The 258,806-nt window shown below is 40.8% G+C and overlaps 10 protein-coding genes across 19 annotated transcripts; 4 read left to right on the top strand and 6 right to left on the bottom strand.

Moving 5' to 3' along the window:
- Nucleotides 1–48,151: 48,151 nt before the first annotated feature.
- On the top strand, nt 48,152–111,980 carry LOC117541251 (netrin-G1-like). Of its 3 annotated transcripts, none has more exons than XM_034208433.1 (7): nt 48,152–48,313; nt 55,167–55,803; nt 75,300–75,943; nt 98,686–98,858; nt 102,486–102,512; nt 103,505–103,549; nt 109,350–111,980. In XM_034208433.1, exons 2-7 carry the CDS (start codon nt 55,546–55,548, stop codon nt 109,586–109,588), a joined length of 1,386 nt encoding a protein of 461 aa, XP_034064324.1. In that variant the 5' UTR covers nt 48,152–48,313; nt 55,167–55,545; the 3' UTR covers nt 109,589–111,980. The 3 variants fall into 3 exon arrangements, with proteins under 3 accessions (XP_034064324.1, XP_034064317.1, XP_034064332.1); XM_034208426.1 differs by lacking the exon at nt 48,152–48,313 and adding an exon at nt 49,223–49,711; XM_034208441.1 differs by lacking the exons at nt 48,152–48,313; nt 103,505–103,549 and adding an exon at nt 49,223–49,711.
- Nucleotides 111,981–124,729: 12,749 nt separating this feature from the next.
- Nucleotides 124,730–175,251, bottom strand: LOC117542211 (guanine nucleotide exchange factor VAV3-like). Of its 4 annotated transcripts, none has more exons than XM_034209765.1 (27): nt 174,848–175,251; nt 170,846–170,962; nt 162,814–162,872; nt 162,534–162,599; nt 160,700–160,817; nt 160,065–160,157; nt 159,069–159,137; nt 158,880–158,983; nt 158,226–158,325; nt 157,613–157,708; nt 155,084–155,152; nt 154,628–154,714; nt 152,882–152,967; nt 152,645–152,777; nt 149,639–149,748; nt 147,425–147,526; nt 146,888–146,979; nt 145,988–146,010; nt 145,336–145,360; nt 143,257–143,387; nt 140,587–140,652; nt 140,305–140,339; nt 140,041–140,157; nt 136,363–136,450; nt 135,752–135,881; nt 126,412–126,560; nt 124,730–125,524 (listed from the first exon to the last, which is right to left on the bottom strand). In XM_034209765.1, exons 1-27 carry the CDS (start codon nt 175,049–175,051, stop codon nt 125,483–125,485), a joined length of 2,511 nt encoding a protein of 836 aa, XP_034065656.1. In that variant the 5' UTR covers nt 175,052–175,251; the 3' UTR covers nt 124,730–125,482. The 4 variants fall into 4 exon arrangements, 3 of the variants coding, with proteins under 3 accessions (XP_034065656.1, XP_034065657.1, XP_034065658.1); XM_034209766.1 differs by having other exon boundaries at nt 160,065–160,154; XM_034209767.1 differs by having other exon boundaries at nt 160,065–160,151.
- Nucleotides 175,252–178,838: 3,587 nt separating this feature from the next.
- Nucleotides 178,839–186,707, top strand: dcaf8 (DDB1 and CUL4 associated factor 8). Of its 2 annotated transcripts, none has more exons than XM_034209202.1 (13): nt 178,839–179,100; nt 179,576–179,648; nt 179,733–179,828; nt 180,059–180,732; nt 180,936–181,076; nt 181,787–181,881; nt 182,375–182,485; nt 182,606–182,736; nt 183,226–183,333; nt 183,592–183,722; nt 183,941–184,060; nt 184,520–184,636; nt 184,769–186,707. In XM_034209202.1, the coding sequence occupies exons 2-13, from the start codon at nt 179,612–179,614 to the stop codon at nt 184,874–184,876; spliced, it is 1,869 nt and encodes a 622-aa protein (XP_034065093.1). In that variant the 5' UTR covers nt 178,839–179,100; nt 179,576–179,611; the 3' UTR covers nt 184,877–186,707. The 2 variants fall into 2 exon arrangements, with proteins under 2 accessions (XP_034065093.1, XP_034065100.1); XM_034209209.1 differs by having other exon boundaries at nt 178,848–179,343.
- An 801-nt stretch (nt 186,708–187,508) lies between these two features.
- Nucleotides 187,509–196,921, bottom strand: ndc1 (NDC1 transmembrane nucleoporin). Of its 2 annotated transcripts, XM_034209178.1 has the most exons (18): nt 196,768–196,921; nt 195,842–195,962; nt 195,660–195,761; nt 194,538–194,712; nt 194,326–194,461; nt 194,088–194,196; nt 193,848–193,899; nt 192,752–192,884; nt 192,159–192,251; nt 191,991–192,072; nt 191,703–191,864; nt 191,309–191,554; nt 190,961–191,073; nt 189,753–189,803; nt 189,256–189,319; nt 189,068–189,168; nt 188,459–188,619; nt 187,509–188,380 (listed from the first exon to the last, which is right to left on the bottom strand). In XM_034209178.1, the coding sequence occupies exons 1-18, from the start codon at nt 196,804–196,806 to the stop codon at nt 188,317–188,319; spliced, it is 2,004 nt and encodes a 667-aa protein (XP_034065069.1). In that variant the 5' UTR covers nt 196,807–196,921; the 3' UTR covers nt 187,509–188,316. The 2 variants fall into 2 exon arrangements, with proteins under 2 accessions (XP_034065069.1, XP_034065080.1); XM_034209189.1 differs by lacking the exon at nt 189,753–189,803.
- A 190-nt stretch (nt 196,922–197,111) lies between these two features.
- Nucleotides 197,112–198,058, bottom strand: zgc:113691 (uncharacterized protein LOC503529 homolog). Its single transcript, XM_034209165.1, has one exon. It carries the CDS (start codon nt 198,056–198,058, stop codon nt 197,297–197,299), a length of 762 nt encoding a protein of 253 aa, XP_034065056.1. The 3' UTR covers nt 197,112–197,296.
- Nucleotides 198,059–199,060: 1,002 nt separating this feature from the next.
- On the bottom strand, nt 199,061–203,084 carry yipf1 (Yip1 domain family, member 1). The gene is made up of 10 exons (XM_034209050.1): nt 203,010–203,084; nt 202,591–202,719; nt 202,234–202,388; nt 202,029–202,109; nt 201,830–201,917; nt 201,536–201,652; nt 201,261–201,427; nt 200,892–201,074; nt 200,109–200,202; nt 199,061–199,778 (listed from the first exon to the last, which is right to left on the bottom strand). The coding sequence occupies exons 2-9, from the start codon at nt 202,622–202,624 to the stop codon at nt 200,128–200,130; spliced, it is 900 nt and encodes a 299-aa protein (XP_034064941.1). The 5' UTR covers nt 202,625–202,719; nt 203,010–203,084; the 3' UTR covers nt 199,061–199,778; nt 200,109–200,127.
- Nucleotides 203,085–203,287: 203 nt separating this feature from the next.
- lrrc42 (leucine rich repeat containing 42) lies at nt 203,288–205,633 on the top strand. Its single transcript, XM_034209021.1, has 7 exons — nt 203,288–204,018; nt 204,107–204,241; nt 204,327–204,448; nt 204,560–204,645; nt 204,726–204,839; nt 204,972–205,056; nt 205,159–205,633. The coding sequence occupies exons 1-7, from the start codon at nt 203,630–203,632 to the stop codon at nt 205,452–205,454; spliced, it is 1,227 nt and encodes a 408-aa protein (XP_034064912.1). The 5' UTR covers nt 203,288–203,629; the 3' UTR covers nt 205,455–205,633.
- A 1,259-nt stretch (nt 205,634–206,892) lies between these two features.
- On the bottom strand, nt 206,893–210,370 carry tmem59 (transmembrane protein 59). Of its 2 annotated transcripts, none has more exons than XM_034209033.1 (8): nt 210,118–210,370; nt 209,799–209,904; nt 209,479–209,573; nt 209,227–209,379; nt 209,058–209,130; nt 208,494–208,614; nt 208,264–208,381; nt 206,893–207,609 (listed from the first exon to the last, which is right to left on the bottom strand). In XM_034209033.1, the coding sequence occupies exons 1-8, from the start codon at nt 210,271–210,273 to the stop codon at nt 207,457–207,459; spliced, it is 975 nt and encodes a 324-aa protein (XP_034064924.1). In that variant the 5' UTR covers nt 210,274–210,370; the 3' UTR covers nt 206,893–207,456. The 2 variants fall into 2 exon arrangements, with proteins under 2 accessions (XP_034064924.1, XP_034064933.1); XM_034209042.1 differs by having other exon boundaries at nt 209,058–209,100.
- tceanc2 (transcription elongation factor A (SII) N-terminal and central domain containing 2) lies at nt 210,318–212,921 on the top strand. Of its 2 annotated transcripts, XM_034209075.1 has the most exons (5): nt 210,318–210,446; nt 211,004–211,102; nt 211,201–211,342; nt 211,946–212,139; nt 212,430–212,921. In XM_034209075.1, the coding sequence occupies exons 2-5, from the start codon at nt 211,004–211,006 to the stop codon at nt 212,616–212,618; spliced, it is 624 nt and encodes a 207-aa protein (XP_034064966.1). In that variant the 5' UTR covers nt 210,318–210,446; the 3' UTR covers nt 212,619–212,921. The 2 variants fall into 2 exon arrangements, with proteins under 2 accessions (XP_034064966.1, XP_034064955.1); XM_034209064.1 differs by lacking the exon at nt 210,318–210,446 and having other exon boundaries at nt 210,762–211,102.
- Nucleotides 212,913–220,581, bottom strand: cdcp2 (CUB domain containing protein 2). Its single transcript, XM_034209007.1, has 7 exons — nt 220,495–220,581; nt 216,360–216,462; nt 215,772–216,119; nt 214,959–215,300; nt 213,794–214,147; nt 213,408–213,586; nt 212,913–213,277 (listed from the first exon to the last, which is right to left on the bottom strand). The coding sequence occupies exons 1-7, from the start codon at nt 220,501–220,503 to the stop codon at nt 212,972–212,974; spliced, it is 1,641 nt and encodes a 546-aa protein (XP_034064898.1). The 5' UTR covers nt 220,504–220,581; the 3' UTR covers nt 212,913–212,971.
- Between the last annotated feature and the right edge of the window lie 38,225 nt (nt 220,582–258,806).

The following is a 258,806-nucleotide window of genomic DNA, read 5'->3' as shown; positions in this document are numbered from 1 at the left end:
CGCTCTCTCTCTCTCTCTCTCTCTCTCTCTCTCTCTCTCTCGTGGTGATCTTTAGAAGGCTCAGCTGGTTCACAATGAGGAGCATCTGTACTCATCTAATCAACTCCTCCATAAAACCCTGGTCATGTTCACACTCCAGTGCCAGATAATTCCGTCTCACTCGGTAGAGCTGAACGTTGTAGTATCCTAGCTTAGTGTGATTTTCTCTTGCTGTTTTTGTTGAAGAGTAACCTTGTTTTTTCCTCTGTTTTTCCAGTGTCTGCTCGAGCCAGCCTGAGTCCTGCCGCCGCCACCGGTGTGAACTAGATCCACCTTCATTTTGTGGATTGTTTTTTAGTTGCTCCTTTTTTCCTTTATTAAACTTTGTTAAAAGACTGAATCCATCTGGTCTCTGCCATTGTAGGTCCTGAACTTTTGACCCAGCCCCAACAGAATTATCTGGCCCTAAAAAACATGGACCCGGCAGAGACTGATTTTTTTAGGTAGGCCCTGTCCTCACAGGGGGCGCTCGTGGGTCAGCACGAGTCCGTCCTGAGAAGCTTGAATGAAAAACTTGACCAACTCACGACGGGTATGATTCAGCTGAGCGGCCGCATGGAAGACGTGGCGACCCGGCTTACCCAAGATCCTGTTCCATTCCCTCCAGCTCCCTCTCCCGTTTCACCGTCTGCTCATCCAGCAACACTGAGTCCAGGGCTCCGGGAGCCACATATTCCCATCCCCGCTAGGTATTCAGGTAATCCAGGGACATGCAGCCAATTCCTTCATCAGTGCTCATTAGTTTTCAGTCAGCAGCCAGTTACATATGCCTCTGATCAGTCTAGAGTAGCTTTTGTTATGAGCCTTCTTTCTGAGAGAGCCTCCGCTTGGTCGCTGGCAGTTTCTTCTAACAAGCCTTACCTGTGTTCAGATTATAATGCTTTCTCCGGAGAGCTGCGTAAGGTGTTTGACCACCCTGTTAGGGGTAAGGAGGCAGGCAGCCAGCTTCTCTCTCTCCGTCAGGGAAGAGACTCAGTTTCCCAATATGCCCTAGCTGCAGAGTGTACTTGGGACCAAGCGGCTTTACAGAGTGTGTTTTTAAGAGGGTTGGCGGACGAAATCAAGGACGAATTAGCCGCTAGGGACGGAGACTTCCGACTTAGAGGAGTTAATTAGTCTGGCTATTTGTCTAGATAACCGGTTGAGGGAGAGACGTAGGGAGAGGTCAGTCAAGCAGAGGGCCTTCTTCCCTTCCCCCCTTTCCTGTGTGTCACCAGCTGTTCCTCGCCCACCTCCGGAGCCCGCCAGTGTTCGTTTGCCGTTCTCGCCAGCATCTCAACCCACGCCTCACCAGGAGGAGCCCATGCAGATTGGTCGGATGAAGTTGACTGAAGCAGAGCGCCAACGCAGGTTCCGTCTGAGGTTGTGCAACTACTGCGGACAAGGGGATCATTACATCGCGGGGTGTCCCGAGATGCCAAAAGAGCGGGCTCATCAGCCATAAGGGGAACGCTGGTGAGCCATTCTTCCATTTCCTCATCCCCTCGTGGGTGTTTTGCTTTCTCCTGAAGAAACCTCTGGGTAGCAACAGAGGAGGGATCCATCTCCCAGGATGACAGACTTCCGAAAGATGTTGTGTATGGAATTGTTACGTGCCGTAGTGTTTGTGTGGTCGTGTGTGTGTTTTTCTCTCTCTCCCTCTGACTCCCCAGGTGCAGCCTGATTGTCCCCAGGTGCAGCCTCTCCCCAGGTGCTCCTAATTGCAAATCAGGGCCTCCATATAGGACCGGAGGAAGACTGCAGTCGGGTCTCCTTTTTTCCTCCTCTGGCTGCATGTGTGCAGACCTGTGTCTTGCCGATTGATAGGAGGGGAGCTCCGTGATATATATTGATGCTGTATTATTCTGTGCAAGTTGGCTGGTGAGCCCGTGTTCCTGTTGTGTTCATTAAACGACTTGTTCGTTACTCAGAGATCGGTTTTCTCTCCTTTTCGTCGTGCTTGGTCATCCTTGTGTGTTGTTACTTCCCTTTGTACCCCCTAGATTTAGAAGGGAACGTAACATGGGGGCTAGTCCAATCTTTCAGAAAAAGAGTGAGTATTTGTTTGTGGTTTAGTGTGTTTGGTAGCATTGACTTCCTCAGTTTAGACAGGGGAGTGTCTAGCTGGGCTGAATCAGTCCTTCCTTCAGGCACTCATTTTTTATTTTGCCTTTTTTATTTTCGGGGTAATCCTGGGTGGGGATTTATTCCCTGTTGGGGGCAGGCGATTCAGGGTTTCGGCCGCTGATGTTTGCCTTTAAAGTCGCCTCGAGCCCGGCACGCCCCAGAAGATAGTTAGGTAAGTTTGGTAGGCAGGATCTGGGGAAGTTTGTAAAAAAAAAAAAAAAAATAATAATAATAAAAAAATATATATATATTTGTAAGTAGCCGTTGCTAAGGATGGCTTTTGTTTTGGAGCAGTTTGTGGCCAGTCCTACTGTGGGTCAGCTAGACTGCTGTAGGAAGGTTGATTTGCGGTTAGTTGCTGACCATTATCACGTTTCTGTCTCCTCTGCTCTTGTTAAAAGTGAACTCAAGGCTACTTTGCTAACTGGACTAGTTGAACAGGGGGTTTTGAGTCGGCCTACTTTAGTGGAATCCCCTGGCACGGTGGCCGGGGCTGTAGCAGCAGTATCTCATGGTGGAGGCCGCATTGGTGTTACTCCTGGTGTTCAGAGTGCTACGGAACAGGCAAAACTTTTCACCACACCTCAGTTTGGCTTGTTCTCGGCAGGATCCTCACCTACGGGGTCTAAATTAGATGCTAGGGTAAAAGTGCGTATGGCTCATCTCCAGTGTGAGAGGGAGGAGCGATTTTCAGCTCAGGAGGGAGCTGGAGATCAGGAAGCAGGAGCTGGAGCTGGAGATCAGGAAGTTGGAGTTGGAGGCAGACACTGCTGTCCGGATGCGTTAGCTAGAGCTCCAAGCAGCTGTGGTGGGTTATTCTGCAATTACACCTTCTGGTCCTGCTGCCTCCTTTGACGTGAGCAGGCATATTTCTTTGGTCCCTGTGTTTCGTGAATCAGAGGTGGAAGTCTATTTTGGTGCATTTGAGCGCATTGCTGCTGCTCTGCACTGGCCAGAAAATGTGTGGGCTACTCTTTTACAGTGCAAGCTAGTCGGCAAGGCTCAAGAGGCTTGCTCTTCTCTTTCAGTCGAGGACAGTTTGGTGTATGAGAAGGTTAAAGGTGCTATTCTCAGGGCATATGAGATTGTGCCTGAGGCCTACAGGCAGCGTTTTCGCGGCCTGAAGAAAAATTCTGGCCAAACGTACGTGGACTTCGCGAGGGAGAAGAAAGTCCTCTTTGACAGGTGGTGTAGAGCGTGTAAAGCGGATGACATTGCTTCAGTGTGTGAGCTGATGATGTTAGAGGAGTTTAAAAACTGTGTACCGGAGCGTACGGTAGTCTATTTGACTGAGCAGAAAGTGACTACCCTTCAGCAGGCTGCCACTCTGGCAGACGAGTTTGCGCTGATACACAAGAGCGTTTTTTTTCAGCGTGATCCTCCTCAGCGGGACACTTATCGTAGAGCTCCTGACAATTACGTTCCCTGTGCCAGTGTTCCATTGTTAGGTCCCAGGATAAACAGAGCTTGTCATTTTTGTCTTGACCCAGGTCATATGATAGCAGACTGTGCAGCTTGGAAGAGAAAGCAGACAGTGGATGGCAAGCGCCCAGAAGGGGTGGGTTTGGTTACAGCAGTGTGTCCTAGTGGACGGGCCACTGTTAACAAAGGGCCAGATGAGTGTTTGAAACCGTTCATCTCTACTGCCTTTGTCTCTCTGTCAGGAAAGGTGGAGGACCAGCGGCAGGTCACGGTGTTGCGAGACAGTGGTGGCTCACAGTCATTCATCCTTGCCAGTGCCCTGGCCCTGAGTGCTGAGTCTGCCTGTGATGCGAATATGGTGGTGAGAGGTATTGAAATGGGTTCTGTGCCCGCACATCTTCATAATGTCCATGTCCAGTCTGAACTGGCTACTGGTTTCTTTCCAGTTGCTGTGCTCCCCAAATTTCCTGTCGACGGTGTGGATGTCATAATGGGTAATGATATAGCCGGGGGTAAAGTATATCCTCAGGGCAGTTATCCTCACTGTAGGGCTCGTAACAGACATGTCACACGTGCTCATTCTGTTTCTCTCCCAGGTCCCGACACTAAGAGATTGTGTTTCTATTGTCTTGACCCTGGTCATTTAGTGGCGGAGTGTGTGGCTTGGAAGCAGCAGGTGGCAGCTTCCAAGCATTCAATAGTATGCTTGTGAACTACGTAATGAGTGTTGTTGGTAACTGTGACCAAACACTTGTTTGGTTTTATGGGGGGGAAGTGTTACGTGCCGTAGTGTTTGTGTGGTCGTGTGTGTGTTTTTCTCTCTCTCCCTCTGACTCCCCAGGTGCAGCCTGATTGTCCCCAGGTGCAGCCTCTCCCCAGGTGCTCCTAATTGCAAATCAGGGCCTCCATATAGGACCGGAGGAAGACTGCAGTGGGGTCTCCTTTTTTCCTCCTCTGGCTGCATGTGTGCAGACCTGTGTCTTGCCGATTGATCGGAGGGGAGCTCCGTGATATATATTGATGCTGTATTATTCTGTGCAAGTTGGCTGGTGAGCCCGTGTTCCTGTTGTGTTCATTAAACGACTTGTTCGTTACTCAGAGATCGGTTTTCTCTCCTTTTCGTCGTGCTTGGTCATCCTTGTGTGTTGTTACTTCCCTTTGTACCCCCTAGATTTAGAAGGGAACGTAACATGGGGGCTCGTCCAATCTTTCAGAAAAAGAGTGAGTATTTGTTTGTGGTTTAGTCTGTTTGGTAGCATTGACTTCCTCAGTTTAGACAGGGGAGTGTCTAGCTGGGCTGAATCAGTCCTTCCTTCAGGCACTCATTTTTTATTTTGCCTTTTTTATTTTCGGGGTAATCCTGGGTGGGGATTTATTCCCTGTTGGGGGCAGGCGATTCAGGGTTTCGGCCGCTGATGTTTGCCTTTAAAGTCGCCTCGAGACCGGCACGCCCCAGAAGATAGTTAGGTAAGTTTGGTAGGCAGGATCTGGGGAAGTTTGTAAAAAAAATAATAATAATAATTAAAAAAAATATATATATTTGTAAGTAGCCGTTGCTAAGGATGGCTTTTGTTTTGGAGCAGTTTGTGGCCAGTCCTACTGTGGGTCAGCTAGACTGCTGTAGGAAGGTTGATTTGCGGTTAGTTGCTGACCATTATCACGTTTCTGTCTCCTCTGCTCTTGTTAAAAGTGAACTCAAGGCTACTTTGCTAACTGGACTAGTTGAACAGGGGGTTTTGAGTCGGCCTACTTTAGTGGAATCCCCTGGCACGGTGGCCGGGGCTGTAGCAGCAGTATCTCATGGTGGAGGCCGCATTGGTGTTACTCCTGGTGTTCAGAGTGCTACGGAACAGGCAAAACTTTTCACCACACCTCAGTTTGGCTTGTTCTCGGCAGGATCCTCACCTACGGGGTCTAAATTAGATGCTAGGGTAAAAGTGCGTATGGCTCATCTCCAGTGTGAGAGGGAGGAGCGATTTTCAGCTCAGGAGGGAGCTGGAGATCAGGAAGCAGGAGCTGGAGCTGGAGATCAGGAAGTTGGAGTTGGAGGCAGACACTGCTGTCCGGATGCGTTAGCTAGAGCTCCAAGCAGCTGTGGTGGGTTATTCTGCAATTACACCTTCTGGTCCTGCTGCCTCCTTTGACGTGAGCAGGCATATTTCTTTGGTCCCTGTGTTTCGTGAATCAGAGGTGGAAGTCTATTTTGGTGCATTTGAGCGCATTGCTGCTGCTCTGCACTGGCCAGAAAATGTGTGGGCTACTCTTTTACAGTGCAAGCTAGTCGGCAAGGCTCAAGAGGCTTGCTCTTCTCTTTCAGTCGAGGACAGTTTGGTGTATGAGAAGGTTAAAGGTGCTATTCTCAGGGCATATGAGATTGTGCCTGAGGCCTACAGGCAGCGTTTTCGCGGCCTGAAGAAAAATTCTGGCCAAACGTACGTGGACTTCGCGAGGGAGAAGAAAGTCCTCTTTGACAGGTGGTTTGTAGAGCGTGTAAAGCGGATGACATTGCTTCAGTGTGTGAGCTGATGATGTTAGAGGAGTTTAAAAACTGTGTACCGGAGCGTACGGTAGTCTATTTGACTGAGCAGAAAGTGACTACCCTTCAGCAGGCTGCCACTCTGGCAGACGAGTTTGCGCTGATACACAAGAGCGTTTTTTTTCAGCGTGATCCTCCTCAGCGGGACACTTATCGTAGAGCTCCTGACAATTACGTTCCCTGTGCCAGTGTTCCATTGTTAGGTCCCAGGATAAACAGAGCTTGTCATTTTTGTCTTGACCCAGGTCATATGATAGCAGACTGTGCAGCTTGGAAGAGAAAGCAGACAGTGGATGGCAAGCGCCCAGAAGGGGTGGGTTTGGTTACAGCAGTGTGTCCTAGTGGACGGGCCACTGTTAACAAAGGGCCAGATGAGTGTTTGAAACCGTTCATCTCTACTGCCTTTTGTCTCTCTGTCAGGAAAGGTGGAGGACCAGCGGCAGGTCACGGTGTTGCGAGACAGTGGTGGCTCACAGTCATTCATCCTTGCCAGTGCCCTGGCCCTGAGTGCTGAGTCTGCCTGTGATGCGAATATGGTGGTGAGAGGTATTGAAATGGGTTCTGTGCCCGCACATCTTCATAATGTCCATGTCCAGTCTGAACTGGCTACTGGTTTCTTTCCAGTTGCTGTGCTCCCCAAATTTCCTGTCGACGGTGTGGATGTCATAATGGGTAATGATATAGCCGGGGGTAAAGTATATCCTCAGGGCAGTTATCCTCACTGTAGGGCTCGTAACAGACATGTCACACGTGCTCATTCTGTTTCTCTCCCAGGTCCCGACACTAAGAGATTGTGTTTCTATTGTCTTGACCCTGGTCATTTAGTGGCGGAGTGTGTGGCTTGGAAGCAGCAGGTGGCAGCTTCCAAGCATTCAATAGTATGCTTGTGAACTACGTAATGAGTGTTGTTGGTAACTGTGACCAAACACTTGTTTGGTTTTATGGGGGGGAAGTGTTACGTGCCGTAGTGTTTGTGTGGTCGTGTGTGTGTTTTTCTCTCTCTCCCTCTGACTCCCCAGGTGCAGCCTGATTGTCCCCAGGTGCAGCCTCTCCCCAGGTGCTCCTAATTGCAAATCAGGGCCTCCATATAGGACCGGAGGAAGACTGCAGTGGGGTCTCCTTTTTTCCTCCTCTGGCTGCATGTGTGCAGACCTGTGTCTTGCCGATTGATCGGAGGGGAGCTCCGTGATATATATTGATGCTGTATTATTCTGTGCAAGTTGGCTGGTGAGCCCGTGTTCCTGTTGTGTTCATTAAACGACTTGTTCGTTACTCAGAGATCGGTTTTCTCTCCTTTTCGTCGTGCTTGGTCATCCTTGTGTGTTGTTACTTCCCTTTGTACCCCCTAGATTTAGAAGGGAACGTAACATGGGGGCTCGTCCAATCTTTCAGAAAAAGAGTGAGTATTTGTTTGTGGTTTAGTCTGTTTGGTAGCATTGACTTCCTCAGTTTAGACAGGGGAGTGTCTAGCTGGGCTGAATCAGTCCTTCCTTCAGGCACTCATTTTTTATTTTGCCTTTTTTATTTTCGGGGTAATCCTGGGTGGGGATTTATTCCCTGTTGGGGGCAGGCGATTCAGGGTTTCGGCCGCTGATGTTTGCCTTTAAAGTCGCCTCGAGACCGGCACGCCCCAGAAGATAGTTAGGTAAGTTTGGTAGGCAGGATCTGGGGAAGTTTGTAAAAAAAATAATAATAATAATTAAAAAAAAAAAAAATATATATTTGTAAGTAGCCGTTGCTAAGGATGGCTTTTGTTTTGGAGCAGTTTGTGGCCAGTCCTACTGTGGGTCAGCTAGACTGCTGTAGGAAGGTTGATTTGCGGTTAGTTGCTGACCATTATCACGTTTCTGTCTCCTCTGCTCTTGTTAAAAGTGAACTCAAGGCTACTTTGCTAACTGGACTAGTTGAACAGGGGGTTTTGAGTCGGCCTACTTTAGTGGAATCCCCTGGCACGGTGGCCGGGGCTGTAGCAGCAGTATCTCATGGTGGAGGCCGCATTGGTGTTACTCCTGGTGTTCAGAGTGCTACGGAACAGGCAAAACTTTTCACCACACCTCAGTTTGGCTTGTTCTCGGCAGGATCCTCACCTACGGGGTCTAAATTAGATGCTAGGGTAAAAGTGCGTATGGCTCATCTCCAGTGTGAGAGGGAGGAGCGATTTTCAGCTCAGGAGGGAGCTGGAGATCAGGAAGCAGGAGCTGGAGCTGGAGATCAGGAAGTTGGAGTTGGAGGCAGACACTGCTGTCCGGATGCGTCAGCTAGAGCTCCAAGCAGCTGTGGTGGGTTATTCTGCAATTACACCTTCTGGTCCTGCTGCCTCCTTTGACGTGAGCAGGCATATTTCTTTGGTCCCTGTGTTTCGTGAATCAGAGGTGGAAGTCTATTTTGGTGCATTTGAGCGCATTGCTGCTGCTCTGCACTGGCCAGAAAATGTGTGGGCTACTCTTTTACAGTGCAAGCTAGTCGGCAAGGCTCAAGAGGCTTGCTCTTCTCTTTCAGTCGAGGACAGTTTGGTGTATGAGAAGGTTAAAGGTGCTATTCTCAGGGCATATGAGATTGTGCCTGAGGCCTACAGGCAGCGTTTTCGCGGCCTGAAGAAAAATTCTGGCCAACGTACGTGGACTTCGCGAGGGAGAAGAAAGTCCTCTTTGACAGGTGGTGTAGAGCGTTGTAAAGCGGATGACATTGCTTCAGTGTGTGAGCTGATGATGTTAGAGGAGTTTAAAAACTGTGTACCGGAGCGTACGGTAGTCTATTTGACTGAGCAGAAAGTGACTACCCTTCAGCAGGCTGCCACTCTGGCAGACGAGTTTGCGCTGATACACAAGAGCGTTTTTTTTCAGCGTGATCCTCCTCAGCGGGACACTTATCGTAGAGCTCCTGACAATTACGTTCCCTGTGCCAGTGTTCCATTGTTAGGTCCCAGGATAAACAGAGCTTGTCATTTTTGTCTTGACCCAGGTCATATGATAGCAGACTGTGCAGCTTGGAAGAGAAAGCAGACAGTGGATGGCAAGCGCCCAGAAGGGGTGGGTTTGGTTACAGCAGTGTGTCCTAGTGGACGGGCCACTGTTAACAAAGGGCCAGATGAGTGTTTGAAACCGTTCATCTCTACTGCCTTTGTCTCTCTGTCAGGAAAGGTGGAGGACCAGCGGCAGGTCACGGTGTTGCGAGACAGTGGTGGCTCACAGTCATTCATCCTTGCCGGTGCCCTGGCCCTGAGTGCTGAGTCTGCCTGTGATGCGAATATGGTGGTGAGAGGTATTGAAATGGGTTCTGTGCCCGCACATCTTCATAATGTCCATGTCCAGTCTGAACTGGCTACTGGTTTCTTTCCAGTTGCTGTGCTCCCCAAATTTCCTGTCGACGGTGTGGATGTCATAATGGGTAATGATATAGCCGGGGGTAAAGTATATCCTCAGGGCAGTTATCCTCACTGTAGGGCTCGTAACAGACGTGTCACACGTGCTCATTCTGTTTCTCTCCCAGGTCCCGACACTAAGAGATTGTGTTTCTATTGTCTTGACCCTGGTCATTTAGTGGCGGAGTGTGTGGCTTGGAAGCAGCAGGTGGCAGCTTCCAAGCATTCAATAGTATGCTTGTGAACTACGTAATGAGTGTTGTTGGTAACTGTGACCAAACACTTGTTTGGTTTTATGGGGGGGAAGTGTTACGTGCCGTAGTGTTTGTGTGGTCATGTGTGTGTGTTTTTCTCTCTCTCCCTCTGACTCCCCAGGTGCAGCCTGATTGTCCCCAGGTGCAGCCTCTCCCCAGGTGCTCCTAATTGCAAATCAGGGCCTCCATATAGGACCGGAGGAAGACTGCAGTGGGGTCTCCTTTTTTCCTCCTCTGGCTGCATGTGTGCAGACCTGTGTCTTGCCGATTGATAGGAGGGGAGCTCCGTGATATATATTGATGCTGTATTATTCTGTGCAAGTTGGCTGGTGAGCCCGTGTTCCTGTTGTGTTCATTAAACGACTTGTTCATTACTCAGAGATCGGTTTTCTCTCCTTTTCGTCGTGCTTGGTTACTTCCCTTTGTACCCCCTAGATTTAGAAGGGAACGTAACAGGAATAAAAAAAGTAGGGCTGTCAAACGATTACAATTTTTAATCAGATTAATCACAGCTTAAAAATGTATTTATCATGATTAATCACCATTCGAACTATGTCCAAAATATGCCATTTCTTTATGTATATTGTTGTGGGAATGGAAAGATAAATGAAAGAAGGCGGATATATCCATTTAACATACATGATATGTATGTTTATTATAATTATAACATTTGTCTGCGTGTCAAAATGAAAGACAGCCCACACACCTATCAATCATCTTAATTTATTACGTGTTGATTTCTATCAATGGGGGAGTACTTCAGGAAAGTCGACAGGGGGGGGGGGCTAGTGGAGTACTTCGTGACCACAGAGCGTGACCTTGTGATCAGCTGTTTTAGCGCAGTTCCCCAGTGAAGGGGGGGAGTCTCCCTCCGCAGCCGGTTGGCGTAGTTTTGGCACAATTCCGTTGTACAGACCGACGTTAACAGCAGCCCTGTCTGTGCACACGGAGACCGACTCTGTCGTCCGGTGATTTTACCGCCTTCTGGAAAAGCTTCACAAGTAGGCCTACGTCGGTACGCAAATGCGCTTTGTGACACAAGTGACGGTACGCATTTCAGATTACGCACATAACCTGCGTACCAGTAATGTGCACCCCTGTACTATAGCAAAAGTATTCTCCGTCGGGACTTCCTGCAACAACACCACGCCGTTATCTTGATTCTGATTGGCCAGAAGACATTATCAAAGATTGAGAAGACAATCACTATGTGACAAAAGTTTTCAAAACCGTTTCTGGTCTTCGGTATTTCCAGACAAGTGGCTACTGAAATCAATCTTACTAACTGCTGTCTGTGCAATTTACTCCGCGCGAGTTGGCAGACTTTATTTTGCTTACTTTAACATCATTTTTCATGGTGGGGCTAAGCCATTTCTTGGTATGGGTGTAGCCTACCCCAGCCATACCCTGGCGCTGCCACTGGTGGGATGTATGGGGCGGGCCATTCTGCACATGCGTTAAATGCGTTAAATATTTTAACGCAATTAATTCAAAAAATTAATTACCGCCGTTAACGCGATAATTTTGACAGCATTAAAAAAAAGATAATAAAATTACAATAAATCCAAACATCCAAATGACAGAAATGTGAACACATTTTAACAGAAAAAGATGGATCCAGTCGACTATGACGTCCCCTCATGCGCTAGTGACGATTCTCTTTGACCAATATCTGATCAAATATCATTGATCTGCAATTAAGAGCACCTTCTAGTACTGTCTTAGCTTGATTGGAGGTGACATTAACAAAGTCGAGGTACTATCCACAATGTTTTCTGATGGAAAACCAAAGAAAAGTAAAGGGCATAATAACACTTGAAACTCCCAGCACTAAAATATATTGCATTTTCTATCCAAGTCGGTTTATAAGTGTTGACAGAAGCTGCCCTGCTGTTTCCTCAGTCTTGCAGTATCAGTTTCAGCACCCACCTTTCTTTTTTGTTGCCAGATCGTTATCCTCACTTTGCAGTCTCTGGATCCAGATAAGACTTTTAAGGTTGGTCTACTCGTAAAGGTCTGTAATTCCTGCAGCATCTCTAAGGGGACAACATAAATGTAAAGATTACTCATATTTATCCTGGACTTCTGAGTCTGGGCTCGTTTTCTTAACGTCATTAATTACAAGGCTCAGACGTGCAGTACTATCAGTCGTTTTTTACCAGTAGCTTTCTCTTTTTTTATTGAGGTAGAAATGTTTTTGCTGTACTTGGTTCCCCGGAGACTGTAAAGACATCTTCAAAAGAACACCTGCCCTTATCAGTGTGCTTGACCTATTTCCCCAGCTTCTTTGCTCCTTCCCCCCCCTCTGTACGGTTTGGGCTGCAGAGGACAGGTAATCCCATTGACACCAGCAGAGACTGATGTAGTGCAGCTGTGATCTGGTTATCTTGCCCCATCTCCATCGCAGATAAACCTGGCAGCAAACCAGCGAGGTTCTTGTGGGGGTTGTCACAAATCATTGAGTAGTTTGCAGCTAAGTGAGCATTAAACTGGATGTTATTAGGGAATATATTGCTTGACAGAGTTTATAATGCTGCTGATAATAGCTTCAGCCATGCTAAACGTGCATGAGGAAAGAAACAGAAATTCAAGGTAAAAGAGAGACTGATGGTACTTATGGATTCAGTGTAGATGAAAAGAAGACCTTGACTCTATACTTCAGAGGTCTGCACAGAACAACACACACATCTAACTGGAAAGAGCTGCTGCATAATGACAACAACGATAAGTACAGAAAATATAAAAGTAGCCCGAGCCTGGTCAATGAAGTGGAACAGCTAAACATAAACAAACTTAAATATTGATGCAGGATGCGAGTCTCCTGGGAGGAAAAGCAAAGGCGTCTTCTGGCTCCTCTGCGTCTGTCTGAGCTGCAGCGAAGCACAGGGAGCTCCCACAGCTATAAAACATGTGAAGAAGTGAATGCAGTCCTCATCATTGCCGGGCCTCCAGGTGCTTAACTCAGTTTTTACTCCTTTTAAAAACATAATGTGCACTTTGTTTGATCACAGCAGAGCAACTCAATCCGCATGAGAGTTGTCCACTCATTCAATTAATTGATTTTGCTGTCAACAGCCACTCTCTGCTGAACGCTCGCTCTATCCTGTCTCTCTTTCTCTTCGACCTCTCTGCGGGCTCTTGATGGCAGGCGGACGGTCATCGCTAGGAGGCCCAGCAGGTCTTTAGGCTTTCAACGGCTCAGGATAATGTGCATCTAGTGCATAAAGCTACAAATGTAGCTACTCAGGCCTCCCTAATTCATTTAGCAGAGCCCAAGGAGGCTGCGCTCAGGCTATGCAAAATCCATCAGCTGGCGGAAAGAGTTCACCAAACAAACCTCCTCCAAAATGCTCTTCTGAAAGAGTGGAAGACTTTTATTCCTCCCCTCCCAAAGGATGCTTCCTGTGAGATGTGACCTGATAAGTCACATATGGAGAGGTAGGTAACAGAAACACATAAGGATTAATTAGTTTCACAATCTATTTATTTAGGATTTGATGGTGGATTCAACTGGATTGGAAGCTTTTTTTCCCCCGATGATTATGTTTTTTAGCTACAATCAAGCAAGTTGTATTTCCTGCACAGCCTCTGGGATTGTGCAGGAGATACTCATCTTTCTTACGAAGGAAACCAGGGCAACCACCTTCTGACAACTCCCTCGACTACCCTGGCTTATAGAGTCAGACAGTGAACACATGCATACACACAGGCAGCAGACAACACATACTGTAGGGGTGAGAGACAAACACACATGCCTAGAAATGCTGGCAAACATATATGGACTTATCAAGATAGAGAAATGTGCTGGAAGTGCAGTTCAGATCTTATTGTTTCTAATTAATCAATTATTTGAACCTTTCTAAGAAATGTGGCTCTGTGGTCATGTGAACAAATCTTATCTTAAAGGCGGGGTAGGTAAGTTTGAGAAACTGGCTCGAGATACACTTTTTGTTATATTCCATGGAATGCTCTTAACATCCCGATAGCAATGAATATCTAAAGTGCTTTGACAAAAAATCCATAAAAAAATGTCATCTGTGGAAGCCGTGGAGCTGTAAAAAGCACGACCAATCATCTGAGCCGGCCCGGCTAAAATAACTGGATGGCCTACCTGCCTGTCAGCCTTCCATCTGTGCACAAACTTATCTTGTGCCCTCATTGGTCATGTGCGCGTTTGTGTGTGTTGGAGGAGGGGCTCTGTGAGGAAGTGGCAGATTTTTTCCGGTTGTGTATTTTCAAATTCTAGCGCACTCGAGCTGGTTTCTCCAAAATTACCTACCCCACCTTTAAGTTCTCCTAAGAAATGTTTTATACCCAACTTGCTGCTATTCAATTCACAACTTTTAGCATGGTGGGGCTTATTAAAAATAGATTTAAGCCTGTCAACCCAGATGTTTTTGCTCTGCGTTAAATGTCACATGTAAAGTTATTTTTTGTATATCACACCCTCACACCATTTATTTCTCTTGTGGCGTCAGAGGTATTGATGCCTGTCTGTGACTGATGTGCTGTGGCATGAGTTGTCTTCAGCTGAGATGAGGACTGCAGAGGGTTCTGACAGTGTTCACTCCAAATATCCCGCTCCGAGTAGAGATGATCAGAATAGACGCCTCTCTCAGCATTGCTAAGCGGGCTCCACATCACAATCTGTCACCACTGTTAAAAAGTAGGGGCCACAGTTGGATGCTCACTTTACAAAACGGCAATGGCCTGTAACATATTTGTTAACTCTCAAAGATGTCAGGTCTTATTTTCATGCTCTAATTATAGGTGTGGACTTGCAATACATAAAGGAAACATATAAGGGGTTTGGAAAAGGTCAAGCATCTTTCAACAGTAAATTCTGTATGAACTGATGCAAGACAGCGTAATCTTTGTTTCAGGTATAACATATCACACATATCCTTTCACAGTGGCCGGCCCATAGGGGCGCCGCCCCACCTCTTCCCACATACAAACAAATATATTAAAAAAAATATTAAATAAAAAAAAACATATTTAAAAAAAACATATTTTAAAAATATATATATTTTATATTATATTTTTAATTAACAAGGTAAATATCATACAATTGGTATCAGTAAAATGTATAATCTACAATAAAATCTCGTTTAAAATTGTGTTACAATGTCTAAAGTTACTGATAAGTCACATGTTTCCTGCCTGGCCCTTACGAAAAAACACTATAGTATTACTATTGAGAATTACTATAGAAATACCACAAAAAACTGCTATAGTATTTCTATGGTGTTTTGGGACACACTATAGAGAATTACTTTAGTAATACTATAGAGTTGGCTATGGTGATCTTATAGTGAAGTTACAGTTATACTATAGTGTTTCCTGTAGTATTTCTATGGTTTTTCGGCCACTGGAAATTACTATACTATTGAGTTTTATGTAGTATCACTATAGTGCTTATATTATTTCTATGGTTTTTTGGTAGACACTACAGAACATTTCTATAGTAATACTATAGAGTTGGCTATGGTGATCTTATAGTGAATCTATAGTTAATTAGCTTTAATAATTATGTATTCATCCCTATAGTAAGTATGGTATCAACAAATACAAGTTAGCAAGCAGAGCAGTTTCAATTTGAAAGATAGGGACTTTATTAACAAAATAAAATACATTGTTCACAGAATATGAATACGAATAACTTAAATGTAAAAAAATTACAAGAACAATTTCAGGCCCGAAACAGAAATGGTTGGGCAATGAAATTAAGGGAAAAAGTGTCCCAACCCCTATATATAAACACATTTCACATTCATATACTTACAACCCATGCCTCTCCACCAAGTCAGAGAAGCAAACTTTGACAAGTTTGAGGCTGGTCTTCTCGGTAAGAATGGCATTAGTTTGCAGTTCATCAAATACTTCTGGAATTTTCTTCTTAAGTAGATCAGTTAAACCATTCAGAAGAACTGGTTCTTGGCTGAACAAAACTAAAAAAAACTAAAAAATAAGAGCAAGCACAGCACAAAGTAAAGTTCTGGCCTGTGTGATTTTTTGAAACACAATTTAACAAGCATGATACATGTATACCTGAGTTTGACAGACTTCTCTTAGGACAGGCTGAAGATCCGGTGCTTCAGAAAAGTGCACTTGGAATCTGTCAAAGTTACTGATGTTCTCACTTCTATCAACATCTATAAACTCTTTGAAGTCTGTGTTGTATTTTAAAATCCTATCCAGGACAAATCCAAATTCACCTGTTACTTCCAGGAGATGGTTTGTGCTTTGGACACTGTAGATTCTTCTTTTAATTTCCTTTTTGCTAGGACTTTAACAGATTCCTGCAGCTCATTCCCGCTTCCTGTAATTATAAGAAAAAGACAAATTCATCCTGATGTTGACTAATCATATTATGCCAGATTAAATTAAATGCCATCATCTATCATGTTCTAGTTAAACCCATTAATACACACCTTGTATAAATTATAAGCAGTATGGTAATTTTAAGTTAATTAACTTCACCCATAAAGACAACTTCAAGAGAAGCACAGGGGATATTCTGCTCAGCCTCCAGTGGCGTTTTCTCCTGGAGGCTGAGTATTTCTTCATATTTTTTATTTGTATTAAAAAACATCTCTCCGCTGTTGTCAGTGAGTATTTTACAAAGACTGAAACAGCGCCCCTCTAAATTAATGTGTGGTGAAACACAGTATTGCACGCTACACTCACTCTATATACTACACCCGCAGTCCGCTGTGTCAGGGACATATCAAGGAAAGCCCGCCGGCCTTCCCTCCCAACGATTTGATTGGTCGGAAGGAAAGCTTCCCTTCCGACCAATCAAATAATCGGAAGGGAAGGCCTAACGTGCCGTGCGTGACGCTGCATCTCACATACACAAGTTGCCTTAGTGCAGTGGTTCTCAAAGTGGGGGGCGCGCCCCCCCAGGGGGGCGCAGAGGCATGACAGGGGGGGCGCGAGAGACCAGGAGAAAAAATGGTTATTAAATTTTTTTTTTAAAAAAGATTTTCAATTTAAAAAAAAAAAGAAAATCATATTTTGAAAAATTATTGATTCGAAAATAATATGGTACAGTACAATTACGTCTGGGTGTCTGTGTTTCATTCAAGCTCGGCTCTGTGTGTGTGTGGAACGAGCCATTTTGTGTATGTGCGCGAGCGAGAGAGAGAGAGAGCGCACCGGTACCGGAGATCGTTGTTGTTAGCTTCTGGTGCTAGCGAGCTACGCTAACGGATATAAGGAGTTTTTTCAACAACAAAGTGGAGGAGAGTCCTCTCCTGTCAGACTGAGAGACTCAGTGAGCTAAAGGACTCTCTCAGTGTTATCTCAGTGGGTCTCAAACGTTTTGGTCACCATTAATATAAATAAATTAAAAACAATTATGAAATACTATATGACATTAAAAAATGTATAACTTTTAAAAGGGGAGTGATTTGTAAAATATCCATAAAGAAATAGTAAATCTGTTTACAGTTCTGTGTTGAGAGATGTATCCATACTGTAGATCTCTTCATTTTGCTCTCAAAGTGCACCAGATTGATGCTTTTAACTTCAATATTTAAAAATAAATCTTCCCGGAGGAGCTTGCCCCCGGACCCCCCTATGTGAGGTCCACACACCACCTATAAAAATAGCACTTTACCCCTGCTTACACCTATATGCCGTGAGCTGATTATTGAGCCTTCATTGTAACAGTTGCGGGTACACTGTGTGTATGCGTGGGGAGTGTTGCAGTAGAACATTCCACTGTAGCGCCCGGTACATTAATGGGAAACCCTAAATGTTTGAGCACCCTCTATGAAACGTCAAGCTACCCCACAGTACCCCCAAAATAAATCTTTGGCGCCGCCACTGAGCCTGACTATTTGTGTTGGGGGGGCCCGACTTTTTTTTTTCTCCAAAGGGGGGGCCTGACAGAAAAAGTTTGAGAACCACTGCCTTAGTGGCAAGAGGCAGATATGAACTCTCCCTTCTACACAATATAATATTTGCAAGTATAGAGTAGTGGCTGATGTTTTAGTCAGAAATAGGTAAACTGTAGTGTACACGTACTACTAATAACTTTAGTGCGAGTAAGTTACGTATTTGCACTGTAAGAGACTGTATATCAACGCAGCCTCTGTCTTCTCACTCGCACTTTCCCGCCACATCTGGCCAAACAATGAAACCTAGCCAAAGTAGCTAGATAGCATTAAACATATAGCTGCTAATGCTATCAATATAGCAGTGGCGAGCCGTGACTTTTATACCTAGGCCCTCTGACCCCCCCTTCCCTCGGAAAAAAAAGAAGAGATATTACGTCTCAACGTAGACTTCAGCGGAATATCAAAACAGTGGTCCGGGGTGCAAAACGCATCAATGACAGCGAGCCTCTACCACACAAAACAACATGATTTATATAAACACATATCATGACAGGGCACCCACAGCCAAGTAGCAATTACAAATGAATTAAGTTGGCACGGCGGCCCGCATTGAAAATGACTTAGGCCTACCTTTGATGATCAAATCACTGAAACACAAAGTCCATCCTCCTGTCCTTTTGGATGAAGCACTTGATGGCGGGTCATGCAGCTGATCCTTTGCCACTCCAGTTTATCATTGTAACTCAATCTTGAAAATGACTCGGTTAATAATTTCGCAACGATGTCCTCACTCTCACTGAAGTGAGCCATCATGAACGAACTTATGCTAATCATAAATCTATCGATCATAAATCTATCGTTTAGATTTATGATTCAAAAATAATAAAAGTAGGATAGACATGTGGATATTATCCGGCTGAACACAACGTGCATTTATCTAACAGGTTCGTTTTCCACAGACCTTATTTCGAGCTATTTTCCAAAATCCTATGGAGAAATCCCGTTGCTTTCTGTCGAGGGAATCCGAGCGAAGCTTAGTTCCGGGTTTTAGGACGCGTCACTGCACCACTTGCATAGACCAGAGCCGTATAATAGAAGAGTTATGACATCTCCGTTCACTCCAATGGACCACTTTTTTACAGCAATGGCGGATCGTGGAGCCTCTCATTCGTTCCCCGGAAGTTAGCGCCAAGGCTAGCAGAGCGGTAGAGTTGCAGCATAATAACCGTTCGTGACGGACTTTTAAAGGTAAGAAGAAGTTTAAAGATTTATATTGCGGATATTATCAGTACATCTGATTCAAATTAACATGTGTATTAAAGGATGTCAGTGGATTATCCCTAAATTAGTAGATGTAGGGAACGTTTACAGATAACAGATCAAGCTAGGATACCGAAGCAAGTTAGCAACAGACGTTGAACAACCTTTTAATTGTAAATTCCATTCTCTTAATGTCATTTGGTCCAACGTTGTTGAATTAGAGAAGAGGGGCTTCTAAACGGGATTGTATGCGGGGGTGGAGGGAGTTAAATATTAGATAAATATAACTTTGGTGCGTGTAAGAGTGAGTGTTTTTAGCAGAGCCATATTGTGTCCTTGTGATTATGTTGATTATTACCTGCCTGTATAATGTTGCAGCTCAGCTGATTTTGGATTGATGGCAAAGGGAGAGGGACTTGAGTGAGTGTGAAAACACAAGGTAAGTTTAATACTACTGTTTTATATAAGTAAGCATACTAAACATGTATTCTATCACTGTATTATATAAGTAATCTTGTTAGTAACCTACTGTATGGCAGGTGGAGGGGCAGTGATGTTACAGGTGGAGGAGCAAAACTGCAAGACTGCAAACTCACAAGACAGAGAAATCGAAGTTTGTTCTCCAGAGATGAGGTTGATTTCACTTCAATTTTTTCATATTTTCTAAAGATGTGGAAATGGCACAAAAAAAAACTTGAGAGCTGTAACCAAGACAACTGTAACAACATGAGTAGACAGCCACCAAGGTTTTTCAAGTCCCTCTCTTACTCCATTTTGCCAACCCAAACTTCCAGGTACATGACGGGACACCTTGCTTGTTTTTGTTGTTTGCACTCCTCTGGCAGGTGGAGGGCAGTGATCCCTTCCCTTCTTCCCTCAATCTTTGAGACTAATGTAAGTAGAAGACATGGCACTGTAAATATTCAAACATTTAAAATATTATACCACTTAAAAATAAGAAATATTACTTTTGTTACTAAGAGTTCATACTTATTATACCTGTGTCACCTTTCACACTATCGCTGTGATCATGAGCTATGGGCTTTGTAGATACAGGTCCCGGGGTGAATCGTGGTGCAGGGGCCCTTCTCTTTTTGACCACAGGGCGATGCACGAAGATGGTGGGTATAGCCTCTGCTCTCAGCCTAGTCTTGCCCTTTTTTGTCTTGACAAACTGGTCTGCATCAAAATGTGCCTGCGGAGTGACTTGAGGTTACTTCACACACAGAACAACTCAAGACAAGTTTTGTCTGCCCACATACATATTCCATAGTGGTTGAATACACAGTATTAGGAAACACTTTATACTTACTGGACATGTTATACTCATTACATACTGTATATACAATATGACCAAGAATGTGAGACAACTTTATAGAAATTCATATCACATATGTTACTGATGCCATTTGTCATACTTTGTTAAACTCACAAATAATAAAGTTCCATAACTTCAGTTGGGAACAAAGACCACACCTTATCTCCCCAAGGCAATTTCCCATCCAATAGGTGTTCTATATAGGTGTGTATAACCCTTTCTCCTGTCTGTTTATCCCTCTTTCAGCACAAGAACCAGAGGGGGATTCAATGGAGCCTGAATACCTGCACTGAGACCCTCACCCTGCACCCTGAGTCTCAACTCTCAGTGTTTTTCAAGCCTTTCCCTGTTTTTTGTATTAAACAAAACATTAAGCTTTCCCAATGGTGTGGTTTTCGTTTTGTGAAAAAGTGCAAATGCAGTGTTTGTATATAAATCACATATTTTTTTGCTGTTGGTCGTGAAATTGCTCCTGCTTCCTCCGCTCTATGTCAGTGGGGAAGCTGTACATTCATACTCCTTTCTCTGAGCGATTGGAGCATCCCCAGGCAGCACAGCAAACCATGGTGGCGACTAGGAGGCAGCACAGCACACCAGGACAACACGGAGGAAAAGGCACAGACAAACTGCATGATATGCTATTCAATGTTTATTGAATTCCATGTATTTGCAATGGATGTTCCTAAAACAACACATTTAACATCATCATGCTGCTGCTGCTAGTCCTTTGATAGTCACCTGTCGGTCTCCTGTCTTTTCTGAAAGCCATAAAGATGACATTAGTCATTTAGATAACTTGTGTCCTCAATTACCATGGGATTACTGAAACTACCATGAATTAAAAAAAATGGTAGACATTAATCTAATCTGAATTTTAAAGCATTACTTTAGATCCCCTCTCTCTAAATATATCAATAAACATTAGAAAGTGATGCTCCTGACTACCATACAGGTTTAAGAAGATACTATTGGTTTTAAAGAATTCAAAGCTATAAATAAACAGCAACAGGCTCTTTAACCAAGGCACTGTTAGCCTAACATGTAAACTAGTTGTTCACACTAATCCTAATATTATCACTTAATATTAGCAAATTCTATTTTATTTTTTAAAACATATTGATGTAAATACATACACATATCGATTCGTTGTATACATATTGCAAATCAAAACCTTTATTCACTAATAATTACCAAAAATCGTAGTTCTATCTCCTGTTATCAATGCATTCACATTGCCCGCCATGAACTTCCGGGGAACGATCCTCTTCTACATGAACCACGTGACGATAACCGTTTTTGGACTTCCGTTGTCGTAACTCTTCTATTATATGGCTCTGGCATAGACCATTATACATCCTACATACTACATACATACATCCATGCATAGACCTCACAGCGGGCGGAACCTGTCATAAAGTCCGCCCATTTAGAGGGAAGATATGATTGGTCAATTGTACTGTCATTTGACATTACTCTCTCGTTGAGTTACTATAGCTGGCCCTCTGTGAATGTAGAGAGGGACCAACAAGCTCTCCCGTCTTCACAGTAACTCGCAGAGACGGCATTTAACCCTTCACATTCCAACAGAAACTGAACAGGCAGATTCGAAGGATTTATTTCTTTGGAAATGTTATTTTAAATACAATTAAATCAAGTTATGTTGGTAAAATTAATGAAAAATGTAACAACAACAAAATATAAAAAATAATTTTTTTTTTAAAAAAGATTTTTTTTTTAATGTTTTCAAATATTATTTTTTAGAATATCTTAGGCCCTCACAGAGGGCCTAGAGGGCCCTGGCGGCTCACCACTGCAATATAGCCTAATGCCGATTGAAGAATGATGGTCACAGAAAAGAGTGTAAGCTACATTAAGTTAAGATGTACACAAACTCGCTCGGATCAGTCATTAGCCCGCATGGTTTTTCTTACCACTGCTACGCTGATGACACCCAATTAATTCTGTCCTTTCCCCGCTCAGAGACCCAGGTCGTCACACGCATCTCTGCTTGTCTAGCTGACATCTCTCAGTGGATGTCTGCTCATCACCTCAAACTCAACCTTGACAAGACTGAGCTGCTCTTCCTTCCGGGAAAAGATTGTCCCACTCTTGACCTAACACTCAACATCGGCACCTCATTTGTTTCCCCGACTCAGACTGCAAGGAATCTGGGTGTGACCCTAGATAACAACCTGTCCTTCACTGCAAACATCGCTGCTACAACCCGTTGCTGCAGATACACGCTTTACAACATCAGGAAGATACGTCCCCAGCTGACACAGAAAGCGACTCAGGTTCTGGTCCAGGCTCTCGTCATCTCACGCCTAGACTACTGCAACTCCCTCCTGGCTGGTCTACCTGCATGTGCCATCCGACCTCTGCAGCTCATCCAGAATGCAGCGGCTCGTCTGGTCTTCAACCTTCCTAAATTTTCCCACACCTACTCCGCTCCTCCGCTCCCTTCACTGGCTTCCGGTAACTGCTAGAATCCACTTCAAGACACTGGTACTTGCTTACCATGCTGCGAATGGATCTGGCCCTTCGTACATCCAGGACATGGTTAAACCGTACACCCCAGCGCGTGCACTACGCTCTGCATCAGCCAAACGACTCGCTGCGCCCTCGCTGCGAGGGGGACCCAAGTTCCCAACGGCGAAAACACGTGGGTTTGCTGTCCTGGCTCCAGGATGGTGGAATGAGCTCCCCATTGACATCAGGACGGCAGATAGCTTGCACATCTTCCGGCGCAAACTGAAAACTCATCTCTTTCGACTCCACTTCGAGCGATAGAACTATTAACGAAGCACTTTTATACTAATAAAGGACTGGCTTTTCTAAAGCCAGTTGAGTAGCACTTGAAATGTTTTTGCTCTATGAAACCTGATGTACTTATATGATTCTATTTTCTTCAAGTTGTATTTTGTTGGACGAACGCACTTATTGTAAGTCGCTTTGGATAAAAGCGTCAGCTAAATGCAATGTAATGTAAAGATAAAATAAATATAATAAAAAAGAAGAACGGCTTAAAGGAAAAATAATTGTCATCCAGGCAGCTAAACTCAAACAATAGTTAGCTGTTCAACATTGGCAAAATATTTATATTTAAGTTTAAAAATATGTATTTAGACCCCTAGCTTGCTCACATTATGACAATATATCTGCTCACTTTGTTAAACACGTTTTGTTTCTGTAACTTACCTAGAGTTAGACTCTCCTCCGCTGACATCCATCCTCCACAGCAGCCAGAGGTGAAATGGCAGTTGGGACATGTGATGGACAGTTGAAAAATGATACATTTGAAATAACTCAACCGTGATTGGGCAGGACAGTGCCCAATGTTAGCCCAGTGTTAGTCAAAACTAATGTGTTGACTATGTGCATTTTTATTTTTTCTACGTACACACATGTGTGTAAAATAGTTCAGAAATGACACTGAATGTGTTGAATTGCCTTTGACACAGCAGTGTGTTAAAAAAAAAAGACATTAATTCTAGGAGTGTAATACTTTTACAAACACTATGGTAATAATATGCATTCATTATGACAATATCATATTACTATAGGAGTGGTCTATAGTCTGTTCAAAAAACAACATCAGAAACACTATATATTATACTATAGTTATAATATTTAAAATAATATAGGAATACTACAAAGATCTAGATACATAGTATTACTATTGAAATATTATAGGGCTACTATAGCTAGTAAAATGGCACTACAGAAAAGACTATAGCAATACGATAGCTGGTGAAAAATACTATAGAACTCTACAAACTTACTATAGGATACTATACAACTCTTATAGTAAAGTTCATTTTCGTAAGGGGGCCTTGCCCGTGGCATTAGTTTATCATTACCGGGCGGAGCCCCCGAGCCAAACAGCAGCAACCAGCACGTTGCAAAAGTCTCAATAGTAAACTGTGCCGCCGAAACATAATTTCAGCCAATCAGCGCCGTCAAATATTTTGGTCACGAGGGCGCTCACGTTGGCGCCCACGTTGCTTACATGCGTTGATGTGAGTTGTTTTTTAGACTCGTGAGTGACCAAGGTGACGCAGTAATTGGATGAGAATGGCTTCGTGTGCAGGTGGAGTCGCCGGACCTCGGTCCGCACCCAATTCCGTGCAAGAGCTACTCTCCAATCCTTTCGAAAGGAGAAGTTTGGGAGATAAACTGTTGCTTAAAGACCTTGGACCGGACCAACCCGATTTGTATATATCGCAGCAAGCTCGTGAAAAAGACAAAACGTATCAACGAGGCTTCTCACGTAGCTGGTACACCAGAAAGGCATGGCTAGCTGGATGCAAACCTGATGCAAAGAGGCAAATGCTGTCTTTTGTTTCCCATGCTTGCTCTTCAAACAGCCGGGGACAGATACGATGTGCCCGTGGACTGTGACGGGGGTAAACGATATGAAGCATTTGTCCGAAAAATTTAAAAAGCACGAGTGCACGAAGTTACATATGACAAGTACCTTCAAGCTAGCCATGCTAGGCAAAGCTAACATAGCATAATAACACAGCCGTTAGCTCTTAGCACTCAGAGCTCACAGCTCTTCATATCTGTTCAGAAACTAGACAAAAGTTAAACAAGTACAAACCACAGACTGCCTGTGTCATGGTGAATACAGTCGCTGGTTTATTTATGTCTGTATAGGCCGTTGTTGTGAGTGTGGACGGTCGGAGCATATATAACGTTAGCTTAGCCAAGCTCCATTTAGAAAACATGCATTTTAAAAGGTTTTTCACCTGCCGTCTGTCTGCAGAGTTGTCAAAGCATTAATTCATGGTTTTTACTAACCGGTATCAGTATGTTGTTACTTCGGCATCATTTTGAAACGTGTATTAAAATTAAATCACGGTAAAATATGTTCATCTTGTTGTAGTTGTAGCCCCCTTGCCAGCGATTCTCTCTCTAGTTTAGCATACTCAGCCCGACTCAGCCTGGTTGTTCCTGGCCCTAGAACCACGATTTTATGGGGCCAGAAGAACTGTGAATTAGGACCCGCTAGCCGGTACTAGGCCAAGTGGAAACGCAACCAAAAACGGGCCCCGCACGGCTCTGCACGCTTAAAGCGAGCTCCGTGCTGCAGTGGAAACACGCCATTACATCACCAGAAGTCCTAATTTAAGGGGTCATTTCTCCCAAAAAATGTGTTTACTCACTATATCAACAGCCCCACCAAAAATATTTTCCACCAGCCGCCACTTTCATCAGAAACAGACTGCAACATGTATTGTATCGTTGCGCCCTCGCTGCGAGGGGGACCCAAGTTCCCATCGGCGAAAACACGTGGGTTTGCTGTCCTGGCTCCAAGATGGTGGAATGAGCTCCCCATTGACATCAGGACGGCAGATAGCTTGCACATCTTCCGGCGCAAACTGAAAACTCATCTCTTTCGACTCCACTTCGAGCGTTAGAACGATTAACGAAGCACTTTTATACTAATAAAGGACTGGATTACCTAAAGCCAGTTGAGTAGCACTTGAAATGTTTGTCTCTATGAAACCTGATATACTTATATGATTCTGTTTTCTTCAAGGTTGTGTCTTCCTGGTCGAATGTACTTATTGTAAGTCGCTTTGGATAAAAGCGTCAGCTAAATGCAATGTAATGTAATGTAATGTATTGCTTTAGTATTGACTGACAAATATTATAAATGACTTCTCCAGTTATTGTGAAGTGAAGTAATGACCACTACGCCTGCAGGTATGAAGGTATAGTCATTTAAAATTCCCCTGAACATAGGAAAGTGCTTACTTAAAGACACTCAAGTGTTTTCTCAATATAATAGTTTTTTGTTCCGTTATATAACACACTGGAGTTTGTCAGATGATTTTCAACACTTTCTCCATCAGTTCCTACTTAAAATACATTGGAATACTTCTTTACCGTTATCTGTTATTCTACTTAGTACTGTATCCATGTGAAGAAAACAACTTACAATAAGTTATTTCTAAAGATGAGAAAATAGTGATCTCATTTTGTACTGACTTCACACTGGAGTACACATCTACACAACAAGACAAAAACTACTGGACGTCAAAATAAACATTTCCATCTGCTTCTTCTGTTTTCTAACGTGCCATTTTTCAGTTATTGCTTTATTATGTGAAAGACATATATTTGGTAATCGTTGTTCTGGATGTGCATGCACAGAATAATGCACACCTTGGTGCTTTTGCCAACAACATAAAATTGTAATCCAAAATCTAAAATGAACATCAGTCTGAATAACCTTTCCCTTGGTGATTTGAGTCTGCTTTCTCTGAGGACAACCAGAAAGGACCTCACAAAGTACATGATGCATTCCTTCCAAGCCCGGTAGTGATAATAGCCTCCCAACTTTCAGGTACCAACAATAGATGGTGTGAATTAGTAAAAGTTACGGAAGGACGGCGCAAATCATTTGGGTAATAAGACCTTGTAATAATCTCATTAAAAACAGGGACAATACCATTATCCCATTATTTCCCTGCATTAGAGGTATTTATTACTTTAGTTGTGTTTTTTTCTCATCAGCACCCTGATCAGGATTCTGCCTCAGTGTTTGGCCGGAGAGAGCTCCCATCAACTCTCAGGTGAAGTGAAATCTCGGACTGAAGGAGAATTCCCTGGTGAGCAGGCGGACATGGCTAATGGCCTTTCTCCAGGCCTGCCCAGGCATGGCTTGTCGATACAATTCTCTTACGTTTTGCCACTTGCCAGTTCCCATCTGGAGCCAATTCATGAACTGAGATGGTGTGTACCTTTCCCATGAGGTCAACGCCTTTCTCCGCATAACACTTAGCCCCAGTCCTTCCTTCCACATCCCCCTCTGGTCCACTCTCCTCTCGCTCCACTGAGCTTATGTTCATTGTGACAGGCCGCACTGTGCAGAGCATTATTACACTCAGTCAACATCCTCGTTAATGTTTATCTCAGGAAAAGGTGATAAAGGTTCTGCTGTGTGCCAGCCAAAGCATCACTTCACAACAGAGGGTATTTATAACTTAGGTAGACTGTGAATAAATGTGAGCACAATATTGAGGAAGTGTTATATTAAGGGTGTTATTCTGTGTTTCTTGCATATTTTTTTCAGATAAATCTTGGTGAATCTCAAGTGTATGTCAATGGTGTGCCTTCACATATTGAGATAATTGTATTTTCTTTGCTATAAAACATTCAAATGTGTGCGTTTTAAGTGAGACTCAAGGTAAAGTCACACCGGAAATTCATGGGGGTTAAGTGTATTTTCTTTATGCAGAGAGATGCTAGTCGCTAGCACATTTTAGTTACTTTAAAAAAATAATAATTATGATTTCAAGCTGCAACTTTAGTCACTTTTCATCTGCCACTTTTACTTTTATTAAAGGCAGTTGCACACATACTGGTTGTTACTCGCAGGGACCCAGTATACTTAGGTTTTTTTCACCCGTCAATTTTCAGATGCTCCTTTTATAGTGAATAGGTTTAATAATTTATGTCAAAGATATCCAAAAACATTTTGACAAAGTTGTGTACTTTACTCTTTAATAAAAGCGTTCAGTTGTCTGAAATAATAAAGCGTTGAAGGGGTCTTCAGCGTCTTTACAACTTCATCTTAAAAAGTTTTGCTCATTACATTTCAGAGTAACTTATCTTGTGATCTGCCAAAACATACCGTCCATAATAAAAACAAAAAACTTTGTTAGCTGCCACGAGTCAAGTGCTGAACAGCAGGAGGCTGTCAGGCAGCCCGGCAGAGGGGGTTACGGTTTCCACTCACCCAGTCAAAGAGCATATTCATTCACACCGCTCCGCTCTGGTTCATCGCTGAACTGTTCAACTGTGTCTCAAGGGTGAGCATCAGACAGGCATAATTTCAAGGCCATGCACTGTTGCTTTCATTACTATTCTGAGCCATATTTACCTGTTTAGCAGATGGAAGAAAGAGGGAACAGGTAAGACCACAATAATCTTTGATCAATTTAAACAATGGGAACTTGTTTTATATTTGAATAGAACCTTGATATCACAATCTGTAATTTTTTAAGGCAAAATAAATAATTAATGGCGAACATCTTTTCTTCAGACCCATCTATAACCTTGTTAGAGTCCAGAGGCCCGAGCATATGCCAGGATACATTTGGGAGAAAACATGGAGACACCCTAGACAGTTCATCACAAGTGCTAAAACACTGAAATACACACACACTTACACTCACATTGACACCTATTAGTCTACAGTTGACTTGACATTACAATATGGGGTAAAAAGACATTGAAAACACACAAAAAGCAATTTTTAACTCAGATGAAGTTATTTAATGTCCTTGTCTTCACAACTCAGTGTTATTACATTTTGAATAAACCTGCTCAGGCAATGTTGATGAGCTGATTAGTTTGAACTAAAAGGAGAATTGTCAGGAAAGATGAGGGTGTTTAGGGCTCTGTTTTGATTTACATTCACATGCAGAATAATCATTCTGTTTTGCAAATAAACTGTAGCCTACATCTTCCCCTGATGTAATGCTAACTCAGAGACCCACCTTAATTGGTTACATAAGGCTGCCACTTTAAACCACTGGTTAGTAAACCTATTTTCTAACCGTTTCCTAAACTTAAAGGTAGGGTATGTAAGTTTGAGAAACCAGCTTGAGTGCGCTAGAATTTGAAAATACACGACCGGAGAAAATCTGCCACTTCCTTATAGAGCCCCTCCTCCAACAGACACGAACGCGCACATGACCAATGACGGCACGAAATAAGTTTGTGCACAGATGGAAGGCTGACAGGCCAACCCAGTCTCATGGCATTTCGTGTTCACCAACACGATTTTTAATCTAGTGATTCGTGTTCACCAACACGATTTTCCCCTTTTTTTCGTGTTGCACAGCACAATTTTAAAAGCAATGTATTTCTACTGGTAATGTGTTTCGTGCCTGCAGCATGTCTTTTTCTCCGGTCGGGTCGTGGAAGACCGGAAGCTGTGTGGTTCATAAAAACATGTTCTTACTCAATATCAAGCCACAATTATTGCTTTTATTTTAAATCGTATAATTTCGGACTTTTGTTGCGGTCTGTGAGGAAAATAAATGGGGCTCAGAGCCTCAGAATACTGAAATCTGTATTTTTTTTTTATCCTTTTTTCCTTCTAATTTGTTATTCTTTTCAAAATAACACACTGTTATTTACTCACCAATAACACACAATTATCCTTGCTTTTATTTATTGGTTTAATTCCATAATCTCGGGCTTTTTTGGCGTCCGTCAGGAACTGAATTTCAAAATAAAAATAACCGGAAACAGACGTAGGCCTCTAGGAGTTTAGGATGGCCGAAGACACTACACTACCCATAATACCCAGCTATCGTTTAGGACTACAGTCCCCGTGATTCATCTTCAAGCTCTGGGATTGGATGTTGGAGTGGCGGAGTGGCAGTGTGCCAAGGTTACGCCGAGCGTCAAACAGCTGTTTGAAATGGAACGAAACCATGCCAGACTTTTCCAAAACTGGAATCTAACGCCCCCCCCAGAACTACACATGCTGGCTATTGTGTTTCGCAAAATGTTGAGGGACGTCTCTACTGAACGTTTTCCCCACAATTAGAAGTTGCCAGTATTAAACATTGGTGTTATCAAATGTAAAACATATAATTAATAAATGGGTGAAAATCGCTTGTGTCCATAATGCGCAGCATTAATACCCACATGACAGCTCATTGTTACTTTGTAATTCTACTCCACTACAATTCAGAGGTTAACCTGGTATTTTTACTCCACTACACTTATTTGAGTTACTTTGCAGATTCTGATTAATGATGTGAAATATAAACAACCCTTAAATCAGACTTTAGTTACACCTGAGTAAAATTCAGGTAAGGTGATTGTCAAGTGCCAACAATCAGGAGAGATATTTGATAGTTGGTGCCTGAGAAGACTAAACATTTATCTGCAATTGACATGAATGGAAACGAGTAATAAAGTATATTCATTACTCGTTATTCTCTACTAATAGTTAATTAAAGACTGTATATTATGGCTATTTTGCACATCCCTTTCAAGATTTCAAGATTTTCAAAGGTTTATTGACATATCATATACACAACCACAGTGTATGCAATTAATTCAAATCTTGGGTCACAGGTTCCTCAACAGCGCATTACAAGACATCTATCAATATGTGTGTACCTCCACCATTAAACTGTCATATTCTGCACATTTCTTATACTATCTACATCTACATACATAAGAGTATAATTCATATGTATAATATCAGTTAAAATAAGTGCTTCAACATAGTTAACATTGCAGGAAAGCAATATATTAGGCGTTAAGTACTTTGTCAGGCTTAATATTTATCTGTAGATAGATACCCCCAAAGTTTTTTTCTTATTTAAAAGAAGACCTTAATCTAAAGTATTATTTAATGTTTAAATAAAGGTTAATTCGTTTTTCTGTTTTGCACCTCCTCCTATTAATATCTTTGTACATCCTGAACTAAACTGTTTTATTGTAGAGATCACTTATAGTATCTTCTTGATTTTTTATATTCTATATTTCTATCACAGACCTTCTACTTTCCCCCTATGAAAGTATGTACTCTTAATATTGTTTTAATCAAATATAACACATAAAAACAATAATTTAATAACGTGCTTTAACCACTAGGCGGTGCACACAAGGTACACACAGCCATAATAACTTGTATTATTAGTTTAGGACACTTATGTATGCACAACATCTGAAGATGTGTAGTTTTATTCATGCTTTCACATCATTTTACAGCATATTGCTATACTATTTCAGACTCAGTATTTACATTCTTATATTCAAAGAAAATCAGTAATATCTTTAAAAACTACAAGTCCTATCAGCTGTGCACCGTTATGGTGTAAATATAACCTATCTATGAATTAGATCAAATGTAAAAGTCAGCCAAATTAGTGTTGATACTGCAAGGAGACGTATTGTGTGAAGAGAAATTGAAGATGTTGTTTAATTGTTGATATATTTATGATCCACGTCAAGTATTCAGTTTTGGCGGCATTTCTTCCAGTTTTTCCAAAGGTCTTCTCATCAGGGCTCTATAAATAAAGAACTACGGCAGATCTGTAATATGTAATGCAGCCGAACCGTGTATTACAATGCCGTTATGTGATGACTTTCAAAGAGAAAAGCAAGAACACTCGGGATTAAGTATTATTTTATTCTTTTAAAATGTTTTCCGGATTTCATATCATATAAACACCAAATCTCAGCATGCATTGCGGCTAAAACATCCAATCAGCGAGCTTAAACCATAGCTGAGGATCTTGGGTAATCACTCGAAATGCCTACGTCTGTTTCCGGTTATTTTTATTTTGAAATTCAGTTCCTGACGGACGCAAAAAAAGCCAGAGATTATGGAATTAAACCAATAAATAAAAGCAAGGATAATTGTGTGTTATTGGTGAGTAAATAACAAATTAGAAGGAAAAAAAGATTTAAAAAAATACAGATTTCAGTATTCTGAGGCTCTGAGCCCCATTTATTTTCCTCACAGACGGAAATAAAAGTCTGAAATTATACGATTTAAAATAAAAGCAATAAATGTGGCTTGATATTGAGTAAGAACATGTTTTTATGAAACACACAGCTTCCAGTCTTCCACGACCCGACCGGAGAAAAAGACGTGCTGCAGGCACGAAACACATTACCAGTAGAAATCATAGGTAGAAATACATTGCTTTTAAAATCGTGCTGTGCAACACGAAAACAAGGGGAAAATCGTGTTGGTGAACACGAATCAATAGATTAAAAATCGTGTTGGTGAACACAAAATGCCATGAGACTGGGTTGGACAGGCAGGTAGGCCATCCAGTTATTTTAGCCGGCTAAAATGATTGGTCGTGCTTTTTACAGTACTACGGCTTCCACAGATGACATTTTTTTATGGATTTTTTGTCAAAGCACTTAAGATATTCATTGCTATCGGGATGTTAAGAGCATTCCATGGAATATAACAAAAAAGTGTATCTCGAGCCGGTTTCTCAAACGTACATACCCTACCTTTAATTTAACTTTTTTAATAAAAGTTAAAGGCCGCAAAAAATAATATTAACCAGTCATTTGCAAGAAAAGATTATTGTTGCATCTTCAAATAAGTTTTCCAATTCATCATCAGGCAACCTCTTAGATCTATTGACCATATACTTATGGATATAATGATGTATGATTATTGGATACTGCTAATTATATATATTTCCTCTGGGAACAGACACAAATTCCATAATATAATTGTCTCTTTGTAGCTAAAATACAAGTATATATAACCAACTCTTTTAACCATTATGGCCTGAGGAGAGCACCCATTCATTTGAATGAAAGTGGCTTTCGGACTGCACACCTCACATTATTTCTTTCCAAGTTTGCTTTGTGTTGTGTGACTCACAACATATATCAGGGTTTTTTCTGGCTTCGGCTGTCTGTGCTACATTTTCATGGTCTCTAATAATTGACTGTGTTTGCAGGTCAAGTATAAGTCCTGTCCACAGTTGTTTTGTCTCATCATTCTACAGTAGGGGGGTAGTGCTTTTTGAGCTGTAAGGGATTACCTGTCCCTCTAACAGTAATACATCCATGTTGTGGACCCAAAGAGATGCTTGTCAGAGGGCAAGAGGGCCACATTGTTTGGCTTAAAGCACACAGCTCCATAACTGTCACACAAAGTTTACCAGAATAATCATCACATGCACTTTCCTTCCATGCTGAAAGCATGCTGACAGTGCCGGTGTCCTTGCACCATATCATAAGACCAGAGCCCCGGTCCTATATACCCACAGGTCCCTCTCCGGAGAGCACTATACCTGACACATCAACCATCAGGGAAATATGCCACCTACGTAGTTTCGCCTCTGAGCGAAGGTGGTGGAGTCCTGCAGTAAATCACACAAAGTTTGATTCAGTGCACAGCACAGTGGGCCCAGGCATCTGCCTCTCACACCCACAGGTCTCTGCTCGGTACACAGGTCTCTTCCATATCAACCACACTCCGGCAGCATATGCCACCCACCAGCTTTCCCAGCTGCCAAACAGTAGGTGGTGGGAAGCAGAATATGCAGGTGTATGAAGTACAACAACACCTCAAAACACAACGAAGTCTCAAAGAACTCACAAGGCCTGCTCCTGGTGCCAAGTAAGGATATCAAAGACACTAGTGTCGTTTATAAACATTACTTATAATATGTACATGCACAATCAGTATCAGAACACAAGCTTCATGTTCAATTTAATCTGCCCTTACAAAGTTATTTAAAACTGCGAAAAATGACTTACACAGCATTTTAATAAATACATATCATGCCAAAGAGAATGTACAGACCTACACACAGTTTTTTGCTGTTTGTCTTTGTATGTAAGAGGCCATAAACCACAGTTAAAGCTGCCTATGAGCTGTGTGAAGCTCTCTTTACACACGAGAAAAGCAATGGCCCATTAATATCACCCGCAGGCAAATATTTGCCAGATCTGTGTCTCCTTTGTGAAACAACACCATTTATGATGCAGTATCCAATTATAGAAGGCAGCATCTTGTCAAGGGTAATGAGCCCTAGTGACCCCTGACCCCACATGCGATTTGAATGCAGCTGCAGATCACTGCTGTTGTGACATTCCTCCATTAAACTGGATTTCTCATGGTCCTGCAATAGATAGAGCTGATTTGCAATGACTTAAGTCGGGCATCAAGTTTACATTACGAAACAATAACATCTTCACATTCACAGATTTTACTTTTAAAATCTGTTGTGCAATATTAGACTTACCACCTCATATTTTCTTGATAGTAATTGATTGTTTTGTAGATGCAGAAGTATGAGGTTAGAGATTCTCATCATCATGTAGCACCATGTTTCCCTCTTCCATGGACGAAGAGTGTCTGTGGTAAGTTGTCAGGGAGGAGGAGCTGATCATACAGCTTATTGAGGGTGCTATAGCCACACATTGAAATCTGAATTATGTTCAGAAGCAACATTTCGTTTGAGTGAATAAAATGTGACATTTATACACAGGGCAAGAGATAGGAAAACATAGGATTTTACGTCATATCAAGTTAAAAACATTCATGAAAAGTCAAAGTTTAGACATCATTTGATAATGTGATGGCCACACTATTGATAAACCAATGATGAATTCTAGCTGGTAAGTGTTAATAAACATGTCGTATCTCAAGGCACTTCAGATGTGTTCTCTATTAGACTGCAATATTTCCACAATGTTAACCAAGTACTGCCAATGGTTGAATATAAAAACAAGTTTAATACCGCAGTACCTTTTTCAAGATCAGAAAGCCTATTTTGGCAGAAGCCACACGTATTTGGTGTTGCACCTGAGGTGAGGTGTATTTAAATGTAATGTATACGACAGGGTTGGAAAGGGGGAGTAAAAAGAACACTCCTTATTAAAGACCAGATCACACAGACATTTCCTCACACAGCTTTTCACTAAGAGCAACAGAGTCGTTTTCTTTTGTGCTTTAAACACTGTATTGTTTTGCATCACTGTCAATCAAGTCTGAAGAAAACACACCCATACAGTGGTTTCTACATGTTCAGAAGACCCACATATGCCTATTAAGCCACACAAACATACACCCTGGCTTTTCATCTGAAATGAAAAGAGTGGATCAGTATATCCCTGCATACCTGGCTGCGCCGCTTCTGTCTACTCGCCAGGCTCTTTGAGTTAGGGGGGAATAGTACATGGCTCTTTTTTTATGTTCTCTGTAAATCCTGTGGGGAAATTACCCAAGCCCGGTCACCACCATTTGTGACAGATGGAAAACCTTTCCAAAGGGATTATGATGCCCTAGACTTGCGCTCGTTTCTCATTTCTTTTAAAGCCCAGGTATCAGTTATCTGTCAGCCGAGGTGTGCGAGCGGATGAAATCTCCTGTTATGACCTCTCTGTCTCTGCCATTCACAGCTGTCAGGGAACACAATGACACGAGGGCGACATTTGAAACGCACCCTAATAGTGCTCTGTTGGGCCTTGTTACCACCATCACCCCCACCTAAGAAAGGCTTTACGCTAGTGTGACACATTTACAATTGCTCCTCGAATCGGGATTAACTTTAAGTGCACATCTGGGAGGACACAGTTAAGAGGAGAAATTGACTGACTGGTCTATTATAGGGGATGTTGTTGTCTTTTCCTCTATTGAGATATAATGTACTGATGAAAAAGGGTAGCGTGTATGCGTGTGAATCCAGAATGTTGTTAGCATGTCAGGGTGGTTTGTTCAATATTCTGTAGCCAAGAACATTACCTCCGGCAGAAAAGAAAAAACCTGAATGGCATGTTTGGTGTGATTTGCTTTACATGTGGTTAGTTTAAGCTCATATTAAAAACAAATACAGTATATAAATAATAGATAAGAGTACATATCCAACAGTATGTGATATCTAATTAATGTCAATTGTATCGTTTTGGGAAAAATGCAACCCCTAAAACAAGCACAGCACAAGGTTTAAATGTATTATTTGTCCAATTAAATACTGCATGTTGATATTGAAAGCATGTAGGAACAACTGAGCTTGCTTAAAAGCATTTAAGCAGCAGACATTGAGGAACTGAAGAGAGATCTAATTCAACAACTCCTTCTCTAACCTGCATGCCATTCCCCACAATGCGTTTGTGTGTATTATACAAGGGTGAAAAATCCATTATTTAACTTTCTGTGACAGATAAGTATGAGGAAATAGAGAAAACACTGGAGGAACACATACCCTTGACCCAGGTGGTGAAGAGACACAATTCAATGCATGATTGAAAAAGAAAATCTCTAGTGGAAGTCTGCATTTGCAGTTCTTGTGAGCACTCACTCTTTGTATAACATGATATTCCCACTGGTTGCCCGACACTAATTCTAGACTACCAACAATATAAGAAGAAATAAAGCCTGAAGGAAACTGATTTCCATATGTCGGCCCCTTTGTCCCCACACTGCCTGAGAGTGCACTCTATATATTCATTGTCGCTAGAGGTATGTTCTTTCTTACATCTTTGACATTCATATAAATGATATGCTCTGTTTCAGTTGCATTAAGGTCTATTACTTTCAGTCTCCCATTAGCTCCAACGTAAGACGAAGAGAAGTATCCATGAGGAACTCGTAAAATAACTTATTTAAAGAAAAATGTAATGACACAATGCACAGATCATAATTTTCGGATCTGCTCTGTTGAACTGTTTAAAGTAATAAAGTAATTTCTACAATTTAAAGAGAAAATAGCAAACCATAACACTTGTCACTTGGATGAAGCAGCAGAATATTTTCCCAGTGCACTTGTTTTCCTGTCATTTCACTTGCAAAGAGAGAGAGAGATGTGAACATGATTACCACTCTTATGTCTTGACAAATGTGAATAGACACTTGCACAGCCCCTGATCAGTCATACCAGCACATTGCTACATGTTAAAGGTATAGATGCCACTGGCACTACAAAGATGAAGCCAAGAGAGGGATTATCTTAGTTTAGCATACAGATTGGAAGCTTGGGTAAGAAACAGGTGACTATCCTTGCCAAAACAACAATAGGTCTCAAAATCACATTATAACTTGAATGTTAAATCGGAATCTTGGTGAACAAAACATTAAAATGGCCTGTGTCGAGTTTTATTCACTTGTGTTTTCCTGCAGGAGAGCTATTGATGTTCTGGTCTCACTCCTAGAAAGCATATAAACTAACAAAGTTAATTATTTTAATTCTGTTTCTCAGGTTTAGACACCTTTTTTGGAATGATGTAAAACATTTTAAATGAGGAAAAATCGAAATGGTTTAAACAGCAGCGGCAGTAAACAAGTTTATTCTCCAAGAAAGCTTGAATCGGGAACAATGAGAAAATCCATCGGACCTCTGAGTATGACAGTCTTAAATATTCTAACTCTTGCTTCCTTGTGAACCTGCCATCATGGGGACATTTTGCTTTACAGGTATAATCTGTCTTCATAACTGTGTATACATGCATATCACCAACATGAATATGATTTTGTTATTCAAATATATTACTTTACATAATTGAAAAAAGCAGAAACACACAATTTGTAAATTCTTTCTAGATGTTACGTTCTAATTGAACAAAGTCAGATTATCTAGTGAATACATCATCAAAGCTTTGATTTTAAATAGACATCTAAAATGAAGTGTTGTGACTGACCGAACCTCAGAAATAGTGGAAAAAAGAAAGCAGCCGGGAGGGTAATCTTTGGAAACAGGGTTGTAATTTTGCTAAGTGAGTCATCAAAGATAGCCATTTAATCCCAGATCTGTACCAGACAGGGAGAGCTCTTTTGATCAGGAAATGAGGCCAGCTCAGGGCCTCCAGAGAAAAACCCAAATCCATTTTGGGGATTGCAGTCAATCCAGGGAATGAAAAGATCAACAAACTATCTATTTGCCAAATGTTAAGCCTATGGTTATCTAATTACGTAAAATATATACAAATGAGCCTATTGCTGTGCAGTGGCCATGTCTCTAGACTTATTCAGTAAAAGTGCAATTTAAGTTCATTATCCATCGATATGAATCTACGTCCTGTACAGACACAGGTGGCTAGATGCATGATGGCTTTGTTGTAAACATGCTTTGTACTATTCTCTGTTATGCAACCATTATTCTCTCACACATAGAAATATCACAGCCTCAACGGCTGTCCTCTATTATTAAATAGAAGGAGAGGGAAAAACGGCAGGTGGTTGGCGTTTAATATTTAAGAGCTTTTGCTGGATTCCAGCACCTGCCAGACGTGGCCTGCGGACCCTGTGGCCTCTAGACCAACCTCCATCCCACAACACCCCCTTCCCACCTATCCACCCATCTCTCAACCCCTTCTTGTCCTCTCCATAAAGCCTGCTATGCACCCAAACACTTCGCATTCATGCTGTATTCATTTTCCATAACATGAACATCACAAGTAAGTCTCTGTCTGTCAGATTCTGTGTTTAATGTAAACCCCGACAAACAAAGAGGACTCAGCGCTTGATGACAATGGATAGGTGCTATTTGCATTGTAATATTAATTCATTAGATCCGTCTATATTCAGGAGCCGGCAGCCTATTTCAGCGCTGATGTGACGTTTTGTTTCCACAGAAAACAATGCTTCCCCGAAGATGAGGGCTGGAGATAGAAATGTCCTTGTTCATCTTGTTCAATGTTTATCATGATTTCTACGCACTCCTGTTATTTTCTGACAAATCATCGGAAACACCTCTTACACCAACATTCGGGGGAGATATGCTCCCTTAGGACGTCCAATTCTGAGCTTCTCCTCTTTGTTCTCTCCGAAGCATTCAGCAGGGGAGAATGTTTTATGTTTAAAATGAAAAGCGATGTCATGAGGCGTCCCTAAATGCATGGACTGTCTGTGTTTGATTGCTTCGCTGTGGTGTAAGGGGCTGTTCTCGTGTCTGTTTGGTGCCTATCACTTGCTGCTGGTTTGCCTCATCATAAATAATGCAGGCTCCATCCTGCCCACCCAACAAACACCTAAATGAAGACAGCCTGCATTGCAGATTCTCAGAATGAGAAAGGTTACTTGAAGGAGCACTGTGAACCTAAATAAGAAAACAACAGGAAACGCTTGACGAGGAAGCCTCTGTTAGGGGGCGGTGTTTACAAATATATGTATTCTTGTTGGGATGATGTGTTTGTGTGTGTGTCTCTGTGTGTGTGTGTGGTGTGTGTGTGTGTGTGGTGTGTGTGTGTGTGTGTGTGGTGTGTGTGTGTGTGTGTGTGTGTGTGTGTGTGTGTGTGTGTGTGTCTCTGTGTGTCTCTGTGTGTGTGTGTGTGTGTGTATGTGTGTGTGTGGGTGTGTGTGTGTGTGTGTGTGTGTGTGTGTGTGTGTGTGTGTGTGTGTGTGTGTGTGTGTGTGTGTGTGTGTGTGTGTGTGTGTGTGTTGGTGTTGCTATGCTTGTGTGCACATGTGTCTGTTTGTGTGGGTGGAATAAATAAAGGTACCGTACATATCAGCGGCAGTATAGAGGGAGAACAGAGAAGTCTATGGGTGGATGCGTGAGCCTGTAAAATACAGTAGCTCTATCTCCAAAAATATCATGTTTTGGGGGAGATAAGATTGGCGGAAAAAAATATTTGATGACAGTTATCCTCCACATAAAAGTCTGCTCAAGCAATGCTCCAGAAAACTTGTGGCTCAGGCATTCCAACTATCTGAATTCTGCTTCCACTCCACTTTTAATCACCTGAGTTTCTGATGAAATACCTCAGCTGGAGGCATGTCAATGCCTGTTAATACCGGGAGTAAATAAAACCCAACGGATCCCTGACTGCAGCACAACAGTGAATGGCTGGATGTATAAACAGTTGCAGTAATAAATATTGGAAATCCATTCTTAAATATACATAGGTCGCAGGTAAGAATGCTACTCATTAGTAAAACCTCAAAGGCATCGTTCTTTAGCAAAAGTTAGGCAGTCATCATTAATGAATTAACATTTTTGGAACATTAAAGCATGTAAACTTCACAGTAGAGGCAGAAATATAAATATGAACCTGTAAATGTGCATAATATGTCTTCTTTAATGGAGAAAAAACATATACATACATATATCTTTTGACTGATTCAATGAATTAAATACCTGAAATAAATAAATCTATTTAATAACATAACAAGCAAAAAGTAGTGAAAAATCTGACTAAAACACATAACATTTTTTAACATTTCTGGTTTTGGAAAACGTTTAGATGTGAAATGACATTGAATTGATGCTCAGTAAACCCATACTGAAGAATACAATTGACAAAGGCATAACTAGAGAATAAACTTGTTTGTGTTTAGAAATTGCCTCAATGGATAATGAACAGATTTGAAACTTTGACTGACCTTGAATAGAATACATTTTTCCAAGAAATTTGGAATTTAAGTCCTCTTGAAGTGATACACTCCAATGTGGGCATTATTCGAGACTTGTAAAAAATAACCTATGCTTTGAGTGGTATTTTACATTGGAAAATACTTGAATATATTGTTATGGACCAGACACTAATGTCCTAGGATAATGTGAGTTTGTGGTGGCCTCTGAACATGAACTCACAACAACCCGGACTGGATGAGTTCTGAGAATGTACTCTACATATTGTCTAGACTTCATCACCAAGGATACAGAGGCCATGCTGGATAATCTGTGAACATCATATAACATTGTTAGGGAATAATTTGCTTAGGTATTCAACCTTTGACACAGTTCATAATGTTCTCCTTTCACTGTCTCTTTTCCCATGGCATAGTTCTACGGCCTTGGGTATTGCTGCTATCTCTCTTAGGAGGGGCAGCTTGGGCACATTGTTGTTGCAGTTTATGACCGAGCACAAGCTGACATGATATAGTTTACTGTTCAGAGACATCTAGAAGCCCTTCTTTTTAGGAACATAGGTTCCCTGGCGCACATTCTTCTCTATGGACGACAACTCTAGTTAGATTCAGGGTCCATATTTGTTTAGTCTCACTGATGAAGAATGTTGATTATTACACTCCTAACTAGTTAAAACCTCGAGCTGCAGAAGAGTTCTTCAGAATTGATTTGGCATCTCAACCTGTGTCAACTCGTGGCTCGTGACTGACATGTCTTGTGAATTCTCCGGCCGAAGCTCCAAATAAACCGTCAGTGTTTGCCATCAAAGCTCCAGCTCTCCTCGTGTCTCTCTGAGTCCTGTTTCCAGAAGTTTCCCTCACAAACATGTGGTAGGTTATGTGCTTGGCTCACATATGTTTCAAAACAATAACCTGCCATGTTAAGTGGCTAAACACACTCCGGGTTATAATCTCAAAAATAGCTGTTCTTCTTTCAAAGTGTGTGCTGTTCAGGGGAACCAGTGGGAGCAAAAGATTATTGGTTGAGATGGTTGAAGTTTGCAAAGATTTTTCTCCTCCTGATACCACAGCAGCTTCAGCCGTTTGAGTTCAGTTTAAGAGCAGCACACAGGTCCCTGTGGTTTGTAATATCCCAACAGGTTAACCTCAAAGAAAAGTAGATTAGACATGGGTGAGTGAATGCTTAGTCAAGCATTTACAAACACACAAATCAAGATAGTGGACTTTATTTTTACAATGTATGCTAACCCTCTGAATCAATATTCTCTAAGTGCACCTAAACATTAGCCAGCAGTCTCCACATTGCAATGTGTTACCCTCAATCAAAAGAAGATTAGGTAGAGGTCAGTGACTACCTTGTCGTCTGCCAATGGTCCATGTTGGAAATAATGAACCGCTCAGAACACGACAGACACAAATAGCATGATATATGGGAGTAGCATGCTCAGCACAGGCTGTGCAGCCTTAGTTGATAGTCAAGTGATTAATAAGGCAGAACACAAGAAAAATCCAATCCATTCATAGTTTGTGCACCCCCCGCTGCACTGCCTGCAGAATATAGAGATACATGTAGTAGCGACAAAGAATAATGAATGGCTGCTTGGAATTTTAATTAATGACAGAGGCAACATTTGTCTGTGCTAAAGCGTGTTAACATGTTGGTTGGTTATACTCTGTTGACGATCTCCTGAGTGCCTACCAAACGTATTCAGAGCTACTGTTCTCTGTAATACAATCCAATTTATAGATAATTGATTCTGGGATATATTCCATCTCAGTCTGCCTTCTGGGAAGCAGGCTACTGGTCACACAACTACGGAAAAGCTTCAAGACATTAATGTCCAGCCAAGAAATACTATCTTGGTCTAATTCATTCATTTATTTGTTATGACCACTGACAAAAAGATAGGATTTCATAAACTTTACAATATGCTCCAACGACTGATTCCAAAGTTTCCCAGTAAATGAGGCTTTAATTCACAAAATGGCGAACCTGGCAAGGATCAAACCACAAAGCAATGAACCTGTTATGGTCAAGTATTGCAGATATGTAATTTGAAATATAAACCCCCGCTGTACTGCATGCTGAGTGTTTATCAGCATGTCAATCCACCAGGAATCTTGCAAGAAAATCTCAGCTCTCCTCAGTGCACCACATAACAAGTCTAAACCTTGTTTAGAGCAAAGCAAAAGAACCTCAGGGAATATGTGGACTTTATGGCATGCCGTACCTAATAAATGTCAAGAGGCTCACATGGGTTTGTAGACATTTAAGTCAAAACTTAGAGCTGAATCAACGCTTTACAGAACAAAAAACAAAGCCTCCTCCGGACTATTACCTAATGGGATTTTATTTTATTTTCATACCTCCAAAACCAGCAGTGATTTTTTCCCCTTAAAGATCCCATGTCATGCTTTTCCGGTTATTACCCGTCCCCTTGTGTGTTATGAAGGTTTTTATGCATGTAAACGGTCTGCAGAGTCAAAAACCCTCAAAGTACACCCTGTAGCGAGTAAAACTCTAACACAGAAAATACCTCCCCAAAACGCCGTTGGAGATTTCTCATTTTCCAATGTTTACTTCCTGGGTACTCTGATGTGGGGATACCCAGAGGCCACACCCTCTGCCAGCCTTTCACGAAATAAAGCTTCCCAAACCTTTCAGTGATTCATGCCGGATATGTACAGCGTAGGGCACTGAAGAACGATGCTGTTCCTACTTTGTTTGGACCAGCGGGAGATTCGGTTACACAACCTGTAAGTATTCATTGTTGTTTGTGTATTCATGATGTTTAAAACAAACAAGGTATCTACCACGACTGTTTAAATGGGTAAACGTTTTTCAGGTTACTAAGTTGGGATCGCGGAGAAATGCTCTCCGCAGACCCATGCTCACAGCGTTATAAACCTTTTTCTTACTCAATATCAAGCCACACTTATTGTTTTTACTTCGGCTGTGAGTGTTTGTGTGTGCTCAGGATGAGTTTCGCTTGTTCTCGCTGTATCGCCGACACGGAAGCCTGTCTGCTCCTCGCAGCAATGAGCCTCTCAATGTCCCGACCAATCAGAGCACACTGGGTTCACAGGGAGGGGGGGGGCAGGAGCTCCAACAAGCCTTTTAGGACAGAGAGTGAATACACATACTATACAGAGATGCTGTATGAGAAACCAATGTGACTTTGGAAAATTGCACAATATAAATCTATTTTAGTAGACCTCAACAATGGAATTATGATCAGTAGAAATGGCCATGACATATGGGACCTTTAAATTCCCGCTTGTTGAGTACATTGATTATATCATTATGAATTCAATTTTATTTAAGGACATGGACATTTGAATAAGCCTGTGGCAAGTATGAGCCATCCGCAGTACATACAGCCGCAATTAGACACTCAATAGCACCATCTCATCCGTCTATTGCAGTAAAAGGTCAGGAAGTAACCTAAAGGTGTTAATTGGCCTTGGGTATCATTCACATTTATCACCTCATTTAAATCTCAGTATTTATCCTAACAGAACGCTTTTATCTCCTCTCACATATTACGGAGGGCTGTTGATGAACTGATTTGTTTTTACTGTTGAACATGACTCATGCCATCCATCATGTAGTGAAATGAAGCACGGCTCGCAGAGAGTTTGACGGGTTGCCCACATCTCTCAAGGAAAGAAAGGCCGGGCACCAGCTGCTTCAATGGCCTGGTTTAGGTGCAGCTAAGGTTCCGCCCCCTGCCTCTGATACCTGGCAAGAGGAAGTGTGCCACCCACTCAACATGACTTTTCATTCAAGATTCCAGGAGTGCAAAGAGCACAGTCACAGTTGTCTCTAGTTCTCTCTCTATCTCCCTCTCTTGAGGTTTATTTCTAACTATTCATATATCTTTATATCCAGAAATGCCATACATGTATGTTATCAATTTATTTATGATGATGTATACCAATCAAAAACGTGTCCCTTATGTCACATGAGATGTTTCAGAAGTGAATACCCTACTCAATATTTCGTTTTAAATCAGACTTTGTCCTCAAATTAGATTTGATTTTATTGATGGTTTTACTTTGCCTTCATTGCAGCAAAGCCAAGTTAAGGTACGTCGGAGCATCCTACTTGTAGTTGGTTTGGATGGACCAGAAACCCTGTCTACGTTCCAGCACTATGCTGGTTGTGTTGAGGTCTCCATATTAGGCTTAATAATTAAAACGAAAGTTAATATAATCAAATATAATCAAATATATTCTTGTATAACCCACACTGAAAATGTATTATATATATTTCATGTTGTTCTATAATCACAGTATACAAACACAAGTGGTTTGTTAAATTGAGTTTAAGGCCTATTATAGTTTATGGGTGTCACAGACCTGTCACAGGTCCTGCAGTGGAAAAGCGCCATTAGTAGGTCTGAGTAATTGCCGGAATAAATTAACAGGCTTCCCGACTCCAACAGTTGATTGAATTATAAAAAGGACAAATGTGTGGCCCCTTAGGCTAAAAAGTAGACCAATTTCATTGCATTTCTGTCTCTATTTGGTAGGGGTTTTGGAATGATCAAAACAGCATTTTGAGATTTCATAAAGAGTATACAAGTGTATGTTGTGTTTTATTACGAATGACAAATTGCGTACTCATTGTTTTCAGTATCAAACAGTTGGATGGAAATTCTTACATCCAAACATAGGTAACTACTGTATCTCATGTTCTTCATTTACTGAATAAAGTTGTCTCCCTTCTGTTTTCTTCCTGTTATCCGGTCTCTTTTGGAAAATCATTTTTAATCTCAATGAGATTTCCTGATAAAATAAATGAAATATACAAAAATACATTAAAAGTGGAGTAAACTGCTATGAATCAGGGCAAAACGTGTCACCATATAAGTTATTAAAGATGTTTACAAAGTAAATGGATAATTTCTATGATTAGTGTCTCGAATAAACATTACTTTCATGATTTTGCACGTGCACGCGCACACACACACACACACACACACACACACACACACACACACACACACACACACACACACACACACACACACACACACACACACACACACACACACACACACACACACACACAAGTGCTTGAACTAGTTCTAAACAGTGTTTCCTGACTCTGCAACCTCCTTCCTCACCCTGATCACTTCCTGTTTTGAGCTGCACTGCAGTGGCTTTGGCATACTCTACAAACAATTTCAAATACTCCTTGTACACAGTGAGTTTTATGTGTGGTAACAACCCACTCAAATCCAAAACTGTGGAGTCATATGGCATCACACGGTAGCTCCACTTGGCACACCTAACCTTAACCCTAACCCAATTATCAGTAGACTTCTGGTGACACAAAAATAATAGGTAAACACTTATCTCAACCTTCTCGGCCAAACGATGAGTGATGTTTGTCAGCTCCATGTGAATTTCACTTTAATTATAGCCAGAAGCGCTCTGAGATATTTATGTAAATCACCAATACCTGAAAGAAAAAACCTTTGGGTTATCTTTCACTGGGAATTGGGAAGTTATCTAATATTTATACCCCCTCTAATTGCATGCCATAATTACAACCTTGGCCTTAAGAAAGGCTTTGGAATACATTGAATTAATGTGGCAGCCATAAGTTGTGTCTGCATGCCGATTCACTCTGCTCCACCTCTGGAGACAAATCTTATTAAATACACTAATAATACACTTAAACCAGATGCTTCATGAGAAAAAGTAAAAGCCTCGAGCTGGATGGGATCAAAACAATGTTATTTCAAGAAAGCTCATAGAGAAAATGTCACATGATGACAAAGTTGAAAAGTGGCTGGACCGACTCATACTCATCTTATCTCTTTACATCTGAATGTCTCTTCATCCTCTCTCTCCATATATCCGTCTCTCCTTCTTTCTTTACTTTCCTTTGACTGCTCACACACAAACACACACACGTACAGGACTGCTGATCCGGTCCCCCTCTGCGGTCTTCCAACATGCAGCCGGGGTCACGGATGATTAAAGCAGTGGCAGGTGGACTCCACTTTGAAACCATCAATAGACCCCCGAGAGCTGAATCAAACAGCAAACCCTCCATCTCTGTCAGCGCCAGCTCTGGGTTGAGGACATGCAGAGGGTGAGAGGGCAGACTCCACCTCTGTCTCTTCACCAGGCACTGTAGCATGCCGCTGAAAAACCGAGGAGCTGCAATGGAGGAATTCTGGACGCTCTGATGTGATTTCATGCAGGCTTTGTGGATTCATTCAGATGACCCTGAAACCTTTGACCCATGGGGGCTGCGGGGGCTCGAGGAAAGCCATCTTCTGCAGTATATTTATATTCCCAATACTCTGAACTACTTTAGTTTGCAACGTTGAAATTCAATAAACTGTAGATGTGTGGTGGCTTATACGGTTTATGGAGTTAATATAGGTACAAAAAATCCACAAGGTCATTGTGATTGTCTGACCTTTCCATGTGGAATGTTTTAACATTGGGGCTCCAGAGCTTTATTTTTAGAGTGGCATGGCTGCAGGGACAGTAGTGAGAGTCAATCATTCAGTCCAACACTGTGGTCGAGATTGTAATACCTCAACAACTAATAGATGGATTGCTATCAGATGCCATTTTGTCCAGGTATTTAAAACCCCCAGAGGATGAATTTCAATTGCCTTGGGTTATCCTCTCTCAGCTCATCTAGCGCCAACATGAGGGTGACATTTTTTGTTTTGTAGCATAATGATCCAAATCTGTTGGATGTACTTGGTGTTTGGTGAAAGGTTAGCATGCTAACACTTCTGAACACATAATGAGCATGTTAGCATTAATAATTTGTCAGAACTTAGTCTAAGAGCCATGGTCCTAGGCCTTTGTTTCACTAAAACTGGACGCCATTATGTTATAGAAGAAATTACCAAAAATAACTGAAAGAAAACTAATCGTAATTGTAGTTTGACACATAAAATGACCAAAATATAAGCAATTGAACTACTATGACTACTATGCTAATGTTAGTTTTTTGTTTATTTACATGTTGACTACTTCCAAAACTACAATATAGCTATCTATCTATCTATCTACACTGCTTATAATCAAAATGACAGAACACAGTCATGCATGTGACTGCCAGGGCGCCATGGTAGAATTTCCAGGAGGAATGATTTAATGGAAATGTCAAGAGCAGCAGTCGCTCCAAGCAAAGGCTGAACCCTCTGATACAATGTGAGCCACTTTACCTCAGTGGGGATGAGAGACTTGTTGTCATGCATGCAGCTCCGGTCTGGACCAAATCTGCCTTTATCAGAAAATAAATGGCTTTTACCGGGTTTTTTTAATGGGATTACAGGTCTTTCCTTGCATATTAATTTGCCAGAAATCAATACAGGCTGATTTGGGGGCATTTTAAAACCCTCAGCTTCATAGTGATCATTGTGCAAAGAAAAAGTGATAGACCAAAGAAAACAGGTTAAGAAATGAAGTGTGTCTATTATGATGTCTTAGAGGAAGAGATGGAATAAAAGGACTCCTTGAAACTGAGATGGTTCATTCCAATATGTTTATTCTAACAATTAGAAATAAAAAGGATGAAGTGGGTGAAAAAAGGACAATCTAATGAATATAAGGGAAAGAAAGGAACCCACTGCGAGCCCCAAACTGTATGCATCACAGTCTACTTTACCAAACAACGTTTTAAAGCATTGTGAATATGAAAAAGCGTTTATTTCTCTTTTTCTCCCTCCTCTTTCTTGATTAAAAAGCCACTGGTGAAGTTGCTATTGGGCACAAGAGCTGTCCAAGGTTCTGATCATGAATGCAAGAAGTTAACAGAAGGGAGTAAAAACAATATAATGTAAAACAAATTGTGCACCTTCACATTTCTAACTAAATGATTTACATAGAGAGGAAAACACCCTGGTTGCTTTGTGGCTTCGATGGAACACAATCAATGTACACACCTCTTAAAATATGATTTGAGAATATAAGGGTCTAGAGTACTACAGTACATGTACAACTCAGTTTTTTGCACCGACATGGGATACAGTCCACTCAATTACTGTGGTGACCTTCAGGTGGGCGCGGTTGTTCTTATCGTGCAATCTCCACCAGTTGGCATTACACCTCAATTAAAATGCGTGTTCAAAGCGACCCGTCACCGCGGCTGTTTGCCGTGCTGCTTGGCACCCTGTAGTGGAGAGGGTGACACCTATGACTCTTCGCCAAGGGAGCCCGGTATACGCACCTAACTGTAGTTATTCTATCAGCTCTCCCTTCAAAATTCGCCGACTATTAACACCATCAACTTCGACTGGAGGACTTTTTTCCCTTTCCTGCATGCACAGAAATCCACACAATCGTAATGGAAGGTAAGATATTTCTTTTGTTTTTCCGAAAACATCGAGTTCTGAAGCGGTGTTGTAGTGGAAACTATGTTCGTCTTTATTATCAGGTTGTTATGAGCGTCAACAAAACAACCAAAATATATTATATTTCCAGATATTTTGTTTAGTTTCTTCGGCGATCCAATCCTTCCAACTAATAATGTATTCTAATTGTGTACTTTTTTGAATGTATGTCCTGAGGACTTGCCTCTGTTAAGATTTGGTTGATTTATTCTCCACATGCATCCCTGTCATGTTGACGGATCCTAAATGTGATAATACAATTGCAATGAGTTAACTCATAGGTGTGGTTTGCACGGCGTTAGATGACACGTCTTATCAGAGTTGAACACTGTAATTACTGTTGTCTGAATTTGAAAATGTTTTAACTGTTTTTCAATTGATGTCAGTGCGTATTGGCTTACATCTGTTGAGGCTGTAGTACAGTTTGACTCTGTTGACATCTTGGAGCAACTTTACATATAAGATTCGACTTTCGACGAAACAAATCATATTAATTCGTTTTAAATGATTTCCTTCATATGAGTGAACGGGAGGAAATATGCTGTCAGGGATTTTCCAAAAGCATTCCCTCTAAGATAAAGTCAGAGCTGAATTTAAAACACAATATAAACTACTATGGAGAAAAAAAAGAGATCTTGAGGCTGAATCGTTAGATAAACGACTCTAGGGAAGGTTTGTTATTTTACGCAGTTGCTCGAATTTAACCACGTCGTAAAAAACAATGGTTGAAGTTGAGATTTACAAGCAAATCTGAATTGTCTTTAGGACCCCGCGGAGTGCTCGTATGTAACTGGACATAGCGTCTCCATTTGAGGAAGATTGCTTATCTCCCTCCTCCTTTACGGTCCACAACTCGGCAACACTATCAAATCTATCCAAAAGCCTCCATAAATTGCTCAACATCAGGATGTGTTTTCATACGCGTTGATGGACTTTAATGCATTTGCGACCACTGCGAATCCCCTTAACGTCTTCTTGAAGTGTTTCTCGTGCGCCATTCCGATATATGCTGCGCGAAGAGCAGTGCTGCGTAAAGCCAAACAGCCTGTGTGGACTGTCGTTACTTGGCGGCGTTTGCAGGCGCGAAAGGAAAGGTCTCAATGGGAGCAAGTCCCGGAACAAAATATGGACAGTAAAACTACTCTAGTGAGACTCAAAAGTTAAAACAAAGTTAAAAAAAAGAGAGAGAGAGAAAACGTTTAGCTCTTCATTTGAATGCCGCTTCTCTTGATTCATCTGGTGGAATTAGAATAATCTGAAAAGAGAAGAATCACTCAAAGGCGTATCAAAGTACTGCTGCAACTTATTTAGGCTGTTAACTTGTTGAATGAGCAGCTCGACCCAGGAGCGAATTTAAATGTGAGTATTGTCGAGCTTTGAGCATTCATATTGTTCATTTTCCTTTTTGTGCACACCGTCACAGTTATAGAGTCATCACAGTGGGCTGTGTATAGGTTAACTGTCACTCTAATCAGGTTTGAAGTGGTATTGTTTAACATACGGGAGCCTAAAAACAACGTATGCACTTAAACATCCCTATTATTTTTCCGATTAATATTTGATATATAATGGGACTTTAACCTGTTGCGCAGCAGGTCAGTAAAGTCAGATATAGGTGTGCCTCGCCTCTGCGCAAAATCTGACCCAGAACATAACGAGACAGCTCCTGTTAAATATCTAAGTGTGTGTGCCTAATGGTTCCTTTCTGTGTATCTTACTTTGAAACGTGCTTTATCACATGACAAACTATAACGCCAGGACTTTTTCCTTGCTCTCTGTTGTGTGTTTTTGATTGCATAAATGTAAGATGTCCTAGATTTTAGAATGTATGCAACATGTTCTGCGTTTTTGCATGTTAGTGGTTAAGGAAAAGAACTTTGAATAATGTATGGCATCAGATTTCATGTGTGGCATGCAGTGGTGCAGGCAAGCTGCACCACTGCCTCTCTGGCTGGGCTCCTCACTGAGGGACCCTCACGCTGTCTCAACATCAACCACATCCTCCCAGGGTAAAAGCTCTTTGCACAGACAGTCATTGTTGTAAATAAAAAGTGACTCCGATTTCAGAGGCTAAAGGTGGAGCCCCTGGACAGTAATTGTGATGTTTAATGTGCTTATAGGTCCAGTGCAGTAATGGTGCTGTTGAGAGACAAAGAAATGTAGAAGGGTTTGAAGAGAGAAAGAGCAGGGCTGACCGATTGAATGAGAGACCCTGTGAGAAAGAATGAAGGAGTGAAAGACAATGAGAAGACACATGCTTGCCAGTACAGACATGCTTCTGCTTGCCATTGGATCCCACTGTGACTCATATGGAAGGGTTTGGTTCTTGGCGCGGTGGACCTTGGAAGCATTAACACCATTATTGTTGCACTCATCAACCAGCCACAAAGCATCAGTCTGCTCAAACTGGCTATGGATCAAAAGTTATTGGTTGGAAGTCAGCAAAATCAATAAACACAACGAGGCGGCATTGTGTGTGTATACATCCAAATCCTGACCAGGTGCTCGATACAGAAACAGCAAGACAACAGAACAGCAATTGTTGCGAGGTAAACTGCAGATGGGGCATCAGTTTAGACTGTCAAGGGCTTTTTTCTTGTTTTTATACTGAAATCAATAAAAGTGTCATCTTGAAATTGATGACAGTGTTTAAGGTACAGGTGTACTACTGTGAATCATAGTATTTCATCACCATGGGCAGCTCTCTTCCACTTTGCCCATTAAGGGAGCCAGGAGGAGGTCAGAAAGCCACACTCGGAGACAGAGAGCAAAGCCACACTTTAGCGGGATTACTATAAAATGAATAGAATACATCCGTCCATGGTTTTTAAGAGTCTGGCTGGGAGTTTGTAAGCAATATAAGCCATGGGGCACGGCTGCCTGCTGACTTTTAAAACACTCCGCCATGCTTGGGCTGCCCAGGGGATGGAATGCAAGCGGACACAAGGGGGTGTTTCAGAGGCTTCAAAAACAAGTGAAAGAAATAAGAGAGAGAGAGGGAAAGAGGGGGAAGCTGAGGATGGGATGGTCATGTCATGTCATATATAGAGAGATAGATAGAGAGATAGATTATAGTGCGCTAGAGTAGAGATCGGCTCGCGAAGATCGATGAGAGAGCTAGCTCTATCTCTCTCTCTCTCTCTATCTTCTCTCTCTCTCTCTCTCTCTCTCTCTCTCTCTCTCTCTCTCTCTCTCTCTCCTCTCTCTCTCTCTCTCTCTCTCTCTCTCTCTCTCTCTCTCTCTCTCTCTCTCTCTCTCTCTCTCTCTCTCTCTCTATATACGGAGAGCTGCTCAAATATTTATGACTTTTAATATAGAATCTGACCTCATATTTCTCTCAGTTAAATTATGACATTCCTTAGTGCCTCCGTGCATTATAGTGGTACGAGGTATGATGAAAAGGCGGGGGAGACAAGAGGAGTAGTTTCTAATTCCTGTATATTTATAGTTTCAGAGTGTAATTTTTATAATAAATGTTTTTTTCATATTTGCACCTCTCTATTGGATTTAAATTAGCCAAGATGGTGTCAAAACACTTGTTGTATGTAGGTTCTTTTTAATTAAAACAATAACTGAAAACTGGTCTTAAAACATTTGTTACTGCATGATTTACTCCCTTTCTTTTCAAATGGCCATGCTCTGATGTTGAATGGTATCCGTCAACAGAGGTTCACTGTGCATCCTGGCACATTTTCCTTTCATCTGTAGATTTCATTACTCCAAGTGTCTGTGAATTAAATCCAATATCCCCGCGGTCAGCTCAATTTGCTGTCGTTTATTAGCTTTGAATGTTCTCTTTTAAATAAAAGAATAACCTCCCTGACACTGCAGCTGGTACCTAATGTACCTGTCTTTATAGTGAAAGTCAACCTCAGCATTATGAAAGGGCGAGTGCTTGTGTGTGTGTGACGCCATGTGAGTTGGAGAGTGGTCCATCCTGTGACGCATCGCTGATCAGCGACTGACATTTATATTTATGAATTTTGATACACGCAAGATAAATCGCTCATTCATCATTCAGAGCTCCAGCCGTGTTATCAAATTCGTAATTGGCCTCATTTTAGGAGTCTTGTTGATTGACATGAGCATTTTTTTAAACCTTAAAGGTTCCAGGGAACTCACCAAGTGTCAGAAAACACAACCCTCTCTATTTTCCTCCATACCCAAATCTCTAAAAAAGGGGCTGCAACGGATCTGATACAGACTGATCCAGATTTGAACACTGTCCTGACGTCAGGACGGTGGCTCTACGGCTATTGGTCAATTCTCCACCTATCAGGGGAATGAGAGGTTGGGCCACGGCCGGCCATTGCTGCTCGAAAGCGCTGGAGACGCTGTAGTACATATGCCAGGCCTGTAAGTGGCGCTGTAGTCTGCCACAAAAGCAGTGAAGAAGACTTCCCTTGCATGGTTGCCATGGTTGCCCTTCTGTTTATTCTCCGCTGTGGCTCTTTTTCTCCCTCCCCGAGGCAAGCGTTTGCGCCTCCTGCTTTAAAACAAATGAATAATGACTCTATATAATCATATGTAAGGGAAAAGAACACGACAGGCTGATCAGGAGCCCGACGCGAAGCGGAAGGATCTAGATCGGCATGAAGGTGTTATTATCCCGCTTATTACATGGCCACATTCTCAACAAAGTAACAACATGACTCCCAATATTAATTGAAATGCTTTTATGGATTTAGAAAATGATTTTATTGATTTAAAAATAGTTGTATGTATTGATTTAAATTGACATGCATCCGCTAAGAAAAATAGTCCGTTGTTACCGTTTTAACTAACGTAGCAACGGCAGGAACTGCTTCGATAGCGTTTTTGAGGAGCTTTTTCATTACAGATTTGATAACATTGTTGCTTGCTTTAAAAGTAGCACAATTCATTATGTCAAACCTTGGAAAGTATCTAGATATGCCTGCCCTAATGCCAAAGTAACTGCCAACTCGTGGTCAGTTGCAGCTCACAGAATCAGCCGCCTGCAAAAACAGGGCTGGAAAGAGCAAATAGAGCGAAATGAGGCATGGCTAAAATGCAGGATCTGTTTGGTATTTTGAAAAAATATATATATTTATATACTTTATATAGGTATGGCCCTACAATATATGTTTCAAATATAGCATGATAGGTCCACTTTAAATTCCCTCCCTTAAAATGTTTCTTTCACCAGTTTATTTTCCTCTCCCACCAGAGGTCTATCAAATGTAGCCTGCCTTCAAACCTCCTGACATGGCTCAGGTTGAAAGGTCTGCCGAGCCTGAATTGTAGTGCAGATATTCATTTTGCTTCAGATGAACATCTGTCATTCCATTTGGAATGTATTCACGCCCGTAGACATTTTTGTAAAATGGGCGTTAGGTTGGGAAAAGGAATGAGGTGATTGCCTTAGATGTGGTCAAATGTATTCAAATTGGCACCATTTTCAGTCAAAGACAAGATGGCCAATTTAAAATACTGAATTTTAATGCCTCCATATGTCAGTAGGGAGCACAGAACCCAGCCTGCGTGTGCGAGCTGTAGCAACTCATTAAGATTAGTTTCTGTTACCACAATGTGATCCATATCTTTGTCCTTTCACACGATGAACCTTTTTGATTAAAACTCTTTCCTTAATTAATTTTATATGACTTGATAATCTCTTGATAAAACGGTAATCTCGTGACACAAATCCATTCTGCAGGTCTCCCTTGAAAAAGAGATCATTGATCTCAATGGGATTTTACCTGGATAAATAAAGGTTTTGAATTGAATTGAAAATAAGCTTTTTCCTCTGAACATAAAAGACCACATGCTTCCAACCCAATTTTACCAGAAACTTTTTTATTTCAGCACTGACTGTCAGTCACAGCTGTAGCCTAAATGGGGAGAGAGTAAAGCTGTTGAAGGGAAAGGCATGTTCCCACTGGTTGTGACAGGCACAGCTTACGTCTGAATCTGCGTTAGAATAAATGTGATGTGACATTGCAAACTTGTAATGGGCTTTTAAAAAGGATAACCGTTCATGCTTGTTGAAATTGGGTCCTAAGTAGACAAACGTTCAATTGTAATGTGAGTAAATTTTTCTGAAGAGCCACTAGCGGATACTTCCACAGACTTCTCTCACAAACCTGCGGCTACTGAGCACATTGACTGTTAACACCTAACTCCTATTTACTGAAAAGTTGCATTGCTCTGTTGCAGGTAGCTTTGTGATAGCTGCTCCATATTGTTTTCTCCACTACCGCACAGACCATTTACCTGAGACATTGAGATTGTGTGTGTCTCCACTGACTGCTGCCAGGCACCATTACCTGATGAGTTAGGCCATCTGAATGATGGCTTGTGATAGCTCCGGGAAACGTACAATCCCTCAAATAGACCATTTCTGTCTCCCAATTTTACTTTAATATTTCCCAAATGCCTCTGAAGGCTTTGGGACAAAGGCAACTCCACATTCAGCAGTAAAAGGAGCAAGATAATCGGTAAAAGCAATAACTTAAATGCAGTGACATGACACATGGAAATAAGCCTTTTTGTATGAACATAAAATGGAGATTAGGCTTTGCAGAACAAGCACGATTTGAATTGTATAGAGTGATTTTGGCAAGGTTATTATTGAGGGTAATGTATAAATAGTGGATTGCTGCATTGTCTTTGTGTATAAATGATGTGTGTGTGAGTGGTAGTAGGTGATGTGACGTACATCTTATCCACCTCAGTGCCCTTAAACCATGTACTTTAAATATATAATATAATTCAAAAGCAATAATAACAATGTCTCAAATTCTTTATATGGTTTGTTAAATTCACCAAAGTGTCCTTTTCTTCTGTCTTATAGGATGCTGTGTGCTGCAAAAACCACAACTGAGAGGAGATCAAGCTAGGACAACTGATAGTCGCTGACTTATGAGGAGTGTCACTCCCCTCTGCCCATCACATCTGACCGTTAGTTGACCCTTTCATCAACACTTGTGAAAAGCCCCTTGTTGACACACCTCATCAACCAGGCAGAAGTGCTAGCAATCGAAAAAACAAAATAACTAAATGGGGGCGAATCGTTGCCTGAAGCTGCTCATATAAAAGTAGCAACATGCTGCCACAGTTCCCAAATGCACCATTTGGCTGAAGTTGAATTAGAAAATTCTCAGCGATTTTGTCATTTTTTTATGACAAAGCAGCAGCTGTAAAAACTAAAAGTTCAACAAAAAACACACAGAATGAGATCAGCGATGCTTTGGCCCGTTTTGTTCGCTCTTCAAGCTGGGTGCACCAGCGTGGCCCACGCCATGCAAAACTACCCCGCGGCCTGGGGACACTATGACGTGTGTAAGTTCCAGATCTATACAGAGGAGGGACTGGCGTGGGACTACATGGCCTGTCAGCCAGAAGGCACCGACATGACGAAGTACCTGCGAGTGGCCCTCGACCCCCCAAACATCACGTGTGGAGATCCGCCAGAAACGTACTGCGCTTTGGTGAGTAGTAACCTCGCCCGTCCCGTGATGGAGACAAATGAGGCTGTAGGCAGGATCACACAGAGTACTGGGTCAGGGATAAAGAGTGGTGCATACAAGGCACCGAGCTGTTGCTGCGTCAGAGATTAATGTGCACATTGAAACAGTGTGCACACTAGGATGCACTTCCATGAAGCAGCACAGACACAATGCAGAAACACATCAATACATGCTAAACAATCATTGAGAAGCAGGTGTTAAGATCCAATGGTTTATATCAGCACCCTAATATGTACAGCACATGCAAGCAACAAGTCAGCATGAACCACAGTTAAATTACTCATCTGGTAGCCGAGTTAAATCAAATGTGTTACTTTTCTGACAGTACTGAGGTTTTAAACTGCGGTCACAGATTGTTTGTTAGAGAGAACCATTCAGAAAAACCCATTGAAAGCTGTTTGAGAAAAGGAAGGCACTTAAAAAAAATATTTAGCAGGTGATTAGTTGAACCATCTAAACCACACCCATAGCTCCTCACTGGAAGCTGATTGGTGGAAACGCTTTGTATGAAGCCTGATGTGCTGGATTGGATCTTGTGATTCTGCCATTCTCGTATGATCTGTAATGTGTTAAGAATGTACCTGCCTCATATGGTCATTTATGCATATTCTAACGTCCATTTAATAAATGCGAGATATTTTGTTCTTAATCTCTTTAAATAGATAGATATATGTTGTGCTATATCATAAAACGCTGCAGAACTTTAAAGTTATTTATTTTCCTCTTTAAAAATGTTTTTTTACATTAACAGCATGTTGACAAATTAAGGTATTTGGTCAAAAAATATGGCAATATTAAAATTGACCACACACACACACACACACACACACACACACACACACACACACACACACACACACACACACACACACACACACACACACACACACACGGTAGATCAGTCTTACCACTGATAGGGTAATTGTACTGTCGCAGTTGTTATGCACTGCATGCTCACAGCAGTGCTCAGCGTCGTGTTTCTTTGGCCCTTATCAACCATTATCAACAGTTCAACCTCAGGTTGCATTTGTCTAGAATCACACAAAACAGCAAGAGCCCACAGGCTCTAAAGTGCTTCATTAGAAGTCGTGTGTGCGCCCACTGAGAGCCCCTGAAAGTAAATATTTACCAATTAAAATGAGCATCTTTAAAAGGAGAGTTTTAATTTGTGCAGCTCCAGATGGCATTGAGACATTTAATGCCACAGTAGGATGAAAAAAAAGCAAGTCGCTAGTCAGGTGTTATGTTCTGTAAAGCTTTATATGAAAACAAACCGTAAAACCTTTATCATCAGTTGAATATCCCGAAAAGCACATTGAAATAACGCAGGGAGTAGAAAGAGACACATAGTGGTCAGACTGGTGCCTCATTTGGCGACACAGTAACTGTTGGTACCTGACGTTGTTTTTGCACAACTTTGTCTATATATATATTTTCAATTGAAACATTCCCACAATATTGTTGAATATTCTTGTATTACTCTGTGTTTATAGTTGATAGTTAGGATTAATAAACCAAGTTGTTTTACTGGACATTTGTTAAGTTTCAAATGATAAGATAATGGTTACGATACATGCTAGTTGAGTCTATTTTGATGTTGAAATTCAACGGATGTTAGCAATGTTGCTAGTTGTGCGTAGGGTTGCAAAGGGGCGGAACATTTCCGGTACATTTCTGGAAAGTTTCCGGAAAGTTTCCATGGCAAGTTAAGCTGGGGAATTTTGGAAATATTCGATGCAAAATTAAACAACAAACATGACATTTCAACAGATCTTTCTTTTTTTAAATTATTTTTTTAAGTGGAACAGAACAAGTTTTAATTATTTTATTGAACAATTATTTGTTTCATTGAAGAACGAAAACAGGAATGTTAAGGTTAAATATTACTATGCATGTGATGGAGGAATGCACAGTGCCTGTAGGGGGTGTGGTCTCAATAGCCATGCAGTAAGCAGTGTGCTATAGCATGGATATTCAAGTGTACTTGAATGGCATCTGTTTGTTTTAGTCAAGATTATGCTAAAATATACTTCCCCCAACTATATTTAAGTGCCAACCTACAATTTTGAAAATGTCCAGTTTATTCCCATTAATTCCCGTTTATTCCCATGGAAAGTTTCCATCTTTGAAAATTCCCGGAATTTTGCAACCTTAGTTGTGCGTCCTGCTTCTCTTACGTTTTAAAATCCAAAAGGAATCAGTAAACTCACTACGTGTCCAGGGAACACACCCTATCATTCCCTGCTAATAGGGGAGAAAGGTTGTGTGACACTTTTCAATAAGACAATCTAACAAAAAGCTAGTATGTTTAAAGTCCATCGATCTATATATTTTACTCAACCACAAAACACTTTGCTACCACTAAACGTTAATCTACTGTTACACCAACAATGTAAGATGTAGACATCTGGATTGCACCTAAACTTTGCCATGGCCCTTTCCACATTGTAGTACAGCAGGCATCAAAGGCGTGGATTGTCCACCCACTCAGAGGGAATTGTTTACGACAAACACTATCCCTCTTTAATAACAGCACGTGAGTGATCACGGGTAGAATATAGAATTTGCAATATCCACACCTCGTATAATTTGCCAATTCAAGCTGTTCCTCAACTTAACTAAAAGGTTTTGTTATGCGAGTGTTCATACGTCGCTGCATGTGACAGGCTCACCTCTGACATGAATCTGAGGTCATCATTGTACAGATGATCAGAAACGCAGGCTCCTTCTGCACTCGCTTAAACGGCTGTGGTGCCTTTGATCTGTTTACATTCTCAGTTGGCACACAGGCAGACAGACACCGGTGACCTTATCCACCGGTGCTTCCTGAGACTTTGTTGGAGATGAGAGCAGCATGCAAATGAGCTCTTTTAGCCAATCACTAAGTTGCCTGCAGTGAGCCTAGTCTAATCACTTTCCCCAGGAGTTGGTTTCCCTCATAGCGGACGGTTAAAGAGTCCTGGTTGGCTCGTCCACCCTCCCTTCCCTCTGTCTTGTGCTTTTGATTGTCATCTTTTTCGCTCAAGGATGTTTTTGTTGTCCAAACTAAGCTCTGCTGACCGAAAAAGGGCATTAATCATTCAAGAGTGGATTTCTTATAAGTCTAGGTTTGAGGTGGTTTATGTTTGGATGAAATGGTAATGAAAACCATTTTCAGTGTTTGTTTCTCTTTAGAGAAAGTGATAAAAGAGAGTCCAGGAAAAAAAGGTGTCTAGGACAGGTGTTCTGCATCAGGGAGTAAGCCCTGTTTTTATTTTTAGCTGCAGACCTTCAGGGGTTCTTCAAAATTGTGTTGGTATTAAAGCTGTTCTCCTGTGGTGCGCTGTGGTACTGTCACTCACTATCATTCAACACTGCTTTAATATATTTCCCCCTTAAAGGCAGTGGGCAAGCTAAAACATTGAAAGGCTATTAAGAAGATAGATTAATTGCCATTCATTTTCCAAATGTGTAATATTTCTTATTCATGCATTTGGCTGCAACTAATGAGGAACGATTTTGAGAATTTTCATAGATTAATACAAATTATCCAATCAGACCCATTTGAATGTTCGTAGGAAAGACATTAATTACACTATTGCACCACATGGGCTTTAATTAACAATATCTGTTAATGCATAAGAATGCCTGCTGAACGTCATCTGCATTAAAAAACCTCTCATATTCATTTTTGATATGCTTAGCAGACATGAGAGTATTTTTAATTACAGCGCTTTTCTCCCTCCCTTAAGTCTAAATCAGGTTGGCTTTGGTGGATTTAATGGCAATTCACAAAGGTGGCAGCAGGTCATTACTTTGCTTCATGAGGAGGTTTAATTTCCATGCAATTCAGAGTCAAACCAAATCATTTGTAGATGCCAAGTAATGGGCATGGATGTGTTTATTCCACAAAACATAAATAAGCGTTTGGCAGATGGCTGCCACAGCGTCTTAACATTTCACAATGTGAATCTGCTGGGTAAACACATTCTGTTTTGTTAAACAGACCACACTTGTGAAGCATTGCTAACGGAGACTGCCATGGTGGAGTAGTGTTTGGATTAGTACCCTGCTGATTAGAAAACTTTTCACTGTGGTGGTTTGAATTGTGGCAGGGACAATCTTGGAGGAAGAAGTTGACAGACTCTCTGTTCTCCCACAACATCTCCAGTAATCTGGAAACAGATCTAAGTGAAGGAATGTGAGCTTTGAGTTAGGTGTCATCGGCCCACATGCTCCACAGTATCTGCAGCCATGCTGATTCATCCCCGTCACGTTGGCAATTGTATAAACATTTGTGAGACTGATTCAGTAATGGTGCTTATTCCAGCTACTCCGAGTCTGACTGGGTGGATTCTTGTAATTCCTCTGAACTTTATTTAGTTCTCTCAGAATGGATGAAAGGCGTTGCGGCTGCCAGATCACCACACGGCCCCTCTGAGACTTAGCAAGGAAAGACGAGACGAGAGCTCCTACTAAGCTGCTCGGAGACTGCAACATTATTGACAGTCAGTGCAGCAGACTTATCTTAGCTGGCAATGACGGGAGCCATTGTGAACATTCAATCTGTGTCTTACATGCTCATAAGAATTGACGTAATAGACTTTAGAAATTAATCGATTATAGACAAAAGAAGTAACCTTTGCTACATGTAGGCCAAGAGGTCAGGACATACATAATACATCTGCAGAACAGCTAGTGCCTAAACTCTATGTCCTGCACAATGTGTTAATATAGTAGCCTTCTAACTTGCTTTGCCAGTTAAATCATTGAGCTCTTGGCTGTCTGGAATGAGTTTACTGGAAGTTTTAGATACAAGAAAGTACAGGAAGTGTAACCAGAGACAGAAGCTTTCCATGTGATGCTAATAACACTTGAGAAAGGTTGTGGTTAAGACTGCATAGTGAAAGCATAAATGAATTCCATGTTGTATGTTGTGACTTTTAGAATATTCAGCTGATCATTCCCGAACCCTAAAGCTACGCTACACAAGTTAAAGGGGCCCTATAATGCTTTTTGGGGGTCTCCATTTCCTGTAGTGTGTTATATAGGTTTTTGTGCATGTACATGGTGCAGAAGTCTGCACAGGCTAAAATCACAAAGTTCCAAGAGGGAGTTTCTCTCCCACACTCTTACTCCCCCCACTGCCTGAAACGACTCCGTTGGACTCCTTTGTTTACTCCTCCAAGCGGTTAACCAATCACAAAACAGCCAGCAAGCTAACCAATCAGAGCAGACTGGGCTCTGCTTTCAGACAGAGGGTGAAAAGAGGTGCTGCAGCACAGGCAGTATAAGAGAAATAAAGAGCTTTTTGAACATTAAAGCATGGAGACATGTCCCAGTAGAGACACCATTACAAATATAAACCTGCAAATGAGCATAATAGTCAGGGGTGCACATCACTTTTTTACCCTGGTTCTCAAAGGAGCACCTGGAGATGTGGCTTGGTGCGCATCCTTAAAATGAAATAAACCGGACCTTTTGAGGGGTTCTTGACTTTATGAACGGGGGTGCGCTAGAGAGCACGCTCATGAACCGCAGCAGGGTTACTGTGCGGAGCGCATAAAGCAGACCCTTCACGCGATAGCGAGGGGTAGAGCGAGGGATCGCAGATGCTGTCGTGCTCGCGGACGGATTAAAACAATTCAACCTAAATGGCTTATGTGTGGGAAACCCTGCTATCTTACCAGTTCTTATGCAAATCGCAAATATATATATATTCATTTGCTCTCTCTCTCTCTCCTCTCTCTCGCTCTCTCTCTCTCTCTCTCTCTCTCTCTCTCTCTCTCTCTCTCTCATCTCTCTTCTCTCTCTCTCTCTCTCTCCTCTCTCTCTCTCTCTCTCTCTCTCTCTCTCTCTCTCTCTCTCCTCTCTTTCTCTCTCTTCTTCTCTCTCTCTCTCTCTCTCTCTCTCTCTCTCTCTCTCTTCCTCTCTCTCTCTCGCAAATGCACCTTTTCTCAAATGATCCCGTGCTCTTTTTTTGTCAGGGGTGCGCATGCGCACCTGCACACCAGTTATGCCCTGATAATAGAGCTCCTTTAAGTGTTCCTCTTCTCCTCTTTTAACTGTGGTTCTCTTAAGTCATTGTTTCTGTTCACTCATGTGTTGGAAAACAACAATACATATCGAACTAAATATCATTAGATAGCAGGAAACAAAACTCCAAGTATATTAACTTCATATATTACTAATTTGAGATGTGTAGGGTTAGGGGAGATTGTCCACAAGTCAATCTATTGCTGATGCCATCAATCTCTTAAATAATATTAACACAATTCTGACACTACTACTAATACAATGTTGGACCGCCATCATTTAATGAAAAGGCTAGGATCAATAGACAGCGATTGCATAAAACTTGTGTGTGAGGAAAACCAGTTTGAACAACTCTAGCTGCTTAAATGACAGAGCAGTTCAGAGGTCATAACTCTTTGATCCCTGTTCCCTGCATTCATTCATCCATAAATTGTATTTGTTTGGGGACAGCAAACAGTTGGAGCGTTTAGCTTCCCGTCAACCCTGTGCCCTTGACTCTGTTTTGAACTGGCCCGGCACATCATCACCGCACCACTGCGTACTAAGACACTGAGATGACATGCAACATGTCCCCTGACGCCCGGAGAGGGGGGAGTCATCTTTTATTCTTTCACTCGCCTGCCACCTGTTTTGTGTCCCAGCTTTTTAATTTCCCTGTCTCTTGTTCTCTGGCAGCTGATGATGCACAATGTCTATGCCTTGTTTAAACATGTGGAGGTTGGACGCTGTATGAGGGGAGCACTTGAGTGGAGATGTGTCGGCATTATTCCCTGGGATCTGAGACAGGTTCATTCTTAGAGGGTTGTAAATACAAACACAGATGCATTATGCATGGCAACTTAATAGAGAGCAATGGGCTTTGTGGTTTGAATAGACAGTCTTTCTGTGCTGCTTAACATTTGAATGCATGTTTGCCATTTCATACGGAGCACTTATAACCATACGCATTCTTTCGTTTAAAGAATTTCTAAGCAGACAAAACACTTAGAAAGACAGTTTGGAATATTTTTCTGCAGGTGTAAGCAGAACTATTGCTTTCATAGAAAAAAATTACAATAATAGTTATTCTTACTGGAAATATAGCTTATAAAAAAAGACTAATTCACTAATACAAATATTGTCTATTATCCATATACATGAATTCATACCAATGTTAGTTCTCTAATATCCAAGTTACCTATATCTTACATTTTAACTCAAGTATGATGAAACATGGTGGCAGTTAAACCCATATGGAGTCTAATGTTAGGTTTGCACACATTGTTTCATATGACTTCATGAAATTGTGACATTGGTTTAATCCAAGTCTTGTTTCCCTTACAATGTTTTAGAGGGTACCTCCCCTATCATCAAAAGACATGATTACATATTTATCAAATAACACAGCTGCACTGCAGGCAGGAGTAAGTTTAATAATAAGCTGTTGGAAACATGTTTTACCTATAGCATTGAGTCCAGTGACGCTCATGACCAGCTGAAAATCCATTGCTGAAATCAGATACTTCCATTAGATGTGAGAATGTAGCTGTTATGATTATGGGGCGGCAGTATATGGGGACTTGGATAGTAGCACTGTTGGGTCAAGTCCCTGAATAACAAAGTACGGGGAGTGGACTGGTACCTTGAGCAATACACAGGACCCCCCCACTGAGCTGTATAGTAGCTGCCCACTGCTGATAGGGTGGGTTAAAAGCACTGTTTCATTTCAGTATTTACTTACAATAAGTGTAATTCAGACAGTCTTTGAATTCGATTTGAATGGCAGATTACTGAAAGAAAAACAACTGAAAGTCAGTTGACCACATCCCAACTTTTCATCTGGTTTCAAATTCTAGATCAACAAACTTTACATAAGATATTAAATCTTCCCTTTTCCCTTTAGGTTTGAATTTTAAAGCAGGATAAGAAAGATGCATTCACACCTCAGGGAACCAAACTGCCGGAGATAAAATTGTATTTTGGTATAATTCAAAGGAAATCCTTTTACCTCACGATATCACTCAGCTTCGCTTCTTTCCAGCAGTTCAGCAGCATATAACTAATTTGCTTTTACAGAATGAATGCATTTTTTTGTTAATGGAAGAATGACTGTTTCATCGATGAATCACTGTGTTTGTCTGACACTTTTGATTACACAGGAAATAATTAGTTATATAAGACTGTGTGGTGCCTGTCGATACCAAATATACAGCAGTTTTTAGAGAGCCATAGTATTTCAGAGCTTTAAATTGATTACTTTCTTAGTAAAAAATGGTTTGCGGTAACCTGTGTGCCTCAGCTCCTTTGACACAGCTCTGCTGCCCTTTCAATAAAGAAATAACAGGGTAACAAGAAGACTGTCCTCACTGTAATTTAAAAAAAGAATTCCTTCACCATTAAACTGAATTCTTTGCGCCCTCCCAGCCTTCAGTGCTTGCACAACCATTCAGCATTCTTTTACGCCTGACAAGCTGAATGGGATTCTTGTAAAAGATACAGTAATTGAATTACTCCAAAGCCATTTGGCAGGATAGCTCTGTGTTGCTGCCCAAAAGAACTCAACTTGGCTCACCCATTTGCCAACGTTTTTTTTTTTCCTTCATAGCAGGGAAGTGCATGTGCTTGTGAAAGCCTTCCCCTCCCTCAAGACACGGTCTATAATTTTGGCAAGACGGAGTAGTGTCCATCGATCAACTAGGGAAATGAACCGTCAAAAGTGTGTGTTTGTGAGAATAAAACTGTGTATTGACAGCCTTTTTGAAAATGAGCACATTCACCTGTATATTTACACAGCAGGTAAACTCTTCCTGAATCTTATACAGGAATTAATATAGGATATTGACTGATAATAACAGACATATACGAGTTTCTTGCCGTGGCTTGAGAAACTAAGAAAAATTAAATGTTCAAAGTCAATATTAAGGATAGCACTAATGTGGAGAAGAGGCTATTAAGTTGGAATGACTTTAATATTTTTCTAAGGTAAGAAGTCATGCAGATATTGTGCAAAATCAAGTCTTGGAACAATATTTTACCTAATCGCATCATGTGGCGTCTGGTTTTAGCTGCTTGACACAATTTAAGATAATTTTCCCTTAGCTCTACACCATGGCAGGGGACGATCACAAATGAGGAGAACCCATTATAATTTGTACATTTTAGTGTGCGTACGTGTGTAAAGGACAAAATATGTTTATGAGTGAGGTTTTTCTGTCTTTGAACTGAACCAAGCCTATCGATTTCCTCTGTTTCCAATCTGTTTGCTAAGCTAGGCCAATGATATCCAAGCATAAGCTCTATACTGTAATGTACAGACCACACGAGATTGCTATCAATCTTCTCATCTCACTCTCTGAAAGAAAGTAAATAAGCGAATTTCCCAAAATTGTGCCTTAAAGGTTTTAATATTTGCAGGCAGCACTTTCATTTTGAATGGTCTGTGTGTCCAGAATCCCTTAGAGGTCAAAACACTGGCTGTGGTTTTTGAAAAGGTTAAGCATTACATGGCAGCATTCTATGTTTTTGTTTTCATTTTATTATTTATTTCATCATGAACTGAGTCAAAGGGCCAAGACTTGAAAGAGAGAAATAATGGCAAGATGACAGCCAACTGTGGCGACCACCCTCCCCTAAGGAAACCCAGCCATCATGTTGTCACGCCATATCGACCTCTGAGAGAGTAAAAGAGAGTGTGCTGTGGAAAGAAAGAGAAGGAAAGGGAGAGAGGCAGATCAAAGTAAAGAATGTCCGATTCCAAAAGTGACCGGTGTGATTTTATCATGCTCAGTGAAAGGGTGACATTTCAGTCATGCTTTATTCTTCACTTTGGCATTTCAAATTAATAAAAGCCTCTAATAACTATGCAGATTGAAAAGATAGAGGACGAGTTGACACACTATGAGCTAACACACTGATGAACAATGCAGCAATTTCACTCTCGCTGTGTCTCGTTCATTCTTTGGCTCTCTCAATTTCATCCCAGTTTCTATCAATTTCTCGGCGATGACCCCTGCGTCTCATTGTAACAGGGTGAGAACTGAGTCTATGTCCTCCGATGTTCTTCTCAATGAGAGAGCACTTAAAATCCTTCAGCGGCAGATTGATGTGTTTTGAAGCTGCTTATATGAAACTACCAAGAATCAAAATCAATAACCTGATGATTTTAGAATAGTTGATCAGGGCATTGTTAAGGTAGAGCCATTCTAGGGTAGCAAATGGATTATACTTTCATTTTCTGTACAGCCTAATAGGAGTGAAATAGAAATTCTGGGTTGCATAGTACTGGCAACACGTGATGAGATCAAGTCTGTTGCCTTAGCAAAGGTCAGCCATCCTTGAGGACATTGCTATTTACACCATACAAAGCAAGGGTTGAAATCAGTTAAAGGGGCCCTATTGGGATCATTTTCAGATACATATTTGTATTTTGTGCCTTTTCCGTGACATGTGTACATACTTTAATGTTCAGAAAGGTCATTTATTTTTCTCATACTGCCTGTGCTGCAGCCCCTCTTTTCACCCTCTGTCTGAAACCAGAGCCCAGTCTGCTCTGATTGGATAGCAGATCTGTCAGCCGCCTAGAGATGTCCCGCCCTTAGCCTATCGAGTGCAATGTGTTGGAGCGCTAACCAATAGAAGCGCGAGTGTTACATAGCGATTTCTCTATGTTCAGAAGTAAACAAAGAAGTCCAATTAAGTCGTTTTAAGGCAGGGGGGGGGAAGTGAAGTGTGTGGGAGAAAAACTTTATATTAGGGATTTGAGCCTTTGCACAAAAACCTACAGTATATAAACACACTAAAGGAAAGGGAAAAACCCACAAAGCATAATGGGGCCCTTTAATTTCAAAAGAAGAAGCACAATTATGAGTTTAGTCACACATGGTGGAAAAGGCTATTTTTTGGCGTTGACCAATTGCAAACTGTCTTGACAGAGCTTAAATGTTTTCAATCCACTTTGAAGTGTTTTTATTTTATTTTTTATAGGAGTTCGATAAAAGGCTTGTTAAAACGGTCTGTGCATCAAGTATGGAGCAAGAGCTGAATGAAGAGATAAGACTTTTCAAAAATATGACTACGAGCAGCTCTAAAACTTAAATCTCATGTATTCGCTTGAATCTTTCATCTCATTTAATTTCTTATTTATTCATGACAAAACATTGTTCTGTAAGATGGTCTTTATTGTCATCATAAACCGGTACAATGACACTTTTAAGGTTTCTCTTGATGTAGTTAAAATAAAACAATTGAAAAGCATTAATACAACCAAAGGAAAACGGCAAACGCCATCTTGTATTCGTCCTTTTTCAGCATTTTTTGCACAGCTAAAGCCAATGAGAAACCTTCAACCCTGTAACTGTTAGTGTCATGCTCTGTCTCTACAGGATCAAACGAAATGCTTGTAAAATTCATCTGATATGTTTATTTTACACACAAATATCTGCCCGTTAAGAATTCTCTCTGAAGTCTATTGACAAGAGAGATATACATTTTCCCACACAAGCAGGCGGCGTTTCACCCAGACTGCTTTGGAATACGGAGCTCTGCAAAGAGAATTAAACATCCTCTCATTAAAGCAATGTTAAAGCTTTTATTGAATCCCGACATCAGAGGGAATCTGATCCCATACGCAACCAAGCTCACACACCTACAGGCATGCAGCTAAACACACACCAATAGACAAAATATGCAGGTATGATCACATACACACGAAGCAACAAATATGCAAGTACAAATGACTTTGATTTAGCTTTACACACAGCAAAGCAAATGCACAGTAAATTCCATCACCATCCCCCATGGTAATAAAGCAGTGTTTAATTTACCCCAGTGGGACTCTGCCACATGGGACAGATAATGAAGCCAGGTGTTAATTAATGTGGAGTGCGTTTCCCCTCGTCTACCGATGCCCCGTGAATCCCAATCAAGGCTGAGTTGCCAAGCAGTGTACTTCAAAAAGCCCAGACTGGCTGTACTGCAGTCCTCAAATGGACCGCTTTGGCAAGGGCTGCGTTCCAAAGGGCGGAGTGCTTGGCGTGTGGCAAATCGAAAACACGAGCGCCGGGAGATTTGACTGTTTTGGTTTTGATCAGACGTCGGTGCTGATAGCAAGTAACAGCCATCACCTCTGCACCCTGTAATGTGCTGCTTACTGAACTACCCGATGCTTATTTTTTCCTTTAGTTTGCTTCATTCTCCCTCACACATGACACATAAAGGAAACTGTATGCCTTTGTAAGGTTTACCAACATATCATGACTCAATCTTTATTGCTATCATGATTTAACTCTGCAACAGTGTTTCTAAAATGAGGGTGCTAGAAACCCTATGAGAGTACTGCATGGGGTATTTGAGATTAAATATTTCATTTTGTTTCAAATACGTTAAAAGAAGATCAGTTTATTGATCAGCTTAAAGCTGGAACCAAAAATGTTCCTACTTGGCCTATATCCGGATGAACATAACATACAGCGTTATGAACAAGTTTTTATAGATATATGTTTATTACAAGCAAAAAGAGTGATTGCCTTAACATGGAAAAAGTTGGGCAAACCTAGTATTGGACAGTGGTTTAGGGAACTTTCTCTATGTCTGCCTTTAGAAAAAATCACTTACATTCTCAAAGACAAACAAGAACTGTTCCAGAAGGTCTGGGGACGTTTTATACAGTATACCAAGAACAACGACCTATCTCAATTTCTGAACGAACCTGGACAATATGATATATAATATGTTACAATTTAAATTACTGTGATACAGAAATACGGTCTTTAATGTAAAGTAATGTAGTTGTCCTGTGTATATGTATGTATTGCTTTGGGCTCTATGTCTTCGTCCTATGTATGTGATTTTTTTGTATGCTGAAAATCAATAAACATATTGATAAAAAAAGAAAGAAAAAAAAGAAAAGAAGATCAGTTATCCATAGGTAATAAAATAAATATGCTATGATAGGTTCAACAAGGGTACGCTGTAACCACATCTCATATTTAATATTCCTCTTTTGAATGAACTGTTGTTAACTGCTGCAGCAAACGCAGATAGAATATTTAACAATATCTTTGATGACGCCTTGATAATGGTCCAAGGCACACAGGTTGGCGATCACTGGATTACATTACTCGAGCAAGCCTGGGCGAATTGATTTTCACACTGTACAGAAATGAAGGTGAGCCAAATGTTACCTGTAATGGTAGAACAAAAGTACATAATAGTACTTTTGTGCTGTACTTGCATGATATTGAACTGCCATTATCTGCTGTCAGGTCTCAGACCTTCAAAGCCCTCCAACCTCACCTATGATATGATGGTGCACTCACAGGTCAGGTGAGCAATCCTCCTGCCCTTCATTCCTTTGAAGGTCAGAAGAATGAAAAGCCTGGCTCTATAGTGAGCCACTGCTGGCCCTGACTGCAGGTCATTAAAGCTCTATTGAGTTTCTGCCAAAGCTCTGACTCTCCCAATATCTCACCATGGCTCATTTCAGCTGTCTCCTCCGTCAGGGCTTATACCGAGCCCTGAAAAGATCAACACCCAGTCCCTGTGTTCGCTCTAAACTCAAGCGTTCCCTCTTCTAATAAGCCAACCAAGATCTCTCCTGATATCCTTTTTGGCAGAGCTTCTAAGTATCACGGCAAACGTATCATTCTCAGTTATGTCGTAAGTATCATGTGAGTGCAGGGCGAAGAGAGCTAGACTTCTTGGACTGATTGAAAGTTTAGATTTTATTGTGGTCTTAAAATGGGCATCCTGTGATTTTGTGAAGTGGTGCTTCAGCTCAAATCATCGTCATCTTTGTCCTGGATCAACTCTCTGAACATTGAATCACACACAAGTGATCTCACCAAGCGGTCATTTGTCAAATTCTCCTCCTCTGGTGCACCCCATGAATGAGAATGGGTATCCGGAGGTGTGATAGAGGTTTGGGCCGGCGACAGGTCTGCAGGTGTCGTGCGGCAGGTTAGGAGGTGTAAGGCTGAGCAGGATGATGGGCTGATTAATCCAGCAACACCTCGGGTCCAGGGGGAGAGACTTTCCGCCACAGAGGCTCTGAAGCGAGGAAAGAACGGAGGGCTCTGCTCTAACGAGTAAAGTGTGCCCAAGCCACAGATTCATTAATGGTATATTACTGTAGATTTCACATTGTAGCCTTAGCTTTTAAACTGTTTGTATAACGGTTGCTGAAACATCACGTTTAAAAAAAGGGAAAATATGGTTCATTCCAATTTCTGACAAAAATGAGACAAAGAAGTAAAATGGTCATACTGTAGGTTTCAACAAAGTGGCCCGAACCTATTCTTAATAGAACATGGAGATGCATGGTGCAATAATTACCTAAACTACCAGCTATAAAAATGATCAGTTAAAAGACAGGCTTTCTTTTTTCAATCTTGACATTTGAAATTATTTTCATTAGCCTAAAGAGAGTGTAATACACAATTTGAAGGTTCTCTCATTTGGCAATGTTTCCAGACAAAGTCGTTTAGATAATCTGGATAAACTTTCTGATCATGTGACGGCTTGTTGCCTCCAATAACTCTAATATTACATTATGTCATCCATGTATACGGTATTCCATGTTTGCATGCATGTACGGAATGAATGTGCAGTTAGAAGGTTAGTGGTAACTCTGGTGGGAAATAAACAAAATTAAATAAGTCATTATTTCGATTGACAAATTGATTATTTTTACAATAATCATTATCATACTTTTCCATGTTTGTGCCTTTTGACTAAACTGCTTATCAATTTATGTGATGAAAGAACCTATTTCATAATGTGGACCTTTGTTCATACCAACAATACATTTCCCCCGAGACTGTGGGTGACTGATAGTCCAATATTTATTTTTTCCAACAAGGGGGAATTTGTCAAATAGAGCTAAATTAATTAAAATAAATATGTGTCTCAGAATGATTTACAGAGAAACAAAGCATTGAGGACACATCAAACTTCAAAATGTCAAAAAGGTGAAATAAAAAGCTTGATTTAAAGGATAGCTAGAGTGGAAAACTGCCGTGAGTTCAATCCGTGATCTGAGCTTCAAGTCCAGAATACTGTCAACTAAACTGATTGGTTGGATTGCCTGCTCCCATCCTTCAACTGGAGCTGTCGCTGGCTAGAGAATTTATCTGCCGAGCCACATCCTGTGTCAAAAGACACATCAACGAGAGGCTACGCTTTGTCAATCTCACAGGCCATATGTCACTGATTTAAACATCTGCCTCGCATCGCACCATCATGTGTGTGTGTGTGTGTGTGTGTGTGTGTGTGTGTGTGTGTGTGTGTGTGTGTGTGTGTGTGTGTGTGTGTGTGTGTGTGTGTGTGTGTGTGTGTGTGTGTGTGTGTGTGTGTGTGTGTGTGTGTGTGTGTGTGTGTGTGTGTGCGTGTAGTGTTTGCATTGATGTTTGAAGCATGTGAGTATTTGCAAAATTGCAGATGTTGTCAGTGCAGCCCATTTAGTAGAGAACAAATATCCAACACTGTATTTTTTTGTCAATACTTAGAAGATGTTATCATACATTTGTTGTGCAAAGGATATATGCTGTCCTGTGGTGTTTTTCATTTGATATATTATATTATTATAGAATAAAACACTTAAACACAACCATGCAATTAGATTTAATATCCACTGAGCTCTAATGATTATGTGCAGACATGAATGCTTTTTTCCCAGTGAATGACATTTGAATGCACATTCCCATCTCAGGTCTGTGTTTCTCTCTCTTCCTCTTTTCTTGCTCTACTGTGTGACACCCTGATATTGGATTGACCTTATAGGCTGCAGAGATCGGGACATCATTAGCTGTGCGCCCAGCCGCAGCCTCGCTGCTGAGGCCTCCTCCACTGAGCCCCTGCCCCCGGACAGATCATATAGCACTGATAGAAACCAGCTGGGCTCCGTTACACAGCAGCCATGGTGGCAATAGAGATGTCAGCAATATCAAGTAGAGACAGACCCCATTAGAAGCCCTTGCAGCCCTGTATGTAATGTCAAAGGTGTGGATTAAGGGAGGCTATCTGACTGCTATGATGTTTTAAATTTGAATTCAGAACAAAATAATACAATTATAATAATACAAATGTTATATTATGATGAATAAAAGCTTATTAGAGACACTGCATCATAATTGTATAAATTAGCATGGTGTAATAATCACAATAACACAGTTAGCCAAATCTAGTATTACTGTGATATGATATTCTATGAGAATTAATAATTCAATCATTTCTCAATCACTACATCGTTAATAAATATAGCTTTTTTAAAGTTACCTTCAACCTGACAATAATCCATACTAAATTATACTTTCATGGCAGCAATTATTTTTTAAGGGAAGGTCACATTTTCCAATTGGTCGTTATCTCATTTTGGTACAAAACTCTTGTTCATCTCTAATTCTCTGCAGACTATTTCCCTCTCCCACAATCATGATCACAGCTAAAGGATCAAGCTGAGAGGAGGACTTATTGTTTTCCAATAGCTGCCCCACAGCAGAGTACTGAAGCCTTGGGACTTAAATGACCACAGAAGGTATTGATCTTAATAAGGCAATGTTTTTGTTGTTAAATAACCACTGCAGGAAATCCGATGAAAGGTCCTGACCTTTGGCTAAGTCCCTACCCTTCCACCTTCACTGGATTGTATGAAATCGTTCCGGTATGGTGGGCTTTACTGGGAGAGAGTAAATACCGATGCCACTTAATGTTAGATTACGTTATGGCCTTCACATTAGAGTGTTATTAATGATAGAGGGTGCTTTCATGAAAGGTTTGTCCCCAGCCAGTTCCCATATGTGAACGGAGAGAATGATCACTTCCCTGAAGGCCTAAAGTCCAGAGAATGATTATGGATTGAATTTATGACTTGCTTTCCTCTGGTCTCTGAACACTTATTTGTTTTATGCTAGCGTGATGAAGCAAATGTCTCTTTTCAGAGCCTCTATTTACTCAGTCAGGAAACTGTTTTTCTCATTAGCCACGGATGTTGCGGTCTGAGTTCTTTATATCATCTGTGAATAAGGATCCCATTTCAGAAAGATGCAAAGGCAGCCACCCTGCTGGTCCCAGGCCTAACTGTGACAACAAATGAAACAAATAGAAAAATGAAAAAGTGAAAACTCATGCTTCTGAATGACAACAGGGAAATCAATTTCCGTCTCACACTGTCTTTGTTTCCCTCCCTCCCTCCTGCACTCTTCGTGTACCGTCATCGTCTGAGCAAACCTCCAAGGCAGTTCGAGCTAAAGTGGGGAATTTAACGAGCCTCAGCACACGTTATTAGCAAACAGTTGACATTCGTACAATTTAATGTCCCGGTGGCCAAACTCAAGCAGCCAACGCCACCCTCTATTACCCCTACACTCTCTTTCAGATCTCTCTTCCTCTGTGTTTCTGCATCTTATGTTGCCTTTCAAGTTTCATGTTGGCTTTGCATGTGTGTGGGTGTGCAGCAACTGCAGGTCTACCTCCTGAAAACACAAAAAGGTGTACATGTTTTACATTGTCTCTCTCTCCCACTCTCTGTTATGCTCTCACTCTCTATCTTAGCAGCATAACCCTTATTACCCTCCTAATTGGATCATGCAACGCTCCTTTGAGTTAGCTGAGCAGGCCAAGTGACCCACAATCCCTCTGTCTTGTTCTACCTCATGCCAGAGTTATCTCTTCTACTGTAGCAGAGGAGCTGAAAGCATATCACAGTACCACAGGAAATACAATTCACTGTGTCTAAAAAGTCATACACACATCTAACTGTGAAGAAGATAGAGCATCAAATCGTTTTTTTTCTTTGCGAGGGAAGTTCTTACTACAAAGACAAAAAGCAGTCTTTGGCCTTTTAAATAAAATATAATGGCGTCTGCTTATCAGTATTCCTTCCAGTGATCTTCACTCGACAAAGTGGCAGTCACCGTCGAATGCGCCGCAATACTGGAGAGATAAGGGAGTAATATGGCAGATAGCAATGTTCTCACCTTTAGATAATTTTGCGTGTAGAGTGTCAGATGATTGCTGATTATCGAACCGCTTTACAGTTGATCTGAATCTCATCTGCACTTAACCTCATTGTTCCTGGAGCAGAGGTGAGAGGAATGTCAATTGGAGTGTGTCTTCTGCTTTCTGGCTCTGTTTCAGCTCCCTCTCTCTATCTGCCTTTCACTCACACTGACACACGCACACACTCACACACACACAGGGATACAAGCCTCGTGCACACACAAGCAAACACATTCAGAGCCCTCTATCCCTCTCGCAAACAAACACAAACACATCAAGAGCTCCTCTTTCTCCCCACTAACACACTCACACAAACATCCAGACTGGGTGGATGTCTGTGGTACAGAGCAGACACAGGCCCATGAAAAATGCATGTCCCCTTGCGTGTTTCATAAGAAGCACTCATCGGGATTCCGTTCCCATCTCCGCTGGAACACCACACAGGAATATCAATTACACTGGCGATTTGGGTGGCAGGGTAGGCAGGAATGGCGCTGAACGAGAATATGGGATCTACAGTGTCATCGTAATGAGAGGGTCACTGTCTCCTATAGCTCTCGGGCCACTATGGCTTTCGCAGATTATAAAATACACGGGGGCTCGAATGTGTTAGAAGTGCTATTGAGTACGGTGGGGGAATGGTTAAAGGAAGGCAAGCCAACGAGGAACTGGAAAATAAAATAACCTTTTGACGCAACAGCCGACCTGAGAGATGCTTTTGGGGTTTATAATCGTGACTACTACAGTGACTTTATAAGTAACAAGTGTATGAGGACTCCACTTTTACTCTGAATATTTTATGCAAAACTAAATATTTAACTACATATTTACATTTCAATTGCATAACCTCCCTTACTCAAACTACAGAGCGTAGTTTGTCCCTAGTATTTTATTCATTTGTCATGTGCATACGCGCTGTAGAGTTACTCCAGAGTGTTTAGATTGAATCCCAACAGTCAGGCAGTATTCCTACCTCTTTAAAATACATATTATGAACTGGATCTCAGGTATAATTACTGTAGGTTTAACTTATTCAATTAGTTTTATCCTCAAGGGGTCTGCCTTATGTGTATTTGTTGAATTGTTGAAATCACACAACCTTGGATTTGGATAATTATTTCCTCTGTGCATAAAAGGACAACAAAAGAAATGCTTTCGGTTATACCAATTTATTTCATTTATATAAAATAAGAAGCACCAAATCCAGACGCCTAGTGTTCAACAAGTAACAATTGCATTGCTATGGTAATGAAAATATACTTTTAAAATAATATACTACCACACTGGTTGCACATTTCTCTTCATATCATATGAGCTTGTGTCTCCAAGTGACATTGTGGGTAGTGAAATTTAAAAATACTTTGATTTATAACAACTCTTTCAAATTAAATTTTACATTATGTAATATGCATTTGTATACCCTGATTTCAACGTGCACTAACGTGTGTATCTATTTCTGTTTTTTATAGGAGAATCCTTACATGTGCAACAATGAATGTGATGCTACGACTGAGGAGCTGGCTCATCCTCCAGAGCTGATGTTTGACTTTGAAGGTCGCAACCCCACAACATTTTGGCAGTCCACCTCATGGAAGAAATACCCGAAGCCCCTCCAGGTGAACATCACGCTGTCATGGAACAAAACCGTCGAGCTGACTGATGACATCGTACTGACCTTTGAGTCAGGCAGACCCGAGCAGATGGTCCTGGAAAAGTCCCTGGACTACGGCCGGACCTGGACCCCGTACCAGTTCTACGCGACAGACTGCCTGGACGCCTTCACCATGGAGCCCAAGACGGTCGGAGACCTCACCCAGCGCACTCTGCTGGATATCATCTGCACTGAGGACTACTCCAGAGGCTACGTGTGGAAGAACGACAAGACGGTACGCTTTGAGATAAAGGACCGCTTTGCCCTCTTTGCCGGACCTCGGCTACACAACATGGCCTCGCTGTACGGCCAGCTGGATACCACCAAGAACCTGCGGGACTTCTTCACCATCACTGATCTGAGGATTAAGCTGCTAAAGGCAGCCACTGGAGCCACCATGGTGGATGAGAACAACCTGTCCAGATACTTCTACGCTATTTCTGACATCAAGGTGCAGGGCAGGTAAGATCCATTTATATTCCACCAAAAACCACTGTTTGTCTAAAAAGATATGTGTTGGTTCAAATCGTTTTTAGTAAAACATTCATAAAGCTGATTTGTGAATATTTTAAACTGGACATGTTTAACATCCCGTTTCCTTGTTAGCAGTCTTGTTCTTCATTGCTTTTGTTAGGTTGTTACTTCGCTTCGTTGCACATTCCTCTCCAAAATCTGAACAGGAACAAGCCCGTCTGTGGTAAAAATAGTCTTAGATTGTTTTGTTTTTTTAATAGTCTTTGTCTGGGGAAATGTGTTTAAAACGTGAGTAGGTCTGTATCAACGCCTTCTAAATTACTGTTGTCCTCCGGATTGGATATAGTGAGATAATTGGTGTCTATGAATACATTTCAACTAGGGGGATAACTTCATGTAATTAAGTGAATTGACACTTTGCATAACTGATACAAGTGCAAAAAGACGCTTCAATGCCTCCATACCTTCGGGCTATGTTTTGTACAATTTGCACTTGTTAACACGGAGAACGTGTTGCAGTCGCCTGGAGTAAGTTCAACCAAGCCCAAAATACCGTTTCTAAAAGCAGAATGAATCAGGCAAAAAAAGGAACAGCTTGAGTAGCCGCTAAATTCGACACTCCTAAATTACTTATTACAACCCTAACTTGACAAGGACAGAGGGCTGAGATTACCTCCTTTGTGCCGTGGCAAAGAGAAGAGTTTTAATGCATGTCCCTCTGCATTTTTTATTGCAGACACTCATCAAGATTCAACAGACATCGCATAATCCCTCAATATGACATGACGATTATTTGGCCAGGTAGCACATCTTTTCTAGAGAGCTGAAAAACCTTAGGTTGAATTATCTGCATTGAAATGTTTCATTACAAAAGAGATATTTTCTATTGATAACAATGATTTTTGGAGGATTTCAAAATGTGTAAAAAAGATAATTATGATAAAAAGAGCAAAACTGTTTTTCTTTAAGTCCAAATAAACCAGTTCAGTTCACTATTAAAACTCAGGGAAAGAGAGGACAGATTTCACATGAACGCAGAGAAAAGCTGGTAGGCATACAATACATGAACGATATAAAACATCTAAAGTGAAGTGTTTAATGACTGATGAAAAACAACTACAGCGTAAAGGAGAATTCAACCGAAAGCCAAGGATCTGTTTTCACAGTTATTGTAAAGTTTAAATTAGCTAAAGGCAGATCTACTGGCGAGAAAAGACTATGTGATTTCATTTAAGTGGGAAAAGAGATGGAGTTTATTGCCAATTATATGAGGATTTAAGTGGTCTTTAAAGTGAAATGTCCCTAACTTTTTGTGTTCTTCTGCATGGATTTTAATGAGAAACTGCATTTTAGAAAGGGACTCTTAATGCTACTAGTTTTATCTCTGTAGCCCGTGCAGGGAGAACATGTTTTTTTTGTGTTTTGGTCTCTAGAGGGAAAGATCCAACTTTTTAGCTGAGCTACCTTATTCATTAGATAGTTGCTAACTGTGTCCGTCTGCCCTTTGGTGCTGAGCAAGTAGTGTGCTGTGGTTTCATAAGATGTGATGGCTCAATAAGGGCGTACTGTAGTTTTGAAGGTCCAAAAACCAAAACAGGTAGGAGGGACAGCAGAGTTGTTGAATTCTTAGTTTGACAGTCCCCTTAACATGACTAATACTATTTTTGATCTAATGTTGATATAAACTATATAGATAAATGCAGTTATGAAACAATTACATTCTTTTTACTTTACATACTTTCCTCTCCACTTAAAAAGTTAAAATGTTCTTTTCCAATTTGAAAACCTACATTTTCAGTAAAATTAGGAAGACTTCCTCTGCATATGTCATTTACACAGCTTGTGATGTTGCATCGTATAATATATCCATCAGTGAGTCATCAGAATGCCTCTGTGATTTTCAGGGAATGGAAACATTGTCGTTTGATGATGCATGAAAATGGCCCACATGATGCTCATAAAGCCTCTACAGCTGCTCTCCAAATGGGACCGGTGTTGCTTGCTGCATTTGGTTTATATGAGGATAACTAGATTGGTAATGACCCATCAGATGGGCCCTCTGTGAATTGAAACAGTTACTCCCCAATTAGAATTCAGCCGACTTCAATGGCAGATCAGAACCATTAGCACGTTGGCTAATTGGTAGGAGACTAATCTTGTAATTAAGAGCATTTGCAGCTGATTAAATGGTAATCATCAGAGACACATCAGTGAAACGTGGAGAATTCAGAATTGCCGGGCCATGTTTGAAAAATGTGGCTTTGCCCTGTTTTATAACGAGTAGATTTATGTTGAAATCAATGAGGTTTCCTTTTTGAGCAAGCTACAGTAAAAGCTTTAAATAACACACATTGTAAGATATCTCTAGTATTTTGTTTATCTTTAAAATGCTGGTTGTAAAGCCCTAATAAATAATTCAGCTAATATGAGCTTTAATAACTGCCAGAAACATGATACAGCACTTAATCATGTTTGATATCTTTGTTCACATAACTCACAACTTGTTCATAATGGTGGGATATTTGCAATTCAGGCCTATCAGAGAGATTTACATGTTCTGCAGTCAGACACACTCTTCCACATGTACTGTAAACATGAATTGATGAGTTCTAAATTGCAGGGCTTCCTACCGAGCACAGAATAACATCTCCCACAGATATTGCATATTGCTATTCATTAGAAAGAGTGGCAAAAGGTTGGATGGGAGGGAAATAAGCTATTTTGCCCAATGTTTGCATCCTGCCCCCAGGTATCAAATTCAATTTTCCACAGAAAGTTTGCAGTGAGAGAGAAAATAAAAATAAACATACGAATTGTGTCCAGAGATGGATCAGTAACTCAGTTGAACGAGGGTGATTGAGACTGGTGGGGGGTGGGGGGAGAATGATTAGAGCTCCCACCAGCCTTCCGGCTACAACCAAATGTGAAAGCCTTATCACAGAGTGGCCATCCTGTCCTTGAAATACCGGAATACCCAATACAAACGCTGATTAACTTTCACTCTTAAGGCCCGGACACACCAATCTGACGACAAAGAACTGACACAGACGGACACCGACTGTTGCGTCGCCTCGCGTCTCTGCGTTTTGGCCATGTGTCGCACTGGAACACACCGCAAAGACTTCAGCCGACGGCCAAGAAGCACGTACGAACTGCGCATGCGTGAGTGGCAATAACTCTCCTTACCAGCAGGCGGCGGTAGTGTGTATTCGTCATTCAAAAGAGGCAACAACCGGAAGACCGACTGCGTGATAACCGAGAGAAGAAGAACAGACTGCGTGATATAAACAAACAACAAATAGCGAGTAGAGATGGCAAATCCGGATCCTTTTACGGACTCAGGGTCTTCTGAGTCAGTCATTGAAGAGATCCGGATCATACGAGTCATTTCAGTCATATGAGTCAGCATCACCAAGAGCGTAGAAATCCTATCGGTGAAACCGAAAACTTGTTGCATTTCACGAGCATATTAAACTGACGTTATATTAACCTCCGCTACACAGTGTCTTTTGCTTTAATAAAAAATGTTGATCACAAAAAAAAAGGTCATTTTGCGATTTTGCGAATCTCAGTCTGCTGTTGACTCCTGCATGAGGAGTCTGCTGGATCTCTGGATCTGCTGCTATACGGTTACGGCTCTGAGTCCGCACGAGTCTGCTCTGCTGTGTTTTGCACAGTGAGTCAGGATTTGCGAATCTGAGTCTGCTGTTGACTCCTGCATGACGACGAGTCTGCTGGATCTCTGGATCTGCTGCTATACTGTTACGGCTCTGAGTCCGCACGAGTCTGCTGTGTTTTGCACAGTGAGTCAGGATTTGCGAATCTCTGAGTCTGCTGTTGACTCGTGCATAATATAGCCCCGGGAGCTGGAGGAGGGGCTGCAACATGTTACTGATAATCTCTCCCCACTTTTGGCCACACCCCCTAAGTTAAATGTCTTCCCGGCCGCAGCTATGCTTGCTCATGCACATGACGAGTTTGGATCTCTGGATCTGCTATGCTATTACGGTTAGGAGCAGTAATTTACGGCTCCTCTGAGTCCCCACGAGTCTGCAGGAAGTTTCACTGATCCGCGTCCCCTCCCCTGAGCCAAACAATAACTTCTGGAAGCTATCCTACTTGCTAAAGGGTAGGCAGATTGACTGGGCTACGTTGTAATGTTATTTTACATGTTATAAAGAGAGTGACACAATTTATAGTTTTAATTTGTACGTCACACCAGGTGTAGGACTCAAAGGACTCGGGTTAATGGAGAGGGGAGACTCGTCACGACCAGCTCATTTCTAGGATCCGGGTTAATGATCCGGATGAATCAGGACTCACCCATCTCTAATAGCGTGTGCGTTCCATTTTCACTCTACAACCAGAAGCTCATGGAGCTTTCCCGAACCTGTGTCGAGAGATGGAGTTAAATGAAATCTCAGATTTGCCTTCTAATAGTTTGTTTGGGTCCCTCACTTCCATTTCGCTTCTCATGCACTGATTCGCTAGCTGAACAGCCAATCAGAGTGATTTGTTTTGCCGACTGCCTTTGGCCGACTGCGGTTTTCGGCCGAAAAGACGTCGGCAAGGCTGAAAAGACCCGACGGTGCGGGACACACCAATCTGAGTAGGGCGTGTCGACGCTCATCGTCGGCCTGACACCCACCGACGCCGATAATCGGTCTGGGGTGTCTGTGTCTTTACACTGCTGACAGTTCCTGATGTCAAGTAACCTACAGGCATCTAATAATAATAATAATAATAATTTCAATTTATATAGCGCCTTTCACGAAACCCAAGGACGCTTTACAATGGGAAGTAACAAAACAAAAAGTAATAATAAAGAGACATAGGCTAAATATCATCTGTGTGAATGTCACAGTTGTGAATGTATAGGGATAACAAATGATGTTTCTAAAACTATATGTGAATGGTTTTGAACTATTGGCAATACTTCAGAAAATGACAAAAGTAAAATGTATATGCCATGATTACCAAAAACAGAATACAAAAATGTGTCACAAATGAAAAAGGCCTTAATGTTGGGGGGGGGGGGGGGGGGGAAATGAAGGACAAAAAATAATACTAAGAACGAAAAATGAAGTCTACCTGATAACAATGCACTGGGTTATTTCAAGGATTATTTTGTCAATTACATGGTTTCATATTTTAACAGTTTGTTGAGACAGAAAATAGAGCTTCATTGCATAAAACATTCAGCAACTTAAAACTTCTTTACAACATGGAGGATATATCACTTTGTCCACCAATATCCAAGCAATACAATTCATTTGGGATAATTCGGCACCTTGGGATTTAAGTTTAATACCAACAGTCAATACAAATGAAGGAAGTAGTGAGCCCTTTATGCAGTCAGACAGAAAGTACAATGTAAGGACGTGGTGACTTTTCAAAGAGGAGACCATGAACCATCACACTCTTTCTTCTCCTTTTCAGTAAGACACATCTAGCAATACAAAGCCATTTCCACTGCAGACCTTCTGCTTACTGCAACCCCTGCTCTCTTTCACAGTAAATAAAGTCATGCACATATGGTGATCAATGAAAAACATTGTGTTACATCCATTAAGAGTTGCTTTAGTGCTATAACGAGAAACCTGACCATGAACTATAAAGACTGAACTGCTTTCATCAACACCATGCCAGTCATACCTTGAGCATGTATCTGCCATTTTCTAAATCTTTCCTCAACCCTTCTGTAAATAGATACCAAAGTTGTACTTGCAAATCTTTAATTAAGTCGGCTTATTACCTGTAGGGTATTGAAAGTCATATGCCTATCTCACAGCAGACTTGTCAAAATAGGAAAAACGCAAAAGTTACTAATAATGGCTTTGTTCTATTCAAGTGTTCAAGTATGATTGACAGAGACCCAGCATGCAACATACCAGGAATCTGAACTGATTAATGCTTGTTTTTCCAGCTGTGTTTTTCCAACTGTGAGAAGTCAAAATGTCCTCCGTGAAAAAGTTAGCAAGAAACAAAATTAAATCTCCAAAATTAAGAGCTGTAGGCAGGTTGAAGCAAAGCAGACACAGCAATAAAAGTAAATAACGTTTCATTCAGAAATGAATCCTGCAAAGCTTAAGATCCCACACATGACAGCTAAAAAGAACTAGAGTAGATTCCTCCTTTAATAACCGAAGGATTGTTACAGAGCACAAGTTTATAAAACTGACTTCACAAGGCTCAGGCCTATATTGCTTTGAAATACTCAATAAATCTTCCACTACAATAGTATTGTTTTATACAAAAGTTATGGGTAAAAGAACACATGAGGAAATGGTAGAAGGAGGAGTTTTTTTACCTAATCTGAGTTGTGTGTGGCGGGGCTTCCCGTGCTATTGATTTCTAATGTTATTCCACATAAATGAAAAACAAAAACCTTGAACCGTGCAGGCTGTCCCACCTTTCACGTCTCCCCCTCCATCGTTCCTCACTTATTGATCTGATGTCTGCTCGTTAATTAAGACTTGACCGCTGCCGGCTGCTGCTGGTCAGAGCTGCACATCTGCAAGGCTGCAGCGGGGCCTGGGAAACGGAGGCAGCTAATCCATAAGTGCTAATGGGCTATTGCTCTCATCCCTCTATGTCATTCTCGGCTTTTCCCTAACTGTTTCTACCGTTTTTCTGTCCTCACTGTTTATCTTCTTTCCATTTTGGCCTGGTATACAAACCCTGTGTGAAACTAGCCATGAAAATAACAACTGTACAGGAACACCGGTCTGTTTTTATGATATTTAGCTCACTATATATACATACAGAGAAATATGTGTTTCATACTTTTGTGTTTCAAAGAAAGGGTGGGAATGTTATCCCAGCTTTATAGCGTCTAAATATTAGATCAACTAATCTCTAGGGCCCTATTATGCTCATTTCCAGGTTCATACTTTTATTTTGTGTCTCTACTGTGACATGTTTATTTTTCTCATACTGCCTATGCTGCAGCACCTCTTTTCACCCTCTGTCTGAAACCAGAGCCCATTCTGCTCTGATTGGTTAGCTGGCCGGCTCAGTTGTGATTGGTCAGCTGCTTAGAGATGTCCTGCTCCTTAATCTATCATGTACAATGTGTTGGTGCGCTAATTAATAGAAGCTGTATTATGTCGCAGAAGTAAACAAAGGAGACTAATGGAGGTGTTTCAGAAAGCGGGGGAAGTGTGTCGGAGAGAAACCTATGGGTAAACTTTGGGATTTTAGCCTTTGCAGACCATTTACATACAAAATAAACTGATACAACTCACTACAGGAAAGGGATAACCCCAAAAAGCCCAAAGGCCCCTTTAAGAGCTAGTAGTTTTGCAGCCATTTAAAACCTGTTTAAATGAGTATACAAAGAACAAATGAATAAAAGATAATGTCAGTGCAACTCAATACCCACAGAAACTCTGCGTTGTATCCCATGAGGAGTTTAGAATATTTTATTTTAACATGACTGAAGGCTTGTAGAATAAAAAATAAACAAAGATACTTTTTATTCCCTTGAGACTTTGTAAAGTGACAAATATCAGAAAAGAAAGCACATTTCAAAGACAAAAACGGTATGCTAACTAAGTCTTCCCTCTGAGGTATACATAAGTTATTCAAAGGCAATTTGGAAAAAATAATAATAGTTTTAGATAAGGTATGAAATATTTTACCATCATTGAACACTTCCCATGTTCCCCCTCAAGCTATAGATAAACTCTGCATCACTCTCTCCGGGTGGGAGTCCTGAGCTCATAAAAGTGCTGCATCGCACACTTCAACTGTATCGCACACTAAAAAAAGATTTTATCTCAAAGTATGCAGCTCTTACTCAGCAAACCACGCTGAACCACATATACGGAAGATCTACACTCAAAATATTATCCACAGTATTCCTTCAAATGCTCAATGGTCGAGATGTTAAAACGTGTAATGGTATTACATCCTATCATCTAATGTATAATGGCACATTTAAACTGCTGACATTTTAATTTCCTACTGAACAACTAGTCTTCCTTACTAGGGCTGCTCAATTAATCGTATTTTAATCGCAATTACGATTTTGGCTTGCAACGATTATGAAAACAACATAATCGAAATAAAACGATTTAAAATATATATATATATTATTATTTATTTAAAAAAATATATATTATTTTTTTTATTGGTTTTTCAATTGAATTACTTAAAGTCCAGGGTAATCAACTGTTAAAAACATACTGCACCTTTTTTTTCAATAAATGGATGTTTTCAAAGTAAATGGATAATCGTTTTTTAATAATCGTGATATCAATTATTGACCCAAATAATCGAGATTATGATTTTTGCCATAATCGAGCAGCCCTAATCCTTACTATACTAATATGTCTCTATCCTTCTTTCTCTATAGCATTTATAAAGGCAGGACAGGATGCAGAAGGAGGAAATAAATCAATACTCCTCTGGAGTGTTTGAGTAAAGGATGTTGCTGAGTAGCTTGATGGAATTTTTGTCGTTGATTTTTAACTCAGTGGGAGAAATGGATTTCATCATTTTTGCCTGTTGCAAAGTTTTCCACTCTAAAGAGAGCAGAGCATCCACAGTTGCACAGCTGGGTGTTTAACCCACTCCATGTTTTATCTTCTGCAGCTTTTTCACATTCAACATGTTTTCTGAACCCAGAATGACACTCATCTTTGAAAAATGCAGTTTTTCTCCCTTTGGGATGTTTGCTGCCTCAGATCAATGCTTTTTCTTTCAGTGTCTGTTGAAGACTGTGTCAAAGCATGCAGAGGGAATGAATCAGCCATTGCCAAAGTTCCATTGTTAATCCTCATTTTCATTTTGAATTAAGCCCAGATAGGTAGGCTACAGTATTTGTTGGATGGAATGCATTACACTAAAGCAGTGGTTCTCAAACTTATTCAGGTCCCTCCTTTGGAGAAAAAAAATAAGTTGGCCCCCCCCCCAACACAAATAGTCACGTAATGAGCCAAGTTAACATTTAACATTCCTTTGCTAGAACAGTGATAGTAAAACAATGCTGTGTGGTCAAAACTAAATACATAATACAATTATGCGATCCCTTTGCTAGAACAATACGTTACAATTAGGGCCGGGACTTTAACGCGTTAATTAAGATTAATTAATTACACGAAAATTAACGCGTTAAAAAAATTACCACATTTTAATCGCACTTATTTTTGCACCGCGGAACGTTTCTCACTGGATGAGTTTCAGGCGTACCGATTATACTGGAGCACCAACTAACGTTCATGACTTCAGACAACAACAAACCACAGTGAACAACAGTGGGAAATGTTGTTTTAAAAAACGGACGGATGGAAGCGTCGATAAGAGCACGGTTGTGTGCAAATTATGCAAAAACGAATTCGCATATCACCGCAGCACATCAAGCCTCAAGTATCACCTCAATGCAAAACATATAGCAGCTAGCGTGGAAGCTAGCGTGGACGTTAGCCTCTTTTATCGCGTTCACACCAAAAAGAGCCGGTACTAAAATTAGTTAATGAGAACCTTTTTACCCCCACGAAAGTCCCTGCTAGAGAGCAGAGAGCTGCTAGAGAGCAGGGACTTTCGTACGGCTCTCTTGTGAGAAAATAACTATATTTCTGATTGGCTGGGCGGATTGCAAACCACGCCCCGTAAAACTCCCAAAAAGTTTTGTGAAGCCGCCATTTTATTATCCTCGCATTAGCATTATTAGCATTAGCCCAGCGCAGAAACGCAGAGAGACTAACTTATGGCAACACAAAATAAAACATGGGAGCGGTGGAGATGAGGAGGTGTCGGCGTTCTGGCGATTTACTCAGAAGGCTGCTGGGACTCCCAGCAGCTTCTACTGAAGCCTTCCCCAACTCCGGGGACTTCCGGCCGGAGACTTTGGGCGGTAGTATACGCCGTGAAGTGGTTTGCGGCCTGCCAGTAAACCCAAAGCAGAAGAAGAAGAAGTGACGTCAGCGGCTTCATTTGCCTAATCCTCCCCCAGGTTCAAAGAGTTCTCATGAACCTTTGTGGGAAAAGTACTGCGGTGTGAATGCGCCTAATGGTATACTAAAATCCATGTGAACAAAATTGCTTCTCACTGTTCTTAGGTCAAATATTTATATGTGATTACAAATGCGATTAATTTCGATTAATTAATTACAAAGCCTCTAATTAATTAGATTAATTGTTTTAATCGAGTCCCGGCCCTAGTTACAATACTTTGCCACTTTGCAATCTGTGCAAAAATATGAAAAGAAAGAAAATGCTGATATTTGACAAAAAAGTGTGTCTTATCCTACAGTCTATGCTCTTATCACAGCATTAGTGGCTGCAATGAGCCTGTGTTGCACTGCACATTTCTTCAAAACGGGGTTGCAGGCTCAGTAGTGGTGCCAGAGATTTTCTTTTGGGGATGCTGTGGAGTAGCTTGACGTTTCATAGAGGGTGCTCAAACATTTAGGGTTTCCCATTAATGAACCGGTCGCTACAGTGGAACTTTCTACTGCAACACACGCACATTATATACACAGTGTACCCACGACTGTTACAATGAATCAGCTCACGGCATATACAGTAGGTGTAAGCGGGGGTAAAGTGCTATTTTTATAAGTGGGGAGTGGACCTAACATCCTCTAGGGGGGTCCGGGGGCATGCTCCCCCGGGAAGATTTTTTTTTTAAATATTGAAGTTAAAAGCATCAATCTGGTGCATGTTGAGAGCAAAATGAAGAGATCTATCACTCAACACCCATTTGAAACAGAACTGTAAACAGATTTACTTTTTATTTATGGATATTTTACAAATCACTCCCCTTTTTAACTGTATTCTTGTTTTACTGTCATAGTATTTCATAACTGTTTTTCATTTATTCTCTTATTTTTTGTATACCTATAATGATCATATAATCGTGTGCCTCGGAAATAATTGTTTACATTAATCGTGACCAAACCGTTTGAGACCCACTGAGATAACTAATCTCAGTGGGTAATCTAAACACTGAGAGAGTCCTTTACTTCACCTGAGCTGAGGTTATCTGAGCCTCTCAGTCTGACAGGCGAGAGTTCTCCCTCCACCTTGTTGTTGAAAAAGCTCCTTATATCCGTTAACGTAGCTACCTAGCACCAGATGCTAACAACAACAATCTCCGGCCGGTACCGGTGCGCGCTCTCTCTCTCTCTCTCCCTCTTGCTCGCGCACGCACACAAAATGGCTCGTTCCACACACACACAGAGCCGAGCTTGAATGAAACACAGACACCCAGACGTACTTGTACTGTAGCATATTATTTTCGAATCAATACATTTTCCAATTATGAATTTCACACATAAAAATAAAAAATACATACATTTATTGGGGGTGCTATGGCTATCCTAGGGGGACCTGCAGCACTCCCTAGCGCCCCCCTGACGACGCCTATTGACCTTCCTTCCTCAAAATGTACATTACACACCTGTGTCCTACAGCGCCCTCATAGGTTTCTAAGTGTACGTTTTTTTCAATTTTTTTCAATCTTTTTTTCCAATTTTAGTTTTTGTCATAACAATTTTTCGCCCCCCACTTTGAGAAACACTGCACTAAGGGCTTAAAGCGATCTTTAACATGAATCAACCTCTTTGGGGGATAAATGGATATAACAACTACATATTCTGAGTAACAACACACTGTAACTTGAATACAGCATTTAGATGAGCTCTAAATAGCTGATTAGCAAGGCCATAATTATCACTAAGCGGTGCAGTCAGCGATTTTAATCCAATTCGCTTTTGTCAAAAACAGTGATTATCTCCTCACTGTCAACTAGCTGTCTGTTCTTTATGTTTGCTGAAAACAATCTGGTGTTCACACACCATCCCTGCGACGTAAAAGTGAAACACATAATGGAGCTATACACAAAACCAATCAGCAAAGGCCATAGATGTAAAAAAGTGAAGGCAATGGGACAGAGGTGGGGATTTTAGGCACTGAGTTCAGGTATACTGTAATCTTTCTGGATGATTCCCCCTTTAAGACATATTGTTTATTTGTATATTGTTTGAGATGTGAAAACACGTGGGTTTGCTGTCCTGGCTCCAAGATGGTGGAATGAGCTCCCCATTGACATCAGGACGGCAGATAGCTTGCACATCTTCCGGCGCAAACTGAAAACTCATCTCTTTCGACTCCACTTCGAGCGTTAGAACTATTAACGAAGCACTTTTATACTAATAAAGGACTGGCTTACCTAAAGCCAGTTGAGTAGCACTTGAAATGTTTGGCTCTATGAAACCTGATGTACTTATATGATTCTGTTTTCTTCAAGGTTGTGTCTTCCTGGTCGAATGTACTTATTGTAAGTCGCTTTGGATAAAAGCGTCAGCCAAATGCAATGTAATGTAATGTAATGTGAGGGTTTTAAAAAAAACTGACAATTATACATTCTAAAATATGCACTTGGGATTTTTAAGGCTGCTTTGATATTTTTTTAATTGAATATCTCAAAATTGTAGATTTTTTCTCTGTAATTCAACTCTAAAAATGACTTGTTTTTACTCTATCAGCATTCAGCGAGTCTCCTGTTTACAGGCCAATTCAAACAGCCTCACGATGGCCAACAGCTATGTTTACACTGAAGGGGGACCATCTACAGTAGTCAAGCCTACCAATCACAACACACTAATTAAAACACTTTAAATAGCTATATTGCAGTCTTGCCCTTCACATAACCACACCAGCCAACACCAACTGCACACACACCTATGCGCCCACACTGGCTCCTACCCAGTCTCTCACATACAGTAAACATACATCCACACATGCTTTCAATCCTCCAGGCTCGTGCCCTGTGAACCGTGACAGCTGTAGCAAGCTGGATTGACAGAGTTTGAAAGTCAGGTTCAAGTGCAGATTCACACGACCCCAAGCGTTACTTTGCTTCCACCGAAAGGTTCTCTGACTCTGCCAACTCCTGCTCACTTATCTTCTACCAGATGTCTGTCACATGACATGCCGCCATGTTTCCTGCCAGTCATCTCCCTGTCTCCAGCGTTTAATTAGTGCTCATTAAGGCCCAGGCTTTCTTTGTAAATAATATATGGAGAGAATGAACATCAACATAAGCTGCCTCTAGTGGGCCCGGCAGCCATGAATAGTCAAATCAACACATCCTTTTGCGTCAGTTATTGTATGATCCAGTGATAGAGACAAGATTATTATGTCAGTTCAAATGGTGTATAATGTGTGTGTTTACGTTTATGTGTGTGTGTCCTGTCCTCTGAGAAATGCAGTAGAATGTTTTTTTTATTACATTGAAGTATTAACACTACGTTTCTGAAAACAGAATTATTTTAGTTGTACCCATAGTGAGTGCATTCAGAAAGCACTACTCGTGTGCTTCTGAGCTCTGTCCGACACACACACACACACACACACACACACACACACACACACACACACACACACACACACACACACACACACACACACACACACACACACACACACACACACACACACACACACACACACACACACACACACACACACACACACACACACACACACACACACACAGAACACAAAAATGCAGACAGTCTCTGATTTCCATATTAATATGTCTTCCCATACAATTTTCTTCATGGCATCTTTCTTGTCTCAGTGGCTTACATCACATGAGTGAGAAGGTCTTCCTAGGGCTGAGGTGTGTAGATATTACCATACTGTATGCCTACATCAATGCACAACCTTAATAACACTCCCTGTCATTGAAATAAAATCACAGGCTTTCATTGCCACTGGCCCAAGCTACGTCAATTCAAATTTCATTTTGCCTCGGCAGAAAATTGAAGCATGGAGAATTAACTTGTGATCCATTCCTAATATTTCTCCAACAATTTGTGGAGGCCTAGCGTGGCTACTTTATATTTCGATGGGGGACACAAACAATTTGCCTGAGATGTATTATATTACACATCGAAGAATGACAAAATTGGCCACAGCACAGAGCGACGAAAACAAGCCTAATCGGGCTCTTCAATTTCACGGTGACACAGCCTGGTGTAATGAGGTGACTCTGTGACTCCCCCCCTCCTCTGCAAAGAGTTCAACAAAATATGAAATGTAAAAGGAGCAAAAGTCAATGTAAAGTAATGTTGTCAAACTCATTATGTTAGCCGGATTGGCCTGGTTCCTGCTCAAAATGTTTGTTGAGATTTTCCTTTCCTACTCCTGTGTTTTCTCAAAACGAAGCCTGAATGTGAACACTTAAGTGTTTGTCAAATGCTCGGCATGAATCTGCATGTAAACGGTAGGCTATTTACTTCTCAGTAATAAACCTACACTTTAAACAAAGTGTGTTACAGCAAATATTTATTTTCAGCTTTAGGGCCATTTAACACTTAAATGTGTTAACTCCATATTTATTTTTAGATCACATTATACGAGGTGTATTATTCATTTGAATTTACATGAATGATATTATTCCAAGAGTCAAGACAGCTAAGTAAACCAGATTACATTTAACATGTTTATTCACATGAGAGCACATAAATACTGATCTTTGTTTATTCAATCAATTATTGTAATTTATTTATGTAAATGTTATTTCCCAGGATAAAGGTCTAAGTGTGATTTCAAAACCTTGTCCACACTTGAGTCTTAACCACACAATCGTTATTTTGTCGTAAAATGATTTTTTTTTGTATGTGTGGGCCTAAAACTATAGTCACATTTAAATGTATTGAGAGGGATGAAACCGAGACAGCCTTTAAATAAACAAGCTGTTGTTTTGTTGTAGAATGGCCAGCAGATTAAGAGTACTAAACACAAGGCATGAGCAAAGCATAAAGACAATATGTAATACTTATTAGCTGCAATGTGATAGAGATCAAGACCTCACAGATCTTCTGTGAAAGAAGGCTTAAACCCCCTCTCTGTTTGACTCTGCTTTTTATCCAATTAAATGTGAGACATTGTCTCATGCTGTGCCGTGCACTGTAATTGTTTTCCTTCTAATCTTGTTATTCAACTATAGCTTATTTGTATCTTCTATTTCATTTTTGTTCTTTTTAAAGGGGCCCAACTGTATAATGCAATTTGGTTGTCCCTTTCCTATAGTGTTTTTAAAGGTTTTTGTGCATGTAAATGGTCTGCAAAGGCTACAATCCCAAAGTTCCCTTCAGAGTGAATTGCTCTTCCACATAGTGACATCAATATGTAACACTTGCGCTTCTATTGGCTAGTGCTCCAACACATTGTATGTTTAGGGGCGGGACATCACTAAGTGTTAGACGCTTTTATCCAAAGCGACTTACATATTCAATACTGTGAGCAATCCCCACATCACATCACTATCACACATCACTAAGTGGTTGACCAATCACAACATTGTGAAAAGAGGTGCTGCATCACGGGCAGGATGAGAAAGATAAAGCACTTTTTGAAGATTGAAGCATGTAAACATGTCACAGTAGAGGCACAAAATACAATTTTAGAACCTGAAAGTAAGCACAACATGGCCCCTTTAAATCTGACGAATGATAAACATTCTTCTTTGGTTCCAGGAACAATTATTTCTGTCTATATTTGTTTGGCTGGAAGTCATTTTGATATTTCTAACCGGATAGGATTCCACGACTACATTTTTTTTTTAATGAAATAATTCCATGTCGGTTCCTGTGTAGCTCACATTCCACATTTCAAGAGAATCTCTTCTTTTACTGTAACAGACATCAAACAGCCTTTCCCTGGAAGCTCTTGGCAGGTTATTCTGGTTTGTCCAGGTTACACATTGACATTCATCTCTAAAACTTTCAACAAGGCCAAAGTTTCCCCTCAGCAGCCTTGATCTCTCTGTATCTGTCAGAGCTATCACTGTCAGGCTATGTGAGGCTCTCAAAGTGCCGTGTCGAGGAAAGTTTCAGGAAAGCTCAGTATGTATTTATACAGCATGGAGGCGCATTATAGTTACTGACCAGGGTGTGAGGGAATAGGTGAGAAACACAGAGCTCAGGGAGCCTGGTCTGCTCACTCGGTCTTAGCAGAGTGGCAGTCATGGGTTAAATCTCCAATGGAAAAAAAACTGGAAAAGGTGCAGTCTTAAATACCTAATAGCTATTTTATAAAATGCTCAATGTCGCCAAACTAATTTTGCAGAATAGTCAGAATATATTTTGTAGGAGTTACTGCAACTTTTCTTAAAAAAGGTAAATAATATTCAGTTATTTCTATTATTTTCTGTATCTTCAAAGCAACGGGGAATAAAGCACAAACAGACTTGTAAGCTACCAGTAGCCCTTCAGCAGTGTATGACCTGGCGCTGTAAGCCTCAGGATTTATATCGTACCAAAGGTGTACAAAATAAATTAGGTCAACCACAGCATTGCCTCCTCAGAGGGAGAAATAGAACCCAAGTTGAATCATAGGGAACACCAGGCTCATATACTGCAGTATTGTTGCTGTTAAAGCAATAGGCATATAGCCGTCCGTATAGGTTTGATGTATTGTAGGGTTCAAAGCCACATTTTTCCTTACATTTTTAATGCATTTTTCAAACAAAGATGCCTCTACTGCAGGGGTGTGGAACCCCCGGGCCGTATACGGCCCACGAGACCATTTGGTACGGCCCTCGAGGTAATTTATAAACACACGCAAAAAATTAAAAAAAATAAGAAATCTAGACCGTAAAAAAATTAAACAAGCAATACGCGAGTCATGGTAAGATATCTGGATTAAGAGGTTACTTTTTCTTTGCACAGCATGAAAGAAAGGCGAAATGAATGGGCTGTGATTTTAGTATTTTTAAGCAGAGGTCAATCATTTGTACGGCCCTCGGAGGATGTTGAAATTGAAATGGCCCTTGAGAGGAAAAAGGTTCCCCACCCCTGCTCTATGGGTAGCATGGGTTAAAAAAACATCACCTATCAGTTCTTTAATCCAGCTTTATTCATTATCTGCACTTAGACATCTTATTATGTCTTTTTATAACCGTGTTATCTCCCTATTCAAACATTTCTATCGCTTGGCACCGAGTTCAGTGTACTTTATCAACTGGGAGTTTGTCTGAGAGGTAATGCAACAGATGGAAGTTATATCATACTCTTTGTAGTCTTTCGCAATTACCTCAAGGCTGTATGTTTTACAGTGAAACACTTACACTTGCAAGAATGCAGTTAATTCAGTTTAAAGTTTGATTACTGTAAATGTGGCCAAGACCAGAAACATCCATTTCAGTAAAGCAAAATGTTCACTTTAAGTGGCATTAATGTGATTTTTCTTAGCAGTCTCTGAAAGGTTGAACAGTTTTCCTAACCCGTCAGCTCTGGCGCTCGTACTTTGAGTTTCCTTTTTAACGAGTGCTGTGCTGCTCTCTTGTCTTGAATCAGAGACGCTACAGTAGAAGCTGTCACAAAAAAAGAAAGCTGTGTTAGACTCAGAGAGCCTGTCAACACAGTGCCAAGTATCCAGGATTAGCCAAGGTTAGGCAGCAGACAGGGCACTGCTGCTGTCTGCTCCAGAATATCAACAAATTAGCCCCTAGCCTCACCTTTACTTGACTGTAGAGATTTGTCCTGTTACATTTAGCGTGCCCATTCTAAGGCCACAATTATAGTCCAGTATCTGTATCTCATTATTCACTAGATGAAGCATTAATAAGATGCAGCACATTATAATTGTTTTGATTATGAGGATTAAAGAAGGTAGTTTGTAACAAAGAAGGTCATGACAACACTCATAATGAGACCAAGCCTAAAGTCCATCCTGTTGAATGTTAAAGCTTTGGTCCATTCATAATAGATAGATTCAACTTATTGTCATTACGTAGTACAGGTACTATGTAACGAAACGGTTTCTCTGCATTTGACCCATCCTAGTGTTAGGAGCAGTGGGCTGCCATTATGTACGGCGCCCGGGGAGCCGTGTAGGGAACGGTGCCTTGCTCAGGGACACCTCGGTAGCACTTGGTCTTTCCGGGACTTGAACTGGTGACCTTCCAGTTGCCAAGCCAAGTCCCTATGGACTTCGCCACCACCGCCCATATAATACATCAATAAAATACATATATGCTTCTACTTGAATGGGATTTAACATTGCAGATAGCGTTGAGATTTGTCTTATACAATGCCTTCACGCTTGTTCAAAAAAGGTGAAGGGAATAATGAACACATTTAATTCACAAAATGAAACAGTGGTGATGTTCTGGTTACTCTGGAAAATGAAAGACTCTCTGTAAACTATTTTAATTTAAACTATTTGGTATTAAAAAGAAGTACAACAATGTATGATTTGCCTTGACTAGGGATTGCACAACACTATATTGCCATTGCATTACCAATGTAATACTACAGTAAAAAACGAACAAAAAAATGTAACCTATACTTTATTACAGTGTGAATACTGATTTTGTTTGGAAATGTAACAGGTCATATTTACCCTCGCTCTTCAATAAATATTTCATATTGCTTTCAAAATATCGCCTTGCAACAACTGTAAGGTTTCTTGCAAAATATCACATTTTCCAAGATTACATTCGAAGACACCAAGATTCTGATAGTATCATCTTTTTAAAAAATGTACTGTAATCACTCCCACTATTCATTTGTGGCACGAAAGACACCAGAACGATAACAAACATCCATAACAGTTTCCTTTCATCCTTTCTAAGAGCATTTTACCCCAAGCTGAACAAATGCAATTGATGAGTTAGAGTCAAGGACGCTTGATGATTTCCAGTATCTCCTAGGGGAGGGTCACTTGTTTGGAAAATACCAAATGTTATTCGACTGTACACTGGTTTAAAGGTCATTACATTATAAAATCAGTTTTCATAATGGCACAGGTTGAAAAAGCTGGACATACAGTAGATCTCTTCCCTCTTGTGGCTAAATTAGGGACAAAAAACCTCTGATTGCAATATGACAATGTCAGCGGCAAAAGCATTACATCCCAGAGCTCCCCGGAGTGCCCATCATCTGCTCTATCAGCGTGCCGCGTGCACCGGTTGGGCTCGATGATCCAGATTTTGCTGGTTTTTAATTAAGTGGAAGGTCAAATCTCATCGCACTTGACTTCAGGGAGCTGCTGCTGTCTGCATGGCAGAAGAGCTACACCCAGTCATTAATTTTATGGAGCAGGGACTTTAATTGATTAAAAAGTTAAGGACTTTGGGGAATGTGGGGTAAGAGGCACTCGCTTTTAGTTGCTGTGAATGTGATCTGGTGTTCAGTCACATCCATTATGTAGTGAGACAGCACTTAACCCGAGGAAAGATGGTGATTTTCTTTTAAAGATTGACAAAATAAGTTGTGTTGTTTGGAGCTTTATTGTTGTGGCAGTATTGGAAATCCATTTCCCAGAAAATGACAATAATTGTTTCTGGTGAATGATCATCTTAGATTTTCTGCATGGTCACATTAAGTTTTGGGGAGTTTTTTACTTTGAGTTATAGAAAATGGTCAAATGATTTAGTTAAATCGCAGTGAGGCTTATACATCAGTCCAGTGTCCCAATGGTTGTGCTATGTTTGAAACTTCTGGTAAGTAAGCAATTCTAAACAAAATTCACAAGTATTATTCAAAATGTCTTCCCAATTTTACAAGATCTGGACAATTATCTTAATATATTTTCTGTGTGGGAGAAATGTTGTCAGTGGTTTCGAAATCAACAATACATGTTCATTCTATTAGACCACATGCTTATTAATAGTAAAACCACAGAAACTGACATTTTGCAGTGGTCTCTTGATTGTATTTGCGACTATACGGTATAGTTATCTATATAAAAATATGTAGTATGTTTTTGTATGATACTTACAAATGCTGAATTGTGCATTTAACGTGTTACCAATAGGTGGATGTTACCAGACATCCACATTACTTTAGAACATATTCACTGACTTTTATACTGCTTATCAGATTTACATACCAGGCTACAGTTTCCCGCAGTTATCTATCATTAATGTGAGACGTCACAGTAAGGTCAGGAAGTCAATTAGAATGGATGCATTTTGGATGGCTGCTGTCATTTCTCTGTCTCATGTTCACTGGCGATTGTAGGCAACAGATACCTCACTCTCAAAAGGGAGAAATCTTCCCTTGGAAGCACTTTGTAAAAACAAACATAGGACTGATGTGAAACCATGAGCCTTCCGAACCACTTGGGAGGGTTTGTGTGTCAAATAGAGCCGATTGCCTCCCCCTCATTCAACTCATTATGTATCACAACATCATGTCCTTGGAAGCCTAGGTTCCTGGAGTGGAGTGCACCAGCTGGGCGTAAGCTGGGCGTAACTCTACGTCCGACGTAGAACCGAAGGTTAAGACCAAACTAAAGTTATGACTAGTGCACCACTTAGACTTAAGCCCTGTATGCATTGCGCCCGGGTGTAACTTTTACGCCTATGGAGCAGACGTAAATCGGAAAGACAGACTAGTATCCATAGTAACGTAAAACAGGCAAGAAGGATATTAACGATGGCAGGGCGTCTTGTTTACATGTTTAACAATGAAAGGGCATTAAGAAGAGTCTCAATTTCTCCTTCTCCAGCTCAATTTTTTCGTGTTCCGCTCTCAATTTGACGGTCTCCACCTCCACAGGAACGATTTCTTTCTCCGTCAGTTCCCGCTGTAGCTCTGACAAATCCCTCTTTCTCTTTCGGGGTTTGGCCATTTGGGATTCCCCTTGAGTCATCGATGACGCTGTGGGTGTGGGAATTCCCTCTGAGTCTGTAAAATGGCGTTGCTTGGCAACAATTACTGTTTCGCGTGTATTCACGTGGACGCGCATCTTAAGACCAGGCGCAGCTACGCCCGAGACTAGTCAGGCTTGGTGCACTCGGTGTAAATTCGAATCACTACGTCGGACGTAGCTAAACCCGACATTAGTGTTAAGCCCTACTTTTTTACGCCCAGCTGGTGCACTCCACTCCTGAGGTATAACCTTTTACCCTCTTATGACTAAAATAAAGAAATTGATAGCTGGAATACACAATATGAAACTGTGGTATCTCTTTGGACATCAAACACTGCATTTCTGTCTCTAATAGAGCTATTCACTTGCAGTAAACACAACTCTCACAACGGTTCTGAGAACAAATATGTCAGGGTTGAGCGAAGCAGGCAGGACCCAAATGCAGGTTTAACAGATAATACCTTTATTTCAAGGCTAAACGTAACATACATAACTCTCCCCCGTGAACACAGTCAACAACAACAAGGAACTAACAATGACAGACAGAAAAACCAGAACTTAAATGCACACAAGACTAATCACACAAACAAGACACAGGTGAGGAGGGAGGAGAAAACACAGGGGCACCAGGTGAACACAATCGGGTAATCAGGCAGGAGGGAACACAGGGGGTGTTTCTCAATCTCGAGGAAACTGCCTTCCAAGACAATATTTCAATGATGCTACGTCATCAAGTGGCGCAGCAGGACCGTTCCAATGTCCAGCATACATAAGCCTCATCCCAATACCCCTCCTCGACTCCTCCTTTCTCTCACTCGCGTCCCTTCCTTGCATCTTAGCTCCGCCTCCGTAAGATGTGAGCGAGAGACACGAGGAGGTGACGCGAGGACAGAGGAGTCCTCAGGTATTAGGCTTTTATACGCGAGTAGTGAAAACACTTCCGCGTAGTCTGCTCGCGTGTATCCTCCCTTTCGTCTCCTCCCTTTCGTCTCCTCCCTCACCCCTCCTTGACTCCTCCGTGTGCATTTCAGCTATTGGGACGTCCTTCAAAATGGCGTGTCTTGATCGATTTCCGGGTCAAGTCCCGGAGGAGGGGAAGAGAGGAGTCGAGGAGGGGTATTGGGATGAGGCTTTGGAATTCCACCGAGGCCGCGTCCTTGGTTTGGGGGAAATTTCGAGGATGCACATGAGTAGACTTCGCGTCCTTAAAATCCCCACAATGCTTTGCGCACGGACCAATTTCCCCAAATCTGTGGCGGAAAATGTAAGGCGGGGCCTCTCATATGACGCACATCTGCACACTTGCTAGCCTGTTCCACTCTTTGTTTTCCGAATGCCAGGAAGGATTCTTGCCTCGCTTCTGAAGCAAGATGCTCGGCAGACATGTGCTACCAAGCAAGCGTACTCGCGATTGAGAAACACCGAGAGACAGAAAATAAAAAACAGGAAAACCAAAGACAAGACAAAACACAACACAGACAGATCGTGACAAAATAATGAACTCCCTGTTCATTCTGATTGTTAGAAACACACGATTGAGATAAACCAACTTGTGTTTTCCCCAAAATCTTGGAAAGACAAGCACACTTGGTTAAGTGTTGAACAGTTGTCAGGCCTTCTCTCCTCTACGGTCAGGAGCATACAGCTCTGTCTAATAAACCAGCTCTGTCAACCTCTAGGGTCTCCTGCCTGAAGGCTCCCTTGCCAAATGACAATGTAAGACTTTGAAAAGAAAGAAAAGAGAACTCTCAGGCTACGCAGCTCCTCTTTATGCTATCATCTCTATCAGATCCATGTTTTTCGCTCAATTAGCGAATCTCACAAATTGCCTTTTATCTAGCTCTCAGGGTGGAAAAGGTAACGTTATTTGCCTCACTGTTCTCTCCACATAAGCAGAGACAAATGAAGAGCACAATGACGCTTTGTGAAGGTATGATCCGAGTCAGCTAACCCACCAGGATTTCAATTGACTCCTGTCGAAACATTTGAAAAGCACTAATACACGCTGCAGCAGAGGCATACTTTGTTTATTCTCTCCAGAGGTTATTGATTCAATGGATGCAGAATGATGCCCATTCATGTGTCTGTCTTTTGTTATCTCTCTGTCTCAGGTGCAAGTGTAACCTGCATGCCAACAGCTGTGTGTTTGACAAGGGGAAGCTGGGCTGTGAGTGTGAACACAACACCACAGGGCCAGACTGCAGCCGCTGTAAGAGGCATTACCACGGAAGAGCCTGGAGTGTGGGCTCCTACCTCCCCATACCCAAAGGAACCGCAAATATATGTAAGTATATGAGTATTTGGAATGTAATGGAAGATATATGTCTAATTTACTAGTAAGACCATTAGCCGCGTTCACACCGCAGTACTTTTCCCACTTTAGTTCCGATATAGTTAAAAAATGTTGCGTTCACACCAAAAAGAGCCGGAACTAAAATTAGTTAATCAGAACCTTTTTTACCCCCTTTTCAGTCCCTGCTAGAGAGCAGGTACTTTCGTGGGAGAAAAAGGTTCCTATTTCTGATTGGCTGGGCGGATTGCAAACCACGCCCCGTAAAACTCCCAAAAGGTTTTATGAAGCCGCCATTTTATTATCCTCGCATTAGCATTAGCATTAGCATTAGCCCAGCGCACAAACGCAGAGAGACTAACTTATGGCAACACAAAATAAAACATGGGAGCGGTGGAGATGAGGAGGTGTTGGCGTTCTGGCGATTTACTCGGAAGGCTTCAGTAGAAGCTGCTGGGAGTCCCAGCAGCTTCTACTGAAGCCAGTCCCCAACTCCGGGGACTCCGGGTGGCAGTATACGCCGTGAAGTTGTTTGCGGCCTGCCAGTAAACCCAAAGCAGAAGAAGAAGAAGTGACGTCAGCGGCTTCATTTGCCTAATCCTTCCCCAGGAACTTATTCCGGTGTGAACGCGATCTGTACTTAGTTCATAAGAACTAAAGAGTTCTCATGAACTAAGTTCTCATGAACCTTTGTGGGAAAAGTACTGCGGTGTGAATGCGCCTATTGACAGAAATAAAGTAAATGTTTGGCTTGGGTCATTTGCATGGATTTGCACCGAAGAAAATCTATTTACAAACTGTACAAATGTTACCTTTAAGCTAATTAGCAACACATGCACTGATCTTGTCTGCTGGAGTTTGTCTGTGTTCAGCTAAGACTAACAAAATAATGTCATTTGTCTTCGTCTTTTTCTGGCTGTCCGCCGACTCTTAGGGAATTATTTTAGTCCAATTTTAAATCAGTAAAATAGTAGGATACAGCTGGAAGCTCCTGAAAAGGCTTGCAAGCAGACAATGAGCATTTTTTTGTTAACAGCTTTTTGGGTATAGATAACCTATATTTGAACCATAGTGATGGTGGAACAGTCATAAGAGTCATGTTCCCCCTTAGGCCCTTGTTGGGTATGTTGATTTGTAGGGAATAAATAAATGTCATGTGTTTTTTTCTGCTCATCCTTCCAATAATTACACATTGAATGTATTATTCCTGCCTCAACACCATGAAAAGTGTGAAATAATGCCGGGTATTTCTTTACCCGTTCACAAGGTATCTCTGAGGCAGAAGGTGCTCTTTTGCATTATCCCCATTATAATCTTGGATGGGAGTTGAGTCGCATTTATCAAATCCCACGCCTGAGGCAGGGGGCTCATTGCCTCAATAAATCTAATACAGCCACTCATGGATGTGGTGGTGGACGGCCAGGCGAGGCCAGATGGTGAAGATCTAGCCCTCTGGTCCTCCATTCACACTGATTCAGACTCACAGTCAGCATCTCTCATGAAAGGAATCTGCGGGGATTGACAGCAGGTTTTTCAGATGCTCAGTTTGATTGTCTGACTTGAATTATCTAACATGGTGATCTGATTAGATTATTTTCCAGACATGTGATATTGCTATTGATCCACTGATTTAGTGCGAGTACATTTGTGCAGTCAGTAACAGTACCTCGTCTTGCTCTTCTTTGGGCTTTTGTTTATGAATTGGACAATTACACGGTCATTTGTATGAGTATTATTTGTCTGTGGTTGTGTGTGCATGCATGTATGAGCACAACAACTGTGTGGATGTGTGTGTGCACATGCAACCCATTTGATTGCGAGTGGGAGTTTGTTTTTAGGAACGTCTGTGAGCTCTAAGGAGATATTGCTGGATTTACCCCTGCACCTCCTCGGTGTTATGAGCCTCCCTGCAATGTGGTGCTCACTGTCAGATTGACAGGCCGTTATTAAAAAATCCAACACTTGGCCGCATCTGCACTGAACCGATGAAACAAAGGTCTAGCCATCTCAAAAGCAATATTAGCACTTGTTTGGCAGTGGCATAAAATGCAATAATGTTTGCACATGGAAGTGACGTAACAATATTGGTCCCCCAGGTGTTAAATGAACAAACTTTGGTCTTGAATTATTCTTATTAATCTCATAAGTAACGCCTAGGTCGTGTAACATGCCTTTATTCATTATGTGAAGCTGATGTTCCCTTTAAGAATATTAAACGTACAGGCCTCGTATCAAGACAAATATCCAGAACGTGCTAAATGTAATTATAGTTTAATAGCTTTCATCTGTCATCAATGTTCCTCTTTAATCATGGAAGTCATTTATTTCACAGATAGGAACAGGGTGAGGCCTATTACATATTCAAATCCCTGCACATGTAGATATATGGACATACGTGACCCTTCATCTACTAAATTAGAGCCCAAAATGGAGCCCTGCGTTGCTATTGGCCACAGCTGTCAGCGGCTTAGAGTGACTGAGAGTGATTCAAATCCTAGGCTTTCAAAAGGAGGAAAAAAATCCTGCAGAGCAGAAGAGGAATCACTTTGAGAATTATGTTGACAGTCCACTTTGCAGGGAGCGTCAACTCATCTTGAGTTCCAAAGCAGGTTCACAGGTTAAGAGGGGTTGCGGCTGAGAGTTTGATCAGTTTTTAGAATGTGCTTTGGCTTTAAAAAGGGCAATATTGTTTGCCCTCCATTTCTCACACAGAACAACTATTGGTTAGGAATTGAAGCTTGCTTTTTTCTTGCAAATTGGAGCATAAAATCTGCTTGCCGTTGTTGTGACAGCCTTAAACGGCTAATGACATGATGAATGGGGTGCAAACAATATAAAATTCCCACTGTAACATAATGACAGAAGAGGAAACGCATGAGAAAATGACCAGAAATTGCTCAAACTATGGGGCAAGACAAAGCTGATTACATTAATGCAACACAAAGATGGGGAATCCACGGGCAGACACTGATAACACATGTTTTAGACAAAGACTAGAACAGGGTTGCCAAATTCTGACTTTTGAATATAACAGTGCTTGAAAAAATACTATAATTGTTCTTCCAGCCGACGGTGTCTATTTTGAAAATCAATCATGGACAAATGTTCCAAAACATATTTGTATTTTCATTTATTTAATTGGCTTAACATCTGTTTTCTTTATATCGTAAATCCCACTGACCTTTGAATAGGAGAAGATTACACACACACTTTGAATGATTTGCAGATGCTGTTTGACTGGTTTCATTCAGAGATTTGTTAACAATTACAATTATCAAGCCAATAAAAAAAAGGAAGCAAGCGGTCCACAGAATGTTTAGTTAAAAGATAAATGAAAATCCTGATGAAAAATACGTTTCCGCATAGAGTTTTGATTCCGTTGACATTTCTTCATTGGCAGACCTGTTATTATCATCAGAAGTGGGCGGGTGTTGCACCATGTGGTCAGGTTCTCTGCAGAGCAATGGCTGCTGTTAATCAGTGGACACAGTGGAGACCAAGTGCTGCTCGGCTTTGAATTATTCCAAGCAAACAATATTGTTTCCTCTCGAAGTTTCATGACTCAAGTTTCAAGAGTAAAATGACGCTATTCATGAAACACTGTCCCTGCTTTTTCCACAGGTATCCCCAGTAACCATGGACCTGCGCGTAAGTTGATCAGACTTTTTTAATTGGCATGCTGACTTATGGTTTCCTCCCTCAGTCGTGACTAACACTTGTTTGACGTATGAAGTTGGTGTGAGGGATTGTGCTGTATTATCATCTTCATTCATCACTATGTTTTCTACAGTGAAAAATATCCATCCTAAAAGGCAATCATGCAGAACCTTATCTTAAGTGAGCCAATGCTTTGTCTGAAAAATAGAGCTTTGTTCATGTTTTTTTGAATAACAGACCCCACCCAGGTTTTAAAAGGCCTATTAAAATTGTGTATAGAAATGAATAGAAATAGCCGTATAGAAAACGGACCAATGGATTAAAAGGGAAGCCATAGACGTTTCCTTCTTTCCAGGCATCCATCCAACCAGTATGCAGCATGGCTTGCAAAATCATCAGCAGTAATTAATGAAGTATAGACTATTAGTTAACAAACTCAGAAAAAAATATAACAGTTTAAGATTAAAGAAGATATTTTCTAGATCATTAAATACAATAGGAGTCCTAAATGTGATGGCCTGTGAATATGCAGGCACTATTGAGAAAGATGTTCTCCCTTTTACTCTAGAATATTTGCTCTAAGCGAACAGACAGACATTGGCCCAAAGCCAGAGAAAAAACAATTATTTTTGCTATGAAGACATGGCTCCCACCATGCATCTTATCTGTGTTGATGCCTGAAGGGGACTCCTAATAATGGATAACAAAAGCAGCTACCATATGTATGTCTCTGCATTTTGTCTTCACTCATCAAGTCTGCATGCACACTTTTCTACAGTACATCAGTCCATACTCTAAAACACAAGAAACTCTCCAATAATTCTAAGGCAAATCAGCCCACAAACGTACCAGTTATTGTAAAAATATATATCTATTTATATATATTTAAAATCTCTGCATGCTGTTACTGTGCTTTAACTAAATAACAGCATGAAATATATTTCAACCCAGTGTAATATATAACCTTTCCTATTTTTACACAGATCGAGCAAATGCTTCATCTCTTGGTGTTGCAAATCGTAACCAAGGTAGGCTTATAGGATTTGTAACTTCAGCATGACATTAACAATACATAGGAACAACTGATTGCTTATTGATTGGCGATTTGAAAAAAAAGTGTAATGTAGAATATGCTAATAGAGGTATGGAGTTGATTGTTTTCCCAAAGCCCAGATGCTTTCATCTTGCATGCACACCAACACACGCTGGTCCTTACAAGGTAGACCTTTTGTTGTGAGAACACCGTAGGGAATGGACCACATGCCTCATGATCACCAAGTCCACAGCCTCATAACCTCTTTGATCATGCCCTCTTTTTAATTACTCAGAAGGCTCTCTGGGGGTGCATCCTTTCTGCCATGTACGCAAGGAGAAAAAGGAAAGAGGGGAAGGAGAGAACAGGCTCGAGGGTGGTTTATGTAGATTGATCTCCAGCTATCTCAAGCTAATCCTCCGGCCCAGATATCCTGGGTAGTGAGTGTTAAGTTGCATCTGCATCACTGCTCTCACAGCCACAAGGAAAAAAAAATGAAAAGAGGACTTTCAGGATTTCCACAATCAAGAGAGGGTGTTTCTTCTCTTATCTAAGCTTTTAAAGCTGGGAACAAGATGTGCCAGCGTCAGAGGTGAAACAAACTGGACTGGTGTGAATAACACTTTTCCTTTGTAATCTGCATCATTTCCATATAAAGTGTCAGAACGCAGCATTTATCTCACCTAGAACAATGTCAATGAAAAGCGTGTGCTGCATTCTCTGCATTTACTTAAGCCGTTCTAAATGCCCCATGACAGTGTGTGTTTCATAGGAATATCCTTTAGTGCAGTGATTCTCAAATGGGGGTACGCGGATCCCTGGGGGTACGTTGGGGTACTGCAGGGGGTACGTGAGATTTAAAAAAAAATATTAAAAAAAGGTTGATTAAAAAAATACCATGCATGATTACAAAAATAATCTTAGTACAATAAGTTAAATAGAAAACACAATTTTATATAAAATATTCCTATAGAACCACTAAGGGCGTCCTCATGTCAAATGTGTGTGTTGTATTTTATAGTTTTTCACAATATATCATGTTGTTCATTGGTTTGTTAAACATATTACTTCAATTGAAAAACTCCTTGGAAAAATCTGTTTTAGAAAAATGTCGTGTTATTTTTTTTCATGCATGAAGATGAAAATATCCTTAGTTTGTTGTAAAGCATGCACGAAGGAGTTAATAAATCACACACTGAGGGAACATCACTATATTTGAATTATTTGTATAGGCTTTTTCGATCAAAAATGTTCGGGGTTGGCCAGGGGGTACTTGGCTGAGAAAATGTTTCAAAGGGGGTACATTACTGAACAAAGTTTGAGAAGCACTGCTTTAGTGCATAGGAGGAGGATTTTTTCTTTTTAGAACAAATGACATTATATTCTTCAATAATTATTCTGGAATAAACACAATGTAGTTATTTAACTTTTGCAATAAAACCTCAAATTCTAAATTGTGTGTTTGGTACCTGAACAAGGTTACATTGGAATTGTTATTGCTGGGCAAAAAAAAGAAAACGCCTTTCAGACATCTTGATCATTTTGTATGTATTAAAAAGAAAAGCAATCATTACACTGTTTGCCTCTTGGACTTCAATTATAGATAGGCCCCAAACAATTTTTTTAAAGATCCTATATTTTTAAGAAACAGAATGTGTATTTGCTTTCTTGTTTATCTTAGCTTAGAACAACTCTCAACAAGTAAATAATATTTAACTTGTTTTTTAAAATCATTCCTTGCATTTAATGTTATTTGTATTCCAACAATAACACATTTCCCAGCATTTACCAACCCTGACATGTTTAAAATGAAAACCACGCCTCTCCGTCTTCAGATGCAATATTGTATGCCTACTTTAAAATGCTTCTTTGCAGCCAACACCCGGTATTGAACTTCAGTGCTTCGAGTCATGACTAATGACGAAACCTTCATGTTAATATGACAACACGAGGCATGGCTGAATGCGGGTTTCAGCTTACTCTGACACCATGGCAAAATATATTGATCCAATGTAATTGAAGCAACACTATTCTGTCTCAGAGCTTATAATTAGAAGATCCTGTATCTGAAAACTGTCTCCAGTTATAGTTGATTGCTATGGTGAATCTATAGTTATTAAAGCTATTTAAAATATTCAATGAATCACTATGAATACCTAAACTATATATATATCCGCAAACCGTTCTATATTGCTTCCGTTTATGTGTTGCTGTCTCCCTGGGCTCTTATCGGCCTTGATTTGTGCAATATTAGGTATTTTAATGACAATTGGCGCATTTTAAAAAAGGTTGGCTATTCTTTAGAACTTCTTTAGTATATGTAGATCTTTCACAAAAAAGCTTCATCTTAGGATATTAACTAGCTCTCTTCCTGCTGATTTAAACACAGATGTGATGTTCTCAATGTAATATTATCAGTTGAAAAACAGAATACACCCCCTGTTTCCTAAACACATTTTCTTTTGTCCCCTGGAAGAAGCAGTATGAAATGCAGCTCTTTGTCCTTCCTATCTCTCACTATTGTGCTGTTGCTGTGCTGGATTTTCTCCATGTTGCTTCGTGCAACACCAAGGCCCAAGGCAGGATCTGTCACAACAGTTATACTGCTAAAATGTCACACATCTGACGGAGGTGTGAGGTGCACATATGTCTCAGAGAGAGTACCAGCTTAGCCAGGACTCACATTGCTGTGTTCTCACTTGCTGCCAGCACAAGTCCAAGAGTAAGTGTAAGAAAGTAAGTAACACAGGGCATGTGTCAACTTGCCTACAGAAGAGACAGTTGTATACATCGTTCAAAAAGAAAGATTTTCTATTTTATTATCAATTGTAAGGGTGGCTTTTGACTGACTCTACACCTCAAGTACAGTCTACTCATCTCAGTGAGTACTGCTGTCATCTGGGTTTTTAATGCTTAGGTTTGGAGGCTCCTCATTTTAAATCAAAAGACCGTGTTATAAACAGAGTGGAGATGGAAAAACATAGGATATAATACATTTATATTGATATAAATTGACCCTTTAAACATTATTTTTCCTTTTCATATGCTTTTTATTGTGAAATAATAATCCCATTTTTCGTTTCACGTATTGTAGAAAGAAAGTAAAATATAGCCTCACATCACATTTGCCTAACTGTGATGTGTTACCCAAAAGGTTCACTAAAATGTTCACCATGTCTCTACTGGATAGTAAATAAAAGGTACCAACTTACTAACTTTTAATTATTTCACACATACCATAACACTTTGTGAGATTGAACTTTAAGCAACACAAAATAATTCCCTTTTTTCCCCTCAGCATTTGTCCTGACAGCAGGGCCCTGTGGCTCCACAAGTACACCGCAGGCTTAAGCCTCAGCATCAGAAAACGAATTGGGCTACAGATGCTTTTAGAAAGACAACGGTCCTGAGGGTCCGCTGGAGGACAGAGAGATTACTCTTCGGCCACAGGAAACAAAGTTAATGTGTGGACCTTAATGGAGACTTAGCTGATCCCATGGTAATTTTTCACCAAAACACAGAGCGCAGGTGTTTTCCATTAGCTGTAAAATAAGAAAGCTTCTTTGAAAATTAGTGATTGGGGTGGAGCCACCGGGCCATTAATGTTTGAACCCACGGAGGACAGGGCAGCCGCACTCTGTAGTTCAGGAGTCTGGTTTAATGCATGCAAAGTTCAACTACAAACACTATTGCATTAGTAATGTGTTAATTTGTTGGGCATAAATTGACTCTCTATAAGTCTTGGTCATGTCAGACTTGGTCAAAGCCCTATACTCGTACGCTAGTATTAGAGGGGGACCTCTTCAAGAAATGATATTAATACCAACTAATATTAACATGTTACTTCTGTGTTTGCAAAATATGTTATTCCATTTGTGGAGGAGTTGTTTTACTTGACAAATATGGACATCGCAATTTTGCATTGGATTACAGATGTACACTAAAATTAAATGGTCATCAAACCTGCAAATACTGATTTTTGGCCTCTTGGGACCAGTTAAGATGAGCTGTGAACACTACGCTGATATATTATCAAATGTTAAGTTGGTATTGCAATCAATGTATTCACACATCCAGCAGACAAGAACAATTGTAGCATTTATTTTTACGAGAGTTGAAATTCACAAAAATAACTGTAATTATTTTATGTATAGCAATTTGGTATATAATTTGGTTTACTTTGAATAAATATGGTTTATAGCCACTTAAGTGTTATTCTATTCTTGCTTTGGATTACTAGGCTATTGCAAGATATGTAGTAAAATATTGTCCTGAATCTAAACAAACAGATTCTTCATGACATGACTTGTTGATCAGAGTAGTGTGTGTATTTCGGGTTTCATTTATAAACCTTATGATATATTTCCCGCAGCGATTCAAGTTTTGTGAACTAACATTTGTACTACATCTAATACATCAATTGGAAATGTCATCAAAGAGCAGTGGATTCTTGGCAGTCTCATTATTTCGCACCAGTGTTCAACAGTCATTCAGGGAGAAATCCATCACGCAGTCAGGAGACTGACTGGAAGAGCAGCTATATTTGCTCTTATAATGCAATCATTATCAATCCGTCTATAAATACATAAAAACAGTTCAACACAAGAAGGCTGACATACCAAGCCTCTCAGGGTTGTCGGAAGTAGAGGCAGACAACGCAGGGAAAGTGGTTTTACCTAAAGAGTAATTTAGAACAATTCATCACAGAATTATTGCAAATCCCATAAAATCCCCTTTATCCCAAGGTGAAATTTCCATTTAAAGCACATAACAGCGTCTGTGTGAAGGGAAGTGGAATATTATTCACTTAAATGCAATACCAGTGTCTTTTTAATAGTTTTGGCAGGAGCAATTATATTTCTTCTAAAGTGTATTCTGATGCACGAGACACATTACTGAAAACCAAAAATGTGATTACTATTTATGCAAGCAGAGATATCCAATTACAATGAAATCTCTTGGCAAACATTACCTCTTCCAGGATTTCACCTCTGCCAGCAGAAAGGCTTCCTGGAATAATTGTGTTGTGATCTATTGTCTAGAAATGAGTATATTAGGTTATGTAGTCCTAATCAATCTATATCAAAACAAAGAAATGTATGGTGGCAATTAGAACAGTGCAGGTCAGGATGTTACATTATTATATCCTAATAGTGTTGTATTGTTTGTTTTAAGGTTAACCCAGAAAGAAAACAACAGCAATTTGTTTATCATTGAACATGCTTATTTGCATATCAAAAGGGGAAGGTGTTGCCAGGTATCCATCCCTTGTCTTCTCCTCTCTTCAGGTTTCATTGTGCCACAGGGAAGCAATTCTCCTGTCCCACACAGGGGGGGCTGTTTCACAATACTCTGGCATCCCTGGATTCACTAATCGTTAATTTACCTCATCACTGCCATGGTTCGTTTGCTCTTTTGTTGAGCCAGGATTTGCCCTGAAGTCCCTTTGGTGATTCAAAAAATATCCATAAATCCATAAAAATGTCTGTTTTTCATAACAAATCATTTGTGGAAAGGGGTTGTCACAGGCTGTGGACTACATTCTAGTTTTCATATAGTATGTGTTCTGGTTATCTGTCTCCTCCTCCTCTGCATACTTCTTCACAAAGTCCTTGGCTTCACCCTCCCTAATGTGTCAGCTGTGCTCTAAGGACACAGAGCGATGCAGACAGGACAAGAAGAGGCAGCTTGTGCCCTGTGAACTTGCCTGTTGATGTTCTCAGCCGCCCTATCACTGAGTGATCTATTAATCACCCCTTCCTGTCTCCCCTGCCCTTTTTGCTTTGTCTCTGCAGCTCGGGTGTGTGACAACGCGATGCTGCGCTGTCAGAACGGTGGCACTTGCCACCATCATCAGCGGTGCCATTGTTCCCCCAGCTTCACCGGCGTCCTGTGTGAGAGAGCTCGCTGCCAGGGCCCCGGGGAGTGTGACGACCAACTGTCTGGACAGGACTCCTTCCATCATCCCCCCATCATCCGCCAGCTCGCGCTTACCCTCGTAGCGCTCCCGCTATTGATTGTTTCCCTTTGCTGAGAGACCTGAACGGCCTCTCATCCTCAACCAAAACCCTAAAACCACATATGTTGAGATTGAACTTTCAACCTTAAGGACATACAGGACAATGTGCTCAGCATACAATATAAGCAACTTTTTTTGTACATCCAAGGCCACAGTGGTGGGTGACAGTGTTACTGGTGCAACAGCTTGTGCACTGATCGGTTATACTGAATGCTAAATGGATATGTGAAGGGATAGGTGGAGTCACTGCTGTCTGATAGTGTCACAGAGGAAGCGGCTGGAGCCTTCGCTTTTTGATTATGTCATTGGCTGGTACTTTATTAAAGGCAGACTGAAGACTGGGATAGAGCTGCCCACACTCTGAGAGCAAACTGTACAAAACTAGACACATGATTTCTAAGTATCATCTGAAGTTATTAAAAAATAATAATGTGGACATCTTAAAACATCTTGCCTCACAACCTCCTTCCCGACTTGCTATCTCCTTTCCTCACTGTTCCCCTCCTTTCCTTCACCTTCTCCCCCTGTGCTTCAGTGACTCTGGTGAATTTACTTTGCTGAAGGGTGTCTGTTGTTTTGCCAAATGCTGCACATGTCTTATTATCGAGCTCCTTGACAAATCTAGTACTTTTTCCTTTTCTTTTTCAGAGGCTTTGTAGTCATGCTTGAGCTCACCTGTAAAAGTGGCAAAAAAAGTTGTAACATACTGTAACTGTATTTAATTTTTGTATAAAACAGATATTTTCATGACTACGCAAAACAAAAATATGTATTACTTGTTTTCTATTGCTGCCAACCCGTCCTAGATGTGGACTATGAGTGCGCAAAGAGTTTGGTTGTATTATTTCTTTGCTTGTGTGGCACATGGTTCTCTTCATTTGAGAGCTGCTGTCAAAACTATGTTTACATAAACACTTACACAATACACTTCCACCAAAGGGAAAAAGAAAAAACATGTCTTTGTCTTGTTGTTGAACAGTAATCATTTTTATTAATTAGGAACATGACATTTGAGACAAGATGTGTAGAGTGAAACAGTGTATTGTTTGTAGATATAGGTTCAAGCCAATGACAAAAAGTGAATGTCATTTTAAAGGATTTTTGAATGCCAATCGTGGACCTATTCACTGAAGAAACAGTTGATGGTAGCAATATATCAGTCAACAAATGAATTCCTAGATCTTTGACTACACTTGTGTTATTCTAATGTGTTGTAACCGTCCTTGTTGTGCTCATGAAACATGGGAAAATCTGAAGAATCTCAAGCCAAAATCCCATCTGCTTTATGTAAATTTAACAAGACTTCAAGAAAAAAAAAGGGGGATTGCACAGCTTTCGCAGAGGTTGTCCAGCTCAAATCTGTAATCAAATCTAATCCTTGAATCAAATGGAGAGAGGGGAAGGCTGGTTGAAAGCCTGCATCCTGCTGCGGGAGCCTCGAGAAGCGACACGTTCAGGAAATGAGCTTTAAGTCATGGAGGGTCAATGAATAGGAATGAAGTTGCATCCCACTGGATGACATACTGAGCACTGAGACCAATTTCATTTGGAGAGATTCATTTTCTTACCGAGGGTGTCATGAAACACTTAATTGTGTTAGAGACTACTGTAAGTGCCTCTCATTAAATGACACTGTCGATGAAAGAGAAGAGAATGCATTTTTTGACAGAGACTCTTGCCTTGGAAAGCAACTTCTTGAAACAAAAATTAGGTACTTGAAACAGAATGTCGTATGTGAATGAAATTGAGAGAAATTAATGCTACTTATTTAGCACATTTTTGGGGGGATAAAGGAAAAGTTCATTGTCAGCATAAACAACCAAGTGATTGCCATTCACCTAAATAAATCGGAAACATATTTGAAGAATTTTGCATTTTTTAATTCCCAAAACAGATAAGCCAACATGTTGTGGTGAGCATTGGGTTGAGTTTAACACAATTGTCTATAATTACCTTTTTAAGCCTCAGAACTCAAATTACAAGGGCAACATTTTGAGAAATGCATTAAACAGTGCTTTTATCTGCTCTAACATAAACTACGAACATTAGCATGACCAGCTCACTAGCGAACTAACCTAGAATTGCTCTAAGGCCAAAAAGGGATACAAGGGATATAAATGTTGAACAATAATACAACCACTATGTGGAAGCCGGTCCTAAATGTTAACAGAGTAGTCTCCAAGCTCACACATCCATCATCCTGTTGTTGATATTATTTGATCAAGTTTGAACTCAATCTAGCCAACTGTGTTAGTTCCGATGTTTACCAAATGTGGTTAGTCATTATTCTAAAAGCCTATTCTCTTGTAGTGAAATATACTGCTTAAAAATATGAAAGTAAAGCATCCAACCTGTGTCTTGCTTGTCAAATGATGTAAGCTAAACAGACGGATGGATTCCCGCTTAATGCCAGGACAAAGTAGCACTACATTGCAATACAAGCAAAATACCATTTCATTATTTTTCATGTATTCCACATCGATCATTAACTGGTGAAGATGCTGACTTTTTGGAAGCCAGTAAGATCATATGCCCTTTATAGGGTTTCTTTAGACATTTTTTTGTTTAAATAGCTAGCCAGCTACAGGGGATAGATCAACAGCAAGTGTTGTAATTTCGGCTGTTAAAAAAAAGATACATGATAGAAGTGGGAAAGCCTGCTTATGCACACCTGCCTGAAATCAAGGACCCATTGTTTTTAACAATTACCAACAGTTACAATGGTCAATTTGTGTTGGTTGTCATTGTAAACTGCACAAGTGCCACGCCAAAAGAGATAGCTTGTTAAGCTTAATGACGATTACAAAGAGGGACGAGCGCTCGGCCAAAGGTCAATTGCACTTTCAAGCTTGTGGATGTGACTATAAATTGAAAAATAACTATACCCCAAATACAGTAACAGCATCACATCAATCCAGCATTATAATTATATCGCCTTCTGTGATTTAATAGTATTATTCAAGGTTTCTGTCTCTAAACTGGCTCTGCGGAATGTGAAGTGGCACTCTTGAGGCTTTGTGGTGACCGTTGGAGGAAACTAAGCTGTAGAGCAGTGTTTAAGTGCCAGAGTGTGTGTGTGAAAGACAATTACCTTTATGGCATGTTAGTGCAATAAAATTGGTGTTTTATGACACTTGCTCCTGGCTTTGGGCTGTATTTAGCCATTAGCACAAAAAGTTTTAAGGTTAAATCCAAGTCTCTAGCACTTTAATGCAAATGATGGCAGAAAAGGTTGATGAACAACTGGACTGAGACCATTATTGTGCCTTGAGAGCAAGTGCAACCCACTGCCTATACCAACATTCATAGCCACAGAGGGAACATGAGCGCTATAACTCTCTGGCCATAACTGCTGGAGTATTGGTGTGGGGGATATTTAAAGCAACTCTCTTGTCTTCCACACCAGATTTAGAGACAGAAAAAGTTGTGGCAACTCCAACTTGTGAATATGCAAGCATATATTTTCTAATAGCTCAACAAAACGTTCATATTTAACCTACATTTGGCAGCAGGGGTCAGAATTCAGTGCACAAAGACCTACGCTTTTAGTTTGCTCCTTTGTTCTCTAATGCTCTGTGTCACAGTGACGCCTTGTCCTTCCTCCTTTCACTTCTAAGACTCTGGAGGGGTATAAGGAGGACATTTCTAGACATGAGCAGTCCTTGTATTCTGCCACTGTCAGCACTGGTGGCTCCAGGAGAAAGTTACATAAGACAAGGGGTATTCAGTATCTAGGAAAGAAGAGGGTCAGCAACATGTCTGGAGCACTCAGCTTGTTACGATTTCAAAGGTCCATTGTCAGATCATCAATGACAGTCTTTGAAATGCCCGGCAGTAGAACTCAAAACACAAATTGGTGCTACTCAGAAAAGTTAGGCTTTCCTTGCCTAACAGCAAACAATTTAAATGATGCTATGCAAGCATTTTTGGAAAGCATTCAAATATTTGTAATGCTCGTGCAACGTGATATATACATCTCTATATAAAGCAGAGGTTGCAGGGCCTTATGCTGTTCACAAGTGAAGTATTGTGTTGCTAACAACTAAACGTCTTTGACCGCCGTGCACGGTTTGATGTGGCTCTATATGAAGAATAGCAGTTTCCAAGACATTCTCTTCCTTTATGCAGCAGCACTACTTACTTCATTTATTTATATTCTTGTGAGCTAGTTTGTTTCTTCAAAAACTTTTGTTGCAAAATAATTACTCCATTTGAAAAGAAAAATACATCTATTATATATAAAATGAAGGCAATAACCAAATACAAATGAAGACAATGGAAGGTTCAATAAAAGCGGATAGATCAATATGCCTCAGATGCTTCCTTTCCATCTCTGGATTCAATCAAACATTAACACTGTCAGTCTGATTACTATTGGTCATTAGCACAAATATGATGCAAACAGAAATTGCCCAGATATACATTGTCTATGACTGAATGTATTGATCATAGCAATTCCATTCAAATGAATTGGTTTAGCTGCAATTGTTGTCCTTTCACTTGATGTGACCAAGCCTCCCAATGAGTTTCAGCCTTACTCAGTTGTACACATCAGCAACAAATCTGTTTCAGATTTGATCCCCAGGTATACTTTACATTACATTGCATTTAGCTGACGCTTTTATCCAAAGCGACTTACCACTGCTACGCTGATGACACCCAATTAATTCTGTCCTTTCCCCGCTCAGAGACCCAGGTCGTCGCACGCATCTCTGCTTGTCTAGCTGACATCTCTCAGTGGATGTCTGCTCACCACCTCAAGCTCAACCTTGACAAGACTGAGCTGCTCTTCCTTCCGGGAAAAGATTGTCCCACTCTTGACCTAACAATCAACATCGGCACCTCATTTGTTTCCCCGACTCAGACTGCAAGGAATCTGGGTGTGACCCTAGATAACAACCTGTCCTTCACTGCAAACATAGCTGCTACAACCCGTTGCTGCAGATACACGCTTTACAACATCAGGAAGATACGTCCCCAGCTGACTCAGAAAGCGACTCAGGTTCTGGTCCAGGCTCTCGTCATCTCACGCCTAGACTACTGCAACTCCCTCCTGGCTGGTCTACCTGCATGTGCCATCCGACCTCTGCAGCTCATCCAGAATGCAGCGGCTCGTCTGGTCTTCAACCTTCCTAAATTCTCCCACACCACTCCGCTCCTCCGCTCCCTTCACTGGCTTCCGGTAACTACTAGAATCCACTTCAAGACACTGGTACTTGCTTACCATGCTGCGAATGGATCTGGCCCTTCCTACATCCAGGACATGGTTAAACCGTACACCCCAGCGCGTGCACTACGCTCTGCATCAGCCAAACGACTCGCTGCGCCCTCGCTGCGAGGGGGACCCAAGTTCCCATCAGCAAAAACACGTGGGTTTGCTATCCTGGCTCCAAGATGGTGGAATGAGCTCCCCATTGACATCAGGACGGCAGATAGCTTGCACATCTTCCGGCGCAAACTGAAAACTCATCTCTTTCGACTCCACTTCGAGCGATAGATTTATTAACGAAGCACTTTTATACTAATAAAGGACTGTCTTTTCTAAAGCCAGTTGAGTAGCACTTGAAATGTTTGGCTCTATGAAACCTGATGTACTTATATGATTCTGTTTTCTTCAAGGTTGTGTCTTCCTGGTCGAATGTACTTATTGTAAGTCGCTTTGGATAAAAGCGTCAGCTAAATGCAATGTAATGTAAAAAAATAATGTAACAATAAGTGCGTTCGACCAACAAAATACGAACTTGAAGAAAATAGAATCATATAAGTACATCAGGTTTCATAGAGCAAAAACATTTCAAGTGCTACTCAACTGGCTTTAGATAAGACAGCCCTTTATTAGTATATAAGTGCTTTGTTAATAGTTCTATCGCTCGAAGTGGAGTCGAAAGAGATGAGTTCCAAGCAAAAAGATTCACAGGGGAAATCAGTGCAGGGTAGAATTCCACTTATTGTTAAAATGTATGTATCATGCTCTATTTACAATTTTTGTAATTAAAAATAAATTAAAAAAGGGCAATAATTATGCTTTTGTGCAGAGAACAGGTTCAACATGACATGTGAATGCCTGAAACATACACATGTGAAAAATAACCTTGTGTGCTTTAATGATACGGACAAACAAACTCACCATCATCCATAGGACCTTCAACCCTCCCTATCCTGATACATTTTCAGCTCCAACGGTTGAAATTGTATTGACCCTGTATGTAGCAACACATCAGGAATGGCAGTTATGGAGGAGTGGGAGCAGCATGCCATCTGTGACTTTATCAAACTCCTATTCACTTCGCTGACACCGCAAGAACAGCTGGTGGGTGGTTCACTGGCTCGGCGCAGAGAGCCACAGTACACTAGAATCAATATACAGAACAAAGAGAAAGTTTAGCTGCCTCTGCTGGAACATAATGGAAATACTTTCTCCCTACTGCCCTTTCAGAGTTCATGGAACAGACTTAACAGGAAGCAATGCCTCCTTCCTGCCTCCATCCATTAGTCCAAGAAAGATGTGAAGAAAAAAAAAATCCCATCATAAAAAGGTACAAGTCACGTATTTGATTTGAAACCATCTTTGTATCACTTAGCTCTTATGCCAGAAACTTTGTGTAGGTTGTAATTGCAGCTGAACCATTGCAACAACAAATTGAATTAAAATCAGTATCTGAAATGCAGCTTTAAGCAGGACTATTTAGAAGCACCGTGCTCAAGCTATAAAACAGAATCTGCTTTCTTGTCACGACCACAAACCAATCTGATGTCCCCTCATTTTAATACAATCCAGGGCAGCAATCGGCTCTTCGGCTACAGATGGTAATCCTATTCAGTGTCACACACGATCACAGCTCTTGTCTATTTTTTCTCAATGCCAAATCCAGCACTACTGGCCTTCAGTGCCACACCTAAATTGCAAATCAGCCACGGCTGGGATTGGCACTGCAAGCCCCCGATACCCTGTTGAAGAAATTATTTATGTATCACGCCGACGCCGTCCATAAATAAAAGATACCATTCACAGTCTGCTCCGGAGTTCCTGGAGCTTGAAAGAAACCGGTTTATCCTTTTTTTCTCACGTGCTGAGAAAGACTTGGGGTTTGTGTTGGTCGCTTGGTTGCATCTTATACAGCTCTGCCTGGGAAAACAAAAATAATATGCAGTCTTTGTTTCAAAGAACATTGCAAACAAAAACCCATACTCTGCCTATTTTAACTATTAGTATTTGTGCAGTATCATTCCTAGAGGAACCAGACAGGTTAAGTTTGCCTGACAGGACTCCACTCCGAAGCTTTGGCTCTTGTTTCTACTTTGCATTTTGATTCAGTATATTTTTAACACTCAGGGACACAAATACACTAAGTTAAAGCTACAATAAAACAAATGACTTGATTAAGGATGCAAAAACACAAAAGCTGTAATGCTGTGCATCAAGAAGAGTTATAGGCATTATTTAGTAAAGGGCAACACACACATCAATCTACCTGCGCCTATTGTTATCTATGTATGCAAGCCTGCACAATGGCAGCATCCTGACCTGTGTGACTGCAGGATGACACGAGTCAGCTGACTACCATAACACACACAACAAATGCAACAGAGGAAGTTGTCAAGGTACAGCTGACTGAATGCGCTCATTAGTGGAGGAAATGGGATACAATTGTTGCTTCTATGTAGTAGAAATGCATCAAAGCTACGAAATAGGACAATGATGTGTACCCTGTTGTTGACTTGGTTATCCCACAATCATCTGACAGAGAAAGGTCAGGATATCTCCTTTGTGCAGACTTACACACATAGATAACAATGGGTTTGGGTATTTTAATGCATGTAAGTAAGTATGCTGCACTTTACAGGAGACTTGGAGACTATTTCCTCTGTGAAAAAGGGTAACCTTCACATTAGAGTGGCAGGCAGCAGAAATGAGAATGAAAAAAGTTGTGTACAATTATTGTTGCAAGTCAGTTTTGTTAATGATGTCACTCTCGAGCCACAATTACACACAGCAGATCCACTGGTCCACATGTTGTATGATAGTAGAGCTAGATGCGTGGCTGGGTTGAGCAAAATAATGTGAAGAGATTGTTCCGGTGTAAAACTCAGCTTAAAAAAATACTTTCTGTCCCAAGACCGAGAGAACTATTATTTTGCTCCAAGCAAAACTCTTCAAAAGATTCCCAAACCGTCAGTGCATCATGACGGGAATAGCTGTTTATCTTTAATCCCACCTTCTGCACAGAGTGTGCTATAGCTGCTGCACCAAGAGTCTGGTAACGAAATTACCAAAGGTGTGTTTGGCACGTTCCTGACACATTTGGCAAGGTGCACCTGACTGCGATGTAGCTGCGCTGCTGGGTTCTTGAAAATAGAGCCTGTCGGTCCTGTTATTGCCCGCAGAGAAGCATCCAACCATGGACCTGCTGGGGAGATTTAAAAAAAGCTGTGAGCAGAGAACTGACAGCTGCTGGTTCTGACACTCTGAAAGATGACACATTAATAATAACATGTGCAATAAGACAACAAAGATCTATTAGTTGGACACACCTCTCTTTATAGAATGTTAGTGCTTGAAAATTGCTATAACAATTCTGGAATCTTTTTTTTTTTAAAACTACATTTTTCAACATTTGTTGAAAATCAGAGTCTCTGGTGGTATTGGTTAATTCAAGCTAAGTGTTGTCTTGTGGTTTGGAAGAAAAAGAGGCACAGGTGGTGCTGGTGGTAGAAAACCCCGAAACAAAGAGATACTGTACAAAAAAAGCGGCTAGAGAAAAGACACACAGAAAGATAGTCGGAGACACTGAAAGGGACAGAGAGGAGGTCGTTTGAGGCAGACAACTGGCACACAAAAACAAAGAGATTCAAGTTACAGTGGGGAGAAATACATGTAAAGGAGGGAGAACGAAAGCCGCCATGAAACAATGGTTCCCTGATGGAAAGAGGCAGCACAAACCTGGAGGAAGGGATTGGAGAAAAAGGGGGAGACAGAGGTGGGAGAGAGAAGAAGCAGGAGGGGGGAGAGACAGACAGGCCCTGCCAAAAAGCCCCCATGCTGAGCAGCACCACCTCGTTAAACCTGTCCTCAGGAGTCACAGGCAGATGCTCTGCTTTTTCTATGATAATGGCCGAGCTGCTAAGCAGCTAGCGCCGTCACGCTCCTTTGAACGACTATTGACCTCAGAGCAGTCGCTTTCAAGCCAGCGCTGGTTCCAATCACTCAGAAGGGGCTTGTTGCACCATACGTTTAATGCAGGCATATAGTATGTATATAACTTGTTATCAAGTGTTGTAAAATGATTTCCTCATGAGTCGATGTTAGGCTTGTGCGCTCGGCTGCGCTGCATGTGGGCATCAGATAGAGTAGCTAAAGATTCATGATCACCAATTATGTCTTAAAACCTTTGAAAACATGCTCTCCAGACTGCGAATTGGCCTTAAGGATATGAAAGTGTTACCCGGCCATTAATGCACATGTATTCACCATTTTACATTAAGGAAACCCACCGCTGTCAAGCATCAAAGCACAGTCAGCACATGGAGCAATGAGTCAAGATGAACTTACCAGGGTAAGGGAGCGAGAGAGAGGGAAAGAGAGCAGAGTTCTCTGAGGATTAGCTCATTTAGTCCGCTTTGATCTGTGAGATCTTAATTGCTGGGTAGTACTGATGGAGTCCTCACAGCGACTTAGCAACACTTTCAAGACAAGGAGAGAGGAGGGTGGTCTTGTCCTTACCTTCCTTATTCCTTCTTTCTCTGGACAAACTCATCTTAATCTCAGAACATTATTATTTAATAAAATGGAGATGAATGATTAGAAAGTATAAGCGTCTATAAACTCTCTTGAAGCTCCGGGAAGTTTTACAGTTGTACAGCAGTGCTATGAATGGAATGCTAATTTGAGCATGCTGAAATAATGATTTTTAGCATGCAGTATTCTTCATCTTCGCTTATTGATTCAGCTTGGTAATATTTAACTATAACTGGAAATTAAATCGGCAAAAAAATTACATTTTGAAGTGTTGGCATTCAGATTTCATGTAGCAGATGTGGATATATTTGACTGGATACGTGGACAGATGTCAACACAATAGCAAACCAATAAAGAAAAATACAGACTTAACAGTTGTGTACTTAGTTGGGACTAAACTAAAATAGGGATAGAGTAGATAATGGGTATGGGTTATACATTTGCCACCCACAGCTCTTTACAATAAAACATTGCGCTTGTAGTGATCCCATTTCATAATCACTTACAATATCTTTTAATTTTTGTATTGGTACAATAATGGTATATTAGGAGTACTTAATTAAGTCACCCTTCATCAAGTAAGATCTCATGGCTTTATATGGCCATTACATCGTAAGTGTGAGCTACAACAGCTCCTGTGAGTTTTGCAACAAGACTGGATACATTTGTTCTACGTTCCTCTTTTGTCTTGCAAGACAGGTTTTAATGCACCTTGTCTGAATACAGAAACACTCTATAGTTGTGGTTTTTATGATTTGGTAAGGTGGGTAGATGGTCACAGTCAGCAGTTGAATATAAATCTTACAGATAAAGTATTTGGGAGAGGCGAGCCCTTTAGAGAGGAAGTGAGTGCTCACCGTATTTGAGGGCAGCTTCAACTTTTTCTAAATCCCTGTTTAACCCCCATAGAGATCCAGAGGGGCTGACTGGCAAAGACAGGGGGTTAAGGAGATCATTCAGACAGATGAAGATGATGCATGGCTTCCTCTCTCTCACTGTGTGTACGCCTTTTGTCTCCCTCTCAGATTCACACATACAACATTTATTTCCTCGCTGCACTTTATCTACTCCATGCAACCTTGTACACCCATTTATTTCTCTCTGGCTGCCATCCAACTTCTCTGTCGTCGCCTTTCATCTCTTTGGCTAAGACAGGAACAGGCAGATTAAGGAGAGGAAGAGTATTAGGGGAGCCATTCTTTCTGCCTCTTTGTGACAGGAGGGTTACTGTTAGTGCAGCAGAGCCCTCCCTCTGCTGAGTTTGGTCATTAGAGAGGCGGCAGAGCAGTGAGGGAAAAGTAAGCCTGAGCCAGGGAGTGTTTACAATACTAGACACTGATACTGTGAGACACTGGTGTATACATGCATTCCTGTATTAAGTGCATGTCTATGTTTCCTTATATATCTAAATACATAAAATAGCAACGGTAATAGATTAATTAAAACAAACAGACGTCAAAAAGCAATGTAATGAAAATAGGAAAATGTGGCAAGAACCATTTCAGATATGGTTATAGTAAAACTAGCTGCATGCTACAGTAAGAGTTAAGAAAGGCCAAGTGATCCAAAACTGTAAATTGCTGGAGGCAATGACGTAAACCATGACATGTAACGCAAATGAATAGACCGAGATAGAACAAATTAAGGGCTTATTTAATCAAACCATAATTTTCTGAAAATAGTAATAGCCGTATTATCGCTTAGAGTTGATTTACTCTTCAAAAGCAATGAACATTCCTTTCATATACAGGACGAATAGTTATTAACGTCGTCCAGAAAAAAATAACAACTTCATGCCTTCAATCCATGAGGCGAGGTTGGAACTTACTAACAATGTACTTTCACTTTGAATGTTCTGTTCCATGTTTCCTGGAAATGACACATGAACTCATGCATTGGTGGAGTTTTCTTTTTGAAGTGTACTTGCCCAAATGCTTTTCTTGTATCTCAATGAAGCAAATTTAGACAGAAAACAGAGCTAACATCCCCGCACCACGCACTGGTGTTTTCCTTTTCTGTTCCGTTTTATTCATTGCTTTGCAAGTTCTCAACTGCACATCCAACTCTGCAAAGACACAGCTATGATTTGTGATGAAACTACAAAGCCTTTGTTCCCGGAATGTAACATTTGTCTAAAAGATCAAATAGCCTCTCAAATTTCAAAAGTACAATTCTAAGGGTATGCTTTTATTAAATATTGATGTCACACTCATGGTATGCTGGATGCTAATGTTTGAAGGGAAACAGTCTCGCCCTTGCATGCTACCTTGCATACAGTGAACAGCTGTTTCATCAGCCTTGAATCATTCATTCCAAGAGAGAAACCAAAGAGTTGAGGTAAACACAAAATCTGTGGAATGTAAATGTTCACCTGTTTTTAAAATGAATTCGTAAAAGATAAAGCAGCCTGCAGTGAAGTATATAGGCCTACCTGTAATTACCATAGACTGTATATAAAAAGGTAATCACACACACGACTTGGCCTTGTAATTCCTTTTGTTCATTTTATTTTACTTTGATGATTTCAAATAGCATACAACATGAGAAATGGGCACTCTTTTTCCCCTATAGTGCCATTCAATAGAAACAAAGTTAAATATTAGAAAAGTACGGTTTTTATTTTATTTTGATGGTCCACAATGTTAACCTAGACCAGGGGTTCTCAAAGTGCGGCCCGCGGGCCAATGGCGGCCCTCGGAAATGTTCTGGCGGCCCGCGATGTGACACGCTGAAATGCATGCGTTATATTTTAATCCTCCATGGTTCGTATCTAGTAAGAATTAGAATGGAATTTAAGAATGGTAAAACTGCACCCCCTGGGTTGTCATTCCTAAATTATGAATGACAGCTTGTGGAAAGTTTGCTAGACTACTGGTTGCATGGCAACTAGGCATCTCGCGAGTTGCGGTTAAGCGGAAAATCTGTTGTAAGTTATCATAATCAGAAACGGGAGTTAGCTAGCGATTTTAGCTAGTCACTGTCTGTAGATAACCCAACTTTGTGTCCTCTGCAAGTTCTTAATGTATACTGTATGTATAATTGGTTAGTAAAATAAAGAAAGGATTTGTTTTGGAATTATTTTGTGTTCCGTTTTTTCTTGGGCGGCCCTCAATCCAATATTGGGTACCTAAATTGGCCCTCACTCATCAAAACTTTGAGAACCCCTGACCTAGACCTTTGTGGCGAGCCATAACTGTGATTTTTGGCGTAAATGAACCACATCTGCCCATTAAGGGGTAGCTACTGCTACAGCCGGTTATTTTAGCTCAAAGAAAGGAAAAAGTAATTGAATGTTTTACTGAAGAACATAACACTTTTACTTTAACGTTCCTCTATTATTGTGTAAAAAGTGTTTAGGGAAAAGTAATAAAGTAGGACTCTTAGAGGCACAGTAAAGAAATAAATAAGCTTATATGACATAATATGCAAGATCCAATTAATTAAATACCACTTAAAGGCTATAAATTAAATTGAATAAACTAGTCACGTAGACCAGAGCACATCATAGCCCTTAAGGCCCAACCAATATCATCCTTATCCATAGATGAAACTGCAGCCTGTGCACACAACTGCTTATCATTCAGCATCTTTCTCAGTGTAGCCTTGCAAGAAGTAAATCCAGAAAGAGGACAAAACTCAATATTCAACACATGACCGACTTAATGACCAAATAAATTATTAGAGCCAAGTAAAAGCCACACCTCGGCGGGTGTGCCACAATGCAGATTAAGCCACATACATTAAGACAGACACTTATCATTGAGTTAACAGCAGAATAAAACATCACCAAGAGAGAAACAACATGTAGGCCTACAATATAAACCGCAAAGGCCAAAGTACACACGATACACAACACGATACACAATGCATATTAGGCAAACAGCAAAAACAGAGCTGCATGAGTATCATTTCTTTAACTCACCGGTTTGAAGGGCTTCCCGTCAGTCTTGTGCACCATGAAGTCCCCCCAATATGCTCCAGGATCAACATCTTTAAAATAAAGCTGTTTCAAGCATTAAGCAGTCCACTCAGTCTTTATGTCCCAAACACTCAACATTTTCAAACATTTTGGGGTGGAATGAGTGTGAAGTTGTAAAGTGAGCGGGATATTTCTTTACAAACAAATCTCACTGAAGGTACAAGCCCCTCAATGAACGGCGACATCACCTGAAGATCAATTTTGAAAACTTTAGCGGTACCACCTGTTAGGCCTACGGTCATTTCGTTGTGTTTGATTTAAGTCACTTAGCGTGCCAACGGGGTGGAGCCAGTCGATTAACAATGTCAATTTAGGTGATCGGTGCGCTTTTTGGAATAATTCCAGTTTAAATCATACATTTTAATCTTGTCTTTATTGTTTATTAAAGTGCATGTGGTAGGTTCATAAACCACTAATTCAGGGCCGGACACACACACACACACACACACACACACACACACACACACACACACACACACACACACACACACACACACACACACACACACACACACACACACACACACACACACACACACACACACACACACACACACACACACACACACACACACACACACACACACACACACACACACACACACACACACACACACACACACACACGCACACACACACACACACACACACACACACACACACACACACACACACACACACACACACACACACACACACACACACACACACACACACACACACACACACACACACACACTACTCTTCCCCTTGTGGCCGTATGAGCAGGCACACCAGCAGCTTCTCTATTGCAGCTGTTGATTTATTTCCTTTCTTTTGTTCCATTCTTACAAAGTGTATCCTTTGAATGTGTCTTTTGTTTTTATTCTTTAAGGGACAGGAATTAAACTATAGCGAAACAAGAGATGAAAATAAGAATAAAACATGATTTTCACGTGTTGTTTTATCTCCCATTTGTTAAGTGAAAAAATCTACTGTATAACTGTTTCCATAAACACAAAATGCAAATCACTCACATTTTGGACATACATTTGATAAAGTACTCCTTTGCCATGAATATCAATCCAACTGAGGAGTGTGGCTTAACAAGTTGCTGTTCAAAAAATACCTTTACTAAGCTCTATATGGATTACCTAGACCAGAGCAACGGATAACATGCACAGGATTATTCAGTGATTACGTGGAAGGCCATCCGAGGTGAGCTTTTGCCGAATTAAGTCAGATACGTAGACGGACTGCAGTCAGGTCAAGACCCTGTTGAAGACGACCAGCATAAGGATGAGCTTACCTGAGCTAACTGTTATTGACAGTCTGTGCAAACAATTCTGTAGTTTTTCAAACCATTTGTTTTCTGTCCTGGTGGCTGGCCGGTCAAATTAAATGGTAAAACTTGATTTAACGAAATGATAACAGACAAGGAATCAAAGCTTGGAGACATCAGTGGTGGATACCAAAACTTTTAAAAACATTATCCTGTGATGATATGAACAAATGACTTTTTGCTCAACAAGACATATTGTAATTAAGGTTACAATAACAGCACATGTGCATAACAGATCAATCCATCAAAACAGTGTCAGATCAAAACTCAGCAAAAGTATATAAATATCACATACAGTTTAAACCAGTGATTTAAACTTTAAAAAGTCAGATAGAGAGTTGACCACAAATATCTGAACAGCCAAGAGGGTTGTATCGTTCCAACAACAGTCAAACTCCTCAGCTCCTGCATTTCAATTAGTTGCGGTACCTGGGCGCAGTGCGCTGTCAGCAGGATCTGTGTTCCAGTTGGGTGACTGAGCCTTCCTGGTATTGAAACATGATGACAGTGAAGGCGAGTCTCACACCAGCCAATGTAGTCATCAATAATAAGACAAGGTGAGCAGGAAAGGAGGAGTGAGGGTTATCCGGGAACAGCACATGCACTTCCCAGTGGGACCGGGAGACAGACAGGGCCGCAGAGAGGCCAGATACTCCTGGAATCTGTGATTTGACATCTGCTCTGTGTGAGAGTCTGTCAGAGGGCAAGAGAAGGTTTTTGAGGGCATCACCGCTTGCTCTTCAGTTTGAGTCCCCGGGTTTTTATCAAATATATCTGACTGGAAGGGCACAGAGAGTGGCGGAGCAGCATGGCGCTCACAGGAGGAGGTCAACTTTGAATGTACACTGACTCGATGTCATTCATCCCCCAAAGTCAGTCCTCCTCTTCCACGTAGGTAGATGGGAACCAGCCCATCTGAAAGGGTGAAATAACAGGAGAAAATCCATTAAATGGCACATATAATTGACGGGTAAACATTTATCATGTAGGTTTGGAATTTTGAATAGTGAATTTTTCTCACACTGTAGTCCTTGTCCCCTCCAACTCTCACTCTGATCCCAGCTTTCACATTTTTGCATAATGCACACACATAAAGATTTCTACACTACTCCTTCCCACCCTGTCAAAATCAAACCACCCTCCATGCAGACACTCAGATATCAAGCCTTTGTATTGTGAAAAAATGTGCTTTAATTTAATCACAAATAGAATTTGGAGTAAAGTTAGTATAGACCAGTAGATACACTGAGACTTTAATCCTCACAAAATAACACTACGGGAAATCTGCTTCAACATAAATGGTTTTACTCCCTTTAAGCTCTAAGAGATGGTAATCATTGATCATTTGTATTCAAATGAACTCAAAGCAGAACATTATAACCTAATACTGCAATTCTAATGCCTGGTATTCAAGAGTGAATTGTCTAATCAAAACGATGTGTAAAAATACTGTATAAGCATGCAGAATACATGTGTGAAGAAATTATACTAGAGCTAGCATCAGTAAAGTGGAACTTCTGTGTGAACTATTCAAATCTTAAACTGCACTGTAACTTTTTATTCATGTATTTTTTTCTTTTAATGTTTATTTTTTATCTTTGCTTTTTAATGACTGTTTTTAAATGCCTTTTTCTGAATGTCTTTCATTTTTGTAAAGCACCTTGAATTGCCTTGTGTTGAAAGGTGCTATGTAAATAAATGTGCCTTGCCATTGTATTTGATAAGAGTGCAAAAACACCAGGGTAAGGATGAAATCTGCCATAGTGACACATTTCAGTAATAACATCTTACAGGAGACCTACCCTGCCGTCGACCTCTCCCTTCCACCACCCATTGGTCATCTTGGTGTAGATCTTGATGATGTCACCCTGCTGCAGGGAGAGCTCCCGCGTGTCTCTGGAGCTGAAGTCATAGCGTGCCACGGCAATACCCACCACCCTGGGGGAAAACACTGAGAGGAAGAGTCTTATTATTGAGAGACATCTCTTATTTAAGCTCATAGAGCAGCCATTTGACTTAAAATGGTAAAATAACTTCATTTTCTTTGGCACTTTATTCAGAATATAATGAAAAAGTATGGATACTCTTAGATATGCTTGGGAGCACTTAAGGGCGAGGATTTTTAAACATTACCCTGAACTGATCTTATTTTTATATTTTAATAAAACTTGGAAAATGTAAACTCGAGGTCAACTGCAAATTAGAAACCAAGTATTTTAAAGTTTTTTGGGGTCCATGGACAATCACAAGGCAACAAGATCAACAAAACTCAGTTTCTCTACCTTTCATATACAGTGGTATATGTTCATTATATTTTGTAGTTGATGGTTAAGGTTTTCAATGGTATGACACAGGTATTATCCACAGTAAAATCTTTGTGGATCTTGTAAGATAAGGCAGCCCTGACTCCTGGTCCTGAGTTAAACTAAGTGTACATGTAAAAGCAAAACTACAAAGATGAGGGAGAAATATATACAGCTACCTGGCTTGGTTGCAACAAAAAAAGTAGAGGTGGTAGGTCATGGGTTATCATATTCATGTCTTTCTATCATTAAATGTTTCTAAAGGAGCATTTCTCAGGTTATACCAGATTTTTCCTACTCATGCAGGTCAGGGCTCATATCACTTGTGACGCAGGTGTGCACGGGTTTGTTTACCTTATCTATGAAAATACAGGAGACACAAATGGGAAAATGTGCTGGATGAAAGGAATACATTTACTCCCTCATGCACACAGGCGCATTATGCCAATACAGAAGCCTAAGCCCACACATACAGTACATGCATGCATATACAATATATGCACATGCACACAAAGGCAGACAGAGTAATCTTATACCTTTATTATGTGTAACACAAAACTGCATCTCTTCCCTTTTAAGTAGCTGAATTGATAGTATTTGTTGGATTTGGGTCAAATGTAAATGGTGGCTTTGCATTTCTTTGCCACTGTTTTGTGGATAATTCTGAAGTTATTTTACGAGGAGATATCAGAGCTGTCAGAAATTCGCAATATTTCCGATTTAGAGTTACAGGAAGCTGACGTGAATGTTTTTTTCCCGCATGATGACTTGTTAGGGTTAGCAATATGACGTATGAGCGGCATCATTAGAATACATTATTTAACAGAGGCGGGGAAAACAAGACAGTTTGTCTTTGGAAACCTGGAAATGTGGGCATACAGCAAGTGAGAGACGAAGAGAGTAGAAAAGATGTTCCTGTACCTGACCAGAAAGGCGAGGAGGAGGGAGGAACAAAGCTGCAGCCGCCAAGAGGAACTACAGAGAAACGGAGCGAGTGATGGGAGGGGGATACAGGCCGTAGTGGGAGCAAAGACAGAACATATAGGCAAAGTTAACAAGTTTGACAGAAAGAGGGTATGAGAGAGGGTAAAGAAGAGGGAGATAGAGGAAAAGTTGGCAAAGTCAAAAACAAGAAAAAAGCAAGGACGGGTGGGAGAGAGAAGGGCAAACTGTTAGAGCATCAGACATTTGTCAAGTCACCACACACACATTATTTTCATAAAATACTGACAAGCTATTATTTGGGCTATTCCCCTTAGTTGTAATTAAGGTTAGGTCTTATTACAGTGGTGAACCGTCAGGGCCTTCAAGGTATTCAGAGAATACCCTGGAACACTCAGATAACACAAAAACAAAAAAATCGATTTAATTATATAAATAAAATGTATGTAAAATGAATAAATGAGAATGGTATCCGTGTTGATGATCTGTAATATTACAGTGTTACGTTGATTTGTTTGTCCTTCTCGGACCATGCACTACGCATTTCAGTGGTTTTGTGTTAGAAAAAAAAACAACCAATCAGATCTTGCTCTGGGTCTCTGGGTAGAATATCCTTCAACCAAGGTATTCTACATCCTTGATTGAATGCCCTGGCCGTTGCACTGAATGAGAGCGTACGTTTGGACTGACAGTTTGGGGGCGCGGCGGCGGCGGGGTGTGTGTGTGTGTGTGTGTGTGTGTGTGTGTGTGTGTGTGTGTGTGTGTGTGTGTGTGTGTGTGTGTGTGTGTGTGTGTGTGTGTGTGTGTGTGTGTGTGTGTGTGTGTGTGTGTGTGTGTGTGTGTGTGTGTGTGTGTGTGTGTGTGTGTGTGTCTACAGAAGGTCCAGTTGTGATAGACACGGTTCGCCACTGTGCAACAACATAAAATAGTATTTCAGAGAGTACTGTGCCTCAAACTTTGTGGTAACAGTTAAGGGCCCTTCCTACATGACAATGCCCCCCTGCACAAAGCCAGGTCCATAAAGAAATGGTTTTCCAAAGTTTGGTGTGGAAGATCTGAGACCCTTCCAACACCTTTGGGAGGATCTGAAAGGATGTGTGCAAGGCCCGTCTTCTCAATTATTTGCATGAGGCCAATGCTGAGGTCCTTAAAAAAAAACACAGAGGGTTTTCCAGAAAAAGGTTTCACCAGCTCAACTTTTGCTGCACTGCAACACAGTATCATCCAGCAAGGCGCTTCAGTAGCCAATCAAATGTGAAGAACATTGCTACGACACAGTTATCGTGTTGGCAGATAAAATAATTGTCGCTGAGTCGTAAAATCCTGTCTCAGAGTATTATCAACCTCTATGCAGTGATTTAGCTTTTGATAAGCCTTTGAAGGTCACTTTAACTGGCGTTCCTGGGTTGTATTTTCAAAACATCCCACTGGTATTTGAAGCAACATGACCCAACCAAGGCAGCCTATCTGTGTTATGTTAACATCATGGCTGCTTTTGGTATGAACGCCCACTTATTGCCCAGCAGCAGTGGCCGACCTCACTGATGCTCTGTGGCTCAATGGAAGCAAATCCCTGCAGTTTTAAATTCTCCTGTAGAAGCTCCCTAGAAGAGTTGAAGCTGTTGTAACAGCTTATTGAACTGGATTCATACTGTAGCTTCTATAATCTCCCCCAAGTCATACTGTATAACACAGCAATAAGAACCTTTTAAGCTTCAGACCAGGCGAGCCAGAGCAACAGTATGGGGGTAAGTATACGTCTGGGCACAGCACGAGGAAATGACAAGAACATCTACACCGCAGAGCCAAAGACTTCTGCTCCCATATGAAATCCCATGTGCCCCTCACACTCAGAAAGCCGCCTGCTGTCACCACAACAATATGGTTACATGACTTCTTCCTCTGCCCACAGGGATTAGTAAATGCAGGCCAATAGGTGTCAACTGTTTGTCTGACCAGAGTACCTGCACAGAGTATAAACAAACATATATGTGTGCATAAACAGTGGTGGACAGTCCCTATAACTTAGGTACTGAACTAGTACTTGAGTATTTCTATTTCCTGCTACTTTGTACAACAATTCAGTGGCAAATACTTTACTTTTTAATCCATTACATTTATGCATCTGCTTTAGTTGCTGAAAAAAATAATATATATATATTATATTATTATAATAATTAATAATACAAAAATAGTATATTATATACCAAGGATCAAGGAGACTCAAGAGCTACACGGCATAAGCAAAATAAATAAGTTCCACCTTTACCAGTGTAACAATTAAAGTGATGAACACATTAAAGGATCAATAAATATGATAAAGTATTATATTATCTTTTTTCTTTCTTGCTGGTACTTTTTGAACTATAAATACTTATTAATGCTAATGTTTTACTTTTACTTAGAATTTTTAATACCACAGAGACTTGTTACGGAGTATTTACACTGTGATATTACAATTTTAATTTAGTAAAAGATCTGCATACTTAGTCCGCTGCTTTATATATATATATATATATATATAAAGATGCAATGCACAAAACGTATGTCTCTTAAAGGTCCCATGTCATGGCCATTTCTATTGATCATATGTCCATTGTTGAGTTCTACTAGAATAGATTTAAATTGTGCGATTTTCCAAAATCACATTGGTTTCTCATACAGCATCTCTGTATAGTATGTGTATTCACCAGGTATTCACTCTCTGTCCTAAACGGCTTGTTGGAGCTCCTGCCCCCCCCCCCCCCCCCCTCCGGGTCGGCGACACAGCGAGAACAAGCGAAACCCATCCTGAGCACACACAAACACTCACAGCCGAAGTAAAAACAATAAGTGTGGCTTGATATTGAGTAAGAAAAAGGTTTATAACGCTGTGAGAATGGGTCTGCGGAGAGCATTTCTCCGCGATCCCAACTCGTCTATTACCAGCGTTCAGGGAGCTCTATGCAAGTCAATGGGACTCCCTGTTAGTTAGCCAAGGGATCCTGGTGTGTGAGGTGCTCCGCGGATTGGTCCATTTGTTGTTGATTTGGGTGTTCACACGTCACAGAACCCAGGAAGCAAACAATGGAACATCTCCAACGAGGCGTTCTGGGGCAGCACAGACTTGTTAGAGTTTTACTCCCTACAGGGTGTACTTTGAGGGTTTTGACTCTGCAGACCGTTTACATGCATAAAAACCTTCATAACACACAAGGGGACGGGTGATAACCGGAAAAGCATGACATGGGCCCTTTAATATATACATTATACTGATGCAGTGTCATCTTATCAAAACTAAACATCCAATAACATTTTCAATATTTCTCTATTAAATGCTGAAGATTATTCACTTAAAATCGTTTTTTAAGACCACAAAATTGTAAATCTTAATAACACTGATGATTTTAAATTGTTTCCCATCCCACACACACACACACACACACACACACACACACACACACACACACACAGACAGAAAGCACTCAGACTTAATTAAAGTTGCTGGCTGGGATTCCTCTAAACAAATTACTCCAGAATGTTGATGTTTTTTTCGGTAGTTCTGCATCTTGTGATTGTTTGCTCAGGCTTGCATTCACTCAGAGTTGTCTGTTTTAAGATTCAAACCATTTTGTGTGTGCTTTTTGTTTCTGGCGTGACATCTGTCTTTCTGTGCAGGCTGTTTACCCGACAGAGTACGTGTTGCCCACACTAAGTCGGTCTATGGGGGTGGACGACTTAAGGCAATAATAATCTATCCCAGAATGCACTGAGGCAATGCCGGGTCTATCAAGGCTTTCACACAGAAGGAAAGCGCGTTGATTGGCAGCGATGCACAAACACACCTCTTGCAGAGCTGCTTTGAAGCGTGATGCGCTGGGAGAGCGTTGCTGCCAACGGAGGCAGAGGGACAAGGATGTAGCAGAATTTTACATCCGAGCAGACACAAAGGGCTAACTTTGACTTTGTTCCAGCGTCGCCTGCTTCCCTCTGCTGCAGCAACTGTGCTTGTTTACACGTACGTCTCTCTTTAAGTTAAGACAGTTTACCTCCAGCTGCTTTCTGCTCATTTACATCAGATCATTTTTGCAAACTTTTCCCAGTTTTGTGGAAACAGGCGCAGCGCCTCAGTTGGACCAGTTGGGACCAGGTGTGTGTCAGCAGGCGGCTCTCACAGTTTCCTCCACTGCCAGCCCAAGTGAAATGTCATGTCCTGTCAGGAAAATTGTGACGCCATCTCGGAGCTGAGCAGCGTGTGCAGTGTGACGTTTGGAGTAGCAGGCTCCTGGTGCTTGCCTGGGGCATTGGGCCCTAACTGGGACCTCCCTGCCAAGCCTGGTGAGCCGCCGACGCTCCTTTTAGTTACTTCACTCTCTGTCTCTCCTACTCCCTTCTTTGTCTTTGTCTCTTCCTCTATCTCTCCCCCCTGCCTTCTCCGCATTGTGTCTTTGTTCTACCTCATTCACACTAGCTATTACAATGCAATCTGTATTTGAATATGTGTTTATACAAAACAAACAGGTTAATATGAAAGTGCAAAATCACAAGAATACATTAGATCTTAGTGGGAGGTGGTCTGGCTTGTAATGTGTACAGTTTGGCAGCGAGGAATGGTTCAACACTTTGACAAAAAAACTTTTGTGGGTATCTTACCAGACTTATTGTCAATAAGATAAATATACCACAATAGTCAGGGATCCTTGGCTAAGCACAACAACTTACTGGAGTCTCTAGACGTAGCTGAGAAATAATTATGGAACAACAAATCCCATGAAATGTTTTTACACTTTGGTTTGAATAAATGAAAAGAATGTGTTATGCTGTAGAGGTGCAGAACACTGCTAGCTGACTCCCGGAGTTTCCAGTTTTCCACTACAATAAGATAGCATAAAAAGCCCTATTTTTATTGCACAGACAAGAGCGTGGTTTCTATCTCCTCCTCTAACTCTTGGTTAGCTTAAAGGTGTATTAACTCCACTACAAAAGCCTCCAGATGACCCTTAATTGTGCTCTTTTATTTACTCTATCCCTCCCCTTGCCATTAGCTCTCTTAGCTTTTTTCTTCCATCAATGTTTGTCTCACTATGTCCCAAATAGTTCTCTCTTCCTTTACCCTATTTTACTTTCTTACACCTCTTCCTCAACTCCTACCTATCCAACACTCTCCCTCTTTCCCCCTACTTCTGTCAATTTCACTCTATCCACATTGTCCCCCTCTCACACTCTCTATTGCTAACCTGCCTCTTTCTCTATCCTTCCTCTTCCTCAGGACTTTTCTCCTTCACATGCCTCCTCAGAGTGAATGAGCATCTGCGCCTGTCTCCGAGGGCCAGTAATCACGCAGGGGCCGGTCTTGTTGAATTTAAGCTCGAGTGTGAATGTATTCATGTCTGTTGAAGCCTGCAGGTTGAAATCAGAGACGCTGCTTTACCTCTCACGGTCAACATTTACCTATTCAGCACAAGGTAACCGGTACTTTAGCAACGTTATCTTGGCTGCATGTTTCATTCATACACTGTGAAAGCTTCTCATATTTGAGTTTAACAATAATTCTATACAACATCTTCTGTGAAAGGGATGGGGTCTTTCACATAGCATGCATAGCCTCATAACCCAAAGCCATACCTTATAGAACAAAGGTTGAGTGTACATTCACATTAATGCATCCTTGATTGTGTACATTTCACCATCTTTTGCATCCTTTAGCAAAATTAAATAAGGCATGATATATGTATGAGTCATTGTCTTCAAATGAATTCAAAGCCAATTAAAAAAAAAAGTTTGACCCTTGAGAATAAAACATACATTACTGACCAACCTACATTAAGCACTGTTTGCAAGTTAGCAATAGCAAACATTTCAGAACCAAAAGTCTAGGTCCGATGTCATAAAGAGAAAATGTTGTCCTGGGACCCGAGGAAAACAAGTGTCTTCCAATTTCCTTTTGTTTGTGATTTCCTACCTATTTATGGTTACAAAAACATCTTGCAATTTAGACTTTTTTTAATTTAATTTTATTTTAAAAATGTTACAGTATGTCCACTGTAGAGGACGTCGGGACCATATTAGTTTGAAAAGACTGCCAAAATTAACAGATGGACTATGTAACGTATTATGGTTATCGAGTGATATTAATACAATAATACATTCACCTTTATTTAAAACATGAATAAGTAATTGATCTGAACATTGCTGTTTTTTTGGTCAATACAAAACTAGCTTGTTTTTTGGTGAATCTTTCCAGATCTTCAAAGACTTTGTAGTCAATGTAGTGGGAAAGTACCTCATTGACTCCAGTCAGCACGGGCTGTAGGGTCATCTTGACTAGTTTTATGGATGTGGTCTCCATTTGACCTGCTCATAGAAACAAAGCTTGCATTCCTGAGGCAATTCTCATTTTTCGTGGCTCCACTTAAAATAAAAACAACAATAAGACATACGTGCTACTCTTGGTCCACAGAGGGCCATGTCTTTCCAGCTCGTCCCTATCTGTCTCTATCTGTGCGCTCATGGAGTCTCCTGCATCTCCCCCCCCCCCCTTCTTCTTGACCCTCTTCTATCCCAGGTGTGAAAGCCTCATCTCTCTCATCATCTGAGAGCTCAAAATCTTAATCTTCCTGAACTTTCTGGTACAGAAAATGTCTGCTTCAGTTCCGTCTTCTGCAACAATATTGAGTCATAAAGTCCATGAAGATGGTCCGGACGTCCACTAGAATGGATATTTATAAAAGGCCTGTTATTTGAAAACTTGAATTATTTAATTGCTTTCAGAACTAAATATATAGTTCCTCACATGTTAATAAACAAGAATATATAGGATTTTCATGGTAAAAATTACAATTATTCAACAATATTTGACTTCTGCTGCTTCTATACAATTTTGTTTTTGATATGGCAGCCATTTTGGATGAAAAGAAAGAGGAACTTCCCAGCATGCAATTTGAACCAATGACATATCACTGGAAAGACCAGGATGTCCTCTGTACATCACATCAGGGATTGACAGAGTAGCTCAAAAGAGTAAAAGGAGATGCATGTTAACAAAATGTCCACTACAGTGGACATTTTCAATGGGCTGGGTCCCAGGAGGATTTATGACTTCATTGTAATGATGGAAAGTGTGAAAGAGGCTCAATCCAGCAACACAACAAAAGCATGTCTCCCAAGAAAAGCTGCTATATCTTTCCACCAGTGCTGTTCCCTTGGGAATCATGTGGCTCATTAAACTCTGCTAAATATGTCTAGCGTGTCTCAAATATCACAGATGGGACTGCCTCAGGTATTAAGACACACGGTGTCTGATAGCAAGACAAATGCTTTCTGTCATCATAATTTCACAATGTTACGTGGCGTGGGACATCTTTCTATAGTTCTTGAAGTGAGGACATACTTCGGGGATATAGCAAGTAAAATACAGATTTTAGCAGTTTTCTTCCCTTAGCCTGTTCTGTTGTTTATTACATTACATTACATGTCATTTGTTAGACGCTTTTATTCAAAGCGACTTACATACATTCAGTACTGTGGACAATCCCCACAGGAGCAATTTGGGGTGAAGTGTCTTGCTCAGGGACATAACGACATGCTGACTGCAGTGGGACTCAAACTTCCCATCTCCTGATTCGAAGTTCAGCGCACTACCCACTGAGCCACAGCCTCCCCATTTATATTTAATGAGCTGTCAAATATCAGTTTCTAAAAATTGCTTTAGAGAAAGACATCCACACTGGTCTACTTCTGAGGGGAAACCCACTCGCCTCACTTTATCTGAACTGTAAACCCATCTCTACAGTTCTCAAAACAAATGCTTTAAATTACTTTTAACTGTAACCCGGATCCAGATCTGATCTGAACTGGTAACTTTTCCCTGTGTCAGGTTGTCTCTCAGAGGGTATCTGGATTATTGAAGCACACTCACCACTGCCAGCCTTGATAATCGCCTTGGGCGTGTTTCCATTGGACATCTCCCTATAGGGGACCTGCAGAGTGGTGTCAAGACTGCTGAAACCCTCCTTTAGTGAGTGCTGCTTGTAGTATTCCACCAAGTCCTGTGTTAAACAAGCACAATATAACAAAACAAACTCTTAGTAAAGAAAACCCAATGTGAACTCAGATGCTATTGTGTGCAAATGTATAGAAATAAATGCAAAGACATGGGTGGGTAGGTTGGTCAGGAAGTAACTGCTTGTTTGATCTTAATAATAACACAGCAGGCAGAGGAAGTGTTTATGAGTAGGGCAACTATCCGCAAAAAAACATTTTATCTACCCAATTCAAGTACTGGGAACAAGCTAATATTAGCTATTGAGATACAATACCACAGGCAGTTGCTAACAACATGTCCGTGTAGCTGTGCAAGTGCACACACATATGTAGAAATAAACCACAAGTAGACATATTTTATCATTTTACAAAACAAAAGTAAACCTTTATCTTGCATGCTGTGGGTTTAATGTCAAAATGATTATACTCATTAATGCTTCAGTAATTTATAGGGCACAAAAATCCATACAAAGTAAAAACCTTTACCAGCACAGTCCTGAACAGCCGGCTCTCAGCGATGTAAAAGCAGCCATCCTTAGTCAGAATCTTAATGTGCTTGACTTTATCGTTGAACCTGTGGAGGATGAATAAGACATGGGCTGCTAATCAACTATACATGCTTCCACATCAATCCAGTCTCTGTGGTGAACCATCACGAAGGTCTGACTGTCGGCTGCCATGCTGAGCAGAGCCAGCCAACTTTGTTTTACAAGAACTCCTTGGGTTTTCCCTGCTGTCAAAATCAGATCAAATTCACTCACATTAGATAATAATAGAAGCAGCATAGGGACACAATGTAAGATTAATGAATACTGTATACCAGAGTCTGCTGGTGACTCTTTATTCCAGGTAATGCCTTAAAGGGGACATGACTTGTGAGTGGTTATTACAGACATGGGGTTTCTTTCTTCGACTGGTGGGTTTAAAATCTTTTTGGAGGCATTAAGAGCTAAACATTGAGCAATTAACAAGAAAAACATGATTACAATACTTCCCTCCTTTGTTATCCCTTAAATACTGTCGGAACCAATACAACGTTTGTAATAATTCATTTTTTTCAAACCCAGAAGAGGAAAAGAACACAACAAATTAACTAAATGTATGTTTTTTTGTTTAACAAATTAACTCATGATGAGAATCCAAGTTCAACTGTTCATCCTGGAAACATGAAAAAGTGTCTACATTTTAAATATGGCTATGAGCATAGGAAACAAATCACCCCTGGACAAAAGGGACATTGTGTCACCGATGGAGAAAATACTTTGAAATGTAAATGACTTAAAGGGAATTGTCCACTCTCAATATTGTATTAAATGCATTGTGTTTAGCTGTTGCTTAAATGTTGTATGATTGGTTGGTAGCTGTCACCACCAGCTTTAATAATGGGTCTTTTTTAACAAACATTTTGACTGATCGCAGTGAAAGCACAGGGTAATTAATAACAGTCATGCTTCTTTTCCATATCAGTGTATCAGACAGCCTTGTGAATGAGCCAGCAAACACATTGACAAGGCTCTGACAGTATTAATATTATAAATGACACCTTTCCTACTATTACATGTCAAAATATGTGGATTTCTTCTTATTTTGCTTTACCTTTCTGTTCATTATTTCATGTGATTGTGTTATTAAAGCACCCCATGGATGTGCTCTCTTTACCCAAGATAAGAACATGCATCACAAAGAATACATTTAAAACATAATGTAATGTAAGTGGGAGCAATAGGCCTGATCAATTAAGGAAATTATGAAATAATAATATGTCATGTGAGACTCATAGCTCAGACTACCTCTTTAAAACCGCAGTGTGGTCCGACCTTAAAAATACACACATGTCTCTGTACATGCATACTGTTCGGCGCCAGTGGGAATGTGCCGTCAAGCCAATTGCAGACACAATGCTGTACATTGCATGTGGCCCACATGGTGATGTGCATGTTACACCGGAGATGGATCCGTATTGTAAATCTTCCAATGCAGTGTATGAATGTGATCATGATGCAAATTCGCAGATACATTATCACTATGGCGAGTAATACATTATTGATGTGTGTTGAGTTATATAGTGCGTAGCGCATAGAGACAGATGAGCCCTGTTTAGTGAGTTGTTCCTTCCACACACACACACACACACACACACACACACACACACACACACACACACACACACACACACACACACACACACACACACACACACACACACACACACACACACACACACACACACACACACACACACACACACACACACACACACACACACACACACACACACGACAGTTCCAGTTGATTAGTAGCAGTTCTCTGTATAAAAGCTCCATTATCTCAAATGGCCATCCTGATAATGATCTTAAGCAGTGAGACAGGCAATTAGGATTGGAGTGTTCAGAGACTGGCCCTGTACATCAAAGCTTTGAATGAGAGACGGTGTGAGTCCACCAAAACCAAATGGGCTGGAATGGTGTGTCACTATCTAAATAGTCCTAACATCCAAACACAATTTCAGAGCGCACCCTCAATCGTTATAATCTCAGAGAGCCGTCATGTCAGGATGTCTCGATTCCTTTTTATGAAATTGAAGAAGCTCTGATGTAGCCTTAAAGATATTCACCAGTTAAATGGACAGTGTTGTATTTCAAAAGAGGAATACCAACACGTTCAACTGGCAGATAAAGCAGCCATTTTTTAAAGACTAAAGGGATTCAAGTTTTATCTACAATTCAAGTTGGATTCTAGCCATCTTTTGAAATATGTTTCTTAGACTGATAGCCAAAGAGTAGCAAAAAGTATGATGCAAAGCTATCAGGCTCTCCTTGAAAATATGTCTGAGCAGAGTAGACGGTGGTAAAAATGATCATTGATTCCACATCTTCACAATGCTGCATTTAGCTGCAATGTGTGGACTCAGCAGACGATCAGGGTAAACTAAAATGAACTTCAATAACGTTAAGGTATGATGTATGTACATAATGAACCCTGATGCACTAACACAGGAAGAATGAATGCTCAAATGAGAATAAAAGCATTCTCAATTACCTCTAGTGTGTAGTTGTGCAGAGATGTGTGGTTTGGTTTTTCCCAGTTTAAGGGATATTTATCTACCTGTATCTCAATAAAGATGCGGATCAGTTTGTTTGATGCTCAGAGTCTTTAAAAATGACAACAGCAACTAGTCTTTCAAGGAACAGACCTCATTTGCACCGGTTTTCATTTGGACTCTGCTGTACTAAATAGTTCCAATAAAAACTTGCAACAGTCTGTGAATTATCCAGGGGAAATAGTAACTGAATATAATTTTACAAGTGCTAAAATAAATGTTGTGTGAACATACACAATTGCTGATTCATTGTTTACTTGTAAGATACACTTGGGTTTCAAATAATTGAAATACCGAATATGAGTCGTAAGAACTGTCTCTTTCCAGTTGTTTACATGCCTAAAAACTTTAGGGAGAGCATAAACAATCGTAAACAGCTACTGCTATGCTGACCAATGAGTATTTTTCCTACTTATCTAATGTTATCGCAAATTCAAAGTCCCCTTGCAGGCTTCATGTGATTTTGGCAAAACAGACATTAATCTTAATTCTGTCTCTCCATCTGGTAATAATTACATTAATTATGTGACCGTCTATGTTTCATGTTTTCTGTAGATATTTAATTGCTCTTTTTACTGCACTTTTAGTGTACAGTTTTACTATTATGCTGCTGTGTTTATTGTATTTGTGTAACTCTGGCACAACAATTTCCTTCGGGATAAATAAAGTCTTATCTTATTTGCATTCAAGGATCAATCGTGATTCATCAGATCAGGCAAACTTTGTTCCATTCTTCATGATTCTATAGTCACTGTAACTTCTTGTATTTCATTGGCCAGAGTTGAACACAGCATGGCCTCATCCTGCTGCGGCACATCCACTTTTAACATTTGATGAGCTGCTTGTTTTCAGATACCGCACCACTGTTGTAGAGAGCTATAATTTGCATGTGGGCGTTTGCTTGAATGATTCTTGCCACTCGCCTCTAACAATAAGGTGTTTTCGCCAACAAGATTGCTCCTGACTGCGTGTGTTTTGTTTATTTCACCATCCTTGGTAAACTGAAGTGAGTTTAAATTGTAACTTAAGTACGGAAATGGAAAACAAGCCATCATGTCACTTACTTTATACTTATGGCATATTCAGTGCATTCTTTACTCCTGTGTCGAATCAGATAGGTGCTGTTTCCTCGGTCCAGAAGCTCCACCTCAGCCTGGTATCTCTCCATAGGCCCTGCAAACCTGAAACATCCATAAACAACTTCTGCACTCACAATGCAATCAATCATTCTAAACAGGATGAAAACAGTCAATGCAATAGATCAAATAGAGTAGGAATGACTTGTAGTTGTTGCAAGAAATCTGCAGTCATTTGTTGTTATCACTTACCAGGGCTGGGCCGAGTAATCGACAGGTTTTGGAACCTGGCATTGAAAAGAAGTACTGTTATTTTGTGTTTAAATGGAGTCAATACACAGAGGTGCAGGTCATTTGTTGTAATATGATATTCAAGCCACATCTAATGGCTAAAATCAGTCTTCTAGAGCGAAAAAGTGCAATTGAAAAGCCTTACATTTCAGTACCAAGACATCAATAGTAGCCATTATCCACTGAATGCATTGTAATCACACTCAGTGTGTCTTATTGATCATGAAGAATATGCACACTTACACATGGGCATGGCCTCACAGCGTCACTTGGAAAGAAGCCAATCTTGCTTGTTGCCAGGATTCTCCCCTGCAAAGGCAACTGGCTGTTAATCGCATTATATTTGTCTGGAAGCAACTACACCTCTCTCTCTCTCTCTCGCCGCCTTTTTCCCTTCCCCTCCCACACTAGCTTCAATAAATCCTTAGCAATTAGCACACAACAAGCGGTGCATCTAATTTGCAGCCCAAGTTAATTATGGTTCAAACTCTGCCGGCAGTTAGATTTGTACTACATCAAAACAAGAGCCTCGTTTAACATTAAATAATGGATCTTATTCAGGTCTTTGAATACCCAAACAGCGCGAGCTCTTTGGCTTGAACTAAAGACTAACAATTGTATTTTAGCTAACCTGCCTCAAGCACAACATAAGCTTTATACGGAAATCAGTAATTCCTTCAACAAACACAGTGTAGACTTAATAAACCACTTTGTTTAAACTAATTACTTAATTTGTAATACAAACAGGCGGCTACAGATGTTCAGTTTATTTGTATAACCTTAGTACTCTATCATGTACAATACCTGGAAGACAGTAATATGCATATACAGTATATCAACATTACATTACAGATAATTGGAGTTTCCAGTTCTGAGTTTGAGGTCAATTTGAAGTCCATTGAGTTAATCTAAGAAGACAGTGAGTGTTGAGGGCATGTGGAGCCCCTCATTCAGCTTCCTGCCCTGCATGCTTTCCTCCTCACTCTTCTTTATTAGAGTATGAAATGCTTTTTGGGACCGTGCAAGCCCCGGCAGTAACTAGATTGGAAAGTGAATCTTTACTCATCTCAATGATTCATTCTGTGTAATAACATTTCATCAAAGGTTTTTTGAAAGCCCCTCTCTATTTGTTATGCCTTCGATAAGCGTATGATAAAGATTAAACGTATTACTCTGTTGGCATAAACAGGCAGCAGCCAAAGGATCAAATGAAATTACAGTGATTGATTGTATTGTTCTGCCAGTGGGACGGGGGATAATTGCCTCTGGGTAACAGGGGATATGAATTCTCAATGTTCTGTAATTCCATCCTCTGGCGCCACTGGGGACGCTGAAGATTAAAGGAGCCCTGTGGAGATTTCATTGTAAACAAAGAGGGTTTTCTTTGGATTCAGTGTTTCCCACCTAAAAGCATTATGTGTGACCGCAACACCCTTACACACGTGTTGAGAACTCTTGCAAAGTCTTTATTTCATGCTTTGAAACTTATATTGTTTATATTTTAATCCTTTTTTCTCTTTGTATACTGAATCCTACATTTTCTGACTTATTACTGCCACCATCTGTTGATATGCTACCGCCCTGTGAAAAAAGTAAAACCACAGGCTACAAACCACAAAATATAATGAAACAGATAACATATTAATTATTATAATAATAATAAAATAATATTAAAATAATAATAATAGATGTAATGTATATAGCACTTAAAGACACTTCAATATTGATTGATATAGTGACTTGTTAAAGTACATGTGTGGATTGGAGTCAAAGTCAGTTTCCCATTAACATTGCTGTCCAATAGCCTTGCCGATGTGAAGCATAATTGAATCCATTCACTGCTTTGCAAAGCCAGAAGAATTAGCTAATTGGATCTGACTTTTTGGTGGAGGGCCTTGTTGCAGTATCATTATGCACCCTACTGGAATAGACACAAATGTGTATTATCATTTAATTCCTTTAATTATCCCCCTCCAGCATGCATTGTTGCCATGGCAGCAAACAATGCAGTGCCATCAGGTCTGCAGCGTGACATTCAGCGAGTCGTTCTTTCGGCTTACAAGAAGTCTCCTGGCATTCATGTCTTCTCCATCCACCTTGTGCTCTGCCACAACAGAGAGAAATCTGGCCAAGCGCCAAATCCCAGCCGTGCCGTTGGCAAAGACTGCAGTCTGATTGGAGCAGCACCAACATGAGGATGAGGCTTTAATGCAGCCGTAAAGCACAGTGAGAAACAGCTAGGGAGTCAGCCAGAAGACCCCAGATAAATCGCCCCATCCTTTCAAAAATAGATAAGGTCAAATGCTGTCAACCTTTGGCTGACCTCGTGAAATGGTTGCTAAATGTACCTGTACTTGAGGTTGTGCACCAACCATTAAAACGTCCTCCAGAGACTCCCATGTCCGCTGTTTTATCGTCTCTCTGTGGCACTCAATTAATCAACTGAAGCCACTAATTGGTTAGATCATCTGATGGAGGCTGTGATTCAATCCGAGGAGTGAAAGGACAGACAGATATCCTACTTTTAATGTAACTGGGGTTCTGCGGAGTTCAAACAGATATTTCGACTCATATTTCTAATTAACGCTGACCTCATCATTTTGTCATATTTATGGCTCACCTGACAGGACACAGAATGGGATAAAACAACCTCGATATAATGTGTGATTTATAAACAATAACGGCCAAAGGAGATAAATTGTTGATGTCACCCCGTTAGTTTCAAAGCTTTTATCGGATAGAAGGACGTGCAGCAGGTAAGAGAGAAACGGTGACATGCGGCACGGCTTCAAACCCCAATGACACTGCAAAGACTTTGCGTGCACTGAGCCAACCCGGTGAGCCGTGACATGTTATCTTTTCATAGAGTCACAGATGTTCAGATAAAACGAAGATGAGCTGAGTGACACGCACCTGCCACCAGGAGCTGTGCAGGTCGGCAAACATCAGTTCAATGACATCCCCCGCATGAATGCTTAGTGGGGGCCCACACTGCGGATAGGGGATGCCACTGTAGTCTCTGATCACAACCATCCTGGGTAAACCTGGCAGACGGGGAACACAAACACACTCAACTTTTTAAACATTTATCGGAGAGTCTTATGCAGAGGAAGATACAGCAGGTGCAAGATAAATAATATCGTGTAGCATGAATGAGTCTAAGAAGATCTTGGTCATACATAGTCACAGTATTTTGTATCTCTATTAAATGTATGTAATAGTTCAAAAATACTGTTAATGTGTACAACAAAGAGATTGAAAATGAGTTACACTGTATCTTAACTAAAAATGTGATTTTAATGTTTTTAAGTCTATTAGGAACTATTATTTGCAATAGAGCCAACTGGAACTAAGTCTATATGAACAGTGGGCATATGTTTGATGCATTTCCTGTTACTTTTACTTGACTTCTATCATTCTTCTTAGTCACAACAGTAATATCTCGCTCTTGAGTACATTTCTATTTAACTGCAGCAAGCTGAAGTGAGCAAAAACATGATTTTTGGATCCTGATAAGTTGCCATCTAATTGCAGATTTTCAGTTAACTAAGAACGACTACGTACATTTTCCGTGACACACTGCATTGTACTGAGTTGACAGCAGAAATCTCCGAGGCATGACTAACTGGGTGATAACCTATTGTTGTTCTTGTTTTAATACAAAAGTATGTATTTTACACATTTTCCTAAAAGTGTCAGCATATATTCTCCCTCACAGGTACATACATGTGACTTCCTGACAGTCATTTTGATTGAACCACCACAATGGAACAATCCAAAAGACAGGGATTGACTCTCACAGGGAAATTCATCTCTTTGGTTCGTGTACGGTGCAGCACTGCAGCTCCAATCTTTTTCCTCGGCATGGCAGACCAACACAGCCACAAGCATCCAGCTAAGGCTAAGACTAAACGCCCCTGCCAACTTTAAAGACACAGCCACTTACTCTCCACAGACTCACACATCTAGCCCCCTCAGACACATCTCCCCTCCAGCCATGGCTCCCCTGCAAACCAGCCCGAGGAAACTATTAGCTGCCGGTGACCTCAGATAAATTGAATACCTCAAATTCTTTTTTAATAAGAACAATAAGCATGGCTGTGTTTCTAATAAAGCCCCTTATGGAAATTAATTTATCACAAAGGCACAGCTCAGCGGTTGAGGCCGAGGCATATAGACAGCTGGAAGTGCTTTTCCGCCAGCGTTTCTCCTGCAGGAGTCCTCATAATGATTGCACCCACTCCAATTCATCTCAATGCCGTCTCGGGTGTAGGCATCACAGCATGCGGCGAGAAAATACTTTTGTGCATTGCTTAAGGATCCCTTCTACATCCTTTTATTCATTGGTTATTCTTACTCAAATATATGTGTCAAAAAAGAAACTGCTGTTGCTCTCCTTTAAACCCATTTTGTGAGCATGGGAGATTCACGTCCTTGCATTTCCAAGAAGAATACGTTGAGCAATATTTGATAAATAATGTGAGGTTTTGTGGGTTTGATACCATCTAGAGCACTTAACCAATAAAAAAACCCTTGCGGACCACCTAACTCCACAAATATCCAAAAACACATCGTTTTTTACAAATCGCCTGAAAATGGTACAAGCAAGTGGCCACATGTGTGATGAAGGTGTTTATCTGGGCTATATCATGCAATCGAAAGTGAAACTTAAGTTCGCTCCATTGAGGAGATATTCCCGCGAGAGTGCGGAAAACTTAAATTAATTAATTAATTTCAAATGTGAAATGTTACCAATATATTCACGGACCACTAGGGGGCGCTCACGGACCACCAGTGGTCCGCGGACCACACTTTGAGAAGCACTGATCTAGAGGTTAAGCTATAATCTTTTTCCTTCAGGTCTAACCTTGCCCTCTGACTAACCTTGTCATTTTCCTCCTGTTTGTTGTGTCTGAATTGAGAAACAGCTTAAGAAGGTACCATGTAATGGCCATCAGGTTCATAGAGGCAGAGTTCATGAGCCATACTGACCTGAGTTTGGTGGTGTTGGGATTTCCTGTTGTTGGGGAGAGGAAGTACCCAAAGCAAAACGGAAAAAAAGAAATAAAAGGAAGGAAGAAATATGGAGAGAGAAATAGACTGGCCATTCAATGAGTCACACCTTTAAAAACAATTATCTGTGAGTATTTACTCTTTGGATGTTTGGTCTAACTATTTTACATAAAAGAGTCAAATGAAGGAAGTCTGTTTCTGAGCTTTTTGTCTTTGTCGGAAGTTATATATGAAAATATTATCCACAAACCACCTGGATATCATAGACTGAACAGTCTTTAAATTAGCTGTCACAAATTACAATAACAGGGTTTTAAAGGTACAAGCCCTCATAATGTTATGACACAGAAAAAGTAATAAATATACTTTTTGAGAGTTTAATTATGGTTTATAGTTTTATTTTTACCTAAGATCCATTATATTTTCGATTCAAAGTGAAGTGACAACAAACATTAACTTATTCTTAACCCACAGAGCAGCAGCAGTAGATCTTATTGGTCATCTGTTATGAGTTGACAGGAGTTTGGCCAATCAGAACTCCACATGTATTGGTGAATATTATCTTATCTGCTATGTTTTGCTTCACTAAGTACATAGAAGTAAGTTACGAGGAAAAACAGTAGAAACTTACCTTGGGCTTCAGCTTGGTGGAATCTGCAGTCAGGTGAGAGACAAACAAAGTGAGAAGAATACAATATGAGTGTGTGGTCGCTTCCTGACATACAACCTCAACTGTCAACCTCTGCTGGCCCTCATCACGCCCCAGAATACACAAAGACCACCGCGCTGCTGCTCCAGAAAAGCATGTCAAAGGCCTGAGCTGCCTTCAGCTGTCGGTGAGGGTAATGTACCTGGACTACAGCCTCACACTGGTGACAAAGAGCTGAAGCTTCACACGGGAGTAAAATGCAACAATGGCTAAATATCTTTAGAGCATAATCTGAATGCTAAACGTCATAGGTAGTCCAGTTTTTCTAAAAACACTATTTTAATTTTCTTTGAAGAGGGAAAAAGGTATGTTTGAGAAGCAATGTGGGCATGGGGAAGGCTAAGTAAGAGAAGATCAAGGGGTTATATATTCAAAAGCATGGAGACTATGAATATTTACAACAAATGCCATAGCATGCCAGCTGTTAGATAAGATGTGTACAAGGTTGGCAATCTGGCATCTGTCTCTGTGTGTGTGTGTGTGTGTGTGTGTGTGTGTGTGTGTGTGTGTGTGTGTGTGTGTGTGTGTGTGTGTGTGTGTGCGTGCGTGCGTGCGTGCGTGCGTGCGTGCGTGCGTGCGTGCGTGCGTGCGTGCGTGCGTGCGTGCGTGCGTGCGTGCGTGCGTGCGTGCACTTGATCCATTTAACGACAATCTGCCTCTTGGATTTAGATATTTTGTGTGCGGAAAATGAGGCGCTAAAGGGAACTTTCCCGAACAATTAGGAAATGATTTCAGTGGTGTTCACTATTAGTTTAAAGGGACCAAAGTGTTAACCAGTGAAACAATACATTTCGTTTTTCTTCATTGTGACTTCCCTCTCACCTGTTCTCCCGCAGATTCCCAGTCGTCCCAGGCACTCCTTATGAGCCCCCAGTCCACATTTAACACAGAGATAACCCTGGTTAAAGATGCCCCTGAAAAACAAACACAGGACATACTTCATGTATAACTGCCTCTTTAAGAGAGGCAATGTGACATTTCCGGTTTCTTTCAAATTGTCCAGGGAAGACAAAAATACACAATAAATGTCCTTTAGCTTTCAAAAACCATAAAACAGATACTGTTTGCTGAACACGTAGACAGCAGTCCGCAGTTATCTCAGTGCCAGTAAGCTGTTTCCAGTTAAGAGAGAGGATACATTAAAAAACAAAACATTTTGAAGACTGAAACAAAAAATGTCATGGTGTGTCTTTCATACGTTCAATAAAGTATAACATATTTGAAAATGAATTTGAATAGTGCAATAACACATGATGACTTGCCAACATAGGACAATTAGTGTAGTTACAGTTCATGTTCACCCTTTACAGCTGTGGTTTACAAGGACTTCTGATCAAAAGCATACAGTAAACATATTACCTGAGCAAGAGGTGACAGAAACTACAGGAAGTGATTCTCTCAAAGGTGTGCATCTTGAACTGGTGGGAGTTGTGGTTCGCTTTCTCAGGGCGAATATTTGATCTAGGACAAGGAATAAGAACAAAACATTGTTAAATGAAAACAAGAGTCTATAATCATACTATGGTAAATGGATTGACATTTGCTTTGGTGTATGAATGCATAACAAATACTTAGAGCAAAACAGTCAAATTCAAAATAAAAGCAGGTAAGAACATAAAGAAAAACTAAATTTGAAATGAAAGAGCTTTGTTTGTTTGTTTATTATCAGTGGTATTTTTGTAAAAAAGTATCCAAGGAATAAGAAAAGATCACAGTTTGAAGAATAAAAAGAATATGTACAGTAGTGCACGGAGAAATCTGTGCGTTATAGTAACTGATATATACACATTTTAAGATATTAATGTAACTTCTATGGGAGTAGCGGGTATAAGAGTGGTGCGCGGTTGTGTTAATGACAAGCAGGGGAAATGTTTACCATGTTAACCATCTTAAAAAACATCAGGGGAAAAAGATAATGGCACTGCAGGAAAACGTAGGGTATTCCCAAAGTCATTAGGAATTATGAGCAAAAAATCCTCTTGCAACCTATCCAATGTTTGTTGAGATATTTCAGTCAAGCCCTGAAAATTACTGTGTTTCTCGGGAGTGAGAACAACTTTCTTTCATTTAACTCAATTAACAAAACATTCTTAATTATTTCCTCCTCAACTGAACAAAACAAATGTGTTGTGGCAAAAACAATTAGCAATTTGTTCCTTCAACTGACTGAAGTATTTTCCCCGAGTGCATCTTTACGTGTATGAAGAGGACTTGGCCCAGATAAATCAAATGTTGAGCTGCATGTGTTCAGACGTGAGAGGGGAAACATGCATTCACAAATAAGCACCCTTTCCTGGAACATGAACAAACACGACTGAAAAAAAAGAAACCCTCTTTTTGGTTGAATACACCATCCAGAAGCCACTTAAACTGAGTGCTCCTATAAGTGGCTCCTTCATCAGCAGCCCATACAGGTACAATGTTCCCTTTCTGAAAAGACCCCTACTAGGGTCCTTACCCAACACACACACACACACACACACACACACACACACACACACACACACACACACACACACACACACACACACACACACACACACACACACACACACACACACACACACACACACACACACACACACACACACACACACACACACACACACACACACACACACACACACACACACACACACACACACACACACACACACACACACACACAAACACACCCACCCCTGTATCTGCAGAAAACTGTTTTAGGGGGTGTCAAAATTGTTATTTGTTCTTAAAATTGTAATAATTACATGTTTTTTTCGATGTTTTCAGCAGGCGTTGAGGGCCAAGTGGTTGTGTAGGTTAATGCATTTGTACTGCAAGTTCAAGTAAGAGAAATAAATATTTTGAAGTAAAGTAATTAGCACATTTTAGTGGGTGATAAATGGTAATTGAGAGGGATAATCTTTGTATGAGCCTCTTCATTGTTTTGAAGTAAAAGGCTTCATAACAATACCTTTAAATTGCACATTGATTAATCTACATCCCTACACACTGCATTGTTTTGTGCATATATCAAGTGTAATCCAAAATTGTATTCTGCAAGGCCATAGCAGATAGTCAGCATGCATTTCAGAAATATTGTTTTCACACATATGCGACCCAAACACAAAACTATTTGTTCAGTCAATCAGATTGGAATGTCAAAACAACACTGTATCCTCCTGAATCAACATAACAAAGGATGCAGACAGGATTCTGCCCGAGAAAAATCCTCCCACTGTTACAAAATAATACAAAAGATATACCTCCATAAAGCACTGATTTGAAGAGGCATCGAGTCGGAGTGACGTCTTTGTAGTTTTGCAGCTCTTTGGCAGAGTTTATGTGTACTGCCAGGGTGTGGGTGTGTGTGTGTGTGTGTTATCATGCTGTCAGCAGTGTGTGTTTGATTACAGCAAAGACCTGATCAAACACTGCACATGAGTCAACACCTCTCTCTCGGCCTTGGAATACCATGCATGCGAATGACAAATAAACAGCACACACACACACAGCTTTTTTTCCAGTGACATACATACAATGGTCTACTGTGTTGTGTCCTGACTGGTATTCACGCCTCCCTGTACTTACATGGCCATTTCAAACTGATCCAGCCACTTCTTCTTTAGTTCTCTGGTCTTGAAGAAGAGTTCAAAGCCTGTGTGCCCCTGCTGGTGAGTCACGTAGAACCCGTAGCACCACTGGGGAGGACAGAAGGAAAACAGGCATGTTCTCATGAAGGCATACGTACATTTGCAAATGGATGTGCATAGAAAGGAAATGTAATGTTTATCTGTAATGATTATCTAACAGAGTGTACACTTTAAATGATGACTGGCTCAAAAATACAATTTGAGTTAAAAATGGGTGTTTCTCCTTTAAGAGTTTGCATGGTTTTTATTTGTATTTGTTTGATAAATCTCAGAAACCCATGAATAGATAGGATGTGTTTGTAGGTATAGAGAGCGTGATACTCTGAGACTGGCGGTTACATAAATACTTGCGCTGTGTCCAATACCTAAGAAGCATACAGTAAAGAGATACATTCAACTTGTGTGGCTGTTAAAAAATGGTAAATATGTTTTAAAAAATGAAGAAAATAACCTGGAAACACAAGTGTAATCGAGGGTTGATTTAATGGGCTGGCGTACCACCATTAATGCTGTCTTCAATAATTTGGTGCCACTGGGCTCAAAGATCAACCAAGGATGCTGTTATATGTTGTCATTGTCAAGAGAGCAGCAGCAAGAGCAGTTTAACCAAAGCTTGCCCAAAGAGGACTTAAACTGTGATGACAGAAAGGCAGAGTCTCCTAATCTGCCTCAAAGGAACCAAAGACGCTGTTCGATCTTTCTTTTCCAAACACAACTTAGATTTAGAAACACCATCAAAACTTTTAAACCACAGTTGCAAAAGTCCTCACGTCAAATAATTCTGGGAGTAAAACATAACTATTGATTGCTTGTTTTCTCTTTAGCCACCCATTCCCAGCTTGGACCACCAAATAAATACTACGAGTGAAACACTCACCGCGTTAAACGCCTTAGCCATGGCCATATTTGGGAACAATTTTCAATCAATTCCCAAGCCTCTTTGTTTTGGCCACCCTAATCTGTTGCAGCTTGCTGTGTCATATATAAACCTAAAAGAGGAAAAGTGGTCCAGGTTTACCCGGCAGTGATTGGCCAGCCTTGCAAAGTCCTGAGAGTTAAGGGCTCAGCTGAGTGTTAAATCATTGATGACGGTGTGTGTGCTCAGCGACGCCACAATCATACTCTGAAGTTTCATTTAGTAGAAAATGATATAGAGCTATAAGCAGCCTTGGAGGTCTACACACATTCATCACCCGATATTAGCATCTCTGTCCTGCGGTGTGTGTGTGTGTGTGTGTGTGTGTGTGTGTGTGTGTGTGTGTGTGTGTGTATGTGTGTGTATGTGTGTGTATGTATGTGTATGTGTATGTGTATGTGTGTGTGTGTGTGTGTGTGTGTGTGTGTGTGTGTGTGTGTGTGTGTGTGTGTGTGTGTGTGTGTGTGTGTGTGTGTGTGTGTTGTGTGTGTGTGTGTGTGTGTGTGTGTGTGTGTGTGTGTGTGTGTGTGTGTGTGTGTGTGTGTGTGTGTGTGTGTGTGTGTGTGTGTGTGTGTGTGCGTGCGTGCGTGCGTGCGTGCGTGCGTGTACACAGTATCTGTATGTCTGTGGATATTTGTCTCTTCTCTGTGTTTCTGTGTCTCGTTACCAATTAAGTCTTAGACCTGTCTGGCAAAATATTGGAAATGTAACAGGATGAAAATAAAGACCAGCAAATTGCACTGTGTCATTATATGTTTAGAACAAGGTTATTTGTTTCTAAAACCCGGTATAATGCTAACCACACACATAACACTCAGAAACACATCAGGACCATGACCATAGTTGTTAAATACCAATCACTGCCAGACACATGTCCCACACAAACATACAACACCCAATCGCACAATGCAGTAAATGAGGATGATAATGGAGTTAAAAACAACAGAACCAAGCTGTCAGTTTCACATTAGCAATCAGCACCGGAGTGAGAAGACACCATCTGTGGGCATACATCAACAAGACATCAACAAGTCCCCTTCACTGCGATAACGTTCCCACAGTGCGGAAAATAGCATACTCTGTACAAACTGTGTGTGGTCACCAACCCTACACCAGCAAGGGAGAGAAGAACTCTTACATGGCATCCAACATCTCTCACGTTATGGTTTTGGTTCAGTTTTTTAAAGCTGGATTACAGAAAAATTACCAGCCATGTTTTCATGTAGAACAGGGATGTCCAAACTTTTTGAATCGGCCCTCAGCAAATTCAAAAAGTATAATGGGATGCAGCCCCCAAATGAAAATTGAGCTTCTCTTGTCTTGTACTTCTTAAATACATCAGTAAACATATATCACACAGTAGTAGTCATGTGTTAATAAACCCACTTTCAGTCAAGTAAATCTAAGTTGATAAGAAAAACATCCAATAACTTATTTACATAACAACCTGGAAATATACCCTTCCTATTATATTCCTATGATAAACAATCTAAGGCTTCTGTTTCAAGGAATGAGCTGCTAACACAATAAATGAAACCCTATGGAAAGCTGTGATGTAGGCTGTTGTATCAAGGATAATTTACTTAGATGTTGCTAACTTATAACTTCACTTGTGAGGCAATACACCTCACCTCTAGTGAGTGGCCCAGCCCTTCGAATATCTTTCTGTATGTGGCCCTCGTGAAAAAAGTTTGGACACCCCTGATGTAGGAGAAGCCCTCAAGTTTTGGAGAGTCACAGGGTGGATAAACAAATTATGTTTCACTCATGGAAACGGCCTTGGTGGAGGTCTGCTCTCTCCAAGTGCCCTTCTAGTTTAAGTTATCAAATCTAGATGGCGGACAGAGGTTGAACCGTAACATTTCCATAGAGTGGTTTACTGATGTAGACCTTAATATAATCAAAACAAGAGGGACCATATTAAACCCATTCATCCAATATTCAATGCAACGTGAAGTGCACAAATACTCATATACAAGCGCATTATGTGTACATGTGCGGTATATTGTGTTTTCACGCTCAACTGACCTTTTTACTCTCTCTGTCCGTGGTGGGGTTGTTTGTGATCTTAAAATAGTTGAGGTCGAGGATTTCCTTCATCTCATAGTTGTCTCCTCTTCTCTTGCAAACAATGACGGCCACGTCAAATAGGAAGATGTGTCTGTAAATAAGACAGAATGTTATTTATCTTCATCAGACATTTCTTGTGTGTTGAATGTGTGTCCTAATTTCTTTTTCAGGATGAAGAAGGTGAAACAGAACAACCTGTCCTGTTTCCTCTTGTCCACACTGGAGACCATGCGCACTTCTCCGTCACCTTTCGGGCGACCAAAGTTGATTAGAGGATGATTCTAAAAATAATCAAATAAAACAGGATTTAAAAATATATAAAATATGCATAGATAATACAGGACAAAGGTATTCCAAGTGAATGCATACGAAAGTAACCCATCATAGGCAAAAGTTCAAATGTGTCACTAGGGAAACATTTCCAGCATTAACCATCTTTTGCACAATCAGTGTATCTCAGTTACTTTTTAAATAACCCAGATATCCACCACCAATACCACATCATTGTTTCTTTTCTATAATCCAAATGTATCTATATTGTGTTCCCAGTGAAACATCATGTGAGGTATGTCACAATCAGCAGATCAGTCCGAGCAGACTCTTGATACATTCTGCCATGACATTCACTCATTCCACCATTTTTGTTCAATCAAGACAAGATAAGGTGAACTTAACCTGACAACTGAGTGATGCTGCTGGTTACACTTTTGTACAACTTTCTACTCTTTCTATCAACTGAATTCTTTCTTCACCACCATATATCGTCCTTTTCCACTTTCTTACTACCCCTGTTCGTGATAGCATATTTTTCCATATGTACTCGTGGATTCATCTTCTTATCACAGACACATGCATTTCCTAACATTCGGTCTATATGCTGTCAAATGTATTATCTCTTCGATTTACACACGGCATCTATTGCACGTCTGTCGATCCTGGGAGAGGGATCCCTCCTCTGTTGCTCTCCCTGAGGTTTCTCCCATTTTCCCTTTAAACTGTGGGTTTTCTCTGGAAGTTTTTCCTTGTACGATGTGAGGGTCTAAGGACAGAGGGTGTCGTTTTCCCATACTGATATTCTGAACAATCTGTGCTGTTGTATTTGCTGTAAAGTGTCTCTACTGTAGGCTATTTTTATTATATGTACAGCACTTTGGCTCGACCATAAATCGTTTATAAATGTGCTATGTAAATAAAAACTTGATTTGATTTGATTCCATATATTACACCTTACATAAAGGTGATATCCCTGAGGGGCTTTACTGTATCATATGTCCCTTATTGAAATATAACAGCTGTTTAATTTGATAATGTAATGACAATAATAACTAATAACTCAGACCTTTAACTGGTTTAAGGCTGTGATTCACAATTGTTTTCAATTTGTTTTCAGAAAATGTCAGAAAATGCAATTCCCCAGTGCCTAAGGTGACGAATTAAAATGTCAACATAAATATACTGACATAAATATATGTTTTTTTTTTTATCACGATAAACAAAATAAACAAATTCTCACGTGAAAAGTTGGAGACAGGAAATATTAAGCATTCTTTCTCCTTTTTTTTGGTTTGAAACATTTAAACATTATGAAAATTGTTAATTTAAATGAATTAAATGTCATGTTCAAATGGAAAGGGATGAAAATGGAAAGAATAATTTAAAAAATTGACGTATATATATATATATATATATAGTGGCCGACATTAACAAAAATTAGATTAATCCAGGGAAAGCAAGTAAAGTATGTTTACCAGCATTAACCCTTTTAGTCTTGAGTAAGAGCAGTTGTATCCTGTAACACTGATGAATTATTTCAGGGTGTGCTATTGAATGACCATGTTTGGAAACTTGACTCAGAAAGGTGTCTGCGACCTTCTGATGTTTCTCACTTTTATAAGAGTACACAGACTGCTGCTAATGGATATAGACATCGATTTGATTTACCAGGTTTTCAATAGACCGCTGGTACTGGTCGATCTCTCTTATAGTCTCATTGTCTCTCTTCACCTCGTTGACAAACTGAGCCAGGTCCTGAGAGACACAAACACAAACACATTTCCTATAGTTAATATAGTCTGGGGGAAATGAAAAACGTTGTGTCGGGTATTTTCTTGCTTCTGTGATCTGAGTTAAGATTCCATGTAAATATCATTTGTATGCTCCAAGCCTTCAAGTTTTCTAAAGCTATGCATTTCCTGTTTGTTTTGTCCTTAAATCAGCTGCCTGTCAGGCTCTGGTTCCCCACAGGATAAAAAACGTTTTATATTTTTGCTTTTTGAAATCACAGCCATTTGCAGCGGAGAAACGTATGATTTTCGAGACAGTCTGAATCAGCCTGCTCTTGGTAAAAAGCTTGAAATACAAAGATGAGGGACCATTAATATTGAGCACTGCACTTACTTTCATGGCATCAAGTGCAATCTTCAAGTTGCTCTTGTCAGCAGCGTCGTGAGTGTGTTTGACTAGCTCCTGTTAGAGCAAGACAGAAAGGAAAGGATGGGTACTGTTCACACACCAAACTCACACACACATTCAGCACAGGTTATTTAAATGTCACAATGTCATCTTCTTAGCAAATAAACTGGTGTTTTGCTCTATAATTGGAAGGCAATTTCCTTAAATGTATCTTTTTTGATGGCAAATGGGGAGTTTTTAGGTAAAGATTGACAAATTGGATCCAATTAATGATATCAAATGGGGGAGGGAAACAGTATATTCAGTAATCACTTTGAATGTTGAGATTTAACTTGCAAAATATGGGATTAGTAGATAGAATTGTCTTTACCTCAACCAGCAATAACATTAAAATAATTGAATCGTTCATTATTTCATTGTAAAACACTTGTGTTGGTAGGTAAACAATATGTAAACTGCATTTTTTCAAACATAAAATCGCCATTGGTTCTCAGAAGGCAGCTCAGTTATTGTACATTTAATTAATCTTATTTGCATGTAGAAAATGAATGTGAGGCAGAGATTGGCACGTGCTGTAGAAGTCAAATTATTAATGTCAAATAATCAGGAAATTGAGACACATAATTAGGACCTGTTTTTCTTCAGGTAATAAACAAAATATATATATATGAATTCTTGAAGCTCCACAGCTTTATAAAAAGACTGTCAAATGCCATTTTATTGCCAGGCAGGAATATAATATATATATACATTATTATATTTGCATAATAACCACATAATGACAACATTATTCTGCCATTACCTTCAAATATGTCACCATGAAATCTCAGGAGAATAATAATCAAATTACACCAACATGTACATTATATAATATATATATAATATCGAATATAAAAGGTGTGTGCAATCTTTAGGTATCTTGGCCCTTTATTAAAAATCGTATAATATTAAGTATTCCTTCGCAATGCTACAGTGACGTTGCCTTGCTGAGCTGTGTCTACTTTTCCATTCATTTCACCACTCCCACTTCTGTATTTTTACCCACTTCCCAAAGTCTCTCCTCAGGGGGCCTGACCACTATTTACTACGGTGGCCTTTACCCTCCAAAACCATTTAAAACAGCTCTCTAGTTATTGTCCTCATCTCTCCTGCCAGCTGCAGTCTGACCTCTGATCATACTAACCAGGGCGGACGGTGTCACACAGTTATCAGTGAAATTGGGGGGATTTTGAAAGGCTACGTGTCTACAGGAAGCAAGAGTGTAACCACACTGCAACACATAGATATAACCATGTAGAATATAATTATAGTTCCACGCGTATATCCATTTTACACTCAGGTGAAAGACTCCCCTAGAATAAATGATCTTCCCCTTAAAAAGGAGAATCTGTTGACTGAAATATATTGAACTCAGGTGGAAATGATGATACTTTATTCATTAACTGCACCAATGTTTAAGGGATGTGAAATACAAAGAGTAAATACAACACTTAAATGAATTGTCAAAATAGATAGGGTTTTTGTGAATCTGAGATTCTGTACAGGGAGAAGCTAAGTTGTGGAGAATGTCGCCCTCAAGTGGTCACTTTTCTACTGAAAGAAGCACTTAATAGGCCCACAAGTTGAATCAACTGAAATTGACAAAACCCCCCTTGTTAAAATTGGCAGTGTTTGATATCCTCAGAGAAGGAAATATCACTTTACCAAGTAAAACCTGGGCAATGTTTTTCACATCAAAATAACTTCTATGTGGGTGGCTTGGGTTAAAGCTGTACGCCTAAAAGGTTACAATGGAGTTTTAAATCAAAAACCTTATACACCTTAATTTTTTACTTTGTAATTTTACTTCCACTCAAGATTCAGCAAATGCATTCAAAGATGACCAAACAAATCTAAGTCAGGGGACAGGAGAGAGACCGGGAGTGATAAGCACACTTTTCCATACCATGAGAGGCTGATCTCTAGAATTAAAAAAACGGCTCGCACTGCGAGGGGGGCCCAAGTTCCCATCAGCAAAAACACGTGGGTTTGCTATCCTGACCCCAAAATGGTGGAATGAGTTCCCCATTGAAATCAGGACAGCAGATAGCTTACACATCTTCCGGCGCAGACTGAAAACTCATCTCTTTCGACTCCACTTCGAGCGATAGAATTACTAACAAAGAATTGCTAACAAAGCACTTATATACTAATAAAGGACTGGCTTATCTAAAGCCAGTTGAGTAGCACTTGAAATGTTTTGGCTCTATGAAACCTGATGATAAAAGTGTCAGCTAAATGCAATGTAATGTAATGTCATGTAATGAATAATCTTCACACACTCTCACAAAGTCGTTTTGTCACTTGTTTTAAATCAGAAACGGGTTTATTGCCAGGTAGGTTCACACGTACGAGGAATTTGACTTGATGTCATGGTGCATACATAAAATATAAAACAATTTTTTTTTAAAGTACACAGATAGCGAACTATATTAAGAACACTGTAATACAAATATAGTAAGATAGACTGCCTACCTGAAGTAGCAGATGGTACTTGAGGACTCTCTGCATCGGGACCACCAGCAGATCTCTCAGTGTAAACTTCCCATTGTTGGCCCTCTTTGAGCACTCCTGCAACAAATACAAAACACTTATTTGTAACAGCACAAGCTACATTCATCATTATACAGAAGACGTTGGTGTTGTTGAGACTTTTCACACGGACTGATCAACCAAGAGACACAACTGTGTGTTAACCATAGCTTACATGTATCTGTTGCTGTTAAGGGCTTTAACTCGTCACAAACCAAATTGTAAAATCTGGTATGAAATATCTGTGTATCCTATTTGGTTTAAAAGGGCGTGCTACAAGTTCAGAGTTTTCAAAGAAATTACATATATTTTACACATATATTACAAAGTATCCTATATTTAATTTTATTTCAAAGATATCAAAGTCAGCAATTGTAATTCATTGTTACTAGTATTATATAGTTTTTCAAATGTTTTAAAGCTGAGACAACAATCAATAAAGTCAATGTATGTGTAGTGTACAAGATGAACACTAGGGGTCGCTGGAAAAACTGTATCTGTGAGAGATGTGTGCGTGCAAGTGTGTGAAAGTGTGTGTGTGATTCAGGTATCTCACCTCCAGCTTCAAGCGAACATCCTCTTTCTCTTTGCAAATGATGTCTAAAACCGCAATGGCAATCTCCACCCGACTGCAGTACATCCCATAAATGAGCAGTCTATTCAGAGCAAAGACGGGATGAAGGGGGATTAGAAAGGGAAATGGACTGTGAGTGTGTGCAGAGGCCAGTTAGTGATACAGTGCTAACTAAAAATTAGATAAGTGTAACATGAATATGTTGCGTTCATGTTGCTTGTGACAAAGATGGTATAACGTTAACATTACATCAGTGCATAAGAAAGTAATCCTTCCTCTTAAATGTGAACTTGCACCTGTTTTGTCCCTAAATAGAACACTGCGTAAAATCTGAACTCAACACGTAGATGCTTGATACATAATTAAAATGTAAATATTTACAAACATCCTGCATTCAATTCAAAAGGTCTGATTTAAAGGAAGTGTGTTTGGCAATGTTTCTCTATTAAAAGTTCATTGCAAGGGAAATAACAGTGATCAACCGAACCTAAAATGAACCCTCTTTAAATATAAAGCCAATTAAATATAACTCAAAAACAAAAACAAAAAAGGAAATGATGTGAGGTGCCACTGCAGTTATAACTCAAATACGGTCCTCGCAACACAACAATACATTTGATGGGATGTTATAAATACCTTTCTTTGTAGCTAATGAATATCTGGTAGAGGTTTAAAGCATTTTTGTTTAAGATGGAGTCCTGCACGTCGACCATCAGGCTCTTGTGAACTTTAACCAGGTCCTGAGAAAGAAGACATCCTGTTTATCTGGAAATTAAAATAATATGTCCACGTCATTTAACAAGGAGGGAAACTTGTGGCACTTACCGTTATGTTGACAAAAACTTTGTCAATTTCAGCCGCAGAGAAGAATGTCCTCAGAGGATTCAGGAAATACTGCGGAAAGAAATAATTTATATCCTGAGTGAAACCTCCATCTCCTCCTCAGATTATTTCACTTAGTCATTATTTCACTGGAGTCAATAACCAATATTAAAGGTCATTTTAAATAATAATAACAGCTAGGGGTCACACATACTGAAACTAATCAAATACATCACATTGGACGTCAGATAAAGGGCAAATGTTCTTGAAATTCCCCTTTTAAATGACATTTAAAAATAAAAAAAGCCTAAATATATTATTTGTCCACAGACTTCAAGAAGGTTTGATTGATTGATTGATTAAAAAGTTTATTAACAGCTTGTATATTGGGTACAGTACAGTACAGCTCAAAACATACAATTGTTAAGGGGATGCAGACCAGAGAAAGACTTTCATCTTGTTTACATCAGGGTCCCCCATTTCCAATTCATCATGTCATTTAAGACATATAAGACATATTTGACATACAGATGGCTTATTTACAATTTTCATTTTAGATTTCGTTCTAATACATCCTAACCGGACATTTAAGACATACCAAGTCTACAGATATACAGTTAGTAACAGAGTCTAAAATGCGAGTATATACATAGATGGGGGGGGGGAAGCTGTCCATTGAACGACAGGTTGAGATTTGTACCATTACCAGGGCCAGTTTTGCAATGCTCTCCCCCGAAGGTGCTCTTTAAGAGAGGTTTTGAAGGTAAGTATAGTTTTACTTTCCTTTACAGTTGTGGGAAGAGCGTTCCACCTTGATGTGGCGTAATTGCGAAACGTGTATTCCCCCCTTGATGGTGAAGAATTTCTCTGTGACATTTCTCTACTTTGTCCATTGATCACATTTCAATACTCGTCTACACCCAATTTGTGATTTTACACAAAGAAAAGCATATTGTTTATGATCTCATTGCACTATAGAACAGCTGGATGTTTTTGTACCTTCTCGATGGACTCCAGGGTCTCGGTGTATTTCTCCTCTGTCTGTTTGATCTCTGTGAGGCAGCAGCTCCGGACATCCACCTCCGCCTGCTTCTGGAAAGACGCACACCTTAGAAAGTGATGCTTAAACATGACTATCTTTACATTTGGTTATATCTCGTACACTAATGTGTGCTAGTTTATGCAGAATATGCACTCAGAATACTAAAAATAAATAGATGGAGGACGATGGATAGATGGAGGGTCTTATGCTTTGTATTTGTAGTACATATTGTCCTAGTTTGGTTCTGTTGGTGAAGATAGTTCAATTATTTTCAGTGATATGGTCTTTCATACTTAACCAACTGTGAATTATTGATGAAAGTTAAGAGGGAAATTAGTCTGACATGTTAATTATAAATATTGTTTTAGATGAATCTACCTAACAGTTAGGTGACTATGTAACTTGCTACAATATTAGAATTCTGCTTACATGTCTTTTTATAATATTAATTAATAATAATACAACATAATACTTGTGTACTCATACAACATGTTGAATTCAGTACTTTTACTTGTAAGGTCATTACATTAAAGTATTGGTACCCCTTTCCCAAAGTGTGTGTCTCTATCGCTCTGTGTGTGTGTGTGTGTACCAATGGGGCATGCTGCTCAGTCCTCATAAGGTCTTCATAGATCTCCCCCCCTGCGTTGTCTTCCTCCAGCCCGTACACCGCTGCATACAAGTCGTCATCGTTTTCAATCTCATTCTCACTATTACACACACACACACACACACACACACATACAGACAGACAGACACACACACAAATACACACAGTTATAATGTGTTGATTATCAGTCGTAAATAACTTCCTGCTTAGTGTAAGGTAACAGTTTGTGGTTAATGAAAACAGTGTATTAAATGCAATTTAACAGTAAGAAATATACACATTAGGGCTGTCAGTCGATTAAAATATTGAATTGCGATTAATCGCAAATTAATCGCACATTTTTGATCTGTTCTAAATGTACCTTAGAGGAATATTTTTCAAGTTTTTAATACTCTTATCAACATATGAGTGGACAAATATGCTTTATGCTAATGTTTATTATCATTTGAACAATGACAAATATTCTCATGAATATTAACAACCTCTGAACATTACAAATATTCGCCTCAATTCAACCTGGAACCTCTCATACAATACGTGTGTGTGTGTGTGTGTGTGTGTGTGTGTGTGTGTGGTGTGTGTGGTGTGTGTGTGTGTGTGTGTGTGTGTGTGTGTGTGTGTGTGTGTGTGTGTGTGTGTGTGTGTGTGTGTGTGTGTGTGTGTGTGTGTGTGTGTGTGTGTGTGTGTGTGTGTGTGTGTGTGTGTGTGTGTGTGTGTGTGTGTGTGTGTGTGTGTGTGTGTGTGTGTGTGTTAGATGGATCGTTGGCGCTATGTGCAACTCAAGGCATATGCTCGAACGGGAGCTGCCTGGACGCTGCAATCATGTTGCGCACTATCCGTGCTGAGTGTGCTGACTTTTCGTACAATGTCCCACTGTCTGGCTTCCTGCATAAAGTCAAGTGCTCGGCGCAGTTGTGGCGAAATGTCGCTCCTCTGTTTTCATTTAAACAGCTCCTATCCATTAGCGCAGCTAGCTAGCACCAGATGCTAACAACAACAATGCACGTAAGGTCTCTCTCTCGCTCGCTCGAGCCACACACCCTCCCGGTCCTCCCAACAGCCAGTCGGTGCCTGCCGGTGAGCGTGGAAGTGTGGTCTGCCACAAGCGGGCGGCAGGAGCGGGGCTGTCAGCATCAGCTTGTAGATGGTATTTTAAACTCAATGCGCTCTGAAACTACGGGGCGGCCGAGGAAAAAAAATACACATGCATTAATCGCGTTAAAATAATTAGTGGCGTTAAAAAAAAATTGCGTTAACGCATTATTAACGCGTTAACTTGACAGCCCTAAATTACACATATAAACAAATCACTATAAAGCATTTACATTCTTTTTGTATATCATTACAAAACATTATGTTAATGCGAAAATAGATAAGGACTTGTGCTTTTCTGTTTCTCATTTTCATTAACTCATCAATAACTACTAATGACTGCACGTATAAGAGAAGTAAATGCTTTAGAAAGGCATACTGCACTATACAAAGCAAACATATACTCTAATGTCACATTGAATAAAACATATTGTATTTGTTCTGTAGCCTACATATTTCATTTATATTATTTGTCTCTTATCCATCAATAGCTAAATACAGCACACTTCCAGGACCTTGATGTGGGTTGTTTTGCAGACGCTCAGCAAAAACATGCATGATTACTCATTCGTTCCCTCTGACAGTAACAGAGAAACGGAGCCAAACCTTTTACCAACACACGTGGGAGTCCGGACCCCCGGAGAGCGAGGATGATGAGCAGAGCGAAATAATCACATTCTATCAACAGCAGTAATGGCCCCGCAGAGAGGAGCCTCATACATACTCAATCAAGTCTTCCAGATTATTGTAAATGTCCTCGTCTCTCAGGCTCTCCTCAGTTGGAAATGGCCTGGAAATGACAGCAAAGCAGTGTGAGCAGTTACCAGAATAAAATCACTATACGGAAAATATAATAAAAGAGGGTTGGTTGTGTACAGCAGATAAAATGCATACATTCGTGAAGGTTTAGGTACTCCAACACTTCTTTTTTTTTAATCATGGATAACTTTATGAAATGTCTATTAAGATCCAAGTTGTTTTTGTTTTATTTTTTGTTGACTTACTTGAATCCTCCTTGTTGTACAGTTGCTGTGTAGGAGAGCTTGGATAAAGTGTCCATCACCTGGTGAAAAAGAGGTGTGTTAATTCATATATTCTTTTCTAGCTGGCATCATTACTGCATTGCTCGACTTTGAAGTTATTGTGCAAGCCATTGTTTGTGTTTTTTTCTTAAATGTCAGATCGCAAATTATGTACATTCTGTTTGTCAAAAACGTTATTTAAAGGTCCCATGTCATGACCATTTCTACTGATCATATTTCCATTGTTGAGGTCTACTGGAGAGGGTCTGAGTCCGACCCTTGTCAATTAACTACGGGGGTCCCTCAGGGCTCTGTTATTGGTCCCCTCCTCTTCTCCCTGTACACAAACTCGCTCGGATCAGTCATTAGCCCGCATGGTTTTTCTTACCACTGCTACGCTGACGACACCCAATTAATTCTGTCCTTTCCCCGCTCAGAGACCCAGGTCGTCGCACGCATCTCTGCTTGTCTAGCTGACATCTCTCAGTGGATGTCTGCTCACCACCTCAAGCTCAACCTTGACAAGACTGAGCTGCTCTTCCTTCCGGGAAAAGATTGTCCAACTCTTGACCTGACAATCAACATCGGCACCTCAGTTGTTTCCCCGACTCAGACTGCAAGGAATCTGGGTGTGACCCTAGATAACAACCTGTCCTTCACTGCAAACATCGCTGCTACAACTCGTTGCTGCAGATACACGCTTTACAACATCAGGAAGATACGTCCCCAGCTGACTCAGAAAGCGACTCAGGTTCTGGTCCAGGCTCTCGTCATCTCACGCCTAGACTACTGCAACTCCCTCCTGGCTGGTCTACCTGCATGTGCCATCCGACCTCTGCAGCTCATCCAGAATGCAGCGGCTCGTCTGGTTTTCAACCTTCCTAAATTCTCCCACACCACTCCGCTCCTCCGCTCCCTTCACTGGCTTCCGGTAACTGCTAGAATCCACTTCAAGACACTGGTACTTGCTTACCATGCTGCGAATGGATCTGGCCCTTCCTACATCCAGGACATGGTTAAACCGTACACCCCAGCGCGTGCACTACGCTCTGCATCAGCCAAACGACTCGTTGCGCCCTCGCTGCGAGGGGGACCCAAGTTCCCATCGGCGAAAACACGTGGGTTTGCTGTCCTGGCTCCAAGATGGTGGAATGAGCTCCCCATTGACATCAGGACGGCAGATAGCTTGCACATCTTCCGGCGCAAACTGAAAACTCATCTCTTTCGACTCCACTTCGAGCGTTAGAACTATTAACGAAGCACTTTTATACTAATAAAGGACTGGCTTATCTAAAGCCAGTTGAGTAGCACTTGAAATGTTTGGCTCTATGAAACCTGATGTACTTATATGATTCTGTTTTCTTCAAGGTTGTGTCTTCCTGGTCGAATGTACTTATTGTAAGTCGCTTTGGATAAAAGCGTCAGCTAAATGCAATGTAATGTAATGTAATGTACTAGAATAGATTTATATTGTGCAATTTTCCAAACTCACATTGGTTTCTCATACAGCATCTCTGTATAGTATGTGTATTCACTCTCTGTCCTAAACGGCTTGTTGGAGCTCCTGCCCCCCCTTCCCTATGAGCCCAGTGGCCGTCTGCGAGACACAGCGAAACCCAGCCCGAGCACACACACCCGCAGCCTGGCTGGGAGTTTGTGTGTGTGCTCACACACCGACTCACAGCCTCGCCGCGTTCCTGCCGTCTCAGGGAGGAGAAATCGGCGGAGCTGTAGCTGAGAAAAGATTGAGTGTGAGTGTGTGAGGAAGTCCGTGGATTGGTCCAATTGCACCAATCCACGGACTTAACGTAACGGCTCCGCGGATTGGTCCATTGGGTCCATTTGGGTATGGGCACGTCACTGTACCCAGGAAGAAAAAGAGAAATCTCCAACGAGGCGTTCTGGGGCAGCATAGACAAGTATTTTCTGTGTTGAGTTTTACTCGCTACAGGGTGTACTTTGAGGGTTTGTGACTTTGCAGACCGTTTACATGCATAAAAAGCTACATAACACACGAGGGGAAACCGGAAAAAAATAAATAATCAAAAAGTGTGTGTGTGTGTTGGCCACAGCCACACAGGGTAAACCAACTACACTGCACCCTCACCTTCAGTAGTTTTGCTTCAGTGCAGCTGCAATAAAACATGCCAATTAACACCACACATTTGCTTTAAATGGTAAACTCTTTATTTGATTGTAATCTGACATTACTTCAAACATTTTAGCACAGCTAACACAAGTATTTGTTTGTATCAATTACTTTCTTTGTCTCTTGAGTTACCATGTCCTTTGGGGGAGGTTACTTCCTGGTTCAGCAAAGGGCGTGGCCGAGCGCTGAGGACTCATAAATACTGCAAGGGACCAATTGGGACAGATTGGGACAAACCACCTGCTTCCATGTCAAAGGGGGGATTTGTGTCCTTTGTGTATTCTGTTACTATAAATTATCCCTGGGTTTCAACTTGGTTTGGCCAAGCCACTAGGTTCCTTGGTTTTTCATTGAAGCAGGTCAGTTTGTTGAGTTAACACCTGTTAACTTGATGCCATGGTTCTTTGAGGTATTTTCTGTTGACCTCTTTTATTGGCCTATATAGAAATTATTGATTTATGATGTTTTCTTTGGACTTTTGGGTAAATAAAATAAAAACAGTTGATTTAAACTGTGTGTGTGTGTGTGTGTGTGTGTGTGTGTGTGTGTGTGTGTGTGTGTGTGTGTGTGTGTGTGTGTGTGTGTGTGTGTGTGTGTGTGTGTGTGTGTGTGTGTGTGTGTGTGTGTGAAAAAGTCACTCTTTCACATGTGATAGACACTTGCCATTATTTCTGCATAAGCTACCTTAAACCCCTCAAAAACATACAGTCATTGCAAGTACATTAGCAACACATTTATGTCTTCTGGAGACTGCAAACTGAATTGAATAGGTGCCAAATGTGTTCCTTTATCGGGGCTTTTAAGAATAAATGTAATACAATCAGATACTCAGTTTTGACAGTTCCAACAGTGCAGTAAATATATGCTTTAGGAGAAATAGTGAAAGGAAATGTGTGTTTGATAAGGGTCATAGAAGTCCTTAGAAATCAATTATAATCTCATGCTTCTCGGAATGAAGAAGTTTTGATTGATTAATCTTCTTATTATAGACACATGCATTTCCTAACATTTGGACTACCTATGTTGTAAATGTATTATCTCTTAAATGTACACACGGCATCTATTGCTCCTCCTCTGTTGCTCTCCCTGAGGTTTCTCCCATTTTTCCCTTTAAAACTGTGGGTTTTCTCTGCAGGTTTTTCCTTGTACGATGTGAGGGTCTAAGGACAGAGGGTGTCGTATTGTCATACTGATATTCTGTACAAACTGTGAAGTCCACTGAGACAAATGTAACATTTGTGATATTGGGCTATATAAATAAACATTGATTGATTGATAATGCTGCAAATGACACTCTTTGAATTGCATGCATGGTAAGGCATAGTTGATGATGTTGGTTTTGCCCGCCAGTCTATCTGCAGTGTGTCTCCTCTTCCTGTGTGAAGTGTACGTTGTGTGGCTTTGGCTAAGCCCAGGTGTGCTGATGAATTCAAAGAGTCGTGTCTGTAGTGTATGAGTCAAGCTGCCAAACCACAAAAGACCTCTGCATCTTCACAAGTTATTTACAGCAGTAAAACATTTCTTCTTTCTACAAAGCAAATATGTTTCTGTCTGGTTGGATTGTTTCAAATAGGGTGTTCATTATTATTTAGATTTGTATAACTTATTCACAACTAGATAGTGAGAAACACTCTGGTGATTTATTTCAGTCAGTTGATTCTACAAGAACATGATCAGCATTAGAATACCTATTCGCCTTTGCTTTAACAGCATTATGTATTGAGAGAAAAAAAACAAATTACTTTTGACTATTTTTGCAAAAGAAAGACTTTTGTTACTTTCAGTGTCAATTTCATTTTGATGCACATGTCACACCCTCATGATGCTGCACAGGATTTACTATTTTTTAAAGCTTTTTAAAGAAATGTAGTGCTAATTAGATAACTTTCCAAGAAAAAGCTGAATATATAAGTCATTAAGAGAGATAGAAACACACTGAAACATAAAAAAAAAATCGAATTGACTTTTTGTAATGAATTTTACATCATTCTACACAGGTTTGAACCAAGTTGTTCTCACAACTGACATGTCTGACGGTAGGTAAAGCCACCAGAGACACATGAGAAAGAAAGCCACAAGCTGAGCTGAATTCAAACCGTCGTGGTGAGTGTGGCCTGTTCATAAAGTGTAGCTTTAATTCTCAGAGCAGCATGAAAAGATAAGAAAGCAAAAGGAAGCAATGGCAAAGTCACAAGTGCATGTTTGTGTCACAGTTATTTTGTCATATTCATTATTCAAGCTGTAGTATTTACATATATGAACACACATTAAAGTCCACACATCTTCCGTCGCGGACTGAAAACCCACGTTTTGTTGTGCCTCGGCCATTAAACCCAACACACCAAAAATAATAGGGTGTGACCCTAGATAACAACCTGTCCTTCACTGCAAACATCGCTGCTACAACCCGCTGCTGCAGATACACGCTTTACAACATCAGGAAGATACGTCCCCAGCTGACTCAGAAAGCGACTCAGGTTCTGGTCCAGGCTCTCGTCATCTCACGCCTAGACTACTGCAACTCCCTCCTGGCTGGTCTACCTGCATGTGCCATCCGACCTCTGCAGCTCATCCAGAATGCAGCGGCTCGTCTGGTCTTCAACCTTCCTAAATTCTCCCACACCACTCCGCTCCTCCGCTCCCTTCACTGGCTTCCGGTAACTGCTAGAATCCACTTCAAGACACTGGTACTTGCTTACCGTGCTGCGAATGGATCTGGCCCTTCCTACATCCAGGACATGGTTAAACCGTACACCCCAGCGCGTGCACTACGCTCTGCATCAGCCAAACGACTCGTTGCGCCCTCGCTGCGAGGGGGACCCAAGTTCCCATCGGCGAAAACACGTGGGTTTGCTATCCTGGCTCCAAGATGGTGGAATGAGCTCCCCATTGACATCAGGACGGCAGATAGCTTGCATATCTTCCGGCGCAAACTGAAAACTCATCTCTTTCGACTCCACTTCGAGCGTTAGAACGATTAACGAAGCACTTTTATACCAATAAAGGACTGGATTACCTAAAGCCAGTTGAGTAGCACTTGAAATGTTTGGCTCTATGAAACCTGATATACTTATATGATTCTGTTTTCTTCAAGGTTGTGTCTTCCTGGTCGAATGTACTTATTGTAAGTCGCTTTGGACAAAAGCGTCAGCTAAATGCAATGTAATGTAATGTAACCAAAAATAATAAATTGTAGCCCATTTGAAACTAAATCAAAAGCACTTACTATGGTTTGGCTTAAGGGAATATATCAGATTCTTGTGTTGTCCTTGTAAGATGCCTCGGATAAAAATGTCAGCTAAATGAACTGTAATGTGAGAAACATCTAATAGGGTCTAATTTTAAGAACGTCACACAAACTAAAGGTATCTTGTTTGTTTTATTTGTACTAAAAAACTCATTTGTTGGTTTCAGAGGAAAGGTGGAATTTGTTTCTTTCAGACCAAGCCAAGCTAGCCTTCTCTCCTGTTTGTTAATGCCAAGCCAATCACCCCTTAGCCAGTAGCTTTATACTTTCTATAATAATAAAGTAAGAGAGAACAATTTGCGAAAACATTTAATTTCTTTTTTTATGGGAAGACATTTTTTTTTTTAAATGTCCATTCACTTTTCATTTGACATTACATTGCATTTGCAGTAAGTAAACATCGTGCTTCTACAGTCAAAGTTGACACATTTTATGTTGAGCGAAGAAGTAAACACATGTTGGCCTCCGGGTGCAGCCTGTAGAAACTCTGCAGAGGAATGTAGGTTAGAGAGCTCTCATTAGATATTCAGTGGACTAATGCTTAGTCTACGGGCAGAGTTGGCACAAGTCAACCCGAGTGGATTAGACTGGCTGAGATTTGAGATGTTCTCCTTTGAATGTTTTCTGGAAAATAGGAAAGAGCATTTCTTGTTTGGCTTAACAACCCTCCCTGGAGCCGATTCAACCCAATCGCTGAACCTGCTGTCACCCGTATTCCTAACTAATGATGAACAAACAAGTAAAGATGCGGCACAATCTTCCCACTAGTGAAGCTTGTCTGTCTGATGGACAACTCTTGGACATGACTGAGATTATGCAGCCCAGCTTGTATGTACTGTACATATTTACAGGCAGCACCTCCCCTACGGGATTATCAGCAGCCAGATTAACTGCAAGCTTCTTTAGAGCGCAACACACTGGACTGAGAGAAAGGAGAGCCTGTGTGGGAAACTGCACGCAATCCCTCACACTTATAGAGAGAACCAAAGACCAGTTGCTATTCTCTGCAGGGAAGTGAATCAAAAACATTAACCATGTATAATACACCTGATTGAAATACTTTTAATATAGCTTTTGCCTGCAGGAACTTTTCATTGAATTGAAATTTGCTCACAAATTATCAGTAGGGGGTTCTAAAAGATGTTCGGACAAATTAATAAAATTATAGGAAGAAAATATGATATTATTTACATAAAGGATATTAGTTTTCCAAAATGAAGCCCCATTGACACGGTTTTCAGTCTTTAACTGCCTTAATGTTCTGTATTTTTAAATAATAAAATAAATATATTCAGTACAGATATTAAGAAGGGCAATATAGTCAGAAGGAAATCTTATTATATTTCCCCATGGATAACACAGATGCTGAGACCACTCAGGATGCTCCGAGCTAATGTATGCACTAAATGCATGGAAGCAGGGTATTGTGGGAAAAGGCTGTTCCAAAGTGAGCGTGCTTTCTTCAGTTAAATCATTCTCCTGTGCTGCGAGCGAGGAGGAGCGCACTACAAACCCACTGGCCTGGTAACTCTGTGTACTCGGACTAAAACCAGCTCCCACAAAAATGCAGCAATAAAAAGAAGCCAACCAATCCCGTAAACAAATGCCACGGAAAAAGCAATACCAGTCAATGAGAGGGACGAATTGAAACTCACTTACACACATGCAATGCTTTCTTCAGAGGAAAACCTCTGGCTCGATATCATACTGTTAGACTTCCCTCAACCTTCATAGTAATCTAAATATGCGACTGGATATTCAAGCAGTCAGATTCATGAGCATTTTTATAATCTTCAGGTTTTAAATGATGACATTTCAACGACATTTTGATTACATTCTAGTTTCATGATCTAGATTTAACAATTCCTTTCTCTTGTGTAAAAACTTTTTTTTGTTGTTTTTTGTTGTGGTTTTTCTGAGTAGTTGCAGCTGCAAACCCAGGATTTTATGAACTATGGTAAAGAAAAGTATTTTGCTGTCTTTGAGGTGTTTTTTCTCACATTTCTTCACAAGACACCATTATGTTTTGTTTCGTAAGAAGACATTACAATTGCTGTTGTGCAAACTATAACTCATTGTTGATGTTTTTTTCATCTGAACAATGGCAAACACAATCGATTAGACAGCCAGTAAAATCCCTCCCTTCTAATAGATGTCAAACAAAGGATAAAATATGTTTCATTTTGTTGTCTTGTTTTTAAAGACACCATAAGGTTTTGTTAAGTAGGAATAGTTTTGATGACAAATATGATCCCTATTAGGCAAACTTCATCACAGTTATGATGTATGTGTCACCAATTTCCCCTTGTGGTTTCTAACAACTGAACAAAGGAGAAAATGTAAAACATACTATCAATTAGACAGCTAGCATAATAGCTGTAATAGAAGTCATATACATTCAACAGACACTGCTCACTCTAACGTATTTTCTTGTAAATGTGCGATTTCCTGTAAAGACGTACATAAATCATGGCAACCAGAGAAGAAGGCAGCCGATAGAGGAAAGCAGAGCAGAAAAATAATAGAAGAAATATGTGCATCGTTGGAGAATACCATCAGTTGTGAAGACAGAGGACTGTTTCCTCGAGTTGTGACAGAATAATGGATGAGGGTTTTACCTTTCCAAAGTCTCGAACATCGAAGAGATCAAAGGCTTCAAACAAGTAAGTCTTCCTCATCCCAAACACCTCGTAGCAAGACGTCAGGAAGGTGCGGATGTTCTTCAAGCACAGGAACTGCAAATAGAAAAAAAATCGTTTTAGATATCAATTGTGAAATATTCCTGGTCTCCACAAAGCATTTTTTTCACACATTCTTTCATATAAATTACTGCCCAGGTTTAGAGAGGTCAGTGTGTCAGATGTCTCACACAACAATGAAAGATTATAAATAATACATCACACATTCCACAATTATTTTATTGAAATAGTTTCATATTTATATTTTACAAATATATTTATAAGGTGAAAGTACTTTAGATCAACTGAATTGTATATATTCTATGGACTAAACAACGTAGTCTACAGATTCTTCAGAGTAACAACTTTAGTGTTTATGGAGAGAAATGTTGTGGCTGTTCAATGTTTTAAAAATAAAATGTAATGCTTTAAACATCAAGAATAGGCACGCACTTATATGCCCCTTTTGCATGCTTAGTGACGACTGTTTAAATTTATTTTTTGTTTGTTTGAAGAATTTACCCTTTATTTGATTTCACCTTGACAAAGTTAAAGTAACACCATAATGCAAGCAAAGAGCACAAGAAGTCCACTTGAAAAAAGTGAAGGTGAACCGCACATAAAACAAAGCAAACTGAAAATGAAAACGAAAAATGTCATTTGTGAAAGAAACCATGTGCTCTTTTGGTGTCACTTCCTGTTAAGGATCTGTGTCTCGGTGGGAAGAAAACCAAAAAACATTCAAAAAGACAATGGCGAGTGGTTCAAGAGGTCAAATAGCATTGTCAAAAAAACAACACCTTAAGCATTCATCAACAATAAACAAGCTATAAACATGTGTACCAGCATAGTTAGCCCGTGTGCACATTAGTGATATTACTAAACTAGAAATTGTGTATGTGATAATGTGTAGCAAATACAGAGCGGATTCTTGCGGATAGATAGGCTCCTTTTTATCATTTGAGCTCATCGTGGAGACGCCTGTAATCACTCCACCGACCCCCCCGGGGCCCTGTTAGTCTGCGGAGGAAGTGCATGAACATGATGGCTTTGCACCACCATCAGCCTCTTACTCCTGATTACAGCCTCAGTCCTGGTGGATACTCACTTTCCTCTCATCTTCTTTGAAAACACTGCATTCTTGGCTTCAAGGATGAAAAAACTATAAAGTAAAAGTGCACGTCTTTCTTGGTACAGTAAAATTATTGAAGGAGGGTTTGCTTTTGCAGTATTTAGTCAAAATCCTGTTTCTGATGATCTTATATTGCATATATTTTAATCATTTATTGCCATGTTTGTGCTCAGATGTATTGATGTTTAGCAGTACAGCTGAAGTGTCTTGTCTTATCCTCTCTATATGAACAAATATAGATCAAAAGCAGAGGCTATGTTGAGGGTCTTTTATCCACACATAACAATATTACTGTCACAATCCATATTTTGTATTTGAACTGAGGCCTCACATATAGAAGGGGCCTCAGTACACTGCACTCTCATCCTGCAGTACATTACTTTGATGCCCTTATTTCCATTTCCAAGATCTTAGGTCAGCGGGGCACAAAGAAAGGACCATTTCAAATCTGACATACATGGACCATATTCAGATGGCCTACAGCTGCAGGCTATGGCTAGCCATTGTTCAGGACATTATGCCATGGGTTTGCTCTTATTGTCCATCAAGAAGATAAGAGACGAGTAGACATGCACTGACAGAGCACATGCACAACAGTTTATACCACGGAGCACAATGCGATGCCCTACTGGGAGGGATTTCATTTTTTATGGAGGCTAAGATTTTTGTAGGCAAGATATGTAATTTTGACTACATGTCTCCATTCATTTATGGCAGTGAAAGAAATGTAAAACTGATAATAATTGTACAGAGATTGTGGTGATGCAACATTTCAAGCAAACAAATAAGAATACAGTTGCACCCTTTAGATGAAGTCCAGTAAGAAATTATCACACCTGCTCATATCAAAACGTTGTGTGTGTGCGCTTCATACTGTGTCTTTTTAAATTAGGAGTTCTTTGACCTTAATAGATTAAGATTACGATTACTTGGAATTGTACGTGTTCAAAGCCTGACTAGATAATCATGTGTCATATGTGTCATACTTATAAGAAGATAAAGATCTCATCACCGGCAAAAGGAAGTCTTGTTCCTATAGTGACACATTACTATATATAGTAGTAGTAGGCCTAACAGTAGTTTGAAAACCCAAGCTGATTTTTTGTATTCAGATTATTTGCAGCTATAGCTATCTCGATTATATCTGAGCAAGTCAAATATGCTTTTAATTTCTTTCTTCCTTTTGTTTTATTAAATATAAAAGAGATTTTAAATTTGTGATCTGTTTTGAATGAAAATGTGTAGTTTTGAGCTTTCACTATTTATAAGTGTAAGAAATCTCCTAATGACTAACTAAACATGGTTTGAAACTGAGTTGCGAGACAACTTAAAGCTGCTGCACACACATAGTAAAAGTTCCCGAACAAATGGGTGGATCAAAGCCGGGATTTGATCAGGCCTCTCCAGTGACAGAGGCAAACATTACGGGTAAAGAGGTGAAAAGAGGTTAAGCCTGGGACCATCTCTGTGCGAAAAGAGAGTTGCATTTGCTTAAAGTAAGATTTAAAAACACATAGAGGAAGGTAAATAATGAATCGCTTTGAATCAATCATATTTAGATGAAGTAGGCAGAGGAAGCCTTGTCCATATTAGATCTCCAAATGATTTAGAGGTCATTTTGTCGCATTATTTGTATTACATTACATTACATGTTAGACGCTTTTATCCAAAGCGACTTACATACTCAATACTGTGGAGAATCCCCACAGGAGCAATTTGTGGTGAAGTGTCTTCCCCAGGGACACAACGACATGCTGACTGCAGTGGGGTTTGAACCTGTGACCCCCTGATCCGAACACACACGCCACACGCCTCCCTTTTATGAAATGCTTACAGTGACACAGCACCACAGGAGAGAGGATGGCTTTACACTATCTGGACTTGAATGTAAGGAGTTTGACGGATTAAAAAGTATGATAAGCTTGCCTTATCTTCACTACTTTTGTGTATTATCCTAAAGGAAGATAATTCCTCTCACACCCCAATACACTCTAAAGAAGCCTGGAATAATGCACATTTTTACCATATGTAATGTGTTGTTTTGAGGTGAGGTTTTGAATGGTTTGTCAAGAGACCTATATGTGTCTAATTGTTCCTTTAAAAGCATCATTGTGTTAGCCTTCTAAGTTCATGCAAACCAGAACACATTTTTCTGTCAGTGTTAATAAGCATAAGTGACATTGAATTGATTTCCCCCACTAACAGGGCTAATTGATTCTGGAGCACGTGATATTTAGTAAATTAACTTACATTGACGTGTAACACTAAATTAACTATTCTGGCACGCTTTTAATCACATGAATGTAATGGAACGTACATTGTAGTGTAGTGTTTGGAAGTGTATATCATATATTCAATGTTTACATTTTGGGAGTTTGATAGGTTGGACAAGCCTAATGTACTGCCTTCCATTCTGTATATGTGTATGTATATTGTGTATTCTATATATATATATATCTATATATATATAGATATATATATATCTATATATATATAGATATATATATATCCTTCATTATTGATATTCACTGTTTTGTATATTTTGTTTATCTTCTGCTGATATACATATATTTTTTGTATTTTTGTTATTGTATGTTAGTTACCTAAATTACATTGCACATTATTCATGTGCAATGTCCTATCAATGGTGAATTGGGACCAGATTGGGATCAATAGTAGGTCTACATCTTATTTTATTACTAATGTCTGTCTGGCAACAATTTTAACTTCACCACAGTTACGCAGTTCCTCTGTTTGCACACGTTACCACCACAGTAAAGTTGCTTTGAAAGCAGAGCTGAAGATTCTACCTGTGACATCTGCGGCCTGAGATTGATCTCCTTCAGGTTGATGGTGTGAGGTTTCAGGTTGTTGAGCAGCTGGCACAGCAGCACCCCGTCCCGCAGGGTCTGCGCCAGATCGAACACCTGCGCGGTGTCCGCAGTCACCCGGTGGTTGGCGGGCAGCACGTTGCAGCTGATCAGCCACATCGCACACTGCCTCCAGTACTCCATGTTGTCGGTGAAAACAGAAGGTTAGTACCAAATGTGTAAACTTTGTCCCTATCTGAAGCCTGTGCACGGCATGGTAGCTGCGCTCAGCGGCGTCCCCTCGTCTCTCTGAACTCCTTCATGTCCTCTGGAGGGGGGGGGGAGCTGCAGCTTTTAGACGCTGCACAGCTGGGAGTCTGTCTGAAACCCCCTCTGCATGTGTGAACTTCCCCTTCCTCCCTCTGTGACACTGTTTCCACAGAGGTGGTCGTACAATGTGCGTAAGCCTTCCCCTTGCTGCTTATCAAGTTGTAACACTTTATATAGGAAGCTCTTCTAGCTGTTGGCAGCAATTTTAAGTAATTTCACATATACATAATCTAAATGGAAATTGGTTTTTCATTCAATATAAAGCATTTTTTAATAAATCTATTATTTCTGAACGATTGCTTAATAAACTAGGCCTATATGCCCATCACATTTTTAAAGAATTTGTTTTAAGAAATATATGCATTGTCTGAAACAGTAATCCAAAATCCCACTAATGCATGAATGAAAAAAATAATATCAATCCAAAATTTAGATTTTCCTCGATAAATGTTGATCAACGGCATTTTGTGACAGTAACTATTTTAGTACTTTTTCTTCATTCAAAAACAGTGTATCTATTTATTCTATGAAAAACTGTGTGTGTTGCAGTAATCCCTCAATCACCCACTACCAGTTGACATTCCATGTGGATTATAGACAGTTTTGACAGGTGACTGTAATCTGAGTTCTTAGAGAAACTGTGAAAACTGTTTTTGCGTTTTTTACAAGTCAGATATAGTAAAGAATCGAGGGATAACAAATATGGGGAGAAGGACATCCTCCTTCCATGGGATTTACTGTAGATCGCTGTCATCAAGGCCACGACATAAACACAGGAAGGAAGCGGAGGGATCCCATCTTGTTTCACCCTAAGTGAGGGAGACAGATGTTTCCGCAGATATTGGCTCATAAACTACAACTTCTTATATAAGAGTAAGTAGGTTTAGCAAGGAAACTTGCCCTCTTGATTACTTAAAGGGGACATATGAAAAACATATTTTTCTGATGCTTTTGCATATTTGGGCATTTTGAGTGCCCAACCCACTGTGCAATAAGTCACTCCAGTTCGTTTTTTCTTGAGCTGCCGATGTCAGAAAACATGTGATTCAACAAGCCATTCAGATTTGGCTCCCATGTCCCATGCAGGGACATTATAATATACAGTACCGCTCCTTTCTTAATATCTCCACCCTCTACCTGAGATCTACTGTAAACGTGCAGCAAGTTTTTCTCATAATATATTCAGAGAACTTCTGGGCTATTTTGCAATGGGGGTTTAAGACAGGTAATAGACAAGTGCAGTGTTTTAAACAGAGGGTGAAAACCAAGCCACAACCTCATGTGAAGCTTATGCAGAAGTGCCATGAATGCAGTTCATCAAATGGTTACTTGAAACTACAAAAACAAGTCAATCTCCATAAAACCTATGTTAATTGCCCAACTTTCCAGCAGTAATAAGCCAGTAATGTTGGTCCCTGTAGCTTAACTCCCTATTCATGACAATTTTAGGGGGGCTACATTCAATATAACACCCCTGTGTATTTTTTACTAAGGCTTGAAGTTAAAAATTATTAGGGTGGCGTCTATTTTGAGTGACAGCTGGATGCCATCTCAGGGCATTAGCCTCTTGGGGTCTGCTCTGTTGTGTGACCTGGCATGATCAATTCCACTATGATGCCCATTATACAATTAGCTTTGAGTTAGACGGTGGCCTCACTGCCAGAATGTCACCAGCCAGAGCCGCTCACATTGAACTTGACAACAGATCTTCAGAGATCTATGGGTCATATGATTCAGACTATGTGTTGTATGTATTCTATCCTGAATACAGGTATATTGAGTATTTATTTTGATCAATTAAGCATTAAAGAGAACAGTTATATTTCTATCAGATTTTTTTAAGTATGATTTATAGACTGAACCAGAAGCCCTGGACAAACGGTTAGGTCTGTGTCAAGCTGAAAGTGTGGCCTATCGCACACAGAGGCAGAGATTTGGACAAGTACAGGAACTCAAGGTACGTGCTCTGCAGAGCCATTAGCAGTGCAAATAGAAACTACAAAGTGGAGTCTAAAGGCTCTGACAACAGGGGGGTGCCATGTGGGCGGGACTAAGAACAATGACTGACTGCAAAGGGACATCAGGTGGTGCTGGGGGATTGTCTGCGTGTGTCTCTCCCAGATGAGCTGAACTCTTTTTATGCACATTTTGAGAGCAGCCATGCTGTGGAGGTACAGAAGGCCCACGAGCCATTTTTAAAAGGGCAGATGTTGAGATCCTTTAAGGGTTCATCCGCACCAGGCTCCTAGGCCTGATGGCATCCCTGGCCCTGTTCTCAGGGTGTGTGCAGTTCAGCTGGCAGAGGTGTTCACGGACATATATCAACAGGGCACTGCTGCATAGTCCCCGCATGTTTCAAATCCTCCACCATCGTTCCTGTCCCCAAAAAGACTAAAACACCAGCCTCAATGAATACCACCCAGTGGCACTCCCTTCCATCGTCATTTGTGCTTTGTGCGGTTAGTCAAAACCCACATCACCTCCTCCCTCCTTGACCCCATGGACACATGTGGGAATGCTGTTCATTGACTACAGGTCAGCTTTTAACACCATTGTGCCCTCCAAGCTTGTCATCTAGCTCAGCAGCGTCCTCTGTGATTGGATCCTGAACTTCCTGACGGGCAGACCCCAGGCCGTCCTCCACCCTGATCCTCAACACCGGAGCACCTCAGGGTTGTGAGCTCAGCCCTCTCCTGTACTCCCTTTTCACACACGACCGCATGGCCACACACAGCTCCAACACCAATGTGAAGTTTGCTGACGACACGACCGTCATCGGCCTGATCACCGATGGCGACGAGACGCTGGAGAGAGAGGAGGTCAGACAATTTATTTATCTTAATGTTAATCACCACAATAAACAGTAATGTTTTCACTACAATATTTAAATGTGCATATTCTATTCTACTGTTTATTCTTGCAATATTTTTGTTATTTTATTTTTTGTATTCTTATTTTTGAATTTGTTTTATGTCATATATATATATATATATATATGTTGCATTGTTTGCATAGCTTGGGACTTAAGATTTGCATTGCTATATCTACACTATAGCATCAGTGTGCATATGACAATAAAGCCTTTGAACTTGATACTGTTTATAATGTATACAGTGGTGTGAAGTAGATGTACTGTACTTAAGTACTATTTTGTATATGTATACTTAACTTTTCAATTGTATGCTACTCTATACTTCTACTCAACAGCATTTTGGAAGAATTTATTTTACTTCATTAAAACATTTTAACGGCCATAGTTACCAGCTACTGTTAAAACACATGGCATTTGTATGACATAGTGCAGTATTGAACTAGCAATATATATTGAAAATAAATCTAAAACTGTCTTAATATAACAAACTGCAACATTTAAATGCTATAATAATATGATAGTTTCACCACAGCCATTGTGCATAATGGGTACTTGTACTTTTCATATTTTAAGTACATTTAGCTGACAATACTTCTGTACTTCACTTGAGCAACATTTTGAATCAAAGACTTTCCCTTGAAATGGAATATTTTCAAATCAAAGTGTTTCTACCTTTAATAAAGTAAAGAATGTAAGTACTTCTTCCACCTCTGTATCATGGATGTTTAATGTATACAGTATTATTTTTGTAATTGTACTGTAAACTTCCGGCGAAAAAAACCGAAACAAGCACGACACCGGAAATGGAACCAAAAAAACAAAAAAGAAAGACCCGTCAAAACATAAACATAGTCGTCAACCTTGCTTGCTTTATAGTCTGTCTTTTGCAAAAACCTTTATGCACGCTTTCCTAATGTCGTGTATTTACGGCCAGAGGATCCCTTGTCACGGCACTTAGCTCAATTGCTAAGCAGTGAATTGGAGAGCATAAATCTGCAATAAAGATTAGGACTAAACTGAGAAGTACGCCTCGTCGGGCCTTCGAGTAGAGGTAACGCATGCTATGCTAGTTAGCAACCACGAGCAATGCTTACTGCTTGCCTTTTGACAACCAGCTGTTTGGTGCTTACGCAGGATTCAGCAGTATTTAGTTTCATTTGTGTTAGCCACACGCAGGCTAGTTAGCATTAGCTCACGACAATAACAATGACAGATTGTCAAGCACTGTAGAAGACAATGCACTGTTTAAATGCAGTAATAAGAAAGTCAGGCCTGTGAGACAGCTACCAAGCAAGTAAGTTTGTTTATGTGTTTGCAGGCAGTGGGACTGGGTACTAAAATTAGCCTCGCTGTTAGTTTGGAAGAGCTAACAGGTTACTTGTGCCCCACGGCGCACAGTGCGGCAACAGATTAGTGACTGCAAGCAACAGTGTTGGCTTACTAAAGAATACAAGTAGTTTATCATCTCAATAATAGCCCTAGTTAATGTGTTTCGTTAACAACCTGCATTTTGTTTTCGATCAAAGGTTCCCTCTCGGGGCGACGCAGGACAAAGAGACACAATGGCTGAACCTGAAGTCAAATCTACTGCGCTGAAAGGTAAAGGATCAGTGCAAGAAAGTGACTAACTATTTATATAGACTACCTGTTCCTAGGGTACTTAATTTGAGTGTTTTTTACCAGGTGGCTCTGAAGAAAAAGATCCAGAAGAAGATCAACACAAGGAGGAAGGTGCCTCTGGAAGTAAAGAGGGACAAACACAGTCTTCATCTCAAGATGGTATCCACATTCTTTTTGTTTAACAGCAACTTAAAAGTGTATTTATTTAACAGAGTATATAGTATTAGTGGTAGAGACTTTGCTTTGATCATTTTTAATGTATGTTCATTTTTAAATGCAAATGTAACATTGATACCAGTAGCAGTCGTGCACTTTTTGTTGAATCTCCCAGTGAGACAGAAATGTCTTGACCTAGTCCTCTATGGCTCTGACTTTTCCTATTTCTGTAGATCCCAAAGAAACAGGAGAGGCTTCAGGGGACAAGCCTATGCCAGATGTGGAAGGAGGGATGAGGGCAAACAGAGAGGGAGAGGAGGAGGAGGAGGAGGAGGAAGAAGAAGACACAGACAGCATGGATGGAAGCGGTCTTTACTCCCTGACTGAGGATGGTGACAGAGAGAGCGAGGGAGGCAGACGGGAGAGAGTTAGGGATAAAGATCGCGAGAAAAGAGCAGCCAGAAAGAGGAATAGACCTGGCGGCGGCACCAATCACTCCTCCAGCTCAGATGATGATGACGACGACGATGACGACGAAGAAGAAGAAGAAGAACAGAAAGATGATGATGACGACGATAACGAGGCTATGGAGGCGTGGCTGGGAGCAGAGGTCCGTGACATGCGTGCCCCTATATGGAGGTCGATACCCTCGCTGCGCTCCAGGGAGATCGGCAGGGGGGGACACCAGTTTGTGAGGCGTGTGTGTGGAGCGCGGGGTCTGGTGCAGAGGCTGGAGCTGCAGGGCCGGCTGGAGAGGCACACGGGCTGCGTCAACACGCTGCACTTCAACCCCTCGGGCACACGCCTGGCTTCGGGCAGCGATGACCTGCGAGTGGTCATCTGGGATTGGGCGATCCGCCGTGCTGAGCTGGAGTTTGACAGTGGCCACAAGAGCAATGTCTTTCAGGTAAGGAAAGCAAAACACTTGACCAACGTTGCAGCTCTACCATTTAACCAAAGGCAATGATATACTTTGATTTCATTGTGAGGGTGAGTCATAGCTTTATATTGATGATTAGTTAAAGAATAAAACAGGAGAGTAGTGGCAACGAAGTGACCAATGAAGTCGGACATTTAAAATGAGTCTCCCCCTTCCCTTCATGTACACAGGCAAAGTTCCTGCCTCACAGTGGGGACTCCACCTTGGCCATGTGTGCTCGAGATGGGCAGATCAGAGTGGCGGAGCTCTCTGCCACACAGCGCTGCAAGAACACCAAGCGGGTAGCTCAGCATAAAGGGGCGGCACACAAGGTGAGTGGCCGTACTGTATTTGCCAATGGATGTGTGAATGCAGTATATCTCAGAAACACTTGAGGGGAATGCATTCAAATGTGGCACAAAGCTCCACTTTGACCCAAGGACAAACTGATAAGATTAGAAAGGCCAAGGTTTTTTCAAATTCTAGATGTGTTGTAAATACTTTTTGTTTACCATCTTGGACTCTATTCTAAAACTTTGGATAGTTCCTCTGGGTGTCTCATTTCACATATCTCCATTATGATTGCATTTTTTAACTGTGAATACATTAATTACATTGAATTGATCGTATTTCAATCGCAATTACGATTTTAGCTTGCAACGATCATGAAAACAACATCACCGAAATAAAACGATTATTTATTTGTTATTGGTTTTTCAGTTTAATTATACTTAAACTTCAGGGTAATCAACTGTTAAAAACACACTGTTCACAATTTTTTTCAATAAATGGATGTTTTCAAAGTAAATGTAAATAATCGTTTTTAATAATCGTGATATCAATTATTGACCCAAATAATCGAGATTATGATTTGTGCCATAATGGAGCAGCCCTACCTTGCAAAACACAATATCTTGTCTAATAGGTTACATTTATGAAGTGTGGACATTTAGGACAGACATGAAAGTTGCAACTTGACTTTTTTTGTAAAGGCATACAACTTTAAGGCGCTTATATTAGTTTCTACTTGTTTTTGTTCCAGCTGGCCCTGGAGCCAGACTCCCCCTGCTCCTTTCTGTCTGCGGGGGAGGACGCTGTGGTGTTTGGTATTGACCTGCGCCTTGACCGTCCCGCCAAGTGAGTGATACCGTAATTAAAGTTGTCCAAGTTTAAATTCATTCACCTCAGGAATTGAATTTGGCTTTTGCAATAGGTGAGGAAAATATCATAAACTATGACACAATACCGGTGTGTCCTTGGGCAAGACACTTCACCTGAACTTGCTCCTGTGGGTATTGTCCACAGTATCTGACCATTGCATGTATGATATGTGTGTATATGTAAAGTGCTTTGAGTCATTGAAAAGCGCTATAATAAATGTAAGGAATTATTATTATTAATACACTTCTAATCACTGATTTCTGTTCAGGCAGTGTCTTGTTTTAATATAACTGGCCTTTTTAGACCATGTTAGCAGTGTTGTTACCCAAACCTCCTTTCACTCCATGTTGGTGAACGTCCTCTATTCAACAACTTTCTCTTTTCACTTTTCCTGCGTTTGATACAGTATAAATCGCTCTGTCCCCAGAGCTAATACGTGCCTTTCCTTTGTGTCTCCTTTCATTGGCAGTAAACTGGTGACCGTAAAGGAGGGGGATAAAAAAGTGGGCTTGTACACCATCTATGTCAACCCAGCGAAGACACAACACTTTGCTGTGGGAGGAAGGGATCAGTATGTGAGGTATGAAGCAGGTTTTGATAAAGTATCATCAAATTGAATATTGTTTCTTTCTATTTCTTCGATGTCACTTCTGAATGTATTTCTTCTGTTCTCACTGTCTCTTTCTCTCACCCTCTTTAGGATCTATGACCAGAGGAAGATCAATGAGAACGACAACAATGGTGTACTGAAAAAGTTTTGTCCCTCACATCTGGTATCCAGTGAGTCCAAAACCAACATCACCTGCCTTGTGTACAGCCACGATGGCACAGGTAAAACACTGATTAACATTGAAAGAAAAAGTCGAAGCATTCAAAATGGTTATCTTACATCATAAGTACAGAATAGCATGCATGCTGTAAGAAAATACAGTAGATTAGCATTCCAAGGCATGGTTTAATTTCCCTGCAATCTACATAATCCTGTTTCCTATTTATATGTAAATGTATATTGATTATCTGTACCCTTTTTCGAATTCGGTTATGAACAAAATAATGATCCCTTTACCTGATGCTACTTTTTGAAAATACCAACATTTCAGGCCTTCTCAGCCTTCCTGATGCAACCACAATGCAATCAGTGAAACATACACAGAATGAGGATTATTCTATAAAAGCATGTGCTCTCATCTTTGCAGAACATCACTAAGGTCGAGTTTAGAGCGAGATACACAAATCTACTAAATCCAATTTATTCTCTCTTCGAAAACTTGGCTAAACATTGCGTTCAAAGAAACCAAACATCATTTTCTTTCTGTGCAGAGCTCCTGATCAGTTACAACGATGAGGACATCTACCTGTTTGACTCCAACCACAGTGACGGGGCAGACTATCGCAGGAGATACAAGGGTCACCGCAATAATGCTACAGGTGCTCATTTCAGTTCCTATTTATAGCAAGCATGTAAGAACAGTAATAAAGATGCACTCGTTGCTTAAAGACCATAGTTTCCAAAATCAACCACATCAGTTTTGGCCCAACTTCCGAAGCATTTACCTGTTAACCAATCATTCATGCTGTTTAGAACTGTATATGTGGTGTGCTTTTCTCCTGAATCTGTACTGCAGGACTGTTAAACGATTTGGTTATCACATAGATTGAAACTGTGTCCACTTTTCTTTCTCACAGTGAAGGGGGTGAACTTCTATGGGCCGTGCAGTGAGTTTGTGGTCAGTGGCAGTGACTGCGGACACATCTACCTGTGGGACAAGAACTCTGCTCGCATTGTCCAGTTTATGGAGGGAGACAGGGGAGGAGTGGTGAGTCAAAGACAGAGAATTTATATTGTTTTGTTGGGTTCAAACTAGATTACTTGGCAAAGGCTGTACAAACACACTCGGTAGTGCTTCTGTAATCTCGTTGTCTTCATCTGGTTGTATTCACAGTAGAGTTTTACTGCCAAGACATGCATCCCAAGAATATTCAATGTATCGTAAACTTCATCTCAGTCATTTTTCTCCCCCCTCGACAATGACAGGTGAACTGTTTGGAGCCACACCCCCATCTGCCAGGCATGGCCACCAGCGGGCTGGACCACGACGTCAAACTGTGGGCCCCCACAGCTGAGTGCCCCACTGGACTCAAGGGTCTGAAAGAGGTATTTTAAATCATCCCTACATTTAATTCTGCTTTTTATGGGTTTGTCTATTATACTCTTTGTTGTGGTAACATTTCTCCCACTTCCTTGTAGAGACAGGGCTTGAGTTAAACCATTTAGAATCATTTTTAACAGTCTGTGCATGTATATTGTACAAACCCAGTTTTACTCATTTATCTAAACCAGTTATTTGAAATAAAAAATGAAGGTTTCATTTAACTGAACTGTCCATTATAAATGTCTATTGCACTGCAAAAAAGCTAACTCTGTATTGTTATGGATGGAGGTCAACTTAATCTTCCTTGTTCCTGCTTGAATTGTTATCATTACTTCCCATAATATGGCAATAATGGCTATTCAAGTGGCTCTTTTTAAGTTTGAAAAAGTAGTGAAAATTCAAAGGCATATTCTTTTCCCCTTTGTTCTCCACACTAACACCTGTCGGTTGTGTTTGTGAAGGTGATGAAGAAGAACAAGCGGGAGCGAGATGAAGACAGTGTTCGTCATGGCGACCAGTACGACACCCAGCTGCTGTGGTTCCTGATGAGACACATGAGGAACAGAAGGCCTCCCAGGGTAAACACTCAAACAATACAACACCCCAATTTCTTTGTTCTTTTGGAAGTTTCTCCCAGTGTGCACCTTGTTGGCATACTATATCAGCCATTAATAGTCTGATTTGTCTCTGTTCTCTCTGTCTGGATACAGGCCCGCCGTGAGGGTGCTGACGCAGACACAGACGAGTCGTGGAGCTCTCCAGATTCCTCCGATGAAGAGGAGGGAGGTCCAGACAACGTCCAGTGCATGTCCTCCTGAGCTACACACACATACTTAGACCCACACACACATGCATACACACTGTATTGCCCTTGAATTGATGCACATAGGCAAGCACTATTGACACACTGGCACACTCAAACACAGACGAGCCACAGACTTGTTTTTCCTCATACATATACAGTCTCACAGAGATGAAAACACACATTTACTTAAACATACTTTTGAAGAAGAGATGCTTAACGCCTGGTTTCCCAGCAGTTGTGTGTGTGCAAATGACAACTAAAGACTATATACACACTTCCAGAATCCTGATTTTGGGGAATTGTACAAAGAGGTTTAGTGAGTGCTTACACCCCTACGAGCCCCTTGGAGGCTCCTGCTTGTCTATACATTATCTCTAAGCTCTGCCTAGCCCCAGAACATTGTACTGTGCATGTATGGCAACAAGCACCTCTTCTTTAGGTACCCTGTAGGAAGCTACACCACCAGCAGGCGTCCCTTCTCTCTTAGTAACACACCTTCTCTGGAGCTCTCTGTGCTGATGGAGGGAGGGTCAGCAGGGGGTAGAATGGTACCCTCAAACCATCCCCTTGAATGTGACTCCCTTTTAAGATTTTAAGGAGGGAACCCCCAGTGTACTCTGCATCGCCCCAGTCTCATATTGATTTCTGGCTCTGAGCTTGTGCAGGAGGACTACTACATCCCTACATGCTGCATCACCAGACATGCTACTTCCTCCCCCCTCCTCTCTGCATCACCCCCTCCCCTTCACTACTGAGTGCACTTTGAATCAGGGAAGCTTTTAGTTTGAGACAAAGACAAAATGTGCACCGAGTGTGATTTTGGGGGGGAAGAGCTTTTGTCTTGTATCCTTCATTGGAGACCCCACAGTGAAGTTTAGTTAATTTCTATTGATTATTTGAGTGGGGAGATATTTTGCACTTAAGAGTTTTTTGACTGAGGATTGCTTCCACCAATCTTCCCTCCTCCTCCTTCCTTTCTTCCTCCCTCGTTCTCCATCTTTGAAAGGAAAGATTAAATGTTGAGGCAAATCGCATAGGATGGTGAGGGGATCTGACATTTAAAAAAAAAAAGCAAGATTCAACCTGGATTGAATCCCAATTTAAAAACTACCAATGTGACAATTGAGTGGTTCCCCAAAATCCATCTGTGACGCTAAAAGTTAAAAATAATTGTCTCAACGACAAATATTAGACACACATTTGATCTAAGTCGTGTGTTAGAAGGTTAGCGCACCACCTGTTAGGAAAGAGGAGAGGGGGGGGGGTCAATGTTCTTGCCAGTCATTTGTTGTGTGAGAGCGATAAAGTCCAGCTTTTCTCATTTTCTATGAGAACTCATAGTTGAATTTATATGTACATATATAAATATATATTAAAACTGTAAAAAAAAAAAAAACAACGTACGCAAATGCTGTTTGACTCCAAAAAAAATAAAAAAGATGTCAAACCATTTGATTGGTATTGATGCAGAGGTTTATATTCTATATGAGGAGACTTTTAAAATCAAGAGAAAAATACATGAGGCACCATTTTTGTTCTATTTTTCTTTTTATGAATGGCATCCCTCTGTTATGAACAGATCAGCTGTCATTTCAAGTATTAGATTCTATTTCTTGTTCAAGGAAAAGGCTAAATAGTATTTCCTTGCTAAATCTTAATCCATCAATTGAGAAAGTTCTATCCAGATTTTCCCACTGGCTATTTTTGGCATCTTGTATACATAAGGCGTTAGATGAACAATTGTTTTGTCCACCACTGCCTAATATTGCGTTCTACCAGTTAAGTTGGAAATATGTACGATTCGTGCAATAAACAAAAAGACAGTGCTCTTGATGTTGTTGTCATTTCATGGTCTCGTGTAATATTCATTTTATTTATCGACCGACAAATAAGTACTCTGTGAAGTCTTTTGCTTTTACCAGTTTTGCAGGCTGCTGTATATTCACTTAGAGTTGGAGAATGATGGCTTCCTCACAGAACACACTTTAGGGATGTCTTTAGATTCATGTAATTGATTGATATGCTGTGCAAATATTAGCAGAACACAAGAGGTCCAAACCTGACCCAGCTCCAAAAAATGTGGACCCTACGTTCCCCATAAAGGAAATCAACTTTCGTGTTAAAGAGGTCACTAAGATATACATGTCAAGAAATGTGACTAATGCTGGCTTTACAATTATGTTCTCCTTTGGTTAGGATAGTCATTCATATTTCAGGCCCTTTCTTGATTTGAGGTGGTTTGGCTCAAAGGCACAGGTGTAAAAAACATGAGTAATGGTTGAATTTAACGTGGCTGTTTCTGGTGCAGTGTCATGTGTGCCGTTCCCAAAAGAACAAGTCAAATCTGAAAAAGGGTTGACTATATTTAACATATGTTGCGAGCAGACGCTACCCTTCACCTCATGGCTGTTTCTATGCAACCTCATAAAGGCTTCTGTCTAATTGTTGATAAGGGGGGGTTTAATCCCCCCAGGTGCCCAGATAAGTACACTACAGCTGAGCAAATAGTCATTGCAAAATACTAAACATTTTATAACCCTGCCTTTATCTGTATTAAGCACATCTTGATCTATAAACAACATTTGAATTGCTGGGAGCAGTTGATCATTTGATTGTTTCTGCTGAGAAATGACAACATGAAAATGGATCATTACATAATGTTTTTATTCAACAGGTCTCTGAGTGGATATCAGACTCAATACGCATTTGCAATCTAAACATTTTGCCCACACTTTTACCAGTCACACCAAATCTCCATCCTTTATCTGACAGACAGCCTCATTCCTCATGAACAAAAGCTGACAAACTAAATAGTTAACAGACACAGGGTGTCTGATCTGTACATCTGATGGTGTATTTTCTAGTTAGAGAACCTGAACTGAGGTGGACAGTAAACGAGTTCTCCAGGCTGGAGTTTAGAACAAAACCAGATCTTTAAAAAAATATATATTTCCAGAACACATTTCAGATCAAGCTGAAGAGAGCAACAATGCTCCTTTCTCATCACTGACACGCCAACTCTCTCACTCACACCAAATGATAATGTTTTGAAACCAGAAGGATATCATAATTCCATAAGACAGCTTATGAAGTGCGGTACCAAAAAGCACAATGTAAAACAAAGCCCTTTACAACTTTTCCAAATGAATGAGTCAAGTCAAATATCATTATCTCGTAATACAAATGAAAAGTTCTTTTTGTGAGCTAGTTTAAATCTCCTAAAGAGGAAGAACAGCTGGGCTTCTATCCTGTTTCAGTCTGTCAGCGTAGCAGGAAGCCTCACACATGGAGGATGTGATATAACTATCAAATACATTCCACCATGACATCTTGCACACATAAATATTAAAAAAAGGAGGCACTATCATGGGCTTTCAGCATTGGCCTCACTCATGCTAGTGCACACACAAGCTGATAAGAATCTGCAGGCACAAGAGCCAAGTGTCAGGTGTTTTACTCCTTGTTTTCCAGGAACTGCTGCAATCTTTTCCGGTGCTCTGCAGACATCTGAACAGCACTGAGGATACACAAATATATACACATTACACATTTTTTGTATAATTTGAAGAGAGTCAATTTCAACGACAGGCCTTACCTTAAGTGACTTCCAAAAGTAGTAGTTATCCTGTAGATGGCAGTCTTGAGAGTGGCTCTGAGGGCAAAGCGCAGTGTTTTGTGAGTGGAGTCTCCCAGGCTGCTGGCCGACCGGACGGGCTTACTGGAGGCGTGAGGCAGCTTGAAGTGCCGATCTACTGCCTGGAGACGGGGGGAAAACACACAACACAATTCACTCAATTTCCTTGATGTCTCAGCTTCTTGTCAAACAGGTAAAAATGGTCGTTTTGAGTAAGTCTCACCTGAGTGACCCCCCACAATGTATCTCTTATGTCGTATTAACACTGCAGAGTACGGCTCTAACCAGCTCTTTAATGGTTTTCAATTAGCAAAAGTTTTTGACACCATTTTCTGAATAGCAATTCTGAAATACATTCAGCAAGTGATCTAGATAAAATCATCCCTTTAATCAAACCTTAACCAGCAGTAAGCCCTACAGTTCTGTTTGTTATTGCATTGTCCAGTAGAAGGTCTTCACTTGCAAAGTCAATTCACACTCCGCACAATACAGATGGGCCATTACATTTGACAGCAATCCCCTTTTCCCCCATATCTCAGGGTAGTTGCCGCAAACCATAAAACAGCTTACCTCTTGTAAGACGAGCATACACCCGAGAATGCTGGGTAATGCAGTCTGTACGACCCCAAACTGGTCTTCTGAGAAGGAGGCTTGAACAAGGTACGTCAGCCCTGGGGGAGGATGTAACAGAATATATTGTACATGGTGTATCAACAGGACATATCGGCTTTAAATTAAAGTCCACCATCTCTGCCCACCTTCTAAAGCCCAGATGTGCGCCTGGCTGTCTGCAAACAGAGCCTGACTGGAGGCTTCTGGAAGCTGCAAGAGAAAACGTTAACTAGTACAGAGTTTTCTAACGATTCAGACGGAAGCATAGCTACAGTAGACTGATGAATCAGGAAGTTGGGTTTAGTGATACTACACTACAAAATGCATGCATGTTCAAAGGAAAATACAAACTACTCAGAAAGACACGCAGACTAACCAAACTAGTTTCTAGTTCTACAATAAGGACATCGTGCTATGCCTTACACGCATGCTACACACCTCCTTGAATCCAGCTTTTAAAGTCATTAGTAAGGCTCATTGTAACAGCTAGGGGGGTGGAAAAGAGCTACATTAGTAATGTGTGTACAACTACATCCAAACAGTGATCAATTAGTGATGTCTGCAGGTGGGGGGGGGGGGGGTAGATTAAAGATGAGAACATGCAGAGAACCCCTCACCGTGTTCACATGCCACACATCCTTACCTTGTTAAACAAATACATTATCAGCACGCGCTTTGCCAAGAAATGTTTAACCTGAATGGGACAATTAAGTGTAAAGTTGTTTCGCTTTAAAAACAACACAACAAAATGAAACACACGTAGCAGTAATGGCGTTTCACACTTAACCCTGGGCTAAGAAAACCCTGATCATCTCTGTACTCCACCAGATGGTGACTTCATAAGTAGGAAATCAATAGCCAGGCTACAGATAGGACACATGTTCCTAACATTTGTGGCACTCCTCCTGATTCATCTCTCCAGTGGCAGCACAGAAATGATTGGTGTGATTGAGCTGTGAAAAAAAAAGTGGCGCAAATAGTGCTATAATAATAATAAATGGGACTTTTATAGCGCTTTTCATGAAACTCAAAGACGCTTTGACAGAGAGTTAAGAAAAATAAAGACAAGAGAAAACAAAAATAGATAAAGAAATACAAAAAGAGAAAATAGGGGGGGGGGGTCAGTGGTTGAATGCAGTGTTGAACAGGTGGGTTTTGAGTGATGTTTTGAATGCTGTCAGGGAGGAAGAATCTCTGATGGATTGGGGTAGTGAGTTCCAGAGGGTGGGTGCAGCAACGGAGAAGGCTCTGTCGCCCCAGGACTTGAGGTTGGTCCGGGTGGGGAGGGACAGGAGGTTGGCAGTAGCAGAGCGGAGGGAGCGAGTGGGAGTGTGTCTGTGGAGGAGGTCAGTCAGGTAGGATGGGGCCAGGTGATGGAGGGCTTTGTACGTCATCAGGAGGATCTTGTACTGAATTCTCTGGGGGATGGGGAGCCAGTGGAGCTTGATGAGGACGGGTGTAATGTGTTCACGGATTCGGGGGTGGGTGAGTAGACGGGCGGCGGAGTTCTGGATATATTGAAGTTTTTGGAGGATTTTTGCAGGTGAACCGTAGAGGAGGCCGTTGCAATAATCTAGACGGGAGGTGATGAAGGCGTGGATGAGGGTTTCGGCAGCAGTGGGAGAGAGGGATGGACTATGTCCATTTTCTCACCTGCGCCTCCCTGGCCCATCACGGCGTAAAGGGTTTTTGGCTTTGGAAAATCATGAAAATCAGACGAGAGAGAGAGAGACCCCTCTGTGGGATTACTTTTGTTAGCCCAAGGTTAATACATGTGTGAAAGCCTTTGTCAACACTGTATACACATAATTATATTGATACTGTCATTCTGTATTGACAAGACTGAAATACCTGTTCTTTTCTGTTTTGGAGGAACTGAGCCAGGAGACTTGGTTTGGACGGTTCCTGTTTGGGACTGGGAACTGAGGAAGGGGATGCTGGGGGACTTCCATTGACCTGTGAATCTGAACAGAGATACTAAATCACAAATGGGGAACCAGCAGTAAAACCTTGACTTGCCGATATCTATTTTTTATTTTAATACTACTGAACCTATGTAATTATACCCTGACGAGATAATGTCATACCTAAAGCGTCAAAACCTCTGGTGATATTATGAATGGACTCAAAATACTACCATTAGTTTCAGAACATGTAAATACTGGATCAAAGTGTTTCGTCCGAGTGACCTCCTCTCACCTGTGGGGGTGGACCAGAGTTTTGGGAGTCTCCTCATGACGTGGGGGCTCTGCACTGTGCCGAACCACGGGTCCGCAGGAGCAGTCAGACGCCGCAGAGCGGGAGAAGCAAAAGGGCTGTCCGGGTCAGGACTAGTGAAGGGCGCTGTCAGAGGGCTCTGTGAGGTGCCAACAATGGAGCGAGCAAAGACTGACGCTGGGGTTTTCATCAGAAACGTGGGCCTCGGGCTCATCAGATCTTCTGTACCTGAGGTTAATTTGATTAAGAACAATGGGACACAGAGTAAGATTCAAAAGGTTTATCTTATATGCACAATGGCTAGGGAGGAGCCTCAAAAGGATAAAGAGCACAGCTAAAAAACAATGACATTTCTATATGTTTCATAATAACATACTTGATGTCTCAGATGAAGTCTTCCTCTCACTACCAGTAGGAAGGGATTTGGCCCGGCCATTGGTTGCTACAGTGTCATGATAGGCTATGAGTCTCTGGGTCAGATCATTCAGAAGAGACAGACACTCCTTACTGATGGCGTTCCAGTTGTGAGGATGGCCACCTGTTGAGACAAGAATGAGCAGATAAATACATTTTTCTACTTTAAATACAATCTGAAGTGTGTCAAGAAGTATGTTACAAAAGGTCAATCAAAAGCAGTCAAAGAAAGGACCTCTAGCGGACAAACCTGGCTGACTGAGACTGAAGACCTCCGAGCGTCTCAATGGGGAGTGTTGAGAGAGCAGAGCAAGGTCCTGCAGAGCTAGAAACTGAAATGTGGAGAAAAGAATAGTTACAATAACCAAATGCGAAAATTAGAAGCACAGAGAAGAGAGTTACCATGTGTTTTATTCACCTTTAATATCATGGGCTGCTTGCCGGTAATAACTTTAGGAAGACACTGATGGGCATCCTCGGTAAAAGAAGACTGCACAGGAAAACTGTACACCTGCAGATAACAGCAGGATAATATTATTAGTTTCAAGCTACTAAATGCAAGTTCAATTGATCACTTGAGATGAATCCTGGGAAGTTCATGAATATTATAAACAAGTTAGGCCTAGTGCACTTCAGACACTTGAGCACTCAAAGCTATGACAACATTGCCCCCTAGTGTCCCTAAATTATTTAAAAAGCAAACTGAAGTCGTCCCTGCAACACAACACTTTACTTTTAAGCCAATAGCAATCACAGAGTGGCAGTCAGATGCGGTTATCAGAACTTGGCCGAGTCAATGGTCATCACAGACGGCTGGCACTGATGTTAACCTGTGACCTTTGAATGAGCTTGAGACAGGTAAATAATATATAATCGGAAGGAAAGATACATGGTATAGAAGAGAAACAGAATGGAAGAAAACATATATGTTTGTAACCAACCACAACGTGAGACCTTTGCTTTTGAAATATTAGCCGTTATATAAATGTTGTCTTCTATGGACATACACACCTCAGTGACAAAGATCCTAAAGAGCAGCAGGGTGACGTGCCATGTGAGGAGCAGGAAGCCGGCACTGACCCACAGCTGGTAGAGCAGGTTGAGGTCCAGCAGTCCAGCTATGCTGTCAAGAGGGTGGACAGAGCTGGGGATCACGGAAAGACATTAATGGAGTCCAAGAAACAGCAGTGAGTGGCTGCATCAGAGTTCCCGTTAGCCGGTAATTACCGGACTATGAACGGTAAAATATGCTGAAGACCGGCAGATCTAAATCTTTCCAGTCAAAGTGTCCGGTTAAAATAATTTCCCTTTAGCACAATACCGCGTCAGTTGCGCCACTTATGTGACAGACAAAAGAGTATGTGACACAGTGACAGACAAGAATAGTCCATTCTAATGTCTAACACGTAATGTGGAGAAAGAGATGTCCTGTATGGGTTGATTGTGCGTTGATCTGTTGGTAATGCCTCGGGGTTCAGGTGGGCATGTAAACAAATGCATAATGCTGCGCTATACTTTGTGGCCTCACCCGGTTGCATAGCGACACTTATTGTTTAGGTGTCTTTTAATAAGCAGGTAGTCATATCATTAGCTAGAACTAGCTGGATCTGATCGATATGGACATAAACGCGAGTGAAGTCTAATCTGACGGGAGAGAGATCAGCTGCTGCTAACGAGTCGACACGCAGCTCTGCATGATCACATGCAGCGGTGAGCGGAACAAAACACACACTTCAGGTTAGAATATCACACGTAGATATTTTAATGACCTCTCAAACTACCTAAACTAGTTATAGATATGTTTAGTTTTACTGTCTCATTACTCATTACTGATCCGCGAGCTGCATGATACTGACCGGCTGTCAGGAGAGGGAGAGAGCGCTCCGGTTATTATTCCCGTGTTATTGTAAGTTTGTACACGTTTGAATAATTAATCTACTATTATTAGTTTGTTTAATCAGAATCATATCAATTTGTTTTAAAGCTCAATAAATAACAAAGAAGACCTTTGACCTTTGAATATTCTAACGGGAACTCTGGGCTGTATCAACATGTATTATTGTTTGAACAGATTGTAAAGACTTGATAACACAGAAGCCACACTGACCTGTTCAAATGCAGATTCAGTGTTTTACAAATCCATGCTTTTGGAATGTATCCTGTTAATAAGAAAATTGATATTTTGTTAAAAACGAAGACCAGGTACAATAATTGAACAATAACTAATAGCATGCTATGAACAAAAACGATATGAGATAACATCATTCAAGCCTCTCATAGCAGTTTATTCTAAGGTTACGGAGCGGGAGTATTAGTGAAATGATAAATGTAAACAGAAATGACTTACCCAAAAAGAAATACACAACAATGTAGTTCCTGACAGAGTAAAGGGCCTGAGTGGCGCTGCACTTCACCAACGAAGGTAGGGATCCCTTAAAGCGAAGGTATTTGTATTGCTGGAGGGAATAATAGTGGGTTAACATTAACAGTGGATGATAACAGAATGTAAGACTAATTCAAACTTAGGTATTTCATCTTGCCTAATGATCATTAGGGAGATGAATGAGTAAAGTCGCATCACATACCTGAACAGTGAGAAAAGGGACATAGTTCATGTTGTAGATCACACCCAGCATACTGTGAGATAATCCAACGAAGGCTCCAGCCAGCAGAAGGATGAAGTGAAGCTCGTTCAGACACATCTGATGGGAACTGTCAGCGCTGAAAACAAATGGAGGAGATTAGACTATGGAGGAAGCATGTATAGTCAACATGATAGTTATGTTGTGCTGCTTACCCATCACCCGGTGTGCAAGGGTAGGCGATCGTTTCATATCTGCCCCCGATGGCGATGGCACAACACCAAGCCACGATTATTCCCATGATGCAGTGGGCCAGGGAGTTGACGAACTGACGAGGGTGGAGCAGCTGACCCAACAGGGCGATTTTCGAGCATGCAATCGTTGGGATGACTGAAAAGAAACGACAGATTTACAACCGAAGAATATCATATGCTAGATGTCAATTATTGGCCTGTCAAACACAAGACTTTTCTCAACATTGATATATAAAAAAAGGTATGTATATTTTGAATCATTGACAAGGAGTGCACATTTTGGAATCATGCTTTATACTGATTGATGTATGTTCAGGGTTCATACACTTTTTCAATGACTTTTCCATGACCTTTACCTAATTTTCCATGACCAAATAAATGACTCTTTTTCAGCGTACCACTGAAAATGGTTTATTTTAACATGGAACAGGAAAATAAGGTCTGAATCAAATAGGCTTACTAGCTTCTACACGCTAAAGCAACTCAAATCTCTCACCAGCAAAATACCTCGACAGTTAAATGCCATTTTACGTTTCATTACGATACGACACAGTATGTATTATCATTATAGTATTACTATTTCGGCGATTAGATAAAATATAAATTATATTTGATGCAACTTTGGGAAAAATATTGTTTTCCATAACTTTTCCAGGGCCTGGAACTAGCATTTTGAATTTCCATGACTTTTCCAGGTTTTTAATGACCGTAAGAACCCTGTATGTTATACTGTGTGAAAAGTATTACATATATTTTGTTAAATGTCCAGAAAAGGTGAGTTTTTGTCTTTAAATGCATTCATCACTCTACAATGAACAACCTGATAAGGAAATTATGTATCAAATGATGTTATTCCAATTATTTAATTTGCAGATACAATGATTTACTTTCGCAGTGAGCTGTCACTTCTGATGTATGAACCCTACAGTCTGTATTGTATACAGCATAAGCTCATGTAATGTATCTATGTACTGCTAAGCCAAAAGCCTAAACTATCAAGGCACATCCTTTTAGACAAAGCCATTTACTATTTAACAAAAACAACAACACAGGAATATTTCAGAACGACATCATGTCTCTCACCTGTATAATATTCCAGGTTGAGGAACCCCACCATGATGATGACTCCACACAGCAGGATGAAGGAGAAGATGGCACTTGCACTCGTTAAGAAGGACAGACATTCTGCATGTACAAAACAAGTCTACAGTGAGCTTCAGACAACTTCAGATCGTCATGAGTCTCATATCACAATGACCACTGACCTGATACTGACTGGATGGGGTGAAGCAGACTGAACCTGCTGAGGAGCACAAACACTGCTGTGATGGGGGGCAACAACAGGACAGCCCAAGCGATACTCGCCACAGCTCTCCAGCAAATCACCTGTAGAAAACAGCAAGTCAATATTAAATACATAAGAAAGACACAATGTTAACTCACATTGTCAGTTTGAAAACTTCGAGAAGATACGTTTAAAAAGTTAAGGGATGAATATTGTTGTTATTATTTCTGACATGCTTACCGATTCATTCATAATGTAAGTAATAGCTATGGTCATTTGGTTTTCCTTGTTGTAAGAACTTCTTTGAGTTTGTACATACATTTTGAAACAAAAGACATCCGTATCTGGACAATTCTATACAAATATATTTTAAGTTGAAATATTCTCATGTTGAGATAGTCATATAAAAACGTTAAATTAATTAAACAATTGCATTTTTCACTTTTTAGATATGTTTGTTTTAATCATAGCGCTGTTTACATTTGTGCAAGAGGACTAACAAACTCTTTTTAAAATTATTCCTGCTGAATTTGGCTAACTTCTCAAAGTCTTTTAAACTCATCTCATTAAAAAACTTAACTTTAGACTGAAATGTGTTGATGTATTTGTATTATAATTGTCAAACGTGCTGCATAGCCTTTATTTCAAAACAAAGCTTTTTTGCTCTTGATAATCCTATGTAGTTTTTTCAAATTACTCCGGTTTCTTGTATGGTATATGCGTTTAAACTGTGCCACTTTTCTTAATATTGTTGTAACTTTGGTGCTTTTGTGTGGATTAATGAAAGCTGAATATTAGCTACAGCCACAGCTAGCATAAATAGAGAGGCTAACGGTAATGTATTAACGCAAACTCACGCGATACATTTTTCTCTTCTATGAATGAAGACTTAAGTTCAAGACTCACCTTGCGGACAAACCAACAGCTTTGCTCAGCAGAAAACATGCTTGGATAAATAGAGAGCCAAATGGTGATAATAATCTCTTCGGCTCTCCTGCTGTCAAACTATTTTCCACTGTTTCCCATATCGCGCCACATGCATTCAAAGGACCCTGAAGGACCCCGTTAAGAGTTGTCCGTGTACCTGCCTGTTGCTAGCCAGACGATTGTAGTTTAATGAGCTTGTTCGACAATAACATATTTTTAAATTCGGCCAGTCGGTCCAACTCAAGCTAGGTTAAAAAGTACAAGCTAACAAAGTATAGCTAGGCTGTTACAGGTAAATGTTGACTGAAACAGAGTGATACAAATTCTGAAATAACTACATTGTCACAGAATTAAATTACAGAAGGTATCAAAACAAGCCAGAAATCAGCTTTACATTATTTTATATTGCATATGTTTTACTTGTTTGTTTGATATTTACAGATATATCACACACTAATAATTATCTGCTTTATCTCGCTTTACTTTCTCACTGCAGGCTGTCACACAGTTAATTCTTAATTCCATTGGTTTCGTCGTGCATGAAAGATGTATTTTCATGATGAAAGTCATTTCCATAATTTGGGAAACTGTGTTTATCCAAAACTGTCTTTTTGTCATGGTCCAGAGAGAATTGCTTGATCTCAAAAGCATTGACTGGGAGCTTTTGCGATGAATTGACAGACATCTCAGTTTGAATGGCTTTATGAACAAATTGTTTCTGTGCAGGTTTCTGGATAATTGCCGGGAGGGCGGCGGGTTGATCCCTCTGGACCTTCTTGTCTTCCCACAATTTCAGCAGGCGGCGTTGATTATTTGTCATATCCTTGAGATTTTGCTGCAATGAATGCACTTGATCCTCTAAAAGTGTTTTAGATGTGACTGTGTTTGCCAACTCATAGGTCAAATCATCAATGGTCAGACTCAGTTTGGCAGCCTTCTCCACAAGGGAACTGCACTCACGGTCCTTATCCTGCATGTCATTGATTATGTCCTTTGTGGTCTTCCCAGTGAACTTAGGGTTGCACTCAAGTCCAATCTCAGTGCGAAGACCCTTCACTTGTTTCCTCAGCTCCTTGTTTTCAACCGCCAATGTCTTCAGCTTCTGTTTCTGAGCATCAGTTGAACGCATCCTGGACTCATACTGTCTCAGTTTCTCTCTGAGAACACCTTCTCTGTGCATGGCATCATCTCTTTCCTTTCTGCATTTCTCCAAAAGTCTTAATGTCTCAAATTTGGACACTTGTTCACCTTTCCCTTGTGAAGTGGCCATCTTGTGGTGGCAAATTCTCCAAATCAGAAAAAAGAAAATTAAAATGGCAATTGCTTCAAACTAATGTTATAACTCACAAACTTTTCCAATAGTTCTTGCGCATTATGTTGGTAAATCCACTTCGCAAGCTGGAGCAGCTACAGATGAGGCAGGTAACATTCCTCTAGAGGGTTATCTGTTTGACAGGCACCTCCTGTGTAACTCAAAGCTGGGGCTAGAATGACCATTAATTAGGGCACCACCATCCATTGACACCGTTTCAAGTGACAAAATGTTTTTCCTAATTTGTTGATGAATCAGCAAACGTTGCCCCTGTTAACGAATGGAAATCATAAACTTAACGGAGTTCCCCCCTGCGTGCAATGGCCACACACTGTGTGCTTGTACACAGGATTACATAAGTAACATTTTCCACTGTGTGCATCCAAACAGTGACACAGTAGATCCTATCAGGCAGGACAGTTAAGATGGATGAGTTGGAAAACAGTAGCAGCAGCCAAATGTCCACTTTTAAAGTGAACGCTCTCTTTGAGATGTTGAAGTTATACCAATTAGGTACAATCTATCCCTTCAATATTTAAAATGTCCAACTGTTGAAATGTACTGGCAGCTTTTACCGCTGTCAGGAGCGGGTAGAAGTGTATCACGTTGTCTAGACGTGTGGGAGCTTCGGTGAGTTTTCATACATATAAACTTATATAAAAAAGGTGAACAAAAGTCGTGAACTAACATTTTATGCATTTATATGGTGCAACTGTTCAGGTTCACAAGAGGAGTTTTGAAGTAGACAAAGATGGCAAATATTAAATTAATATCTTTATGAAAAATAGTTAGTGTGTTAGATTGCCTTAAAACTATTTGAATATCTAATGTTGTTTAATGTACGTTACCCATGTATTAAAAGTTTGATTTATAGTAGTATGTATTTTAATGTGAGTGAAAACAGTTTGCAAATAATCGGTTCATTTTGCGATTGAAAATTCACTCCGGTTAGACTGTAAATATCTTTTTATAATACCTTTATTATTGATGATTTTATCAAAAACGTGGGTCCCACAAAGAACATATTTTATTTGTTTACCCATGAAACACTTATTGCAAATGAACATATTCAATGTTATACATTTTATCAAATGCAGTTATTCAAATAAAAACAAATTATTTAAAAAAGTTACACAATTTTAACAGCCTTGGACATTTAGAATGGGTCTTTGGCATTAGTTCGCGGCACTTATGGTTATATCAGAGAAAAGATGAGACAAAAATACTAAAATTGTTCATAATAAGTCCAAGTCTTCAATTTCTCACTAACACCTGTAATTATTATGCTGTGAATAAAGAATCTTCATAACACAAAATTAACTAGCCAGTTCCCATTAACTGAGTATAAAAAATGTATATACAAAATCACTTTGATGCCACCAACATTACTGTATAGACTAGTTATTTAAGTACTTTGAAAAAAGGACTATAAAGCAGAAAACTGCCATACTGCAAGAGATCATATATGTGCTGAGTAACACCATACCCCATGTATCTTTAAGGAAGCTGAGAACCCATCCCATTAGAAATAACATACTTAGTACCAGTGTTCATTTCCAGAGGTCATTCAATTGAAACAAGCATTGACACTGGGGTTTTAGGTCTTGGGCCAGAATGTCCGAGTGCAGGTGAAATCCAACCGACCCATTACTTCATCACTGCAGCAACCTGATTCTCTCTAATAAGGCAACAGGAGAACATGTAATTTAAAAAACATATAACACTTGGTTTGAAAAGGAGAAATCATGTAAAGGAAGTCCGGTGTCAGATGTGCTACTTTAGCAGGTTAGAAGGAAAAAAAAAAACACTTGAGAAAAACACTAATATAGACCAACAGTGTAGTGCAGCTACTGCCATAGCAGGAGGTCATTTTGTATGCCATTGCATGTGAATAAAACAAAGTCCATGAAAAGTACAAGGATGAGGAAGATGACACACACCTATCAGGTTATTAGTGTATGTACAAAAGGATCATGGCTTAAAGGGCTTGTGTGTCACTATTGTTTACCTTTAGACAATGAAAGGCTTCATGTTGCAGACAACTCCAGTGCAGCAGAAGGTGCAGGTGATAGTGCTGCTTCTGGGTTGCTAAAGAAATAGGCCTGGAAAAGCAAACAAGGACAGGAGTCAAACAAGTGTAAAACAATCCGGCATTTACAATATCAAGAGAAACTACTAATCAATCAAAAATAAAAGCCGGTGTCTTTAAGTAAGTGTGTTGCAAATGTTCAGTGTTCCAAGAGAGAATGCTGCATTATTGCAATCCATTCATCTTTGTCAACCTTCAGACACAAGCTTACTTTGTAGACCAATTACATAGACCAGACATATGATAGCTCTGTGCAGCTGACAGTTAGACTAATAGCCCATTCTTACACCAGTTAGCCAATGCAGTCAGTTTCCTATTGAGAGAGTCTCCTCAGTGGGAGTGAACTTAACACTATCAGGTATAGTCATTTCCCAGAAACACACAAGGAGGATATACAAAATGCTATCCATGTAGTATAGTGTAGTGTCTGTGTTTGACATTGACAAGAGGGGCCAAAGCTTGGCCACGCTACTGAGTTCATTGAGGACAAATGAGAGAGTCTCTCATTGGCTCAATATACAAGGAGATGGACAAGCAGCTTGAATTGAATGGATTAATAAATAAGTGTTTTTGCCAAAGAAGGATATTAAATGTTGTATCTTATTTCCCTGAACAGTTTTATTTTCCATTGCTCCCAAGTTTGTAATAAATCCTAACAGTAAACTGATGTAAAAGCAGCTTCAGTATAGCAAGCACAATTACCTTACAGCCTACAGCGAGCAGGACGTTGAGCAGAACAATGGTCGACATTATTGCTGCAATAACTTTGGGGTGGTCTTCCCTGACTGCAGGCCAGAAAGTCATCACCAGAACGGAGCCAGAGAGGCAGAGAGCCATCACGATGGAGCACCACCTCAGCCATTCAAATGGGAGAATCCATAGGACCTAGTGTGGGAAAGAACAGTGCATTGTTTAATATTCATCTCCATTACAAGACACATTCAAGGCTCTGAATGTATTCATGATACAGGGAAAAGTAGCATTAATCATCAAAACGTTTTTTATTAGATGTAATCATTCAATTGACAATATTACACTTGTTATTATGAGATAAAATAAATCAGGTCTTACCACTGCTGGTATGTATATTGCAAGGGAATATCCATATACACAGACAATCTCCATAAAGGAATATGACACTGAATTCATGATCTTGTTGTTTCTCCAGAGCAGGCAACCCCAGAGGGCAAGGGGGACAAACCAAGCATAGCTGAAGATCGCTGTTGCAGCTATTGTCACTGGAAAACACATCAAATACAAACAAATGAATAAGTCAAATGTTCAGTTCCATCTTACCTTCAAACTGAGAATGTTGAGCCATAATATTAAAAAATAACAGCACTTACCTTTTCCAAACTGTGGGCTATACTTATAGTCTGGTTTGCCTAAATTCAGAAGGAAGTTGGAAAAGTTTCCACTAATAGCTAGAGCAAACACAAGGGTGGTGCAAATCCAGAATGGTCCTGAAAGCACAAATATCAGGCATCAGAAACTCTGTGTGCCCATTTGGTGGTACAACATTCAAGTACAGCATTACATCAACAGTACAAACAGGGAAACTTCTCTTCTTTTCCAAATTAGAAGAAGCCGGACAACCTCTAATAATTAGGACTTGAATGTGAAACTGTTTAAGTGCTAACCATAAAGATCAGGACTTCTACGAAGGTGGACATGAATGAAGTTCTTTCCAGGCCATGGCAGCATGGATCCAATGATTCTTTCCTTCACCTGAAACAAATGTTAATAACCATTACACATTTAATCAAATCTATTAATGTTCTGAACTCCATATTATAAGACAACATATCACAGTGTTAAAACAAGTTATGAATGCATTACGTGATGGGTCTCGATGTCAAAAAATCTTTGGTAGTACTCAAAAGTCCAGAAGGGGGCACTTTTCTTTTGCCCAGAGAGGAGCTTTAATAAAACAAATAGAGAAGGGCAACATTAATAAAGTACGTTTTCGATGCAACAACATTGAATAGTCCATAGTTCAAAAAGTAAGAAATACGTTTGAAAAAAGTGTTATTGTTGTGCAGACCTCTGTCTTGTCATCACTGGCATGTGGGTCCTCGTCATCAACATCCGGAGTGAAACCAGCAGCCTTTCTCTGCCTCTCTGGCATGTCATCATCTTCAATGTTGATAGTGGTTGCATCTCTATTGGCTTCCAACAGATTGCCAGCTTCTTCAAATTCTAATTTCATAGCAAGGATAAATGGAAAATATGAATCCAAAAAAAGTGGATGTTGCTACCGATGCATAACAATGCAGCAGTTTAGAGAGATGTGGGTTTACAAGTGCCATTGAGACTTTGAGCGAGCCGAGTAAACTGTATAACATCAACATTGAGTAAACTTCATGTCCATATCACATAAAGGATGGTGGAGGACACTTACCTTGAAATTGGAATGGATCATTAGTCGACGCCATTTACACGGATTCCCTGTCCGTGACGTGGAGCGTCTAACAGGAACTTATCGGCAAGTTTATGTTTCACAAAGACGATCAAAAGTAATCTTAGTAAGCTGTTGGATAAAGAAACAACGTTTGAAATAGCTTAACCCCAAGTTGACCGTGTCTGAATGATGGTTACAAATGGTGTACTCTATGAGCAACACAGTGAAAAATAAACAAAGTTATAAGTTAGCTCAAGTTAGCTACCAACTCCAACTCCTCACTTGACAGCTCACCAACAATTACATTAGCTAACTTAATAACATCATTTTCAGACTGGGTAAACATATCAAGACAGCCTCTGTTTTATTAACAAATATAGTGCACAGTATCAGTTATTTTCTGAACAATTAATGCTTACCAAATTATCTATTAGCCTCTAAAAATCATTTAATTTCTCTCAGCTAGGTTAGCGTTGGCCGGAACCGGATATATAAGGGCATGTCAACAAGCCTTCTTCCTGTATCGAAACCTTTTCAAAGTAAGATATTGAACCTTTTCAATTTAAAATATAATTAACTGTTTCATGATGGGTTGCATAACATATTTGTATAAGTTAATATATGCAAGATATCTGCTATCTATTTTTATTTTTTTTGGGGATCTTGAAATAAGTTTATATTAGCATTGGGATTTTATTTTGAAGTTATGAAGCAAAGACCACCACCACCAACCGTGTGAACTTGCACGGTAGGCTACGGAACTCGAAGTACTTTACTCTGATACAAGCATAAGTTGTAAATAACTTGGCTTTATAAGCCAAATAAGATGAGAAAAGAAAGCAGATAATAGAAGACACTCACATAGGACTTGTGGGTCCTTTTTGGTCATGGTTTTAGCTCATTCAACGACCATGGATTAGCTCACAAGTGAGGTACTTTTTTTTGTAATGCTTAAGTTGTTTTTGAACGCAACTTGGAAGCTGCCTTTTGTGCATCTGTTAAGAGTGTCCTTCTTACAGGAAAACAAAAATACGTTAAGATGGAAAATAGCGCCATTTATGTCCGAGAAAGAGGAAACCTTCGTCGTGTCAGTGACATAGTCCTGGCCCAGCCAAAGCCTGTGTCATCATGCAGAAGGACAAATCCCTTTGTGCTGAGAAAAGAGAACTTTATATTCACCTACAATGCAGAGGGAAGTCTGAGATACACAACCAAATCTCTCTTTGACATCACTCTGTTATTCGTAGCTGACAACATTCACCATGTGGACTCTCTGGTGGGCTTCCCTGATCAAATAGGAGACAGACTGTTTGCAGCAGCCGAGGAGAATCGTGTATTTTTAAACGCAGACATTTCCTCAAAAGCCCTGCAGTTATTCAGTGACGCTTATGGGGAGATGGTGCTTGGATCCCTCTGTCTGAGAAATAGGTCAGTTATCATGCCAACATATATCCAGCCTCACAGTTTGATGTGCCCGAGACAGAAACAGCATGTTGTGTCATTTTCATTTCTGCAGATTTCCACTCTTGCATGAGAGGATGGATGAAATAAAAACATTTCAAAGTCTGAAGTGTCTGGATCTGTTTGGCTGCAGACTGGGTGATGATCATGAGATATTCCAGCATTTAACATCATCAAGCTCATTGGCAAGGTAATACTTGATTTGTCAGTCCCAAAGATATGATGTGGAAAATATATGAAGCTATGTTACTAACAATTCTGCCTTTCATTTTCAGCAGCCTAATGCAGCTTTCCATTGGCGGTAACAGGCTGTCAGACGTGGGCCTCCAAAGATTTACTGCACCTATTCGGATGCTGAGGAAAGGACTGGACTGTCTTCAGTTACTTGACGTTTCCTGTTAGTAACCAAACTATTTTCCCATTTTAGTGCAGATACTACCACCTCCACAATTAAAACGGGTTCAGATTCATCATTACCTGTTTAATAATTATTATTCTTCCTGCACAGATAACCCTATATCAGTCAGGGCTTTAAGATACATCACATGCTTCCCCAAACTTGAAAATCTTGATGTATCTGGGACCAGTGTGAAGGTACGACACTAACTACTGTGCATTACGTTTAGCTGCAAATTATTGTGATGCTGACATCTAAATGTAATTTATACTTCTAGCTTGGCACAGGATTGAAGACCACCATATGGGACCTGTTGGGGCTAATTTATTCTGAGAAATCACTAGACCGCTTTGATCACTCGAGATGTAAAACAGAAGGCTGGGCAGAGCAGGTAAATATATTCAGACAATGATTAAAGGAAACACGTTTCTGTAATGTAAGCACTGTTCTTCAAATAAAGGCTAAATGTTGCAATTTAGTGCTGGTTCACATCTCATGAATAAATGCATTGTTTCCTTTCCAGGTGGTAAACCAGTGGGAAACAAATAACTCACAAATGCCAAAACTGAAGAAAATTGATGAATCCAGAACATCAGCACTTCACTTTTGTAAGTTTATTTTACCTTACATTCCCATTGTAATACTTTTTAGAATTAATGATGATGACACAGTGTCTAAGACAGACTTTACAGTGTTTGTTTTTGTTGTAGTTGGCAGGCAGAAGTTTGTCAGAGACGTACTGAATGCAGCACCCTTGGTATGCGAGAGCGAGGAAGAGGCCCAGAGAGAGAGACTGCATTTCTTCAGACCTGCAGCAAACAGTCACATACCTGAGAAACAGACTCCTTCCACAACAAATCAACAAGGCAAACCTTCCTGGCACAATATCAAAAAAAGGCAGCGTCAGTCAGAGAGGTGTGACAGTTCACGTCAAAGTCCTCCAACCAAACGTCTTCCCTCATCAGCTCTTACTGCAGAGGACCTTGACTTGTTGAACAACTACTGAACTATTCGCCCTCGTAGCATGTCACAAAGAGCAGAGAGCAGCTTTGGTATGCAGGTTAACTGGTAACACATAAGTACAAATTACAATAATGTTTTTCAAGAAGATTCAAACTGTTGAACCGTCTTGGATACAGGTGGTGTTATGTATATATATTTTTATAAATAAAGTTTAGTATTGTGTACGTTTCCATGTCCTTGCCTTTAATTTTGCTGTTTGGAAACGGTCTAGATGATTTTTGAACAGTGCACTTAATACAAAATATGGCAATTGTTTTGCCTATTGCATCAATACTTAATTACTTACAGGGCAAGGTGGAATATTGCAGTGAAACAGCTCCATGCTAACAGTGTTTGAAATTGATTCTAATATTTAAACAGAATTTGCAGCACTGAAACCCAGTGTCAACAGCAGCGGCTAGACCTCTGGACTGGAGGGCTGTGACTAACATGGTTTTATGCCACAACCAAATATTTTTTTAATTTCCAAATTTATATTCCTCAGTCCGAATTGATACAAGCGACACCACTGTAGGCAATTTATCACACTTTGCTAAGCTCCTTAAGCCACAAAACGCTTTATACATCATCTTTTTTCACATATGCAAGACCTGTAAACAGACTTTGATGTATTAAATGGGAGCAGTTCCGCTGTAAATCAAATTACCACAGTAAACCTGGAGGCTAGGTAGTATTCCAACACAGAAACACAGTATGCAGCACAGAGTTGGAGAAAAAGAGGGTTAATAGGGGATCTAGCAGATCTTTTGTGTGTGTGCTGGCCACCCAGCAGGTTCATTCAACCATGAATAACATCTTGTATGTATTGTGTAATTGCTGTGTCTTTGAAATGCCACCATAGAGCAGTCCTCACACTCTTTTAAGTCATGCCATATTTAAGATTTACACTAAAGCCAAAAATGGCTACGTAAACTGTAGCTGTTGATTTAAAAAATATAAAATTGTACCCTTAGATTATAATTCCAGTGCAAGGGTAAACATGTGTTATGATTCATAACAGCACACAAGCCCCAAGACAGTTGACTTGTCACTACACAGGAAACTAGTGCTATTCTAACTGTAACTGCTATAACTAAATGACTAAGTGTAATGATTTTAATTGGAAGCAGTCACTAGAGCTTTAAATGTGCTGCAGATCATGCTCAAATGTTAGCATGTTCACTGTAATAGAGGTTGGAGATCCAAAGATGACATTTACAGCAGTGTAACTTGATCAAGAAATATGGTATCATACTGAAGTTTAGTTTGACTTTTTAAGGACATTTTTCAGATTTAAAACAAGGAGTATTTTAGGAATGTATCCCCTTGAAATGTATGACGTTGGTTACTTTTACAGCTACATTGTTTTGTTCAAAATGTATTTACCAATTGAGTCCAATTCCAAAGCTAGAGTATAAAATGATTGAAAAAAGTCACACCCATGTCAATCCATTGTATTTAATTCTGATCCATCATTAAAAGAACAGACAACAGTGAAGCAGGAAAGACATACTGTGTGTACCGTCTCCATTAGTTAAGATAAAGAACATACAATTTTATTGTAAAATTCAATATCATCTGTAAATCATAGCAGTGAAAGCATGAACAAACAGGGAGAGTCTGCAATATTAGCACAATCTTACTTAAAAGTTGAGGGTATGGGATTAAACCTGTATCACTTCAAGTCACAAATAGTTCATTTCAACATGTTTCAAGAAAACAAGCACACCAACACCACCAGCTAACGCACACATTGCATTTAAAGAAAACTTCCAAAACATTTGACTGCTGCCATCACTATATTATAATGCCTCAATTATACCAATATACAGAAAAAAACCTTTATCAATCTAATTTAGAAAGCATTAATAAAGGAGACATTATATCAGTAATGCAGTTACTCCTGTTTAGACCAAAGGAAGCACGTGTCTTGTGCCAGAGGATAACAATCAACTAAAGATTATTCATTAAAAGAGGAAATGGCTTCTTTGCTACAGCTTTGGCTTCTAGATGTCAGACTGGCCCAGGTTGACTTTGGAAGGGAGGGGCCCGGCTTCTTCCTCAGGGCCTTTGGAGGTAATGATCAGCAGGGAGGAGGCTGGATATGGAGTCAGCTTCTTTTCACTTAAATACTCCCTGTCACCATAGATGCTCAATTTCTAAAAAGGAAGAATAAAGAAATGATTGGAATGTAGTTTGAATATAAACAGTACTCAGAAGTAAACATAATCACAACCTTGAAAATAACTACACTCAACTTTATTATGAAGCAAGATGTTACGTAAGGAATCAATTAAGAATCAAGTTCTGCATTTACCAGATCCCGTTTCACTCAATAGAATCATAATTATCATTTTGAGAAATACACTCATTAACTTTAATGCTGCGAACCAGATGAGGAGACCGATGCTACCTTCACACCTGTACTGTTAACATGAAGCTTAATTCAGCACAAAGACTGGAAACAGTTCGCGATGATCTATCCGAAGGTTCAAAATGTGCCTAACATCACCTCAAAAGCTCACATGTTAAATCTTGTTTATTTAATCCATACGAAAACAGAAGGGTTACAAATACAGATGCTAGGCAACCAGATGTTACATCTCAGTTTTTGTACAGATTTAACAAACATTATATGCGTTAATATACCTTTTGAAGCCAACTAGTTGTTTGCCCCAGCCACATATTTACACTACAGATATAAAAAGGGTATTAATCACCTCATCTATTTCAGCAAGAAAATTAGGATTGGACATGTCTAAAATTTGATTTAAAGTAACCCGAGAGCCAATAAAAAAAAACACAGAGCTTACCTCAGCAGGTACATACTGGTCCACAGCAGTAGCCATGGTGGCGCAGCAGATCCAGATCAGGACCAGCACGGACAGGATCAGGGTTGTGGTTAGGATCCACCCTGGTAGCCAAGGGTTCCTGAGGAGGACATAACAAATAGAGAGCTTGTGTAGGCAGCGTTGCTAATATCGTGCTTTGCAAAGCAAGTTAAAAACCCCCTTGACAAATAGATAAATGTGTGCTAACCAACCTTGAAAGGCAGCTGAAGAGGTTGTATCCATCATCGTAGCTGCGGTCCCCGGTCATGTCTCTGTCCCTCTCCTGGATTAAAGTGCGGTGGTATTCTTTGTAAAATGGGCCCAACCCTGGGACTAGAAAAGGAGAAAAAGAGGTTAAACATTTGCTCCGTATATGAAGATGCAAACTAGTAAAGACTGCCCAAAGAGATATACTTTCATTACATTTAATTATTATGCAAAACAGCTGGGCAATGTAGTTTCTAGAAAATGCTACTCAAAACGGAGTCACTAAAGCGTTTGGTGGTCTCGTCTGAGCATATATTGTGGCAGGATGATGTATGTGAGATTGGTTAAAAATAATGTTTCGTGTTCAATATAACAAACATGTCACTCAGTACAGCTATGTGGCTCTCTATTGCATTTTTTGGGTGATCAGAAGAGTACACTAGGTTAGGTTAAGACTATACTGGCCATACCCAAACACACGTTTATACGTATAATAAAGAAATGCAGAGAATAACGACAACTTCATTCATAAGGTGTATTTTAAGAAAATTAAATTAAAAAGGACTTACAGCTCCTCTGCGGCTCTTCTTTGACTTCTTTTTCTACTTCAAACTGGGTGAAAAACTTGACTTGTGGTTCAGTCTGTTACACAGAATATGTTTAACAGGGTCATTTTTGCAAACAGTATGTTGGATAAGATTGCCTAGTCTGTTGTGTTTTCCCTACTCAGTACAATACCTGGAAAATGACAACTTTGCCATCATCAGCCTGGAGGTAGAAAGTCCACGTGGAGGTGATGAAGCTGTGAGCCTGAGTCATCACATCCTCCCAGAGTCCTCTGACCAGCGTCAGGGGGTACAGCATGTGGATCCTAGGCATCATGGCCTCCAGCTGCAAAGCAAAAGCAAGCAATACTGAGAAACAGTTCTTTATTGAGAGATGTGTACATCCATCCCTACATGCTACTCATTGATTCACACTTGATTGTACCTGCTCATTTCGCTGCTCAGCAAATGGAAGCTGATTCTGACAGCCCAGGTTGCATGCATACTGCTCATCAGAATGAGTGTAGGCTTCACGACAGGCTGTAAAAAATGTTAAAGAGAAGTAACAGTTGAAACAGGTTTGACAAAAGGAGTAGAATTAGTCTACCTTTTATGCAATTGGGTGTGCCAATACCAGGGTTTATTATGAGGAGGCGCACCTGTTTACAGCTTTACAGTAGGTGATGACTTCAGAATGGTGTCATAAAGGCCTGGACACTTTGCATTGGTGAATAAAATAGGTCAGTAGCTAAATGCATAACTTACTTGATTCACACTCGGATTTGGTTTGATTCAGATCATCACTGTCACGGACAAACTGGCAAATTGAGAACAGACGGCAGCCTCTCTGACAGGCATACAGTTCCTCCTCCTAAAAAACAAACCACGGGACCAGTTAAATGGCAACACAAACAACAACCGTGAAATATATAACGCCATTAACTTTTGCATGAGCTCTCCTTCGCAACATTTAACAAGACAGAAGGCGTTGTGACAAAGTGAGGTTTACACTTCTGCTCAACCAAGTTACCAACGTTAGCTAACACTAGCAGACATTACTTTCCTCATCGGAAGGAGTACTTACCCGTGGATACGTGTGCAAACTGTATGTCATTTCACATGACTTATGGCAGGATGCCGTGTTTCCCAACACGCTGTCGAAAGCATCAGTAGATGCTGATGTGAACGCAAGCAGGACGAAAAGTCCTAACACACAAACAAAGGAGGAGAGAGTCCCCATTTTGTCTGCGAAAACCTAAACAAACAACACGCTCTTCTTCCTCCTCCCTAATCGGCCTGTTATATCACGGGAACTCTGCCTCACGCGAGACTTCCTGAATGTTTTGCTGTGTTTGAGTGTTCCTCGTAAACTGTTAAATCCTTCACATGATAGATAATTAAACAACAAATTGGGTGAGAATCAGCATGTTTTTATTTTATGAACCAACAATGTTTTATTTCCATGACTTTTAGGAGATACCTAGCTAATTAAAAAAGGAATTCAAATTAAGAGTTAATGTTACACAGAGAATAAGAAACACTGAATATTGAAGCTTTTTGTAGTTTAATAATATTACAATTGTATTTCTGAATTCATTCTTATCATTTGTATGTATTGCACAATACTTTCCGCACAATTTACTTTCCATTTTGTTGGTTCGGGTTCAACAAGCATACTGGTATTCTGGTAATGTCTCCAGCACCTGAAGGCAACATCGGTTGCTACTGTTTACTAGCAATTCAGCTGCAGCTAGCAATACCAACCAAACTGATTGTCACAGTTGTGGTTATGAAGGAAACTTGTAATGAGTGTAGTATGAAGGAATGACTTGAATCAAGCTGACAATGGCTTCAATTCACTGAATTGCTGAGGAGATTAGCTGGGCAACGTTATACCTAAGTGCTAACAGCAGTCTTTATCAATTTGCCTGTCTTAATCTAATAGGTATCTTGCTACTTTGTTTTTGAAGATGGACAAGTTTGTAGTGCGACTTCCCAAGGGTGAAACACCTACAAAATCGAAAAGCAACGGAAAGGTTTACAAACAAACTACAATTGAATCTTTACGGGTGAGATATGAGTCCTACATGTGATGATCAGGAAAAGTCACTGTTACTTTGTGTCATACTTACTCTGGTCATTCATTGCCCTTGTGTTTTGCTGACAGAGGGTGGTTGTGATTGAGGATATCATGCGCTACAAGTCCATGTTGGAGCTGCCAGAACAGAGCAAGGACAACCTGCTGTCTGCCCTCACAGAGCTCGGCAAGAAGATCCCATCCAGAGAGGTGCTCAAGTCCACTAAAATAGGTAAATTAAGGAAACTCCAACAAGTTATTTTACAATTTGCTGGTTGCTGTGCTGATATGGAAAGCATAAACATGTATTATACATCTTAAGCATGTACAGTACTGAGCACTGATTGTATAACAACCACCTAATTTAATTAATATCTCAAAGATTGACATAGCCTACTGCATAGTTACAACAAGTGCTGAGCAATATATCTATAATACATAAATATCATGATATGAGACTAGATATCTTCTTACATTTTGGATATTGTAATATTGCTTAACTGTCTTTTCCTGGTTTTAAAGGCTGCTTACTGTAAATGGATATTATTTTCTGAACTTAACCAGACTGTACTAGCCCTTCAATGATTTGCCTTTACACACTTTTTCATTATAACCACAAATTAGATTGTTTAAATATTTGGTGAAAGCTTCAATAGTTTACCCTGCAATTGTGTTGTAAAACATGGTGATATTTGTTCCATATCGCACAGCCCTAGGTTCAAGTCCTGAGTTGTAGTTGAATGCATTGTTACATCAGCACTAATACCTGCCAGGCCCTGAATCAGATTCACATTGTTTATTTCAACACATTATGAAAACCTCTCTCTCTTCTAAGGTCACACTGTCAACAAAATGCGCAAGCATCTGGACCCTGAAGTTAGTTCATTGGCAGCAAAGGTTTACACTGACTGGAGGACATTCATTGAGGAGAATTCCAATAAGCCGTCTATTGAAGTGCGCTCCGACAAACAATCTGAAGGACTCCGGAGCAACGCCAGAAGACTAATGTCTGAGGCCCTGGAGGTCAAGGTGAGAAGGAGCGGCTCAGTGAAGTCTAATGTGATGCCTACTACTTATTCTGTACCTCGCATCTAATTTACATTTGACATTACACCGGTTGCGGTAGTCTGGTAATATAAATTGATGACTAATGTATAATACATTCTACAAGTATAATTTTGATTGGAAAAAACCTCTTTCTCACCATGTTACTCTTTATACAAATACACAGTGCGTTTGATTCAAGACCATTGACATCTTTTTGTAGGCCTGTTTTTTAATGTATTCTGGTTCTTTTTATTTTCTTATCTGGCCTACAGGAGGATTCGGGTCTAATAGACAACATTGAGAGAGAAGTGTTTCACCTGAGCTCCCGGTTACTCAGCGGTTCATACAGACGGACCGTTAGAGCGCTGGTGTTTGCCTTCAAACACAACCCAGAAATCAGAACTCAAGTGAAGGACAACTCAATGTCAGTCAACCAGCTGGTTTCCAAATACAAAAAATAACTGGTGTAAAGACCTCTGGTTGGTTTTACTTGAACATTGCAAATCTTTTTGATGCATTTGATTTTTTAATCTTTTTATTATTTTCTGTAAAGGAGATACAAAATATGTTTACACTTTGTGGCACATCAGCAACCTTACACTGTTTCATAACTGAATGTAAAACACAGTCAAGAATAATTTATTGTTGATGGTGATGATAATGCCGTCTTTTATCTGGAATCATAGACGTTTTTTGTAAATGATGTGTTGTTATACTATTGGTGAACATTTTTTTATAAAAAAATATGATTGAAAATATGCCAACTTAAGCATTTGAGTCCTCTTTTGTCATATAAGATCATTAACATATATTACTAAAGCAGCACCAGCCAAATTATAGCAATCACCATGAGAATAACAGCCAGAACACAGATGCTAATAAAGACAATATCACTCAGATCATGAGGCACCGCTTCTGGACCCCCTGGAGCTTCAGGACTTTTTTTGTCAGTCTGCTTGGCCTGCTCCTCCAGATGACGCTCCTCCGCTGAAATGATGGACACAGACGCTATCTTCCTCAGGGCGTCGCACTGCACTCTATATTCCTGCACATTCTGCTGTTTCCCATCAGAGAAATCGATGTAGAGTTTGTTCACCAGCACGGTGATGTTCCGAATTTTCTGTAAGGGATCATGAGTTACAGTATTAGAAAAAAGCAAGACATACGAAACATCTCTTTTACAGATAAAGTATGGTTAATATTTTTGCCAATTTGATGCATCTGAAAGTGACAGGATACGGGATAGTCACCTGTCCAGCAGTTCCACAGTTGACAAACTGAGCAAGTATCTTATATGAGGTGGCTGTGAGCTGGGCTGTACAGGACGGGTCTCCCAGGTAGATGCTCTCTCTGTCCAGCTGAGGCAAGGACTGCTGTGGTATCAGTATGGTAAATTCTGATCTTGTGCAGCTAATGTTTACAGGAACCACTTGGATTAAGGGGTACAAAAACATAGTTATAACTTTTTTAAACAACATGGAAACCATTGTTGCATATTAGAGTCTAGCCAAGAGTATTTTTAGCTGAGATTTAGACAGTAGCAGTAGGGGGTGCACCCTTAGTAGAAGTAGTACAGATATAAATAAGAAGTTTTTCCTTCTGAAATGAATGAAATGCTTTGGTAGGGAACATTTACCTCCAAGATAAGAAGCAGTAAACCCTCTGTGAGCCTCATTTCTGTCTGTGTTGAGGACCACCAGCAACTTGTTCCCTTTGGAGACGAGAAAGGGGGTGTGATCTCTGCCACACCAGCACCCCAGCAGGGGGTCCGTCTGACTTTCCCCGTCATAAACTGCCACAGAGTCGTAGTCGCACTCGTCTGACAGACTGTTGCGGTCTTCCAAGTCCATGACAGGGAAGAAGAGTTTGATGCGGTACCCAGCCGCTAGAGTGATGCTCCAGTGGCAGTTGATGTTGTTTGGGTAGATGTTTGGGAAGTGCGGGCTGCTAAAGTTTCCGTTTACATCTGACAGGACCTGCTGGCACTCATCTGTTAAGTACAGTTGATCAGATAAGTTAGTCAACTCTATTTATAACACATTACTTTTCTGAGGATGCTGCTTCCAATGTTTGATTCAAGGGAGTACCACAAAAGTAAAAGTTCATGTTTGTAAAAGTATCCTAAACTGTCTAACAGTTCATTCACTGGTGTGGTCATCAGAATTCAAAATAGATTCAAAATAATGTGAAAAGCATTATGACAAATTAAATAAGTGAGGATTAATGATACATTAATTCAAATCTGTCTCAATCCTTTTGCAACTGTGTTGAAGGATTTTCATCCTCTTGCAAATTGGTTTATGCTCGACAAGGTCAGACGGGGACATTCTGTGATCAGCTGTCTAAAAAGTTATTATGCAGTGTTTGAATTGGATTTAAGTCTGGGCTTTGGCTCGAACACTCAAGGAATTTTACTGTCGGATTTTTTTCTTCTTGCTGTAGGGACGGTGATGACCGATTTGCATTGTTGCATTGGTATTCAATTTTCATTCATCAGACGTCAACATCTTTAGAGCTATTTTGTAGGTCATTTTTATCTTGTTTCAAATGTTCAGTGTAATGTAATATATATATATATTTTTTTCTTTCATGGGAGATTTTCTCTTCTGAATTAGATTTTATTGAATAACAGTTGCTTTATGATAACCTGAAAGTCTCATATTGAAGTATTTCACCTTGTCCTTTGTTACATTTCCAGTTCCTGTTGTTATTCAAAAAGCATAAAGGGGCAATAGGGTCAAATACTCAAAGGAATTTAAATTGCATTTTCAAATACAACTTATTACATTAAACTTTCCTACCTGAGTAATAGTAGGCCTTGAACCCACGCCCACCAATGTTGAAGTCAGACTTGAAGAGCACCAGAAGATGATTGGAGGTGGTGACAATGATAGGAGGTCTATCTGCCCCGCAGTATTTGCTCAGGTGGTGATGGGTGACTGTCGGGCCATCAAACAGGGCAACAAAGTCAAAATTACACCCCTCGTTGTTTTCCAGCTGGAAGTCCAAGAAGACCAAGGTGACCACGCTGGTGTTGGACACGTGGATGGCCCAGGAGCAGTCAGCATTGTTGCTGTACTCCAGAGGATAGCCTGGACTGGAGATCACACCTGAAAGACCTGTGAGGACTCCACCACACACATCTATAGAGAAAAGAAGGCAAACTCAGATGCATCTTGCACTTATGATGTTAATGGGAACAATAACCTTTCGTGTAGTGTTGTGCCAAGTCTAATTTCCAACGACAATCCCTATAGCCTATAGTTAAGGGTTCATTATCAAAGGTTAGTATGATAACACACTCAACACAGATGATGACATTGTAGCTAAACATAAAAATGCTTGCAACTTCCTTTATTATTGTGAGCATGATAGCATGCTGATGTTGACATTTAGCTCAAAGCACCACTGTGCCTAATTACAGCCTTACAGAGACATAAGGATGTCTTAAGAGTTTTTTCTATATAATGATTTTGTGATATCTAAATTCTCCTAAGGGTAAGAAGTTGTAGCTTAAAGTCATGGATTTTATCATAGCTAGAAAAAAAATAACTCAAGTTTTGGGCAGATGGCCCACTGATCCCTGTCACATTGCATCAAAGATAATGAGTTACCTTTTCTGTAGCCAACACTGAAGCCCCTGTAGGCCACATGGCGGTCTGAATGGAAGATAATGGACATGACATTCCAAGAAGATGTGAACTGAGGAGGGGAGATGTCACCACAAAATGTCCCAAGGAGGTTCCCTTCATCCTTGGATATGCCATTGTAGATCTTGATGTAGTCGTAAGCACAGTTGGCATGGTACTCCAGCTCAAAGTGGTGAAAGGTGAGGAGGACGGAGGAGCCCTCGGCCACAACAATGAGCCAGGAACAGTCGATGTTGTAGGGATACAGGCCAGGGAAGTTTGGACTAGAGATATTACCAGACGGAGCAGAGAGGATTCCTCCACATTTGACACCTTATAATTACAAAACTCAAGTTTAATTTCTTATCAAAAGGAAAATATACTTTTTAGCTCTTTCCTCGCTCAATTATTTATTTGACACTTTTTCTCCAGCAACCTGATACAACCTCTGAAAGTAGTATTACAAGCTGACATTGAACAATTGAGGCCCAACTTTCTCTGTATATACAGTACCTGCAAAACAAAGCACTTTCATCAAATTTAAGCTTTGCAAGATAACAAATAGCAACTCACCTTTTTTAAAATCAGCCTTGTCAACAAGCAGTAATAAATGAATCAGTATAGCCACCCTGAGACTCATGTTGCTATTGTTGATTCTGCTTTTGTCACGCCTTAGCTACAACAACAGCAAAGACAAACAACAGCAGCGTCAGAGCACACAGCCTTGAGACATCAGCAGCGGTGCCTGTAGAGGTAATAGGACTTTGAAAAATTCATCCACATCCTGAATGAGAAACCCGATACCAACGTAGCCCACGCTTTGGCCTCTTTGCTACATTTTAATGACTGATACCCAATGAGCATGAGTGGCTTGTCAGGACAGTGCTTGGAGAGTTGCTATACATTTTTAATGATAGTGTCTCTCTCTCACTCACATCTCTCACTCACACACACTGAACACCAGCTGCAAGTATAGTTGATAAAAGAGACAGGAAGAAAGAGAGGCGGATGATCACATTTGTCACTATAAATGGCTTCATTAGAGCAATGTGAGAGAGAGGAGCCCAGAACTATTGATGTCTTGGAGTAAGGGGCACTGTGTAGAAAAGCAGCTCACGCACGACACACAGACTCCAACATCTCTCCTTTGAATGGGTATGTAAGTCTACCCTTTGTGTGGTGTTCGGGTCAAATTGACCCGACTTCCATTTTCAATGAATAAAAAAATATATAAGGATATTTTCGTTCAACCTGAAACTCAATGGCCGGGGCTTATTTATTGTGAAGGACATGTGGAATTGTTTTTATTTTTTTCCACTTATGAAATGCCCACCCGCATTTATATCCTTTATAAGAGGTTTGGGTCAATCTGACCTGCATACAATACCAGGACAGACAGACAGAGAAAAACACACAGAAACACAGACACACACACACACACACACACACACACACACACACACACACACACACACACACACACACACACACACACACACACACACACACACCACACACACACACACACACACACACACACCACACACACACACACACACACACACACACACACACACACACACACACCACACACACACACACACACCACACACACACACACCACAGTCCCCCTCGCACCTGCACCCCAGAGGAGGGACTAAACAGAGACATAACCTCACATTACAGTGTAGTGCAGAACTACAATTATCTACCAGCAAAATGGCCAAAAGATATTCTGCTCAAAGAGCCTTGGAGCTAATAATGGATGAGAGTGAGTGGAATGCATTAGAAGAACACGGTGAAGTGGAACAGGAAGACATTTCTGAAGATGAGGATAATGTGGAAGTAAACTCAGAATTTGACAGCGAATTGGAAGATGAACTTGACTCAGAGCCAGCTGCTGGAAGACCCCCACAGCCAGCCGCTGAAGGACCCCCACAGCCAGCCGCAAGAAGACCCCCACAGCCAGCTGCTGGAAGACCCCCACAGCCAGCCGCTGAAGGACCCCCACAGCCAGCCGCAAGAAGACCCCCACAGCCAGCCACAGTAGAAGAAGAGGTGAAGACATACATGTCAAAGAACGGCAGGATTGAATGGTGTTCATCCCCAATAAGTAAGCCCACTCGCTTGTCTGCAAATATAATAAGGATGGTACCTGGGCCGACACGAATGGCAGTGACGCATGTTCATGACATCAAGTCATCATTCGAGCTTTTGATGCCAGACTCAATACAAAACATCATATTGGACATGACCAATCTTGAGGGGAGACGGGTTTTTGGGAAGGAATGGAAAGAGTTGGATATTACACATGTGCATGCATACTTTGGCATCCTAATTCTTGCAGGTGTGTATAGGTCAAGAGGGGAGTCCACTGAGAGTCTGTGGGATGCTGAAACAGGGAGAGCCATTTTCAGGGCAACAATGTCTCTTGAGACTTTTCATATTTTGTCAAGGATCGTTAGGTTTGATGACAGGGAGACCAGGCCTGCTAGACGACGGAGGGACAAGTTGGCAGCAATCCGCACAGTGTGGGACAAGTGGGTGCAGCGGCTTCCATCTCTCTACAACCCTGGGCCAAATGTTACTGTGGATGAATGGCTTGTGGGGTTTAGAGGCCGCTGCCCTTTCAGGCAGTATATTCCCTCCAAGCCAGCAAGGTATGGAATAAAAATCTGGGCTGCCTGCGATGCTGTATCATCCTATGCATGGAATATGCAAATGTATACAGGGAAGACAGCGGGAGGAGTGCCTGAGAAAAACCAGGGGGCAAGAGTGGTGCTTGACATGGTGCAGGGCCTCAGTGGCCACAATGTCACCTGCGATCATTTGTTCACATCGCACAGCCTGGGACAAGAACTTCTCAGAAGAAAAGTCACAATGATTGGAACAGTACGAAAAAACAAGACAGAGCTTCCCCCTCATCTTATAACGGTGAAGAAAAGGCCAGTTCATTCCTCCGACTTTGTGTTCACGGACAACACTGCCCTGGTATCCTACATACCAAAAAAGGGCAGAAATGTCATTCTCATGAGCACGTTACACAGAGATGCAAAGATCAGTGGCCGTGAGGACCGTAAGCCAGATATAATACTTGATTACAATGCCACCAAAGGAGGAGTAGATAACTTGGACAAGCTGCTGTCCTGCTACAGCTGCCAAAGAAGGACCTTGAGGTGGCCACTTGTGATATTCTACAACATCCTGGATGTCTCTGCTTACAATGCCTTTGCACTTTGGATGGCAATAAACCCAGAATGGAACCAAAAGAAGCTCCAAAGAAGACGCATTTTTCTGGAGGAGCTTGGCAAGGCACTGGTGACACCTCACATGCAGCGAAGACAACACATGCCCAGGAACCCAGCCTCTGTTGCTATATTGAGGAAGATGGTGGCAACTCCTGCTGCTACACCTGCAAGGCCAACACAACCACAACCTGCAGTGCCTGAAGTAAGTGGTGTGTGTGTGTGTGTGTGTGTGTGTGTGTGTGTGTGTGTGTGTGTGTGTGTGTGTGTGTGTGTGTGTGTGTGTGTGTGTGTGTGTGTGTGTGTGTGTGTGTGTGTGTGTGTGTGTGTTTTCCAGTGTTAGGAGATGTGGTGAAAACAATTTCTGAACTAATACATCTTTTACTGTTCTAGATTGCACCCTGTGCCAGCAAAAGGAAGCGCTGTCAGGTCTGTAGACCCTCAAAGGACTCCAAGACACAGACTACATGCAGCAACTGCAACAAGTACATATGTGCTATACACACGAAGAAGTTCTGTACATCATGTGTTTCCTAAACGGACTTGCCCATTGACTCACATGATGTTCTGCAGCGTCACTTCATCAATATATTTTTCGGATATACTGTATTTCATGAATAGTGACTGTTAATTGTTTTTATTTGCTTTGTGTGTATATCTGTCATTTATATGGATGTTTCATCATCTCTATATTTCACAGCCAAATACTTTTGGATGTGTGTTTCTTGTGTTTTAATTGCTGTTAAATTGCTTTATTTCCTTCAGGGCTTTGATTATTATATGACAGATTAAAAATAATAAACATTAATGAATAAAGGTTTCATTTACATTTGTCCTAGAAAAGCATGAGCAAAACGTAAACCTAGTTTTATTTTTTTTAACATAAATTATATTTTTATCACAAAAAACGATGGACACTTCCATTTTAAAATTTGATCTAGCAAAGAGTATTTTCAAAAACTAATCATATATTTCATTTATATTGTTGGGGAATGAGTTAAAAACAATATATATAAGGAATTGTGCATGTTGAATTTAGTTCTGTATTTTTTTAAACCCTGAAATATGTCCCGGGTCAATTTGACCCGAACATTACCAAAGGGTGCGAAATGTGAACATAACACAAGGGTTAAGAAATGCACAGATGGTTAGATGTTAGATGGTTTCAGAGTAAAAATAAAATGATAAGTATCTCACTTTCTCCAATGCGATGTTACTATTCAAATAGCTACATCGGGGTGTTAAGCACAGTCACTATTGAGCATGAAAGCTATAATCCCCAAACATATATTCATATTTGCCCTAGAAGAAGACTGTGAGATGCAGCTGAAAGTGTGAGATAGAGATAGTAGGGGGCCCAAAAAAAATGTAACAACCTAAAACCCTTCACAGGAATAGTTTCACATTCTGGAAAATGTGCTAACTTTGTTTCTTTTCTAAGGTTAAACAAGAAGATATCATACCACTCTCATGTGTGTCCATTGAATATGAAGCAGCTTGGAAATTGTTAGCCTATACAGCTCCTGAGTTAGATCCACAACCCCCACCCCTCTCAACAGCACCTCTTAAGAAATGAACATGCATTATGTATTTGAGTTGGGGGTGTCGGTGTATGAGGTAATCTATTTATTGGCAGGAGCAGTGACATGCGGGAGCCAAGCCAACTGTCTCCTGGCTGAAGCTTCATATTTAACTGACAGATTGGTATCGACCTTCTCAGCTAATTCTCCAACAATATACCCAGCTGTTCCTTTATGTTTAAGTTATTCACTAATATGCAATTACAAGTAGTCATTCCGCATTTAAATTTGACTAAAGTAAAAGTCCTCGAGCATTTGCACTTTAATTTAATCAAAAATGAAAGTACCTGCTGTGAGGAATGGTTCCTGTCTCTGTTGTTTATGTTACCGCTGAGGCTCACACAAGCAGCTTGTATTTGAGTGGGAGAAAAATACATCCTTCATTGTGTACCATCTAACATTTTAATGGTGCATCATACTGTGTATTTAAATAGCCCATAAAAAAATGTCTCTGTGAAGAACCTAATTACAGCTGTCCAATAAATGTTGTTCAGAAAAAAATAGAGTTATAACGAAAGGTTTAGTGAAATTATAAAGTCTTACATAATTGTGCGCACTCCTTTAGTAGCATTACTTCATATGCTTGTTTGATTCATCATCTCTCCCATTATTTGATCTAATAAAGCAATCATTTCATTCCTTATTTTAGATGTTTAAATAAAAAATAACTGAGATGGCAGAAGTCTTAACATTTTGATAGATGCAAGCTTTTTAATGCAAATTCTGTTTACACTCCAAACACTAAATGCTGCAATGTCTCTCAGATGGAGGTTTTGTTGTATTTCCTTAATGCCAATCATATCCCATGACTCATTCCTCCTGGCTGTCTTATAACTGAACAGTACAGACAAGCAACAATAATCCTGACACAGTGGAGTGTATAACAGACAGGGAGATAAAGTACTCTTAGCAAAAACCTATTCTGCAAATAAATGCTTGCTATTCCAGCAGTGCTGTGAAGGCCGGGAATATCAAATGGTTTCCGTGAGCAAGGATAATACCTGCAGAGACCTTCTAGATGGTGCTGTTGCACTATAGAAACTGAAGAGAAAATCACCACAGGCTTTTAAAAAGTCATACCGAGCTCTAAGCTGAAATAACTAAGAATGTGATTAAAATCAGTCAAGTGTTTTTCACACAGCGGTTCCTGGAACTAAATTGAACAGCCTTGCCTTTGAATTTTAATTCTGTCCTCCCTGAAAGCTTGTCATTGTTCAAGGATGTGAGCACTGGGCAGTGCTGAAATGTGTTTCTGAAAGATATCGTTTGTTTAGAGCAATTAAATCACCTATTAGCAAGTAAATACTCAATAAACAAATAAGGCTGAAACTATTAGAATATTCCAGCAGATTAAAGACGTCAGTCAAACAAATAGCAGCCTATTGACCTGGAGCTTAATTTAATAATTGTGGTACAACTATACATGAAATTAGCATTTTGTTACACTTTTATATATTCAGCAGTATAACAAAATCCATTATTAATATGCTGAATCATATGTGGAAGGGATTTTCTTGATGGCAGGGGTGCACATTTCTATATTTGTAGGTGTGTGTGTGTCTGAGTTAATGTTGTTGTGGGCAGGGGGCATTTGACAGCTATGGCATCTTTGGATCCAAACAACAAGAGTGCAATTGATGCAAATATGTTGTACACAAGAAATTAAAGAAACGTACTCTGTTTACAAAACACACTTTTCCACATCAAGAGAGATTATGTAAGATTCTGTTACAGCTATACAGGGACTGTTGGTAACTGCTCACTCTGATGAATGCTCTCTAAAGCTCTTGACAGTCCGGGGGAAATTAAATGAATATATAAGCATATATGTCACAAGACGATACAAAGTTAATGTTTCTGACACAGCCTGCAGCTTGGCAGCACATCTCCATGCCACCTCCAAGTGTACTATGGTGTGTCAAGCATGATTTGTCTTTTAATATTTTTTAATGCATGGTGTGTTTTATAAAGACAGAGCCTAAGGAAAAACCTGAATGAGTTAATGCTGCATGATTTTTAGATGTACACAACACATTGTTTCATGAATAGTTGACTCTTGACTTTTTGAAAGCACATAATACAAAAAACTTCCTTTCTAACAGTATGGGTTTACCTAATGACAGAGTCGTCAGCATCACAATAATAGTCCTATAGCACTTGTGGCACTTTTTATGCAGGACTGGACCAGCCAAACTGAATGAATAGAGGGAACATTGCTATAACCTTGTACCTTGTATTCCCAGCTGGTGCTCACTTTCAGCCAGAAATGTTTTTTTGTCACAGTGATTTTTTTACATTTTCTCCGTGCCACTTTGTTACATTCCCACCCTCTCTCTCTCTACCAAGGACAATATTGATATGTCTGCACTTCGAATTTAGGGAGCTTTCAGATTGGATTATGGACCATAATGAGCTAAGCCTCCCTCTATGGTTATTAGGGCAATGAAAAACCATTAGAGGCTAAGCTACACAAAGGAGAAAGAATCATCTTCCCTTGACAACTTCTTCTACTTCACTTCGCTATATAAGAGGACATTCATTATGTTGGCTTTTAGTATTCATACAGATGTAAATGCATAAACGTAGTGAATATTCAACAAAAGCCTCAAATGACCAGTGAAGAGATGCGAAATTTAAATAATGAGACAATGTAAAGCCTGTGCTTGGAGGCTTAAATAGAAGATTTAGCTGTTTTAATTGGATGTTATTGTCTAACTGTATGAGATAATTTTTCTTATAAAATCATACTGCATGTAATTGGTTGTCACAGCTGCATCAGATATATTCTCTAAAAGATTTGGAGTTTGGAATTTAATTTAAGTCATTACAACTCCAACAAATAGGTAAACGACATGTTTATTTTCTATTTTCTTGTTTATTTCTAGTTTTGTTTTATTGTAAAATGCCTTGTCTATTATGCTGCTGCAACAAAAACAATAACCCAAATTGGGATCAATAAAGTACCATCTTATCTTATCTTATAACCTTTTGAGAAATTATCGTGAATTAATCTAATACATACAATACTATAAATATACAATATGTAGGACATTATCAGATACATCAGCAGTATCACTAATTCCATCACTAAAGACTATTTTTTATTGTATTTACATTTGAATATAAAACAAATATAAGAACCCAGAATTGTGAGAAGTGGTACTAAATAAAATGCCGTTTGGGACATCTAAAGCTTACAATTCTTATGCAATGTGTTACATTTAGATTGGTATATTAGTATTCATTTATTTTGAATGCTAAGGCAAGCCAATTGTCTCCTGGAGGAGCTTCATATTAATAGACACAGTGGTATTGAACTTATTTTCTAATTCTTAAACAATGTATCTCCTGCTGTTCCTTTAGGTATCAACAACACTTTAATATTGTATTATAAGTAGTTATCTAGCATTTAAATTTGACTCAAGTAAATGTGTTTAAAACATTTGCATTTTAATTAAATCAAAAATAAATGTACCTGATGTGAGGAATGTTTCCTTTCTCTGTTGTTTATGGGACTCACACAAGCATGTATTGTATTTGAGTAGGAGGAAATTACACCCTACACCCTGATCTGTCGCCATTTTTACGGTGCATATAATTTGTGTACCAAATTATGTGTTTCATCAATATGAACACATTTTAATGCATTACACAAATAATGTAAAATGCTGGTATTGTGGAAAGGATAAGGTTTAGTAGGCAATAATTACACTGAATACTTTTAAGGATTCTATTATATTTGCACCAATCATAGGTCAAAACTTTGCTAAACATGGCTGAAAAAAACAAACAATATGTGGTAGGCCTACTAAATAAAGAACCGGTTGGGAGCCAAATGTGGCTGTTTAGTATTTTTTAAGTTGATCCTAAAGATCTGGCTCTTTAAAAAACTTTCCCCATCATCTTCAAACACCTGAGGTTGGCTGCTACACTCATGTGACATACCTTCTACACAAGTGACATGGAGCGCACCTTTTGCAGCGTGGCGGTCATTTTACATGGATGTATAAGAAATATCTTCATTCAGTATCTTCATTAAAAGAAGGAATAACAACAATGTATCAAATTACATTGTTAAAATAGTGTGACAATTTGAAAGTGGTCGTCCGGCCTTAACCTGGAGATAATTATCACGCGAATCCGCAGCTCAGTACATCACCTGCGAAATGTCAGTGCTCAGCACACAAAATAGTAACGCGCGCAAAATAGTAGCTTTGAAGTAAAGACAAATATCACAGAGATATAATGAGTCAGTTCTCATTCATAACACTCCATTCGATGTCTCACTATGGGATGCGCCTCATCGCGGAGCAAACAGAAGCATCAATCTCATTACGCCAATCCTGATTGGCTGGAGATCTTGACGTCAGCGTCAGGGAAATCACCCCCTATAAGTAGCTTGCGCCACAACGCATGCGCCATTCAAACACCTCTTCTCGCTTCAGAGCACATCTCTATGGTAGCCGGACAAGCTTCACGGTCCACAGACTGAACCCAAATATCCATTTCGTTCGACGGGCGCTTGCCGGCTACTCCTTCTGCTTCGCAGGAAGACGGTAATTACTAACGCTAGTTATTGTTGAAATCGACCTCGCCGCTCTCTTTCCCCGGAAAGTAAGCTAGGTCTGATTTTTTCAAGCTAGCGTTAGCTTGCTCCCTCACTACCGACACCACGGTAGCGAGGAAGTCTTTTCTTTTCTCTTCCCCACGGAGGAGGAAAGGATTAAAAGGAGCATACTGCCACACCAGTCAGTATTCTCTGGGAATAAAAGACCCACACCGTCCTTTTCTCCGGATTAAGGACAGGGTGGTTACCTCTTTTTCTCCCAACCTACCTGTTGAGAGCGGGTCCTCTCCACGCCACGAGGCGAACAAGATGGACGCCCCTCTCCCTCACACCAGAGGAGTCAGGGACTCGGTGGCTCGACTCTGCGGCTGCGGGTTGAAGATCTCGGGCACAGACACACACCAGGTCTGCTCGTCCTGCCTCGGGCTGGAACACGCCCGAGGCGCTATCGACAACCCCGGCTCGTGCGGACATTGTGTCCGCTTCAACGTAAAGAGCCTCCGCCGACGGCTAGCACGCCAAGCTAGCCTGTCGGAGCAGGAACCCCCCATGTCCTCTGACCTGCCGGCCGGCAGTCAAGACGCGGGGGCATCTGCCACAGAGAGTGAACCCCTCTCCATGTCGGTCTGGGGCTCAGTATCTGCGATGGCCGCAGAACCGGATTCCCGCGCCCTGGTAGGCCGGGACCCGGTGGCGGCAAGACACGCGGGAACGGGACCCCACGCTTTACCGAGCTGGGGCTCCCAGTTAGACCTCACCATGGTCTCACCCGCGGAGGATGTCCTCGAGCTGGATTACGACGAGGACGAAGAGGACGCCTCGGTGTTCCTCCTGTCCGAGTCGGATGAACATGAAGAGGACATCTTCATGTCATCGGCTCAGGCTGCAAAGCCTGGAGCGAGGGCTGCTCTCCCAGACGATAGCATACCAGCTTCGCCCTGTCTGAGTATGGACCTGCAGGCCGTGTGCAAACGCGCTGCGGCCAGACTCGACATCCCGTGGCCTGAAATGGCCAAGGAGACCTCCAGGTCCCGCTACGAAGGGAAACATTTTCCCCAAGCAGCGCGGACAAAGAGACAACTCCTTCCGGTCTTCCCGGAGATGTTGGATGAGGTGTCGGTCTCGTGGAGAGACCGGCCCTTCAGCAACAAGGTCCCAATCCAGGGTGCCTCCTCCCTAGACTGTGACGGAATGGAGAAGCTCGGCCTGCTCCGCATACCGCCCATGGAACCGCTGGTAGCAGCCCACCTCCTACCGAGGATGGGCCCGTCACCAAGCAGGAACCCCACGCTGCCGGCAAAGTCGGACCGATTTCAGTCGACAATGACTGAACGGTCCTACAAAGCCGCAGCGTTGTCCGCCAGGGCCCTGAATGTGGCCTCGCTGCTAACCGCTTACCAAGCGGAGCTCTGCGAGGACCTGTCGGGTAACCCGGGTGCAGCCACTCTGGACGAGATGGCGGCGGTCACAGACATCTGTCTCCGTGTCCAACGCTGCGCCGTCCAGGCCACGGGTAAGGCAATGGGGATCATGGTGGTGCAGGAAAGAGCGAGATGGCTCAACCTCACCAACCTCCCAGACCGGGAAAAGGAGGATGTGCTGGATATGCCCATCGTTCCCGAGGGAATTTCCGGCTCCGCTCTTGCTTCCATGCAAAGGAGGTGTGAGTCGAAAAAGAGGGAGGACGAGGCACTCCACCTCTGCCTCCCTCGAAGGGTCCAGCCGCTGCCTTCGCAGCAGCAGTCCTTCGCAGCAGCAGTCCTTCGCCCAAGCTGCCTTGAACCCTGCTCGGTTTAAAACACCGAAAACGCAGAGGTCGCAGCCCGCCCCGAGTCCCCAGCCCAGGCTGGAGACGAGGGCGAGCTGGCCCAGAAAATCTCCGGTTCCGGCTGCAGCTCAGGCGCAGCCAACCCAGAATTTCGGCCAGCAGGCGAGGAAGAAGAAGCGAGCGGTGTGACAGCCCCTCCTTCTCCCCTCCGTGACAGAGCTAGAAGTCCACGGTTTCCCAGCTCTAAATGTGTTCCCGCCGCCTCGAGAGATGCCTCAACACCATCCTCAAGTCCGCAAAAACACATGTCACAAATCTGTTTGTTCCTCTGTCATTAAACATTTGCCGCTGACGCATCCAGGCTTCAGGCCGAGGGCGCAGCTCAAAAAAATGATAAGAAAAACAATAAAACCAATAAACAGCCCGCCAACTGTTCCCCTTCTGAGAGCAGCTTCGGCATCTCTCAAAAGGCGGATTACAGGCGGGTCTGTGAAGGCACCACCGTCACGCGCATGCGCAGTGCCGGCTGGGGTTTTAAAAGCACCCCCGCCACGCGCATGCGCAGTGCCGGCTGGGGTTGTGAAGGCACCACCGTCATGCGCATGCGCAGTGTCGGTGGGGATTGTCGAAAGGGGGCACCACTGTGTTCAGACACTAGAGGGCCCCATAACACAACAAATAGAGACTCAGAGGGGAAGAGATGTGACATCTCCACTGGCTCTAAGGAGCATGCAGTGGAAGATGCTCACATCATCTGCTTGGGTTTTCAAGACAGTAACACGGGGCTACAGACTCCAATTCGCTGTCACCCCCCCTCGCTTCTCGGGCATTCTGCATTCGCAGGCCCGAGGAGAGTCAGCCCATATTCGGGAGAAAGAGATTCTCTCTCTCCTAGAAAAGAGGGCTATATCTATTGTACCCGCCGAGCAGAGTCAGGGCGGCTTCTATTCCAAGTACTTCCTCGTTCCCAAACGGGGAGGGAACGGAATTCGGCCAATACTTGATTTGAGGGCTCTGAACAAATATCTAAGAAGATATAAATTCAGAATGCTCACTCACACATCTCTGCTGCGGCTCGTGCGACAAGACGACTGGTTCACATCAGTCGACCTGAAAGATGCGTATTTTCACATCCCAGTATATTACCCACACAGGAAATATCTGAGATTCGCATTTCAGGGGATCTGTTATGAATACAGAGTACTCCCCTTCGGTCTGTCTCTCAGTCCAAGGGTGTTTGTACGATGTACGGAAGCCGCGATAGCCCCGTTAAGACAACAGGGTATTCGCCTGGCGACCTACCTGAACGACTGGCTGCTTCTCGCACAGTCGGAGCAGGAGGCTGTTACGCAGACAAATGTCCTCGTAAAGCACCTGCTCAACCTGGGTTTCATAATAAACACAGAGAAGAGCATGTTGTGGCCCGCGCAGACTATACTCTTCCTGGGTTTACACCTGAACTCGGTGCCCTTTTCAGCTCGCTTGTCAGCGGATAGAGTGAAAGCTTTCAGAGCTTATCTCGCTCTTTTCCAGCTGCGCAAACATGTTCTCTTCAGATCATGCCTGCGATTGCTGGGGCTCATGGCGTCAGCCATCCTGGTCGTACGACTGGGACGCTTACACATGAGGGAGTTTCAGCGCTGGGTGGCCGCCCTAAAACTAAACTCTGCGCGTCATGGCGCGCGGAGAGTGATGGTTACTGTGAAATGCGTAATGGCACTGCGCCACTGGCTGCACCCGACTTTTCTAGTACGGGGCGTGCCTATGGGTGCTGTCCTTTCACGGAAAGTGGTCACCACGGACGCATGTCTGACAGGTTGGGGAGGTATTTATGAAGGTCGCCCGGTGAGGGGTCTCTGGAGCAGAGACCTCCAGCGGGCGCACATAAATTACCTGGAGCTTTTAGCGGTATTTCTCACCCTAAAACGCTTTCTGCCTTTCCTCAGGGGACATCACGTCCTCGTGAGGACAGACAATACGACCACAATATCGTATATTAACCGCCAAGGGGGTTTGCGTTCTCTCCAGTTACACACACTGGCGCGCAAACTTATCATATGGAGCGGTAGGCGTCTCCTCTCTCTGAGAGCGACGCACGTACCGGGAGTGAGGAACCTCGGGGCAGATCTACTGTCCAGAGGTATACCACTTTATGCAGACTGGACTCTACATCCAAGGATTGTGAGCCAGCTGTGGGTGCGTTACGGCAGAGCCGCGGTGGATCTGTTCGCATCGAAAGACAACGCTCAGTGTCAGCTGTTCTTTTCGATGCGCGATCTAAATGCACCGTTAGGCGTGGATGCACTCGCGCACAATTGGCCCCCGGGCCTTCTGTACGCGTTCACACCCCTGGCTCTGATACCCCCAACTCTGGCCAGAGTGAGAGAGCAACGCCACACACTTATCCTGATAGCTCCGCACTGGCCAGCTATGTACTGGCTAGCGGAGATATATCAGCTGCTGTGCGGGCAGCCATGGCAGCTCCCACTACGCAGGGACATACTGTCCTAAGCGGGGGGGGGCGATCTTTCACCCACACCCAGAGCGCTTGGCTCTATGGGCCTGGCCCGTGAGTGGTACAATCTAAATACAGTGTGACATGACGCTGACCCTGGCAGCTGCCAAGCGAGCCAGTGGCACTCATGCACTATCTGTACAGTCTTCATGCACTCAGTTTGCCCCAGGGCAAACAGAGTGTGGTTGAAACCTGACCCTGCCTTTATCTTAAGGCGGTCGGTTCGGGTACCACATTTGACATTAAGGCATCCCCCCCGCCACTGTATTCCTCCGGGGAACAGCGGCCGGATTTGCCGTGTCCAGCCCGTGCTTCACGCACGTACAGGGACAGATCAAGGGTGCTTTGTCATAATGACCAACCCCTTGTGTCCTGGGCTAACCCTTATAAGGGCAAGCCTGTTACTAAGCAACGGCTCTCCCACTGGTCTGTGGAAGCAATTGCTTTGGGGCTCATACGAGTCAGAGTTCGCAGGCACCCTCGGGTCCGCGAGCTCTTTCGACTCAGAGTCTGGCTGCATTCTGGACTCTGTCCAGGATGTCTCCCATCAAAGACATTGGTGCAGCGGCGAGCTGGTCCTCGCCGCTCACTTTTGTCTGCCTCCTAACAGGCTGGACGTTCTGCTCCCAGTGTGACTCAAGCAGTGCTGGGCACCTGGTTGAGTCAGAGCTCTACCTGTTAAGTTCTGGTTGGTTTGGTGATTTTCGAGATAAGCTCGTCTGGCAATACGGGAGCTACAATTTCCCATAGTGAGACATCGAACGGAGTGTTATGAATGAGAACTATAGGTTACTTGCGTAACCCCAGTTCTCAGAGTAACATGAAGTGAGATGTCTCACCAGACGGCCCTCCTTGCTATGGTGAAGCGAGAAGAGGTGCTTATTTTGAATGGCGCATGCGTTGTGGCGCAAGCTACTTATAGGGGGTGATTTCCCTGACGCTGACGTCAAGATCTCCAGCCAATCAGGATTGGCGTAATGAGATTGATGCTTCTGTTTGCTCCGCGATGAGGCGCATCCCATAGTGAGACATCTCACTTCATGTTACTCTGAGAACTGGGGTTACGCAAGTAACCTATAGTTTCATATTGTTTTGTGCGTAAGGTTACTGTTTTGGTTCACAGATAGTGTCGTTATCGCCAACAGGAAGCTGTTATCACCTACAGTAGAACACTTATCTGCACCAAAGACAAAGTTAGCAATGTTAGCTAGAAACTTGTGAACACAGTGTAGCATTTAGCAGCTAAACAAAGCCAGATTGCCACCAAGAGTTGGAAAAGGCCAGAGACAGTGCTAAAGGGGAGTGAAAACAAGACTTCCATTTTTTCAGGTAAGTTACTACATAATGCATCTTAATGAATGTTTCTCTTGAACTGCTGGGTGTGTGATTACGTTACTCTTTTCTAAAATGTAAGCCATATTCACTTTTAAAAAGATGTGTGACATGTCTATTTCACATTTTCCCCAAACGAAATAGTGTGTTTGTCACTTGTTTTTGCTAACTCTGCTCCTCATAGCCCATATCATCTTATTATTAGGTAGCTGGCTAACTATCCCTTAATGTCATTTTCAGGATGGCTTTGTAAAATGTCATCCGTGGTCCTCCTATCAGTGCAATTTTCTGGTCTTGGACGTGGCACTACGATGTTGACTCTTCCCAAACGAATACCAAGCTAAGTGCTGCATACTTGAGCAAACTAATGTAGGCTACCTTGAGCTCTAGTCTTGTCTCTGTGTTTGTCCAAACGCTATGCTGCTACAATCTGTGTGCAATTGTGTAGACTTTTCCTCTACAGTAGCTCAGCATGGTTCTGGTTCTTTATGTATGGCATATTCTATTTTAAATAATTCATGCTGTTGTTGTATAAGTGATGATGATGCATCATTGTGTGCACCTTAGTTCATAATAGCGGCTAAGACTGTGTTGCTATAGGGATGTAAACGTGATTGTTGCATTGCACAAAGCCTCTTCACATAATTGTTCCCATTTACGATTGGCTTCGTGGGAAGCTTCTGTAATGGATGATGGGATGTAGTACAGTTGGACATGCTGCCTATGTAACACAACCTTTCATAGAATAAATGGTCTCCTCCCGTCTATACATTTGTGTGATTTAAACGCTCAAGATAATAGTTCTGCTGCATAGCTGAATTGTTTGGTGTTCATACTGAAAATACTGCTGCAGGTGGCTGTAAAACTATGTAATATCATCCAGGAAGGTTGGTCTGAGTAATTGATTGTGAGTTTGAGCACTTACGAGACACCAAAACACTGCACAACAGTTTATAGCACTACGAGGAAAGATTTTACAACTCTGAAAATCATCAGGATGGCAATTGTTTTATCCCTTCTGGTGCACTTGGAAGGTAAACAATATACCATTTGAGATTTCAAAGTGATTTACTTTTTTAATTTAATTAAGAATGTTTATTGCATTGATTTCATTTTCTTACACATTGTGTTGCCAGATAGCACCAGGTTCAACGGGTTTTCCATGCGGCACTATGTGTTTTAGTTTTTCTGCTGTAGCACTCTGTTGGCCCTTTGCTGTGTCAAAGCATTGCTGTCATTGAAATAAATGATAATGTTGGATTTCCGCGCTGTGCTAACTGCTAACATGAAGGCCATGATGGCAATACAATGGATTGATACGTTTAGAAAGGTTGCTGCCATTCTTTCAGCTTGTTTCCTACGTAGGCTGTAACTTCAAACTACGTCTCCAGATATGGGAAATTGTTCATTGGCTTTGAACAGCATTGTTTTCTGTACACAGTTGATCACATTGATTCCCAGTTCTATTGGCTACATTGTAAACTCAACATGGCTTTTGTCATAGAGTAGTCATTTACATATCCTTAACATGTTTTGTATTGAGCAAAGCTTTGGCAAAATACTCTAATTTAACTCAAAGCAATAGGTTGATACAACGGGTAAAAAACAATCCAAACACAATCCTTTTAATGGCTGGCTTTGGGTTCAGTTTGTAATTAATTTTTTGATTGCGAAGTTTATCATCATCACTTACCAAATCTTCTCTATGGTGTATTTTTGTGGAGAGCGTCGGGTTTATCACTGCACTAGACTGTGGGGAAATCTAAATTCAAATTGATTGACTAGACTTTTGATGCACAGACAGACAGACACGTTTTGCTGATGCCGTTTGTTTACATAAATGCATTCAATATTAATCAGTTCAGCTTTGCTAATTGTGCAAATTACCTTTGGAGGCTCATTCTGAGATGTACTTTCATCTGTGACAAGTGAAGTGTTTGTTTATAATTAAAATGTATATCGCAGCTTTTGAGAGCAACAACACAAAAGTATAGCATCGATAGCTAAGCTCTGTGAATCAATTCCAACTCAGGCGTCTAGACGGTTGTAGGCAAAAACTGACAGAAGTTGAATTAATCACTTACGTGGTGATGCTGCAGTGTAAATACTTCACAGGAAGTCAAAAGGGTGGGGGATAAACCCACTGGCACGTAAACAGAGCACAAGTATGGCCCTTAGCAAGAGCACCTGATTAATCTGTTTTGGTACCCTTTACTCACTGGGTACAAAACATCTGACTCATAAATGCATCAGCGATATCTGAAGATTGCTCTTGCTATGATATGCATGAATATTCACCCAAGTAATTAAAGGAGTGCAATGATGAAGTGGTTGGGAACACAAACGGCTGAGCTTCTCAATTACAAATCTGAGTGCGGTGAATTGAAAATGTTAGAATTATTATGTCACTTGTGTCACACATTTTGAGCTTATGGAGTGAATCTAGTAACTGTCAGTTTAACATATTAAGACAGCCCTGTCAAAAAACGAAAGCAATAGTCGTTTTTAACAGATGCCCAAAAACATGTGTTAAGATACAAGTGACTACATTCTCTCTCAGCCGTAGGAGTTATGCGTCTTGTCTGTCAGGATCATAGGATGTATGTTTGTCTTTTTTATTGAGCAACAAAGTCTGTAGAAGGTAGGAGGGAATGTAAGGGTGGGATGGGACAACAAACGTTCTAAAACCAAATCATGGTATAACTTAAACTAGTGCTCTTTAATGTGTACTAAATCACAGTATCCTTGTGAGAAGCTGTTGCTCAGGGTCGAAGATATAAGGCCTCTTTACAATGTGAAATAATAACCCATCTCTGGCCACCTCCCTACTGTTGACCCTTTTGGCCTTTGCGCCCCTTTGGGTCTTGATCTACTTTTTTGCTTCCTGACAGATGGCCTAATGTGCCACTAATTTCCTGGTCTGTGGGGGGCACCAGCTGTATACAGACTCGGCACATGCAGAATACCCACGTTGTAGTTCTCATTTAACATTCGCACGATATTTAGTTGCAAATAATGTGAAGTCTTGCAATGCACACAGCAATATAAAAACCAATTTGACTCGACGTAGCACTTGACAAAGGCCACGACGCCAGTAGTGTTCCATCTGAACAGTTTACACAACGCTGCAGTAATCAGACAAAACAGGGAGGTAAAACAATGAGCCTCCTAATTATTCCGTGACATTTCTGAATTTGATATTAGATATTGTAATCCATGAAACACAAAAATGTGCGTTTGTATGCAATAACAATTCAAGGTGCTTTTGGACTAATCCACTTCTTGTAAATAAACAGTTGGAGATAATCAACCCCTTATTGAGAGACAATGAACATTATTCCCAGAAGTCATTTTGAAATGATGCCAACCCGTATGTTAATAGTAAGGGGGACAACATCAGCCATAGAGGCAAAAGGTTAACAGCTATTGGCCAGTAACACCCCTGGGTTGCAGGAAAGCCAATTACTTTGATTAATTGGGGTCCATTTAAATAGTCTCCCTCCCAAGTTTCCTGTAAAGTAGTACCATAAGAAGAAATGACTCGTTCTTCCACACATATTATTACGCCTAACTTATTCATATCTGTGAATCTCAGCGTTGTGGGTAGATCATCCATACCCCTTATAAAACATTATCATTTCTTGCATGCTGACTGATAGAAGTGTGTTTGTGTGTCTACATGGGGCTGTTTGTGCCATGTTCCCTCATCTATCAGCGTGCTGCCCGTCTCTGATGGCCACTGAAGCTCCATTAGTATCCACAGTCCTGATTGATGTTGCACAATACTGTGTTGGAAGGCTAGGATTGTTGTTCTGAACCAGGGACATGCTTATTACAACACCTTTTCACTGCAAAAAAAGAAAGAAGGGAAATTGCTCTGCTGATGTTGTGAGGCTCAGATTTGCATTGATGTTGAGCTCAGCAAATATTTTTAAATGATTTGCTTTGCAGAAATGTGTTTGTAAAATGCACCATGTCTCTGAGTGAGAATAATGTTTTTGAAAACAGGGCAGTTTAGGTAATTGTGTATTGAATGAATTTGAAGAATAATTCATTTCATGCGTTATGGTTTTGGACCCTCCGTGACTGTACAAGCCCCCCTGATCTAGATGATTCACAGCTGCTAAGGGGTTGCCGGTGTGTCAGTGTAAATGCTGCCAAAACCTGCTTTATTGGAAGGATTCAAGCATTTATTGTGAGAGTTGGACGGTCAAGTACCAGTCTCTTTTTTATCAGCTAACTGAAACAACATAAAGTGGATGATTATTTTTATTTTGTATCTGTTTCCAAATGAAATGAAACCCTTTTAACTAGAAATTCCAAACATCCTTGATCACATAAAAACTGCGTGAAAAGGTGCTTTTGAAATGAAACGCTTGCTTGGATTAGTTTATGAGATCAGACAGTGATATGGTTTCCTTTATACATACATACCTTCTCCATTTGATATCTTTTCCTGCACTCTTCATTTTTTCTCTTTCAATGCTGTCACCGTCAGCGGAATTTAACGTCTTGAAAAATGTACGCTATGTTGCTACTTTTCAATATGGCCTTTGAAATTCTTGTCTGCATTCATTAGTGGGAAGCAATGGCACCATGAGTACCAGGGCCAGCTGCCAACACATCCATGCCGCGAGACAATGAGGGAGATCGCCAGCTCTGTAGCCCGCTGATGAGTACACAGTCTCTTTGATTTGACTTTTGAAACAGAGATGTAAAGCTTGTCGCCTGCTGGACTGTCAAAAAGAAACTGAGCTAAATCAATCAAGTTCGGATTTACTTTGTGCCAGCTTTGCCTTTGTTCTTTCCACAGCTGCGCTTTATTGTAATTATCAAGGTCATAAATGAGTCACAAATGGAACTGAAAACTGTTTCTGTCTGAGGAGGTTTTGAGAAGGATTATTTTCCTAAAATGTGGGTTGTTGTTGATGATGATTAAGATGATGTTTGAGATTATTCCTCTATACAGAGATGCAGGAAATATGAGAAAAAGGGAATGACATGTAGGAAAGGCTGAATCAAATTCAAACTGACAGCTATAACTAGCTGAGCTTCCCACACACAAACAATTCTGTTTTTATTGTTAAATCCATGCTGGTTGGCAGATGGTGTTCATTTTTTCATCCTATTTTTTTGCCAGCAGTATGCGTAGCATTGCCTTATGTACAATGACATGTGACAAAGTGCGGTGATTGCTTTGCTGCATATTGAACGCACCATTTTAGTATTCCAACGCTGCACATTATTACACCCGTTTCCACACATTAACCTTTCCCGAGTTCCTTCCTTACCGTTGTGCTCATGTGTTTCCGGACTATGATTAATATGCCTTTGCCCTCATGTGATACAATCTTGCAAATCTCCCTGCCTGCCTAGCTACAACTCCAGCCACCTTATTATTTTCGAAAAGGTTGTACGGTCACTGAGTTTAGATTATTCCATTCCTTGCTGTACATCTTATGCCCTACGTGTCCCTTCCTCATTCAAATATGTTTTTTCTCCAGAAATGGAATATGGAAATGTGTTTTAGCTTATGTGTGGATGACGTTTCACTATATCATGTAACTATTTCATTAACTTCCCACCAAGCTAGCTTGTATGTGTGTCCTTGGCTAGCCAGTGTTTTCTCAGCTGGTGCTGTGTGGCACAATTCTGGAACAGAGACTATAGAGGTTTCTCAATACTCTAATTTCCCCTCCTCGACTTCTATCTTCGATACTTAGTCCCGCCCACAGGAGATGCGAGCGGAGGACTGAGGAGCCGAGGAGGGGAAATTTGAGTATTGAGAAACCTCTAGTATGTCTTGGGGTTAAAAAAGTATGAATAAGGGTTTCATGAACCACATTTATTTATGACAACCCCATTCTATTGACGGCATTTGCCTTTTTCTATGTTTTTCTTTGACAGAAGTTCTCCGAGTTAAGGAGTTTGTGTCCTGGTCATTGGGTTTTTGTAAGGTGACGTGTGCCGGTCCTTAAAGGATAAGGCTATTTTTTGAATTGTCTAAATGTCCGACAATTCCTTGATTTGCCTCTCAACATCTTCAGACTATCTTTTCTGTGGTCTTCAAGCCCATTTTCTGAAGAAGACACTCTTTGAAACAGATCCCACAGGCTCTGCATTTCTGCAAACAGCTGGGCACTGTAATCTTTAACAAACCATTAACCCAAAGTTAGTAGTTTGTGCTTTTTTGGGGGGGATTATATATGAATAGTTGAAATTCAGGGCCTTGAAATGTTTTCAGTAAACATACTGTCTCCTCTTGACTGATCTGTGTTTGCTTTGCGAAAGCTGATTTTGTTGTACATCTGTTGCTGAAGAGAAATCCAAACACTCTGTCCGGGCTGTCATGTCAAGACGTGATTACAATAAACATGAATAATTGACAAAAAAGCTTAGAAAAGCGCAGCACTTATGAAATATTCATAGAAAGCTGGATTTGCGCTTGACAAACATCAGATCTCAGGAATATTATAACTATTATTAGTTGTTTATTATTATTATTATTCCACCACAGAATCACTCAAATGTCTTGGCACTCACATAAGCAATAACCTCAAATGGAAGACCAACACAGACCACATCTACAAAAAAGCCAACCAAAGGCTATTCTTTCTGCGGCAGTTCAAGAAATACAGAGTGAGGAAACATCTCCTAATCCAGTTCTACACAGCCATCATCCAAAGCATCCTCACATCATCCATCACAGTCTGGTACAGCAGTTCAGACAACCTCTCCCAGAATAAACTTCAACGTATCATCAATAAAGCATCAAAAATCACCTGCAGTCCCCTTCCATCACTCGAATCACTTCACCACCAACGAACTGTCACAAGGGCAAAGAAAATCATTTCTGACCCACCCAGCTCACCATGTCTTCCAACTTCTGCCCTCAGGGAGGCGCTATAGGTCACTGTCCACCAAAACCGCCCGCTTCAAAAACAGCTTTTCCCCTTTGCAATACGGACACTAAATGGACTCTAAATAACCCCAATGAACAATCACAATCCACCACACCTTGAACTTTATGTTATGATATGTCTTTGCCCTGTGCTGTGTGTTGTACTTTTTATTGTCTGTTTATTGTATGTTGAATTGTATGGAACAAGCTAATACTCTGCACTGAACACGAATTCCACCAGCCTGGCTGTGTGGTCATTAAAGATTCTAATCTAATCTAGTTGTAAATAATGCACGAATAATCTTTTAAACATGACACAATGTATTATTTATTAATTCTGGTGTCTTTCTAGATGATTGGGTACAAAATGACTCATTTAGGAATCACTCATAGCTTCCCATTATCAGATTTTTCTGAACCGCTGAAATAGGTCTTGTTGTATTCTTCAAATATTTGATGCAATATGTTTGTTACAAATTCACACATTACTGTAAGGCTGAAACTACTTAGTGAGAGCTGCTGTCATTTCAGGGTTTGACAACTCAAACATAATATTTTTCTGACCTAGAATTGTAATGAAAACCCATGTTTTCCCAGACATGAAATCTTCTTATTTTGTATCACCTCTGGCAAGATTGTTAGTACAAATGTTAATGTTCCCGGAAGGAAAGATGTTTTTAGTTGTTGTTTTCAAGGAGAATCTTCACTGTCTTGGACTAGAGCAACCTAACGTCTCCCTCGAGTCAGTGACTGTATTTTGATTCCAGCACGAGCTCAGACAACTAGCTCTCGCGCATTAACTGGAGTTAAAAGCCTGACCAAATGGACCTATCTACCCACAGACTCGATTCCAATTAGCACAGAGACAATGATGAAAAGACATCCATTACAGCCCACAGTATGTTTTCAACAGAGGCAGATCTGAAGTCTGACAACAGGAAAGGAAGTGAAAGCTTTTGTCTCTTGTGTTTCTCTGGGGAAACCATTGTCTCTGTGGTGTAGACTTGCACAGTAGCTCTTCCAACAAATCAGCCATGATTTCACATTTCCTCAAAGCACGCTGTTATTTTCAGAGCGAGGTTGTGAAAGATTCAGCATGTTCACAATCTGTCTTTTCTGAATTGCACAACTTCTTTTTCTGTGTGGGTCATTTACACTGTAAGAAGGGAGACTCTGAAACATGCTTCTTATATTTAAAAAGGTTATTCTGGATTATTAAGTCTTCAAATCAAGGCAAGCTTTATAATGTTTACTCAAACTGTTTGTGGTAAACATTGTTAATCGGTTCATAGGTCTGTCCTGGCTTTTATCTGCAACCATTTTTCAATTTTAAGCAAAAAATACAGGCCATTCTTGTAGTTTTTTCTAAATGTGAGGATTTGCTGTTTTACACAAGAGTACATTCTGATATTCTGCAATTAATCTGACAAAACTAGTTATTTTATGATGACTATAAACCTATTTTCTTTTAAAGACAGTGAATTGACACATTAAGGAAACATTTAAATAGAATGTTAATTGCAGCCCTAGTGATAATGCAGTCTTCCTAGATTTAAGCAATTACTTTAATTGTGTACTAGGTTGTTATAACCTTTAGAAACGGTAGCCACAGCTAGAAGAAATATGTCATTGATCTGGAAATTATTTTTCAAGTAAAAAAAAGAATGATTTGAGATTTGAGGTCTACTACCTTTTGGTACTGTTATCATTTCTCCTTATTGAGTACTAACTACTCTCCTCTTCTCAGGGGGCCACCGTGTACTCCTAAATTACTGCTGTGTGTGCATGTTCAGACCAAAGAGTACCTTGTATCTCACTGCGTGGTACTCACTTAAAAGTGGGCTAGTTTGTGTGACTCTTTCTGATCTACAGTAGGTAGAGGCTATTAAAAGATGTACATGCTGTGCAGATGCCCTTTCATCCATGGCAGGATCTGCTCCTACTGTCACCTCTGTCACTGTGACTGACAGCATGGAGCGAAGAGAGGGAGGGTCAGCTGCTCTCCAACACAGGACCACCTGTCAGAGCCAGCGGGCTCACAACTGATGATATTTAAGATCAACTTGGGGGCAGTGGACTTCACTTCAAGGATGTACGCTTCATGAACTCAATGGTGGAGCATTCATTAGCTCCATTAGGCCTAAACTTCCAAAGGTTAACCATGTCATTGACCTGAATAGAGCGATTTCTGTTGGAATCATCACTCACTAAATGTCCTGATGTGCGCTCTTTTTACTCTGGGGTCCTACTAGTCGACATTCTTTAGAGCTGATGGCCCATATCTGCTTATATGACATGATTTAATTTGCTTTTGGTCAGTGTTCCAAATCTAATTTCATATGTCTCGCATTGCTTGACATGTGATGTCACTTTGTACGGGTATTTCCTTGGGATAGGTGGTCCCTTGCTTCCATAGGATGCTCAGTGAAGCAGGAAATTGAAAAAGGTGGCGCACCAGGTTACCCCATCACTTTTATTAAGCCTTGTTTGCACACACAGAAAAGTGAGGGTGTTCATTTCACGCTTAAAGTTAAAAGTGTCAGCTGTACCCACTTCCTACTTAACTCAAAGGAGTAGCCGAGACAGATCTGCTGATATCGCCATCAGCCTTTTAACAGATGGAGCTGATCACAGAACATCTCAGCATGCTTAGCAGGTGATGATGTCTTTGCTCAGCAATCAGCAGAACCAGAGAGGAATTCATGTTGACACTCAGGTTAGACATTTCTTGGTGATCTCAATGAATCAACCTTAGTAGCCAGAGAAGGGATTTTTAGAAGTATAGAAGACAGAGGAAAAGGTAAATTCTGGACTCCAGGGAGATCTGCTGAAGTGTCTTTATTAATAATATGTCTAGCAATGGAGGCATATTTGACACAGCCACATAGTTTGCAGATGACATTATGTACAAGCTGAAAATAGCCAGCTTAGTAGTCCTCAATCACCCTGGGAGTTTTTAAACAAATCACCAGTTTCCTCTACAGTGACCTCGACAGTCTTAGCAAGCGCGACCTGAAAAACTAAGAAGGCTGTGACCGGGAGATGGAGTTAAGGAATGTGCATGTACATTGTGAACTGTGGCGATGAGGAGAAAGCTCCGCGGCATGAGACACAAGTAGGTCATGCAAGAACATCTTAAGGGACTGCTGTGAAATCTAAAAAGTCATTTGCTGGGAATTGAATTTCTAATGACACTAAATGAAAATGGAGCTGTGAAAGTGTTCCGCTCTTGCGCGAGCCCCACTTTCTAAAACCCCACTGAGACACTGAGGCGACACGGGAGGGTAGTAAAGGCAAGGCTTATGGAAATGAATGGCACCATCATGTGAAAATCACATTTCATTGTGCTTTATTAAACTTTATAGCTGCCCGATGAGGCCAACGGCTATTAGAAATGCTGTCATTAGTTTACAGTGTCGGGGGCTGGACGTTTTTGCTCTTTCCATTTACAGTAAACATTTAATTGGGAAAGTTGACTGAAGTAACTGCCTGAGGTATAGCCAGGTATTCCCAGCTAGAATCCATTTTTCAAGAGCTGTTTGAGCTTAAGCTACCACGGCCTGTACAAAATGTGCCCTGCTTGGTTAAACTAATGATTTATTTCATTATTGATCTTTTTATTTATTACTGGCTGATTGTTTTGTCTATCAAAAGTTAGGAAAAAGTGTCCGTTACATTTTCTCAGATTTGGGAAATGCTTAATATTTATGTATAAAATAATAATAATATGTATTTATTTGTTGTTCCTTTATTTTCGCTTCACTATATCTGTAAAGTAGGGATGCTCCGATCGATCGGTCACCGATCGATATCGGCCGATACTCACTCTCTACCGATCGATCGGTGCTCTCTAAACATGCCGATCGCGAGAGCCGATCGCATGACGTAAAATACATGACACTTTTCTCTGTGTGCGGCAAAACAAGCTCGCCAAAATGGCTTCACCGGTCTGGCATTATTTTAAGGTGTCCGAAAAAGACAGTAAAATAGCGGTATGCAACGTGTGTGTGAAGCAGAAATCCTGCAGCTCCGCCCGCCGGACCGGTAAGCGGAACGAAACACACAAGAGTTAGACCTAACACACTTGGCTATTTTATCTACCTCTGGAACAAGCTAAACTAGTTATTATAAATATATTTATTCTTCACTGTCGGGTCACTCATTACTGGATCAGTGAGCTGCATGAGATACTGACAGGCTGTCAGGAGAGAGAGAGAGGGGGGGGGGGGGAGAGAGGAAAAGAGGAAAAGAGAGCGCTTCCGCTCATTTCTCCCGTGTTATTCTCCAAAGTGAATGTAAACTTGAATAATGTACATCATTTGAATGTAATAATTAAGTTGATTGTTGTTTGTGGAAGCTCCAGTGAATGAGCCCCATTAACTGAGTTTAAACATCACTTTAAATGGAAGATTTAAAGTGATGTTTAAATCTTCCATTTAGGCCCCGCCCACTCGATTGATTCCGGCGATCGGCCCCGAAATTGGCGATCGGAGCATCCCTACTGTAACGCGTCTTTGAGCACCTGTAAAAGCGCTAACAAATGAAATCTATTATTATTAATAATATGAGTAATTTGCAGATAAAGGCAAAGCAAGTTTATTTCTATCGCCCCTTTCAACACAAGGCAATTCAAAGTGCTTTACAAAAATGAAACACATTAAGAGCATTAAAGAAAACCCTGCAACTTAATGATACACTGCTAGTTTAAAGTCATTTAAAAATGCAATATATACTTGTTCTACTCAATAAAATGTGAAACTGTTGTATTATTGTAAATAAAATAAATTATAATGTGGTTGGTCAGAAAAATAACTAAACATTAATAGACTTCTCAACCTATTTAGCAGCTTATAGACACAGACTGCTTCAGCAATAAATTGACTTTTTAATTTAAACAATGATGCCTAATGAGCAAAGAGCAAACATATTGAGGACAAGATGTCTGAAACTGCCCTCTTCTTTATCTTGTATTAGCATATTGATTATGAATTACCCATTACCTCTTTCCATTTGTAGACTTTTGTCTACGATTGCCTTTTCCCTGTGTCTTCTTTATATATTGTGCTTGTGCGTCTTGTCCTTATAAGCAACCTGTTTTAAGTTACATAGTCATGTGAAAGGCTCTTGAGTGGCTAAAAAACAAAAAAATAAAATCAAAATGAATTATCTGTGACTCATTCCAACATTTGTGAACACTTGAAAAAAATTATAATTGGTTTGATTATCTTTGAAGTGACAGTCATGCATAGTAATCCCGATTTATGCTAATATACCGCTCCCCTTCCTCTTCTAACTGAGGTTGAAGATATTGGCATCTGGTGTTTTTTTTTCTTCTTCGTGTGTGTGTGTGTGTGTGTGTGTGTGTGTGTGTGTGTGTGTGTGTGTGTGTGTGTGTGTGTGTGTGTGTGTGTGTGTGTGTGTGTGTGTGTGTGTGTGTCACATGTTCAGACTTGTCTGTTTTCTCCAGCTCAGCTTCACATACTTAAAGTTAAATAATTAGGTACCAGCAAATGTGAACTTGATGCTTCCTATCAGAAGATACTTGTGAAAGAGGTCCTGTTCTCTTTGTGGTTTTCCCTTTGCTGTAGTGTGTGCTATAGGTTTTAGTGCATGTCAACGGTCAACAGAGGCTGAAACAAACACACATTATTTTCTATTGAGCTTTTCTATGTTCTGTTTCTTTACATTTCTAAAAGTATGTAAATAAACTGTGAAATAATGGTTCATTTAAGGTTTTTTCATAAAAAATGTATTGTAACACTTTCTTTAATTGGTTTAATTTAGGAGTTTGAAGTCCTCTGTACAAATAAATATATTAATTTCATTTCAGTGTTTTCTGCTTGAGAGATAGCAGAATATCTTCTGCATGTTTTGATGCCAAATCGTTCCGATCATTTCCAAAGTTCAGAGGAATCAGACATGGCTCTGACTCATCTATCTTCCTGGTGACACACACACACACACACACACACACTCCTTCTCTCCATCCTTTCCGGACGAAGGCGTGTTTTCCTGCAGAGCGGAGATTGATTCACACTTTGATGGCAGTTAACCTGTGTGTGTGTGTGTGTGTGTGTGTGTGTGTGTGTGTGTGTGTGTGTGTGTGTGTGTGTGTGTGTGTGTGTGTGTGTGTGTGTGTGTGTGTGTGTGTGTGTGTGTGTGTGTGTGTGTGTGTGTGTGGGTGGCAATCAAGGGTCTAAAATATAAATTGAAAATGGACCAGCGTGATCTGTTGCTCTGAGAGCATAAACGCTATGCCATGGATTCTCCTCATTGGCCTGGTGGTGGAGAGGCTAATTAACAGCAAAGCCTGTTGGTTGGGTTGCCAGCATCAACAGAAGGACATGTTCCAGCTGCCAGCTGCTATCTGGAGGATGACTGCTTTTAGATTAATGGAGAGGACATAGTGGAGGGGAAGCTGTAAAGTAACGTTTTAAGGGCTCATTCCTTATTCATACTAAGAGATGGGTATAGCCACAACGCCTATTTGATCAAAAAACATCCCATTTGAGGAGGATCATTTATTTGAACTGAAATTGTAATTCTCCTATCTTTTTGAAAATAAAGCTAGCACTGCTTACTTCCACCTAGAAAGTAAAAGTCAGGATAGCTCGTTGAATTGAGCTGTGTTGATTACATAACATGCAATTGATTGCCAACTATATTTATAATTACTCATTTGTTAGGTATTTTTCCATGTAAATGGAACAGAAAATGTGGTTACAGCAGAATATTTCCTGCTTTTCTCTATTTTATATCATATTCATCTGAATGTTTGGGTTTTGGACTGAAGTCTTGGATTTTATTGGGAGGGAAAGATTGAAAGTTTCAGTCCTAAGTATTGTAGTGGGAACTTTCACTGCAGTGTTCAGAAGAATAACTTGGGTAAATTGAACTTCAAGTTAAATCACGTAGTGAAGCTTTCTAATGTTGCATACTTGACTTGCCTTTGAGTGAAACACTGCATTCCTATCTGCTCAATTTACTGCGATTAAAATGAGAAACTTCATCTTCGCAGGTAGTCACTTTCACATTCTGCGAAGAGACTGCCGGTGTAAATGAATAATTATTAGCTAATTCGGGCACATTCTCTCATGCAGATTAATGTGCTGCATCCATGACATATAAATGAAACACTGAATCAAATAAATCCCTTTCACCTTGTTGATTTGTGCCTATCTACAGAAATGAAATATTTAAATGTTTGGCTGATTAAGATACGTTAAAAACTGGATAAATGGGATGCTTTCTTTATGATATATGGTGGGATGGTTCTGTGTTCCCAATTTTCTCTTTTAAACAATCTCCTCAAAGTAACAAAAACATTAAGATGGTAAAACATTTAAAATTATTTACTTTGATGAGCATAGATCAGAAATCGTATTAGCAGGAAACAAATTAGGAGAGGTTGCAAATAAAGTTCAAGACAACTACAAATCTTTAAAAAAGGTTGACAATAGGTATTACATCCGATACTGCCTCAATGTAGTTTTAGCCATTAGAGGCAAAATCTGATAAAAGTTGCTGTTTGACAAGTTGGAAAACAAGAATTTAAAATGGAGAGTCAATATTGGTGATTTCTTAGGAGACATTGTACGAAATGCAGGGTGTAGAACAGCTGCATGCTCAAGAGCTCATGGTAGTCAAGTGGACAGATGGTGGGCTGAATAGCAGAAGAGGGTCTGAGAGTACAAGAAGGGGTATAGATTTGAAGTCCAGAAAGATAAGAAGAGGCTCGGTTGTGAGGGGCCTTACAAGTTAGAAGCAGAATCGTGAAATCGATCCTGTATTTAAGCAATGAAGTTACTAGGGGAACAGAAGTAATGTGATCTATAAGGAGCTGTGGTAAGAATACGGGCAGCTGAATTCTGGACCAATTGAAGTTAATGAAGACATTTGAGAGGAAAACCAGAGAGGACAGAACAACAATAGTCTAAATAAGCTGCGGATAATGCTCATTGGTCCCTCTAAATAAGTTTGACAGAAAAAAGAAGAAACAAGAAAAGGATTTTTTCCCCTGCGATATGAAAAAATACAGGAATTGAAGAAAAGACTGTTTTTTTGTCCACAAACCATCCTTTCTTGAACTTTAATGCTATACAATTGGTATTTTTCTAACTATATTTAACCGGATGAAGGATTTTAGTCACGGACGTCTGGATCTTAAGTTATCAGAGCAACAAGCTGAGCTAGCTCGGTTAGCAGCGCCGAACTGCCCTGGAGAAACACAGGAAACTACTTTATTCAGTGTTTTTACCTTTAATGTCCGGGTGGAGATTTGATTGTGATTGGTGGTTTGCTGTGCATGCAGAGCCTGCATGTCACTCACTCAAGTACCGCTGACATGAGAGCCGCGCGAGTTTTCCTTTTGTAGCAAGCAGCAAAAGAATGACGTGCTATAACATGACGTGTTTTAGTTAATTTGCCTACTTAATATACTTTTTTTAAAATCACACGTCCTGCGATGTGAAGATTATCGTCACGACATGATATATCGTGCAGCCCTAGTGTGACTACAGAATTAAAATGTATAAAAGCATAATCCGTTTTATGTTTAACTCAGAATACCTGTTACGATTATTGTGTTATGTCACGTTTTCTATGTCTTGGTTTGGTTGTTTTGCTGTTCTCCCTGTCATGTTTTCCTCTGGGTTATTGTCTGGTCCTTTTCCCTGTGTTTTTCCTCCCGTCGTTAGTTTCCCTGGTGTGTCTAGTTGTCTGATTGTTTTCACCTGTGGCCCTTGTGTTTCTCCTCCCCGGCTGTGTCTCGTCTTGTGATTACCCCTCCCTGTATTTAGTCTCGTCTCTTCCTGTGTTCAGTGTCGGTTCGTCTTGTGTCATGACTAGTTCGTCGGTGAGTGTTCTGTTTTGTTTTTGTTTATCACCTAGCCTTGAAATAAAGGAATTTTCACTTTAATCTGCATTTGCCTGCTTCACACACGTAACAATACCTTTATCAGTCCCACAGAGGGGACATTTACGTTGTTACAGCAGAAAAAGAGTCATATACAGCTTAATGTTACATATGTTACATGCATTAAAAAGTATTAAAGTAAAAATAAAAAATGATGATTTAATACAAAATATAATAAAAAAATAAAAAGTTACTCAATTTACAAAATACACATCCTGTAACAGTTCTTATGATTTAGCAGTCAGGTATATATTGCAGTTATTAACGGCATATATATATATATATATATATATATATATATATATTGCATATAGCACTATATGTGCAATATGTGCTATAATAGACTAAAGACTAAACTAAGAAATTTCTAATTGGGCTGTTTTTTCATTTGAAGGTATTTATGATTGCAATTTTTTAAATCAGCAGTGGTAATTGGTGGTGAAGAGATCCCTCAGAAGAATTCCTAAACTGCAGCATCTGCGCCCGCAATGTCAGTCAGAATGTTTTGCCCTTGAGTGTGAACGTAATGAGCTGATACCCTTGACAGAGTGTTGCATACTCAGTAGAGAACATTTTTTTATTTTCAAATGCAAATGTCTTGCAGGAATACCATTAAAGCAGGAATTATTATTTATTTAGCCAAATTGTGCCATGGTGCATCTTGCTTGCTTGTAAGTCAAAACTAAAATGCCATATCAATAACACAATAATATCAATAGCTGTATTTAGGGTACTCGGTATAGGTATAGGTATAGGCTGCATGATTCAAAAGTGCTTCTTCTGTGAGTTGTATTTCTCTGGTGCAAAGTGTTGGAATGCTGGTTGGGAAGATGATGGCAAGAGCCAAAACTAGTGATGGCAAACAACTCCCCAGTTTCATCAGTAGTCTCGCTGAGTGTGACTGGTTCTCCTGTCTGAGAAGAGACTACACCTGATATGATGCCAGCGGAGCACTGTGCTCACCCTCCTGCCTCCGCTGAGATAATGATGCTTCTGATGATATTTATAACAAAGTAAACCATCACTTTCACAGTATCACTTTCGGCTTATTCTGTGTTTTTCTTGAGCACAGATTTCTTTTTTTGGTGCAATTTGACAACCAATATCATCATCATCATCATTGCTTTTCAAACTTTATACTCCTGGTTCTGCTAATGGTGACAAGTCAGCCCACAGAGAAAGGGCCCAACTCTCAGGTGGTCCACTATCGATCAGCTGAGGGTGGCAGATATTCCATCTTTGTCAGCTGAATAAGACATTTGTAACAGTATGCAATGCAACCCATGGCTGCTCTGGAAACAAATAGTATTTTATTAGACAAAGATAAAACCCCAGAACAATTATCATAAATGCAAGGCTTACTCTAGCATTTATTTTTATTTGATAAACTCATAAGCACCAATTCTCATAAATTGAGAATCACATCAAATGATTTTCAGAATGCTATTATTATAAAAAGGCAGTTTTATATGTGAGGCAAAATTCATAGATTGTGCTGATCCCAACCCGATATCACGGCAAGACGTGAACATGTGACGATTTACCATGCTGGGAGACGTGAAGCTGTCACGGTTTCGTCCCTTCAAACGTGACAGTTACACTGTATTGTTAACCCATGTTAACCAGTGGAGATATAACCGGAAATGCCAAGCAGATGCTACCCCGGTTGTTATTGTCAATATTAATATAATTCTTTCACACACAGTGACGTCACAGCTACCCACAATGCAACGCGCGCCATATATTTTTTTATAAAGACGCCATTTTTCTGGAGGTGCAAAAATCCGGGGAATGCTAATATAAACAGCTAGCTTATGTAGCCAGGCAGAGCGCACTAGGTTTTTTTTCTGAATTAACGACCGAAGAAATCGCTGCATGTCTTCGGATTACATCTCTGGACTTGAGGGGTGTGCTCTAGGTCGTTACCAGCGTAAACTAGAGCTGTGTGGGTTGTTGGATGTACAATGTATGGAATTACGACCCTCAAAAGTGGCCTTCGGTCGATTTTGGCTGCATCTACGTCTATCTTCTGGAAACACCAGGTGAATACCCCACTTGTCACAATAATATTATCATGCCAATGCAAATATGTGGTATTTTAGAGTTGACTATATTGATTAAGGCAATCGACTATGATATTCTGTATGCACCTCGTGTGAAATGGTTGATACCGGAAGTACGGTGTCGCCCTCGGCCCAAAACCCGTATGTGTGTGTGAAAGAATAGGGATGCACGATATTGGTTTTTTGAAACCGATACCGATAACTTCCTGCTTCTCAAGACCGATATCGATAATAAAAAAAAATGTACGCCACTAATTATTTTAACGCGATTAACGCATGTGTATTTTTTTTCCTTGGCCGCCCCGTAGTTTCAGAGCGCATCGAGTTTAAAATACCATCTACAAGCTGATGCTGACAGCCCCGCTCCTGCCGCCCGCTTGTGGCAGACCACACTTCCACGCTCACCGGCAGGCACCGACTGGCTGTTGGGAGGACCGGGAGGGTGTGTGTATGTGTGGCCCGAGCGAGCGAGAGAGAGACCTTACGTGCATTGTTGTTGTTAGCATCTGGTGCTAGCTAGCTGCACTAACGGATAAGGAGCTGTTTAAATGAAAACAGAGGAGCGACATTTCGCCACAACTGCGCCGAGCACTTGACTTTATGCAGGAAGCCAGACAGTGGGACATTGTACGAAAAGTCAGCACACTCAGCACGGATAGTGCGCAACATGATTGCAGCGTCCAGGCAGCTCCGGTTCGAGCATATGCCTTGAGTTGCACATAGCTCCAACGCCCATACCACCGACGACATGTGTGTTTACTGTCCTGGCTTCACGGCCGCACACCATTTACGTCACAGCCAGGCATGAGTTCGAGAGCGCTGGATTTGTGAAGAACTCCCCTCTTCCTGAACCACTACTACCACAGTACTGGCAAAACGGGAGGAGCCGAGTGAAAAACAAGCGTCCCTCATCCCAATCCACCCACACCGGAGTGTTTTTTTCTTTTTTTTTACCCAAAAAATATATTGTATATTATCGGGGCTATTAATACTGGTATCGGGTTTATCGGGATGACGTCATAATTCCTAATAATACTTTATTCCGAGTGTGCTTGCTTTTCTCTTTGAAAGTCATCACATAAAAGCATTGTAATACACGGTTCGGCTGCATTAAATATTACATATCTGCCGTAGTTCTCTATTTATAGAGCCCCTGCTGAGAAGACTTCTCGACAAACAGGAACAACTGCCGCCAAAACTGAAAACGTGACGTGGATCATAAATATATAAGCAATTAAACAACATCTTACATTTCTTTTCACACAATATGTCTCGTCTGACCGGGGTGCAGTTCTGACGGAGAGCACCAGAAAGCCGCTCCGGCACTTCAGAAATTGCAGTACCCATAAGGAGCCGTGACACATGCCGCAGTTTTTGCGTGGCTGTGTCTTTAGTTGAAAGCCCAGTGGCGATCTGTTCATCTGTCATACTGATCATACGGTCAATAACTTTCATATGGATGTTGAGAGATGTATCCATAGATCTCTTAATTTTTAATCATTAAGTGCACCAGATTGATGCTTTTAACTTCAACTTCCCGGGGGAGCATGCCCCCTGACCCCCCTAGAGGGGGTTAGGCCCCCCCCCACTTAAATCATGTCCACATGGATAGGATACTGAATACATTTGCACACATCTTGTGTCCATATCTTTCTGTTTTGGTGGTCATGCCACAACCGTGCACGTGAATGCATGCGCGAGTCATGCTAAAATATCGGGATTAAGAGGTTGCTTTTTCTTTGCACAGCATAAAAGAAAGGCAAAATGAATGGGCGGTGTTTTTTAGTATTTTTAAGCAGAGGTCAATAGTTTGTACGTCCCTTGGAGGATGTTGAAAAAATGTAAATGGCTCTTGAGAGGAAAAAGGTTCCCCACCCCTTTAGTTTAACAGACACTTTGCAATGCTTCTATATTGAGCTTTCCTATATTAGACATCTCATTAATCAAACATTAACTTGAGCTCTTTTCCACAATAGATTCTGCATTTGTGATTCCTTTTATGTTGCCTTTTTGCAATTTTTTTTAATCAACCATTAGGTTGGCTGTGCAATTACATTTTAAGAAGCTAAATACGTGATCAATCATTAACATTATGTGGCATTGATGTCGAGATGTGTGTGTGTGTGTGTGTGTGTGTGTGTGTGTGTATGACATTTTCATGGAAACACGAGAATTTGGTGGTTTAAATACTTGACAATAAAAGTTTTCAGCTTTTTTACTTGCTTTTAAGCAGGGCTCTTTTTATTTATTTAGCTGGGCGTTAGATCTGTAATATTATATGCCGGTTGATGTGTAACCGTTTACATGGTCCTGTGCAGATGTAGTCATCGGTGAAGCTGCCTGGGGCATGCCTGTGTTTACTATCCCACCGATATTCATCTTTAATCAGCCGAGGCTACAGGATTAGCATGCTACATGTAGAGCTGTGTCAGACATTAACATGCTCCCCATCCGCCGCCGGAGAGGAGATGTGGGGAGAGGAAGATAAGGTCAGCAGTTAAATATTATCACTAGCCACAGGAGAGCAACCTGGATTTGGTGGAGGGAGGCAGAGAGGGAGCCACCGTGTTTAAACTGCTCCATAAACTGCAATAAATGAGGAATAACCAGGGGCCCCTTAGCGCTTAGGCAGTTTCCTTCAGGCATCACTTTAACAAAAACTAAAACCAGAGTGTGGACACATGATGATAAGCATCTCACTTATCACATACCTTCTTATTTTCTTTCATGCCAAATTATACCAGACACCTTGGGCTATATTGTGTAATCCACTGGTGTTGCTCTAAAATCTTTTTGAAATGACGGGGGGAGGGATTATGGCTGAGATTTTCTTCTGCATGACCTCCAAATTGAATTGAAATCAGATGGTTACAAGGACAGTGTTGAAATGTGGCAGCAGAGCTGATATATATTTAAACATCAGTGTTCAGACTCGGTCTTGTTTGTTTTTCAATCAGTTGGGACACCCATTCCATCTTCTCCAAAAGCCACGTTCACACTGAGCACAGAGCAAAGCTCATAGTCTATTTCCGGAGTCGGCATCACGTTCGGTAGATCCCTCTAATAAGCACAGGTCAGATAGCCTCCATAAATCATAAAACACAGCACTTTTCCTTTGGTTTCACCGCAGCTCTGCTGTAATGGAACAAGGAGCCAAGATAGATTGTTATTACTGCTTCTATAGAGGGAACCACTGGTGGAAAAAAAAAATCAATTGTATAATCACTCGTGGAGGAAAGGGCGACATTGAAGTGTTCCTCCATTTCAGGTTATTCCTCTCATGGAGGCTTAGCGCTGCTCACAACCCCGGTAAGGGGCAATACAGAGCACTGAGAAAAAGGATTCATACTCAACAGCTCTCATCCAACTTGAGCACATAGCAGAAAAAACAGGTATGCAACTCTTTGTGGTGGCATTTACAGTTCATTGGATTTTGCAGGAACTAATTTTCATTAGCACAACCAATTTCCCCTCAAGTTCTCAACCTGAATAATAAACACAAACTCTTGCAGGGACAGGGCAAAAACAACATTTCAGCTCAAAGTCTTCTAAGGAGCGCTCTAGAAATATTTTGGGATGCTGTCTCTGTTTGCGCTCCAGGTAAGAGGTGTCATAGTTTGCAAAGCGTGTCGTAATCACTTGCCTTAGGAGATTCCTGCGAGAGAGCTAATCATCACCACTCTGCCAGCTTGTAGAAGGGGGGCACATTTCTCCTGCTCATCTTCAGGCTGTTTTTTGTCTCTGTGTGACTGCTGCCTGTCAAACAAGTCACTACTGGCTGAAACTGCAAGTTTACATCAAAGCCACTCACAACACAAGCTCATTTTGAAGCTGCAATGAAATATTCAATGGTGTCTGCCTTAAATGAGAGCAGAGTAGCGTTACTCACTGCAAAGGGTTTGTTTGCCTGAAAACAAGCTGCCTTTCACCAAGAGCTTTATACTGCATTATTATTGCTCTCATATAGCTCTAAGAATTAAAGTGCACTTCTTTAAGTAAAACTTTGAGCAGAGCCAGGATGAATAAGGAAAGGATTACACTAGTTTGCTTTACACCTAACCTCCTTTCATTGTATGCTTAAATGTTAAGGCAGGTAAATGTATACTGTCCAAGCATTTTAACCTAAATAGCTTAATTTAGTCAAAAATGTAATGACTTACTATAGTATAATTCTTTCTTTTCTATACGGAGTTGGTGAATATGGTATCAAATACCTGCTTAGCATCAGCATGTTAGCTTTTTCATTGTGATAATGTCACAACATTAGCAATTAGGTCAAAGCAGAGTCTCACCGAAGTGCTAATTGCATCGATGTATACAATGACGTAATATGTTTGTCAACGTCTTTCGACTGACTTTGACTAGACTGAACCGTCGTCATTGAATACTTACTGTGATTCAATCAACATGCATCGTAAACGCAAAGACAAGACTTAAGTTTCAAAGATAAAAAGTATTTAAAAACCCTCTCTTCATTCAGTAAGCAAACGTATTTGCTACATGTATAGATATTCATATCATAAATGTATTGCCACTGGGTTGTGAAGAGAAAAGCAGCCTCCTTTTATCAGGCTGTTTTGTTCTACTATTGCTCCAGATGTCTGAAAATATATTTTCTGATTTATTTCTATTTCTGCTGATATACCAAAGCTCTCTGTTTGCTGTGCTTAAGAAAGTCTTGCCACTGTATGGAATAGAAATCCTACAGAAAATCATTTCTGCTGCACAGACAAGGTAAAGGAGGAAGTGACCTAAAAGCAGGCTGGCATTTTGATTACTTCTGATCAAATCCTGATAGCTCATCTTTAACATTCACAACAGCACTTTGTCCACCCCTTAGAGCGACTAGATCAAATTCTCAATTAGGCGTGTTGTAAGTGCGCCATCGACCTTGAGAAAGGCTTTTTTTATGTGGTTCCTGGTTTGAATGTTAAGCCTCTTAAGGATAAATAGTTTGTGAATAACACACAACAACTGAAGAAATGTAGAAAAACAAAAATGATAATCTTATTGATATCCTTTATTTATTCTCATTTGAGCTGCAGCACTTTCCTCTAATGAGTCAATGTTGTGTAAATCCCACTGCAAATCCAGGTTAAGATATGTTATGTTACTCAATATCCCGATCTCATTTTATTTTCATCAAACAAACTGACACTATCACACGCAAACACACATCTGATGCATGGCTCCTAATAGGCCTCTGATGGAAGCACAGTGTGTTAATAAAAATCACCCGCTTGTATATTTCTAGGAGTGTTGAAACTTGGGAGGAAGTGATTAAATTGGTTATTAAACAGGTAAGATGCTCAAACACCGGGCTGATCAATTCCCCAGGGAGCTCCTTCATGAGGCATTCTCTGTAAAGATGAACGTAATTGTTCCAATTTTCACCCCTGAGCGTGTATCTCTCAACGCTAATTCACTGTCAGTCCCCGGTGCAGAGTGAGTGTACTAAAACAAAACTAGTGACAGACACTGTAGCACTACTGAGGGGAAAACTCAAAGTACTGAAGCTGGAATACTTGAAGATGAATTTAACTCAAGCAATTATCCAGTGTGGTGAAACAGTAATTACAGATAAATGTTCAAGGGATTTATTTAAGAAAACAAAATGTTTGATAATGTTGTTGTCTGAGTGCGTCAAACACACCACGCTTAATAGCATTGTTGCCTTCAGGTATATCAAAAAACTGTTTGAGATTCATGCCAAGCAGTATCAACCACACAAACACTGGTTTATTAGTTTGGTCAGTCAGATGGGCCTCAGCCTGGGAGACTCCTTATTTTCACCAGCTGTATTACATTCAATAACTATATTGACTGCATATTAGATTTATCACAGGTTATTTTAAGACTTGAATGTAAGCGTTTCAGTGGTTATTTGGAAGTTGTGATTTACAGCAATTTCACTAGTCTGATAAAACACTTAAAAAAGCCATATCATTTCAGATCAATATTTATTAAAATATACATCTATAGTCATGTCCCTCCATCTCTTTATTCCACTCGCCACTGTAACTTAGTGGCTATTGGTTATTTTATAGTTATTTTCTGATATATGCTATTTGGTCTTCTGTCATTATGTTAAGCCAAAGGGCAAACAAACTTACTACTGTCCTAATAAAACATTGCTATCTGACTCTCTAATACTGAACTAGATGATAAAATACAGTTATGCTAATGTAAATCAACTACTGAGCTACATAGTAAATGTGTAGCTAATTGGCTATATACCTGAGATGGATTTCAAAGTTACGATATGATAAATGGACATCTAGTAACTAACTAGATAAATAAATAATAGTAACTTTTTAGGTAGAGGCAGTATCAAATGTTGTTGTTCAAATGACTCTCTACTACTGTGCTGTGATGGATGTTAAAGTTAATAATGATAAAGGGCCATCTAATGCGTTACTAATAGTAACTGCTGTTGGACACAGTAATGAAAGCTTTAGCGCAAGTTCAATAAGGAAGACCTAACACGAGTCACTTACACGTCACTCTATGGCTCCCTTCCCCCCTCATTAAATATGAGGGCGTCACCCCTCAGCAGCCAATTGCTGCACATGCTAAATTCCTTAAATGCCTGCTCTTCCTCCCTGTCAGTTGTCATTGCAGATGATCACACGCAATGGTAGTACTACAATACTCCTTCTCGTGAGAAAAACCGTAAGAAACAACTAGCTCAAGATGTCCAACTCGGACAATTCGGAACACGAACCTTCTCTGGAAGTCTCCGATCCCGGTTCGGCTCCCCACAGCGGCTTATCAACAGAGGCAGACTTCCTCATCGCCCGGCTCCTGCAGCAGGGCTTTCCCACAGCCCCAGGCCTCACTCTCTCTCAGCTGCGAGAGCTCTCGGACCAGGTCTCCAGCGTTGCTCCCCAGTCCGGGGCAGCAGCTCCAGTCAGCTCCCCAGAGAGCAGGGCGAGGACGAGGCCGCAGCCGCGGAGGTAAAAAAGGGCAGGAAGTCGAGCCCTCCAGGATCCCGTCCCCCTCCAAAATCCACCCCTTCTCAGGCTCGCCAGGCAGGGAGTGTCACACCCCTTATGGAGAGTAGCGCGGCCGGCTCCCTGCAATCCCTGGCTAGCTCCATGATAGCTATCGATGCTCGTCTCCAGGCTCTTGAAGACTCCGCCACAGGAGCTTCAACTTCCGTTGCACTCAGGTACTAGTTTTAACGACAATGTTTGCACTCACCCTTACACAGGGTTGGGTTGTAACTTGTAACGGAATACATGTAACGGTGTTACGTAATCAGAAAAAAAATCAGTATATTCAGCTGGTGTTACATTTGAAAAACGAGTAATCTGAGTGCAGTTACTTTCGTAAACCTGAAGTGAATACTTATTGGAATTATTGGTGGAAAGTTTCCTCACAATATGTAATATTCATTACCGGCAGAACCGTGTGCACACTGCACAGCGCTGCAGCGTATCTGTGAGCGAGAGATGCAGCGTGTCCGTGAGGCCCCGCCCCGCACGCAGATGAGAGAGAGAGAGAGTTCTCTTTCAAAATATATTGGAAGGTAGAAACGGAGATGTTTAGATAAAACGTGGAAGATAACGTTTATGTAGCATTTATTTATTGTCGAAATGATGACATTCATAACGGGATCAAATCTAACTGAATGGCCTGCTGCTGCCGAATGCATGGGGCAAATAACTGGGAAAAGTTTTAAAAGTTATTACATCGTTTCAGATAATAAATAATAATGATAATGCATTCTATTTAGGGGCGCATTTCAAAGCACCCAAGGACACCTTACAATGCATAAACTATTCCAAGGAAAGGTTTTAAGACAGTACAAAGAATCCAGTCTGGGTGAGTTTTTCTTTTTATGTGCGGTGCAGATGAGAGAGCTGTCCAGAATGACACTAAAATGTTGTGTTTGTGCTCTTCATAAGCCATTAAAACAGTAAAATACGTGTCTCCCGTTCACCAAAACATACCCCTCTGTTATGGAAAAGAAAGTATTCTAAAGAGAAAGAAGAAAAGATAAAAAAAGAAAAGATAAAAAGAAGAGGGGGGGGAAAAAAAGAGAAGAAAAGGAAGTATTCTAAAAGTAATCTGCCAGGTACCGGCGGGATTGTGGTTAGTTTCTGATGCGCAGAAGAAAAATCTGGCCCACCCTATATTTTTACAGGCCCACCCTAAAGTACATTTCTGCCTACGCTACTGGTCCGCACAGCAGCAACAACCAATCACATGAATCTCTTGCCCCTGACACACAAAGCAATAGCAATGTTAAAACGAAGTAAACGGGAACAAATAAATAAATAACAAATCCCCAACAGGTGAAAACCTATCAGTTTCACCCACTGTCTCTGCCACCTCCCTCCATGCCTCGCTCCTCTGGTTTGTATCCCGGTAGATGAACAGAGACTGATCATACAGCACCGGGTGATTCACTACCGCTATAATGAATTTTCCCTCAAATTTTTGGAATATGAGGAATTACCTGCGTAGTCTCTCCCAGCATACACGCGGTCTGATTGGCTAGCGCTTGTACTGGCAGATTTGCATAAACGGGATTTCATTGGCTGACGCTTCTGCCGAGGCGCCAAAAGTTGAACATTGCTCAACTTTTTGAAGCGAGCAATACCAGCAAACGCTCCACGTCGCTTCCCAAAATACAGTTCTGCTAAAAGTGATGTCACCCCATTCAAAGTGAATGGGCAGAAGCGTTTGGAAGCGTAACGCACGCCACCGTGTGGACGGGCCGTCCACAGCTAGCAGCTGCGCTATCTACTCACCCAGATTCCGTGTTTGTTGACTATCTCCTGTCAGGGCTCTCCCAAGGCTTCAGGGTAGGGGTCCTCCCATCTCCCACAGTGACTTTCGTAGCAAGAAACTTACAGTCAGCCGCTAAAAAACCCAACATAGTTTCCCAGCTCATCGACAAAGAACTTCTCAAAGGATATATAATCGGTCCTTTTAGCTCCTCCCCCTTCTCAGTGTTCCGTTCAAATCCCATCGGAATAGCCACACGTAAATAAAAGGCTGATTTTCGATCTGTCCGCTCCCTGCTCCGGCCCATTCTGCAGCGTCAATAGCATCATCCCTTCAGATCAGTTCTCCCTTCACCATGCCTCAGTGGATAATGCAATAAAGATGATCAAGTTCACAGGGCACGGAGCTTGGCTCTCCAAAGCGGACATTACCGATGCCTTCAAATCATCCCCATTCATCCATCTCAGTGGAATTTGTTCGGTATTAAGTGGGAGTCCAAACTCTATTTTCGCCGTTCGCCTGACCTTCGGGTGCAGAAGCAGCCCCCGCATCTTCAATTCCTTCTCGGAAGCGCTCTATTGGATCCTGCTGAACATCGTCAGAATCCCCTCCGTCCTTCACCTACCGGACGACTTCCTCCCCATAAACCCGCCACAGGACAGCTCAGGGATCTCACTGGCCAAGCTTAAACACTGCCTCAGGAGTGAGGTGTCCCTCTCTCCAAAGAGAAAACGTTAGGTCCCGACACACGCTTAGAGTTCTTAGGCATCATCCTCGACTCCATAGACATGAAGGCGTCTCTCCCCTCCGACAAATTGCAGCGCATCCGGGACATCACCAAGTCATACTGCGAGCAACAAGTTATCACAAAACAACAGTTGCTCTCCCTTCTCGGACACCTCAACTTCGCCATGCACGTCATCCCCCAGGGGCGCTCGTTCATCTCCCGCCTCCTGGACGCAGTGTCAGCGGTCGACAACCTCCATGACTGCGTTTTCTTAGACGAAGGCTGCCGCTCAGACCTACGGTTCTGGTCCCTCCTGCTCGCCCACTGGAACGGAGTTACTTTCTTTTACGATGGCCTCGTGCGTTCCTCTGACTCAATGAGGTTCTTCACGGATGCCGCCCATCCATGGGTTTTGGGGGTTTCTTCCAGGGAGAGTGGTTCGCAGGGTCATGGCCCCGTCAATTTCTACCTCAAGCAAGTTCTCATTAAATCCGGCCTATCACCCATATCATACCCGGGACATTCCTTCAGGATAGGTGCAGCCACCCCTGCTGCTAATCAAGGTCTCTCTACCTCATCTCTACAACAACTAGGACGGTGGTCCTCCTCCGCCTTCACAACCTTCATTCGTCCGGACATCAACGCCGTACGGGCTTCCCAAAGATCTCTCAG

This window comes from Gymnodraco acuticeps, unplaced genomic scaffold (genome assembly GCF_902827175.1).
Source record: "Gymnodraco acuticeps unplaced genomic scaffold, fGymAcu1.1, whole genome shotgun sequence".
Classification (NCBI taxonomy): domain Eukaryota; kingdom Metazoa; phylum Chordata; class Actinopteri; order Perciformes; family Bathydraconidae; genus Gymnodraco; species Gymnodraco acuticeps.
The sequence above is the reverse complement of the archived record's forward strand: the minus strand, read 5'-3'. Positions and strand labels throughout refer to the sequence as shown.

Bases quoted from the DNA above. Each gene is read 5' to 3' on its own strand.
- LOC117541251 (XM_034208433.1), top strand. From the start codon at position 55,546: ATGAGATCAGCGATGCTTTGGCCCGTTTTGTTCGCTCTTCAAGCTGGG. The intron at 75,944-98,685 runs GTAAGATCCATT...TCTCTGTCTCAG, and splicing joins GACATCAAGGTGCAGGGCAG to GTGCAAGTGTAACCTGCATG. The intron at 102,513-103,504 runs GTAAGTTGATCA...ATTTTTACACAG, and splicing joins CAGTAACCATGGACCTGCGC to ATCGAGCAAATGCTTCATCT.
- LOC117542211 (XM_034209765.1), bottom strand. From the start codon at position 175,051: ATGGAGTACTGGAGGCAGTGTGCGATGTGGCTGATCAGCTGCAACGTG. The intron at 162,600-162,813 runs GTAAGTCAACAA...TGTCATTTCCAG, and splicing joins GTACAACAAGGAGGATTCAA to GCCATTTCCAACTGAGGAGA. The intron at 157,709-158,225 runs GTGAGATACCTG...TATTTGTTGCAG, and splicing joins ATGTTCGCTTGAAGCTGGAG to GAGTGCTCAAAGAGGGCCAA.
- dcaf8 (XM_034209202.1), top strand. From the start codon at position 179,612: ATGGCTGAACCTGAAGTCAAATCTACTGCGCTGAAAG. The intron at 181,882-182,374 runs GTGAGTGATACC...TTTCATTGGCAG, and splicing joins CGCCTTGACCGTCCCGCCAA to TAAACTGGTGACCGTAAAGG. The intron at 182,737-183,225 runs GTAAAACACTGA...CTTTCTGTGCAG, and splicing joins GTACAGCCACGATGGCACAG to AGCTCCTGATCAGTTACAAC.
- ndc1 (XM_034209178.1), bottom strand. From the start codon at position 196,806: ATGTTTTCTGCTGAGCAAAGCTGTTGGTTTGTCCGCAAG. The intron at 194,713-195,659 runs GTGAGAGACATG...GTTTCTTTTCAG, and splicing joins CAACCTGGAATATTATACAG to TCATCCCAACGATTGCATGC. The intron at 189,169-189,255 runs GTGGGCAGAGAT...ATCCTCCCCCAG, and splicing joins GCACATCTGGGCTTTAGAAG to GGCTGACGTACCTTGTTCAA.
- zgc:113691 (XM_034209165.1), bottom strand. From the start codon at position 198,058: ATGGCCACTTCACAAGGGAAAGGTGAACAAGTGTCCAAATTTGAGACA.
- yipf1 (XM_034209050.1), bottom strand. From the start codon at position 202,624: ATGGCGTCGACTAATGATCCATTCCAATTTCAAG. The intron at 201,075-201,260 runs GTAAGACCTGAT...TTCCCACACTAG, and splicing joins CAATATACATACCAGCAGTG to GTCCTATGGATTCTCCCATT. The intron at 200,203-200,891 runs GTAATTGTGCTT...TTGCTTTTCCAG, and splicing joins TGCTCGCTGTAGGCTGTAAG to GCCTATTTCTTTAGCAACCC.
- lrrc42 (XM_034209021.1), top strand. From the start codon at position 203,630: ATGGAAAATAGCGCCATTTATGTCCGAGAAAGAGGAAACCTTCGTCGT. The intron at 204,242-204,326 runs GTAATACTTGAT...TTTCATTTTCAG, and splicing joins TCATCAAGCTCATTGGCAAG to CAGCCTAATGCAGCTTTCCA. The intron at 204,449-204,559 runs GTTAGTAACCAA...CTTCCTGCACAG, and splicing joins TCAGTTACTTGACGTTTCCT to ATAACCCTATATCAGTCAGG.
- tmem59 (XM_034209033.1), bottom strand. From the start codon at position 210,273: ATGGGGACTCTCTCCTCCTTTGTTTGTGTGTTAGGACTTTTCGTCCTG. The intron at 208,382-208,493 runs GTTGGTTAGCAC...TGTCCTCCTCAG, and splicing joins CTCTTCAGCTGCCTTTCAAG to GAACCCTTGGCTACCAGGGT. The intron at 207,610-208,263 runs GTAAGCTCTGTG...CTTCCTTTTTAG, and splicing joins ACCAGTATGTACCTGCTGAG to AAATTGAGCATCTATGGTGA.
- tceanc2 (XM_034209075.1), top strand. From the start codon at position 211,004: ATGGACAAGTTTGTAGTGCGACTTCCCAAGGGTGAAACACCTACAAAA. The intron at 211,103-211,200 runs GTGAGATATGAG...TTTTGCTGACAG, and splicing joins CTACAATTGAATCTTTACGG to AGGGTGGTTGTGATTGAGGA. The intron at 211,343-211,945 runs GTAAATTAAGGA...CTCTCTTCTAAG, and splicing joins GCTCAAGTCCACTAAAATAG to GTCACACTGTCAACAAAATG.
- cdcp2 (XM_034209007.1), bottom strand. The intron at 213,587-213,793 runs GTAAATGTTCCC...CCTTAATCCAAG, and splicing joins TACTGCTTCTTATCTTGGAG to TGGTTCCTGTAAACATTAGC. The intron at 213,278-213,407 runs GTGACTATCCCG...GATCCCTTACAG, and splicing joins ACTGTGGAACTGCTGGACAG to AAAATTCGGAACATCACCGT.